The sequence below is a fragment of the Leptosomus discolor genome, chromosome 11 (assembly GCF_034619465.1).
Source record: "Leptosomus discolor isolate bLepDis1 chromosome 11, bLepDis1.hap2, whole genome shotgun sequence".
NCBI classification, from domain to species: Eukaryota; Metazoa; Chordata; class Aves; order Leptosomiformes; family Leptosomidae; genus Leptosomus; species Leptosomus discolor.
In genome coordinates this window covers 23,610,957-23,817,716 of record NC_141401.1, presented here as the reverse complement: position 1 = coordinate 23,817,716, position 206,760 = coordinate 23,610,957, and the positions used below count along the sequence as shown (strand labels likewise).

The following is a 206,760-nucleotide window of genomic DNA, read 5'->3' as shown; positions in this document are numbered from 1 at the left end:
ATCTTTGGCTCACAACATAAAATGTTACAATGAGTAGCACACATTTTACATTACTGAGTTCCTGGCCTGACAGCTTCCACTCCCTCACCTGCTGCAACTCTTTTTCCAAGGCTTAGGGCATTACAAGTATTGAGGACTACCAGTAATTAGCGCAGCACTGTAGGCATCAGAGATTTCTGTGCAAGAGTAAATTCTGTAATTGAACTGCTTTGAAGGAACAAAGATAATTTTGCTTTATCAAAACAGAGTATAGAAGAGAGTAAAGTGAATATTCAGAGTATGTATTATTAGTTAACAAATAGTATGTGACTATATTTTTTTTAAAAAATACTATTTATTTTTACTATGAGGGTAGTCAAACACTAGAACGGGTTCCCTGAAGTTGTGGGTGGCCATTTCATAAAAGGAGATGGATTAATCATTATCTTATTTATTTAGGGAAACTCTATTAGGTACCAGGAAGGAACAGAGGAGAAAGATCAGAGCTGTTGTGAGGAGTGGGAAGAATTCTGAAGCTAAGGTGAATCCAGAGCATATCTGCAGCCTTCATCAGGAGAGAACCTGTCCCTCTACCACGGCCTGAGATCATGTCACTGGGAGCTGACATCCAAGGGAGCTGGGAAGGATGGTGCTGGGGAGTTTGAATATAAGCCTGCAAATTTGAACCCTGCAATGGAAAAAGCTCACGTAACTAATGATATTCCTTATGGGGGAATGGAGTAGGAGTGAATATGGAAAAAAGGGGCAGTTAATACAGTGGACCAAGGCCATATATATCGGAATTGCATTGGAATGACTCTCAACCTTCCACTTCCTGGGTTTTGAGAAGACCCTGATATTAGAGAAGGATGGACGATTCCAATGAGCAAACTTAATGTTATATTGAAGTTTTTGGCTGCCATTAAGCAAAATGCTACAAAATAGAATTTTTAATATCCTAGGAACTGATCTTATTATGGTCCCTAACAAATTATCCCTCCTTAGTTTAAAATATTTCTAACTATATTTAGTCTGTGAAAAATTGTAGGTAGTAGCTTGTTTACAGAAAAAGTACATTGCCTCATGAAGAAGATGTATACAGAAGCTACAGTTTATCAAAACACAAACTATTTTAATAAATCCTCTTGGACAACATCAGTGAGTAAGCTCATTTCAGTACAGCACAGCCATTCTAGTCCTCCTCAACCCAAGTTCAGGACCTCTCATGAACTCTTCTTCAGAGATGTGAAAGTTTCTGACAAAGTAGTCTTTGATCAGCTCCAAAGGAAAGGGCGTATCCAAAGATATTCTAATGAGAGACTTAAAACCAAATGAATCACTACTGCAAACATACTGCCTTCATCTTCTACTGCCCCGAAGATTTGCTGGTCTTTATTATTGAGGTCTGTCTCCCTATATACCCTTCAGATATAGCAGAGTGCAGAGATGTGGCAGGTTTCCAGTGTTAATGGGCTTTACATAGACTACAGGTATTGAGAGTCTAATTAGATCAATCTATTTTCTGTTCTTCATTTTTACATTCGGTAATGAAGTAGATCATCCTTTTGAGAGTCAGTTGCTGACGTTCTTACACATATTCAATGGCACTTGAGAAAACATAAGTCTATCCTGCAAGTTGTTATCTTCAGATTTGCCATCTTCATAATTACATGGCTCTACAGACTGGTGTGACCACCAGTTTTGAGTTTTTCAATAATGGGATGGCCCACACAGCACCAGACTTGCTGATGTCAGACAGGATTCACCTTTCTCAAAGGGGGAAGAGGCCTTTGCTCAAGAGCTCGTGGGGCTCATTGACAGAGCTTTAAACTGGACTTGAAGGGGGACAGGGACAACATCAGGCTTGCCTGTGACAAGCCGTGGGGTGATACGCCATGGTTAGAGAAACAGGGTGCTAGCGAGGGCCCTCAGCCTGTTGCTCTGAGGTGTGCTAGTTACACTGCAGCACATTTGAATTCTTACAGAGGTGAGCCAGGGACTCCTGAGGTATAGGAGCCAACAGGGAAACACCAGTGAAATACCTCAAATAACCTTTAATTCAAGGCTGTTCCTCTAAGAAGGTGACATGGCCGACAGCCCAGCTGAAGTGCCTCTACACCAACACACGCAGCATGGGCAACGTACAGGAGGAGCTGGAAGCCACCATGCTGCTAGAAAGCTACAACCTGGTTGCCATTACTGAAACCCAGTGGGACGAATGCCATGACTGGAGTGCAACTATCAATGGCCACAGGCTGCTGAGAAGGGAGAGGTGAGGAAGGAGGGGCAGAGGCATTGCCCTCTACATCAAGAAATGGATAGACCGTGAAGAACTGTCTCTGAAGAATAGCCATGAGCAGTTTGAAAGCTTATGAGTAAGAACTGGAGACCAAGGCAATAAAAGAAACCTTGTGGCTGGGGTCTACTACAAGCCGCCCGATAAAGGGGAGCCTATGGACAAAGTGTTCTTACTCCAGCTACAGGAGGCTTTGCGCTCGCAGGCTCTCATTCTGCTGGGGGACTTCAACCACCCCAACATCTGCTAGAAATATAGCATGGAGAGCTGTAGCCAATTCAGGAGACTCCTGGAGTACATGGGGAATAACTCCTTAAGCCAGGCAATAAGCTACCTACCAGAGGGGATATGAAACTGGACCTGATGGTTACCAACACAAGTGAGCTAATCGGTGATGTCAAGACTGGAGGCAGCCTGGGCTGGAGTGATCATACACTGCTGGAGTTCACAGTCCTGAGGGATTTGAGTCAGGCATAAAGTCAAGTCAGGACCCTGAATTTTAGGAAAGCAAAATTCCAGCTCTTCAAGGAGTTAGTCAATAGGATTCCCTGGGAAACTGCCCCCAGGGACAGAAGACCCAGAACAGAGCAGGCAGGATGCTTCCCATAGAGCACAGGAGTCCCCCAGGTGTAAGAAATCAGGAAAGCAAGGCAACAGACCAGCTGGGCAAACTAAAGGGCAAGAAGGAAATGCACAGGCAGTGGAAGCAGGGACAGGTACCCTGGGAAGAGTATAGGGATGCTACCCAGTTGTGTAGGGATGGGGTCAGGAAGGCCAAGCACAGCTGGAGTTGAACTTGGCAATGAATGCAAAGAATAAGAAGGGCTTCTACAGGTATGTCAACCAGAAAAGGAAGATTAAAGAAAACATACCGCCCTTGATAAACAAGGCCAGCAAGCTGGTAACAATTGACAAGGAGAAGGCTGAGGTACTCAACAACTTTTTTGCCTCTGTCTTCACTGGCAACCTCTCTTCCCACATCTCTTGAGTGAACGGGCCACAAGACAGGGACCGGAAGAGTAAAGTCCCTCCACTGTAAGAGAAGACCAGGCTCATGACCACCTGAGGAACCTGAATGTACATAAGTCTATGGGACCTGATGAGATGCATCCCAGAGTCCTCAGGGAATTGGCTGATGTAGTTGATAAGCCACTCTCCATGATATTTGAGAAGGCCTGGCAGTCAGGCAAAGTCCCTTGTGACTGGAAAAAAGGAAACATTACACCCATTTTTAAAAAGGGTAGAAAGGAGGACCCTGGGAACTACCAACCTGTCAGCCTCACCTCTGTGCCTGGGAAGATCATGGAACAGATCCTCCTAGAAGCTCTGCTAAGGCACAGGGAGGACAGGGAGGTGATTTGAGACAGCCAATGTGGCTTCACCAAGGGCAAGTCCTGCCTGACCAACCTAGTGGCCTTCTGTGATGCAGTGACTACATCAATGGACAAGGGAAGAGCCACAGATGTCATCTATCTGGACTTCTGTAAGGCCTTTGACACAGTCTGCCACAACATCCTTCCCTCTAAATTGGAGAGATATGGATTTGATGGGTGGATGAAGAATTGGTTGGGTGGTTGCAGCCAGAGGGTAGTGGTCAATGGCTCGATGTCCAGATGGAGGCTGGTGACAAGTGGCATCCCTCAGGGGTCCATACTGGGACCAGTCTTGTTTAATACCTTCATCGATGACATAGAAAGCAGGATCGAGTGCACCCTCAGCAAGTCTGCAGATGACACCAAGCTGAGTGCCATGCTTGATACGCCCGAGGGATGGGATGCCATTCAGAGGGACCTGGACAAGCTCAAGAAGTGGGCCTGTGTGACCCTCATGAGGTTCAACAAGACCAAGTGCAAGGTCCTGCACCTGGGTCAGGGCAATCCCCAGTATCAATACAGGCTGGGGGATGACGGGATTGAGAGCAGCCCTGCGGAGAAGGACTTTGGGATGCTGGAGGACGAAAAGCTGGACATGAGCCAGCAATAGGCACTTGCAGCCCAGAAAGACAATCGCAAAAGCAGCGTGACCAGCAGGTTGAGGGAGACTATTCCGCCCCCATACTCCACTCTGGTGAGACTCCACCTGCAGTGCTGTGTCCATCTCTGGAGCCCTCAGCACAAGACATGGACCTGTTAAAGCGAGTCCAGAGGAGGGCCACAAAAATTATCAGAGGACTGGAACACCTCTCTTAGGAGGACAGGCTGAGAGAGTTGAGGTTGTTCAGCCTGGAGAAGGCAAGGCTCCAGGGAGAACTTCTAGAGGCCTTTCAGTACTTACAGGGGACTTATAAGAAAGATGGAGGCAGTATTTTTAGCAGGGCCTGTTGTGATAGGACAAGGAGTAATAGTTTTAAACTGGAAGAGGGTAGATTTAGGCTAGATAAGCAAGAAATTTTTTATGATGAGGGTGGTGAGACACTGGTACAAGCTGCCCAGAGGCATGGTAGAAGCCCCATCCCTGAAAACATTCAAGGTCAGGCTGGACGGGGCTCTGAGCAACCTGATCTAGCTAAAGGTGTCCCTGCTCATTGCAGGGGGGTTGGACTATATACAATCTTTATAGGTCACTTCCAACTCAAGCTATTTTATGATACTTCCCTGTGGAAGGGCAGACACAGTAGCATGGTAAGATTCAGCAAAAAAAATACTGTTTGAAACCCTTTTGAAGCAATGCTTTAAAAAAAACCCAAACAAACAGAAGTGCTTAGCTATTGATTTACGTAAAAAAGATATTTTGAAGTGTCCATAGTCATTTACAGTTAGTTTTTTTCCTACCATGGTGAACAGCAAACTATAAAATTTAAACATTATTTACCCTTTCCCATAGTACTCAGCAGTAACCAGTTTCCACCACAATGCAAAGTTCAGGACCTGGGAGATCAGCTTAGCTGAGTGCTCGAGAACTGCTGTGAGGTGGAGCTGCCCGAGTCCGACACCATTGCGCGCAACAGAAGTAGTTAAACAATTGCACGCGCTACTGGGCATTGACTTACTCGCAATCATCTATCATGCCTCTGGTAAGCAATCTCTATCCAGGCATAACTACCTGATTACACAGCTCTCACCACATGCATCCATAACGAGAGATTTTAGAATTTCTTAGTTTATACAAGCAGCATAAAAAGGAGAAAAACTGGTCTGGCAGGGTCCCCCACTTATTTATACCCAGAGGCAGCTGTTAAGCAATACATCTTTTCATTCAAGTCAGTCTGGCATTTTAAGGTCTGTTGCCTTCACTGTCCTTAACTGTTTTGGTGACAGGGGCAGCATTAAGTTCTGTTTTTCTCATGTGCAGTAAGGTCAGAAAATCCCTCTTTAGTAGCTAGAAAGATGGAGCAAGTGATCCCAAAGTCAGTGGAGGACATCAAAAGAATGGATGTTGCCATGCTGCTTGAACTGCTCTTTGAAAAGAGTCCCTAAAAGACTAAGGAGAACTCAGATGTAAGAGATTCAATTTCATTTTAAATAGCACACAGTCTGATGTTGTAGAAAAGCAAATGTGGCTCATTCATGGCATTTCCAAAAAAGTCTTTATAAAAAGCGCTGAAAATTTCACCAACCACAACGGTGAATTAAGAGTACATTTTAAAAAGCCTAACTAGAAGCCAGACAAGTGAAGTTGCTCAATTTGGGTGATACAGCTATTGTTTCACTTGTTCCTAATGTATATTCCAGGTCACAGTAGGATTTGTTCTTAAGTTCTGATCTCCAAGTGAGGTAAAGGTGGTGTCAGCTGCAGGTTTTGGGTGCCTTTTAGAAACCCAAGGCTGGAAAGCATACAAAAGTAGTATGATTTTTTTTTTTCTTTTTTTTGCATGTCCAGCTGGTAAAGCACTATTTTGACTTAATTGTTATGTTATGTTGACATTACTATTACTTCTGGTCTTTATTGTAATCACTCCTGATATAATCCAGACACTGGGATCCCGTTTGTAACAAGACCCTCCCTGTGATCATTCTGTTGTCCTCAAAAAAATCCAAAGCCTGATCTCCTTTCTTTTACTGGATACCATGACTCCTTACACATCATGTTAAGAGTGGTGTAAAATCTACCTAAGCACACAAAGGCTGGATTAACGGTACACACGGATACATTTCAAATTGCTAGCTGCAGCCCTTCTCCGCTTCAACAGAGGATCACATTAAAAATTATTAAATAGTCAAACACAGTGGGCAGCCTATTACGCGTTAGGAAGGACCTGTCATTTAAAACGGACTAATGAGTCTATGACAGCTAGATACAAGTATCTATGACATTTATTAGCTCTAAGGTGGCAAACAGCTTCCCTCCTAAGTGCTGGAGTAACAGCTAAAATGAAAATGCAATTCATCTGCCAAATCAGAACGAAAACTATTTCTTAAATAACTGCAAATACAATCCAACTTCAGTCATCATTTGAAGCCAAAGAGTCCATAGTTATGATCCCCCTCAAAAACCAAAAAGGTGAGTTAAATCTTAACTGTATACAACTGGGCAAAGTTTCTCCTCTGAAGGCCTACGTAGAAAAAGGCTGCTTTAGCATCAAACAGCTGGCCTTGCAGCTTTTGCATTGCAAGCGAAGTGGGAATTAACATCCCTGCCAGGGACATTTCACAAATAAAGCGTGGACTGCAATATTCTAGAAGCTAAACCCACCTTTTTAGTCATGTGCTGAATCGTAGAAGTACTACAGTGAAAAACTCTTAAATCTCTTACCTTTTTCTGTTGAATTCTCTCTAAACCAATAAAACATGGGCTGTAAATATCGAACTGCGAGACAAAGGAGTTTTCAGATTCTAGTAAGAGCATTTGTTACCTCCTCCATTCCCCTCGTTTTGTTTTCAAAGGTATGCTGAAGTTCATGGGTGGTAAGAACTGATTTTAGTGTCAAACATGAAACCTTCATGGGAATGTTCGGTGAGAAACTATCCAGGTGTGAAATGGAACAACGGAACACAAACACCACAGAAAATACAGCCATAGCTTCAACCTTCAAGTGACATGGACCGGTACAGCTGAAGACCTGCATGATCTATAGTGTTCTATTTGCGCCTGTCCACCAAATGCATGAACACGTCACAGTGCCCTTGCTGCTCGCAGGCACCAAGCACAATGATTCCCAAGACAGGCAGAGGTAAGTGCAGCATTATCCAGCTGAAAAACAACTGACTAGACAGCAGAGTGCTACTACTGCTGCAAATACCAGATCACTTCTAGTATTAAGAGGTTGTAATACCTCTGGACATTGGACACCAAACACAAGTGAGTTAATTTACCTGATAAAGATAACAGGCAAATACTGTGTAAATAAAAAAAGCTTTATAGCTTTTACATGTGCAGAGTGAAAATTTCAAAGTATTACACAGTAATTTCAAAGTTATGACATGGTAAGAATACACTCTAGGATAAGAGCACCACCAGCAACCCCACACAGTACTGTGGAAACTTTGCAGCCATGTAATTCAGAAGTCTCACTGAACATAAACAATTTAGTTAAAGTAGAGCTATGGACAGCTACAAGTACATTTTGTTCAGTTACCATCAAAAATGTGTAACACACTAACAGGGATTGAGCCAAAACTATTTGCTTTCAGTCTTCTTCCATAAACAACAGTGTGACAGCAAGCCAGGGTAGGAGTAATGGCAACTCAGCTATTTCCTGAACTAATTTTTCAGCCACCATTGGGTCAAACAACAGGAAAGAGCCTCTATGAAGCACAGTATTTTTGTCAGCACCTTTTTGGACACAGTCAGATTCTCCCCAAGTTAGCAGGCCATTGTAGTCCATAGATTAACACTCACATAGACTCTCAAAAATGAGGGAACAGCTTCACCGGGGCTAGCATGAATGTCATGCTCTCTGGTCAGAAGAGTCACAGGATGGCTGAGGTTGGAAGGGACCTCCAGAGGTCACCTTGTCCAACCCCTCCTGCTCAAGCAGGGCCACTTAGAGCCAGTTAACCACAACTGCATCCAGGCAGCTTTTGAACACCTCCAAGGATGGAGAGTCCACAACGTCCCTGGGCAACCTCACAGTAAAGAAATGTTTCATGATGTTCAAAGGGAACCTCCTGTGCTTCATTTTGTGCCCACTGCCTCTCTTGTCATGCCACTGCGCACCACTGAACAGAGTCTAGCTTCATCTTCTTTGCATCCTCCCTTCTGGTAGTTTGTTTTTTATATACGCAATTTCATATATTTAAATATATACATCTTTTTATATATATATAAAAATTATATATTTCATATATATTTATATAAAAATATATATTTGTTTATATATATATACACACACACATACACATATAAAAATTAAAAATCCCCCTGAGCCTTCTCTTCCCCAGGCTAAACAGTCTCAGCTCTCTCAGCCTTTACTCACAGGACAGATACCCCAGTCCCTTCACCACCTTTGTGGCCATTCCCTGGACTCTCTCCAGCATGTCCATGTGTCTCTTGCACTGAGGAGCCCAGAACTGGACATAATCCTCCAGGTTTGGCCTCCTCAGCGCCGAGTGGAGGGGAAGGATCCCCTCATTGACCAGCTGGCAACAGTTTGCCTAACGCAGGCCAGGAGACCATTACAGCCACCTCTGCTGCAAGGGCACACCGCTTGCTCATGTTCAAGTCAGTGAATCAGGAGTGTTTCCTCCCGAGACCTTCAGAAGGTCATCTGATGGCACCACGCAGCATAGCAGGAGGGTTTTCTTATGCCATACTAAAGCACAAAGAGAAGCAAGTCATTTCACGAGGCCCAATGGACACAGTCGCATACCCACAGTGCAACTTTTTCTTACCGCGGTACTTTGACTTCTGTTAGCACTGAGAAAAACATCAATTATACATTAGAAACACAAACAATGTGCACTAGAAGAAAATTATTTTCAGATGTACATTAAAGGTATGTATTGTGACTCTTATTCCTGGAAATGAAAATTAACAGTTTCACGTCTGCACTTAACTCATTTAGCTATACATTTAGCTACACAACAGTTGAGCAGCACTACTGTTCCAGAAGAGTTATGACTGTGCAAGATACACTTTTGCTCTACCTCTTTTCAACATGCTTTTCCCTTCCCAAATACACTGAAAGATTTCTTGAAGTGTATGTGAACTGACACTGAAGAAGAAACCCCGAGCATCTACTACATGTGAGAACACAGTCTATTTGAGATTTCCCAATTTTATGCTCTTCTAAGATGGTCTTATAGGGTAGGCACTGCATTCATCCAATCTACCCAAAACGTTAAAGAATACTCATAATATCCTCTTATTGTCTGCTACAGAAAGTGCTTCTAAAACAGTTTAGTAAAATGTGAACCAGCAAACATTCCAGGAGGTGACATGAGCAAAACCACTGTAACTCAATATAAGTACAGCAACATCATTAAACACACACTAGAAACATAGATCAGGAAAAAAAAAGTCTTTAAAGTACACCAAAACTTTTCACTTTTTGCAATGGCCCAAAACATTACAAAGTCTAAACAAGCACAGATTTATACATATTACATCTCATGTGGGGAAAGCTGGGAAACCTCTGACAATTTCCAAGGTGCATTAACATTAAAAAAATTAAGCCTTATACGAGGTATAATGTTTCCTATAAAAACTGTAGGGAGGAGAAAGCAGTCATTTATTGCTTGGTAAAAGCTGATATTTTAACAGTGAGATTGTTCACAGTGGCCAAGAAGCTGGCACTTATTCTACAGACAGAAATTTCTTAAAAGATTAAGAATCTGTTTAGGTCCCCGATCACCCCTCAATGCCCAGGAACTCTTTATGTATTTAAAAAAAAAAACCACACAGCAGCTTTTATACAGTTTATAACCACGAGGTTTCAGCAAAATACACCTGGATGCAGCTGCTGAGTGGCAAGAGGCTGGTGCTCATTTGAATCTGAACAGCAGCATGATTAAGCAGACCACGCATTAGTGGGCAAACAGGCAAAAAAGCATAGAGAAAAAGAGTAAGAGGGAATGACTATAGGGAAAGACAGTTCCAAAGAGCTAAACAGCCAAGTGGCAACACTGCAGAGAATGTAAGTGAGGAAGTTCAAAGATGCAGAAAAATATTACTAGTTCTTTTAACTGATAAAGACAGTCATGACGTGACTCTCTTATTCCCAAACTAGTCATAATTGGCTATGAGTTTTGCATCCACAGATACTTGATGATGAGTGTAAGACTCACTCAGTCATTTGTTTTCCAAACATACATACAGTTAAAAAATGTCTCGTAGTATTTAGAAGGTTCTCAAAGTATCTCTGTTGTGGAATTATTGTTTTCTTTGATTTAAATTACCTTTACTTACATGTAAAGTAATTTGCATAAGAAAACTTGTCCACAAATTAGAAGTTTTACTAGGAAGACTGTACATGGTCGTTAGTTATCAAGACACACAGAATTAAAAAAAAAAAGTTATTTAAGAAATCTTCCTTAGGGTCCCTCTTTCTACTTATTCACTGGTCACAATATGGCTGTTCCTAATGCAAAGCAAACATACCAACAAAACTATTTAGCCAACACCATGCCCATAAACATAGGAGATTAAAATTCTGGAATTCTGCACGTACCATAAGCAAATACTATTCTCCATAGTTCTACTTATCCTTACTTAACTCTGCACCAGAATCTCAGCATCCCTTTCCAAATATTTTTAGAATTTAACATTCGCTAAGAATAAAATGATGCACAGATTGATCCCTGAATTTCACTGCCTCACTAAACACTTAAAATATCTGTTCATTCTAGTCAAGAGCAGAAACATTTTTGGAACGTCAGTTTTCTGCTTAACAGAAAATAATTTCTTACCCAGCTGTGACGGCTGCAAGATTAGTACATTTTGACAGAAAACTAGTTACTAGAGATGAGTAAATCTTTGATCTTCTTAGATTAATTTTTCTGAAGAAAAAGGATATTAAGATTTTTTTTAAAAACACATCTGGACTTTTTCAATGCTTATGAGGCTACATGAAGGTATTTACAGAACATTTGATATTTAACTTCCATTTTGTTAATAGGAAAATTATCTATACTCCAAATCACTATTTTCTTAAGACAATTAAAAACAGAAATATGGAGTTTAAAAGGGCTTAATAATGAATCACCCATTAAAACTCCAAAGTATCAAATGCCAAGACCACCTTTAACAGCAATTTTTTTTTTCTTAACTCCATACTCATAAGTATTTACCCAACAGTCGAAACGTGTTTCATAACTGACATTCCAGGTAGCTCAAAACGCATCCAAACTAATCCTCTAAAATGCTTATATTTGATCACAGCTCTACAGTGGGGACCTTATAAAGCACACCTTTATTTCTGTAGAACAAATTAATTTTCCAGAACATATTCCTATGGCACAAACGTCAAAGGTAGTCTTTCTCCTGAAGGGAAAACAATTTTGCAAAACAAAAATCCTTCTATTTTAGAATTTGATCCAGATTACACTATTTAGACAACAGAAAAATTGTGTTGTCATAAAGACATCATATTCTGAAAAAAAAATACTGATATACTAAAAACCCTAGCAAAACAGTTTACATAGTATTTTCTTTAGGAAATTACCCTCTTCTACACTAAATTCTTTCCTAAGGCTTGTTTCCAGTTTTGTTTGGAAAAGATAACAGTTCATGCAAAGAGAACATGAAAAATGAGTTCACTGCAGACTACAAAATTCTGTAACGGTTTATAATCTCTTGCTGGAAAATGACATTAGAGCATCCTTTGGGCATTCCCTCCATTGGTTTATTAGTCCCTAAAGAAAATCCACAGTCCTGGATAAATGACGAAGGCGGAAAAAACTGCGCCGAAGCTGAGTGAGACAGCACAAATGCAACTTGCCACAGTGAATTTCACATTGCTATTCTCTTCCTTTGCTTTCATAGCTGACTAAATAAGAACATCTGTTTTGTAACCACAAAAGCAGCCTTCAAGCAACCACTGTTTTCTGAAAGAGGCAGCAAGTCTCAAAAAATTAAGCCAACCTCCTTTGTGGAAGGAATATGAAGGACCCTTTCCGTCAGTGCAACCGGCCTTTACAGCTGAAATGGCCACAGACAACCTCGCGCTGTACAAGCAGCTCCCCAACGCCATGCAACTGGAGGCCAAGCCAGGCATTCTAGCGACTGAATTCACACTACAAGCACCTTCCTCTCAGCTACCTTTTAAAAAAACATGCTGCTTGTTTAGGAACTATGACACCAGCTTTCAATCACAGCCAAGTTCTGTATTCACGTCATTTCTCCCACAAAGCAGAAAAGCTGTGACCTGGAGCTCAGCGCTCCGAAGCACAAGCCTGGGCCCGCATCTGCGCGCAGCACCGGCCCTCTGCTGACAGGGGCTTTGGGAGCACGGACCCCCGCCGACGAGCGGGGTGGTGCGCTCGCACCGCGCACCCAGCAGGACTGGCCCGCAGCCACACGGTTGTCTTCACACGCAGGTCCCGGGCTCGGCCGGTCCGTGCTCGACGCCAGGCCCCTAGCGGGCTCCTGAGGCCGAGGGAACGCGAGCCTGGGCCGGCTGCGGCATTCAACGGCAGCCGTGTCAGCCTCAAGAGGCCGGTTACACAGCGCACTGCTCGTTAGCGAGCTGAATATTGATGGGACGCCGCTACAGGCCGACGGGAGAGCTCCGGGAGCCCGAGGACGGCCTGCCGGCCTGCCCCGCCACTCGCCGGGCGCCCCCCGGACCCCCCGCGCTCGCCGTCGCCGCGGCGGGAGGCGCCCCCTGCCGGCTGGCTGCCCTGGCACACACCGCCCGCCCGCGGAGCGCCCGCAGCCGCAGGAAAACCAGCACCGCCCGCCAGCAACGGGCCCGCCCAAGCGACCGGACCGGCAGGAGGCTGCCAGAAGCGAAGCCTGCCTGCCTGTTAACGGATTCGTGTGACGTAGGCACTGCATGGGAGTGCTGCTGGAGAGAGCTCGCTGCCCAGGAGAAGCCTTCGCCTGGCAAAGGGCATCCAACGCCATCTGCTGATCTCAATTACCCCTATTGTAAATTACCTATTCTTTCATGGCATTCTTTCAAGAGATGTTTTTGTTCCAAAGACAGATGATTATCTTTGTTGTTCTTGTTTACCAGGAGCAGCCTAATCGCACATACATTACCAGGACCACATGTGACAGGTGCACACGACCCCCTTCACCAAACTTGCAGTACTTTTCCTTACTCTCTATTTCTTCCATGAAACTATTGTCCAAGTCTGAGACTAAGACTGGACCTAGCTGCACCTAAGCTCCACCAGGAGTTTAGAAAGGAAGGGGGTCCACTCAACCTTGTGACTCAACAGGAAGATCTCCCTTACCCTTCTGTCTTTAGTTGGTGTAAATCATTCCAACTCAATTGTCCTTTGCACGTTTCTTCCATGTAGGAAGTAACAGAGTGAACCGTGGCATCAGACTTTCTTAAGTTGCACTTTTACACCATCATACTAAAATCACTTTTGTCAATACATTTGACAGTGATTCTTTAAGCTATCTATATCACTCATCGGCAACACCGTATGGTAGAACTATTCCCAGTACCTATGAAAATCTAGTACGAGATTCAAAGCTTACCAACTTCTGCTGCAGACAGGCACTCTGACCATTTCTGACTATCCAATGGATCCTATGGGAGGTGAGCACCGCTTACGTACGGAAACACACCTCCACTGCTATCGGCAAAGCGCAGATGGTGGCGGCAGGTGCGTATGCATGCATACACAAAACCACAAGATATGCTGGACAGGTAGCATAGTTTGCTATGTTTTACATCTGAAGGTTAATTCCAGTAAACTTCACTTCCTTACATTCAGATCCATTTTCTGTTTTCTTGAAGGGTTTTCAAAGTGGTCCTCCCTGACAGCTTCTGCCACTGTAAAGCTAGTTGCCCATGCTAGAACAACTCCTTTTTCTCTTAAAAAAAGAGGACTGAAACAGAGTACCAACACACACACAAGAACTTACACTTCTCTATTCCCATTTCTGTCACATTTTGACCTAAACAAAATACCATGCAGGTATTTTTGCATGGGAGTATGGTGTATTTGCTACATATGGCTTCATCACCAGGAAGTCAGAGCTAGTTGTATTTGTCATATTAAAAAAAAAAAAAATAATGCCTAGAACACAAAAGTGGCACCTAATTCCTTCTGAATTGTTAAGTGCTTTGAAATCCACGCACAAAGCAGTACACAAAGTATGTTGACCTCAACTCACCAACTGCCACCACTATACCTTAAAAAGGTACTGCCTACAGACCAGAGTAGCAAGGTCATCAGCAAACTTCTAACTATCCAATAAAAACAAAGGTGAAATAGAAAACATGTCAAAAGTTATGGGTACATCAGAGCAGTGCTTGTTATTAATTTAAATAAAACGTAATAAGGAAGCATGAAGTCATACCTCTGTGCTTGCTCATCACCTACTCTCATGCTGCAGAGAGGCAAAGTCCGAACCCCTTGCTCCTAGACTGATGCTGGTCTCCCTCACATTCCCTGGGGACTAGGTATTTTTAGATTCTGTAGAGAGAGCTGTCAAAAATCACACATAATCAGTGACTTTTGCTAGTGGTGGCACTTTTTTTTGGGGGGTGGGCCTGGAGGTGTTGATAAACTGAACACTGTAGCAGAACAAGCTATATTTATGGGCTCTCAGTAACTTTTTTTTGCTTTGTGATAGTTTTCAGCTTTTTTTATGAAAAATTGTTCTCCCCACTTACTGGCATGGCTTAAAAACAGGCAGCTGTTATCATCACAGCCCACAACTCCATGCCATCCATGCCCATTAAACGTTAAATTTATGTCACCAAACCAGAAAACAAGTTTCTAGTTTGTTAGAAACAAACCAACCCCACAGGCTTCTTTACCAGCAGAGTACCACACAAGGATGTGGCACTGGGAAGACCAGCTCATGTAAGTAAATAAGCGTTCTTATTTTAGGGAGACCGACATAGCTGTGTAGATATTACTGCACTAGTTAATTTACGTCTAAATCACCTTTTCAAGACTGCCTAGAACCATGAAATGTAAAATATTTCAAAAAAATGAAAGCCTGTGTATAAAATATAACTCAGTGGCACATAAGCCTGCTCATGACTCCTGCATTCAGCAGACATCTGAAGCGCTATGAATAACCTCAGTGTGTTGCTGGTAGAAATAAAAGAAGTGGTGCTCACACTGGCAGCACCAGTGTGACTGCCAGTGATGTTCAGGGAAAAGGGCTGCAACTCTTCCTTCTGGCACAGGCTCTCACTGTTCTACAGGGGCACCAGGTTACCATTTGTACAGCTAACTTCATAACATTATATACCATATAGTCAGGCTTGCATCTGCATACATCTTGTACCCTTCTACAGCTTTTAGCCAAAACAAACTGAAAACAGTTAACACAAACCTTAAAATTAAGCCAACTGTTTCCTGGTCACTAAGCTGACTTCCCTGATGTACTACTTTACCAATATGCTACTCTAGTAATCAAATATGTAAATTTCTTTATCACCAATGTAGTCAATTCTACCTTACCTTTTTATTCTGCAATGTGATGAACTTGAAATATTTGGTCATTAATTCAGTAAGGACAAAAGAAAGCATAATTAGGAGGTAAATCACTGCAGCCAGCTGTTACATCATCCATACTGGAAGCTCACTACCAAGCTCTGTATTACAAACACTCCTTCTAGCAAAGAAGTTTCTTCTCATTTTCTTTCTGAAAAGAATTTTCAATGCCAGGTTTCCACTATGGCAAGATTACCTCAAAATCATTTAAGTCTTTGTCAAGGCTTTTAAATGTACGTAGACTTTGTTTTAAGTGTACGGTACATATTTCACCACTGGTAATCCAATACCAAGGTACAAAAGCACCCAGCAAATCAAATGCTGGATCTAATTTTACTTAAGTTCTACAAGCTGTTTCTCACTTAGATCTTCCCCCAAATTGTAAGCCCTAAAGTTGAAAGGAAGAAGGGTGGAACTAGGTAGTCATTTTTCTGGGAAGACATTGCTTGTTTTTAATATAATTTAGAAACCAATACATTAACCAACGTGTTTTAAACCTGCACTCATCTTAACAGGCTGTAACTTACATATAGTGTTTCCACAGCCTATCATATCTACTGTGTTCAGCAACTTTTGTATAAAATGGACAAGTGCTGCAGAGTACTGTAAAGACAAGGTACATTAGCTGAATATTTAAATAACATGGTTTTCGGTTCTATTATTTTTAAAGAAAATTTAATACGCACTCAACACCCAAGAAAAGAGACATAGCAGTAGTCATTAACAGACTACAGTTGATTTCCTTAGGAATGTATTTCTGCACAGTTGTCTAGCTAATTGCTATTAAAGTCCACAAAAAGGACCCTTAGACCATGGCAATAGTTAGCATTAGAGTAACAAGTAAGGAATCACAGGTTTGTCTAGTGGGAATGATTCGCTGCAGCAGATACACCATGTGCGCAAAGTGGTATACGGTGTTTACTGAAGAGAACTTATTTTCAGGTTTTTATGCAAGTTCTTCAAGTCTATTCAAATAATGTGAGTAAAGCTAAAGTGATCCCACTGGTTTGTGTATCTGCCCAACTCCCCTCTCCCCAGCCTTTACTTACCATAAGAGCTCCTGCCTGCCACCACATCCTTATGCTATCTTCAGAGTAGCAACAATGCTCAGCAAATTTTGTCATGCTGAGAAAAGTAAGACTCCTAAATACAGAAAATTGTGGCAGCATTAATGTTTTACCAAAACTGTTAAACCTCCAAGACTCTCCCTACTACTCAGAGTTCTTTTATGTCAGGATGTCAGGTCAGAAGTGCAAGAGACTACCACAAAACAGAACAACCTGTTGCAGACAAAACCACATGATGCTCCTGGTTTGATAATGGTCTGTGGTGGTACCAAACACTGGTATTTATAATCTGAAACCAGATGAAGTTACTGGAGGTTCCAAAGTACTCCTGACTTAATGTTCTTCACAGACATCAAGCCACAACGCAAAAAAAAAAAAATCCCCACCCAAACCAAACCACAACCAAAAACCCAGGATGTACAGATCTGTATAGGCCCCTAACCACCAGCAGAGAACCCAATTTCCTCATACAGAAGCATAACATCTTTTACCACTTTTCCTGAGACACACAGAACGGATGATCTGGAGAGCTCCATTTACGTAACACACACCAGAGTTACGCCCTTGTCAGCAACAGATACCAAACCCGCCTTACTGGCGGTGTCTCCGGCCCAAGGGAACAACTGGACGTGTCGCGTTTGTCTCCACTCTTCCACTGCCACTTTGTCAATGCTAGAGATGAGAAGCAATAGGCAGTTAGTGCTGCGTAAAAAAATTCCAATGGGAAACTTCATATACCTTATCACAGAGCAGACTAGAGCCATTTCAGAATGGGCATTAGTGAATTAACAACTGACGAAGTCAGCCTAAAATCTGTTCTTGTCATTTTAAGTATAAATTGTGCTTTCTGCTCTCTTCCAAGTTCACTTTGTGAACAAGTTCACTTTGCAGCAACTCTAGTCACACAGCAGCATGTGAAACTTAAGTGTTTCTTCACTTTTGTTCTCCTTTATTAATCCTTGCAGTAACAAGATAGGACAATTGCACTTGTAGATACAGAGGTTCTGTTCTGGACCTGTTCTCTGCATCTTGCTCAGTAAGAACTGTTACTTCTTGAAGTCACTGATAGATAGCTGTATGTGCTAAGAGTCCATTTCCCAGCAATTTGAAATTATCTACGAGTGTTTCAAGTTTAATTAAGGTAACTAGGAGAGCACCACTGCTTCCCACCAAAACATCCTTTAATCTTTGTCAGAACTGGTTTTCAAGCCAAATTCAGTGATAGCATCATTATTTTAGCGTCACTGGAATGACAACTCTTTGGCATAGAGCTGAGTAGTCCACAGCATTCAAGGTAATAGAACAATCTAATAAATAACATTCATGTCTATACATGTGTGCACAAACAGCCAGCTTCATACACTTTCACTAATATTAAGCGTATTTGTTCTCAGATGTTTGCTCACAGGGTCATAATGCACAGTTCATTTGGATATAGTGAAAAATTTTTACCCATTAATTTGATGTTGCCAATGGATGGAGCTAGCTGCCAGAGAACCCCATACGTAACAGACCACCACTAGCACTCAGTAAGGCTTCTACAAATGCTTTCCTCACAAGTGACTTAGATACTAAGAAAACATTTTTCAGGCACGCTTAACATCTTTTATTCTCCAAACCTGTACAGCTTTGACTTTTGTCATCTGGTCCAGGTTACAGTACAGCAGAGAATCTTCAACCAGACCCTAACCAATGCTGATTTGCTCCACCTAACCGAGGCTGGCAGGAATAGAGAAGTACTTTTACAACCAGAACTTGTTTGTGGATGTGTAGTTGAATACCCACTACTATTTTTCTTGAAAAAATGATTAAAAAAAAGAGATTTTTACCAAAAACTTAAGTCAGAGATATGAACAGTAATTCTGTATCCATTGAGTATCTGTTTCCACCATTGAAGCCATTTGTTTAGAAACAAGCACAAGACTTGAGACTTACATTATTAAAACTTCTGTACAATTTGTAGGGCTAAAGCTAGCCAGTACATCACTGAGAAAAACAGGAAGAATTGGGAGATGCAGTTTTTGGAAGTTCACATTAAACAGCGAATAGAGAACTATAGTAAGTTAAAGCAGTACATGTGAACTTACCTCCTGCAGAGTGTAGCCCATATAAAATATGTAAGGAACATATGTAATCTCTTGCAAGGATAAAGAATTCAAAACCACTGGTATTTTAAAATAAGAAAAAGTGTTATTTTAACACAGTTATTCTCAATGGCCATGTTTTAACCCAAAAGCATCGTGATTTAACAAGGAAAACCTGCATTTGGTTTAAATTAGCCACTTTGATAAAACATTCCTACAGGTAGACAGCAAAAGACAATTCCATTGACAGGCTGCTTCGCAGTAGAGAATTGCCACATTATTGAACAGCATCAACTTTCTCAATTTATTTATGAAATGACAGCAGAACAAAAGCTGTCACTTTTCATTTCAATAGAAAGACATAACCCTATACTCTTCAAAAGAAGCACATAAAGGTATTATCTGGATTGCTACAGTAAAAGCAACTCAGGACAGTTACATCTCACAGCACACTAGATTCAGGATGTCCAAGACACAAGTGACACCACTGCAAACAGTCCATGCAGTGTGACCCCAGGGTTCCTCAGATCTGACCGGCTTTTTTCGTAGTGTTTCACATGCTTAGGATCCGAACTGGAAAAGAACGCTTAGAAATTTTAGCATTAGAATTTTCTCCCAGACGCTTTGCGTGCCATTTTGAAACCGTCCTTTTTGCAGATTCAAAAAAAGATACCACCAATGTATTACCACAAATGAAAAAGACAAATGAAAAACCTCATCCTGACACGAGCAGGTTTTTTGCTACTCAAATTTTCTGACTGCTCTTAGAATTGACGTAAGCCATGAGGAGGAGCAGTAATAGTAGTGATTGCATCTTCTAAGGCAAGTCACGCCTAAGAAACAAACTGGTCAGTAAGAGTACAGAAAGGAAACACCAGGGTTATGCACTGTTCCCCAGCATTATTAAAAAATAACTTTCAAAATTTATTTTCTCTTACAGAATAATAGTAGCTTACTAGTTAGCCATTGAGTCTTCAAACAAAGCCTGATAATGGGATTCTGTAGGAATATCTTTAACACTGTATAAACTAGACTATGTGTAAATCTACATGCTAGAACATTACCAAAGTATTTGGAAGAGCAGGTATAAGTAAACTAGCACCTTGTTATTTAAAGGACAAGTCTACCGCTCCTACTTCCATTGAGTATTTCCCACGGATCCACACTGGACTTCATTTCAGAAGCCCTGCTGTAGACAACTCCAACTGACTCCAGAAAAGAGCTCTGCTTCATGTTATGAGCATACGGCAGAATCCAGCTATCTACTTACACAGAAAAAAATCAAAATTGATTGTCATGTTCATATAAATGCATTGCAGAAACAATAAGGTACTACAATCTCCTTTATTATTTTAAAAACAGTTTTATTCTGTATATTTAGAAACGTGTAATTTTAATAACTGCAGAGAAAAAAACTTCAGCCACACCTGAATAGCTAATAGCTCATAAACAGAATGCAGTGGTATATTATCTAAACAGTAGTAGTGCCATTGTGCCATAATAAATTGTCTATTAGTAAAAAAATACATTTCAGGGCACATAGTACAGCATCCTTATGACAAATTACAGTAGGGATACTTTTCAAGAATTTAATCAAAGTAGAGAATTCCGAGTTATATTCTTTAAATGCAGCACTTAAAAAGGTAACAACTTTGTGCATTTTTAAAAAATGTCCTTGTTTCTATATTGTAGAAATGCTGCTTTATTGCTGCAGATGTCAAAGTTCAAGGCTCAAAAGGTATGAGAATACAAAGATATCCTTAAGAAACTTCGTTTGTTTTATATATATTTATATATATAAAAAGGTAAAGCTTATAAAAGTTAATTTACAAACCAAGAACAAAAGTGGTATGCACGCATTATATACAAGCAGTCTATAACATCTATAAATTTTCAAATGCATAGCCGAGAACATACCATCATTTTCTTCTGGTTCTCTTCTGGCTGATGAACACAAACAATACTCATTCTCCAAACCCAAACTCACAAGATTTTTTTGTTGTGGTTGTTTCCCCCCCCCCTCCTCTTTCCCCAGTCTCTCATGATATATTATCTAGGTAAGCACAAAAGCCATACAAACTTAATACAGAGAACTATGAGAGCTAAGACTATTAAAAACATGAGGGTAAGGCATCCCTGCTGGTTAATAGGTCTGTAATAATGTGGTTAATTTACAAATCCACAGAGGCAACTGAACCATAGTCATCCCACATGCTTTTCCCCCTCCCCCCTGTTCTCATGACAATGTTTCCATATACAGTAAGTAGATGTGTTTGCATTAGCCTCTCAAAAGAGGAAAACATCTAAACTGTGCTACCCCAAGTCGACTGCCATTTCATTGGACATGTACACCAGAAGTCATTTAAAAACTAGACACCAAAATGTAGTCTTGTGAGTTACACACAGTTGTAAAAATGCAGGCCAAATTCTGTGTTTTCACCAGTGGAGTATGAACCAAATCCAGTTCCTCTGAGTATAATTCCATTGGTACGTTCAGACTTTAAACCATGAAATACTAGTAGTGTTCTTTAAAAGAAAAAAAAAGGAAACAAAACAAAAAACCCACAAAAGAACAACAAACAAATCAAAGCATACAGAACCTGCAGAAACCCTACCTTGTTCCCACTGTACACTCCCTGCTTGTGGCATGTATTGTGACCATGGTTCAAAGAGTGTTCTTGCTAAACCATTGTTAGTTAAAGCAAGATGCTTAAACACTAAGATCCATTATCATTTATAGAACAGTTAATACTTGATAGAGTGGTTCAGTTTATATGTAAGGTCCATCTCAGTTTCACATTATTTACTCAGTCAGCTAACTTAATATTTAGAAGTGGTCAATTAGGACTGAGACACAGTTTGCTCCAACAAGATAGTTTGGATCCCCGGGAAGAGACTTGTTCTGCCAGGTTTTGGGGTCACCTGTGGGAGGAAAACACAATGCTGGTGTTTAGTATCCGCTGTCAAACAGTGTACATCTTGAAACAACCAAGCTTTTGGACTGGAGCTTTTAAGTTCTGAATCAACACTTGTTTGTGTCGTTTATGTGTGGTCTGGTGGTTTGGTTTTTGTGTTTTGTTTTGGTTTTTTGTTTTTTTTTTTTTTTTTTGTTTTTTTTTTTTTAACTGCAGTTTGTATGTTATTAATAAAAAATTAACCCTTTATTTTTGTATAATGTAGGATAGATCAGTTACTCAAAACAGATACTGTGACACTTGGGAACTCTTAAATACAAGTCATTCTACTCTACAGCACCAACATAGTGCTTTCCATTTGAGAAGCGTTAGCAGTGACTCAGGTATTCACTGGCTCTTTCCTACATTGCCAGAAAAAAAGAAGACATTTAAAAACTACTCTGGGTAGGATGCATTTGAAGTTTCTTGGAACAGTTGTGAACACAGATGAGTCTAATCAGAAGTTATGGTGTAACTAAACACTGACACACTGGTAGTTTTATTTTCTATCATGAAAATTATTGTAGACAGGATTGTAGTCACTTTGCAGCTACATCCAGTATACTCATTTAAAAGCCTGAAACACTGACATTCTAAAAGGGATTCTAGTTAACTGGTACATACTTAGTATCTACAACAGATCTTATCTACTCCTGGTCAAAGGTCCTGTGTAACATTCTGTTACAAAGGAAAGTCACCAGCTGCCATCTCACCAGACAAAGGTTATATTCCATCTGCACAGTCAAATGTCTCACTCAACTGGAGGATACAGCATTCTTCATCTACCCACCTAAACCACTACTAAATGCTGCCACTATACAAAAAGTATCACCATCCCACTATGGTAGAACAGTGAAAAAGACACTGAAATTCTCTTAAGCCTTCCACATCAGTGACATTAAGTAGCTTTGCCAAAACAGATCTGCCATGCGCAACAAGTTAGAGAACCCAGTCACACAGACTGCAAACACCTGAGACCTCTGTATTAAATGAGACTGACGTAAATTCCACAATTTTCTTGAAGAACTCATGAAAACAAAATGAAGTACACAATGCATTGAGTGATGGCAACTTCTGATGTCAGGACAAAGAACAGAAGTGGCCTGTGTGTAGTTAGAGGATGCAAACAAGTTTACTGCAAGCAGCCAAGACTACTGATTTTAGTCAAGAAGTTCAACAATGCTGAAGGATTTTTCATTTTATAGATGCAAGGAATTCCTTCAAAACTCATATGATCAAATATATTAGGAGAAGGGGAAAACAGGACTGTAGGACAACCAGGTCCTAATCTTGCACATGAGACAATGGCAGACTTCTTTTCCAACCTTTCCTCCTAAATACACAGTAAGGATTCGACTGTAGCCAGTGCAACCTCTAGCTGTTGAGGATCTTTTTCCCCCCATACTTACATAAAACTGCTTTAAAAAAAGATCCTTCAGTATTTTTTACTAATACATTCTAATAGATGTGGCCATAAAAGGGAACTTTCTTCCCCAGTCAGTTTTAATACCAGAATCTTTCAAGCTTTTGAATGGGTTTAACAGTAAAATATCAATATATGAGGCTTAAATGTGGCAGAAAGGATGTTAGTAAGTGCAAATGAATGTCACTTTTAGGACAGAACATGGATACATTGAGAGAAGATGAGGCAGAGCAGACGGCTGAAGAGAAAGAAAACCCAGAATTGTATATACTTATTATAAAGCCACCTCAAAAATCAGAGTCCCATAACCAACTAATTTAGAAAGAGAGAAAACAATTATTTATTTAAGACACAGTATGGTCTACTTACATATCATAAGACAGAATTGCCTAATTTTAAAGTTTGTCTCAAAAGAGCAATGTTATGATATACATCCCATTTCAGATTAACAGAATGTGGTGTTATATTTACAGTACAGAAAGTGTTAGGGTTTAAATATACACGCTCTTGCTTTCACCCACACATGCGCACACACACACACACACACACCCCACTTTGGAAAGGGAGAAAAATGTCTCAGTAACTTCAGTTATTCTTTAGATCATTTTGAGTCCTCTCCCTTCACTTCAAGTAAGTTCATGAACAGGTGCTATTCGTTACAAAGGAAGTGTTGTGTCATTTTTGTACGTAGTTGTCATATCTTTTGGGACCCTATCACTTGTTAGTCTGTGTTTTAACACTGCCATGTATACACACATTATTAAATAAGATGCATGCAACACATGCATATAATAGTGTATAAAAAACAACTAAAAATTATTGCCATTAATACCTCTAGATTATTGAATCCCCATCAAGGGGATGGATGCTTTAATCTTTCAAAGCATCAGTGCTTTGGTGTTGACAGTGATAGATACATTAGTGACAGAAGATAGATATGCATACATGGTGGCTTAAATGCTGTATACAGAAGTACATCATTCAGTCATTACTTAGATCATACGTACACATCAATGATTTGAACCTTCCACCATGGATTTTGAAGGTAGCTGAATAAAACCTTAAGACTTTTTCCCCAGATGTGCAAGCATTCCTTTTTAGATCTCTGTAACCTCACAGCCATTTCATGAAATTGCTTGAAACTTGCCCAAAATTCTCAGTTAGGCTTCTCACTGACAATTTCAGCCAATACATTCCCCGCTCATCCCAGAAAGCCACAGTGAGGTAAAAATGAACAGGTAAATAAAATTGCAACCTAGTTGCAACTTCTACTATCAATCAGAAACTTCTGGGTAAAAGGCGGTAGAGGAGAAATAGGCAGAAGCAAGCAAGAAAAGTCTTGTGGAAAACCCAGCTACATTAGAGTGAGTTGTAAATGCTTTTACTGAACACTATAGTTTACTTAAATGACCCAATTGTTAGCATCAACTTGCACACATGGAATCAGTTAACAAGCGTTAAATCATGATTTATGAGCATGCAGATTGTTAAGATTTGCCAGAGTCCTATATGGTTAATTAAGCAACAGACAAACACCAGTTATGTTACAAAGGCCAATCAGAGGTACATAATCATTTCCTCTCAATTTTAGTGCGACTATCATTTCAAGTGTATTCAGCTGTAGCAGTCCTCAAGAAAGAAGACAGAATAGAAAAATACGATAATATTTAATAGATTAGAGATATTACTCCTTTTCTGCTATCATGGTTTTAGCTATGAATTGGCACCATGAGTAAATGTAAGAGAGACATTTGTAATGAAAGTGAAATGGGAGAGTTTGACACAAATACAATGATTGAGTTCTTTATATTACACAGCATCACCTTTAGCCAAATTAACTTAAATTATACGATAGCACCCAAAAGCCCCAAAAGGACAGAGGGAGGACAGCATACCCGACGAGGAGTCGGAGGATTTTAGAGCAAAAGACCAACCATCAGGGGTCATAGACGCACAATGTGGCAGGCGCAGCTCCACTGGCTTCAGGAATTTTAGTCCATGAGGCCCACACATTACCAAGGGGCTAAGAAGCGTTTCACCTACAGTCAAGAGAAAAAAAAACCCGTTACTGATTCTTCTTGAAATAGGTTCAAAGTATTACACAATCGCATTGCAGAGCTACCCAGAAATTTAATTTTAGAGAAAAATATGAATGTTTTGACCTGTCAGTAAAGAATAGCCCTCAGCAAGATTGTTTCTCACAGCCTCTTTCAGAGCACTCAAGTGACTTCTCAGTGGAACATATCACAATCCCAAAATGAAAAAAGGATAAACAAGCCTGATGATTAAATCATGTTGGGATTTATTTATTTTTTTGCCACTGATTTCTAAGCAGGTGCATCAAAAGAAACAAATCCCCAAATCTGTAAGCAGCCTTGTTCATGCATGTCTTTGAGCTACAGCGGCAATGTACTGCCTGCATGGATTTAGGGCACACTGGGCTGCATAAAGCCCTCAGCAGGTCAAGAGCCCATGACCCTTACAGTCAAGGGATAAAGCATACAAACATAGAGGTCTATCTTTAGTTTAAAACTCCAAATGTTCATGTAAGGTTATTCAGTTGAGGAACACGCTGTATTTGCTTCATAAAGATTCAAAGTAACTGCCGATTGCAAGTAATACTCGAACTGCAAATTTATGAAATTAACCCCTTTAGTTTCTTGACTTGAGGAAATTAGGAATCTGACAGGTCAGAAAATGCCTGTACACTGAACTATTGGTATGAAAGACAGAATTGCTATGAAAGCATTGCTCAACCTAAGATACACTGCTCAACCATTATTAATAAGAGTCAGGAATACACTTTACTTTTTATAAAAATTTGAATATTTTTTCAAACCATGAAGCTGTTTTCTTTAGAGAAATTGAAAAAAATTAGAACGCTGAGTGTTTTCAAGTGTGGAAGTAAATTCCAAACATTTAACTCAAGTCAAATTAGTTTAAGTCATGTGCTTTATAATTCTTTTGGTCCTAACTGTGAGATGAAGAAATATTTCTAATAAGAATGCCTAAAGTAAATCCCTGCACTTTGTGAGGGAATCTACAATTTCAAAGACTTTTAAAGAATTTAGAACCTTCCTTTAGTGCACTAGTTAAGTTTTAAATCAGTACTTAAGTCTACGAATTAAATATTCTCAAGTTAAAATTCAGGGCCTCCATCTTGCTTGCAACTTTCTATATTAACCAGAACATTGCTTCCCTTATACTTCTGGTAAGATGCATACTCTGTATCTTCACACAGAAATACATGTTATATATTGAAGCATGTTAAGGTATTTTCACATTCTATTTTGCCGCTGTTAGAAAAAAAGCTGTATTAAGTTACAGAACAGTGTACAGTGCCATCTCTTACCTTTCTCTTTGTCCAAAGGTGGAAGTATACTGTTGTCTCTGCAGACTTTGAAATATATTTCTTGCTCGATTCCCTCCGGAATGGCTCCTTGCGGTATAATAATACTAACTCCAGTCTCTATGGAGCTCAATACACCACCATTGCTGTTAAATACACCTCTTGCTGTGGCTACAACAGTGTGTCCGTCTTCTTCCTCCTCATCCTCAAGTGCTGAAGGACTGAATATAAGACAGAAAGCCTAGTAGTTTTATCAATATTTTTTTCCTGGAAGTCAGTGGCATATTTTAACATTTTAGCAGAACACAGCCTAGAGTAGGCTAGCAGTGATTTTAGGAAAACATTAAATGTGTCCCACACTCAATTGTGAAGGACAACCAAGATGAAAGTAGCTCAAGTTCCACCACGAGAAGAGAACATTTTCACCAAAAAAACGCACCAAAGCCCACAAACTCTGAAAACGTTCAGAAAGTAGTCAAAGCAAGAATTTGGGCCACTTCAATCTTCTGTTTCCCAATGCCTGCTTCCGGGGTTATACAGAAAGAGCTTGTCCCAGCTACACACTTCAGCTTAGTAAATCTAAGTGTAATTAACATCTGAAAGTTTCTTTTTCCTCCCAAAACTCCATTATGTCTTTAATACATAAGGAGCAGTAATTCTTATTCAAGCCACACTGAACACTTATATTCAGATACACATTGAAAAGCCCGTAAAAAAAAAAAAAAATCCAAAAGCACACGATTTTTTCCAGGTTGCCAGGACATAACTAAAGAGAAATGTAAAACATTGTCAAATGGGTAGTTTAAGTAGACTTCAAATCAAACCAGTTTCTAAAGAATTTCACTCAAAGAAACAGTAACTTCCAAATTTCTAGCACTCTACAAAACTGTACAGCATTGTAACATCTCTCAGGTGCTTCAGAACAAATAGGATTCAGTCTTCTCTTTCATTTCTGAGTTATTGAAACATCAAGCAAGATTTCAAGTCTGGTTTATGCACTATTTTGAAATAAAAGAATAATAAAACATTGTTCTGCGAATGTTAGTAGAAAAGAATTTAACAAATCACCAAGGAGCTTAAATTTGTAATAGCATCTGTTGCTCTAGGCATAGTTCTTACAGTTAAAGCATATTAGGCAAGCACAAGATGCTTTTAGGCAGCTTGGTCTCACAGGAAAGCACCAATATGAAACTGCTAAAGCGACTTTCTCTTTTCACAAGTATTTTTAAAATACTCCTTACACACATGCACCATGAGTGCCTCTAAGCACACAGAATGAATACAATTTGGTGCAATAGCTATCCTTTGAAATTAATTCCATCTTCTAGAAATATATTGAGAGGACAAATCATTACTATCTACCAGAATTATAGTATGAAAAATGGTAAATAAATGCCATGCCACTTTCTAACAACAGGATGCAAGATGATACAGGGACATGGGACATACTTTAAGCATCTATCCAAATGCTGTTCAACGCCTTTTGGCAGAATTTTAGAATCATAGTATCAATCTTTCAACTATAACATCAACAGCAAGCGGAAGCACAGAAAAAAAAAAGCTGCATTTTTCCCAGGTTTCACAGATGAACTCCTATAGATGTTCTAATGGAAAGAAGAAAGCAGCAGCTTACCTTACAGGAATGGCTTTAGGCACAGCATTGACGTTATTTGGTTGATATTTAGGCTTGTCGACCTGTACAGCAAAGGTCTCCATTCCACTGTCAAACTCAGGAGGCTGCGATGAGCTGTGTGCTTTCAAAATTGGTTGAGGAGAATTCGGAGATTTTGACGGCAACTCTGGTTTATGCTGAGCTTCGTTTGGCAAGAGATTATGGTTGAATTTAGGACTTTCAAACTTGCGCTCAAAGGGCCTTGCAGCACTAGTGTAAGGTTTTGTTGTGAAGCGGTTGTAAGAAGGAGTGACAGTTTTCTGAATCTGCTCAGTTCCATTAATGGGGCCTTTGTCAGGGAAGCTTTTCTGAGGATAAAAGGTGGACTGCACGGTATCCTCTCTAGAGGATCTGAAAATTGCTGGCTTATTCTGAGGTGGAGGAGGGTCAGACACAGAGTTAACTGCAACACAAACAAAAATACCAGAATTCATCACTAACTAGTCACATACACTACAGCATAAGAATACATTTTAGTCAATTCTTAATCTACTATACAAAAAATATATAGGTTCGGCTTAGCTCTCGTAGATTATCTGTCCTCCTATTACATTTTGTATGTTTGGGCAAGTTATCTAATGTTTCATTAAACAGCTATTTTAGATACAATGATATGACCTTTCACTAAAAGAAGGTTAGAGTGGTTAGCTATGACAAAAAAAAGCAAGCCAGTATTGAAATACTATCATGTACAAACTGGAAAATTCAGTTGGACTGGGAAATTCTCTCAGTATGAAAGTGAAAACAACTTTTTCTTCTGTTTTTAGAAGCCGACAACTATTACTCATCCCTAAAGAATTCTGGTCCAAAGCACAGAGGTACATTTTTTAAGTACTGGAAAGTTTACTTTATCTTTGCTGAGAACACTAAATACAGGAGAGAGTTATAGTAACTATTAACAGCTGGAAGGTACAGTTTCAGACAGGACCACCAAATCATTTCACAAAACAATCTCACAACAGTAAAAAAGCTATTTTCACTAACAATTATTCCATATTTCAGTTAGAGAACAACATAGTTCCCAGTGTAGACATGCTGAAGCAACCACACAAGTATCTGACAAGTGCTATACGTTATCACCTGAGACAGGTTAGCTTTCCAGCTGCTCACCTTCTGAAAGTGCAGGCTTGTGATGTGCTGGCAGAGACAGGACAGGACTATTAATGGACTGAGGCTGTGTATACTGGACTGAAGGAGCAGGAGGAGGAGTTGTAACTTGAGGGATTGGCTCGTAGCGTTTTTCACCAACAGGCCTATCCATTGATTCAGTATCAGTTAGTTTCCCCCTGTTGAAATAAAAGAAAAAAAAAAAACAACACACATTTGACTGTTTGGTTTCCTCACGGCTCTGAGCTCCTGCATTCACCTCTATTTTTTTCCTTCTATGACCACCTGATTTCCATCTCTTCCTATAAACATTAAAACACAATTTTCTTTAATATCCTGTCTCAAATATAAAAACATTTACTGATAAGCACAAGAGATTAAGACAACACTGAATCTTTAGAAGAAGATTAGTAACAGAAACCATGGCAAACAAAAGGCAGATGACATTTCAGGTGTATTTGCATGATCGCCTACAAGATCTTAATTTTTCAATTTCATTATAGGGTAATTTCAATGAAAAAGTGTTCTCTGATTCAGCAGGTCTTCAAAATAAAAAATATAAACCCACTTCTTTTTTGGTGGGTGGGTTGTTTTTGAAAAGGATAATTAGCCAATAGGATAATAGAGTCTAGTACAACTTTTCTAAATACACCTAGTATTTGAACAACGCCATCTTAATTAGAAATGTAATCAGCTTAAGCTTCACTAGCTTTATGTGCATAGCATAGATAACTTTAAAGTCTTATTTTCAAAACATTTTTCTTATACTAGAAATACTTCTCCAAAAGTTTTTCAGGAAACGATCGATCTCACAAATACCTGCAATTTTGGACTATGTCATACTGCACTTACGCTCAGTATTTCTGCGTTGAAAATTTTAAGTGCACATAATGCCTGTGATGAAATGTAACAGTGAGAGGACACCTGAAAACATCCTCACATCAACAGCAGTCTTACCACTTGATGTTCCTTTTCAAGTAGTCATAGCTAGTGTAAGAGCCAAGAAATCTAGGTGATGGCAAAGCAAACAGCAATGGAAGAATGAAAGAAAACAGTCATTCTATCTTGAGCGTATTATTTCTTCACACTTTTTATGTTAGTCCTAGCAGTTCTTGTATGACAAGGTTGTTGAAACAGAGACCTAATAAGACCTTTACCATATGCATATGTACAGTGATCACCTAATATATGAGATTTTTTTGTCAGTGAATTAGGAGGACAGTATCTCAAATTGACAGATACTGAAAGTAAGAACGAGATTACACTAAGCCACATGTTACAATATGTACAAACAAAGTTATTCAATTACTGAAAAGAGTGAACAAAATACAAATCCCGTATTCTAACAATCTCTCACTTATGGTGCAATTTGCATTAATTTCTTCAGTCTTAACGTACACAGAATGATGATGGGTTTGTATTGCAGATCAGGTACTGAGGGTACATTCATAGCAAACGTTTCTACAGTGCTATCAGCTTATCCAATAGCAGAGCCCCCACCATAAAGTGGTTCGACAATCCCTAAAAGGACATCTTAGAACAACTGCTTATGAACACTAGGAGGGACAGAAAACCTAGGTGTACTGCTGACTTTTCCTTGATTTATTTTGCTTATATGTTGCAAGAAAATTAATCTCACTAAGACAAGCTTTCCCTCATCCCTTTACTTTCTGTATGTGCATAAAAATGTAACTGGCAACAACTTAACGCTTCAGGAGTATGTTACAAAACCAAGAAAAGGGCTGATCTTTTGAAAGCGAGGGCAGCACTGCAAAAGTCCACAGAAAAACCCCACCGCACTCCGCACCTAATTAGAACTGCTTCCCAGCTTCTGAGGAATTAAAAAATGGGGAATTGTAGTACATTTTGATGGAGGGAGCAGAAGAGAGAGCTGTGACAACATGAACACAACCAGCAGAAAGTTGTGCTTAATATGAAACATATTCTTCTGTCATAGGCCCCTGACCAAGCCACCACCTCAAGCACATTGTTCAGAACCTGTATGCAATGAAAGTGGTCCACAACAAAATGCTCGCTTACAACTTGTGAGCGTATAAGTGAAGTTCCTCTAATTATTGATGTCCTGCTTTCTAAGCTGTCTTCCACTTCATTTTTGTTACAAAGCTGCTACTTGAATTTGAAGTGAAGCAGAAATGAACCACGAGAATGAACCAGTGGGCAACAGGTTATAAACCTCGGTGTGCAATAGAGAACTTAAATGGCATTGCCAATCTCCAGCTCTATAACAGACACATCAGTGCTCAGCTGGAGCAGTTTAAGTTAACACAGGACACTGTCCCTTACTGCCTCCTCAGATGAGGCTGTAACTGATCGTATGAGTACTCTTAACCCTACCCAACACAAAATTTAGATAAGCTACCTCATTCTGCAGCATGTCAAGCTCATGCAGTTTACACCGAGCCCAGCCAGAATACACCCACTGCTCAGCCACAGCAGTAGTAGCCTCATGAACTGCTCCAACTAGCTCCACCAAAACATGCCCATTTACAAGTTCTGCTGTTTTCTCACATCAAGAGAAGCTATCCCTTATTCTGCAGTTACTGACAACTGTAACATGCAGATATGGCATTACCCATACAAAGCAGCTTCAGTAATGGCATGAGTTTTCTAAACGATGCAAACAAAACTCCACCAAATTAAAAGAGTAAACAAATTTGTACACACATAATAGGAAAAAACCATACTTTCACAACACTCACGCAGTGGCAAAGAACTTTATGTAGTTTAATGTTTAACATTAATATTTAAAACTGAAAAAGTTGTAGCTGTTGCTCACGAATAAAACCTGTCCTCTGTACCCAGAATACACTATATGAATCACACAGGACCAAGAGATGGCATAATCAACGGTTCCTGTATTATCCAAATTTAGTCCTGTTTATTTTTAGAACAGTTTGTTAACAGAAGAGCAATTACCATACTAATTCACTGGAAAAAATGATGAATAATGAGTAAGTAACAGGGTACAAACTGGAGGCTGGTGAAAGGAGGGACCTAAGTACGAATGCTTTCTCAAGACAGCAATTGTTTCATGCTTCCATGCAAGGACACTGCAGTATGCTTTCTAGAGGTAGTACTGTCCAACTGAGTAGTGTTCTTCTTTATCTCTTTCCACTTACTTCCATTAATATTTTACTCTTTGTCTATTTGCACTGGACTGCCCTGGGTAAATTTTATTTCCCACGTCTGTCCCTTCCTCTTAAGGGTTACATTCTTTCATAAAATAAAACCAACACATTTTTGTCCCTTGACATATTGAACTATCAGCCTTAAAACCGGTATTATCTTATTCCTCTGTGACAGTAAGATGTCACCTTCCTATAAGCACAAGCCCTAAACTTACAGGCTAACTCACAATCAAAAGAAAACCAGAACTGTGCAGCGAAAGAAGAGAAGTGTCATGGCAGATGGAAGTGTCAAGTAGAAGGATGAAACAATCTCTCTCAACCAGTAGCTGTTCTGACTCAAAAATTCAAGTTGTGTGTATTCCTCGTGTTTTTCAGCATGTGTGACAACACTGCAGAGGATAACAAATGTACCACAAAAGCTTACAATACTCTTCATCTTATCTGAAAAATTTTACAATCTTCACAATTTCTTTATGGATGCTCACAACATTTCTCCCAAAGCATTACTTGCATTTACAATGGCAACACAGTCCATACCTACAGATCAAACCAGATAATCTATGGGTAACATTATTTTTTTTATGTGGGAATATAATTCTGAAAGCTACTGCAATGCATTATGAGGTTAGCCAAGACACTCTTCTTTTTTTCAGGTCTCTTCCTATGATTCCCAGAGAGCAGGACAGACATGCTCCCGTCTTTCCATCAGAAGACACAGGGGAAGTGAAGAGGAAGGATAAAGAACACCCGTGACAGAGTCAGAACTGGTTACAGATTACTATATGCACTCCTTTCTTAGCATATAAAAAAAAAAAGAATAATCAAATAGTTACCACATGTAGACTTCTTGATTAGAAAGAAAAAAGTGAATCCTTTAAAACCCATCAAGCTTTTGGAAAGATTCCAATATTCTCAGTTGACAAAGGAAGACTCTGGAGATTATACGCAGTATTCTACAAATAAGAAATGGATTCCCAAATCCTAGCTCAAATCCTTCAAGACTTCCCTAAGCACTGGAACAAGTACATGAAAGACAGCTTGCACACGCACCTAACACCATAAAACTTCAGCGAGACAGTTTTTCTATTTCAATCTAAAGATCTCATTTATATTAAGGCTGCAAGATTTTCAGCTTGACCCAAACAGTCCAGATTTCAAGTAGGATTGAAAGCGACTGAAGCCTTCAAAAAAATGCCCAATTTTCAGCCTGCATGCAGCAAGCCAAGATAGCTTTTCACAGTAACAGCTACAAACACATTGTTATGGTTTGCATCGAAATACATTTTCGAAGTCTAGGTAACTGTGGAGAGATTTCACAATGTTTGCATAAGTATCCTCCAAGATAGACAGTTCTTTACCTGAGCTAGATCTGTGAGAGCTTTCACACAATTTCTGTATCAAAATGTTCCACATCAAGGAAGCTGAACAATACAGGAAACAGATGTTTCCATCAACAGATTAAGTTCTGGCCTCAGCAATATTCCCTGAAGGCTCAGTTTCCTAATGTCAAACATGGCTAACATGTACAAGCCTGTCTGCAAAATAAATGCATGCAGAACCGGAATAAACCAAAACCTTTGCTTTGGAAGTGTTTAAGCACTCAGACTAAGGAAATACGTCATTATGCTCTGTTAGTAAGTGGTAAGCAAAAGAAGTAATAGGTTGAAGGTCCTGAAACCTACAAAAATTATTCATTTAATTTACAAAAATAAGAAGTTATGCAGTTACGTGTTTCCAAACTAAAGCTACACCTAAACAGAAAAACTGAATACAAAATAATTTACATTAGATATGACGAACCCCTGGAATTCCATTGACAGAGGCAGAATTTCTGTTTTAGTCGTATGCGCCTCCCTCCTTTTTCAAATGAAAAAAAAAAGCAAAGAAATCCCACAAACTTACTTAGAATAATTGGTGAAATTCAGCTGATTCTGCGAATGTATTGGTTTAGCAGGCTCAGAATGATGGCTGGCAGGAACCTGTGCAGATGGCTTACTTTCAAAACTCCTGCGATCAAAGTACGAGAGCTGCTTTCGATAATACTCTTCGTCTTCCTCAGGATCATAATGATTGGAACGCACTATATCTTCAGGTGGCTTCACTTGAGGTCTCTGTGGTTCTGGGGCCCTAACCAAGAATAATAATATACAGTTGCCTTGCACAGTTGAAAAAGCCCAAGTATCTGAATTAAAATTCTATTTTATAACCAGCAAGTAATAAAGCAACTGAAGTGTAACTTATAATTGCACATCTTGCCTTTTCAAACTATATTGCATGGAAATTAGACAGCTTTGACAGAGCATAAAGTCCATCCTTATTTCTCTTACCTTTTCCCTCGTTTTACTTTTTAATTACCTCAATTAAACATAGAAAAAAAATAAGATGGAGATATCAGGTAAGTTTCTTCCTCAAAAATGCTGAAAAAACATTGTGTCCTTCCCCCACTTCCCAGCAATCATGTCCACGAGAAGCGACTTTAAGCCCTGCCTTACTATTGAAACACTGACTTTCCACTCTGTGGTTTCCAATTTGAACCACCAAGATGTATTTTCTGAATATTCTAATCTCACGTCGAAAACTAAATTTAATTAATCAGTTGCGCGTCTACCTGTAAGTTGTTTTGTCGTGTTCATACTGGCTTTGAGAAGTTGGTTTTGGACCACCCACCGTTGTGAGTGTAGGCTTAGGTGCTACTTCTGGAGGCTGTAAAGAAAAGCACAGCATATTCTTAGATTCTAACATTTAGAAAGACATAGCACTTTATGAGTAAGAAAATTACGACTGCCCCCGCCTTCCCCAAAGGGAAAAACAGAATGAAGTGCTAGTGAAAGACGAACTGGGAGTTTTCAGCAAGGCAAGATCCCCTTCAATGTTTTCACAAAAGTTTTCAGCTTCTGAAGTTAACACGTACTGCAATTCGCTTGCTAAGAGCCTGTTCCACAAGCAGTAAGGCCTCCTTTCCAAGACAGTATTTTACTTCTTGCCATGTAGTCTCCTTAGCAAAAAGCAGGAATGAAAAAACTTAAATGACTTACCTTGACAGCTGATGTATCGCTTGGGTCCTTCATTTTTTCCAAAGATGGTGATCTTCTTCTTTCAAATATCTTAACCCTACTTCGCACAGACTGTGGTTTCATGGCTGGATCTTCTTCTTCCTCTGCTAGAGACGGTGGTGTAGGCAGTGGTTTACTGTTAGAAGGCAAAACTTCTGGTTTGGTTTGTGATGAAGGGGGAGGAGGGAGAGAAACACCTGAAGTGCTATGAGAAGGCTCATATTGTCCAGCTTTAGCATTATAAGCTTGAGGAGGGCCTTGTTCATAGCCCCTTATATGTGGATCAAAGTACTGCTTCGGTTCAGGAGATCGAGATATGGCTGACTGGTACGGCTGAGCTTCTTGTTTGTATCTGCCATGCGTGTCGTAGCCAACAGTATGCTGATCTTCATATCGCACTTGTGGTAAGCTGAAGTTTTTGGGTGCATGCTCATAGCGAGGTCTGCCATCATAGCTCATTGGAGGGGGTTCCTCAAAACGAGGTTGTGCTGGATAATAGCTGCGTTCTGTGCTCTCTTCTATATTTTGTCTAGAATCAAGATCCCTAGGAGGCTGGTTTTCATAAGCTGTTCTCGTTTGGTTGTAGGGCTGTTTTTCATCATAATATGCCCAGTGCTCCTCATAAGGAGGCACACGGTCATCATAATGCAGGCGAGGGTCATAACCATGAGAAAATTGATCTACATAGTTTGTAGAATCATACCTATACGTTGACTGTTCATAGTCCCGGCTCGGTTGTTTTTCTGCATACTGAGCCTGGGATTCATAGATCAGATTTGGGTCTCTTTCCTGTCTCTGTACTGGGTGATTTATTGCTGGCTGTTTTAAGACATAGCTTTGCCGGGACACTTCTTCATTACTATATGGATCCTTTCGGTACACCTGTTAAAGAGAGGAGCATACTTTTCAGTTAAAATGAAGAGTAAGAGCAGCTGCATTTGAAATGTAGTTTTTTAAACAAACTTAAGTTTTTAATATTGGTTTTAATTTTCTTTAAAAGCAGAATGATTTGATGCACTTGTTTGCAATCACAGGAAGCTGAACTTGGAGATTCAAGAGAACCCTTCCAGTCGTATTTTTAAGCAAAAACATAGAAATAAATTGAAAGGGAAAGACAAAGGCAAGAGTCTCTCATCTTTGGGGTTGGGGGTGGGAGCAGCACACGCTTTTTTGCAGGGGGTGGGAAGAGTGGAAGTAAATAGATTTACATATTTAAGTTAGCTCTAATATTGCTGAGGCAGTATATAAAGTCACCTGACAAACTGGATTCATCTTCATGATCAAGGATTTGGCATGATTTAAAGCATACAAAGATCTAGTGTCATTTTAGGAAAAATAACAGATTTTTCTCAAGGCCTCATTAATAAACAGCCAAACACTGACAAGCTAAAAAAAGTTACGTGTAAAGTAAAATCAAAATACAGAATGCAGCTTTTTTTAAAAACATCGTATTTTTGAGAAGTGAAAAGTATGTAGTTTGAAGCCATGCACACAAAACATTAGATGACGCTTAGCAATTCAGATGCACTGGTTTCTGCTAACCTGCATGATCTCTTATAGGAAAAAAAAAAAATCAGAAGGAATTCTCCAAATAAGGGCAAAATAAAAAGATCATGTGCTAGCTTGATGTATAGCAGGAAATCAGCGCAACAACATGGCACAGGTACCTTTGCTGGATCTATATGCGGCGATAAGGATGATGGCTCTTGATCTCTTAGGGCTATATGAGCTCCCTCAGTACTTGATGTTCTTAAGGGGCCCGGTTGTGGTTGGTAAGAGTTGTAAGGAGCAGCGGTAGGCTCCTCCAGTCTGACATTAGTTAGGTTTACATTAGCATTTACTGCAGAGGTTGATGAGGTTGCAGGGTTTGATTCAGGCGACGGGGAAAGGTAAGGGACTGCAGGTGAGGCTTCTGCTTTCTGTGAAGTGTTTAAAATATTTTAAATATACCTCTATTGAATCACTGTATGACTTTGATTTATATTATAATAATTTAAATGATGCTTTGATCAACGCAGCTAGATAGATGTAGAATGAAATGTACTGAAAGTATCATGCACTAGCACTTCCAGAAATTCATTATTGCTGAAGACTAAAAAGCAAAATTTTTTATCTAAATTTATTTATTTAGTCTAAATAGAACGGTAATTCAATCCCCCTCCTGTCAGAATGAGTCACTAAAACAGGTAGGGCAAGCTGATTCTCCAATTCATCATAACATATTATTGTTGCTGTTGACAGACTCCTGTATGCACTCACAATACTGGTAAGTACACTACAAACACAGATTCGTTGTGCAAGAGAACTTGCAACCTGAAGTAAGTGTACAGTGGTCAGTGTATAAAATTATTTTCTTACCGGCTGAGTAGTAGTTGTTTTAAATCCTGAAGAATCCATTCTGAGATTTGGCTGTGGCTGAGCTTGAGATGCATAAGCAGGATAAGTCTGAGTTTCATGATGCATTCCAGAAGAATCCTCTCTAACAGGTTCAGAAGAACGGGTAATAGCAGATTCAGGTGGTGTCCCAACCTCATCATTCAGAGTTTCATCCAGTTCTTGATCAGTATAAGCACCCCCTTCTGTATCTGTGTCTTCGTAATCAGATGTGTGTCTACTGTCTGTGCTGTACATAGAATATTCACTACCAGGAGCTGAGAGGTAAGAAAGGCGGTCATCATGTAAATCAAGGTCATCACTTGTAGCACCATCTGCCTGTGTCAAACAAAATCAGAGTACACGTTTATTGAACTACCTTTTAAAGAATGCCCTTTTCCTTGCAATGTAAAGTGAGAAAATTTTGTGAATAATTAAGAACTGAACAAATGGAATGCATCTGTCTTGGTCTGAACCAAAACAGAAAGTCTGGTAGTTAAATAAAGTTAGTTATATTCCAAATCCAGGAGCACAACAGTATGAGAATGAAACAATTCTGAGCATCACAGGGGAAGAGAAACGTGTTTCAACCGTTGAAGATGTTAAGCTTACACCTAAAAGGCTTTTCTGCTGTCTAGCTCTTTGAATCATTTTACTAAGGGGCCACAGATAGCTGTCGGTGTAAGGGAGGGGATAGTGCATAGTGTCCACGGAAATCAAAGTGTTTGGAAAGATATAAAGCTGCACTTTCAAGTGATATTATGACATTGGAATCATTAACTTGAAGGTAGATATAAAGAGGTGCAAGGAGTTCAATCTGAACAGTAACATATGATCCAAGTATTAAGAAAGATGTAGCAATAACTGATTCATTTGCTTACTTGTAGTAGGCACTTTGCTTGATATTAGTTCTTCAAGAAGACGGATCTAACGTGCATAGGGTAACATGCAGCTTGGTAAGGCAAGTAGAGTTTTAGTGGGGAACGCAGAATACTAACTTGTGGTTTTTGTTATCTGTGTTCTCACAGCTGGGAGAACAGCGTTCTTGGAAAGGTCAGAAAGAACATGACTACATCACTTATTTTTCTACTAACGAAAAAATAATTCATCATCAGGCAATTCCAGCCTGTAGCCCCAATGCAGCAGAACACCCAGAAGTTCTTTCATGAAAAAGCATCCAATCACCACAAAGTCTTCAAAGCGATAATACATCCTCTTATTACCAGTGACAACGGGCAAATGCTCTCGCTTACTACCTTGCTACATGCACAAGGACAACTATATAGCCCTCATTAACAGAATAACTGCACTAATACAGCGACAAATCAGTTATGGGCAGTTCACACAGCCATGAGGCATTATTGGTTTGGATCTTCAAAGGATGGTTAAAACGAGGAGGAAAAAAGGAAAACAAACTTCATTCCACAAGTATCTGCCCGTATCTGTAATACCAGTAAGAATGTAAGAACAAAAAACTTCTCACAAAAACGGTTTTGTCATTTCTCCCCAAACATATTACTTCTTACCTTTCCCTCTGAAACCCACACTAGTTGGTTCTGTTGTTGCTGAATTGCTTCCTTCAGAGCTCCATACCATCCTTCATTCATTGAATTCAAGTTAATGGTAGCTAGAAGTACAGCAGGTTAGTTTGACTTATGATTTCTGCAGAACTATGAGAAGGATCTGTACCACCAGTAATAAAAGCAATATAAACTGGTAGGTTAAAACTAAAGAGATTTAAATAATAATGTAAATATTGGTATTCAAAGCAACTTAATTGAGGCCTGATGTGGTTTGGGACATGTTATACCATAGGAAATATTCTAAGCTACTAACTCAGTAAAGTGAGGCTTCAGTTTAGCCAGACTAAAAAATATTAAATCACACCATCTTCTTATTTATTCAAATGCTTTATTTTGGCTGATGATCCTGCAAAGCCACCAGATCTATTACAAATGCCATTTCGATGTTTCAGATCGCTTTATGTTTGTGCACTCATGTGCAAATGATGCACACATCAACCAACTTTTGGTTATTGAACCTAAACGAGTCAACAACTGCTTGACTTGGTCAGATTTGCAGAAAAGTCTAGAGGAAGGAGTTAGTCTCATTTCATCTCCCCACCCCCACCCCAGAAACACTAATCCAGTACATCTAATTACTTACTTGTAAAGAGATGGTGATTATTTTTGCGTAGTTTGTGAGCTCTTTCATACAGCTTTCTGGCACTTTTCCGTGATTCTGGGCACAACCTCATTCTCATAGTTTTTACACCCTGCTTAGAATCAGGATTTAGGAACACCACAATAGGATACCACTGGGCATAATTCAGACGGTCCACTGCATTAGGAGTGACATCTAATAAAGCATGTTTGTCCTGTTGTGATAAAGAGGACAGAATCAAAAAAGTGAACCACTTGTATATTAGATTTTTTTATAAACATCCTCCACAATTCTATTTTGCATTACCTTTATAGGGTTTTTTTTTTGTTTCACAGTATTGATTTAAATTAAATTTCCCATTTGAATTAATAGAAACCAAACCAATTCCAATACCAGGCTACATATGCATACACATTTTGAACTGTAGGACTGACTATAACTATGAGCTTTTTCATATTTAACTACCTGTTTTTAAAAAAAAACCTCCTCAAAGCAAGCAGGCACTAAAAATAAGCAGTTTCCTATCAGTATTCTAATAGGGGAAAAGGAAAGATGGAAACCTCAAGACCTAGTATCATCACACACCTTCACCTTCCTTTCAAAAAAACCACAGAACATAAAAATCACTCCGAATGCAAGAACTCAGCCAGCTTTCACCCAGCGCAAGATTTACCTCAAACACACAGCACGCAGTATCCCCACTTCGCTGCCTAGAATAGGTTCCCCCTCCCCACACTCTTGGGCATCTGAAAAGCTTGCAGTTTGTTTTTAAGGAAATAAAAAGATGAGTAGAGCCTCAAAGCACAAATTAATGTCAGAAATTTAAAGGACATTAAGGAAGTGAGACTGAGGGACCCTTTCCCCATGTCCTTGCACAAAAAAGTGATGTCAAGTTATTAATTTGTAAATTGGGGTGGGGTAAGACTAATGACTCCATAAATAAAGTCACCATTTCTAGCTGTAATGCCACACCATGGCTTTAACTGAAAGAGGAAGCGCAGCTTAAAATAGCCTGAATGGAGAGAGGACAACACTCCCTGGAACAAAGCCTAGAATTACTTCTAGGCTGCATTGATTAATATGGAGAAAGAAAGGCATGGGGGTTTTTTAATTAACCAATAGAAACATGATAAAGTTATTTTTTAAAGTAAACATGCTCATTACTTATTCTTCTTCTACATTTAAAAAAACCCAACACTTCACCCGATGACACCATTTTTACTCTTCTTGTGTTAAAAGTATAGTGACAATAAAAGACTTACTCTATCAATTATCTGTTTTATAGTGTGAAGACGAATAATGCCAGAGCTACGTTGGTCAGTACCAGCATCTCTTGGTTCACTTTCTGGTAAAGAGGACATAGTTTATTTTCTCTTCATGAGGGAATGCAGAATATGTTGTAAACTTACAACAGATTTTTACTATTTCATAGCTCAAATTGTCAATTCAGATTAAAGACACCCCTCCCGCTTCAAGAAAATACACAAAAATCTACCCACCAATTTGGCCATAAAAATCACTACATCTTTAAAAAAGCACTTAGAAATAGGATAATTGGGTACTGAAATAAAATGAAATCTGAGAAGGCTATAAATAGAACGAATATTACTTCTACCTTCAGAGAATTATCAGCAACCAAACAGTGAAAAAGCTTACGTGCAGTCTGTTCCTGTACGTTGTCAACATCTTGCTAAATATGTTGACAGCTAAAGTAATAATACAGAAACAAGCTAGCAAAAGGAAGTGGACGATTTCATAACTGCAGAAAAACCTGATCTCACGCTTACTTGCAATTTGAAAGATATCTGGTTCTTCTCTAGCAAGTTTCTCCCGTGCAACATCAGCTATTGGGCCAAAAATGGTTACAGGTCTGAGAAACCCAGCTAGAAATGAAAGAAAAAGAAAGTCAAAATATATTGACCGCTTAAAACAAACGCAAGATACGCTTATATACATATGCTAATATAAAGCAAACCACACAAACTTGTTAACCTGCAACAGTAGGAATAAAGCCATACCTTCCCGAAGAACAACTCTTTCATAGGCAGGAAACTTTGTCTGAACAGGTTGGGCAGAAAGATCTTCTCTGCTTTTTCGGAGATTTCTTTTTGAGCTACGCAAACCTCGGAATCTCCAAAAATCCGCTCGATCTCCTCCTGCTGTCTTTGGAAGCGTGTACTGTACGCTAGCTAGCTGCTCAGCTCTAAGATGACAATAAATCCCAACAGTTATCAAGGAAGTCAGCTCCTGAAGTAATCCTTGACTAGCAAGCTTATACATCCAATAAACACTACCACCTGCTGAATCAAGCTTTAGTTATTTCTGTATTAGAAAGTACAAAATTGGACTACTGAGGCTGATAGCACATTTCTAAAGCTTTATATAGCCTCGTCTCTTGCATTGAAAAAGTTTTAAGGTTTTTGTGGACTAACAAGAGTCAAAAGCCAATCCATAGTCAGATATTTCACTTAAATTTCTTTTAACACCTTGTCACTTTTTCTGACTGAACCAGTTCTATAGACTAGCACCCTGCAGACAAGTCCAATCATTCATGATACAGATGCAGAATTTAAAATTACCAGTTTTAAAACAGCAATATAAGTATTTTAACATCGTACCTGTTTTTGTTAGGTATGATACCTCTTTCAACCTCCTTATGATTCTTGCCAATTCGAATTGCCAGCCACGAACCCAGTTTGCCATTGTACAGAGTGTCTACCACCCGGAACACTTCACCTTTGTTGAAACTTAGTCCATAAGGTGATTCCTTTTCATATTCAAAATGAGTTCTGATATAGAAAGAATCCCCTACATCAGACTCAACAATACGACGATAAACTGAAAAAAAAACCCACCCAAAATATAAAGTGTTACGTAAGATCAAGTGATGTACTAATGCTCACAATAATTACACAAAGCAGTGCCTCTCCTTGCTTCAAATACACAATATTACTTCAAGAAGCCTTAATGTCTCAGTGCTGTTCTATTTTAAGCAGCATAACTATTAATAGCAAACTCTACAAACATAAATTCAACTGTCACGGTCAAAATGTTGGCGCTAGTGCAAGCTTCATTCAGTTCCCCCGGAAGGAATGTATCTTGCTGGGAAACAACTTTGTGTAGGCACGCACATCAGTGTAATCACTCTTTTTTAATCACATAACAGACTCTCCCACCCACCCCAAGGTTTAATGCCCTTACCTTTGTCAGGTGCTAAGGATTATTACCAGGGATTTTTTTGTTTCGGGGTTTTGTTTGTTCATTGGGGGGGTGGTGGGTGGGGTGCGTGTGTGTACTGTTACAATATCCATTTGCAGTAGTAACCTATCCCAAAGCCAGAAGAATTTAATAGTCTTCATAAGGTACCAATCTCCTGCAAGCCACAAATTAGCCATCTTCCACTATACTTTTTTACATTGTTCCAAGCAGCCTACTACATTGATCCCAGTATACAAATATTTACCGTCTTTTTTCTTCTGTGCCAAAATGGTTACTTCTTCACCTTTAGGAAGATCAAGCAAAAAAAGGACAGCTTCTTCTCTGATGATATTTGTGAAGTCTACGTTATTTACCTGGTATCAATGAAGTAATCCGTTTAATTTAACATACCGCATTGTAACAGAGATTTAACTATACATCTGAATCAACTTATTACTAAGATTTTCTTTTTAATTCAGTTTCATACATGCACACCAAGTGCACATATCTCAAGATGTCTCCTGCACCTCTAGGTAGTCCCACTTTGTTTCATGATAAAAGCATAGCTTCCAGAATAATAGGTAGCTGTTCATTTTATATTCTTTAGATCAGTATTATGGAGCACCTATAAACACAAGTAATGTACAGAGCGCTCTGACAATTTATTGACCCCACAGTTAAAAAAACCAAACTTCTTAATCAACTGAATTAGTCTAAGAAATTGGATGTAAAACTTACTAACTGTCCTATCAATAGTACAGTAACAGCAGATTTTGCTGCTATTAAATCATCCAGTAAGTACATACAAAAAAACCCTCAACACTATACAAACTACAAAGGCAACAAATTCAATACTACAGAAAGAAAATCTACTTTGGTACAATAAAACATTGGTACTGTTACTGTTTTTGACATACCCTGAGAATCTGGTCCCCTTCCTCTAAGCCTTCTTTTGCTGCAGGGCTGTCTTCCAGAACACCAGCTACAAATATGCCAACGTCATTGCCACCTGCTAGTCGCAAGCCCACACTATCTCCTTTTCTGAATTTTACGAGTTTCATGCTTGGCCTAGGGATTTAGAAAATATTCCACTTAGAGGTTTAATAACATAAAATATCCTGGTAAAATTGAAACTGAACACATGCAAAGAACTAATTTGTCTATCATTTCAATTAGAGGATATTATGCTATGCATACCATTAACTGCAGCATTACAACACCCTCATTAGCAGCACTTTGAAAAACCCACCTGTATTTACTTGTTTAGTGGGGTTTGTTTGTCTTACAGTGATTTCAGTGAGGCACCTTGACACTCTCTTCCAAAAACGTTTCTCCTTTTAAAGAATCATGCTGGCGTATAGATCTATTTTGGCTCCGAAGAGATTAAGACGAATTAGAGATGAAACCTAACTAGAATCTATTCTCATGTCCACTAACGTCCATAAAGGAGATTCCAGTTGAAGTAGACATGACTTTTCACATTTCTGCAGTGACCTTTATTCATTACTCTCCAATTATTATGAAAGGAAAAGAATACGCTACAATATCTCTCCTCTCTCTGGAGATGGGGATGAGGCAGGAGGGGTGGGGGTGCCCAGGGAGAGAGAAACAGCGATCCAACTGGTGAAAAGAACTTGCAGTAACTGCTCATTTCCATAGAAAACGAATAGACTTAAAAAAATGTTATATTATACAATATAAACGCCAACAAGACTGAGGAATAAACCTAAAGTCTTCGTCCTAATATCTCTGAACAGAAGTGTCAGGACAGCATATTGGACTTTACATCAGACCATTTATACAGGTTATTCATCACCTTGGATAAAAGCTGAGTTTGCTCAAGGACCAGGCAGATTCAAATAGTTTAGAGTTACATTACCGAAGCATTCCATCTTCATGGGTTGAATTTGGTAAAGGACCATCAGATGGACTGACCGGTAAATCCACATCTGGCTGACCTCCTTGTGCATATACTGGCTTTGGTTCTATTAAAATATCAAAACATTTCGTATGTCCATTTAATCATTTAAAGATGAAAAAATGAAGCTTAACTGAAGAGCTTAGTGACTTCTTCAGTAGCCTTCCTCTACACCCCATTTAAACACGAAATACCGCAAACTTTCAACAACACAAGACACTCTCAAAGCGGCCTAATTATTACTTCAGTAAAAATCCCAAAAATTTCCTTTGTACTTAAGTTCACCACACACCATAAATAAAACTACAGGAACTAGAAGGCTTCATGCTTGCAAGACCACTTTCAACCCTGCTGTTTCTCACCTTGATTTATCTGACACTAAGTACTGCTGCATGCCTTGAGACTGGCAGATTTGACCACTCACTTCAGTCCAGTTCGTTGTTAAGCACTTACTGTGGTGCTGCTGCCCAGATTCTCTGGAGTCACTGGGAGGAAACTGCCACTACAGTCTTCCCTCAGTAACGAACACTAATAGGCACTCTTTGCTACATGGTTGGTCATATTAGAAGAATTTGTGTTTAAGATATATCTCTGCACACTTGAAAAAAAGTTGATTTCAAACTAGGCTGGCTTTGAACTAGTCTAACAACCTTGATCTTCCCAACAACTGCGCTGTTTTCCTTTCAAACCACTGAACGCACTAGTTGGAAATCAGGAACTTCAGAATACCATTTGGTAATAATGCCTTTTCTAATGTGGCTTTTGTTTTTACCATACAGTAACACAGCATTTCGCTTTAAGTCTTTAACGACCCTTTCCCATCCTAAGCGTCTGATTGTTCCAAAGGAGGATGGAAGGGAGAGTATTTGTTCAGAGGGAGCATCAATCACGACAGTTGTCTTGCCCTTAGTCTAAGCAACAAACCACCACAGAATCTGTGAACTACTTTTCTAACCACATTTTCATAAAATTATAGAATCATTTTGTTGGAAAAGGCCTTTAAAATCATTCATTAGAGTCTTGAAAGATCCTCATTTCCCTAGTGCTTTCTGTGAGGCTGTTAAAGGATTATGCCATTTATTGCACCTTTCTATCTCAAGCTATATTACGGCAAGTTCATTTTATCCGCAGACACAAATTTAAATATTATCTTTATGTACTGGCCCTACACCTCCTCCCATCCAAACTAAGTATTTCCACATGCTTCTTCCCATTCACCCAATAACAGAACATTTCTTTTTCCCCCATTAACCAACAAAATCCCCACAGTACTCATTACTTGCTTGCCAGTCCCTCAAACCAATTATTAGAACATTACTTTGGATTAAGAACCATCTCCAGGGTCTCCTATCCAGGCTGTCTCTGTATTACACCAATTATTAATCTTCAATATCTTATAGAAATACAGAAGTCATCTTTCTAGTCTCACTGCCACATGCTTTTTCTATCTTGGCAAATACAAACTTACTTCATTTGCATCTTTTCATAACACCACTGCAAAAGGTCACCTCCTATGACAATCTTTTTAATAATGGCTGCTGCATCGGAAAACTTACTGTTCTCATTTTCAAGATCTTTCAGAGTCTATCAACATCATAACTCTTCCATAACTCCCCACTGAGCTACTGAATACTACACGCAGAATGTCACTGCTCATCCCTTAAGTCTTCAAATATTTTCAAGCTCAAATGTGCTTTTTCTCATTCTACCCAGCCTTTCAAGAAGAGCTCCCTCTAGAACAGCTGCACAGCTTGTCTTTCTCCACTAACAATTTCACTAAAGCGCCTCATTCTGTAAACAAAAATCTCGTGAGTCAGCCTGCCCAGAACAGCATCCTGTCACCGTATCATCTCATGCTTCTTTTTTTACACCAATGGGCTTTTATCTGCTGCTATTTAGCTTATTCTTCCCTTTTGGAAAAGGGAGATTTTGTTCTGTTTTTATTAGTTGTATTGCACTTGTTAAAATGCCTTCTTGGTCCATGACTGTGGTTAAGCACTACAGTAACAAAGCATTTCAGAGAGTTTTGAGGTCTCTCTGGGGAACAGTAGTTCTAAACAGGCTTAGCTACATCCTTGTTTAAATATAGCTACAGTAACCCATAAGAACCAGTCTACTACTAAAATCTCAGAAAAGAAATGACAGATTTTAAACCTTGCTAGAGAATCAGAACAAAGCTCTTCACAACCATCACCTAGAAATACAGCTCTGAACACTGAAGTTTGACCTCTATATAATGGGCAGACCCCACAGCTTAGGTTTTCAGGATCAAAACTCTAAGCTATGAATGGGGTTATGGTTACAAAGGCTGTATTCAGAAATAAAAATAATTAGGACTTGGTTTGCTTTAAGACTTTAGAAATCACAAATACGCAATAGCATAAGTCTTTACTGGTCATCCATTCTCAACAACATGCATAATTAATATATTTTAATGTTTTTACCTGGGAGTGGTGGAGTTTGTTTCTCAGTTCTTTCAACTGCCACCTCTTCCATAGTTTTAGAAATATCATCTGCATTCTTTACAGGTGTAGAGACAGCTCCTGGTTTAGTTATTCTCTCGTCTTCTCTGCTTCGAAGACTATATTAGAAAAAAAGATTCCACTCTGCATATAGAATTGTTTCCATGACCTTGGTGAACTACACTAAAGAAAAAATCCTTTTATTCACGAAGTTCAGGTTTGGTGGTAAGGAGTTACCAATTACTATTTAACAAGGTTTAGTTCTCATGACTATCACATTATTATTAATTCTTACCATTTCTAAATCTGAGTATTTTGTCCCTAACTTCATGTTAACAAAGCATTTTTCTAGACATGGCTATTTAGAAAAACGAACAACAAAGTGAAACAGACTGCACTCTGCTTCAAGCACAGAAGTCATACACATGTGCTCTATATCAAAAGCTAGGTAAGAAACTGAGAAGCACAGGGAAGAAGGGGAGAAAGGCCGTTACAATGGTATTTTTCTCACCCCTCCCTGTTGAAATTATTGGGGTGTTTTTTTAGGCTTAATTCTTGGGTTTTGCTGCAATCAGGCTAATTTATCTGCTCCTTCATGTGGCAGCTGTCCTGGAACACAAACGCTGCCGGTGCAGCTCTTGGTAGGGCTTTGCACAGTTAAAAGGTAGAACGCAAACATGTCCCTGATTTCTCAGTCTTCACAGGGAATGAGGCCTTCAGTCCACAGCTATTACAAAACAGGAATGCTTCTCACACAGGCAGTCATCCACATGCTTTAGTAAAAAGACAACTTGCTGCTGCTTATGCATTTCTTATACATGCTTAGTAGAACAAAGGCACATATGACAAGGTAAAAAAGAAAAAAAAAAATCACCTGCTCTTTAAATTATGAGAGCACCTAAAGCTCAAAGAACTTAATTTCTATTCCTTTAGCTCAAAGGATCAGGTATTTTGATATTGTTACACAGAGGTACAGCTATCAGCTGTACCACAGCAAACTGAACAGAACATAAGCTGTATGTCAAAGTGTTAACTGTTGCATTGTTATCTGTTGAATAATAATTTCATAGGGCTGAAGCAGATGAACATTAATAGGCAGCTGGAAAAACAAAAAATAGATCAATACACCAAACAATCTTAATTCCAGAGCATGCAAAAAAAAAAAAGTCACGAGCTGCTCAAACTATCCAATTCCTGAGAGCTGGAAAATAAGCAAGGATATAAAAAGTATTTGAGTGAAGAAAGGCACAAACAAATGACAGCTTTTTATGCAATATCAGACTTAATTGTCAAGAAGGGGAAAAAAGGTACTTCCTCAAAGATAAAAAGGCTTGGTCAGTAGGTGCAAATCCATCTGCTCTCATAAAGAAGATGTCTGTACTGAGGAGAAAAAAAGAGGAGGTTTTCACTACCAACAGCTAGATGGTGCTACTAGGCAACAATGAGTATCACTTTCCATAAAGTACAAATGTGTCAAAAATATCCATTATCCAGAGAAAAGACTATTTTAAATCAGAACCAATACTTCAGGAGTTGGAAACATGACTTAGGAAAACAAATCCTAGCAAATCTACTCATCTAAGACACATGAGAAAGAATAAAAGAAATAGTAAGATCTAAATACAAGCAGAATGTGCTTTCCTGAGGCAACGTGAAGTTTGAAACATCAGAAACAAAGCTTAGCTATTCAGCCAAGACATACCAAGACTTTTTAGTACATTATTCCGCCAATTTTAAAACTGTGTGCCTGAAGGCAGCTAAAAAAACCCAAAAACCAGAATACAAGAAAATACCGCAGTCATCACAACAATCTTGGAAGATACAAGCACCCCTGCATTGTAAAGTAACCATCCTGTTTTAAGTCATCAGTAAAAGCAAGCACAGAAGCCTAATTTTTAAAATCCTCATTTGTATCTTTTTTAGTCAGATAAACCCCTTTTTGGAGGCTTCCAGAGTTGACTGAAATGATGCTAAAACCATTATGTCTACCAAAATGAAAAGTAAGCATTTATCCTTCTACTTTGTACCCAAACTTCACCGATAAATATTTTCTTATTCCTCTTTCAGATTTCCAGCATATTTTCATTTGTACATAACATTAAGTGCATAAGCTAAAAGCTTATACATTTCACTTCCAGCACTAGACTGAATATAATTGGATTCCTCATTCCCTTGCAAATAGTTCTTGGCTCGTTAGAACAGACACATATTTAACTGTTTAAATACAGCTATTTAAGAAGTCCTTAAGTAGTGTAAGCTGCAACTAATTCCCCTCCCTGTCCAAAGATTTTTGGGTAATGAGCCCTAGTGAATGCAATACTACAGTAAGTTTCCCCAAGAGCTCACTTTACCTTTTTCCAAGCATCGCCTAACATTTAACAGAAGCATTATTCCAAAATACTAGTATCTTGTTTCGCTTTAAAGGTATAGCCAAAAACACTGCAGTTACTACAGGAGGACAAAGTTCACTTTGCATTTCTTCTCCACATAGTCCAAAACTAAAACCACTGTAATTTTACATATATCAAAAAAGATCATAAATATGAAAGAAAACAGCTCTCAAGAACAACAACTAAAACACAAGAGACCAAGAGCACAAGCACAGGGTATCTGAAGCTATATGCTTCTAGAGTGGGTTACCGCTGTGCACGTAGGCAAATACTCCCTGCCAACTAAAATGCTTGCAAAAGGTCAGCGCTACTCTATGCAAGACGCAAAGTTTGAATAGGAAAAAGCTGAAACAATTGTGATAGAAAAAAAGCTATTCTCCCGCTGTTCTGATTTTTCCTTTTTGTTCTCGATTTTGCTTAAATTGTCCAGTAAGCACTGAATATTTCAGGTTGCAAGATGGTACAGGAAACAACTTGATGCTGTCACTGGTTCTAGGTGATAGAAACTCGTTAAAAACTGACAGCTGCACTTCCCAAGGGACAAAACTGTTATTCACTGTGTGCACTGTGACACTATTGTTTAACATCTGTGCCACGTCAGGGCCTCCTTTACCTCACCTCCCCCCCTCCCCCCTTTTTTTTAAAGTACGCCTGACAGAAGCGTTTTCAAATAACCTGCAGTCAGCTATACCCCAGTGCCATCAACTGCGGCTGTTACCTCAGAACGAAAAGAAGATGGTCTGCAACACGCAGTTAGAATGTTTGTCTGCACAGAAAGAGTTCTGAGTAATAGCAACATGCAGGCTCTTCCCAAATGTGTTTTAGCATGTCTCAAAGGGATCAGCATGAGAAAACAGTGAAAGCCAAAAGGCATCTATCTTCCTAAGTACATTCAAAATAGGGTTGATTTTTGTCCTATATTCCAGTTTTCCAACTGGCTCTGAAAACGGACAAAAGAACAAATCTCTCATGCTATATATGAACTGACAACTGTATTACGGAAGTCAGACTCATCCTTCCAGAAAATGATGACCTCTACAATGATTTCTTCAAGCTACCACATCTTGCTGAGGCTGAAGTGTTAAACACATCAGAAAACATTTTTGCCATTCCAGTACCTGGGTAAGGAAGGCAGCATAGGAGAGAGAGTTCCCAGTGGGAGTTCTCTCAACTGGTGAAGGGCAGCCCAGAGATGCCATGCAGCAGGCTTACCAGCACCTGGCTGTAAACACCACTTTTCAGGATGGGTCACGCTAAAAGCTTCTCTAGCTCAACAACTTGTTACCATCAGCAGTACCACCAGATAGGTAAGGAAGAGGATATCTGATACTTCTCCCCAAGCACTCTCCAACTCAGGGTGCAGACACCTCTTTTGCTCATTCTAGCTGTTTAAGCACAGCTCGTAACATATTAAACAAGTTGGTGTATGTTACCTGACATTCTATATTTAAGATGTGTTTTTCCTCTGCCTACAAACAGCTGTTGCTCCGCATATCTTGAAAATTGTATGCATCTTTTAAAACTATACTTAACCTTTAAAATACGATCTGCTCAGGGAGCTCCTCCTCAAAGTCAGGACATATATGTATCTTATATTTCACTTAGTACCTAATTCAGTATCAGCTGCCTATAAATTTTCCAAGTGACCAGGGCTGTATCTGGAGATTTGTAAAATTCATTCTCCAGATTCTTTCAAGACTGTGGATAATTTGCAATCAAGTGAAAAAACCATACAAGCATAATTAGTCCTTTTTATTAGTAAATTATGAAGAATGTTCTAGAATCTGAGTTTTAGAAAGACTGTTCAAGAGACATCTGTGAACTTCCTCTGAACTAAAGAAAACTACAGAGCTTGGACAGAATGTTCAAGTAGCAATTGTTATGGAAATTGTATACCCAGGAAAACTGCAGGCATACCGGTGTACATACCAGCAAGGAATACTGAAAGACGGACAACACTGAAGACCCCAAAGCAATACTGAAGCAAGCCTGCTGGCAGATTGCCATACTCTAGCACACACCTAAAAGTGTCAGTCTGTAGTTAAACTTGTAGGAAAGGACTAAGAGGATTACCCTGGAATTTCTCTCCTCATTAACATACAAACACTTGGCAGAACAGGGTCTAAATAAAGACTCGCTATTTTCAATACCTTCTCAACGTTGTCCTTAGGCTCAGTTTGAGGACTTTTTGCACCTTTTCCTCCTCAGCTTATTCTCAAGCTTTCCCCCCCCACCCCTCCAGGTTTTCCACCAAATTTTTATAAATGAAGCAGTTGCAGCTATTTTGATCTTACATCAGATTTGAACTTGCACAAATAACTACTACAAAGAGAAGCTGCTTTTGACATGTTTTCCTTTACGTGGCTCAGGGCCCAGATTTTCTGATCTCGAAAGGGACATGTGCAACAGGAAGTCAGTCCATGCCAAGGTAGCTCCTGTTCATAAATTAGATGTAGCGGATGCATTCAGAGTGGAGATAACTTCAAAGTTCCTTCTCAGGAAGGATTTAATTCTTCTGACAGGGTAGTCCATAGGGAGGAAGTGACCCTCTACCTAAACCACTGTAATAGGACAGGAAAGCACTAACACTAGCATGTCAGTCACGGTTTCAGTTTTGATGGAGATTTTCTTTTTGTTCCTCCCTCCACAAGCCATTTCTACACTGCATTAGAAATGCATGTAAAGAAGGTTTTAAACCTGACAGAGACCTCACAACCTTCACAATCAAATTCCTGCATCTGTGGCCCTGCTTTTAATTTTTTTTCCCACTAATATGGGTTTCCTACTTGAAAACATACTTGTCTTGTGGTCCCTCCAAACAACATGCACAGAAAAGCAGCAAAAATGTCTGTAATCCATAACCCCAACCAGGTGTATATGCAGCCAAGATCTATCTTGCAGTTTTGTTAACCCTTAAGACTCTAAAAACCTTGAAGGTATAAATTTTATTTTCCCCATGAGCAAACAAAATGTTACTAATAACCAATCAGTCATATCTCAGTTTTATGGAACAGTCAGCTACAATTTGTTTTTCATAATTTTTGGCAGCATCTAAAACCCTTAAGATACAGGCCCCAAATTTGGAATTCGCAACAAATCCATTCTAACTTTTGCTCCATCACCTATGAGCACTCAGAAGCATGCTCTTACAAATATTTAGTAGAATATGAAGTCCAACACTGAAATTCTACTTCAAAAAATTAAAACGTCCATTTCCAACAAACAGCAATGGAAATGCAAAACAGGACAGATTTACATTATTCAAGAATAAAGTTTCACATGCCAGAAGAAAAAATTCCAGTACATACAATAATTACTTCTCTCTGCACTCATATAAAATCACTTACCTACTTCAAAATTATCATGAATGTCCCACTACCAAGTTCAAGTATTAAAAACTGCATTCCAAGAAGTTAAATCTGCTGTGCAATACACCTTATTTTGTAGGAATTAAACATATTCAGAAACATAGGATATTTTTTACAGGCTAGTGAGGAAAATAAAAAGTCTATCCCTAAAGAAAGAAAGATTTCAACAAGTTAACCCAGGCTGAACATTCAATAGGAACTGTGCTACCAGCTATCTCAAATGTCGTTGCAGCTAACTGCTTTCTAAAACCAAAATATGATTGCATACACTTCAATAACATATACCACCGTCAAACTTACATTGTCATTCACACAACCATGCTTGAAGATTATGTTTTCAAAAAGGGATAACACTGAAGTTAAAGGTTCAATTTCTCCGGTAGTCCAAGAAAATTTGGATCATTATCAGCTGCATCACTTGAGAGAAATGAGTGCCACATTACTACTACCATAGTTCTGCATCATATTTGTCACACTGTATAAATACAAGCACTCCTACAACTTATATGTCACATACATTAAATAGCTGTTTTAAAAATAATACAATGCTGCCATCACCTGCCGTTGCTGGGCTGCTGTGGAGAATGTCTGGAATGGTCTGAAGGCTCTGACCTCTGGTCAGGAGATCGTGAACGACTGCGGCGGGGCCTGTCATGTGATCGGTTGGAATGATCTGATGCCAGCGACTGAATTTCTGAAATGTCTGTTAAATAAAAGTTGTTTTTTCATGAAATGATCGTACTTAAAATGGTGGCGTGACCTGCTCAAATGGAAATAAGCTTTTGTAGAGAATTTTTATGAAGATGTTAAAAATCTATGTTTATTATTTCAAAACAACTAAACTTAATATTCCTGGAAGAACAACTGCAAGAATAGGAACTGTATTTTTTTCTCCAAGGTTTTAGGTGTGGATTTCCATCACACTCAAACAAGAATTTACCCATACAACAATCTTACTCCTAACTCTTCTCCTCCCCACCCTCTCAACCCACTTAGGTATCTCTCACATCTTCACAACACAGAACTCTCCTCTCCCTTTAGAGATCAAGTTTATTTATACTCACCATCTCTTTCTGAAGCATTAGCAGAATGAATACTGTCAGAAAGATCAGGCACATTCAACAGCGTAGCTCGTTCATCTCGCTGAACCACCATCTTCAACTTGCCTTTTGACCTTTCTATTAGTGTTTTTGCATCTGCTAAGGACATATTTTCAGTCACTGTGCCATTTATCTGGAACAGAGTAGATACAAACTTACTGAAAAACTCCAGTGAATCTCCAGTAAAGACAGTGATTTTCTGTCTGATGATATTTAGAAATAGCTAGAGACATTTATCAAATTACCACAACATTATGGAAGACTATTGGGCTCATCTAAGCGATAACATAATACAGAAAATTGTCATCTTCCAAAGACAAAGCCTCTACCACTAATACAAAACTTTTTAAAATATTAGTTACATTTTTTGAATCAGCACTCCTATATTCAGAGTAACGAATGGTATGTTTTTCTGCACCAACACATTTACAGGTACGAACTGAAAATCCCTGGGTACAATTCCACAACATTCTACTGCACAACTAAGCACGTAGGGCCAAAGCCTCATACCATCCCACATGTTTTCTATTATGCATTTACAGTGGGCACTATTTGTCTGAATAAGGCCTGGGGAGTAATACCAAAAACAACAAAAAAGGATTTATAATTTTCCTTTCCTTAGAGAAGTTGACCTATACTTAAATTCATTGATCTTTTTATTATTTCAAAGAGCTCTATCTTCTATTAACAACAATAATGCTATTGAGAGAGCTAATTCTAAGACCAGTTATATAATGAGTTTTCCCTTTGAACAAACACCACCACCATTTACTATACCTTCAGTACAACATCTCCTTCCTGAATATTGCCATCTCTTGCTGCCAGGCTATCCTGTGATATTTCTTTCACAAATATGTGGCTTGCCAACCGTAGACCATACTCTTTACATAACAGCAATAAAAGAAAAAAAAAGAAAACTGATGAAGCTACAGTATAAAAACAAGGGAGGTATCTGAAGATTTACACCACCACTTTACACAACATTTACACTGGAAACACAAAGAGGAGAGTGAACTTAGCACATGAAGGGCTGTAGTGGAATTAAGCTATGAATTTACCATTTTATCTATGTCTTTTCTAACCCTGCTTGTAATCATAGCTGTTGTTCCAATAGCTTAATTTAGATGCTACCTACAATTTTCCCTCTTTCAAACAAAACAGACACTGAAGACTCAACTGAAGTATACAGAAGGTGTGTAGCCACTGACTACCAGATGACAGGTTAACAGTTGGGATTTGTTTACACTATATAATACTTTACCACTAATTAAGCACACCTATTTTGGAATATGAAAAACACCACTAGAAATACAATAGCAGTTTTTAAGTTTTCAGCTAGCTACTGGTAAAATCCCCAAACAAACTGTTAACAGCACAGTTCATATACTCCAGGAAGCCCTTAACACAAGATTGACTGAAGCAGTTGGTCTTTAAAAGTGAGCAAAAGTCTTAGCAAAAGAATCCCATGCAAGTTACCTTCATTTTTCCTTGACTTCACCAGTGTTACTTTGGTAGGTTTTGCAGGCTGACTGGATGTAACGGACCTCCTGTCTGATCTTGGTGATAAGCTTCTCTCTCTGCTAGCACTTCGATCTCTTACCCAGCTCTTCTCATGCCTTCTGTTGGCACTTGGACCACCACGGCTGCTTCTTGGATCACGTATCTCTTCATCATAGCTATCGTCCTCATTTTCAGACACTGGTTCATGTTCTGGCCGAGCCACCGGAATCTGAATTTTCTTCATCCTTCGGATAGTCTACAACCAAACATTAGAGATCAGCCTCTGGCTGTGTAATGCTAATGTTACTAAATGTCAGAAGCCAAACTAATCCCAGAACTCAAAAGAAAAACATACAAATTTATTTGTGAACGCTCTGAATTCTAGCATCCTCATTACAAAATTCTATCAAATTAACACAGGAGACTCATCAATACAGATTACTAGAAACCTGCTTTTAAGGGGAGGAGTAATGTTTGGTTTTTACAGTTGTTTAAGTCCTTTTTTTGCTTCTGCAAAAGTGTCAAAAGGTAAGAATAACAGCCATTCTAGCATAATGTGATACTCTGCCTTCACAGAGGGCATATTTGAATGCCCTCTCTCTTTGCTTAAACCCACAAATCAGTTACTGGCACTGCTAAAAACTTCTTTTGCTAACATGTAATCTACTGAATACTCAGAGCGTTATTGATGGTAATTCTCCTCAACTTTGAAGCCTTCCAATCTTCCAAAGCAATGTTTATGCAAGCCACAGAGGAAGGGGAACATTCCCGCTGAAAGTTCAAAGTCGGTTTACACTAATAAAGACAGTTGTTTCCAGAGTAAGAACAAACCCTGTTTAGACGTTTGCTACGTTACAGAACTGAACCAAGTTATAAAGTTTTAATTAACTTTATATATTAACTATATATAAAAAATAGATTTATTATTTCTTTACATAAATCTACACGCTAAAGATACTGAAAGCCCTGCACAGCTCACCACACATTTTGCTTCATGTAAGCTCTAATGAATTGCTAAATCTACAAACACAAGACACGACAATTTTTTGCAACTCTATTAAAGCACACAAGAGTACCAGAAATCTGTCAACACAAAAGCTTTTCTACAAGCCCTAGAAGTCTGTTTTCCTGAGTTAAGAAATTGTTAAAAAATTGACCATCTGTACTCTATTTTTTGTAACATAGATCTCAAACTTCTACAGAAAGCTGGATTACTACCCTTTACTGATGACCTGTTCTGTTTTGCAAAGTTCAAAAGCCAACCACTTTGAATAAGCCTACAAAATTATAGGAATTAAGGTAATTATACTTTATTTTGGCAAACTGTTTACTGAGCAGAAAAAGAACTATGTTAGTGCCTGAACAGCCGATAAAGTCCTTTAGCACACACCAGCCTCTGAAAAATTTGATAAAAGCACACTCAAGAAAGCAAAGAAATATTAAACAAAGCTGAGAATTGAGCTTTTGGTAAACGGAGAAGAACTTTACCATAAAGAAAAGGATTCTGAAGTATCCAGTGTCACATTACCCAAACATCCTAATTCACATTTTAAAAAAACACAAACATTTTGAGTGACCCACATGATAAATACATCATGATCATCACTTAGACCTGAAGCATCACACAGGTATTATTCAAGTACCTCGCATCATGCATGTATTTCATAGCAGACATCACAACATTTCACTTTTGCTCTGTAACTACAGAATTTAAGTAAGCTTAAACCTTCAAGATATTCACTTACAATTTTGGCATTCTTCCCACTTTTCCTCAGCTGCTGAACAGCAAACGCATGCTCGACATTATCCATTGAAACTCCATTAACCATTGCAACACGGTCATTTTCTCTAAACGAAAAACATCACAATGCACAGTATAAATACTTTATGCCAAGGAGAAAATATTGGCAAATGGGTGTCCCTGAACAAACTATCTGTATAAGCCTACTACACAAACAGTTACAGATAATATCTTGAGAGCAAAACAATGAGGAGGTTAAGGTACCACTGACAAAGATAAACGCCCCCCAAGTCAGAATGCAGGTATGCTTTGGCACTTACTGTAGTAGTCCTTCCGCTGGGCCTCCTTTCAGCACATCGGAAATAACTATGGATGTCTCACCACTCTGAAAGTGAGGATTATCTCTTCCTCCAGATATCGCAATACCAAATCCAAATCCAGGGGCCTATAATGCAACAAGAGAAATGTTTTTACTTTGTAATATTTACATGGTCACAGTTCACATTCCTGTGCTAAACACAAAAAGTTCCTACAGGATGAATACCACTTTTTGGAAGAGGGCTCAATAAACCATGCAATGCTATGCAATCCAAGAATAGAAGAGAGTTTAAAAATAAACAAACCCCCACTTTTAGAAGGCAGAGAGTTTCAGACTAACTACCCAATCTCTCCTAGGAGAAAAATATTAGAGTTCCCATTTGCAATTTTATGGCCTGGGCCTCAGGTGGTCATCAGTAAGACCTCAATCTTCAGTGAGCACAACACACCACACCACTGTGTTGAGATACTGGTTCAAACTCCTATCACTTCCTACAACACTTTCTTTGAGGTTTCACATTCTGGTATTTACCCAGCTTGACCTCGCTTCGCTCAGGAACTGACAGGATCGCAGCACACAGTAGTATGACTGCAGGCTCAGTTCTTAGGAATAATACCAAGATCACTTGTACCATTAAATACATCAAAGCCTTGTCAGCATTTGCAAATCATCTGCATCTTAACAAAAGTAATTTGCTTCAATCTTTTCCCTCTAGGGTGACCTGCCACTACAGCAAGGTCAATGCCTCTGAAAAGTTACTCCTGTTAGATATTTCAAGATACAACAATGATGCTTACATTTCTGCCTGGAAGCAGTGAGGGTGGGAAACAAACTTTCTAAATATAACTGATTTGCAAACTATCTAGCTCTTCCACCATCGCCCAGAAAACACTGTCAGAAGGATAACACCGTTTAAATGCTCTACGTCGCTCAACAGCATTTGAGCGAAATTTTGAAATTTTGACTATGCAAAATATGGTCACTGGATGGAAAAGATCAGGTTTCAGTCAATTCCTCCTCTCCATTTCACACAGACTTATCCCTTTCTTTTTCAGACTTTTTGACAAACATGACCCAGCTTTAGCAATGAGTTTCATAACCTTACAGTGACAGCAGAAGCAACACGGCAGTCTGCATCTGGCTGTAAGGCACATGATGTTCAGCTTTTCAGACAGTAATTACTGCTCAAAAAACCTGTTTCCTACTTCCCCTCCAAACAGAGGTCATAAAAAGACAGTCTGAATTTAGCCTGTAAGGAGCAAATAGGACCATACAGTATTAAAACAAAGACTTGGAGATTCACTATTCAGAAATTGATTTCAACAGTTATCAAACACTGTTGCCAGGTATGAAGAAATTCAGTTGGTCTAACAAGTGTGGGGGAATGGGGAGGGGTACACCTTACTGTTGCTTTTACGTCCATTTTAATTCATTAAGGGAAGACTGGACATCTTTTCAAGAGACATTCCACCCAGATCAACCAGAAATAATGGCTGGGATTCAAGAATTACTAAGTGAAACCCTGTGCCATGCAGGAGATGTCTAAAGACAGTCTAAAGCATCATCATGACTACTTACGACCAGAGCTGAGGTTTTCTTTCAGTTTGACTTTTTAAACAGTTGACAAACAGGATATAACAGCCTATGAAAATATGCAACAAAACCCCTTTCAAAACAGTAATATTTCCCCTTTCATGTCACTGCTTCATCTTCCATTTTTCTATCGCTCTAAACCAGAATTCAGATTGCACTGTATTTGGGTGGGGAAGGAAAGGGAGAAGAGAGATAACAACACAGATATTTATGCCAAACTTCACTTAAATGTTCTCTATCTCTCCTTACACCATAAACAAGAAATTTTCCATAGTTCTCCACTCATGAAGAGAAATACAATCATCAGGCTAAGGCCAGCAGAGATACAGAAACTGAGCGTAAACCTTATCTTGCTGCTTGCCATTCTATTTTTTTAGAGTAGATTTGCAAATCTAATCAGCAATATTAAGATGACTAGTTCCATACTTCAATGCTCTTTTCAAGAAGCCCTGAAACAATGCAGTCTCATATACAGACAGCCATCCAAAAAAAAAAAAAGACCACAAATGAGATAAATGCTTTCCAATAACATAAGTCAAAGTCTTAAGAAATAGTCCAAATTAGAAAGTTCAAATCAAACCCTAAATCTTTTGAAAATTTAAGAGCTCAAACAAGAAATCTTCCAATAAACCTCAGCCTACTACTTGTCATTTTATCCTGCTGCCTACCATCACAGAATGCACTGGGCTGGAAGGGACCCCCAAAGGCCATCTAGTCCAACCCCCGGGCAGTGAGCAGGGACATCTTTAGCTAGATCAGGTTGCCCAGAGCCCCATCATCCCTGATCATGAATGTCTCCAGGGATGGGGCCTCCACCACCTCTCTGGGCAAACTGTTCCAGTGCTTTACCACCCTTATGGTAAAGAACTTCTTCCTAACATCCAGTCTAAATCTACCTGTTAACTGAACTACCCTCAGAAAACCGAACCTTGCTCCTAAACATGTCTGGAAATAGTAAGACGTTGATCACTACAGATTATACAAGACAAACATGGATCTTAACTAAAATTGCATTTTTAAAAAAAAAAATCTGTCGCATCAGAAATTCACCTGTCAGGTGCTGTAGCGACAACACAAAAAGAACTACTATTTTTGCTCTCCCGCAGTAAGGCAGCATGGGAGAAGCAGAAAGGCGTGTACATATCTAATCTGGGGGAAGGAGACACATCTAACAGACACACAGAACTTGAGTTCCACACGTGAATACAAAGTGCATCGTTCCTCCTTAAAGTCCTTTACAGTTAAGTACATAAAAACAGACGATCTCTCAATAAAAGATAAACTGCAGCTACCTGATAAGCTTTAACTGAACCTGAGACTGGCTCAATCGCTTAAGAGCTCCAGGAAGTCGGAAGGCTAGTAAAGAAAGGGAATAAAACCTTATGGTTAGAAGTTCAGGCCTTTCTTCCTCAGAAAAAGTTTCTTTTGACAACAGCACTGGAATTCACCAACCACTGTGTTAAATCACAGCACAGTCAGACTGCTTATATGGTCTCTTCCAGCTTCTCTACGATACCCAAAACAGATGGATTAAAAAAAAATCTGATGTTTGAACCATATCAAAGTGCCTGAACAGACACATGTATACTCCAACTACTGTGATTAAGTATGCTCTGTCCCTAATTTGCAACGACATCTCTGGAAAGTAAAGGTCACAGAAAGAAACCCTTCAAAAGAAGTGAGCAAAGCTGCATTCTTCAACAAGAATTCCCTATGTAAAGCACTCCATTCTCTTTTGTAAGGCTTATCTTCCAGAGTTTATACACCACACTATCCCCTCTTCAAAGGGCCATTACAGGATCAAAACATGTTCGAAAAAAACAACCAGGTAGGTAACAACACTTCTGAACTGCCATTAATTGGTTTATAAATCAGTAACTGCCCCTATAACAATGCAGAAACATTTTTAAAATGTTTAATATCTCAAACACTGGCATGTTAAAAAAGGTGCTCAGTAAACTACAGAGACAGAATACCTTACCTAGCACTTGCTACCATGGCTTTTTTGGTTTTTCTTCAGAAAAATTGTGTACAAACGGTATCTACGTTCCTAAAATATTATGACCGCTACCAAAATTGCATTTTTCTTTTACAAGTTTTGGCTACCTTTATGGAGCCAAAGAAGGGTTAGAGGAATCCTACTCTGTCATAAACGGTAACAATGGAGTTATGGTAGAGAACAGCACAGGCTTACAACAAAGTAAAATTGTCAGTGCTGGAATTACCAACAGGACAAAGATGAGCCTCAAAACAGGAATAAGCATAGTCAAGAATATCCTAGGTATCTTTGCTAACACACACACACTCCACCTAACAAGCTACTTGCATTTCCCTCCTATTTTTAAGGCTGCACATAATAGACGTTAGAGGTCCTTACTCATTAAGTAGTTTTGATCAAATACCATTAACAAGACCCAAGTAAAATGGAAAAACCCCATGGTTACATAGTTTCTTTGGGGCACCTGGAGGGACAACAGATCTTGCTTGCCATTAAGCAGGTACTTGCGAAGAGACAACAGTTGATCTATACTGACACCAACTCCATACTTCTCTGCCTCTCCCGGGGGACTTACTACGGTCTTAGACAAATTTATTCTGGATCAGTTTCTTCCAATGACTTGTCCAGCCTCACTTCTGAAGGCAAATACTGATAGAACATACAAAAACTTTGGTGAATCCCAACAGCTTCACAGGCGTATAGCAAGACAGCAATGTGAAGCTTGACTTGCATCTACCCTGTAGAAATTCTGCACGTGTTAGATGTCATTAATTCCAGCATTCACAACCAGCTTACTGCTCTCAGCTAAGCCAAAAATCAGAGGGACTTTTTAATGTGCCTCATTAAAGAAAGCAAGGTCAGTTCTTCAAAGTGTTTTTTGTGTGGCTAACAGTAGATGGTCACTAGCAGTTTTGTAGCTCAGCCAAGTGGAACAGATAAACTCACAGAGAAAATATTCCACAACCACTCAGAGTGGCATTTCAAGCCTATTCCAAATCTATAAACTTCTAGGTATCTTTGAGGATAACCAAGATCTGGATGCATTTCACTCCTTCTGACTCAAGTGAAGAAACCTCATTTACTTCATCATCTAACACTACAAGAATGTCACAAATAGAAAGCAAAATCCAAAACCCCCACAGGCAAATATGCAGCTGCTCTCCTAAATCTTCTTCCCAGCGCTAAGGATAAATTCTAAGCTCCAATTTGCTTAACATTAACAAAACCGAAACACACACACTATCTGGCAGATGGAAAACATTGTTTGTTTTTAATTGGCTAAATTCATGCTATCAAAGTTTTCAAGAGTATAGGCCATCAGCCTTCCACATCTAAATGAGAGATACTTACTCAGCTAACAGAACAGTTAAACCAGTATGGATGGCAAAAGTTTGGCACATAAAATATCATAATGAAAATCACAATTTATAATAACCCTTTCACTTGTATACTATACAAGGACTTCTGATTATGCGGCAAGTGCAACCGAAGACATGATTTCTAGTTTCTACCCATTATTTCAAAATTTGTTCAAGGTAACCCCACATTGCAGCCTTTCATTCTTCCTTTGTGCACTGACTGAACTTGTTAATTTTCAGGTTTCACTGAAGTTACTGCTCCAATTAACCAGAAAAATATCCCCTTGAAGAGAAACTAAGCTACAAAGTCTACTAGCCAACCTTGTATTGCTACAGCATTTTGTTGTTTGTTTTTGAATATAAGACAGTGATTCAATCATTAATGTAAGTAAGTAAAACAATTTTAAGTTTACACAGGTTCCAGGGATGACTGGACAGCTTCAAGAAGAAAACATAAAGTCAATTACATATAGAAATAATACATCTTGCTCAAGAACTTGTTGACCTAAAAATTGCTGGAAGCTTGAAAAGTAGCCTAGATAAGTATCACTATACATTTTTGGTTTTACTTATTCTTTCAACATGTGGCTGCAGTTAGAGACAGAGTACTTCGACAGCCTTTTGGCCAAACAGAGCATAATTGCTCTCTTCTTAAGAGGGCAGGTACTAAAATAGTTATTTTAAATCAACAACGTTAAACTCATTAGAATCAACAGATAAGTTTGCACAGAGAATTAACATTTGATTTGACCGGCTGATCTACTCGTACACACATTTAGTCACAAAGATCCGTTCATCTGATCAATGCTACAATTCTAAAATGCCTTGACTCTATGACAAAGAATCGAAAGTAAATGATATAGCTTGCTCCCTGGAGAAAACTCTTTTTCATCTCTGTTTTGTTGGCATGAAAATAGCTGTTTGGGCCACAATTCCATGGTTGCTTTAACACAAAGCTGCTGTCAGAAATGACATGCCACTTTGTTCTGACTTTCACTAAGCAACTCATTCCTTGTTGCCTCTTCTGTACAGCTTCACAATAGCTACATCAGAAATCAATTTAAGAGTAACTCAAATAAGAGAAGAGTCAGTCTAAACGTAAAAGCTGTGTTTCTATTCACTGATTCCTCGTACACAATCATTTTGTGTAAGGCGCACATTCTGACCACCCAAAATTACTATTTTCAGCCACTAATATAAGAAAGTGGCAAACAACTAAGGCAGTTTTGAACACATTTATTTATACTAAACTATGTTGGTTTATGCCCCTGCAAACAAAGTTTTAAACCACTGAAGAACAGATACAGCACAAACATTAGTGAACACTACGATTTCTTCCTACTTTCAGTTAGGTACAGAAGTAACCTAAGGCCTTGTTTCTGGCACAGTTATTTATATGCAGGCTTATCTCTGAAACCCAACAAACAAATACAGCAACTATCAAACGGAGCTTTTACAACACTTCTAAATTTAAACAAAGGAATATGACAGTTTCCTTTTCTTTCACTTCCTGACATCTGGCTTTTTCCTATTGTTTTCAAAAGCTACCAGTATCCTGCGTTAGGCACACACAACCAATTGTATGAACTTACCCTGTGAAGAGTGACTGTGTGTTGTTCCCATATAGCTGTTTCTTCCATTGTTGTGCTCTAAGGAGAAAAAAAACCCCAAAGATTAGACTCCACTGTCAACAGCTGTACTGAACAACTATATACATAATACCACAAACAGAGGTAAGCAATATTCACATTCAATAGTCCGAGAAGTAGGGCTGGCTCATTTGTTACACGTTTCCTGTCTTTACATGACACATCTGAACCTCCCGTGCTCCTATGGAAGGGGGTAGGGGGAAAATAGGCAAAACATTTATATTCATTATATATTTCAGAACTGTATAAATAAGTTTAAAGGGAAGGACCACAAGCAGCATGTGACACAGGCTCTCTTGGTTGCTCATTTAAGTGTACAGTAAACGAAGCTGGCCAAAGGCCCACTTTCAGTTTTTCACTGTGTTCATTTGTGTTTCACTTACATACTTCATACTTTTGTGAACATTATCCTTTCACTTGTTTTAACTGCACGCAGATCAGTACTAATTCAGAAACACCCAGCTATAGATTACAGTATAGTGTAATCTGTGCTACTGTATCATGCATACAGGTCACATTTAACGGACCCCACAGTTCAGTGTAGGCTACTTTCTGCGGTCAACAGTAGCACTGCAGAAATAAAGAAGGTCCTCTCTACCAGAACAAGATTAAACAGTAACGTCGTAACAATATTTACATACCTTAAAAGAGCAGTCACTGCCACTACTTCATGTGCCACAACAAACAAACATGTGGACAGGGGAAGGTGGCACGAGGGAGGAACAACCAGCAGAGCCAAAGCTTAAAAACAGGCAGGAAGGCAGCCGGAAACACACAGCGAACAGCACGCAGTCTCCTGCTACCCTGCTGCTACACCTTCTACCTCTCCAGGAGTGCCCCATGTTTTGTTCCACATCCTCCCCTCTCATGAGCACGTAATCCACTAACTAAAGAACAGAATCAGAACATGAACACCTCTGCAATACAGGAGTGTGGTTTTTTTGAAAATATACTTTACTCTTGCTTTATTTCACCTACAGTAACTCAGCCACTACAACAAAAAGCACTCCTAACTTTTAATCCAGTCCTGTAATATAACAGACAACAGCAGCAGGAGTGTTTACTCTCACAATCAATACCTCTGAAAACTTTATCCCATTTCATAACACCAGAATTTGCAACTAGGTTTAAAGAGTGAGTTCTTCTCATGACCCCAAAAAGCTGTGGGGGTTCTTTCCTCCACTTCTGTGCTCTAATTTCAATGGTTAGGATGTGCTACATTACCGCTAGTTTCTCTTTCAGGGTTCACTTCTCCTGAAAGTGGTGGTGCAACTTAATTGGGATATATTTCATTCAAACAGCTTCTTTTCCCCCTCTATTCAGTACCAAATGTTACTCCTTTGCATTACAAATTGATTCAACTCTACACCAGAATTAGATTATTTCTCTCCAATTTTTTAAAAGTAGACCAAATATATATTAAAACACTAATGATTCACATACGCAAAGTCATCTTTGAAACAAAACACAACATTTTACTTGCTAAACTGTTAATGAATACTGATTTTCTTCCCTATTTCTGATGCTCTCATTCTGTCTTAGTTTTGGCAAGAGCTTCTCAGGCTAAACTTCTTGTCAACAAGTGAAGAATTATCTCTGCAAGTAAACTTCTAAAAGAAAAAGCTTTAAGCAGCTCCCGTTCAGAACAAGGGAATCCAATAAAGGACGGCAAAAATCACAATTCACATTTTAATTGGAATAGGCCGCTTCATTTCTATGTGCGATTATTAAAGAAGTTAACCTGAGTGGCTCACCGAACGCACTTGTCCTGGCAATGCCACACAGGTACGACACTGCACCGACAGTCAGAGGCTCTTTCACACGGCACAGTTTGAGCTACTTGGCTAACAAAGTACCAGATTTCAATGGCTCCCAGTTCTCGTGCCTCACTGTTGGAGCTCAGTACACAGGGCAGCGTGCAAACACACCAACTGGTTCTTGATATGGCAAAGACTGATAAAACCCAGTTTAACCAGCTAAGCACTGCTCTCACTGGATCTGGGAGAACTGCAATCCCAGAGTCAGAGCAGGATAAGACAACAAAAGAAGTCTAAGCAACGACCAAGAAAAATGGAAATTACCTATGTAACACACTTCCAAGAACTGTGAGAAGCCTTACTAGCTCACAAAAAAACCAAACAACAACAAACAAACAAGACAAACCCTGATAAACTCACCAGTCTTTCTAAAACCAGACAGGGTGCTCACTGCTCAATCTACTGACTGGGGCTGACATTTTTAACACCTTTTTCCCTTCTGTGGAAGCTCAGTCTTTCTACTTTCTTTGCTTGTTCTCCATTTTCTTGCTCACATTACCTCCTCTACTGATCTATTGCTAACACCTCCCCCAGATTTTACTAATACATTCATTTCAAATTCACAAGACTTGGAAACATCAAATGTCCATTAGTTAGATAGCAAACCAAGTACTATGTTATTTTCATTCTTTCTGCATGCCCAAACAGTCCAATCAAGAACAGTGAAAACAGCTCAAAGGCAGCCTGAGGTGAGTTGTTGGCTTTGACACAAGCTGCCTATGTGAGTTAGTTTCTCATCTGTAAGGGACTGCATTCACTCACAAAAGAGCGAAAAGTTTGATGAAGACTTGTGAAGGTACTCACCCTACCAAGCACTGACAACTGAGGCAGAAGAACTAGCTTGATGGTAGCATCATCTAAGGTCCCTGTTGCGATGTTGCTCTTAGACCATACTCACAAAGTGCTCTATTTTTCATGTAACATTTGAATTTCACAAATCTTGTAAGGTCTTAATTCCCAAGTCTCTAGAAATGGCAAATACTGCTTATAATTAAGGGTGAGGAGCAGACAGCGTAGGTGTGCAGTGATGGTGCCAGCCCTGCTGACCGCTGGTGCCAAGCCTGGTACCCCAAATAATGTTACCCACCACTGACTTAAGCGAAATCAAGGTGACTCAGCAGGAACTGAGAAATACATACGGCCTAACACCCCAGAAACTAGAAACATGAGAGTACTAAGATGCTACAGTCTAGGGTTACAGTAACTTAACAGAGACTATTAAGCATCTTTGAAATGCAAGTGGACAACTAACAGCATTTGAACTTTGCAAACTCCAGATACTATGTCTATATTATCTAAGGTTCTTTACATTTATTAAGAATAAAACAAATTGAAAGAGAATGATGGTATCACAACTTTAGTGATGGAAAAAATTTATTTTACGCTTATGCTTTAGTAAAAAGAAGTTTCCTTAAGCTCATCTTAAACACCCTTACACAGACAGTTAGCAGCATCCCAGCTCTGTGTACGGCAAGTGGATGTGTTTGTAGGTTGTTTTTTACGATTATTATTTAAAGGACAGAAGACATGAAGTTGCAATTCATTAATACAGAAGTAATGCAACTTATTATTTGCTCAAGAATCCTGGAAGTATCAAATCTTGTTCAACTTTTTTGTATTTGAAATTGCCCTGAGATATAAACATATCAGAGTAAACATCTTTCCAGAAAGCTCCCTTTGAGGGATACAAGGGTCCTTCAAACAACATTCTTTGTTCCCCTTCTCACATTCCTTTCCTGCTTCTCAAAGGCTGGGGTTTTCATCTTTCTTTTTTAAAAAACATGCCTTTTCTCATACAACTCTTACCTCCACACGTGCATCTGGGCACACGCACACAATCCTAAAACCAAATTTCCCCATGAGACTAATTCTGTACTCACGCACCAAGATTTTTCCTTTAAGCATTGTGAAGGAAAATAAAAAGCCTTGCTAGCTATCAGTTTGAGCAATGCTGTCATTTTTGCAAATAGCATGACTCAGTTTACCTCTACTGCAGCTGGAAAAGCTGTTAGCAGCAGCAGCAACTGGAGCCACCCACAGGCTTGAGAAGACAGTTCAAGTTCATGTTTGGAAAGGTTCAAACAATAGCCACAGAAATGAGTATTTTATACCTAAAATAATGCAAGGTTCCTGAGGCAAAGTTTCTTGCAGGATAACGCTTACTTCTTTAGGCTTCTACAAAAAGGAAGAGCTCAGACTAAGGCCAAAGCTCCTACGTATTCTTGAAAACAAAGCCAGAATAGTTTCCCAGTGTTTCTTTGCAACTCTAGGGGTACTTCCTAGAGGAATTATCTTTCTTGTTTCAACTAAACTGCTTTTCATAAGAAGTTAAGTGTGTCAAAAATAACAAGTTAGATTTTAAGCAATTATTTGCTTAATTACGATCAAGTTTTGACACATGGTATCAAAGGAGTTTCCAATCACCTTATTTCTTAGTAATATTCAACAGTAATTTCCTATAAGTAAATCCTAAGTGTTAAATGTCTACTGTGGTTATACATTTCCACACATTTCTCACTAAGGACAACAAGGTTACTACATTTGCAGAGAAAATCATATTTAGGTAGCTACCTTCGAACAGGCAGATTTTCAGATTTTCCTCTGGACAACACAAGAGTAACCTACTGTGGGAAGTAATTAAGTACTTTTACTATCTTTACAAACCTGGTTTTGCAAATCAGCATTGACAGCTGTCCTGCAGACAAAATGAAGCAACTACTTCTGCTACCTCAGGGGGCACATTGTTTCCATTCTCTGCAAAATGCAACAGAATGGAAAGCTATCTGTGACAGATCCAAGTCCCTGCTCTAACCCTCTCAACCACAGCAAGCAAACTACAAAAAACTGAATGACCAGATCAACGATATAAAGAACACTATCTTTGCTCCAAGCTTGCAGCCTCATGTTGTAGCTTTTGTGTACATCTTTCTTCCAATAAAATGCTGATGTCTAAAAACATTCCTAACTGTCCTGATAAAATCATGACAACCTTCAGAAATAGCTTTCTTATTCAAGACATGAAAAAAATGAGAAGAGAAAGAAGAACTGGTAAAGAGCTGTATCAAAAGAAAGAAAGAAATAGGTTTATATTTAGACTCAGTCTCTTCAGAAGGACACGCCAGACATTCATACTTGTTATCTATCTTTCCATATTTTTATTTGGCTTCTAAAATTAACTCTCAATTATTCTTGGGAAAGTCCTGTTGAGCAGTAGAATGCTATTGAAGTTCAGTTTTAAAGGTTAAATGCAGAATCAAGACATTTTGCTTGCACTTGTGCAAACAAGAATCAAAAGCGCTTATCGTAACAATTAGCATTTGCAATTGTTACCCAACAAACCTGCAGAAATTCATCTATCTGAGGAGGGACATTTATCATTCACATAAAAATTAAAATCAAAGTCAATATCCAAAACAAACAGCTTCCTGAGCAAGTTCAGAAAACAAAACTGAATCTTCTTCAGCCAGCCCAGAGCAAGGAATGAAGAGGTCATTTCCCTACACACAGCATTTTTCAGCACTCAGATGGAACAGTGTATGTTTCCAACACTGACCAGGAAGACTTCCTACAGCCACTCACCCTTGTCCTTGCCTAGTTAAACTACAGCCACCTTAAATTCCAACAGATTCTCTCCAATTGTCTTACCACAAAAGCCTTCAGCTGACTGGAGCGGGGGAGAATTTAAACAGTTGTTTCCCCTGCAATTATTGCAATGAGGACAGAATCCTATTATCAGACTGATTTTATCAACTGAAATGAGAGCTTTGTCTTACATAGTCTTTATACAACATACGCAATGCCCCACGTCTACTCTACAAAGTACCTTAGAGATATTTGAGCTGTTTCAAACATTAGAAGCCAACTACCAGAGCAAGTGTAGCCAGTCAAAGAGGGCACTCCGAGGCAGGACAAATGCAGTAACTGCACACTACTGAAGCCAGCTGTTTGCACTCAGAGCTGTGCTATCTCTGTATTACACTCTGCAAGCAGCCTATATTCTTGTTTTTTCCTTAATCACTCTTTGCAAGCAGGAAAGATTGTTTCCCTGCTGCAGAGACAAAAACCACACACCTAAAGCTCTTCTGATTATCTCTTTTACACAGCAATGCTAAGTGGAGGAGAAAGCACCCACTAACACATTCTCTTGTGAGATCTGTATAAAAAAAAAATATTCTCATTCATCACTGAAGTTGAGAAGCCAGTCTTTAGTCTCACCTTCTGTCTGAATGTACATCCATGGAAGTGACACCAACCATTTTGGAAACAGAAATACTAACCTTCCTCCCAAGCAGATGTACTAAACACCTAGAAGTAAAGCAGTGTGCATTGTGATTTCCCCCCTCCATTTCATGCATTACAGGGGTCCCAAGCTCTAGTCAAGAGTGCCACACCTCCCAAACATTTGTCTATATTCAACAGGCCACCTCAGGAAAAGCCTGTATTAAGATAGATACCACTATTAAAGCTGGTCTTCAGACGACAATGTGCTATCCAAGGTGGAAAGGAAAAAAAAAAAGGAAAAAAAAGGACAGACTTCTCAATTCTGCATGTTAATAAAATAAACTTATTTTTACTTAGATCACTCTACAAGTACAAAGCCTCTACTACAATAGTACATACCTTCTGCCTGGACAACAGAAGTCATCTTTACACCATAAATAGCAACCTTAAGAAAAACTAGGACTAAGCTTGATTTTTTATTTTTTTTTTTTAATAATAACTAGGCTGTTTCACCATTCCGCTCAATTCTCCCTATGCTTCCACAACCACATGCTGTACCATGATATTACCTTACCAAACACAATTTCCACTGCTTCCTGCTCTAAAACTCCTACGATTACTTGCTACATTTTGAACACGTGCATCTAAAAACATCCCTTCTGCTAGTTTTCCTGACGAGTTTTTGCCAAGCCATTTTTGCTTAGACATTTTTGCTCAGACTTCTGGGCGCTCTCCTCTCCAAACTAAAGAAAAGAAAAAAAAAATCAGTATTTAACTCATCCCATGTAATACCCAACTTCTTTTTTAGCGTGACTCACTTTTCCAGAATGGCCTCTCAAGCCCGAGGCTCACAAATCAGAGCACTCTCTGATCTCCTGGGGTCATAAAATCTTTCTTTTTTTTGCTGTTGCTGCTGCTAAATACAAAAACCAGTAGGCCCTCCTTCCAAAAAAGCCCTAAGCAAGAACAGCATGCAGAAATTTGGGGGTATATTGCATTTCATTGAAGTAATGAAGTATTGGATTATAGATTCAGTGAAATCGGAGTATTTATAGAAGCGTTTATGATACAGGCCCAGTGAATACCACTATCCTGGAATGGTAGAAGGCTGACACTAAGGAGGAAGAAGGCAAACAAACCAGAATGTAAGACCCAAATGCAGATACATCTCAAATGATCTCAGGTCAAGTTACTTCAGATGAAGAGTACCACTTAAACACCCTGGTAACGGTATCAGCCAGCAGCTAAGCAAAGCTTACTATAGCTTCATGATCTCCAAGGCGTGGGAAAACTGCGCTTCAGAATCTGAGATCCTCGTCTGTTTTGCTTCTTTCCATTTTGCTTTCCAGCTGGCAGTGAAATCATGTAGGATCACAAACTCCAAAACGCTGGCAAGCAGGGTTTCACAGATCACTACTCCAGGCAAGTATGTTAGCAAAATGACACCAAAATCACAAAAGAAAAGACTACAAAGCAAAATGGTAAGCCATGTTTCTCCCCTCCCAAGTGATTTTGCTAAAGGGAAGCACAGATATCTTGCACTTTGCTTTTGGTTTTAAGTAACTTCTCTACCATACTGACCTAGGTCCCTATTATTATGACATAAAGATTCCAAAATTAGAGTATGGTTTTTAACATGTTGTTGAAAGTATTTATCTTCTCTTTATTCAAAGATCAACTTTAGCTCAGATCTGAACTTTTTCAAATAATTTCAAAACCAAGATCCTCAAGAAACTCATTGTGATATTTTAATGCTTTGAAATTTCAGGATGCAATTTGAAAAGCACTTCTTTGAGCACAAGTAAAACTGCTTAAGCAGCACACACTGCCCTCCTGCTAGTTTCTATCTTCAAAAATACCCCTCTCCCTCATACTACACTTGTGCAACTGTTATGCTTACATATGTGGTGATTTCTACCTATATCAATCCCCCATCAGTTCATCTCAACTCCGCTGCCAGCAGCTGCCAGTGGCACAGTCACTGTAAGCCAGCCCTGTTAACACAAAATCTCAAACTACAGCCTTGCAAGGTCAAAGAAGCTCTACTGAAGCATACAAGGGAAGCTCATGAACCCTAAGTGGCTGTGACCACAGTTTCACAGCAAGTGACATAAGGTAGAATGGGAAATTCCAATCAGATATTTCCTGCTTGGCTGTTTTTTTTACAACCACGGGTGTGGTCAAATGGTGTTTCGGGCTGCCCAGGGAGGCTGTGGAATCTCCGTCCTTGGAGGTGTTCAAGACCCAACAAGATCTTGGGCAACCTGCTGTAGCTGACCCTGCTTTGAGCATGGGGCTGGACTAGACAATCTACAGAGCTCCCTTGTGACTCCCTTCCACAATTATTCTATAAACCAGATCTAGTGAGACCTGCTTCAAGCAGAGGGTTGGACTAGCTGATCCATAGTCCCTTCCAACTGCAGTTACTGCACACACAGCCTCCATCCCTGCTCTTATATGCAGCGTGGCATTACTGGTTTTATCACTCAGTTAAGAACATTAGTCGGAGTCCTTCCCGTTTGCTTTTTCCCTTGGGGGAGAAGAGCAGCCTAGTATCAGTACCACAGAAAACAAAATCATACTGTGTTATTTTCATATAAGAAACCTAAGTCAGGCTTACGTACCTGGCCATTGCTCTTTACTTAAAAGATACAAAAGCCAAAACGCTCACAAGATACGGCCACCAAAAAATTTCCAACAGTAAGTCAGACATCAGAGTAGCAATCAAAGCACTCAAGCACCCCATGTTAAGCCAGAATGCCTCTTACCTTGTTTCTAATCAAGAAAACCATAACCTACTTACAAAGCACTGCACCACGTCAATTTTAGATTATACACTGAAGATCTGTCAAATGAGAGCCTCAGGACAGGCAACAGCATGCCACTAAGTCATAGCAGGATTGTTTTTCCCCAAGATACTACTCAAAGCTTTCAAATAATCAGACCAAATACACTTTTAAGAGCCTTGCACAGCAGTTCAAGTTACAGATGTAGAATTATGGCCTTGCCATCTTCCAACTTAACAATAAAACGCACACAGGATAATTTCTCCTTAAAATGCCTGGGGTTTTTTGTTTGGTTTGGTTTCATTTTTTAAAGCTCACATAGCCACAACAAAACAATACATTTTACAGTTAATTTACCAAATTCTTCTGATATTAAGATTTGAAATGCAGGTACTCCACACAAAAGGCAGTGTGTGTGTGTTTGGTAGCAGCAGCTGACAACTACTTTTGTAGTTGCAGAATTCTGTGGGTTTTTTTTTCCCTAACATTCCCCCCCCTGAATCTCAGTATGAAGAAATATGTCACTTTGTGTAGTAAGACTTCTTTTTTTTTTTTTTGCTTTTCTAGGTACAAAATTTCTTCCTCTGAATCTCAACCAACCACTCTTAGTAAGCAATTTTGGGTTAAGTGTCCTTCTGTACCCTGAACAACCACACACACACAGATGGCATTTCTCCCCACCCCCAATTCGGGTAACTGTCAGTTAAGAAGATTCAATTTTAGCAGTCACATGGCTGCTAGAGCATCTGCAGAACACATTACAACTCTAAGCTCACATTAACTTTACACATTCAAAGGAAGTAAGTTAGAAGCCAAGGATACAGAAATGCAGGATTTTAAAGAGGAGGAGACGGTGAATAATGTTAAATATTACAGCTCTTTGAAAAAGAGTAACTTCTTTGGTTAGAAAGTTGTTAGTGACTTTGGAGGAAGAAGTCAATACTACAACAGCTTGGTTAAAAAAGTGCATGGCAGGGAAAACAACAGGTTTTTTGTTTGCAGGTTTTGGGGGGGGTTGTTTGTTTGGGGGGGGTGGTTTCGTTTAGGTGGGGTTTTTTTGTTTGTTTGTTTGTTTCTACAGCGCAGTGCTTCTAAGTTGAGAGAAGCAGGAAAAACTGCACAAAGTCAATGGGAGAGAAGGAATGAGAGTGAGAACAGCACTGCAATACCTTGCTGGTTGAAGCAGACATGAGATTTAGATGGGAGGACAAGGTAACAAACACTACAGTAGTGATTAATGTTGATGTGTGCAAGAGGCTTATTCAGCTATCAGCAAGGAAAACATCCCTGAACTGTCTTATCAGTCAGGTATGGGAAGTGGAAAACACATTTTTCCTCAGCAAAGAGGACTATCCCCATACTATTAACAATGCCTCGTTTTCTATTACTTCACTGTGAAACAGAGTACTTCTTTAGCTAGTTTTCCAAAACACATACCCTAAAGAATGAGAAGAGGCATCTGTTTAAACAAGCACAATCTGGTACACTTTGACACTCTACTTCACAACAATTGTCTCCTAGTCTCCCTATTTACAGGCACAACAGGAGTCTGCTCCAGGCTTTTCTTCCTGAAAGATTTCCTTTCTAAAGCTAACACATTAACTATCAACTAAGTGATGAACAAAAAATCGGCATGCTGCAATTGTACTTACATCCAGTTACAAAACTGAATAATGCAACACTGACAGAACTCAAAACCAGGTAATGTTTTAAGTTGAAGATGCAGAATGAAAAAAACCAACATATTAAGTAATATTGGTTAATGCTACTAGTATTTAAATTCTGAACAATATATTGCAGGGGAAGAAAGGAGACAAGACCTACTGATGAACTCCCACATCCCAAGGAGCATATTCCTACAGCTCATTCAACCGCTTCATTTTCATCAGTCTTTTGCACCCTTCTGTTTAGTGTCTATGTAACATAATTACAGTCATCGACTAGCAATAAGAAACTGAAGGGATTGTGTTGGGGCCAGGCTCTTTTCAGTGGTGCCCAGCGACAGGATAAGGGGCAACAGGCACAAACTGGAGCACAGGAAGTCTCACACCTGAACATGACGAACAACTTCTTTAGTCTGAGGGTGGCAGAGCCCTGGAACAGGCTGCCCAGGGAGGCTGTGGAGTCTCCTTCTCTGGAGGTATTCAAAACCCACCTGGACGTGTTCCTGTGTGACCTACTCTAGGCTAACCTGCTTTGGCAGAGGGCTGGACTAGATGATCTCCAGAGGTCCCTTCCAACCCCTGCCGTTCTGTGAACGTTCAGTTTCAAAAGTGGTGGAAAGGGGTGAATGGGGTCCAAGAAAGAGGATGGGTTATTTCAGTACTTGTGTGAACCAACTGAGCAGGTATCCAACCGTGTCGCAGAGACAAGGCGTAGCAGACAGAGGACTAAGCAAACTCTCCTGTCAGAATGAGTATAATCGTTAAAACAGCATCTTCAGGCTGCTGCTTGACAACACAAAGGGTTAAGGAGCAGCAAAAGCTTAACTAAGCTCAAGGCTAGTCTCATCCTCAGGGCAGAATATCTCCTCTATTTGAAAAACTATTCTGAACTGAATCAAGGAATCCGTCTGGCTTTGGTGATGGCTTTCTTGACATGGAAGAGGAGCAGGCAAGAAGAGAAGCTAACAAAATGAAAATAGAAGTCTCTTCTACTGGGTTATTCATCAACTATGAATGTAGGAACATCACACATAACATACATGCAACCACTTGCACAACCCTATCTGTTTTAGTGGGTAACCATCGCTTATTCTCAGACAGTTAGAGTGGGTGTGTTTGTTTTGGTTTGGTTTTTTTTGTTGTTGTTTGTTTTTTGGTTGTTTTTTTTTAAAAAAAAAAAAAAAGCTTAATCCTGGCTATACTATTAGATATTTGAAAGATACAGATGTTTCTCTTCCAAAGGCAGAAGGAGATTCATTGTTACCGAAGCAAGACTTGCAAACATGGTTGGTTGGGTTTGTTTGGTTTTTTTTTAAGACAGACGCATATTTTTCCACCTTCCAATTTATTATCATTTCCCTTTTTCCAAGTGATCTTCTTTTTCTCTTCAGGAGCCACAGCCATTAACAAGCACAAGAGAAAGTAACAGCAGCTCCAGAAGAATCTGTAAGCTAGGAAGAACCAGCAAGACATTTCCACGCTTTTCTTTCCCTTCCCTTAAAAGGACACAAAGCAGCAACAAGGGTGCCCCTGCCACCCAGAAACATCTTTTTACTCCCATCATAACTCATCATCTTAAAAAGCAGCAAGGAAACCAACTCCATTGGGGAGCCAAGACTGGATGAGAGGCAATAAAAGCAGGCCTGAGGTACTGCCCAGCACCAACAATTGCCCTAATTACAATCTTCCTCTGTTTTCCTACTGGCAGCAATCCCACCATTGCTCTTCACTATACCAGTGGTTCACAACCTTTTCTTAAGAGGTCTACAAATTAAAAAGTTGGATGCAAATCACCATATATTAAACTTAAGCTAACAAAAGCAAGTCTTTTACAAAACAGCGTGTTCTGGTTTTTTTGGGTTTAGATTCTCTTTTCTAGACTGCATCCCTACCCCCACTTCAAATAACTATGAATTCCCATGAATCCTAGGCTGAAGATTTACCCCAGCCATTTCTCACTCACTGAGTCAGGAGACAACACCCAATGTCCTTCCCTTCCCTTCTGAAGCCAGGGTAGAAGAGACATTGGCTACAGTCACTAGAACAAAATGATAGAGTAATTAGTGGACAAGTGGCTTTACTCGTGCTTCAAATGAAACTCTGTAGGTATTCAGATTTACATAACCATAGGATTTTTCCTTTCCTGTTTGCACATCAAAGTAGGGGAAGGGACAAGGGAATTAACATGCTCAAGAGAATTAATTGTTGACCAGATCAGAACTTCCTAGCAGCATGCTGCCTTCATGCATACAAAGCAAAAAAGTGCACTTCAAAAACCAATAAAATGCCCTCCTCTCATGAAGAGCCATTTGGCAGACTTTCAATTATTCTGACCATTCTAGGTGAACTAACATCGAATTTTAGAAAGCTTTCTAAGTAGGGAATTACCAAAACCGACAATCTTTCAGATCAAATAGCCTCAAGGCCTTTCTTCTGCAGTTTAAACTTTGCCTTCTACTTCCCCAATTGAGCATTTAAGGTGATAAAAAGCAGCCAAAACTAAAAGCAGTTGCGTCAAAGGAAAAAAAAAGCCACACCCAGAAAGCCAAAGGTTGACCTTAAAAATGATCACAAAGCTACTTTTGTATTTACATCAGCAATTACAAATAAACTTAAGCGAAACAAACTGCCTCACCAGCAGCTTCAACCACATGACACTAACTTCTCTTCCCACAATTTCAAGTATATCAAGGATACAGGATTATATTCTTGACCAAAACTGCATCATGTCCATTCATCACCACTCTGGAATGCACATTCCCAAAGAGGCGAGAAAACTCTGCGGGCAGAAATGACCAAGACTATTTTAAAATATGCCTTGTGCTTCCACCAGAACTACATCTTTAACTACCTGGAACCATATTTAAAAACAGAGACTTTGCAAACACAAAGCCCTTAAACAACGGCAAACTTCCTCCTTTTTGAAAGTTGTTCCAATTGTACTTTAACTTAAAAACTGTAAAAGTCAAAACTATAACCTGACACTCCAGCCTGCAAACTGAAAATCCACTCCTCCAGCTCACACCACCTTTACCTCACCGCTTTATTACTCAGCACTCCTTGCAGTACAAAAGGCAGCTCCATTGAACTTCTACATTCTGAATGTAATATATTCTAAGAAAATAACAAAAGGCTACAGACCAGGGGAAATAACTATCGTTTAAGTCTTTCCCTATCTGCTACCTTGTCTCTTTAGGCTTCACATTCTAAAGCAAGTTAAGGCTCTAATTGACAAAAGAGAACAGATTCACCTGAACAGTGGCAAAGTTCAAAAAGAAGCAAGGAAGTAAGATCAAAAGAAATCCCACTTAGCTGCATTTCCCCCCCCCGCATATATTTGTTCACATTGATGCATATTAGCTCCAACCTGTTCCACAAAAAAAAAAAAAAAGTAACAGCAGAAGTGCTCCCACACTCCTTCCCTACTCGAGCCAGCCCCTTGACTCTTGAGGGGGAAGGTGCACATTGAAACACAATGTAATTTAATTCCACGGCTAAAGTTCAGTTCTTTCAAGAGCAGAACTTCACTCCATTTTCGGGTTTTTTACCACACTCGCACCCTCAGGTGTTCCTCACCACCAGCAGCCCAAACACCAGGTGTGTTCTTGGTATCTGCAAGTCGAGGACTCAGGAGGTTATTTTTGTGACAACATATGGTCTTTTCTGGGCCTTGGATAAATCAGTTTTAGGATTGCTGCAGGACTTTTTTTTTTTTAAAAAGAACTTTTCAAGTTGTTACATGGCAATAGAGAAAAAAGTATTTAAAGCTCTTTTCCCATTCTACCTCTGCTTTACATCTTGCATCTATTCTCTTTCTACCTCTGCTTTACATAGTAAACTAAGGACATATTTTAGCTGCCCAGTCCTGACAAACACATCATAAATTGAACACATTTAGGTTCCACAAGCATATACAAACTATCAGCTTGTACATATCATCATACTGGTGCGTTTTTCCTTGACAGTGCACTATCAACTTCAGAGTCAGTGCTCCTAAACCATATTTACTCTCAAAAGAGTAAAGAAAACAGATGCATTATCCCATCAATAGCGCAGGTTACTGATGCATACACTTAGCATACTTAAACATTGAGACCAATGGCACTGCAACACTTCATCGAAGTGCAAAATTTTTGCATGGTTCAGCTTCTTCCTCCAAACTGGAGGGAAGGCTGTTGCAAATCATTAGGTACAAGATAGCTTATTACCATTATTTCAGATGATCTACTGTCCCACATACCTACATAGAACACATCATTGCATCACTATAAATGCAAACATTAGTATTACTTTGAAATAATTTTCAAAAGCAGTATTTTAGATATTATGTTTTATTTTTAGGACACAATACAGCCACATTTTCAAGATTTTTTTTTTTTTGCCCCTACTGCTACTGGAGCTGGGTACCCACTTTTTCCAAGATGAAATCTGAGCTTCTCATGTAAGCAAGTGATAAGCATCAAAACACACACAATTGTAGTACCTCAAGTTTGCACTTGGAAGTCAGCCTAAACAAGCCTGATAGAACAGTACAGCTGACTGAATAACAAAAGCGTTTTTGCTTTGTAGTGGTCTCGCTTTGCAGTCTTCCATAACATACTTAAGGGGCTCTTCCCCACACCACCAAAAAAAAAAAATTAGTCTACTTCAGCACAAGTTAAAAGAATATTTAGAATAAACCATTTATATCAGCCCAAGAAAAATCATCCAACATGAACAAAAGTAATGCTCACAATTATATGAGCTTCAGCGACCTTCACAGACTTGTTTTCAAAATTGAGAAGAAAAGTTTGCACACCCTACAAACACTCAACAGGAAAGGAAAAAAAAAAAAAAGGCAAATCACTGAGGTATTAAAGAAAGCTACAAATAAAATCCAGTAAATACAGGCAGCAGTTTGATGCCCATCAAGAATGCCTGACAAGGAAAATCTAGACATATCAGCACTGCAAGTAACACTGAAAGCTTTCTCTTGGCAGGCTGAACATCAAGAGAATGTCATGGCATTTTTAGTAGATTTGTCATTAAACTACTGGCGGTCTACTTATCTGTACAGGCCTGAAAAGCTACCTTCATTCTCAGCCTACGAAGCTATCAACTTAAGTACCTAATACAGAAACATATCACTGAAATTATTTTCTATAGCAGTCAGTTTGATGCCTTTTATAAACATGCAAGCAAAAAAAAAAAAAAATTATATTCAAGTAAGTTGTTCTGATTTTCAAAGATAAGACACATGAAGTGAAGAAATCCAAATTAATGACTATACAAAGCCGTGTCCATAAAGCAACAGCGGATGTCATGGCTTCAACTCAACTTTGAAATAAGAATCAACTATGCAGTAAGTAACACAAGTAGAGATGCTACTTGCTCAGGAGACAGACTTACGAGAAGCTGCTCTTTCTCCCTGGGTAACCATCATTTCATAAAGAATAAACCTTGATTGCTAGCCAAGCTATGGTGAAGATGATGTATTTCAGAAGAGGAACTCTGGAAATAAAGACTAAAAATAAAAGTCTATACATAACTACTCAGACATGCTACCCGTCAAACCCACCTCTTATCAAGTATTTCCCATCTGTGCTTAATGGGCAGATGTGTTTTTTGTTTACTCAGCACATTTTTTTAAATGAAAAAGCATGAATGACATTCTAGCTGTTTATCCAACCAGCTGAAGAAGAAACTGGCTAAGCTCCTGGTTAACAGCTGAAATGCCTGTATAATTTTGGCCAATGACCTGTTTATCCTAGGTTACAGCTACAGTTCATTCAACTGCTGCCCCCAAAAACCTATTAAGTTACATGTCAACAAGAACCAGATGCTGGAGCTGGGGGAGGGGAAGGAGGAAGCAACTGAATCACCTATAAACCTGCAAAATCAGCTAGGTTTTTTTTTTTTAAAGGAACATCTTTCCTAAATGAGTAAGAAACCTCAAAAGCTTAGCTTCAGTACACCAGACAAGTCTGTTTAATGAGTCAGTTCAATGGAAAATGCTATCAAAAGGCCACAGCTTGCCGAGAAACCATTTAATCCAGAGTATTCTTTAGAAAAAAATCCTGAAGACTAAATACATGAGGATAAAAAACAGAGGGGAAAAAAGGTGGTCAGAAAGAAGAGATGAGAAATTAAACAGTACTTCCAGCAAAGACTGTTGAAGTGCAGTCTGTGTACTTACTTTTTTCAGTAAACCCAAAATTGAACAGCAGAAGAAAACTCACTGTAAAAATAAAAGTGCTTTCAAAGCTTGACTGATTTAATGTTTGTATTTTCAGTCACGCAAGTTCTAATAATTTATAAGTGAAAAATTTATAAGTGGAGTGACGATATCTAAATTTGTACATCTTGTATTAATGTATTGATTTAGTTGCATTTTTCCACTAATTTTTCTAGGCTCACCTTCAGAAATCATTCCTTTTGAAATTTAATCCGCTAAAAGATACTATAATGTTATCAACAGGTGTAGTAATGCATCTTTTTTGCCTCACTATGCCAGTTAAGTTGATCCAGATTAACAAATGTTGAACTGAGCCACACAAAATATATTTTTCCTCTATGGAAGTTAAAGTACAACTACAAAAAAATAATTTTAATACATATGAAGAACAAACTTTCTCGCCCTACTAATCACTATGAAGACTTTTTTACCCAGAAGAGTAGGAAAATACTCACTAAGGAATTACACTGTTAAATTAGTTTCCTGCTCTAAATTCCGTCTCATTCTGTTCTCTTCACCGCATTGGTGTAGCAGGAAAAAACTATTACACTCTTTTACAACTTGGAGTTTTTATTTTAGTGCACTGTCACTGTATACTATTTGGCCAAATAGCAAAAGCAATTTTCACTACACCAGCTGCTTATTCCTGAATACACACTACTGCTTCAAGAGATGTTTGGCACACTCTGTGTGTCTTTTCTGCAGTTATTGGAACTGCAGTAAAACCAGGTGAATACCTGTAGCCATACCGCCACCCCTCAGCCCCAAACAATGAGACAATGATGCCGTGCTGCACAACAGGAGCTCGGAATCGGGATTATACAATACTTCATACATCATACACATATACAATATCAATCAAAAGTTACTACTTTGTTTTCCACCTCTGAATTCACAGGCTTAGAATCCGAGGTACAACCAACTAACAGATTACATTAAATATAAATACATTCCCTGAAGCCAAAGGGGTTAAATTGTGACTTGGTCAACTTTACCATGCTTCTTACTGTACAGGCTTACTTGGATTAGACGTCCACTTCCCACAAACATCCAGCACCTTATTTTCAGTGAGAATATGGATTCTGTGGAAGTGTCTTTGGGAAGCAAAAATCACTTTATCCTTGTAAAACATTCTACTAAGGCTACTGGAATTAAAGACTTTACACTTTTGGATTTATTTTTCCTCTTCCTACGACCTTGCAAGTCAGGCACTACCTGATCTAACAACTGTTAACAAAATTAAACAAAAGAGATCACACAAAAAAATCAAGTCAGTTTAATTTTTACTCACGTTCAAGTCCTGCTTCTAATATCGAAGAAGGTACTGGCACTGTAGTTAACACGTATGATGCCCATTAAGCGACACATACTCAAAAGAAACATTTACTTACTGGCTTCTTCCTATTCTTTGTACCAATTCAAGAAAAGACAGTAGATCTCAAACTTCCATACGATATACACTACATTTCAGGAAACTACTTTCCAGTGTATTGGTCCTCATCAATAAAAGGACCATTGTTTTTTTAATCCCTTCCCTCCCCTGCTTTGCCCAGTCACACACACTCTTTCTTCCCCCTAATCCACCCACTCTTTAAAGCCACCACATCAACTCGTCAAGGCTGCTTGTTTGCAACAGCTCTGAACAAACCACACAAACCAACGCTCTCACACGCAGGACTATTTTTGCAGTGAAAATTAACACGAACACAATTTAAACTGAGACAAGTCAACAACTGGGCCCAGATAAGAACTGTGTGTAGTCAGCAGGGGAGAAGTGTTGTTATAGAAAATGGGGGCTAAAAGCACGGAATGAGAGCCAGCTTTGTTCACAGTCAGTAGCCTAAGTGCCTATCAGTCAGCAAAAGCATTTTTAAAACAGCTGCATCAAAGCTTTCTGAAAGTTAGTCAGCATGTGACAGGCCAGCACATTACAACAGTGCCACAGCAATCTCTGCATAATAGGAGTGCTCAGAGTGACCTGAAAGGTCAGTGTTTTCAAGCATTCCAGTAATCTGTAAATTGCCTTGGCTTATCGCTTGGAAGCAACATAATTACATTGCTTGAAGGGCTACGACAGTAAAGACAGATTTTAGGTATTATGTTTTGGTCAGCTACATACTAACCTCTACATGTCAAGTATATCCAAGAAATATGGACTAACATACAAATAAAAAATAACGGAATATAAAAACATGGAAAAATCTGCTTTTCTGACAAAGGAGAAAAACTAAGTTTTGTAACACTGTCTGTAGTATTTTATCAAGTATAAACATCTTCGAGGTTTTTTTAGTTTTGTTTTTGTTTTTTTAACTTCCCTAGTAAGTGTCCATACTGTTTAAAGTTATTTTCTGTAAAACTAATTTTTAAATACAGAAAGACTGAAACTACTGAGTAAATTAAAAGGTCCTGTTCTGGAAGTTAAAAAGTAGAGCAAGGAAAAACCTAGTTTCATACTAAGAGTCCAGTTCCATTCGAAAAATGTTACTTCATCTTTGAGAAGAGATGATTACTGCCAGCTACAAACATCCCAAGCAATTTACTCATACCAAAGCAAGGCCAGTCATTGACTTCAAAGATTTTTTTAGAAATAGAAAAAAAAAAAATTAAAAAAAAAAAAATCAAACTGTATCCCTCAGTCTATCTACATCACAAGATTAAAAACTTAACAGTTAGTTGCCAACAGCCTAATCAGGATCGTAGCAAGATTCAAACGATTTCAACTCACTATTTGATTCGCGTGCTTCTCTCCTGTCGTACACCACAGCACGGAGCACACCAACCCGATGACAAGGGCCATGGAACAGGTATCTGTATTTGCAGCTCACCACGTCATTTACTTCACCCTGTTCTGTGTAGTGCTTTTGCTGCACAGGAGACCACTGTCTCATTACCCTATCTATCACTATACCACTAACAAATCTTTCTACTATTTCACTCTAGGTGACTTCGGGCATTCTTCATTCAACAGAAGGGAGTTAAAAACAAGGACAAACACAAAGAACACTGTAAAAATTCTCAATTTTAATTCAATTATAGAGAAGAAGGGAAAAAGCCCATACAACATTTCTCTTGACTGCGTGCTTTTGTTCAAAGTGCTTTTATTATCAGTAACTACTTAGGCCATGTTTGATTTATTTTTTTTTTTTTAAAAGGGCAATAGTCAATAGTCCAGGCTAGCGAAATGCATGCTGCAGAAATACCACATTCAAGTTTAAAAGGCATCTCCTGTCTGTTTGCATTTTGAAGTAAGATGCTAGAACAATTTGAAGTACAGAACATAAATCTCACTTGTTGCCACCAAACTAAGTTTATAGCCAAAATGATAGTCCTGGCATTATCAATAATCCAACCGACTTAAAAAAGTATGTTCATCATGGTGGAAGAAGAAAAAAGCGCAATACCACTTGTCACTCTGAAGGAGCAATGATCTCAGCAGCTCTCAACCACTGGCTTCTTACTATTGTTCACACGCCTTCCCAAGACAGGGGCATTTACTGACTGCATTACTACCACAAGTAAGAAAATCTTTTAAGGTAGCATTGGTTTATTTCAAACGAGTCATCTCTGACCTTTTTATACCTTCAAAGGCAAAGAGAGTTCTTCAAAACTAAAAATCCAAACATACACTTCATGTATATCTCAACTTCCAACACTAAAATTCCTCTTAACAGGGAGGACAAACAGCTATGAAATCAGACAAAAATTACAAAATTTCATTTGTAACAAGGCATGTATTGATTACACAATCTCGTATTTCAGACAGAAAATTTAACTCGGAAAAAAACACTTGATAAACAGTATGAGTTCCTGGGAATAGAGCACCAGCAGAGAAACTGGGAATAGCGCACTACTGGAGAGATGTTTCTCGGAAGACTGACGCCCCTCTCCCAAGGGGAACTGCAGTTTGTAGCAGCTAGACAGCCATTTCCTAACTTTTACTCTCTTCTTGGGGTGGGGTGTTGCAGTTCTACTTGCAGTTCTTCTCAGCATGCAACAGCCCCCACTCCATCTCCTCCCCAATATCAGGAGGGCAGAAACCCCAGAACATTTGAGGAAGCTGACAAATATGGACAACAAAAAATAATATTCTTAACATTACAAATACTGCCAGTATTCACAGTGTGTTTGGGGAGTGGGAGGGGTTACACCTTTAGACCACTGGGGTGGTGGTCCCTCTCAGCTGGAAGAGAAAGGCATACTGTGGAAGCAAGTAATTCTGAACCACCCCCCTTTCTTCAACTGACTGTTTTAGCTGGAGAAAAGGAGAACTTTCCCTAAGCCAGAACATGTAATTTATAAGAATGGTCTTCCATTTCACGGGAATTGTTACTATCCTTTGAACTACTTCAAACTACCACTCTTTGCACAATTGGGAGCATTTAGGTCAGCATCTCCGCTCCCTGAAAGTAGCGCCATATTCTCAGAAAGGCAAGCTCTTTGTTTTACTCCACCTGCAATTCAGGTCCTATCTACATGAACAGCTAAGCCAGAAAGACCAAAGACTTTCAGATGGTGCTTGCTTTGTTGGCCATCCATACAAGACTCACAAAATTTATAGATATGCATTTAAGGGGATGTAGCTTGCCAAATTATCCCCATACTCAAGACTCTGCCCTTTCCCAGTTATCTGAGAATATGTTCAAATACCATAATCGAAGAGGAATGCCCAAATAACTGTGTGTGATGATTTCCATTATTTTAAAATGCAGAACAAGAAAGGATAAGCAGCAGGTGCATTTCAGCATGTTTTGTTTACAGCTTCTGATCATTTCTCATCTGAAATTTGCATTCTTAGAGGCTTTTAAATACTTGCAGCTTGCTATGGAAGGTCTTACCTACAATTTCTGTATAGAATCCTAGTGTTCTTCAAACTGTCCTTTTATTTGCTTTAGCATTTAAAAGAGCTTTTACAATCTTCTTTCACCCTCCCCACTGCTTTCAGCCCTCTTACAGAAAGCAGAACTAAGCAAATGAGCTCACGTGACAGCTACAAGAAACAATACTCGTGCAACTTGAGCAAAACATCTACATTTTTATGGTGGCTCTTTCAGAGGTTAGATCTGGTACTATAATAACTTTTTTAACAGTAATCTTTAAATACAACTGTGCAGTTTGTCTTAATGAGACAATTCTACAAGGAAGGTTTAATCATACAACACAAAGTTTCACCATAATTATCTGGTGTCCAGACACCTCAGCTTTTGCGCTAAGGTTTTTGTTTCTTTGCTGAGGAGAGTAGACGCAAGAAATAAGAATAGGTAGTTGACTCCGGATTAAAAATTGTCTGCTTGCCTTTGGCTCCCTCTTTCCTTTCATTCTCTTCCCCCTCAAATATCACCTTGTATTTTCCTAACTGCTTCCTTCCTGTAGTTCCTTTCCTCCCATCATAGCCAACAGAAGCTTGCACAAAAATCCAAGGAAAGTACACAAATACAACTAAAATATAACCAAAGACAGATCTTGGGCCTCTCCCTGGTAAAAGTTCATTTACGAAACCAGAGTTCAACCTTTCATCAGAAGATGATGGAATTCAAACAAAGTATTGCACAGACCCAGCTATTCCACCTTCCCCTCTTAATTCTTAAGAAACACTACTCTGTTGCAGCAGCCTGGTACATGTCTGCTATTTATTAACTTCTGAATCCTCCTTGCTTGTAAAGATCAACTTCATCTGATGCACTCCTGGCACCTCCATGAAGAACACACTGATGCAGATGTTTTCAGTTTGAGAGATGTCTAAGAAATACTGAGTGGTAAAAAGAAGATTCCGCCAAGACACACGGTATTAAAAAAACCTGGGGCAGGGTGTGGGGGGGACAGACGACAACCACAACTTTGCAGTGATACCATGCCTCTGCAATTCAAAAGGTAACAGTGCATAGGTTTACAGTATCTTTACTTAAAATTTGCAGATCTGCTCCTGACTGCAACATAAAATTCTGGTAAGTGGAATACACTCAAGAAGCTTCCTAACAGTCCCCAAGATGATGACATTTCATGGCCCACTTACCACCTTACAAATAAGTGATACTTAGTTTTCCCAGTCTAACTGGTACTGCTGCACCTAAGAAACGTAAAATACAGGGTTCAGCCTCTGCAAAATTAATATAAGAAATACTCAGAGTTGCATACTGACAGGGCATTCAAACAATTTTACCGATAGATCCCCTAATTTGAAACTCAGCAGTTTCCCAGGCAGCTCTAGGGGGCATTTACCATCTAACTACCAATAATAAACAAACTACAATAAGCTACATGAGCAAGACTGGAAAAATAAGCTCGCATACTACAGAGTGCTTCTACAGCACTGTACCTGATTCAGATGAAACATGGTTTTGGTTCAAGCCATTAATATGGGTTGTTTTTTTTTTTTTAATTAACCTGCAGACCTTTCTCATATTCCCTAGCTAAAGGCTCCCTGCTTTGAAGCATTAATCCAGTCTGTATTATCCATAGGGGACAACACACAAACAAAATGCAAGCCCATTTAGTTCTCTCATACGAGATTACCCTCCAGGAATTTCCATTCCTACATAGCTGGTTTATTAACAGAGGGTTTATCCTGTATGAAATGGCCAATCACTTTCCACAATTTAATTTCAATTTTGAAGGAAACAGAAGTTCTTTTGTCAGAAAGCCATGCCTTCAAGCTGGGCTTCAAGATGTTAATACCCACTGGAAATACTATTTCAGTGTGTCCAGATTTACAGGAAAAGCCTGCACCTCTTCCATCTAACACCATGCTGGAAACCTACTTCATGTGAAGGGATTCACAGGCAAAGGAGTATTTCTTCAAGTAACATGTAGGAACAATGGTGGGTCAAGTAAGATTGAGTTTTTAAACAAGTATCCTGTGCCGAGAGGGTTAACATGATCTGGCTTTCTCCCAGATTTAATTCTGGGGGAGCCACCCATCCAAAATGAACATGAATTACAGATTTACTATGAGTCTTGGAATCTGTTCAGATAAACAATGCTTGGCATACTTAGCCCCAGGTACTACTATGCTGATCCCGTATTAGTTACAACTGACTAGTTATTTGATACCACACTGTCGAGTAGCACCTTTTAAAGTTAATTCTCCTAGAGTTTTACGGTTACTGTAACTCCAATTGTTACTTTATTAGAAACAAGGAATCTTTAGGCAGCATAACGGAAGCCTATTATATTTTCAATGAAGTTGAAAGCAACCGTGTAAACATTCCCCCCTTCGCTTTTTTGTTTGATTTATTTTTTAAGACTTTTAAATTATTCCTTTTTTAAATTGTTTTATAGCAATGCGTGCCAGGTCTGTCCTTTCACAAACTCATGTCACCACCGCTGATGATCTACGCAATACAAAAACTGACATCATTGTTCAAATTTCACAATCTGTCCTGTTTCATTATGTTACTGTTTCTAGTTATAATTTAAAGTTATTACTTCCTTTTAATTGACTGTACTTAAAAAAATTGAGCAGTTCCTCTTCAGCTACAAGTTACTTCATAATTTTTGTATTATCCAACTTCACAATGACTATAACCAAGTCATTAATGCTGCAGCAACAGCGACACTGCTGTTGCAGCTGTGGCCTAAAGACAACCAGCCAGGTTTGCAGGTAAGGGCAACAGACCTTCTTTCAGCCACACCAACTCTTCTTAAAGAGCTGTGTCCAAAAGCTTGACTGTATGCTCTAAAATGCAGTAACAAGTCTAAAAGACAATCTCCTCCCCTATGCAGCTTGCCTACTCTATGTCCCATCTGGACACATCATAAGAAACAGTCACCAGCCTAGAGGGTAAATAGCTGAAACAGGGCCATTTAATATTAGCAAGAAAAATTTCAAGCTGGACACATAAATGGAGGCCACCTATTAAAATGATTGGTGATCCAGCTGGGCAGAGGGGAAGACACTGTTACTGCACCCCATTCAAACTGGGCAAGGAAACAGCCTACACAATCCCAAAGGATCATGAGTTGAAAACTAATTACTGCCTGGTCTAGGAGGGGTGGGGGAAATGCCTTGTAATTAAGTTGCTAAGAAATAACTCAAATGTAAAAGGCAATGGTGAGGAAGACAGAAGACTGCTCTTGAGTGCAATGCTTACTGGGAAAAGGCTTGGAACTACAAACCAAAGAAACTGCCTTAATTTTGATCAATTTGTGGTTTCAGCATATCAGTACTTTGAATGCATGGGGGTGGGGAGACAAAAGATTATCAGAGCAGTACCAAGTTCTGTAATTGCTTCCTCTGCTATGGAAAACTAACAAAACACTTTATGATGAGTTATGCAGGCCAAAAAGGGTCACAGTACGCTTGTCCCCTTCTCAGAAGAATATGAGCTTCTCCAACGCAACACTCCCTCTACTGCTATCATCTTAACTGAATTTAGGCTGCCCTCCCCCACCACAAAAGGGTAGAACATCTGTTTATAATGGATTAGGAAACAAGAATCCTATTAGAGATTACCAAATACACTTGAGAAAATAAAGAGTATTTTAACATAAAGCCAATATTTAAATTTTTAGCACCTACAATATATTCTTCCAAGTGTCTAAATAAATCCCTATGTGCAAAGGCAGGAAACAACTCTAAAGAGCTACTGAAGATCCTACAGAGTTGGTAATAGCAAATGTGAGCAAACTGCCCAGAGTCCTGCACACACTGGGGCAGTTCTCCAACCCTGCAGCAGCCCATCTACATAGCTCAAACAGCCCACAGGGCTTGTGGCTTAAGGAGTTATCTAAGGATATACCACAGCAGGAAAATTCCATGGATAACCAAGCAGACATCATTGTCCCCAGACAAGTCACCACACCTCTGGTCTCAGCAGGATCCGAGGGACCCCCGACTGGACCTGACAGAATTCAGATGAACGTGTCCCTCCATGTTCTTAGATCCTTCACCGAAGCACGTCACAGCCCCTTGAAACAAGGGCACCCCTACTATTTATGAGTGTAAAGCGTGAACAGTCTGTCCCTAAAATAGCATAATAAGACAAGACAATGTTTTCATTTCAGGACTTTTTGGACTCAGCATAAATACACGGCACTGAATCACGGAATTCATTTTAAGACTTCCCTACGGCTGTTTGCTTAATCAGTACATTCAGTGAAGAAGTCATTAGCAATGTATTTGCCTGAGAAAACACTGAGCATAGTTTGATATTAATTTTTGTTCCATTTATACTATGATAACCAGGAAAAAAAAAACAGGGGATAGAAATGACCAATGTCTTTCTTAACCAGAGGGTAGTTTGCTGTGGAGATTATATAACTTCAGACATCCTATAAACTTAACAATAAGCATTTACTTCAAATACTATCTCTTAACTCAAAGAGACACTTAAGAGTTTGACACAATGTTAATAAACCAAACATTGGGACTATTAATTTTGACATAAGACACACATATGGCTTTACTCCCCCCACACTGCAACTGTAATCTGACTTCCCTCCCACCTCCCCAACATACACAAGACCTCACCCTTCCTCTAGTTAGAGAGGACAGGATCCTACTTCACATTGCAAGCCTATCGGCATGGCCTGGAACAGAACGGGTTAACAGTTGCATCCTTGGTCAGAACTCCACCAACTTTGATGAGTGTTTTGACCCAAGATAGTCCAAGCTTCTGCACGGCATTTCAAGTAATAAAACCACAGTATTTAGCACAATTCACAGCTTGAATAGTTCACTAGTTACAGTTCCTTTTTCAGCTTGGTATCTTCCACTGAGGACTTGTTATGAAGTATTTTCACGAGTCCTCATACCAGAGGGTTTTGACCACGATAGTACGTTGCAGTGTCAATGGGGACATATACTCAAGCCCAATGACCGCTCCTGACTTCAGGCACTAATTCAAAATAACATGTTTTGAGCCCTTTTTCGCATAGACAGAAGCCAAATACCTATTCTCATAGTATGTAAAAGTAGCAATACAACGCGCACATTAAAATACTTATGACATACAATAACCCATTTCTAGATGAAAGATTACCTAGCTGGTCACTGATAAGATCTTCCTGATTTTTCACTCTGTAAAGGTGGGACCGGCATAGTCAGATCTCAAGCTCTGTTTACATTACAGTAATCTTTGTGCTGCATGTTGAACCAGAAGCCAACTCCAGAATGTGCTTTATAATGACCTACAGAGTGTGGAGCTCATGGCTCTTCTCACATTACAACACTCATACTGAAAAAAAAAAGGAACCTGAACTACCATTTGGTAGCTGAAGTTGCCCATAGTCATAACTTTGACAGTCAAAGAATTTAAGAAAATCTAACCTCAAAGTTATACAGAACATTTCTTCTTTGAAAACAAAATTAAAATGAGTATTTCCTAAGGTCCAGACACGACTTACAGGAACACTATCAAAATTAAATGCAGTGACTTTACAGGATCTTTTTCTCCAAGTAGAAGGTAGGTTCTGATGTTAAAGCGGATTATTTCCATACTTAGTGTTACTTCCCCATATGCATTTTCTACGTATTTATTTCTTCGTTGTTGTTATAGTTGAAGAATTTCACCAACAACCTGAGAACTGATCTAACGTTACAGTGTTCATACAGACTTAAATGGGAAAAACAAAACACTGTTCCAAACTTCGCTATCTCATAGATTACAGCACACTAAAGAACACTTTAAATCTTGCATATGTATCCCCTACAAGAAACAAATACACTGGTGTCTCCAAGTAGGATTTGGGGTAGAACACTAACCTACATTTATGAAAACTATAGGTCATTCCCTCTAGCAGAGGAAACCAAAGAGTCCTTGCAATCAGCGAGTCTTGAACTGCTAACATGATCAAGTATCAACTTCTGACTGAAGTGGTAGATAATAGATGCATGCCTGGAGCTATAAAGACAGAACCCCCAAAATCCAATTAATTACAGGACTGAGGTGAAAGACTGGGAAATACTCTTTATGCACATATTTAAAACTAGCAGGAAGTCTCAAGAACTCGGGTTCAGCATTCAAAAAGGCTCAAGGATTCAAGAAGTCCTGTCTCACATTTACTACTTAAAAGCACTTCTATTTTTTTAACCAATGTGGACTATATTTGAACCCTCAGCTTAAAGGTGGAAAGCTTTACATCTCATTAGTAATACCCTGACACAGTCATTCCCAGAGCACCCATTAGTATTGTTCAGAAAGGCATCAGAAGAGATTAGGCCCCTTACATTTTGCAATCACAGCCACCACTAGATTAGACTGCAAGCAAGACTTCATTTCTCCCACCGTTTTCTATTGTATACTGCCAACAGCTACAGCAAGCATTTAAAACCTCAATAAAAACACATTCTTTTACAGCAATAGCAGGGAAAAAGTTAAGTAACCAAAACTGAAGGGCAGTGGAAGGTAGCATGAAGACTGTTGATAACACGGCATAACACAATCCATCATACCAGATTCCCACATGTACAAATAAGAATCATTCCGCTAATAAAAAAAAATTTTTTTTTTGTTCTCTTCTGATCAAGTGTGCCAAGATAAATGTGGACATGGACACAAGGCTATAAAGTATATTAAACAACTATTAAGAGAAAACCATTCGGGAAGGTTTTTTTAATGCATTACAGCCCTGAAAACGAGAAAACAGATACCGTGGCCAAAGGGGTGACCGAAGGAAACAAGATCTGAAACTTAAACACAGAAGCCCTCCAATATTCTAATATTCCTAATATACTTATAATCCCCCCTTCTACAGCTATTAAAACTGTACGAACAGTAGCCCAGGAACCAAGAGCTGAAGTAGAAATAACATTACCCATCTATCAAAAGCATTTCTGTTTTGACAAGGAAATTCATATGAACTGTTATGTGTAGGATTCTAGTCTTTAAGGGCATTTCTGTGCTCAAGTCAAAAAGGTAGGAAATAACTTTGATAAAGGGCTACTGCAGACCCTAAGGATTTACACAGGAAAAGTTACAGGACTTAAGAGTTATTTTTCCCTGAGAGAGAGATGGGTTATTTCAAATACATGATTTTTATAAAATCTGAAAGTATACCAGTGAAGAGTTAAACCCAAAGGAGGCTATATTTTGCAATATTCTTAAATTAACATACTTTTCAGTATAATTAGTTTGGCTGATATTGTATACATATATACATGCTCAAACTGTCAACATGATAGGCTGTGATCTGGAAGAAGTTCCAAGTAACTTCTACAGTAAGACACAACTTTCAATTTTACACCAGTCTACAGTCAAAATAGGTAATACTTCTGTATTTAAAAAGAGACAAATTCTTCTTTTAAGACCGTGCATGCACATGTGGAAGGCAGTATTTTTCCACAGCCTCAGAAAATAGCTATATTTTAAGAGAATATTTTGAACTGGAAGTCGGAACTTTGCACCCCAATTTCATACAAGAGAAAATCTGCAAAATTTCAGTTGATGCAATTTCTCACAATTCCTCGCGTGGCAGAACTCTAACACGAAGTTATTCTTTTTAGAAGTAAAGACAGCATTTATCTTCCAAGTCCTGTTTGTTGTTAATATAAATGAATTTGAATATGAGGAAAAAAAAGTGTGCTTTGGCTGCCTATGTAGCTAGGTGATACCACCAGTCTGAAGTTTCCAAAATAAATTACTTCAAGTCATATGCATTTACTGTTGAACTGCATGCACATGTATGTTAAAACGTAACGAAAGATCTCTGAAAGCACACTTAGAAAGGGGCACACACTTAGCAGGTCAACACTAGCATTTAAATTCTTTAAAAACGCACTCTGGAAACTGAAGTTGCCTTGAATACACCTTGAAAGTAAAACTACGACTTCGGAGTCGACAAAATTGCCACAGCTAACTATCTTACAACCAGTAAGCCTACCAGTAACCTAGTATTCCAAGTGGTGTGAAGTTTTTCATTCGTAATGAAATAAGGTGTGTATTTTGCTTCAGCCTACAGAATATCACTTCTGATTAAGTGCATACCAGTAAGTGACATCAGACCGAAACCACATAGTTTCACTCGGGAGCAAACATCACTAAGCCAAGGCTCCAGCCAAACCAGCTAGCACACGATGGGAATTTGTCACGCCAAAGCCAGGGCAGCTACTCAGGAGTCGCAGCTAAAAATTAGTCCGAAATTTAAATTCAAACTAGTTTCAAAGCAAACCTTAAATTTTACACGAAGGAGAAATAACCTGTTGAGCGTTCCTAACTCCACCTCTTTCCCTGGGGGACGTTCAGCGTGACTCACCGCCGCGGCGGTGCCGGGGGAGGTCAGAGTACACACCCCGCAACGTGCACCTGCGCCGCCAACACCTCCGGATCAGGTGGAGGACGGGCACAAGTCCCTGAAGGATTACTGCCGCCCCAAATCTGTTTACCGTATGTCAGCAGCAATCATCCCCGACTGATTCAGCGGCTACAGAAAAATCCTGCAGTACTGGACTCTCCCGGTTAAACCTTTCCTAATTGCCACCCGACTCTTCGGCCTGGAACAAAAGGGCACGGCCTGCCCCAGCGCGCCAGCAGCGCGCCCCCGAACGCCTCTGCCCCGCAGCCGGCGAGAGCGCGCTCTGGCCGCCACCGGGGGCTTCTCCGGGGGGGCCGGGCCGCCCCCGCCCGGGCAGGGCCCGCCTCGTGGGAGCGCGCCCGGGGCCCGGCGCCCGCGGCGCTCCCCGCCCGCCAGCCAGGCGCCGCCGCACGTCCAACAGGTAGACGGACGGGCGGGCGGGGGGAGCCGCCGGAAGCGGCCGGCGGGGCAGCTGGGGGACTGCGGGCCACCTGCGCGCTGGGGCGGCGCGGCCGGCAGGCGGGAGACTCGCCGGGCACACAGGGCGGGCGGCTGGGAGGCCCCGGCCCGCCTCGCCCACCCGGCTCAGGCCGAGCGGCCCCTCCCGGCTGCCCGCGACCCCGGAGCGGCCGAGGGAAGCCGCGGCCGCCGGGGCACGGGCTCGGCGGGGCACTGGCCGCCCAGCGCGGCAAGCGGCTGAAAGGCGGCGCCACCAAAACCGAGCCGGGGGGACGGTGGGGATTAGAGCGAGGAGGGAGCGCTGCCGCCCCGGCGCTGAGCCTTACCTTAGTGGAAGCCGCCGCGGCCCTGGCAGACATTTTGTTTCCTTCTCTCCCCCGGAGTAAGGCGAGTGCGTGCGCGCCTGCAACTACTCAGACCGGGGGAGAGAAACTCGCCGCTGCCGCCCGCGCCTCACGCAGCTGCCCGAATAAACATCCCAGGGCGCGGAGGGAGGAGGAAGAGGAGGGCGGCGGGGAAGGGGCGGGGACGGGGGAGGAGAGAGGAAGAAAGAGGAAGGGGAGCGGAGGCTCAAGTTTGACAAAAGTCCGGTCTCTCTCCCGCGACCGGCGGCGCCTACCACCCCGCCGACCGGGCCGGGGCCCGCCGAGCCCGCGCGCGCTGCCGCCGCCGGGGCGCGGAGGGCGGGAGCGGGCCCGCTGCCCTCTGCCCGCCCGTCCCCTCAGCGGCCGCGCCGCCCGGCCGCCGCCGCGTGCCTTTCCCACCGCGCAGCCACTGACATGTCTGACTGCCGGCACGACCCATCCCGCCCGCGGGGGGGGAGCGCACCGCCCCGCCGCCGCCGCCCCCCCGCCCCGCCGCCGCTCCCGGTCCCCCCTGAACGGCGGCGGAGCGGCCGGTCCCGGCCCCGCCGCCCCAGCCGCCCGCCGCGTGGCGCGGGGGCGCCCGCAGGCCTCGCCCGCCGCCGTGCTCCCCCGCGCGATGGTCGGGGCGGCGCGGGCACCGGTGGCGGGGCCGAGCGGCTGCCGGCCCACCGCAGCCTATGGGAGCGCGGGGGCCGGTTTGAAACGCGGGGAGCGGTGCGGGCCGGGCCCACACCACCGCCGCACCGAGCGGCACCGCAGAGCCTGCGGGAGGCGGCTGGTGCCGGAAACGCGCGGGCGGCCGCGCCGTAGTTTCTTGGCGAGCGCCGGGGCGGCTGGGCCAGGAAGGGCTGAGCAGGGCCGGTATTTGCGCTCTCCGCGCTCGGTCCCGCAAACACTTGGGCGAAGCGCTTCTCGGCCCCGTGTGCGTGACTGCGGACCTGGGATGTCAATCAGCCAGGGCTCCAACCTGCTTTTGTGTTCGTCTATTGTTTGAAGGGGCGGGACATTAGTTTTCAAGTTCCTAATTGTACATTTTGTTCTTGAGATAAAAGCAATAAAGACACAAAGAGAAAACAACTTGGGAGATTTGATTCGGTTTAAGGCGGTGACCACATCGCCTTAGCATTTCCTACAGCAGCACGAACTGCTGCCCGTGGCTTTAAAAAAGAAACTTCTTCAAGTATTTTAGGCGAAGGGGTTTTAGTGTCTTTTACAAAGTATGTATTTAAGCACTAAGAGAAACACCTCAAACGTTTTTTTTTTTTTCCATGTAGAAGGAAAAGGCTTTTTAAAGATGTTATCTTACTCTTGGGAGGTGGGTGCCTAACCCCCTGCAGGATGAGGCCCTCTGCAAACCGAGCTGGAGTTGCGACTCGAGCACACTCCCGCTTCACTGCAACGGGACAGCCCATGCCACAGAAAGCTGAATGCATACTCCCAAGTTTTGTAGGACCAAGTCATAAGTTAGTCAAACCGCTCCCAAAAGAATCACCCACCTCAGTGAAAAGATGGCACACTGTGTATTAGCTGCATCACTATCGTCCATGATTTATTGTGCTGATTAATTTACTCTTTAAATATTAGACTAGAGCAAAAGTTCCATGACTAATCAGATAGTGAGAGTAGGTGAGAAAAAAAAATCACAGACCAAAACTGGAGTATTTTGCACTCGCTCTGCAAACATTTCACGAGGCACAGATGACAGTAAAAGGCACAGTATCAGCGCCACAACTTTCAGCACGGCAGCTGTGCTGTTTTCATGCTCCATGCAACCTTCAAAGTACCCAAATTCTTAAGAAAGGGCAATAATTCAATGATCCAAATCACTCCTCTACAAAGAAACGCCCTACCCAAAGCTACTGTATGAGTTTTACGTTTGTTCTCCTTTGAAAATAAACAAATTCATATTCCAGGAAATAGCTGAAGCAAATTCCCAAGGCAGCAGCCCGAAATCAGAGGGGAAGGGCCAACTCCTTCACTGTAGCGTGGACAACACAGCACTGCAGGGCAGAATAAGCCCACTGGGACCTTCTCCCTTGGAGCAAACGGTTCCAGCCCTCTCCCTAGTACATACTAGGACAGCCTCCAAACTCCAGTAACCTCTAGCTTTTGTCAGCACCATCCCCAACTTTCTGGCACCTCAGTGCTCCCGGAGGACCCGAACACCATAGCTTCACTCCCCTTTTCCCGCAGAGGCGCAGCGGCTGTGCTGAGGTCAGGAGGGGCTCGTCCCCACGGGAGTTCTCCTACGTTGCAGCACGGCCTTCTGCCAAAGCTCCCTTGCTGGCCCCTGCCATGAAAACACCGCTGCAGATTTTTTATTCGTTAATTGCCAGACATAACTAAGCCTCGGATATTTTTTTAAAATCTATCTACACATGCAGAAGGCAGAATGTGACATTTTTTATGCCTGCATGCTTCATTGCCAGAATCTACTGAGTACTCACCAGAGGAGGCAGGAAGGAAAAGGCTGAGATCACAACAGGAAGCAGGGGGAAGATTTCAAGGTGTAGAGACGCATGAAAAGAAACTCAGGGGAGGGTGACCTGATAAAGAGTAGGGTAAAATAATGCCTCCCTTTCATCTGCCCCCCTTGAATAAGAATAGTTCTGGGGAGGGTGGGCAATGCCTGCAGGTTGGGGAGGAGGATAGGCTGGGAACAAAGATTAAAGACCATAAAACAAGATGAGGCATACAGCAGGGCAATGAAAGAGGACCACAGGCATGCAAACACAGAGAGGTGGAGATGGATCCCTAAAATAAAGGAGAAGAACCATCGGAAAGAAAAGTAGTTATTCAGGTACCGGGAGAAAGGTGAGGAACAAATAAAAAGGTGAAAGAAAAATATTAAGCAAAGAAAGCTCCAGCAAAGACGGAGGTGCCACTTTTGTATCATCTTAGACTGGATAAGAAAATGCCATCAATCCATACGGTGAATGTGACACGGAAGGACTTCTCTCTAGGGGACTGAAACATCTAGCAGTGGATATGAAATGACCACAAATGATCTCTCGCCAGTCTGGGAGAGGACATACAAAACTCTTTGGGCCCACAGAGACTAACAGGACCTCTTTCTTTCTTTCTTTCCTTCCTTCCTTCTTTCTTTTCTCAATCTCTTTTTCTTTTTTTTCCCTGTTTTTTCCTTTGTTCCTTCTTTCCTTTCCCTCCCTCCCCATCTCCCTTCTCCTTCCTTCCATCAGTTACTTAAAACTCCATCTCCATTCCTGATATGAAATAAAGGAACTAGAAATGCCACATCTTATTCTACTAAAATGCATGTATTTGTGGATAGATATAAATTATTTTGATTAATGTTTTTTCTTGCTTTCCAACAAAGCAGTATCAGGACCATGTTCCTGTCCTTTCAAATTCTTCCTTCAGAAGAACTTCTGCATCTTTTCATTAATAAATTGCTCATAAGCAAAGCTGCCATCAACAGTACTGAAAACAGCAAATCAAACGTTGGTCAAATCAACCTAAAGTAATTATATTATGTGAAAAAAGCCTTGAATGATACTCCTATTTACCTTTTTTTTTTTTAATTCTTAATAAAGTATTACAAAATTCATCTCTGAAATGAGCAAGTTCTATTTTTTTAAGACTGTTGGGATTCCCATGTTTTCATGTATTCTCTCTATTTTAGGCTTTAAGGAAACAGCAAATGTCTATGTATACATATACATATCGATATATAGTGAGAGATATACACCTTATATACAATATATTTATATGTGTCAGTGTTTATGCATAGATATGCCCTATATATATAGTACATTCAGTCAGATACAGATATATACCAAGTCCCATCTGTTAGCTGAAGGATCAGAATTCTACTCATATTCCTGATACTGCCCTTTTTGGTCCTGGAAACAGGATGGCTTCCTCATCTTTAGAGAGAAAACTGTCAACAGCTAAAGACAAGCAAGTGCTTTACTCATCCTTTAAATAACTGCTACTGAGAGACGTCTAAAAAAAAGTACTATTATATTTTCTTGGTAGGAAACCTAAAAATAAAACTACTATTTAATCAGTATAGTTCAAACTATAACCCTGAATTGATTCAAAGGACACAGGACAATCCAATGTGTGAATCCTCCTTTCTAACTGAAGGCATGTGTATCTGTTACACTGCAAGAGCAGGAAGCCTATTCTCTACTTTGTGTTCACTTAATGTTTTAAGAAATGTTTTGACCACTTAAGACAGGGAAGAAGGAAACTGCAGAACCGCAGCCACTACAGAGACAACTTCCTGTGGGTTTTGTGGTGTGTGTGGCTCAGAAAGAGAACGATTCATAGAAGATATTTCAAAGATACCAGATGGCTTTACTGCCCTACGACGTAGTCTTGGGATACCTAGCTATAAATATGCCTATATATTATCAATGATGTCATGCCATTTAGTTGATACTTTACGTTCTGTATTTGTAATTGCCACCCGATTTCGGCATTTCAGGAACAAAGAAAAAGGGGAAGAGAAAATCAGAATTCACCATGTAAACAGCAAGAGAAGAAAGTATCTGTTTCCACCTCAAGAAATAAGAAAGTAGTTTAAAGAAAGCAGTGGGAAATTCATGTCCTTAAAATTACACAGAATTTCAGTGTCTTGCTGAATCAAGTCCCAAGGGAAAAAATTAATGTAGTAATGATGTCTAGTAATGATTGTTATCTTCCTCCCACTTCCACACAGTTAAAGCTTGCTTCCTGTATCTACTTCCTCTTTAACAGGCTGTGTTACCACTGCATGTGCCTCTTCTAAAAGCACTGCAGATCATTCCTCAATATACAGTGAATAGAGTCTTCCAATAACACATCGCCTCTCACATACTGGAACTGTTAGACAAAACCCAAACATCTGCACTTCACCTCCCATTAACAGGTTAAAGCCTACACCTCAAAAACAGACCAGAGGCTGGATATGCCCTGAATGGGAATAAACCCAACCTGTTTTGCCAGTCACCCTGTCTTAGATTCCTGCCATTCTAAATTAATTGTTATTTTTTGTTTAACACCTTAAAAAAAAAAGTATTAGGTTTAACACAGTGTGAGGTTTTTCTGTTCAGTCAGAATATCACGTCAATTTTTAAGCAAATGGCAAGTGTACAAATAGAATTAAAAGTAGGTTGCAGTAGCAAACCAGGATTATTTTCAGCCTTAAAATACTTAAAGAATTTCTCACTGCAGAGCTGAGGAGTAGTCTCTTTGGTTATTATTTTGGGATATCATTGTAAAAAAGAAACTCTTGTCTCCTTGGTTTGGACCAGGTCTTAGAGAATCTTTGTCATCTGTATAATTATGTGTAATGACAAAATCTGAGACCACTGTTGAAGCAAATGTGATCCGTGAGTTTTAATCTTGGCTCATGACAGCAGAGCTAATCTATTGCAGAAATGTTACATAAACCTATTCTCCTTCCCATCTCAGACAGACGTTTTGTGAATGGGACTGTATATTTAAATGCACTGCAGCTGATCAAGTCTGATTTTACAAAATGCTTCACTTAAGTAGCCACTGGATGTCAAAATGTCCAATATTCTGAATTGTTCTACTTTCTCCAGGTTTACTTGGTAGAGAGGGGACCATAAAAATAACCAGACAGCTGTGAAACTTAAGCAGGCGGGCATTCACTGCTGATGTGGTTCCAGTCTGATAAACAGCTACACCACAGACAAGTACCACACATGCTCCACTGATTCTAATTTTTCCTGTTTTGCTTTCAGAGAGTATGACTAGCAGTTCATTCTTAAAAATGCTTGCCCACACAACAAGCAACATGTACCAAAGATTAACTGCACAGGTAACTTTGATAAGTGGAAGTGAAGAACGAATGCCTATCAGGATAAAAATCGTTGTTACTTATAAACTGTTAGTATTCTGGAGAGGCAGCCCAGGGACAGCTTAATGAAACTGATTGATTTAATTACATTGCTGGCAAACAGCTCTATGTTCAAAACCAGAAATCTTCCAGGAGCCCTTACACAAGATACAAAGAGACAAAACTGTTCTCTGCAACCAAAACAGAAATCCCATGTGTAAGCTGGGGAGGAAAAAGGGTTGCGGAAGTGTGGTTTCCAACCCAGTCAGTTTTGAAACATGCCATCACTTCTCCAGTTTCTTGAGCACAAATATCATGGTTGCGATGAGTTCCAGAGGAAATTATTGTGACTCATTTTTGTTAATGGGAAGAGCATTCATATAGAACATGAAAATATGTACTGAAAATTGTTACATTCAACACAAAAACATATACTGAAAATTGTTGTACTGCTAACAAAGTTCACAGATAATGCCACAAGAGTGTGAGCTCATTTGCTTCTTAATTTTTCATATAAAAGACTTTATTGCATAATTGCAAAATGTAGAAGCTTAAATTTATAAACTATAATCCATTCTTATTGCCACTCAGCTTTTGATTTTTACAATCTCAAGATTTATTTTTATCCTCTAGCCTTTCTTATTACAACTGGTACAAGACTCCATCCATTCTTTTAAAATTCACATGCACAAGTCCATCAAGTCAAGGGACTAATGATGTACTTAAAAGTAGGGACATCAGATTACACCCAGTAATTCTAGTGTAATCTTTACCTTAGTTGGTAGCTCTGTCCTAGTAGCACCTGCTTTATAAAAGTGACTTCAGTAAGGTTTAGAGGAGGTAAGTAAGGGCATTAAGCTCCTGATGGTCACACCCATAGGGTTATGAACCCTTTCCACCTTAGTATTTCCTTTTGTTTCTACCTCCAGATATTAAAAACAGTTAAAAGAAAAGCACCTCTAAAAGATCACTGTACCAGTGGAAGAAACGCAGGTTATCCTATTTGTACCCCCTGCAGCTTGCTTAACTATGTATTATTGGATGATTATATTGCACACTGGTGTCACCACTGGTCTGCAACGGTTTTGTTGGGGCTCCCTTTCAAAACCATCATCATTGAGAACTACATTAAGCCCGAGACATGAATGTGTCAAATATTATTTTACTATAAAATACTACAGTAGAACATAGTTTTATGAGTTTCAACTCCATGTTTCAATAATTCAGCCTCCACCCTCAACAGATCTTATTTAAGACAAATTTATTGAGCATCACATACTTCCCATCTTAAAGAGTGCTTTTCAGTCACTTTTAGCCTGTAGCAACTAAGGAAACATCTGGTTATCCATGATAGAACATATTCTATTTTAGCTGTGTCTGCAATCAGTAGCAAAATTTAGCTCCCAGGGACAACACGTGGTTTTGCAGTATACCCTGGTGGAATATTTCATCTATAACTGTTATAGTGTGGTTAATATTAATCTTTTTAATTATACAAATAAAACTAATGACAAGTTTTTAAAATATGTTTAAAAGTCTTCACTTTATGTAACAGTTTCAAGATGGCAATATACAAGAGAGGATAATAGAATAGAAAGTGCTTAGTGTGGGAGGATATTATTTCCTGACCTGTTGTTGTCAGGAGAGAAAAAACACGTCACGGGTTGGCTTTTGGGCTTTGGTATGGCATAGCACATGAAATCAGTGAGCAATACGCACTGATGGGATGGAAGCCCCGCATTCTGCTAATGTTACTTGGCCATTCGTTTCTGCTCTCTCACCATGTCACCACCTCCACAGCTGCATCAAGCTAACTCTGTATGGGGATAACTAAAGTGACACTGGTTAAAAAATTATCCTTGTAGCACAGAGGCAGAAATAAGTGGCCAAACATAGGGACGTTTTAAGATGGGTTTACTGGCAAAGATAACATGAATATGTATCTACACTTACCTAGCATCTACCTACACTTCAAGCACATAGATCTCCTCAGTTGAAGACTTCCAAACTTGGGGACAAAAGGCATCCTCTGCCTTACGGAGGTAAGGCACCCATACCTCATCTGAGCTAAGACTGCTTGCTTCACTCCTTGGATAATTGCATCATATTTTTCAAGTGGTTCTGTAAGATATGCCACCATGCACATACAAGAAATCCTTAGATGCGCTTTTTTTTTTTTTTTTTTTAGTTTGGGCAATTATGTAGTATTGGCTGAATATAGACTCAGTGAAACCAGTTGTCACTGAATCACTCAAAAGCCCTCAGAAAACATGCATGCTTTTTACACTTGGCCCCATTAACTGCAACCTGTAATACATTTTCCATAAGACATTTTTTAGAAATAACTACGCACAATTCTAGTTCAAGATTTACAAAATCAAGTTTTGATCACAGAGTAACATTGGATATGTTTAACACAGTAAACAAGGGTTCAAAAAGATGCAAAGTACTAAATGAGATTTTTTTTTGAGTCATCACACTGCTTATACTGATACAGAGTCCAAACTTCACTTACTGTCTTTCAGTTGATTAGATTCAGCCCGGTTCTCTAGGCATTTGCACTGCAAACAGATCTGTAAACTGATTTACATTTGCTAAACCAGAAGTTCTTCAAACTCACAGGTGGCATCTGTCTGCAGGAAGGGGGGGGCTCGATTCCGATCTTAGCTGAGTGCTGCTGGTTAAAACTGGTTGTGGACTTGCTTACTCAGAAAACATTAGCATTTGAGAAGATAGACATATGTGACTAAGGATGTATCTTTACTTGAACTTCAACTTTAAATCTGAGAAATATGCAGTCAGAAATTTACCTGACTGCTGCATTACCAGAGAAACCTTCCTTGTGTATGGGACCACATGCCACAACCTATATTATAGGGATGCCAAGAGGCTCTAATCAGAACGATGCTTTAATCTAGCTAGCTAAACATATACAGTCAGTACAGAAAGATTAAGAGCAAAAATATTTACAGTGTAAAGCTAACAGGGCAGATGCTGTATTTACCACACTTGGATGAGTGTTTCTCACATCTTACATTTCTAAGTTTTTAGGTGGCACAGGCTTCCCAGAAAAGTGCACGTTGTATCAATTTCATCAGCTAAACCTTTCCTTTACACATCTGTCAGTTCAATCCCATGTGCAAGCCGAAAAATTGTAAGCACCATATCTTTTTTTAAATGTGTGAGACTTTAATACTCGAGAAAAGTGCTAAAGCGAGAGCCTAGGGACTGAAATGCTTCTTGTTTTCAGAGCAGGTAAGCAAGGACAAGCATTAAAGCAATCTTCCCTGCAAAGCCCAGTCAGTGTGGCTGTTTTCAGTCCCTTGATCCCTTTGCCTGAAAGCTTGTCTGTTGTTACCAATGCTATGCTTTGCTCTAATACAAGATACAGCTTCTCCCCATAAATCTTGCTCCCAAACTAGCAGTCTTTCTGAAAGGCTTTTCAAAACTGGAGAAGCCAATTTTGCCAAGTGTGAGAACTGTCATGAGTCATATAATACTCTTACTTCTTGTATTGTTTTAAGATGACTAACTATTATAATTGACAACACAATGCTTGATACTGAGGTGATTTATACAGCTTCTTTTTTTTTTATCTTTATACAGATAAATGCAACAAGTGTTTTGAAGGTCTTCCACAGATACTTTATTCAGACTTATTTTCCCATACTTTTCAAAAGCTTCGCACTAGAAGGGGCAGCCCTCAAAACAGACTTTTTTTTTTTGCCTCCCAAAGACCTGATTATAAATACGGAGGTTGAAATAAGCCCTATGACTATTTCCTGGCTCTGTGTCACACTGACTTTTCTCAGAACATCAAATACATGCACTGCTGCTTTTTAGACACGCGCTGCTGGACAAACAGATTTCATACTACTTTAAATGTTTCAATCAGAGTAGCCGTATTCTATTTTCACAACTGGGCACCTCTTTGTCTTCTGAACAATATATGCCAAGGCCATGCAAAAAACAGAGCAAGCCTAGCCAGTAAGTCACCACTGAAAGCACCCAAAAACGTTGACTAGAACAAACACCTTTTTTGTAGACTTGTCTTCCAGTACAGACTAGTTTTTCTTTCCAGCCTACTTCTTTCCATTTCTGTAAATATGTCATGGCCCTGGCTGCACAAATAGGCCTTAACGGCCCTGGCAAATTGATTATGAAGATAATTAATTGTTTCTCTTTAAAAGCCCTGTCATCTGGAGGCAGCCATGGGGGTTGACAGAGATTTACATGGAAGAGGGGGAGAAGGAGAGGTGGATGCCTTTTTCCCCCATGAAGACCAGAGTAGTTGCCATAACTCACATGAAGCCTCCTCCTCTCTCTGTTCACCCGCCAGAGCTGCATCATGAGCAGTTAACCCACTCATTATTCTTGGCACAGAAATAAATTAGAGGGGTAATCACTGAATGCTTAGATCATTTGGGAAAATCAGTGAAATAATCTCTACCTACATAAGCATATTCAACAAGGATTACAAATCATGTTATTTATTACATCTGCAAAAGCATGGGATAATATAGCAGCTGTTGCCCTCATTATATTAAAAACAACAAATAAATTCTGAGCTTTGCAAAATCTTTGCTCATATATATGCAGGGTCAGCTTTACCCGTGCATGGTCATGAAAGGCCCAAAGACAAGGGTGTGAACAGCGATGCCTCCCTCCAGCAGCACAAGCCCCATCTTGTACAATCCGCCAGTGAGAGCCAGAAGAGCAGTAACGTGCATGTGTCTTCAGAACATGTCATTGTGTCAGTACTTGATGATGCTACCACGCAAGTAATAAGATCTTTCCAAAATGTGATTTAATGTCATGGCTCGAGCTGGATGGTGAGCACGTGAACAGTGTTATTTGAATTACAACATTTTAAATTAAAATTTCGTTATGTATCACACTTCATTTAAAAATTAGTATTTTGTTTCTAAGTGAATAGATGAGACTGTGTAACTGAGGGATATGTACACGATAGCCCTTTCATGCCACTGCAAAAATAATTCCAGTGGTCTCAGGGATAAGTTGACTGAGGTCTCCCAAATTTATGTGTTACATATGCAGAAAAACTTCCTCTTGATTTTTAATTAAAACAATTATTTTCTGTCTTCCTGCCTGCCCTGAAAAGGCAAATACAGACCTTACATGACCTTCCTCCAACTCCCCTTCCAAAAACTGTGTTGTGTGTCAACAGTGAAGATAGCCAGTCCTCCACCAACACACTACTGCGTGGCAGTCGGGGACAGAGAAAGAAACTGTCTCAGTGAGAAGAACACCTGCGTACAATCTGAATTACCAGTATTTATACACACAGTATGAAAAATAGTATTCTACAGCACCAGCATAAAATTGCTGTTTTTAAAGAGATGGTTCTTGTATTTGAAACTGAAATTAATTCAGCCAACATATGCACTCCTTTATTAAAAGGCTCTTTGAATATAAGGAAACTGAGATGCTTCAAAAAGTCAGGCATCTGAAGTTGTTTAGGAGCAATTTCTTTGTTTATTGAGTGTGTGCAGTCAGCCACGGGCTGCACCCCCTTCAACAAACAGTCCTGCTACCCTGTTGGGGGGAGTCATCTGAAAGATGGAGGGTGACAGTCCTGGTGTTCACCCACAGTCTGCATTGACTGTGGAAAAGGCAGCTTCCACCTCTGCCAAAGGACTTCACCAAAACCCTCCCAAGAGGGCTGGTTAGAGGACGCAGTGAGTCAGTGCCCTTCCTCTGGAGGCACCTTCACCGCACACCCGCTCTGACCTGCTCCGCTCACTTAGCCATGCTCCATCTGCACGCCACAGCCCTCCTCCCCCAGGCAGAGCTTCTGCCATGGAAACCTTCTTCAGACTCCAGAGGAGCCTGGCTCCCTGCACTGCTCATATTTTTAGAAATGACCCTGTTGCTGCAATGTATTGCAAATGAAACAAATGCACCATTATATAACATTATTACAACTCTGCCGCAGCCTTTGCCTCAGAGAGGCAGAAGCACAGCACCTACTAAGACTCCGGCACGTTAAGGGGCAGAAGGCAGCGCACAGCTGGACTCTGAGTGCATTGTTATCTTGCATAAAAACAGAGGTATAAGAGTACTTGGGTTGAGGATATCCCCTTACTCCATCAAAAAGTTATGCGTATATAAATCTTGAATGACTTGCAGCATGAAAACAAATTGCTAGGCTGCCAGCTGAGATTTCAACTCATTTTGAGCCTCTAATTATGCTCAAACAGCTCTTGAAAACACAGAAATCTGTTTCTGACTGCATAGCAAAGCATGGAACGGGCAAGACAAATATTGTAGTAACCTTCACAAGCAATCTGATAGTCATCATGCAAACCGTCCTCTGCCCTTCCTCCTCTCTGGGGAAGTTGGTATTGATTATGATAACATTTTTTAAGATAAGATGCACCAGAAATTGACCTTTTTTTTTATTTTTAATATTTATTTCAATATTTTAAACAAACATTTAATTTGCGATGTTATCTTGCCATTTCCATCCTCTGCTAGATGGAAGAAGTATTTAATAGACATACTTTGATGTAAGCACAGATATACCGACAGATAATTTTCTTCTGAACAAACTTGTTTCTGTAAATATAAATGCAATGCAAACACAACTGGCACAGTCCTGTCTGTGGTAACAACTGTGATTAAATCATACCTGCTTCTACTGTCAGGGATGTTTATTAGCCTCTACTTTGTGACAAAAGGGCAAATAACTGTGACTACAGCCATATTTTAGCAGCAGCAGGATACAGATGTTAAAATTCTGGACTGCACTAGTCTCACATCCCTCCAGATCTGTAAAAAGCCTCAAAGCCAGTCTTTTTCATTTTTCTTTTCTAGTTTTTGGGTTTCTTTATATGGACATCATTTACTAGGCTCTTCATTTTTGCTTTGTTATACAGCTGAAGGAAAAAAAAGGGTAAAATATATAGCACGAAGCATACTGTTTTTCAACATTCCTTTTCAAGCATTTCCTGGGACCTTTTAAGAAGTAAGTATTCATCATTCACAGAGAATTCTCTTGTATGACCTTTGTACTGTCACCTCTTCCTGAGGTGAGGCGAGACACAAACAGCACAAAACACCTGGGTTTTACCACCCATTTGCCACAAGCATGCTCAGTGACCTTGGGTAAGTCACTTAACCTCTCTGTACATCAGTAAAACACCAGTGGGGGCTATATTGACCAATTAATAACTTGAAGAAGCTTTTTATGTGCTTTAGAAATAAAATGCTGGTACATAAATACACAGTACTGCTGTAAAATTGTAATTGAAAAAGACAAAGTTAAGCCAAATGCTGGTAGCCATTAAGAACTCATTCAACTTGCACACTCAATCGTTAGTATTTTCATTTCATTTTTTCTCTCTTGATTGAGTATCCTGAAGTGCTTGTTACTTCAGAAAGGTAGCTCATTATCTGCTGGCAAATACGGCAATTTGACAGGTTGTTCTCAACAGAAAAGGCCACCCCTTGTCACTTCCTTCCACCCTATAAAGTTTTTGCAGATACGGTGCAGACAGTCTGGGCTTTTCTGAAAGCTACATTACACTGCAAAGTACAAACTGATTTTTAATCTCTTCATATTATCACCTCAGTTTCTCCTTCAGCATTACCCTTGTGTAATCTCTACCTTTAAAGGTTTTCAAGATCAGACAGGCTACAGCCCTGAGCAACGTGGTCTGGCCTCACAGCTGACCCAGCTTTGAGAGGAGGTCGGAGCCCTTGTTAGGTCCCTTCTAACCTGCATTATTCCACCTCCTATGATTACTGCTTCTTCCTAGTGAAAATTAGAGTTTCTCAGCATCTTCAGCTCTGTATTAACTTGTTTTTAGAACAGAACATTAATTTTACGTTCTGCACGTTTTCAACCTCCTTAACTAGCTTCCTAAAGTATTTTCCACCTCCAGTGGAGGTCACTTTTTCAAGCTGCTTAAGTAATAGCAGTGAGCTTTTTATACCTTTTCCCCCCTTTTCTACTGACAGGAAACATTACTGCCACTTGGCAAACACTGTGCTTTTACTTTTTTCCTTATTCCTTTCTTGAAGGGATACTACACAAATTGTAAAAAACCAGGTCAGATCCGCATACACCTACATGAGAATTTCTCCTGTCTTTAAATATGAAAACAAAGTAATTTACATTCAAAACTCAGAAAAATGGTTGCTGGAGTCAGGAACTGAAAGACAGACTCTAGCAACTCAGATGCAATTGCTTTTACTTCCACCTTTTCTATACTTAAGATTTTTCAGCAAATTGTTGTTGATGTTTTATATCCTTTAAGCAACATTCTATATGCAAACATAAACACTTCCAGTGTTTTTGCTTTTATGGATTTAAGATTCGTAATGCTAGACCAAAATATCTTTTTTTTTTTTCCCTTGCAAATATAAGCTGGTATAAATGGCTCCAGTGAGTAATTTTCCTTAAGGGCCACTACATAAGTCTGGCATATTTTCTGACTATCCACATCACTGAAGGTTGCTTACAGCTTTGAGCAAAACAGTGAGAATACCCCATCCTCATGATCAGACATCCAAGGAGACAATTCTTTTGATAAGTTAACAGAAAAAAAGACTCTCTCTTTGCACAAACACTTGTACATTTTTCAGCTTCTTGCCAAAGCTTGTCCACACTTAAAGCTCCTGGTGGATTCTGGATATGCAAACGCGCAACCCACCCATTATCAGTGAGTCACCACGGCATGATTATCCTATGATTAAGCCACTTTTGCTTCCTTTAGCTGTGGCCACTCCAAACTGGAGCCTTTCCAAATAAGTCCACATCCTGCTGCTCAGAGATCTGTTGATCTCTTCTGTACACCTCGTTTGAGATTGTAGCACCAAGGATTGTGGGACTGAGCACTACCAGAAGCCATTAAACCACGATGCCAAACTTCATAATTTCTATGATTATCTGTTCATCCTCTTACCCAGTTCATCCAGGACAATCAGCACCATTTTCCACTTTTGACAAGCCACGTCAAGGAAGCCATTTCAGTGTCATGATAACGACTACAACGAAGCTGCTGCACATCTCAGAGATATAATGGCTAGGGAATACAGCAGAATCAGCAAAAAGGTGATGCTCAATTGAGGGGCTGGAAGGTGGGAAACAGTTGTTCTGGGACTGGAATATACCCATGTCTACTTTCATCTATGTAAAGTTAATCCACAGATCAAACTGAATCCAGTACAGTAAGAAAACGGCAGATAACTTCCCACAAAATACAGGCACAAGAGAAGTTTTCTGGAAAAACCCTCAAACAACTGAAATATCCTATAAACAGCCTCTAAAACTCAGCCCCCTGTAGTGCTATGAAATAGTGGGCAGCAGGGAGGACTGACGTGCTCAGTGGCATTCTAGCTCTGCCTCGGAACCCCAGTAACAGGGACGGCCACAACTGTCTTTTGTTCCTTGTAAGGTATCTGTGGCTCTTTGTTACATCCTCCAAGATTTTTGTGTCTTAAAGATAAAAAAAACTTATCAGCCAGACACAGTTTTCCTCCAGTGTTTTATGGAATGTTTCTGCTCTGTTTTGTATGGTAGAGAGGTATTTTCCCTGTGTGTTGTGAACTGTTATCTACTATAACCTAGGCAGTGCAACAAGATGCCTGTTTCCCAATTTTTTTAGATGTTTGCAAAATGGTGGGGTCCTTAAAAGAACAACCGCATCATGTAGAGGACTGAAGGAAAACTAATTTAACTAAAGAGCCCTAAAGCTGCCTCAGTTCAGACTTGTTCCCAAGAGAACATTGCTGGGAGCCAAGTACTGCCGCTTCCTTCTTTGCTTTCTGTTGCTGGCAAGACCGAACCTACTTTTTACTGACAGGCCACTTATATGTGCTGCGAAATGCAGACAAATGCAAAGAGAAATTGCAAGCTATCTTGATAAACATTTGACATCAGCTTCCAATGCTCAGAAATAGTTTTGTGATGCTCTGAACTCGGGTAACGTGGGGATGATAATACAGCAGTCTAGCATTTTTGTGGTTTAGTTACACAGAAGTGTCAGCTGTGAGATGAATATCTACCTTACAGGAAAGAGCATATTCTAGTACCTTTACATTTAGACTACTGTACAGAGTGGCTCTTGGTTAGTAGTTTGGCTGTGCTACTAACTTCCTGTGTCACTTAATTTGCTTAGTTCCACCACCTACAATGTAAAAAACCAAACCAAAACAAAAAAATTTATATATAAAAGTGCCTTTGTAAACCACTTCAAGATCTTGTGATGGATATGTTATATGAATGCTATTTACTACGGTAAACATTTCTTTGTTACATTCACAATTTTCTTATTTGAATTCGAAGCATCAAGAGAATACTTCATGGACATCTGTTACTTCTCAGCTTTGATTTTAAACACAGATGTCCACCTCTGCCCAATCTGCTTTCAGCCTTGTTCTCCCTGATGTTTCTCCTGATCCCCAGACAGGAGGTGCTCTCTCATTTGTGCCGCTTCAGCAATCTCGAACTGTTGACTGCCTTTAACCTACTGAATCCCTTCCTGACTTTATGTGATGCCTGTAAACTTCTCTTCACCTGAACCCGAGGATGAGCATTTCAATCACATTTCTCCACTGTAGCAAACTCACATACTGGAACGAATTTTGCAAGATAGTAATTTTTGCGGCATTTCCAATCCAGATTTTCTTTCACCATCTGTCATTTTCCTTTTGTCTTGCCAGGTAACTGCCTGTGCTTACTTTGATAGAGTTTATACCTCTTTCTTTCAGTTTCTTTTTTAAATAGTTTCGAGCAACAACAAAGGTAATGTTATCTAAGGATGCAGGTACATTTACATGTCACAAATGTCATAAAAACATATTTTTGGCAATAATCACAGAGCAAAACAAAGATATTTTGGGAAAGCCTCCATTTAAAAATAGATTCTATTCTAAACTAGGGGTCCCTCTGCTTTTTCAGAGGAATGGGTTCTGTCATTCTTTACACACAGCTCCCAGCACCTTACACACAGTAAGAACCTCATCAAAACGGGTTCAGAGTCATGGAGTTACAACACTGCCCCGTATCTACATATCTTTCCTCACATTGCTCTCTGAGTGAGGCCTCCCGTCTGTTGCCAACGTCCCTCTTCCCAGTTTGCAGCAGGACAGTAACCACAGCAACTATCTGAAAAGAGAAAACTATCAGGATGCTGTGTACCTCATTTTCAGTTGTCTTTTAAAGGAGTTAACAGCTGGAAATAAAGGTAAGGGACAGCAGCTAGTTATTTATGCAGTGTAATAACAAGGAGAGCATTACAGTAGCTCTGTGGAAGAATCAGTGGAGTTTGTTCACCAAGTGCAGGAGTAGAATCAAAGATTTCAAAGCTGTGCTTCCATTCCAGTCCCCTGTTCACCAGGTGACCTTGAATAACTAAAATTAATTTTTTATCTGTCTGTATTTCCTTGGGCAGATACTGCACTTCATTTCTTCCTGACGGTGCAGCCCTGGGGAAGGCAAAAATGACTTTAAGTCCTATCTGTATTGCCTGAACGCTGTCCATGCCTAGGGTTACAGCAGTTCCGTGTGTAAATTACCGGAATGCTACAAGCATATTTTGTCATGTCCTCAGTGGACCTCCTACGATGAGAGCTGGAATGGGAAAAACACAGGCCCCCTACCATCAAGCATATCATGGGAATTCTCTCCTGGACTCTCGCAAGTCCTCTGAAACTCTCCATGTCACTGCAGCACACAGGAGGATGGGAGGAAACTAGACTCCCAGTTAAGCTGAGTAAAAAACAGAATCAACCCTTACCCCTCAATAAGACAATGCATTTCTTTGACTGTCAGAAGGCAAAAAGGGCTACAAATACTACATTTGTAACTTGAAAAATAAACCTTTATGTAAGCTAAACCTGCACAGAGGCCAAGGCACTGGTAAAGGGCTGGAGGATCAGGCTGGTGACAGGGTGGCGAATGCCAGGCTCCCACACCCTTCTGCATGTCTGCTGCTTGTGACAACACTGTGGTCTTAGAAAAAGTTCAGCTGCTGCCCAGTCCATTGTAACTGCTGCTTTGTTTGTGACTACCCTGTTATTTTCCTTAGAGTAATACTAATATTTTTAATATTTCTACATCTGAAACAGCTCACATAAAATAGTGATCTGGTATTGTGCAGACACTTTCAGACATACACAGAAGACACTCATAAAATCTATTTGTATCATCAGCCTCAGTAATTTTACAGCCAAACAGTGCTGTTCTTCAGACTGACTGCAGTGCCATGTGGAATGAAGGGATGCTGTATATGGTATTACCGTGTTTCCAGATTTCCACTCTGCAGATGGTCATGGCACTTTCCACATGACTCCTACTGTAATACCAGAACCACATAAGTCATTTATAAGTAACCGATATGTCACAGCACCTTATAGTGTGCTGTGCAGTACTCAAAGCTGAACAGACAATACAAAAGAAACTTCTCCTTGTTTTAATTTTATGTAGACCATATATGCATCCAAGAAAGGTAGAAAAGCAAAACAAATACTGATGAGTTATCTAGCACATGAAAATGTCAGAACATCCATTAAATATGATAATCTAAAAACCAACAGAATTATGAAGGACAGCCTGACAGAAAACAAAAGGTTATTTTCTGGTGTAGTTCAAGGCTCTGAAAATACTGTTACCATTGATCTGAATTCACTTGTATAATTGACAATTACTTTGTTACTGGAGAAAGAGGTGTCCAATTGCTGAGAATGACCCTTCTGTCTTTGTTTTCCATTCTCTTTCTCATCCCATTGGGTTAAACAGATATAAACTTCATTTTTGTCCTTTTTTATGGCAAGATGTACTAAAATAACTTTTTAAAAAATTGGTAACAGGAGAGATGGGTTGAAAAATACCAAGGAATATAATTCAAATCCAAATTTGCAGTATGTTCCCTTTAACAAATCTGGCACATCTCCACTGTGCCTTTGTGCAAGAGCAACAGTCAGACATCAGAATATTTGACTTGTTGTGGAAATGTGCTCTCATGCAAGTGCCAAACAATTCCAGTTTGGCCAGAGCCTGGGCTCTGTGAATGAGGTGGGCAGTTTCAGCGTGGAACACAATCCCTGACAATGCTGCAGCGCTACAAGGGAACCACTTAATAGCTGGAGTATCTTTGTTTCAACACAGCTCTCCTTTTGTGAAGCCAATATCGAAGTATCAACATTTTTAAAAAAATATAGAAGAAGTGCTCATCAACCAAAGACAGATCACTAAAACCGGGTAGATGTACATGAGTGATAAACTAAACAGAGTTGCTCTTAGGTTAGTCCAGTGATGGAGATTTGGCTTATAAAGCTTTGGGCATATAAAAATAAATTCATAGCTACAGTATAGGTTTAGTGTCAACACATCAGTGACCGTGGGCAAAGTGGATTTAAATTACTGATTTTGTCCCTGAACTTTAGTCTCCAGCGTCATTCAGAAACAGATCGCGCAATTTAAATTAACTACACAGGTAAGGACCTTAACAGAATTTCACAGGATCTGACATAGTAGAGACTTAAGAGAACAGACCTGAGCTGAAGTCTTGCTTTCTCCTTTCCACCTCTGTGATCTGAACCTCAGCCAGAGCCTAGTGTTGAATGTAGCTGTGTTGCTTTTACCTCAACATGCCAGTTGGGGAATCCCTATGTAACTAGTTAAGCCAGTTCTGAGGTTGCGGATGCCACCAAAGCACCCTGAATTAGCCAGTCCAATCAACGACAGCAACTGGGTTATGGTGTTGAATATTACAAAAGGGTTTTTTTTTAATCTGCTTATCAATTAGGTCAATTAAGAACACAGCACTTCTGAACATTAATATAGGTAACGAAGCACAGGTCTAGAAGCTCAGGCAGGTAGACATCTGTCTTTAAATAAAATTTGACATTGGTTTAAATGATGGGGACAGGTTTGTAAAGAAACATGAAAAAGAAAGGAACATTCTGTTTTTATTATATGAACTCCCACATGCAATGTCATGAAGAATTTGTGTGGGAACTTATTTACAAAACTGGGACTTACTGTCATTATACTGCACTGATGCAGAAAAAAAAATTAGCATGCTACAAGTCAAATGTCACAGCAGAATTTAATATGCTGGAATTCTTGGAAAGTGTTCTACTGCTTTCAGCTCAAATAGCATACGCTGCTTTTTATAGCAAGGAATTTTAATTATTATTCGTTTCTGGTAATCCCCATTGTCTGCTGGCATTTTATAATCCACAGAGATTAAAACCTGAAGAGAAACAGAAGGTGGTAGGAAAGGGAAGAATGACTAATTGAAGTACTCTACATCTATTTATCCATGACTGACTGACTCAGATGTGTGAGCGGGAGTTCAAGATCAAGACATTATTCCCATTTTTTTCCCCAAATGTCCCATTATTAATCAACTGAATTCTTGTAACAGCAAAACCAGGTCAGAGACAGGTGGGGAAGCGACTGGATCACATACAGAAGGGCAGTGTAGTAGGTGGACTGAGGAAAGACCAGCAGAACAGTTTACCTAGAGAACAGAAAGAAATCCTGGAAAGGTTGCTGGTTCTACCAAACTGCAGTATCAGGGGCCCATGGCCCTTACATCTAAGTTAGTCTTAGTGGATTTATGGGTAAGCAAGTTCCTGCCCTGCAGTGCTTTCAGTATGAAGACATGTTGACACAGCTAGGTTTCCACAGTCTGCACCTCACTTCTTCCCCTTTTTACTCTTCTATCCACACACTAACTACCTCACAAGGCAAATACTGCCTCGATTCACCAGATCTTGGTCTGCATTCACTGTAGCCCCTCAACTCTCCACAGTGACACGTCATTGTGGCTCCACATAGCCTTGAACAAAGAACATCAGGCTCAGACAATCCAGAAGCAAACCAACAGCTTCCTATTCCTCCGTCCTGTGAGCCATGTCCTACCCCCTTCCACTGACATGCTGAATGGCGCTTCATATCCTCCTGCCTACTGTTCAACCCTTTTCTCACGCTGCTCCAGACTTCAGCATGTACTTTCTGGCTTCAGACTCTTGACTAACTCTTTCTCAGCCACACTGAGGGTGTGACTCAGATTTGCTGCTAGTGGCAAGAACACACATTCTGATGAATATCTGGAAGCAATACTTCAGACACTATAATTTTGACCGTGGCAGCAAGGGAATTACTATAATGCCAACTAAGGCCAGTTCATTTACTGCATGTATACAGCCCCGAGTTGCAGCAGAGGTGTGTATCAAAGAGATGAAGCAATGCTACCACAAGGCCCCATGCCTTCGCGTGATGACTTGTTTGCTCTGAGCACTGAAGCCTGTCTCCCCAGTGATGCTTTTCACCAGAAGCCTTTTTTATTGGGGGAACAGGAGAAAGAGACTCTTGGGAATGTTCCTGTGATGTGACAGTGGTATTTCTGTCCCAAGCAAACCCTGAGCAACAACTTGTCCCTCTGAACATTCATGGAAAATGTTCTTAAGACCTGTTCAGCACCAGATTGATGGGGTGCCCTATGCTCCCTCTCCACACTCCAAATCACACTTAAAAAATGAAAGAAAAAGGACATGATGCTAGAAACTAATTAGCGCTTCCTATTGTATTTGTTATTGCTGGTGTGAGTTTTAGTATAAAGAGACAGCAATTTCCTGCTAGTTGGCTAAATTCACAGCTAGGAAGAATCCTGGTTCCCCTGCACTTCGGCATTTAATGAATTGTGGCAATGCAGTACTGTCTATAAGAAAAGGATTTGTTCAGTAGACTTCTTCCCTTTACAGAGTACTCTGCACCTCCTCTATTTCTGCTTTTATGCTTTTCACAATTTCCCTAACAGGGAAAACATTTGCATGAGACAAACACCAAAAATTTCATGGTATAACAAATCCTTTAGGATTCATTACATGTTATACACTGTATGAATTACATGCCATTATGTTATGTGCTATATGAATAATAAAGCAATATACAATTTATAAAAGTACTATATTCATATATTTGCATCTTGTAAGTTTATATAAAGTAAAACTTTTGATTTTTCATGGAAGCTTCTTCAATGATTAACATTTATCAACATCCAACAGTCAAAAGCTATCGATGTCAGTGTTGTCCTTGTTAATCCTTTTCCCCTGGGAAATGTCTGAAGGCTCTGTAGGCTGCTATGGTAAGCTCCCCTTCAGCACACAAAATTCATCCAGATATCTGCAATGACAAAATTCCTACCAGATCATTTTTGTTCTTCTGGGAGGAACTGAACTCTTGCCAACAGTCAGACAAGCACTCATAATGACCTCTTATCAGTATTTCTCTGGGTCTTCCCCTACTTTCCCAAGTCTCCCTATAAACTTAAGACTTGAAATTTTAGCCGACTGATTAGGTTAGATGGTATGGGAAACACTGTTCTTTCATATTGTCGTTTCTGACGCTTACTTTACCGTACCGCCATCACAGTACTTAAAATCTCCTTCGGAAAGGCTAAAGAAACTGCCTTCTGGACACAGAACAGCATCTCATTTCCTCAGGAACACTGAAATTGTCTCTGATGTGCTCTTTACCCAAGAAACAATCATGAAACCCAAGATGGTAACATCTGGTCTGTTAGGAATCACCTTGCCCTTCTCCAGCCTCACTAGGCCAGGGCTATGTAAAACTCCACATCCATTTAAAGTTATTAAACTTTAATAATAAATTAAACTTGCCCAGGTGTTCTCAGCTGTAAACTTTCTATTTGTCACCTGCTATTCCCAGACAGGTAAACTCACAGATGGGAGAGACTGCAGATCAGAAATTGTAAACCTTTCAAGCACTGAGGTACAGAAATAGCAAAGCAGAAATTAATTGTCTCCATTTTCCCCAGGCCTCATTGACGGATAATTATTTTTTTTCTTTGCAGGAACTTCAACACCTGAAGGGGCACCCGTTGTGCTCAGGAGTGTGAGCATACCCACTTTGCTGCAGAAAAAAACAAGTGAACAATCAGTAACATTAATTGAAGAAACGCAAAAGCAGGGCACCAAATTCAAAGAGCTACTACAGGTGTGGGAAGACAGGAGCTGCAAGACTTGATGTTCTTGAAATAATGGAAAACTGAATACAGAATTTCTACAGATCACATGCATCTGGGGTGGGTCAGCATCACAGCTACAGGTCACTTCACAGTTGCAACTCGCTGTGCGATGTCCCTATGTGAGCATCTGCCAAGCGAGACCCTGGTGTGGTACCTTTTACCAGCACAAGGGCATGTGCGAAGACAACAGCCGCCACCTCCCCGAGGAATGCTGCCAGCCCTGCCTGCTCCTCCCAGCTCCTCACCAGCACCACCACAACCTCCAGCCATTCAGGACCAACACTGTTCCATGTTCTTCCGGAGATGGAGAATTTGAGCTAGTGCAAAAGGCACATAAATGCCTGGCACATGATCCATACAAGATACTGTGCCAAAATACTGCAAGAAGGGGCAGGAAGGGAAGAAAAATAAGAGGAGCAGATACTACTCCATCTCAGATGCCTGATTAAAAAAAAAAAAAAAAAAAAAAGGTCTGACAGGTTGTGGGGTTTATTGTATTTCAGTTTTAATTCCTTCTTGGCAGTAGCTAGTCTCATTTCATTGTCTTTAATTTCTCCTCAGGTCTATCTGCAAGTTTAATACAGGTTTTTGTGCATGCTCAGGACTTGTTCACTTAATTGAGTGAAACTAGAAGCCACAGTCATGCCACAAGTTTTTATTAGGATATTAAAGAATAATCAGCAATCTTTCCTCAACTTCTCCCCAATTACATTGCACAAAGATTTAGCTGATGTTTTATTTAAGTGCAGGCATAATATGTTGTCTACTGCAGTTCTTAAAATTAATCAGACACGAGAAACTCTACGATTATAGGGTCTTCTCACTCAAGAAAATAAAGGAAAGCAGTTTAAAAACCTGTAACATCTGTACCACCACCACAATGTACCCCAAGAAACTCCAGTCCACAAAGCCATGTTGTATTTACAACCTCTCCCGATGGGTCTATGTCACATATATGAAGAGTAGGAGAATTTAATGCTCCTTAAAAACTGTGATCCTATGCCAGTATTACACATTGGGGTGTTTTTCACTTGTGTAAACTAGCAAAAAATTATTGTGTTCCCAGTCCATCCTAACTGAAATCCCTGTTTTCTAGGTATGTTGATATTATGCTCTACGCCACATTTTTTAGTCACAGGTACACTGCTTGCAACAGTGCTTCCAAATTATTTTGAAGGTAGAGCTATCTTCTTCAGTCTTCTAAAAACGGACTTAACCCTCCATTTAGCAGCTGCACAGTTATTGGCTCCATGAGCAGGAAAAATTTGGCAGGATGCTCCACCATCAGTTTCGGCTTTCCTCTTTGCACTTTCTCCCTTAAATCAACATATTCCTAACAGTTTTCCCCTTTCTCTTCCATTCCTTATTATACTTGATAGTCACCCTCCTCTTATGTTATGCTCCCTATTCTGAACTTCTCTACCCAGTTACCTTCAACCAATTTTAGGACTCTGCTTGCCTTGTTGTGCTGCAGTCATCTCTAAGATCACTTAAGCAGAACAAAGGGCAAATTTAAGCAATGAACTGAACTCTTGAGAGTGAGAAGCAGGGTGGAGAAGGCCTTTGCTGTTTTAGGAAAGGCAGTTTGGAAATCAGGAACAGAAAGCTCAGTTCATATGCACCTAAACGACTTGAGCCTGGACTATGGTATTTGGTAATAGTGGGATCTTGCTCACCCTGCTCTGAACAGACTGACCATGCAGTCCCTGCAGACCAAATCCCTGCTTTCAACACAGTAAAGCAGCAAAGAGCTTCCAGCTTTAACAGTTGGCAGTACAATACACAAACCTCTCCACCACACTTTCCCTGACAGGCTCTCAACTTCACTGGAGGCTACAGTTTTTAATTCCTTACACTAGAGTTAATGCCATGATTAAAAAGGGAAAACCAGGTGACCTTGGCTACAGCTCAGCGTCCCACCCACACAGAAGTTCAGAAACAGTTGCAGAACAATGTTCAGACGCAGACCAATAGAAAAAATTCTAACAGATTTGCCAGACTGGAAATGTAGTTAAACCATGTGTGAACTCTATTCCGCTCTATCATAGACTTCAAGAACAGTTCACAGAGCCTAGAAACCATTTGCGTATGGTCTTAAAATTAAATACTGCCACCAGTCACCTTCACCATGCAGAATTCTCCTCCATTCACATACAGACACACACACACACACATTCCTCACAGAATGATCTGGAGAAGTTTTTGCTCTAATTTCTGATGTCATTTTCAATACAGTTTGCCTTTACAATGACCTTTTTTTTTTTTTTTTTTTTTTTTTTTTACAGTGTACTTCGAAGACGCCCGCCTAGTGGGGATATATCGATGGTTTGCGTACATGCCTGGCACAAACCTCTATCTGAAAGCAGTAAAACTTTATCACTCCGCTGAAGTGTTTCCAACCTGTCCTCTGCCTGCCAAAATATAACCCTTGAATGCAAACTCCATATGACTTGCCTCTCAACTATAGATTTTGTCAACTTGCATTATCCATGGTAACAGTAATATTTAAGAAATGCCCTCTAGCAAAAAGCTTACACTGTTTTTTTTAGCTTGAGCAGAATAAATACCAGATACCAACAGTAACACAAACATATCTTAATTCTGATAAACAGCTCTAAGTGGAATTTTGTTTTTATAATTCCTTAAATCTATTAATAGTTTACACCACGTCCTTTACATTCATCTAAAAATTGTATTTTTAATACTAAAATGATCTTGTGCTTAATAGCAGCAAGTTGTAGGAAGAAAATTAATGGAAATTTTAAAAGGTCATCGGTACTGAAGGGCTATTTATTCTGTCATCACAGTACAGGTAATTTTTTTTTATTTCATCTTAAAATACGCTTTTGACTGCCACTGCCAACTCTTAAGTTTACTAAGGAAAATCTGCACACAAATCTTTATAACTTAAATTAAAAAGTCATTCACATGCTTTAATGACAAAGAGAACAGAATTACAACCCGGAAGGACACTGGAAATACGCAAAGTTAATTGATTATCATGCCAAACTGATCTTTCCAGATGAACTAAAAGCAAGATCTGACAAATATATCTTCTAACTACTAACAGCCTCCAGTGAAATGATGACAACATGACTACATTGCTTCCTCTTACAAGCTCATTTACAATATGCTTTGATGATGATATTTAAACAATAGCTAGTGCCAAATGGGATTGGCAATGCTGATTATATTAATCAGTCTTCTTGTTCAAAATAAGAAAGTGTCTGTTCATCATTTTTCTAGGTTTCCTAGGAAAACAAACTTGTTTTGTTATCTTGTCTACCTGCTCTCCCTACCCAGCTGACTGTAGAAGAGCACTGAGGACAAGGGGCTGTGAACAGTGCCTATCTTTACGGGGAAAGATAGGTCAGTAAGAGGAGCAGGGCATTCAGGCACTAACAGAAAATCACAGATCACTATTTCTGCTACTCAAGCAGAAGTTTTTTTCAGCTGTCAAATTTTGGAGAATATTTCTAGGGTCAGTAACAACAAAAAAATCTTTTTGAGCTGTTTCCCAAAACTGAGACAAACAAGTAAAAACCTACACACAAATGCAAACAAAACTGAAGGACAGAAGAATTCTCCTATTCAGGAAGTCTACTACAGGTTTCACTTGTTTCTGCTGCAAAGGATATAATCCAGTGCTAAGAAATAATGGAAGATATGTAGAATGAGAGCCGGTATTTTAAGTGCTATCAAACAAAAACTACTTTATCTGTATACAGATAATGTGGAATCAATTTTGTATGGTACAGCATCAAATGACAGACAAAATAGAAGTTCCTCATCAAAAGTCTAACATTACTACCTTTAAATTTGAAAGTAAAATCCAGCTTCAAATGGGAGCACACATACTCTGGAAAGTCAACATTAAGTTTATTTGTATGCCAGCCAAAATAGGCCCCCGTATGCAATCTGTTCTAACCAAAGCCAGAAATAATTTCTGCCTAAGTATGTGCACAGGTCCTTTGCCAGGCCAGGAAGCAGGAGCCATATACTTGTGACCCACACCTTTAAATACCTCTCCACAGCAAGCAGCCACTATAAACACAGTATTTTGTATCATCTGGAAGCAGCACAGCTCACTTGCCTCCCATACTCATGCACGGGGCCATGAATTTCCTGGCATGTGCTAATCTATAGCATTCTCCACAGAGCAGTCCATGACATCTAAACAAGCAAATTTTACTGCAAATAAGAAACTATGGTATGAAATATATCCAAACTATACACTAGAAATCTAGGAGGTATCATTTACAGACATTTTTATGTTGTTATAGGCTCCAAAGATGCATAAAACGCCCTGCATTCATAGTCTTGACACTAAGAAGTCAAAACCTTGGTATTTTTGCCTGAAATTCTACTAATGGCAACACATAGTTGCTGTAGTTTAAAAATATCCCTTCTAAGTACTCATTTGAAAAACTATAAATAGTCTGTAAAAAACAAGTTAATTTAATATTTAATAAAATACAGAGTAATTCAACATTAGGTGTGGTCTTAAGATTACAAACTTCGAAGACTATTGGGAAAAGAGAAAATTGAAGACAAAACCTTGATGAAACATGCAGAATTTTTTGTGGTACAGCTGAAGGAGTGGATGTCCTCTTGCTAATAAATCGTTACCACTAGCAAACAGTGCATAAATCAGCACTGTTCAGCTGTGAAGATGTCTGGATTATGTTTTTAACAACTTGCCTACACAGCTCAGCCAGTACAGCATTAAGGAAAATCATCTTGTCAAATAATTCAGTTAGACTTGTTTCTGCTGCTGCTGAAGCCAACACGAGCGTTGCCCTAGAATTCAGTAAGAGCAGGACAGGATTCAGCGTTGTGGTGGGATCAGTTTTACTGTTTATATTAGTGCTACAACTATCACTCTCCAACTGGAGATGATGCCATTGATGGTAGTGAAACCTACCTACACCGATTCCATTTGCAGTTTGGCCTTAATCCGAGGTGTTTCCATCAGCAAAGTAAATTACATTCAGGCAAATTAAGGAATCAATTACTAATCAGATTTTAACTTTTATTCCCATTGCAAAGTTTCCACCAATACAACTTTTGCTCTAATATGGTTCTAGAAATTTACTCACTAATGTGATCTTTTTAAAATCATATACATAGGTACACACATTCATGGAAATTCCTCTTAAAAACGTTCACTTCCTTCTGGTTCCAGCCTGCCACATAGATTTAGAAGAAAGCTGTTTCTAAATTAGCTCAAAATCATTACCATGACTCCATAGTGACACAGTATATTGACAGGTTTAGACAGGAGGTAATATTCTATCACCAGTTTCCCCTGGTAAACTTCACCAGTTTTCCCATGCCAGTTCCTGGCAGACCATCCTCTCTTAACTAAAAGGACATACAGTTTCCAAAACAAAGCTACATTCTTATGCCACACAATAACCTAACTTTTGAACCGCATGCAAATGACATTTAGATAAGCTGTCATTAAGTTGTGGACTCAAACTCGCAGGGACCATATAAGTCACTGTTAAAAACAATTTGCGTTCTAATTAGCAACCGGCGTCGTGCACCTCCTCTCCAACAGAGACCACGGCTGCTCGGCGCGCAGCGCAGTGCCTCATGGATCGGGATGGACTGCTCCCTTGACTAGACCAGGGCACTTCTGCATATGACTGTGAGATGGATCTGACTCTTGAACCTCTGCTGAAACGCCACACCTGGACTGCCGTACAAAACACTTCTTTAGCTGGCATTAAGAAACGCCAGGACAGACATCTTTGCGTGTTTTGATGTGCACAAATTTTCACTTGCCACACAATCTGGGTTTGCAATAATGAAGCACGTACTCTGTTCTTGCCTTACACAGAAAGTGAAGAGTTCTATTTGATCACGTCCAAAAATCTTAAGTATAACAAAGTCACTTATTTTACAGGACTCCTAGTCGCCTCCTCAGCACCACATGTATCTTTCTCCTTACTTCATTTCTTGGCAGACCACCCTCTCCAGCTAAGAGGACATACTGTGTCTAAACCAAAACTGTCTTTGTAGGCCACAGAACAAACTAACTTCTGAATTTGTATGAAAATCATGGAGTTGACAACTTAGGGTTTAAATGATGGATTTTTATAACATTCTGTAATTACTGCCACAAAATGAAGCATTCATTCTGGATAAAATTCACAGGAACATTAAATCAGTTAACATGTATGTATACACTGAAAGCCTTGAGGACATACAATGTCAAACAACATCATATTCTGTTCAGCTTCAACTCCACCCCTTTAGCACTGGAAGGGAAGGTGAGATCTTTCTTAGTAAATAAACTGGGGATTCCCTCCTGATTGAGAAACACCAAGGTGGTGAAAACCTGACATATTTGGCTCCATGCCACCACACTGTGGCTCAGTAAATACAGAAAGCAGCAGCGACAGGATGTGATACACGTTCTCGTGCCACGCATGACTCTCCTTCACTACTGATTCACAAATAAGCGTAGTTTGTCATTTTTACTCTTTTTCTCTTGATTTCTACGTTTCTCTTAACCTTCTATTTAACTCGTGAATAAAAATTGTTCTGTGGTCATAATATAACTGCATCTTACTGATTACGCAGTCTCAAGACAGAGCACATAAAAAAGCTTACAAACATATAAAGCTCAATGCTTTCTAGGGCTGTGGTTTAGCTGCTTTTCCTGCTAAAAAACAGGAGACATCACTGAAATAAATGACTGTTTAAGAAACAGTTCATCCTTCTGCGCAGTCATTTTCTGCAACAAATTAGAAACCTTTCCGAGGATTTGTTTTCAAATAGTTCTTAAGACATGTCCTTAACCTGTCCCAGAGTCCATTTTTGTTTATCTGTTTATTTACACCATCCCGGGAACAGGACAGAGGTAAGCATTTTTCATAAGAATACCTGCGGAGGGGAATGGTGGTCTGCTGATATCAAACATACATCAAACATTTCCTCAGCACTTTTTTAACAGCTGACTTCATCGTCCCTTCCCCAAAAGCGTGCTCTTTCCAAGGTTTTCTATGCATAGTAAACATCTCATTCTAAGGACAGACAGTCAATTTTTTTGTGTAATTATGCTAAAACCAAATCTATGACTTTTGTTATTGAGTACTAAATGCGGTAAATGTTTGGAGGGTCTCAATGCAAGACTCTAGGAGCAAGTTCAAAACAGTCTGTTACAACACCTTCCTATACAGGTGGTTAAGTTACAGTTTTACCTTAAACCAAGTCTGCCTGACATCAATCATACCTGGTTTTTAGCATCTTCAATTTCCACTTGATATCTCTAGGCTAAATAAATTTTTAATATCAGTACTGAAGGAAGTCAGCATTACTTTTTACTATGAACCTCAGACCCTTCCGTGAGAGGTGCAGGCTGCTAATACGGTTACAAAGGCTGGCCTCAGAGAAGTTCTCCAGGGACTGCAGGTGAGTGAGTTCTGTGTATGATTATATAAGCTTCAAACCCTAACCACACCACTGCCTGCAAAACTCACCTTCTGATAAGGACCAGAGCTCTTCGGCTCTCTTCACTTCCACATTAATTTTCCCTCATGTTCAATTGCTAGCAAGAGAACATTTCTACAATAAATATTAATCATTGTATAATGTTGATTTCATTGCCCTCGGTAATAATTTTATACTGATAGAACAGTTTGCATTTTCCAAGCACTTGAAAAACATTAATTATGATGTTCAATTACAGCGTTGGTGAAAATATATCCATTAAAGTCGATAACGAAATCCTCTAAAGAAACTGAAAAGCACATTAAGTGGAAGCATCTGAAACACACTAAGACAACAGCTCCTTATATGCTGAAAATATTCTTTTCCTCTTGGACTGTTTAATTCCAAAAGATTTAACAAAAAAGAAATGTGAGAGACTTGCAGTCACACCGCATAAAACAAGTTTACCTATGTCGGAACTTTCTCTTTAGGAATCACGCATTTTATTAATTCCATGGGGTTGGACTGAATTCTCAGTGGTTATTAATATTTCCCATGAATATACTAAAATAGCTACATACATATCTATGTAATTGCACAGATGCCTGAAGAGTCACTGAAGGTGTTACCTGAGCAGGCTTCAGAGGAATGTTACACATGCCCATGTATAGTGTTCAACAATGTTCTTGATTCCCAGCAGTCCCACAGTTCAGTAGGAAAGAATACAAGAGTTTACAAAGAAGTGCATAAAGTTACAATTTCTTAAATTCTCTTGTGATGCTACAAAGACACCTGTTTACTGTATGTGACCAATTAACTCATCAGTAATGTAAGATAACTGTGATGGGCAACATGTGACTGTATAATAATGAATATGGAAAGATAATATAACTGAAGCCTGCTTAACTTAACCGGGATAGCTAGGCATTAATTCTATATCAAGACCATTTAATGTGAACTGCTGGAAGAACAAGCAGGAAGCCACATCAGGGCCCCCAGATAGGAATATTTTGTACATATCTAAAAGACTTAACTTGGAGGATCCTACAATCTGTCTTATTTTGCCTGCTGGGAAGCATAAATAGAAAGATAAACATAAAACCCTTCAGTCAGAGAGAAAAAGGGAGTACCAGTTTTCAGGGGCTGCCTGAGGAACAGCTAAGAGAGAAGCTCTGCAGAGGAATCTGAAGAAGCTGGACATACCAGGCTAACACGTAAGTGAAATAGCATTTTCCTTTCTACAGATTGGTATCCAGATCCTCCCCCCTCATGCTTTCCCTCACGTAAGTGAAAAAGCAAGTCCATTTTGTCCCCATGCACACGTGTAAATTACTGCATATAGCATGTAAAACACAACACATTGTACAATTACCATCTTATTCTGCCATCAAAGAGCAGGGCCACCACTGCAGCTACTCAAACACACCTATCCCTCATGTGACACTTGGACCAATAAAGCTATTTGCATTTGTACTACTGAAACTCTAATAACATAATAAGAATCAAGCTTGCCCAAAACAGGCTACCATCTAAATAGGAAGGAAAAAAAAATAAATTAGAGAGATCAAACCATTTGGACAAGTTGCACAGAAGGCAACAAAATCAGAAATAAAAAAATCGTGGTTTTTACTCTTAACACGTTCACCTTTGTTATGCTTCCTCACGTTTAGATGATCTTTCTTTAAACCTGATACAACACAGTAAAGACAGAGTTAGCTTTCAACAAAGCTATGTCGTCTCAAACAGGGCCATCGCTTGGCTTGAAGCTATGCTACTGAATGGTCGTTAAATATGGAATGAGCTACATGCCCTAACTAGAAATAGAAGCAGAAGAAATCTAATGAAAGTGTGAAATATTCATCAGGGAAACGTGGAAAAGCTATCATAGCAGTTTCTTTAAATGGCTTTGTGAATTTTATTCTTAAAGATCAATGAAATTAGTTACTTAGTAAACTTAACGAGTATAAAAATAGACAGTAATCGGAAACACTGTTTTTCAAAAAAATCACTTCACAGTATTTTTGCAGTATTAATGCCTTCCAAGGCTGTAGAATTTCTTCTGCTTTCCTTCTCATTGGTGATCATTAGCACTAACTGCAGCAGAGTTGCCCCTGAATTATATTGCTAGGAGCTGATAGGGATCTTAAAGTTTGTCCAAAGGTGCTAGCAAGGCCTACACACAATGCACTCAAAATTCTTCAATTCAACACATCACCGGTGGCAAGGTAAATGGTAGCAATGTGCTAAAAAGACAACTATACTGATACTCTGCTATTTGGGAATTAATTCATTACAGTCCTGAAATTCACATTTTTGCAGTTTCATGGATTTGGCCACCAGAGCGAAGTGTTACTTCCACATGGAGTAAGCAGGAAAAGAGTAACGGTGTAGCTGAAACTGAGGAGTCAGAGGAATATCACCCTACTAACAAAAAAGGTTGCTGCCTTTCTTCTACATAACACAGTTCAAAATCTTTGCTACAATAGTGTATCAACCTTTATAGAAAAAAAAAAAAAGAGGATGTATGATTTCTGAAGCATGGGATCATTGACTTTGCTAACAGGAAAATACACAAATTTACTTCATGGTTTGGCATTTTTCAGCTTAAAGAGCAAGAGGGAACATGCTTGAAAAGAATGGGAGCTAAAATGCTGAAAAGGATGAAGTCTCTGGTAAACTCAGCATAGTCACAGGGTCAGTTTAGGGGCATTCCCTGTAATTTAATCTTTCATTTCTCTCCGATAAACAAGCCTAATTACTTCTCTCCTTCAGGATAAATTCAGGGAATGATGGTACCTAATTTAAAGCTACTGTTTCATCTTAATAGTCCCTTGGCATGAAAAGACTTCAAAACACTTCATATCTAGACTGTTAGTAAGCCAAAGGCTTCCCCAGACTTTTAACAGCAGCAATCTTGAATTCTCTTGTCATATTTCAAACCCCAAACCAGAGGTGACTAGTTTAAATTTAACACTCCCAGTGGAATAACCTCTTTCATCTATGCTATGATCTGAGTAGCTCTGCTATTACAAGCTACTCAAAGTAGTCTTTGTAAGTGAGAGTGCTTTATAAATGCCAGGTTTAACTGCATCCTGAACTGACACCCTTTGTTTTTCTAGTTTTTGAGGTTTTTTCCTGTTCAATTAAAGGTACTTTTAGAGCATTTTCAAACAATACAAAATAGCATTTTTAGTTTTCCTATGTATTTATCTATGTACATCTATGTGTAGCAAGAAAACCTTTATAGATGACTGACAACTAGAGACTGTCATACTATTGTATGAAAAATATGCAATATGCTCTAAGTAAGGGAATAGTAAAAAGTTTGCCATTATTTCCAGTCTTCGCATTGTTCCCTTACATGTACACCTCCTCTTTAAACACTGAAATAGCAGCTCTCATCGCCAAGACGGCAAAAATGTCAGCCTCTATTAAGGATCATTATGTTTTCACATCAGCATTTTCGTACCTTCTTCATTCCTGAAAAACCTCCCTGCAATAAAACTCTTCTTAACTTCTCCTTTGTCTACAAAAACTTGGCAGGCATTAGAGAGAAAGTGTGTTGAGAGCATTCCTCTCATACTGACCAACACCACTCCTTCTGTATCATCACTTGTGTCTCATCTTTTACTTAAGTTGTAGGACCTCTGAGCAGAAACCATCTTATTGTTCTGTATCTGTGGAGTCCTGAGCAGTAATAACACCTGTCTAAATAACAGCATGATCAAAATTCCTACTGCCTCTTGCAGATACTTAGATTGAATTACAGTCTCTCTTTCAATTCTGCTATATTATTAGGGATTTTGTGGCAATATCTTACTGTATAAATACCACCACTCTTCAATGAAAATTAATTTAACTGCATGTGTTATGAATACAGGTAGGCTGCAGAAAGGATTGTCTTCTATTTGCTCAGAAGTCTGGATGAATGATCTTACACAGCTGTAAGAGCTTCCCACCTTACCCTTGACCTCGGCTGGCCAGCCAGCTCACTGCAACATCAATTAGGATACCTGCGTATAAAGGACATCCTTTCCCAGGTGAACAAGAATGAGCTCAGCAAAATAAAGAAAACAACTCTGCTGCGAACACTTGGAAGTTAGATTCCATGTGCTCACAGATCAGCCACGTCAAAGTCAATTTCTTACGCACTCTCACTTGGAAAGGATTATTTACAGGTGATATTTCAGTTTATGATTTAGTTTAAGTATTGTTCAAATAAAAGAATGCATAATCCCCTCAAACCAAGTAAGTAAATAAATCCCCAAAGTCTGTCTTGGCCTTTCCAAAACATAAATTTTAGGCAACAAAATGAATAGAATATCTCAGCCCAAATGGGTAAGTTTTAAAAGTAATATAAACTTGAGTTCTGACTAATGCAGCTTTAACCAGATCCACAGTAACCCGCACACATTAACACTTTTAACTGCACCTAAGCAATGCTAAATGAGGTATACATTATCAATTTTTAAAAGTCATAAATTAAAGAATATTGCCTGAATGTTTTAAAAACTATGTCCCTGCAGTATTTTTCATAGACTTGTGAGAACTTACATGATTTATAAGTAATCAGGTAAATACCTTAAAGCCTGATTTTTAACTAAAATTGTGTAATTTGTGCAACTTACAAAAACATTCACTCATTTTCTTTGCATATATAATGAGTAATTGGAAGTCCGCAGGCAAATGCCAGATAATTTAAATATGTATCGAAAACACACTTAGGTTACACCAGTGCTTACATGTCTTTTCTATTTATAGTTAAGTATAAAAGAGTCATACGCACAATCTGAAAAAACAGCAGTGTTGATAAATCCCTGGTTGTGTGCACCAGAATAGCTCTTGGTCTGGTTTGGCATTTAAAGTCTGACTCCTTTTCACACGCCCCAAACCCCACACACATTCTACTGCTAATGCTCAACACAATAGGACTAATACCGGCTGATTAGAACATGCTTCAATAGCATAATTCTCTAAAGAGAATGAATATCCTATAAGTTAAATGATGACACTAGGTTATATGAAATCCTAATTAGCTCAGCAGAAAAGAAAAAAGGCTTTAGAGATATGAAACTGTCAAAGCGCACCCTTCATAAAGCAGTATGATTTCCTCTGCGCCTTTTAATCTCACTTTCGAAATAGCTTCCTAAACTAGCATTTGCAAATACATCTGGTTCTGTACACAGAAAGCCTAATTCCATACTGAAGTGCTGGCTCACCTGATGATGTAATCAATGTGTATCGGTCTCACAACCACCACGAATCAGGTTCTAGTTTTTAGCCTTCTTGCCGTTTAGTCCTGGGAGGTTAAATCAGTGACAATGCTATGATACTACATTCAAATGGCTTTTCAACAAAGACCAAAGCTATTTTTCACCCGGTGAAGTTAAGTGAACCTTTAAAAGCCATTAGCTCGTGTTTGTTAATGAAAACTTTGTCTAGGGACTACAGCTTTATAGTAGTGTCTGCTGTTCACACCCTCTGCCATTTTACAAAGTGCGTTTCTTTCTTTTGAGCACACAGCTCTACTGATTCGTGCAATCTCCCATCCTTTGCAAGAAATTGCTTCCGAGTCTGAAAAATACTTTGGGTTGGATTGTGCCTGTAAATCCAGAGGCAGGACAAGACTGGCTGAATGGAACAGTCCTCTGTTGTCTCCTTTGTCTCTGTCCCGTTCTGCAGTCCGGGGAGCGAACTGAGACTGAAGCAGATGGATGGAAGGGCTATCTAACATGTATTTTGCAGCCCTGCCGAAGTTACCTGGAAATTGCAGTATCACTTATGACTGTACTACCTATTCAAACTAGCTTTACAACAGTAAAAGAAACAGAATAAATTTGGAAAAGTATAAAACTCTTCTTCCACACAGACCTGTTGGAGAAGTGAATTTATAGCTTTATTATGAAAGATGGTATGTATGTTGTAGATGACACTATAATGGACGTGAAAAGAAATGTGCAGAAATAGAGTCTAAACACTCACTTTGTCACCCATCTTCAGGAGGTGAAGCTTGTGAATACAATCTTGTGAACTGAACCAGCAATTCCCTGGCTGCACCCTCTTTCTGCCACTCAGCACAGTCAAGCTGTTCAAAACTCCAGCACTTGCAGAATAGAAGCTGGACTCACTTCACATATTTTGCTCTTGCAATGAAGCATTTTAGAAGCAGCACAAATTTTTCAAAGAAATGGTAACGTGAAGCCACTTCTGTTGCAATTGTTTACAGAGACTGCCAGCAACAAACTAGAGGAAGTCAAGGCAAAAGAAGCACACAAGAATCTCTGTCCGCAACTGATTCTGATGCTTCTTTCTCGAATCATAATTCCAAGTGGCGGAAGTGGGTGTAGCAGGAAAAGCAAATAACAAGAAGTTGAATGACAGATTAAAGTCCTTTCTAATTTGGTCTTAAAGTGTGACCATACTACCATGGAAAATGCTGTTGCACTTCCCAATAATTTTGATGCAAATTTTCACAGCATATGGTTAAGAAGATCATTATTTTTAGCATACAAATCAGGGATAGCTACGGCAGCCAGGCCACTTTTTGTTGTGACGGAATTCTGTTTTCCATCTGTCAGAGAGGATAACTTTCTGTACAGTCACGCCCTACACTGAGGAGAACTGAATAAAAAGGAACAGAAAGGAAAAGAAAGGAAAAAGGGAAAGGGAAGAAAAATCACCTACAATTGCTATTTTATTTCTTTAGGTCCAGTGCTACAGCACAACTGCAAAACAACTAACAGGAAATATGCAATGAAGCAGTACCTGTATGTTTAAAGACTCTTTCGGGTGTTTTTAAAATCAAAGTATGAAAGAGAAAAACCCTGCTCCTCTCCACATTCTTATCTACACAGTCACTTGAGATACCATGTATCAAAAAGCACTCCTACTCCAAGTTTAGGGAAGTCAGAATGATTTGAGTAATTCTACAAAATGGATAAAGAACCAGAATCTTTCTGATGATGTCATTGGCAATGTAAAATTCACAATTCTGTCCGCCCAGCCTCAGTCAAACTATGTTCATGTTGGCATAAATCAAAAATTACTCCACTGAAACCAGTAGAATTAAACCATATAAAATCATCACAAAATCTTCCACTGCTATATTCTTGCACCATGAGTACTGTTGAGATTGCATATTAATAATCATCACAAATTAATTCGTACATCCGCCATTTAACTCTCAGAGAGAGAACACTTCCATCATTCATGCAAATTCTACCACTGGCTAGAGAGTGCACAGCAGACCCAAGCCGAGGAGATGCTGTGCTCCTGTCCTCTGAGGGGCAGGAGCTTCACGGAGCACTGCTATGGAACAGGACTTCTCTGGCAGGCTCAGCAGAAGGAAAGCAGAGTCTAAATATTAATGACTTTCTCCTTCGCATGTGACTCCCATGAATGCACGGTGTCTCTGCAGAATCAGGGACTAAAATAAAACACATTCTTTCAACATGAAATAACATGTACAGATTCATCAGCCTGACTGAATTTTGAGGAGCTATATGACTGAAAGAGATCATTTTCCCTACACAAGGATGGTGATGCCAGCGTGGTTGAAATTTATCCCCAAAAGTAGTTACCAATGGAATACTACCTGTATCAGCATTAAAATGAGTGTAACCTGCTTTCAGTCAGAGCACAACTTCATTTTAAATAGATTGTCACCTACTAATTGTGGAAATAAATCTCAGTGGGAAGTACATGAAAACCAAGCTACGATCACCACATGCTTTTCCCCTCAGTATTCCTGTCCTTCACTTGCTCTCATTTATAAATCAACTTACGATTCAAATTAAATTTAATTTGATCAGTGATACTCTCTCTATAGGCTTTGCATTGGAAAGTACTGCATAGCAGTGAGATTCAGGGTGCGGACACTCTGGAAGAGAACAGTTTAAAAAGAGAGATTGTTGCTACCACAGAGAAAACTGTAGAAAAAGCCACAGAGAACAACAGTGAGTTCACACACTCCCAAAGCTGCTGATCAGTGAAACTGTCAAACCCAGCTTTTGTTCATGTAAACAGAGGAAGACTGTTCCTATAACAAACTTGCCCCAATGTGCCCTCCAGGGATTCATGTTACAATTCTTTATCAATTCCTGTCAGGCATTATTCTGCCAGCTTGTAATCCTATAGTAGGAGAAGTCTGCGTGAAGACACGTTCAGGAAAGAAAAAGCGCAACAGCTCATCTTTCTTCATGCCATACATGCCAAAGCACTGAGAAAGCGTTTTGCAGATACATAAATGATAAAATAGCAGAATCTGGTTTGGGGGTTTGTTTGTTTGCTTTAATTTGCTCACTGTAATATATACAGGAGGCTGGATTTGGATAGCTTCTGCGCGACTTCTCAGTTACTGTGTGGCACTGCAGCAATAACCAAAGAAGCTGGGAGCACTCTGGATGAAGCTCTGAGGGACAGTCAGTATGGTTTTGAACAAAGACAGGGGCTCAAGATGTGTACGATAGTTCTACTCATTTTCCCAAGAAGCATGTTTGTTACTTAGGTACTAAGCATCAACTTGCTATAGCAGATGCAACCATATACTAAATAATGCACATTTATTCTCTCATGCATTTCAATTTCTTGGAAAGTAAACATTCCAGCTTTCACATGCACATGTGCATCCACACAGCTCTGCATTTCTAAACACAGTCTGAGCCCACCCTGCTATGAGAAACACCATGTGGCCTGGGAGAAAGAGGATGAAAGAGAACTGTCAAAGTCAGCCCAACTCCAGTGAAAATTCTCTGCACCATTAACCTTACAGCAATGGCAGGTTATTTTTATATGAAGTTCATTGAAGGAATTAGAGTGAAAAGTATGCATTTCCTGTTCATACACTTAGAAAATTTCAAGACAGGATTTTTTTTTCTCCTCTAAGGTCATTCAAGTACAACATCTACCCAGAAAAGAATCTCAACTCTGGCTCTCCTAATCAAACCTTTACCAGAAATTCCAAAAGACAGTTTGCAATGACAGCACTTACAGTTATATATTGCATTATACAGACAACGTTTACTTTGACAGAAGCAATGACAAAGATTTCTAGCGCTATTAATCTTCTAACGCATATCAAAACTTCAACCTTGAAAACCAAATATTTTGCTGGTCTCTCAGTCTATTATAGTATGCACAATGCAGAGAGATAATTAGCAAAAACATCCGACAGTGGCAACAAAGTTTGCACTAGACAAGCTGCAAGCTGTAATTCTCCATATCCACCTGACGTGCATAGCAAGAGGCTGACACATGAATCAATTAGTGTCTGGCAACTCCATTTAGTCCGAAACATGTGCCATCATCTCATCCTGTAAACGTCATCTGCAAACTGTTTCTTCTCCCACCAGGCTCTGTGCAAAGAAATTACTACTAGGATTGCAGGAAACCTTGTACGGAATTTAACCTCAAGAGAATTTGCAGGAAGAGGCAAAGTAGTAATTCCATAGTACTTACATGAAAAATGGAAAGTGAGTGTAGCAACTAAGCCTATGGCAAAGCCACCACAGCCTTCAGATTTTTAGGGTCCTGGAAGCTACATCTGTCTGTGGAACTGTGTGGGATGTGGAGACCTAAATGTGGGATTATGCCAAGAAGAAAGACAAAAAGGAGAGGAGAAGAGGAGAGGGAGCCCATCTAAGTTTTCTGCTACTTCTGTACTGGGATACTTAAACTAACAATAAAAATGTTTGTGCATGACAGACAAAAATGATGGATGAACTAATAATTTCCAAACATGCGAACTGATACGTTATTTAGAACAAAAATAAGTAAAGGAGGTCTAATGCTTTTCACTTTGTTCAATGAACAGGGAGGATTAGGTCCATCTCTTTCATAACACTGAGCATTTGCTACTTTTTATGTAAGTGGAAAAGGCAGTTATACTAAAATATCATTCCCACCCAAGTTCAAGCCACAATACCTGAATGTTTGCCAATTTTTTTGGCATACCGCTAGAAAATAGTACTGTACTATTTTCCAGGATTGGCCTGCCACTCCTATGTACTTTTCTCTGTTCAAATATTTTCTCAGAACTTCTTTTGTTAAAGTGTTTTTACCTCTTCCAGAGTGGGGAAAGTTTATTCTGCAGACAACTAGCTCAGCCCATGTTTAACTGCACAATTTATTTCTCGAGTACAAACGCTGCTGCTATTGTTTGCAGTTGAAGACATAAATAATGCAAAAAAATTGCTACTAAGTATGCACAAAGTTTGATCCCCTATGCCCAAAAGATTTTAAATTTTCATAAATCAAATATATTTTTGCTATCAGAGCTGTTGGAAAAGTAGCTCATGGTTTCCTTCAAACTACCCAGGATTAGCTAGGCTATCTATTTGTATAGAAAGTCAGCAGGGAGAAGGTGCAGGTGTTAGTAGAAATGCTCATAGTAATGTTCTAGTAAGTCAGTTTTTCCCACAGGTCAACACAAGATAAGGCACTAAGGTACTGTTCTCAATCAGATAAAGGATAAAATGTCTTGAAAGCATGTGGCCATGAAAAAGCAACATATACATGTCTGTGTTTCCATTCACGTACCCTTAGAGTGTTAGCAGCCTGGTCATTTTCTAAAAATGAATAGCTGTTTTCCGCTTAACATTTTCCTGAAGTCCTAAGTGCTGGATGCAGTCATCCTGCACCATTAAACAGTGACAATGTTGCAGCCTAGAGGTAGCTTCTTTGCAGTGATGGGTGAAGTGATTTTTGTGTTTTTTCCTTGTATAATTCATAAGTTAGCATGACCAGAGTTTTGAATTGCAAAAGTAGGACATCTGTCACCATGGGGAAGTACGCAGTGTGCTTCTGACAGCTGTGGGCTTGTGGTCACTAGAAAGGTGCCTACTTGATTTTCTCTCCACTTTAGCGCTCCAGACATTTGGCTCTGTCATCTTCCAAATTTCTTCCACAGAATATAACCCTCTTCCTCATTTCTAGTCAGTCATATTCTTTCTCAGCTTGGCCACTAACTCCTTCCTTTGAGTTACTGGGACCCACCTAAGCACAACGAGCCCCCTCCCAGTCATTCCCGTCTAGTAGATAATGCAGTATCTCAAGTTACACAACCACTGCAGAGAACAGGAGCTGGCTTAATTGATTTTTGTAAAAGGACAGGTTCCAAATTTGCTGCTAACATAGGCAAAGACGGGCCAAGCTGCAGTCTCACAACAGAAAGCAAGTACAAAGACACGAAGGAAAGCATAGCATGGGACAGAGTAATCAGACACATCCGCTCAGGCGAAACGGAACAGAATTAGGCAGATTTGAGTCCTTACCACAGGGATAACCTGCTACTTAGATGATTTCTCACCAAGATTTCTCACTGCAATCAACAAAAGCAGCTATGCAGATTTTACTAATGACACACATGTACCTTTTTAGTGTTTTGAAGCTTGTGTCTTCATTACTGCAAATCACTTTCTGGCTCTGGAAATGCAGTAGGAAATCATGAATACACCTTCTTTTCTTCCTCCAGGCCATTCATGTTCATGTTTGTTTACAATTCAGATGTACTGCTACATTCACTGGTGGTGGCACAGTATTACACGAGTACGATGAGCAACAGACTTCAGCCTAGGGAACAGTTGCTTCCTCAGCTGATGTGGCAGCCCAACTTGTAACCAGAGACAGTAGCACAGACTACCAATCTGGTTTCTAGAGCGATCCAGAATGCGGTCATGGTTCACTAGAGTCAGCTGCATAGGATTTGATCAAGAATTTGCACAAAATTGCTCTGTTCTCTGGCACACAAACACACCACAGAGCCTGTATTTCAAAGGGCTGCTGGAAGTCACAGCGGGGCTCGTTCATGGAGCTGGTGGAACCACAGCAGGACAAAAGGACAGGAAATGGGGCCACCCGTGACAGACCCCTGACCTGCCGTGCGGCAGATCCACCCTGGTTCTTACTAACCCACAGCGGAGCAGGTGGTGGAACACCCTGCAGAGACAGCCAGGCCATGAAACAGGGGTCAGATATGAGGAGGGGCTTCTAGGCAACAGGCTGGACATCTGTCACGAGGGCATATGTCAAACCTCACACTGGCCTGAGTATGAGGATTAATTTCAGCTCTGAGATCTTGTGTAGTGCAGTTTCAAGACTCTGTATCCTTGGGCACCATTTCACTCTTGCTGTTTAAACAGAGAAATACGTTACACTCCAGAAACAACTACATATCAGGCAACTATCTTCTACACTAGCACTTCAAGTACATCACTTGAGAGAGGAAGTCCAGGAAACTTTTTTTTAAATTCCACATTTTTCCAGGAAGTGTTTTTGCTTATCACTGTCTTTGTCATCAATAGCAAAATAAACACCTTAATTCACTAACAGGTTTCTCCCATTGCTGGAAATCAACTTTGAGCCAAACCCTGAGATACCAGTGAAAGGGAAGGAGATTCCCAACATGCATAAATTAAGATATTTCTATTATTATATTCTACTAGCTACATAGCTTCTTTGCTGCTATTATCAATGCTTTTAATCTTAATCTTGTAAGATATTGTCTACCTGGTATTAAAAATACTCAACAAAAACTGGAAAATTCTCTCAACACTGAGAAAATTAGCTGAGCATGTTAAGAAACTTCTTGATGATGTTTCTTATTTTGAAAAGTAATTACATACCTCCCTCTAGGGGAATCCTAATCGCTCTGCCTACACTAAACTAAAAGCCCTTTTACTTTAAAATAGTACATGACTGAGGAAAGCACACTACCCCAGAGAGACGCAGTGTTTCCATGTACTCTAATGCAGCCATTCACTAAAAGCATCATCCAGCTTCTCAACTTGTGACCTCTAATGGTGTTATCCCCCTCCTCAAAATATTCTAGGCTGGAAGTCTGAATACAAACATCCTATCATCTTGTCTACTGTAAAAAGTAAAACAGAAGGTGATAAAAATGCTTTAATGTCACTTTTAGGAAAAGATCTCTACTCCCTGCTTGAAACGCCTGCTTGCTGCTACAGTAACAAGGAATATTTCTATAATATAACTAGACAGGGAAGTCATGATACTTGCATCATTCACATGAGGGAGTTCAACCCACCTATTTCAGTCCAGTATACTCAAAAAAACCAGCGACCAAAGATAAGCTCACCCTATACATTTTATCTATACATCTGCTTGGATTCTGAACCTACAGGAACGCAGCTAACCCATATAGATTGGTCCTGAGGAATTAAAGCATGTTTAGCTGTTACCAAAAGCTTACTGCAGAAACTCAAGGCACCTATCGTAGGTCACACTAAAGATGCTCAAACAGTCTAAGTCAGTGCATCTGCTTTGACATAGGGAGACCCTCACCAGGATACACCATCTGAGTAACCGGTCCTTCTAGTACTGAACTAGCATGAGAAAAACTGAACATTCAGGGTGATTATAGAGTCCAGCTCACAAGTGACACTTTTCTGTACATAACAGCCTGTTAACTGTTTTTAGCAAAACACTAATTTTAGACATTATTCCAAGTCAACCATTCAAAATTATTGGACAAGGTCACAGTTTGCCTTAAGATGCAGCATTTAGGGTTTTTTTAATAATATGGAAAACATGTAAAAGATTTAATTAGCTTACCATACAGATTCGTATTTCACATACTTTTATTTCATCAACTCTATCAATATTTAAACATAATTTTATTTATATTCTAAACTTCTCCAAGGTTAAAAATATATTTTCTGTTCTAGGAAAACATATGAACGCACAAATTAAAAGTTAGTTTAACCTGAATGCTGAAGAAATAGTTTTTTCCCTACCAAGTACCAACTAGCTACATGTTTATCACCCTCAGTAAACCAACAGACCGGAACAGTTCTTTTAGTCAATGAACCATAAAATGAAAAGTCTAAATAGAGCTTGCTGTTTTACCCTGTAAGTCTGACTACAGAAAATGACATTTAAATAATCAGAGAATCACAGAATTAGAGGCTGTAAGAGACATCAAGAGATCATCTAGCCCAATAAGGCTTGACTGACAGCCTGAAGGACAATTCATCCAGGCCAAGGTCCATTCCTTTCTCCCAAGGAGTCATTAGGAGCAAGCTGCGAGTCACAGGAATTGTTCTGGAGATGATGCCCTCCCCATTATCATCTTTGCTAGGGCCACAAATCCCTTACCAGATCACAGCAAACGATCTGGCAAGACTACAGTAAAAAACCAGTAAGGCTGTAGAGCAAAATCCAACCCTTATCTCATTTAAATGTTCTGTATGATTTAGCCCATTCTGTCCCAGTGAGTCAAGATAAATATAACTACATCTCCCGCATGTGCTTTTCAGACTTGTTTTCAAAAATCTCCAAAACACAATCTGTGCACATGTACCTCAGCACAAACCGCAGTTCATGACTTCGCTCACATGTGATAGGAAAGTGATTAAGACAAAATGATGGATTTTGCACTGACCTGCGTCAGTCACTTTTGCTGCAAACAAAGCACTTTATCCTACAGCCAGTGGTCCTGGGGAACAATGGTTGCTGTCTATATTTCAACAATGTTTTACATATTTGAGAACCGATGTTTATTATTTTCTTCCCTTTTCTAGGTTTAGCAAACCCCCTTTGGCAAATTTTTCTAAACATACTGTATTTGCTGCTCTCTTCTGTATACAAAGTTATCTGTTTTCTTGCTAAGGGCAGAGCCAAAAAGCGAATAAATTACTCCTGGCCTCAGAGGAGGTCTCGCTAATACATCTGATATTGACAATCCTATGAATATATTTCAGGGCAATGTTTGCGCCTTTTTTTTTTTTTTTTTTTTTTTTTGAAACAGCACCACAGTGTTGACACACTCAGTTTGCAGCCCTCCACAATTCCCCATTCATCCTTTGCATTATTGCTGCCAACCAGTTATTCCTCATTTTCTGTTTTGCATCTGATTTCTTCTTTGTCTGCTTTTGAATTTACTGAATTATGTTTTACTTATCTCACACCATTTATGCAATTAACCAAGATCATTGCAAACTCTAAAGCTGTCCCTCAAAGAATTTAGTTTCAGGTTGTTATCAGCCAGATGTTTTCCAAGCATACTCTCTGCTCCCTCATACCAGCTATGCAGGAAAACTGTCCTTACAGGGATGGCAGGATGAACATTTGCTGAACCCCATCTGAACCGGCTACCCTTTCAGACAGCAAACCACTGATAGCAGTGTACCGAGCATGTTGTTTTGAACAGTTTTACGGTGGATTTCTATTTTTACCTCATTAGATTGCTAATCAGAATCTTATATAGAGTTGTGTTCAAAGCCTTGCTAAAGTCAGATATCTAACACCACTTTGGCTTTCCCTCATCTACCAGCCTACTTGACTACTGAAAAAAGTAAGGAACTTGGTTGGCTTGATGCAAGTTGTACGTCACAAAGGTACATTCAATGTTTTCACCCCCTTACTGTCCTCAAGATGCTACATATGATTCCTCAGCTCTTCTTTGTCTCCTGCTTAAGGAGATATACTGTATTACGTGCACCTCCGGACCACTGGGATCTCTCCCCCTCATCCTCCATGGCTTTTCAAAGATAATTGCTAATGAATGATTGCTTCAGCTACTTCCGTAAGTAGTCTAGGATGAATTCCATCAGGAACTGCCAACTTGAATATATCCAAGTTACCTAAACACAGTTTAACTCATAACCCTCTTGTTCTGAATGGCCTTTTATCCTTTGCTAAAATCCTGCAACCCTCTCTGCATCTGTCCTCTGTGCTCATGGTGATGACTAAAGCCAAGGTAAAAGCCATACAATAATAACCGAAAGGTCTGCCTTTTACATTTTAAATTTAAGCCTTAAAATAGATATTCAAGAATTCCAAGCAGAATAATTAACTCTCCTGTTCTGCATCTACAACAGAACTTTCTAAGCAAATGTATTTCAAAAATATAAAGTATAGTTTAAAAGGTTTTTCCTGTTTTCTTCCCCAAGCATCTCTGTTTATAACTTCCAAGTATTGACAGATATGGAGACTTCCATGGTTAAATAACCTCATTTACACAGCGCTATATCATGTACTTAATATTAATACAGCACGTCCACCATTCAACACCAATTCTACAAACAAATCACAAAAGAAACAGTATACTGCCAATGGTTTTTAATTTTTTCAACTATGTACTACTTAATGAGTTCTAATTTTAATTTTGAGATATTATATGCTGTAGATTTATGTTGCTAAAGCATAATGTAATAAAAGACAGTAACTTTTTAATTCTTTTGTCAAATCAGTGGATATAGTGATTTCTTCCCCCACATTGAAGCACCTCTCTGTAGCAAACAACACACATTAACAGCCATCCTTCGGCAAACTTATTTTTTCAAAAGAGAAATGCACTTTACAGCTTTTCATTTTGAATTGTTAAAGCAGTACTGTGGCAGATAAGGCATCCAATTTAGATTAACATAAAAAAATACTAAGGATAATTAGTACACACGTTGCCTATTTTGGTCCAGATATATAACAGAGAAAAGTGTTTGTCTCAGAATGTGATTTCTCATTTTAACATCATTTTTGTTGGTATTTTGAGCAACCATTTTTGAAATTAATGTTTTTCAATCATATTTACTGTTGGTTTGCAAACAATTTACAAGCATGAGGTCCCAGGGTCTAACTCTATGCTTAGAATTCTGAACAAATAAAAACCCTCTGGAATTGCTTTTTTTTAATATTAAAAAATATTTATAAACATTTCTTCCTTTCTGCACTTATTTCAACTTTTACTTACCAAACTATAAAACCCATGGTAAAGCAAAATTATATAAAGACTTCAGGTGCTCAAGTGTTCCAAATTTTTCCTTCTACCAATCAAAAAACCACTAAAGTTATTTGCATACTGAGATGATAAATAACGGCTATAAGCCATGTGGAAGTTTCTGTGTTCCTTCCCCTGATCTGAACCTCTGGAACCAGCAAAAAGATAAAAGTGGATACAGAGAATGAGAGTTAACATGAAAAAAAAAAGTCCTGTGCATTTATATATGTTATGTGAATTTAAATAAAATTTATTGTGTATTTTTTCATATGTCTTGGTGTCAGGGCACAGGGACTGACAGAGTAAATACCTGAACCTGAACTTACTTCTGACTTTGAGGACTGGAATGAACGGGCCAAAACTTTCTTATTAGAGAAACTTACCAATTTGCCTCTTCTCCAGAGGTCAGCTGTGGTTTCCCTTTTGCTTTCTCACTCTCTGAGTTTGCATGAATGATTTCTCAGCCAACTTTCTGCTGATTTCTAATGTCACATGCAATGGAGTGATCACCTGGGAACAGCGGTCACGATGCAGCGTCAGCACTTTAGCGCAAGCCTCCAGTGTGCTGAGCCAGCAGGACCCAGCTGTCCCTTATCACTGCAATGTCTGTTTGCCTTCAGCTAACATGCTGTGCATCCAGATGTGTCAAAATGTTTCTCAAAGCAAATCCTGTACTTAAACAAGGGAGAACTCTGGACAAGCATCTTTCAAGAGTATTTCATATTTTATTTATCAAAATGCTGTTCTAGAAATCATTTACCATCATGCAGGACTCAGAAGCAATAGTGGAGGGATGCATACACCTATCTGCTGCCTCTCCACAAGTGAAGAAGCCAAAATGAAGATGCCAAAATGGCATCAATACTCTCATTCTGTGGCAGATGGACTATCACTTACCTGCAGCACATATAATAATGGTCTTTAAAGACTTGGAGAGTTACAAAATTCTCTTTTTTTCACCCTGCTGCTTCCAGCAGCAAAATTGCATTAGAAGAAATTTGAAATATATTTAATAATTTCATTATATGACTTTCTCTATTGGAATTTAAGTCTATATTACTGGATAACGAATGAGAAATCCTGAAAATACAAAGAGATTATGCATTCTCCAGAAATGTGTCTTGAAGGAGCTGAGATAGATGCTAGGCACAAGAAGAGTCAAAACATATGAAGATGGCATACATGACAAATTATGTATCAAATTTATGATTCCACGCAGCTTTTTTGAGAGACATTAAGCAAGGGAGATTTCTCAAGTGAGGGGAGAGTTAATTTTCTTTGGCACTTACAGTACGCTAAGTGTCAAAACAGAATTTCCTTCATGTTCTGTTTAATTTCAAAGCTTTCCTACCACTATTGCCGCATGGGCACTAATAAATGGAATGTGAAACATGACCTGGAAACATCCCACATACTCCTAGTATATCCACCTTCTTTGTACTGTTAGTGAAATCTTTTAAACTATTCCACATATAAATAAGTTTGACTCTGACTTTTAGTTATTTAAGAATAGAACAAAGGTAAAGTACTCAGTCAGCACCCTGAACGTAAGGAGCAAATATTACTTAAACTGTGTAATTTCCCACAGGCTCTGATCAAAACTTATTTCAAGAAAAGTAGTTACTCTATTGGATACCAATTCAAAACAGGAATGTTTTGTAGTGAGGGATAAAACTATATCCCTATCTACTGTATATACACTGAAGCAGTTATTCTGCCATCTGGAGGATTTTTCTAATGTTTCAGAAAAGCTCAATCCAAACACCGTCCACTCTGGACAGCACTTTTTTAATATATAGTAATATGTATTCCACAGGGCACAGATAAATCATTTGAGAATTAAATCTAGGGTGGGCATTTGGAAGGCCACAGACACTTTACTTCAAGCTGTCTAAAGAAATAGCTAGGTAAATGTATTTTTATGTATTGACCCTCTCAAAATACAAGGGCAGGTTTACTCCTTCAACTTTTTTTTTTTTTCTTTTTGTTTTCCTAAGGCACGCTCATTTAGTGTACAGATCAGTGGCCTGGAGGTCCAGTGGCACCCTGGATGGATGCCATTCCTAGTTCTCTCCTTTCTGCCCTGGTGGACAACTATTTGCATGTTTCCTTCCTTTGCTTTGTCCACCTTACGTATTTAACTGTGTAAACTCTTCAGGGCAGGAACAACCTCTTACTATAGATACATGCAATTACAGCTCTTAGCACAATTAGACGCTATCACCAGACTGTGGTCTCCCAACGCTACCACTGCAAACAACAGTAAACATCACTAAGTTGGAAATTGCTGAGTGGCACTGTACCACTCCATTTCAGCAGTAGTTTTCCTTAACAGTCTCCAAAGAAAGACTTTACTATTGACATAACAAGTTAGTTTCATACAAATGGCAAGAGAGATTGCTTTCTCAATTTCTGTATCTAATTAATGTAGATTTTGGTGTAGTTTTTCTTGAGCTCCTGATACTTGGGCTGAAGGAGAAGATTATATACTCACCATCCATAGATATCTTTATTCAAGATAAAGATGGCTGACTGGTACATAAAGCTACAGTCTAGATCATAAGTTTTTCCTCTGGTGGGAAACCAACTGGCAAGGCTCCAAATGCTGTGACTGTTCAGCAAATGAGCCACTATATGAACAGAGTGGTATTATTTCTTATTCTTCCTCAATTAAAACTATAGAATATTTCCACAAGAGGAGTGATCAATGGGAAGGTAAATCATAGGGAAAAAATGCTTTGGAACAATGCTGTAGATAGCTGAAAGAAAAATTAGCTACTAACTGCAGTGCAAGGTAGGGCTGTTCTGACACGGTACTTCGAAATGTCCTCTGAAATAACCACATAATGTAAAAAGTGGTTCCCAAATATCAAATAAGGAGCACAGAAGCCCTGTCTCATACATTTACATTTAAAAGTAAGCATGCTGAAAGGCAGGCATATAATTTTAGAAAATGCTAAAAATGTTTGCCTACCATATATAATCTGCCATGTTTTATATGACAGGAATGTACATCATGCTTTCTATAGAAGATTGGAAACCATCATACTTCATGCTAGACCATCATTGTGGGAGTAGCAAAAATATCTCTAAAACCTCTGTTCTTTTGTATGAATACAGAACAGTTGCGAGGTGTCTGCAAACTGAAATAAGGCTTCAACTCGAGATTAAAATAATGAAGAAAAAAAAAAAAAAAGCAGAGACACCGGTAAAACATTTTGCTTGACCTCTTCTAACTTACAGATGTTTTTTCATCAGACTGAAAGAAAATGACCATTATTAGCACAACATATTTTTCCTATTTGCCTGTGCAATTGTGACTATATTACCAAGTAATTCTTACAGATACTGAACAAACTCCAAGACTCCTGGAGTTCTACCGAAACTTACGCAAGTTTAATTTGGCCTTTTGCATTTTCATATCTTTGAAACCGATTTTTACACTAAAGATTCAAATATCTGGATCCACAATACCCACAGAATCTCACTGACAGTCAGAGGGAATTTGGCACAAGCCAGTACGCATGGTGGTATTAAACTATCTAGAGCCAATTACAATGGAAACCAAAATAGAAAATTGGCAGTGTTATATGAAACTGCTAATCCTGGAAGCTGGTCTTAGCTGTCAGCTGTATAAACAAGTGGACAGGTCCTTTATATTTCAAAGATGTTAGGTAGGCATTATTTATTTCTGAAAAAGTGTCTAAAGATCATAACTGTGATTAAATTAAGACTATAACATCAGTTTTATAATTTCCTTTAAAACTTCAAACAAAATTAAAAATCTCAATCAGAATCTCAAGATTATTTCATAATATTTGTAACTGAACTTCCTGGTATTTATTCTCTTATACAAAGACCATAAAGAGACATGCTATCACTTAAAACTCAATGAAGAGTTTTCACTTCTGAAATCACTCTGAAATGCAAACTGCAAGGCATTAATGGAATGCAGGATATTTACTCTGCTAGTGGAATCAACTTCTCTCTAAATGTTAAAGGAAGCATATACTTTATTCCCTGTGACTCCACCCTTTCTACTTTCACTGGATCTGTTTAGTTTTCCTTACCAGGATTCGTTTTGGCAGGCTGGTAACAACAATTTCACCATTCTAAGGGCCATTCCTGGTGGAAAAATTTTTTGACGTGCAGCTTTCTTGTTATGGAAAGTCTTGCAAGTGCATCACAGATCAGAACACAGCCCTGCCCAGGTCCTTTGCTCCTTAACAAAGCTTAGAGTGCCCAACTGCAGTACTAACAAAAAGAGAATGCCAGGAATCTGTGGTATTTCTTGTTTTGCATAATGGTTCTGCTTAAGGACAGCCTTCTATATAATTGCTTTTAAACGGGATTTCTATCATTTTTGTATATTTAAGATGGATAAAGGCTTGCTGCAAGGAAGTACTTTCCAGCATGTTTTCAAGAGATACTTCGCACTGCCCAACTAAAGTAAAATGTACAATAAAGATCACTTTTCTTCTTCTGTGTTTTCTTTTAAGGTAGTCCTTGTCTTTTCTCCATGCAGTTATGACCTGGGCTGCTTTTTGAAAACTGGGTCTTTCAGTTTTTTAGTCTGTTTAATTACTTCTCAAAGTTTCAGTGTTATTGCTGTGAGCATTATTTTATTACCTATCTAATTTTAGAGTCTGTTTCTCCATACTGTCTCATTTCAAAAGAGATTTTCTTGGCCCTTGATTTTTAAAAAAGCAAGAAGATAATCTTTTTCCTCAATATGGCATATACATATCTCATGCCTTGCACTTCCTGAATAGTTCACTCAACCTCAGTCAAATTAGAAGGAAATCTTTTAGTTGATAAAATGATACCAGCCGCACCATCAGCAAGATCTTTGCCTCATATGCTCAAATGACCTAGAAAAAAAAATCACACATTACTTCGTTATCAACTGACAGATCCAACAGAAGCTACTTTTAAGGGTGGCATCTTGCCTTTTGGCAAGAATTTTAATTTTTCAGTCCACGTAGGTTAGTGATTAAGAAGTGGGACAATTAAATGTAGATCAAAAAGTAGAAACACAAGTAGAAAAGCTCACTAAGCACTAGTCTAACTCTCCCAGGAATGTAAAAGAATGTTTTCCATGTGGCATATTTCACTGCTGCAAATAAACAATAACAGAGTATGTTTACTCCCTTGAGTAGCTTAACACACTTTATACCTCATCCCAAACTTATCTAAATGGGGTGTACTTCAAAACTAACTGCACCTTGTTCCCTAGCGATTTTACTTGGGAAAAAAATACTGTAGTGGAAAAACACATTTGGACTCAGCAGACACAAAATAAATAAGCACTCAAAATTTTTGAAAATTTTAAACTTCCATTCAGTGGTTCTATAGTTGTACTAGTATGTAACACATTCATAAGCTAAATTTTAGTTTCACTGTTTAGAGCCATGTACCTTTTCTAGGAGAACAAATTTGACTTATCTTTTAAATGTGACTGCAGTCAGAACTATTCGTTTAAAGTGAGCAGTATGTGCCCTTAAACATGTCCATCACAAAATCCCTTATTTTACACAAAGTGTAAATCAAATATTCTATCAGTCTGCTGCATCCACTTGTCCCCTCTTTTTAAAAAAAGAAAATCTAAACGAAGTTGGCATATATCATAAAATGTTTACAGCCTTTGTGGGTCCCAATGGCATGTTCTTCCACCAGGGCTCATTCTGTCATATCTATAAACTTTATTTTTAGCCAATGGCAAGTTATCTTGGCTTAAAGGACCAGTCTTACTACCAGTACTTCACTTGTATGTCGGCAAGTTTAGATACTGTTACTTAACAGAAATTTCCTTGGTATCCTGAGGACACCACCAGTTCATCAACCGTACTGTAAGCAAGCTCACCTCTTTGCTGGAGCAAAGAAATACACTACGCATGTACACATTAAGGGGGCTTGTTCCTCCATTCCCTGTGACAGAAACAAACCTCCTCCCTACCTTCTTGTGATAAAGTTCACCAGCTTTTATTTCTACTCCATTTCACAGTAGAACTACTCATTTACTGTGGTAGTACAGCAGGACAAAGGAATCAAGTGTTGAATTTGGAGTACAAATCCCCTAATTTCTCTCAAGATTTAAATTTCCATTCCCAAGAGACAGATGAAATTTCGAACTCAGCAGCTAATGCAGCAATAATTGAAGAATGTTCCGTGTGTTGATCACTTTATAGATAGCAAAAAGCTTATGCAGGTGGCTAAACTTACTGCATCAATAGTGAATAGTTATTCCAGATGAATGGATTGACTCTTTAGTGAACGATTGCTGCCACCAGTGCAGCACTCGCATCTTAGCCAGAATTTCTACACCAGAATACAGCGAATCAGGATAGGAATATCTCTGATGACTTTTTAAATCTATTTGATAATATTTTGGGTAGGATGTCTGTGGAATGAAAGAAACTGTCTACTTCTTTGGTCATGCACTAAGATTGAAAAAGTACTGTAAGTGGAATTGATACTACCCCACTTGAAAGACAGAATACACGGAAGTACAAGCTATAGCTGTACATGTGAATTACTTTTCTGTAGTGTTCTAAATTAATTAAACTACTTTCATATACAGTTTAGTGCAGACACATTTAAATCAATTTCAATAACACTTGGAGGAATTAGATTCATCCATTAATTCATTAAATTAAGTTAAAACTATGTAAGTGCAGCCGAAATGATTTCAAGTGCATCCACAATAACTAAATCAATTGCATTACATGAGCGTAAATTATTACTCTAATGAAACCTTTAGTGATTGCTATTGATTGGTTTACTAGTAAAATAAGTATTTTCCAATTGGCATTTTGAGCCAATCCATGTGACCTCTAGTTTCCACGCATGTACACACACACACACAAATAAATGCATGCACCCATACACAACAATCTTTAGCTAAGTGCCTTGCTTGTATCAGACCTAAAGAATGCGCAGCTTCTTTTTACCAGTGTTATTATTGGATACCAACAGTAACAGGAGTCACACCACAGGTTTGGAGTTGCTGCATACACTGGACACACTTCCTTTAAAATCTGGCATTTAAGAATTACAGTTATCAATGACAGGACATTAATTGAACTTCTGAAATGTATTTGGCTTAATCTGTCTCTATAGAAGCAAAAATGAGCAGTAAGCAAAGCATAGAATGCTAGCTGCATAGACCAATAGCAATTGAACAGAAACTATGTCTTTCTTTGTGATCGTTCACAGGGTCTTTCTAAATTTCCAATGCCATAGGAAGCTTCAGGCCCTTGCAGAAAGTTTTTCCAACATGTTGTCAAACCTCTAAGTCCGACAATAGCCCAGTGCAACCTTCTACATGTGATCTGCAGGCAGTGAATCAGTGTAGCATCTTTTCACCCTGGGCACTGAGCTCAGATCACTCATGTAAAGAAACACACAGAGGCAGCTTGCGCAGCTTTCCTCCCCTACAAAGAGAAAACACAAAAGTTCAGCAGCTCTATGGGAATTCTTTGTACATGAAAGACAAATTTGGAACTGAAATGTATAGGTACAGATTTTTGACGTGTCTTAAATATAGGGGGTTTTTTCCCCCCCAAAAAATGCCGTGTCCTAAATTTAACTGCGCAGGGAAACAGAGGTTAGGTAATAAAACAGTATCTTTCTTTGGGTAAAAAAGAAACCTGTGACTCTACAACAGAATAAAATTGTCATGATACCAGGTATCTGCTTTTGATCCTGTTTATATTGGCACATATAGAAAAGAGACCAGAATGAAGTTACCAAATGAAAACTACAATATCTAATTAAACCAACATTGAAAGTGTTGATTCTAAAGACAAAGGAAAATAGTACCAGCTTGTTATTTTAGGAATGAGAACAGGTTCTAAATATTTTGCAACATTTTTTGGCAAAATTCAGCTCCTACTCTATCATAATATTAATAGCAACATAACTACAGTAAAAAAGATTGGCTTCTAACAAGTGGTTATTTAAGAAGTGGATTTTAAACCTGGAGCTCCTTCTCCATCTTGCAAATTCTCAACTTGTTTCTGTAGAAACACTTCCTTTATTCAGCAGAGCAAAGATGGAGATCTGCCAAACTGTTATGCAAGATAATGAAGCAATTTCTCAGAGGGTGAGAGATCACATGAAATCACATGCACTACAGAGGGATTAAAATTTAAGGAATGTCAAAAGTCTTACCTTACATTAACTTCATAAATTACATGATTTTTTTTTATTTCAAATAACTACTTTGCTCTCCAGGTTTTAAGAGTACATAATAAACTAAGGACTTCAGTTTTCAAAACCCTATCCATTTTTACCACTTTTCACATGAACAGTAAACTCACATCCTAGCTGGGAGAAAAAAAAAAAAAAAAGTTTCAAAACCATGATGACTGCTCAAACTGAAGAATATTTTTTCATCTAATCCTGCTTTTTCTTCTGTTAATGAAAATGATAACAATAAAGCTAATATTCCAAGAAAATCCACATTTCTGCATCTACATAAAATTCCACACTTCTTATGATATAGCAGCTTAATTTGCAAGACCTCATTATACCTTTCCCCATATGGAATTTTGTATTTTAATTTCAAATATCAATTTTAATAAGGATTTTGTGAGTAGAACCTATCATATTGATATAATCATAGAATTAGTACTTCACATAGCACAATGCCTATTGCAAACCCAAAAATTCACAAGAGGACTGCATACATAGATTTCACCATGTATCTACAAAAAGATATTTTCAATACTTGTTTCTACTCCAGCATTTCCTTACAAAGAGTTTAAAATTTATCTTCAGTATGAATCACCTTTTTTACAATCTGTTTACAAGTCATGTTGATCAGTGTTCAGCAACTCAAAGAATTCATCCTGAAGGACATAATAAAAGGTAGTTTTAATCAAAAGATTAGTTTGATGATTCAAAGTGAGGTAAACATGGTCTTCTCAGAAGATGTTTAAGGAAAAAAAAAGTTTCAAAGCTGTCTGTTTTTCCCTTTGGCACAATTAAACTAACTTTTAAGTTCATTAACTTTTTAGTTTCTCTTTTAGAATATCTAGTACAAAAATATTAAAATTTTGCATTTTCTTTTGTCAGGAAAATGCACACTTTGAGACTAAACACAATTTTAAAAGGCACATTATATGTTCTATCATAAATTCTAAGCTTTTAAAGCACTAGTTTTCCTATATCATACTAAGTTATTAAACCAAACCACCACAGAAAAAAATTATACTGTAGATATCCCTCTAAAGCTTTTCCCTATACTGGAAAATACAGTTATTTTAAGGATTAATTATATGTATAGTAATTCAAGGCAGCCACTGTCCTTACAGCTTGCAGCATGACTGGCTAGTATACAGTTACAACGTACCATTGACAAACTAAACATACAACGTCTGGCTGTCCAGCGTAGAAATCTGTCTGAGGGGTCTGACAGACTGTTCCTTACAGCCCCAAAGAACATACTGAACTCCAAACCCTGTATCAGTTATGGGCTATTCCTTGAGAAACACTTTTTTAGTTCAAATAAGGCCACTACAAATATACACATAAAAGCCTTCAAAATTAAAAGCTCCAAAACCCAGCCTCTGCTCCACACCGTCTGTAGCAGATGAGAAGCCTTATGCCCCAGGACCACTTAAATGAACCAGGATTCCTCCTGAGAATCTCTCAACTTTTAAGAGGTATATATTACAATTATTTTAAATAAACAGACTGCAAGATGTATATAGAGAGTTCACTTGAGACTACTGTCAGCAAGACAGCTTTTCAGTAATATCAACCCATTACTGTTTACTTAAGATCCTTCAGTAACACAAATGACTTTCTACTGTAAGATGTAACAGCTTTACATACCACTCTACAGGTCAGGTAAGCTGAAAGAAATATACAGCTTTGCTAAGCTCCAAATTTTACCCAGTATAACATTGAGATACTTGAGAAGACAGCTGCCATACTATTGAACTAAAAAACACAGTCACTGATACTCAGCTTCTTGGCAAGAATTGCCTGCCAGTGCAGAAATAGGATGCTAGTCTGCTCAGTCATGTGTCCCTTTAGACATCGGTAATATTTTGCTATTTTGCCAGTACTCATTCATGCCTTTTGGATATGATACACCACAGCCACATGCACATGTAGATGCCCTGGATCAACAATCGGTCATTACCTGAATGGTCTCCAGGTCAAAGTTTAAGCAAATACAGAGGAGAAACATTGCAACAGAGCATCTATATGTACAATGGATCAGTCTCTGGGCTTCCAGTGGAAAAACTACAGGCTATTCTCGAGTAGGCAGAGCATTAAGAGAGTATCCCTGTGGAGAATCTTGTGCTGGCAAGAGACGGACTGGATGACCTAACAGGACTTTTCCATCACTAGACTATGATTCTCTGAACTTCATGCTTTTTGACAGTATTACAAGGTTCGACAGGCATTTCTCTTCAGAAGAGGGATTAAGGTCAGTAAGAATCAGCATCAACTAAAAAAGTGCACAGGAGGCAATTCTGATGGCAGTAGGCAAAAAGACATTCACAGTCAGAAAAGTATTCAGTGCTTGTGTCTTCTGTACATACTAAAATCTATGATGTAATCAAAGCACTAAATGGAGGAACAAGGAGTATGAGATTCATCCTTTCACACGGATTTTTCTGTTACAGTGAAAGAAGAAAGGTGTAATATGACATAAAAAAAACAGTAAAGGTCTAATGCCTTAAAAATAGCAGAGGCACAAAAAATTAAATTCCAGTTAAAAAAATTGGTTTGGAAACAAATTGCATAGAAAGTCAGTCACATTAATCAGTATTCATCACTAAAAGCTCAATACCCATTAAGAATTGAAGTTGAAATTCAGAAAACACATTTTGTTGTAGAATTGAAGTGACGCACAAAGAGATTTTCCAAGAAATATGAAGTATCTGTATTTCATACTTGTATGCATTCTTTCACAGGGACTATCACGGGGATATGACTCTTGCCTTGTAATACCCACATCATATAGTGGGATAACAAACCATACAGCATATCCAACAACCCTAACAAACTCGAACAACCTATAGCAGAGGGACCAGCGTGTGGCTCTTGAGCTACATACAGTTCTGAAGCAGCTCAAGTCAGCTCTAATACATCACAGGGTCAGCAGTGCTGTCCTGGGGAGCGGCTGCTCGGGAACGGGACAGCTGTGACAGTGAGTCACTAAAGGGCTTCTGAGATGCTTGGTCACCATCCAACTCAGCTGTGCTCCCATCCTGACATTTTTAAAGCTGCTCTTCCTTGAATTTTGCTGAATGTACCAGGAAGGTACTCCTGCAGTGTCCATGGAGTGTTGTATAAACATGAATAACAAACCCAAATATTTAAACTTTAATGTTAACAATTTTGGTAATACGTATCAGCGTAGAAAGATTCATTATGCAACTACTATAGTCTCATCATCATATGATGTTACACATTCTGTCTTCTCTACAAAACTTCACAGAGATCTTTACTCTCATCAAAATCAAACAGAATTCAATGTGAGGAAAGAGAACACTTTGTTTTCTGAAACAGAAGATTCCAAAGAAGATGGTATTTATCTGTAATGGCACCTCATACTTCAGTGAGCTACCTACACGCTTAACCCTGAGCACGCTTCTGTTCCAAACTGAATTATTATCACACCAAGAAAGAGTTAGCCAAATTTATTTCACCTGTCAGTTGCTTAACTCTCAATCCAGAGGCAGCAGATCCGGCTTAAAAGCCAAGATGAGTACATCTATTTGGTGAAGTCATTAGTGTTTTCAGGAATCTTAGATTCTATGGAGATAAATGACAGAGTTAATTTCCAGAGAATATTCAGAAGTTCCTCTGAACTATTTGTCACAGCAATTACGCTTATCTTCTAGTTCTAGGTCCCTGGTTTTCTTTCATTAATGGTTTTACACAATTCAACCTTGTTTAAATCATTCTCAGATCTACAGTTCAGAATAAGATACACAGTACAAATAATTTTTTTTCAAATATAATCTGCAGTTTTCTTCATGACTCATGCTATTCGTCATTCTGATGCATTCTACCATACAATGTGAACTTAAGCCTTGAAGTCATACTAAGTGTGTGGTACCTGGAACAGAATTTAACATTTAAAGATGATGTACTCATACAACTGATGAAATTCTTTGTGTCAGCAGATTTTGCAGTTTTCCTTAAAGAAGCACTAATGAAAGAATTAAAAGTTCAACACCGGAACCCAACAGAGGCCAAGACACAGAAATGACGACAGCTGGGGTGAGAAAAAAACTTGATTCCAAAGGGTTTGAGAATAGTTCCTATACATATTCAAATATTCTGGTATGTGTGTGGGCTGGGCTTAGACCTCAAGGGAAAATTAATAAGATAAACCCCCTCCTGCTGGTAAGCAGTGACTGCAAGTCAGCAGCTTTGTGTTTCTAAATTCGCTGGTCTTTCCCAGTCCTACTATCTGCTGCTTGTCACATCACAAAATGTTGGTGACAGCAAAGCCAACTGGCCCAATTAAAACAAGAGTCTTTAAAACTGCAGGGTGTTTCAAGGATTTCCTGTAACCCAACCGTCTGAAAACAATAACTGACCATCATCTTACTACTTTCATGATTGTATCAAAGATATATTCAGAATAAATGGAGGTTTCAAGCTAGATCTACTTGAAAGCACCAGCAAACCTGTGAACATACTCAGCGTAAGAGAACCTTTACCGTGGCTATACCACATTCCTCCCACCAAACGAAATGGTAGCGCTCTGCACTTTCAGTCCCGAGCTGTGTCTGCAGATGTGGTATACCCCAAGAAACCTGTGAAAATCTGGTTGCCCATATAGTTACCCTACTGCTTTCTCTTTTGCAAATGCCTCACAACACATGTCCACAAGAGCACGTTCCAAAGGACAAGGACGAAAAAGGGAGGATGCATAAAAGCTTAATTCTCTACTCCCTAACCTCCATGCCAGATCTCTTCAACAGACACCTCTGTTCACATCTGTGATGGAGGTATGATTACCAAGAACACAAATTTTGTATTAGTGGGAGCAATACTCTGGTTTTTAAATTGTAACAATCCGCTTCTGAGGATTCCCTTCTGATTCTTGGACATGAGAAAGACTAATCCCATTTAGAGTATTAATGGATTTAAAGAAAAGCTATTAAAAGTGAAGCAAGATAGCACTAATGAGGTCTGAAGAGTGTATGGCAATAAAAAGACAAAAATAGCAAAGTAAGATTAGAAGTAGGCAATGACAAAATTGAACTAAAGGATTTCTATTGAATTAATGGGATTTTTTTCATTTCGCTCTGCATTTATATTATTATTTTTAGTTTCTTTCTGTTGAAGCAAGAAGGTAAGTGGCAGAGCACTTGAAATAAAACCAACGAGATGGTGAAAGGTCCTTATTAAGCAAGATGCACCTACGCAAAGTGCATTCACAGGGTTACAGGTTTGCTGGGTGTTAACAAAATTTAAAATATTGCAACATATTGTTCCGTGGCATATTGGATAAATATACAGCGGAATCCTTTAAAACTCAAAGGTAGCCAAGATAATTATAACTTGCTGTAAAGCCTGTGCTTTTCACAGAAGTATCTTCTTGTGCTGAGGTAACATAGGAATGTTTTAGATCTCTTGCTAAATACTCATCCTTAATGTGGGACGCACATTTTGGCCCAATATAAAATTCTTATATTGGGTCAAAACCTGGCTATGAAGTGAAAAAGGAAAATAAATGGTTGATTTTCACTGCGGCAATGAATTCTGACTATATCTAGGAAAAACAATGAGCAGTAAATTAAAAAAATATATGCAGATGACATAAAACAAATGACAAGTCAGAACCAAAAATGCCATGAACTTCAGAAATTTTAAACAATCCAGATGAACAGGCTACATAAAGACAAATGAAATTTAATGCTCAAAAATACCAACTAATGCAAACTAAAAACCAAATTTTTTTTAAAAATTACAAGAGTTCTAAATTAATTGTATCAAACCAAATACATTTTGTGACCATTGATTTAACTGTAGAAAGCTCTGCAGAAATATCTGATCATTGTGCCAAAAAAAGTAACACAATGTTAAGATACACAGAGAATTCCATGGAGAATAGCACTGAAAACACTATAATTTCCTCAAGGAATACAATAATGGGTCTTCACCCAAATTCTACGTTTATTATTCCTTCTAAAACGAGAACCGCAGAACCACAGGAAAGACACAAGATCGCACAGAAAAATCTCTTCCACGAAAAGAGGACAGACTGCAACTGGACAAACTGGTATGTTCTCATGATGCATACAAAGATTAGATTTTTGTCTCATATTACCAGAAAGAAGATTTAATAAATTACTATCTGAACTTCCTAAAGTCCGTTTTTAAAGAAAACAATCATAAAAAGAACAACATTTTTTAAATTTGGTTAAACTATGGAATCATTGCCAGAAGAAGTTTTCAGGGTAGAAACTTTGTCTCTTCCCTGTTTATGTAACAGAGATGAGATATTTGCATCTCAAGAACACACAAACATTGTCAACAGTTTTGAAAAGGATATTAAAACTTTGGTTTAAGGCCTAAGCTAATTTCTTTTGAAATAAAAGCAAGAGGAAGTTATTTAGGGGAAAGATTTTTATACGTATGCTTACTTGAAATATCTCCAGTATCTGGTTCTAGCCATTCTCACAGGCAGGAAGTTGTACTAGTGTCATCAGCATGTTTGTTATCATTTGCTACTCTCGTTGATACTAAGGCTATGTAAATAGAGTATTTAATAGCTAGCCCTCTCCTGAGGGACAAAGTGGCCATTTGCTATTGATCCCTTACATAGACACTGTAACCCCAAATGCAATGTAGTATTCTGCCCAAATTCTCTTTACATTCTGTATTGCAATGTACTTTGTAGTAGAGCAGTTTTAACTTAAAGTATTATCACACTGCTCGCTGCCATTATAGCTTCCCTTCCCTGCACACTCCTCCGCTTTCAAAGAGAAAGTGACTGCATTGAAAACAGAGAGGGAAAGCAGAGATGCTACCAGAGATGGACTACTTCATCATGCATTTCTGGTTGACTGATAATTTCAGATTTTAGGGATGGTGGAAGAGTATCTGTTTGGAGACATGGCCTCTTAATATTCCCATTTATTACAGAACATACATGAAAGTACATGTATTCTATAAGAAACTACATGATCAATATGTGTGATTAGTTAAAACAACTTTATATATCAGTCCAATGTATGAGAAAATTAATTAACATATTCAGCATGCAGAGAGATGGGATTTCAGCCAGCACAAGACAGAAGGAAGGGGATTCAAGTACTGAACATGGTGTGAGACAGTGAGAATTGGCATCAGGAAAAAGTAGGTAGGAGGCTAATTAGCACAAGATTTGGAGAAAGGGAGAAAACGCAGCAGAATGAGAGAAGAAAAGCAAGTGGTCCTTACTAAGAAAACTCCAGCACGCTTCCCCAAGAAATATTCCTAATTTCTTTATAAAAATGCTTGACCATATATATGACATATATACAGCAAAAATGCTATACCATATACATGACAAATTCTATTAATTTCTCAGATGCTACTTCTTTTCTGTGAGTAGATTATTTGTGATACAATGAATCTCCTATCCTGCACACAGGCATTCATTTACGGTGAAAGCATTCTCTTCAAACACTTTTTTATAGGTTTCAGCATTAAGTTGTATTTGTGAGGTCAGTATACCTTATTTAATGTTAACCTGTCTTACACAGGCAGGTAAGTCTGCAAAGTTACAGATGGTATCACAGAAGACACGGTTTGTCTAACCAATTCTTCTAGCTGCATTTTGTGCTTAAAACTTGATTTCTTCCTTGCATTCAAAGTGACATAGCAATACCATTTACATCACATTTAAGTCTAGCCTACAGACAGTTGTGAAAAGATGGCTAGCCTAATTTAGACACTTAATTCCAGTTGTCAAAGCTGCACAGTGAAGGAATTGTCAAAAGTTCTGAAGTTTCTCTTGTCACTAAAAGTGTGACAACAGTAGTCCAGAAATGAGGAATGGTAAAAGAAAAAAAGGGAAGGAAAAAAGGAGGAAGGAAGTGTAGTCTAGTGTATAAACCACTATGCACCACTACTGTAGTATCAGAGGGTATGGCTCAACCGCCTTCAATGGGAGGTTGTGAATACACTCGGTAACCTACTTGACATGATCCCTCCTCACGGACTGCAATATGGGTGGCTCTTAGCAGGATGGTAACCTTGGGATGGCTCTCCAAAAGCAGTTACACGATTTTCTTATATGCCTTTTGAAGAAATAATACTCAAACATCCAAAAAGGTTGAAAAGCAAAGTCGAGAGGGCCTAATTACAACATAATAGTATTTACTTGCTTTGTAATTTCATTAGTTCGATTAATTTTATAAACTACAATCCTAGCTAAGCAAAGCATGAGTAAGCAAGTTGCAGAAACTGTATCTATGGGTCATGAAGAAATTGTTTACTGAAAATCTAGTATATTTACAGAGTAAATATAAAAAATTCCAAAAAGGACAAAATTGTGCACTGTGTTTATGTCTTGACCTTCTTATCAAGAGATCACCTGCACTTGAAATGACTGCAGCTTATTACTTCTGGTACTGTTCTACCAATATTCAAACAGCTTTACCACTAAGTAAATTTCAGCAGCTAGTTTTTGGAAAAAAGCTACACACCTCTGAGAAGTGGTCTACAGGAGTTTAATACTACCTTATTTTTGATATCCTTTCAACGCTACTCTCTAGATCTTGAGCTATCTGAACCATCCCAGCTTCAACATTCTAAAACAAAATTTAAAAAAGACTGGAGTTTTTAATTTGACATGAACTGATTTCATGCAGCATCTTTGACATAAGGCAGTATTACTGGATCATACTTCAATTATCTTCTTTAAAGATTAATTTACCTTATATTCAAATGCATTTTAATCAATTTAATCAAAGAGTAGAAAGTAAGCTTAGATGGTTGTCCATCCTTTGAGTGTCAGAATAATTTCTCTAAAATCTCTGTCAAACCTTTAACTTCTGTAATTTACTCTAATTTAATAAAAACACAGTTTACTGGGGTTCGGGTACCTGGACCTTGCCAAGCTTTGCAGCTGATTCATCCTCACACCAAACACTTAAAATCTTGCACATATTTAGTTATTTCTGCTGACTCGTCCTAGCAGCTAGATTAGGTGATTCTTCTTCACTCAAAACAAGGCTGAAATCCTCCATTTCTTGCAGCCCCCTCACATGACGGAAAGGGCCTAGAGTAGTGCAAAGGGTCTGTCAGAGGCTTGTGACAGGCTCTTCCCAGTGCCAGCGCTGAGGGTGACAGCTGTAGGGCTGCGCACCTGCCACCCTGTCCCAAGGAACCTGCTATTGAGGGGGCAGAAGCAAGGTGATAATGTGGGGACACAGCTTTGCAGAGTGCTGTCCCTAAAGCCAGGACAAGGGCAGGTGACTGCAACTTTGAGACCACATGCAGGTTGACTCCAGCTGTGAAAAGAGATGGTACAGTCCGGTTTGGTCAAGCGGCTGCTGTCAGCATGCCTTACTTCCCACTGCTTCTGCCCCTTCTCCTCAAAGCTGTACACCCTGGTTTTGGCTTATTCTCCTCCATCCCCTTGTCTGCTCAAGTTTAGGCTCGAAATTCCCTTTCCTCTTCTATAGGAGGCACAGTCCCTGCCAACTCCTTACTTCTGGCCCTGCTCCCAGGCTTTCTGCCCCTGATTAAAGGATAGAAAGTCTCCAAAGCAGATCACACTTTCTTTACATAATCTATTTAATAACACTTTTCAAGTAATTCAAAGCTAACTCTCACTCCTGAAGAAGATCTCAAAAGGACTCTAAGGATTTAAAAGACTAAAATCTGTGTTAAACTATCGAATACAAAGGATGACAAAACCCACTATTGTGGGCATCCAGAAATACATTCAAAATACCACAAATGCTGCCAAATTCAGTCAGTCAAAACTGTGAGTCATAAGTGACTTAAAAGGCACAGGGTTTGGGTGTTTGGGTTTCTTTCAGATTTTTTCAGGTCTGATGATTTTTTTGTCCCTTTTTATTTGAGCTTTTGGTATATGCTATAACCAAGTTGTAAAGTCGATCCCACAGTTCTGAGGGGATCAATGAAAATCTTCCGCAGGAAGAACTTAAAGAACCCACACCACATACATCAAAAAAGGTTGGACTAAAAATACAGTAAATGACAACACCGTACCACTGAACAGCCCAACTATGCACCCTACTGGTGTTTTTCCAAAATGACTATGAAAATGCATTGTGTTAACAAAGAGGAAGATTTTGTTAGTTTTTAGATTCCATTCCATTTGGTTAAAAGCCCCTTCAATTAGATATACATCCCTGCGTTCATTTTATCATTTTTATATATGCTATAAGGCAAAGATTGTTTTTGCTTCTCCATAGAATTAGAAATAATCTAATTTATCTGCAAGAAAGGTGGCACACAGAGAAATCATGAGTAGACTGGAGGTTCTACAATTTTTGTACTTCTTCAGGCTTCTAGCCGTAAGCAGCGAGGCAGTTACTGCCCATGTCTGACTTCAGCCTACCAGACAGTTCACATAGCGCATTTCTCTCAAGGCCAGGTAAACTTTGGTAGAATTCCAACATACATGTCGGTATTTTTCTCTGTATTCCTTAGCACCTCTTCAATCAGAAAGGCTCCAGAAACTTTTCTGGTACGAGAATGATTCCCCCCTGCTTCCACCTAAATATACCTAATAACAATAGCTCCCAAGACGACAACTCTTACGAATGTCAAGTATCTCCACAGGTAATGTCTAGACGCAATTATCACCTTTAGTTAAATAGCATCCTAAAGCACTACATAGACCAGGCTCATTCATTAGTAAGGGAGCAAAAAAACCTAGGTATTCATAAGTCTCCTTCTCTTGGTCATCTTGTTCCTCATCAGCAAGGAACTGTCCGAGACCAGTTTGCACTCCAGAAAACAGGAACAGTTGCATTAAAGAGGTGGCCATTTCTATTCTCAGATGGTCTGCTGAAATTTGTTTGCTTTCACTGCGCCATTACAAATGAACATAGTGTTTGGTTGAGACTTCAGATTCCTGCAATAATCTTAAAATAGAATGCTCTCTCCTCTAATATCACATTATGAACCATAAACAAAACGATGACAACTAATGTTCCCAGAATTTTCCTCCTTATTCAAAAGGCAGATATTTTTAAAAAGAGCTGTTACTCAGTCCTCTTCCTCTCAAATGTACTTTATTTCACTCAAGGTGTTTCCTCAATGATGTTTCTACTAGGAACATACAGCCTTTAAACATTCCAGGCTACATCCCTGGGTGAAAATGGACTGGTTGAGTTTCCTCCCATTTGTTCCCCTTCAGCACATGTTTTGTTCAATCCCACATCTATTCTGCTCAGTCCAGTCTGCCAACAATCCCTCATTTCAATGAGCTCCATTCTAATATCCTTATGCATGGTTTTCCCCTTTGATGGGATACTGAGCATCCACTTCCACTTTTAATTAGAGCAGCCCCAGAAGAGGCAGTACAGGTGTCCACGTTTTAACGCCAGACTAACTACAGGCCCTGACTTCTTGTGATTTCAGGACAAATACAGCTCAATTTTCTGAATATTTAATATTTTAGGATGTCTGCATGAAAGTGAAGAGGTAGAAGAGCAAACACTTAAAGAATTACATGCAGTGCTTGGCTTCAGATAAAATTAGGGGAACCCAAACTGCCACTATGGTGATAAGCCATCTGTACCTTACTAATTTTAATTGACATATCTGCACTAGTGTTTTTCTAACATATTTGATGCTTAGAGAACTGAACCCTATGTTTGTAGAACATCTGGTACAGTAGGACTCTGATGCTAACAGGGTGCTCTGTGCACTATTGTAATATAAATAGTAAGAACCACAAAAGCTGAAGATGAAAACAAGAAACAGAAGACAAGCTGTGAAACGTTAATGTAAAAGTCACTGCAAACCCTGAGTAAGGAAAACTATTAAGGGACAAAATGTAACTGCAGATCTTCAGCTAGTCTTTTTGGAAGTCATGAAGTATGATCTAGTCAAGGACACCTAGTACCTCATCCCAAACCTGCATAGTGTGTTAATCCCAACAATTTACTGAAGATCCTTTTTAAAGGTGTGGTCTGAAAAAAACATAATCTCCATATGGAAAATCCCAGATTATCAGCAAAATAAGAAAGATCTTAAGAAAGATTTCTGCTGGCAGTGAGCTACTTATAACGTTTTGCTGATAACTTACACTTGCAATTGCTGCCCATATCTGTATATCTTCACAAGACAGTAGGTATCAGCAGAAGATGTATAACACTGCAAACTGTGCATTACCACTTTTGTGAGCACACCAGAGTGCAGGCACCATTCTAAGTACTATCTTAAATGGAAAAGTTTGCAGTGCTAGAAAAAAAAAAAAAAAAATGAAGCTCCTGTCAGTGAATTTTAGGTGTTTGGGATCAAGTCCAACAAATCCTCCTGACTCATCCATTATCTTCCTGGTTTTGCACTCGTTCTAAAAATTGTCCGGTTTCCATCCCAAATGGTATTCTCTGTGCAGCCATCTTAAGGCCCCAAGACCCCCTCACAGAATGCACAGCAGCAGATCTGAAACCACAAAACAGATACTTCAGAGGAGATTAATAATGCAAATATGACATTACAAAGTACTGGCTGCAAAACTTTTGGGTTAATGCATCACACTTCTGGGCATGTGTTTGAACTCATTCTAATTTGCCTGTGAACATACAGAGGAATTGCTATGAAGTGGAGAAATAAAGACAGGTCAGCTCTGGGTGCCTGCATCCCTGGATTACTATTGCTTTGCAAGTAATTGATTCAGTAGTAATCATCCAGGTATCCAAAGCTATTTTGTTATACTGCCCAAAACTGTTGCCAGCGAATGTAGAGGAAATACTATGTGCAGTTACTGGAAAGATCTTTTAGCAAGGTGGTGCAATAGGAAAAAGCTTGATTTAGGCCATCCCTACATTACCTTCTAAATGGAGAAAGGAAAAGCCATGTATTTCTCTGGTTACGCAAATGCTGGCAGATAACCAAGTAAGTCAAACTCTGTTAATTTGGTCAACCAAGTTTCACGGGGATCACATTTAAGAATAAAAGAATATAGACTGCATATCCAGTTATAAATTGTGAAAAGCTTTCACGCAGCTGTTGAGAAATGTTGTTCATTTCAGAGCTCACCTCCCTATCTCGTTAAGAGGAAATGAATCATGATTTCACAGTGTTTTACTGTCCACATCTAAAAAAACCAGGCCCAAAAAAAGCGCAGCTGAAGAACTGCCTGGGTACTTCAGACAGCATCCAACTTTGATGTACGTGAATTCTCAATCATCTTGTTCTACATTTATCAGTGTCAGGTCAAAGAACAAGACACGCTGGCTTCCTAAGAGGTGGAGAAAGTTAACTGCATTTGTAGTTAGCTTACATTGTATCATCTCCATGTTACACTGCAGTATGTGACTTAATTATTTCCGCTTTATCTGAATAATTTCCCCTTTATCTGAATAACTGCAGGAAACGTCACTGAAAAGCATATCACTCAGACTTAAGTACGGTCTATTCCTAATGTACCTTCAGAGCAGGTTCGGAAAGCACTCTCCAGTTTCTGAACATTTGGGCAGCTCCAAGAGCATACCTTGCTGATTTTTCCCCTTCTGTCATTAACAACTTTTCAGCCCCCTTCCCTGGGGCTGTCCTCAAGGGCAACGAAAGGCAACACGGTATGCAGCTGGAGGGTCAGTAGATGTCAGGTTAAATGTCAAATCTTCACAAAAATACAAACACTTATTATTTGCTTCCTATCCGTGCAGTGGCATTCACCACAGTAAGAACAGGGTATGTATTTTTCAAATTCTCTAGCTCTGAGGGGTGCAGGATAAGTACAACGATAGTGCAGCCAAGATTGCTAAATTTATTACAGCAGCCTCTGATCCCAATAGTATATTGCTAATAACAGTGCCAAATATCCAAAGGCAGCTGCACTTTAGAGGTTATCCAGTCCTGTATGCTCCCTCACAGAATACTGCAGAGCAATAAGCAAAGGCATATTATACCAGTGGGAGAAGGAAGCTGCTCTTCTTAGATATAGACAGGCAACAAACTTCCAATATTTCTTTGAAAAAAATCAAGGAAAGCTGTGCCAGAGGACAAAAAGGACATCTGTGCCAAAAGAAACCAGAATCTGCAAATGAAAAGCGTCTTTGCTGCTGCAAGAACTATGAGCCAGCCCACACTAACTGCCCTATTCCATTAATGCATTCTAACTCTTTTTTTTCAGTCTAAGCACAGCTCATAAACAATTTGTTTTCCATTCACAGCCCTAGACTTCAAAAATAAAACACTTCTTTGGACTAAAAAAAACCCAATCTCCTAGAAGTTTGCTACAATATTTTTGCAAATTCATGCAGTCTGAATTCCAATGTGCTTACAATCAATCTTTTTTATTTTATTCTGCATTTAGGTTGAAGACTTCAGTGTTGGGTGGAACGTACTTCATTTTCAACTTTCAATGCACAGAAATCTATTTCCATTATTTTAACAATTTTATTTCTTTCCAGTGACTGCAGTAAAACCTTACACTACGGCCCATATTTCAAAATCTTTTTTGACTGCTGAGAGGATCCTGTCAATTCTTCTATGTTAGTACCAGCGCATCCTGTTAAAACAAACCATCTGCTAAAGGCAAATTCCTTTGTTCCCTGCCCAGGCACACTCCTCAGCCATTTGGATGACAAAAGATGGGGAAAGGGCTAGATGGAGAATTATTTGGAACGGTGAAGAATGCTTTAAAAAGCAGCATTTCACTTGAGTGATAAATGACACGTTCCGGAGCACCCACTGGGACTTCTAGAGAGCAAAGAAAAAAAGCTGGTAAAAGCAGACCTTGACAGGGTGAGGATGACACATTACAACTGTTGTTGAAGGACTGCCTGTTTAGGGTCAGGCCCTGCTCTTGAAGATGTTTGCTACTGGCAGAGACTGTATAATTCGACAGGCAGAGTTTAGTCAACAAAGCTTGAAAATTTATGTAGAGAAAATGCCGACAAAAAGTGACCTTACCCAGTAAAACTTTGTGTATTAAATGCAATGTGCATGCATGTGTGTATATATAATACAGGTATATTTATATTTTCATATAATTTATATAGACAGATATGCACAACAGCATCTGGATAGTGGCAGATAACCTTGAGCATGGCTGAGTTTAAGAAGATGTATTCTGCAGCTGTTTAGGAACTCACACTTTCTCATCTCTCTGCGTAACTAAAAAGACCTTCTTCAAAGTGGAGAGAAAGAAATATAACCCAGTGCTGAAAAATACCCACTTTGACAGCAGCAGTTCTGACTGGTGTATCTAAGTCACAGTTACGCAATACTTTGACTAATATTTCTTCTAACGTAAATTAAGAGAAAAATCATTTCAAAGACTCAGATGAGGCCAAATGTAGTCCAAGACCTCGCCCAGCTTGCCTCTCAGCTTCTCTGTCAGTGTAAATGCATCTTCAGGCTTATTAAACCAAAACTGAGTATGACTGCAACATTTGCAGACATTCTGTCTGCATTGTTTACAAATAAATCTGTACCTGTTCCTCTGGAAAACTCGCAAAGAGCCTCCATATCAAGCTGGCCTGTCTGACTGAAATGCTGTTTGGTGAGAATACCAACAGATTGGCACTCCAACAGAATCCCACCTAGTGAAAGGCTCGTTGCTTGAGAACTCTTGAAAACCTGAAGACATGAATTATAACTGTGGCTATTGTCTTTGTGCGTAAGTTATGAAGATACTTTGATTTTCCAGGTAGAACAAATCCCATATGTCAGGAAGAAAATACTCTTCTGTTCATTTCGGTCCACAAATGAGTTTTAAGTGTGTGGGAAGTACTAACACTCCCACCCTTAACCAGAAGGGCTCCTGCAGTATTCCCAGGCACGGACCAAGGGATCCTGTTTCCAAGACAGTAACAGAAACTGAGTGCCTGAAGGTCTTGGGAAACACTTCAATTTTTTTCAATGGAAAACGTATCAAGAAAAATTTCTGCCCCCACCAAACACTGCATTCTGAGGCTACTATACTTGAATTATCGGATCAATATTATTTCCATGAAATTATTATATCCTTGCTGCCTGGCCAACAGTGCCCACATTTAGACATGTATTTCATGACAGAAAATTTCAAGCCACTTTTGCTAACAAAACCAACACATACTTGTTTTTAATAATGAAAAACAAATTTTGAAGACTGTTAGAATTAATCACTCAAAAATTCTAATTTCCAAGGGGTAACAGTTCGGGTAAGGCCCAGAAATTAGCAAAGGCAAAAAAACCCAAACAAACCAAACCAAAACTAACAACAACCTATTAAAATTATTAAAACAGACATGCTACTAGAAATCTCAGCATATACATTCTAGTCATATATCTTAAAAGCCATTCATACTGACACGTGTGTTATTTGCTATTTTTAAGCACAAGGCTGACAGCCTGCAACAGAAATTGTTGCAGTCTTTGTTTCCTCATATATAACCAGTCTGCCTGTCTGAGCACAACAGTCGAGAAGGTCAAACAAAGTCTATCAATAACGGGAAAATAGATTGAGCAATATAATCTCAACTTCTACTCTAGAAATAAATCAGTCAAGAATTTCTGGCATGAAAGATAAATGCGTTTAGACTCAAAAAAAGATTAGATGTACCCACATAAAACTCTTCTGGTCACAAACAATTATTTACTACATAAATACAAAATGTCTAACAAAACGTTAAGGCATCTAATATATATCAAGAAAACTTGATTTTCAGGGAAAAAAAAAAAATTAGATTAGCATTTTCCTTAAAGAAGCTTATACTTATATGAATGTTATTCTTTTCCCCAAGTCATCCCATCAAATCACTTTAATAGGACGTTGATCACTATGTGGATGCATACAGAATCCAGTGCAGAAACGAAGACATTCAAGGGAGCTCAGAGAGGTACCTCAGAAACAGAGACAATGGTCATTCTCAATCACTCTCTATTTCCCTGCATCCCTGGACTAGTTGAAGGACAAACTATTGGACCTTCATCCTGCTTGGGGCTTCAGTTCACTGGAAGGTAGTTGTATTTGCACTGTAATATTGACACTGAATACATTACACTAGCATCCTATACAACCACACAAAAGGGATCTGATACTACAGAATTTACAGACAAACTACATGATGGCCTACATATCTGCCAACATTTTCTTAAGAAACCAAACTCCTGACAAGTCACAATCATATGCAAAGTATCATGGTGTTGAAGTAATCAACCAGGTATCACTCTAACAAATACCAAAGAGTATTTCAGTACAACTCCATCTGCCCCAATTCATAATGCCATTCTGAGAAGAAATAAAAATAATCTAAACAACGCACTCACTCAAAAATATATTTCTAATTAAAATTAAAATGTAAATCCAGTCACTGGTATAATGACTATTAGGGAGTTAATGTCCTTGGTAGGTATAAACTAGAGTGCTGAATTCATTCAGAAACATAAATCAATCAGCCTGAATCAATTCTGAAACATGAATCAAGGTTAATCACAATTTAAAATTTAGCAAATGAAATTACTTGTTCATTTATGGTTAACATCCTTAGGTTCATCTTAAGGCTGCATAAGCTTCACCTAGTATTACGCTCGAGACTTAATAATTCGCCTCGACATTTAGAATAGTCCTTACATAAAACTTTGGATTTCTTTTAAGTAAAAAGCAAGATGTCAGAATAAAAAATGCTGAAAATATACTCCTCTTTCCCAGAGGAGGTGTAATCTTGGATCAAAAGCCAGCAGCTTTTTCTCTTTCCATCAGTATTATGGAAAGTTCTAAAGTTGTTCCAATTAAAGCCTTTTTTTTAAAAAAAAAAAAATTCTCTGTATTCAAAGCTATTAACTATATATGTTAAGACCAGTAATATGTATTTTTCAGCATTGTTATCTATGTACTTGACGAATTAAATACAAAAGAAAGATGTAAAGTACTTTTGTTTCATTAACTGTAAAATGTGTTAACTGGTTAAATAAAACAATTCTTTCTTTTTTTATTCATTTAAACTATCTTAGGTGAAACCAACTAGCCAAAACTGGCTCTACCATATATGGTCAGTGCTGTGTTCTTGTATCCATCAATAGATGAAATCATAATTATAATACTGTGAAGCAAGTCTAAGCTACTAGAGAGGATTTAATTCTCGGAAACAGCTGCATAACAACCACACTTCTCTGAACAGTAACAAATTAAGGGCATCCACAAGACTCCAGCTGTGCCAATGAATTCTTCCTTCCACATCTACAGAGATGATCAAAATACCTGCAGGACTTTTTAAAGAATGTCAGTGTTCTTATGTCTCTACCCTAAGAAATAGCTCCGATACATATAACTTGTGTTATTATTCATTTATCACTTACCTACTTTTACAGACACATATTCAAATTAAAATACTCAGCAGGAAAAATCAAGACAAATGAAAATAAAAAACCAGAACAATTTTATTAAAAAACAAAATTTAAAAAAAAAAAAATATCAAACTACAGAATAATATCTACCACCTCAGAAGCCAGTTACAAGATGATTCAAAGGGAAGATGTGTTTGGGTTAGATTGTATAAAGTAGAAACTGCAATAAATCCATGCTCTTCAATACAGACTAGATTCCCTTGCTCAGCAGTATGATCTACAAACTAGTTAAGCAGTACAGCACAGTATCCTGCCCTGCTCACTAGATTTATTTTTTTTTTTCACTGGGGGAAGTGGGGCTAATCACAGCAATAATTACCCAATGCACTGGTAAGGCCACTTCAAACAACAAATTGATTCTTCAGCCTGCCATATACTTTTAAAATCTACCAAAGAGACTGGGAAAGGAAAATAAGGATGTCATCACAAATGTACATAAAGTTAATCACAAAGCTTCTAAACAGCCTTGAAACATTATTGCAAATTATAAAGCAGGCAAAACTCCTAATAACAACAGCCACAGCACAATAATGTACAGACACTCACTCCCAGCTGCTCTCAGAGCACTCCGGTGCCCATGCACCTCCTTGCACACAGAGCATGCTGGGCACATGCATGTCCCCACAGAGAGCACACAAGGTCAATCACTCCATCCTGCTAATGAGAGCAGGCAAGCACAGAGAGAAATAGAGTTTCTACATCCCCTCTGTAAGGAAGCATACAAGATACCATACCCATTCAGTGGCATAATACTTACTACAGTGAACCAAAAATTAATGTTATAGGGGAACATGTGCATCCCCTATCTAAAAAAAGGCAGTCATGCATCAGCTAATTCTCACTTTCTGATTATTTCTTCCTTTGTTGCCTCTTCCATTTTGCCGTGCATTCCACAGGGCTTTATTCAGACTGCCCTTTGTACTTATCTCTCTTTTCTCCTTTTTTGGGTAAACTCCCACTCTATCCTTTGTAAGTTTCACGCTGACAGCCACTAACCTCTAAAGCAGTAGTACCCAGCGATTCTAGCCAAATTCACTTCATTGTCAGTACATGGCAAGGACAGACAAAAAAGCATCTGAAAAAGGTAAGACTAGAAAACAAAGGGAGGGGGGAGGGGAGAGATCCAGCATTTCTCTAACATTTTGCAGAATTATTCCTTGGAATTCCACCCCGATGCAAGTGGAACAGAAGATTATCTGCCTCACTATGACTGTAGGTTAACTGAAAACTTGCTGTGTGCATGTTTGAGAGCAGGATAGCACCAGCTGCCTCCAGAAAATGTGTAGAACTGGACTTGTTCACACTGTAAATAACTGCAGTGTTCCGATTTCCAAGGAGAGTCCTTCTTCCACAAGGGCTGATTTTAGCCATAGTCCTTTTAACATACAGCTTTCAAGATGCTGATTTTTGTAAAGTCTCAAGTCCAATCAGAGTTAGAATACTAAAAATTAAAAAGAAGGTATCTTAGGCATTCCATCACTGTTAAAGTTCATAAGATGAGCTCCTTATAAATGCTTTCAAAGTCTCCCTTGCTGTCATTCCCACAAAACATCACCACTGTCTTGCAGGGAAAGAAGAGAACAATTTCTCTGCCTCTATGCATTGTAGGGGTGGTCAATGTTTGCAATGCTATAAGCCTCGTACAAAATCTGTCATATGGTCAGCAACCACAAGATCCATTCATACACCTCGGAGCTGTCATATAGACTCCCAAGGTAGTTTACGCACGAATGAGGATGACGACTCCCCAGCGGCCCCAGTGCTCTATCACGTAGGGCAGTCCCAAAATGTGCCTGCATCCTAACATGACCTTCAGAAGCCCTAGCACCAGTGCAGCACTTGAACAGCTTGAGAGCCATACGCAGCCCAAGAATCAAAGGTTAGTCAAATCTTACCTATTGTTATAAATAGATTGTAAGATCCTTGAGAGTAAACACTTTGTATTTGCACAATGCCCAGCACAACAAGAGTTCTCAGAAGTGCCACTGCTATACAGGGCAGCTTGTGCAAAGCCAGAGTTTGTTTCAGTGAAATAAACACTAAAATATGGATGTAATGAACATCAGTAAGACAAATTCATTCTAAAGTTAGTATGTATCCCACATCTTTCTCTGAGAGATACGTACTCCATGTCATCCTGCTCTGGCAGGGGGGTTGGACTAGATGGTCTTTCGAGGTCCCTTCCAACCCCTAACATTCTGTGATACTGTGAAATAATAACCTTATTCTTTCTCTTTTCTCCCAAGTACTCTGCAACATGGAATAGGAGTTCTGCAACATTTCTGTGTTGCGGATTATCATTTACCAATATTCAACAAAACATGCAGATTTTATGGTTTACATGCAGATTTTATGGTTTGTGGTTTTTTTTTTTTATACATACTACTAAAGCTGAGTATTTCAAGGGCTAGTGTCTGGGAAAGCATAGCATGATGATACTCCTTAAAGAAGAACTGAAAGGCAATAAAACATATTTTACTTACTTTGTGGGAACAGGTCCTAATCTGCCTAAGTGGTAGCACTAACACATGGAGAGGACAAAAAAAAAAAACAAAAAGGAAAAAAGGAGTTGAAGACAGATACACATTTTAAGGGAGCCACTGTACTATCACCCTGTGGCTTAACATCATTTCACCCCTTTATGTTCTCACTAGCTGTCTTAACAAAATGGTAACGAGAGGCATCACTATTACAAACCTCAGTATCATCTGTAAGCAGGGAGAATTTATACCTCCTAAATGGATGTTAAGGATACTGCAGTGTGAGCCAGCTACGGGATGGTAACACAGGTACACAACAGAATCGTGCACTTTGACACTCTCGCAAATACCTGAAGCTTGCAGTAAGTCATTGCAGCACGCCATCCAAGAACGAGGTTTTATAGGCAAAGACCTCTCTAGCATTCTTATGGATATCATCCATATTAAGAGCTACATGTATATCTAAAAGCCACTAATATCACAAACTTCAGATTTTATTAACGGTACTAAAAAAGAAATTTGGCGGAGACTGAGGGGTGACCTCATCGATGTTTATAAATATGTAAAGGACGAGTGTCAGGAGGATGAAGCCGGGCTCTTCTTGGTGATGGCCAATGACAGGACAAGGGGCAAGGGGTGCAAGCTGGAGCACAGAAGGTTCCACAGTAACATAAGGAAAAACGTTTTCCCTGTGAGGGTGGCAGAGCCCTGGAACAGGCTGCCCAGAGAGGTGGTGGAGTCTCCTTCTCTGAAGATATTCAAAACCCACCTGGACGTGATCCTGTGCAACCTGCTGTAGGTGGTCCTGCTCTGGCAGGGGGGTTGGACTAGATGATCTTCCGTGGTCCCTTCCAATCCCTAACATTCTGTGATTGTGTTTATGATCTCAGACAACCCTCTGGAGGTACAAGAAGTATTCCCTCCAAGTCACTCTGGCCTCCGCTGAAATTTTACACTTGCAATAGGCTCTTGGCCAGTTATCCCCTTCCTCACAAAGAATAACCTTGTTTTTTAATGAGCCTCCCAGCTTAACACGATGCCCGCAACTTATCCCCTGCCATGGCTGAAGTCACAGTAAAGCAGTACATACAGTATTTTCCTGTATTGACTTTTTGTATGTACACATTGCATAGAAATACAGAACTTTCTCCTCATTGTGTAAAAAAAGTTCTCATTCTAAATCTTCCATTTTCAATTTTGTTCTCTATGCCAGTGCCTGAGCTTTCTTACTAGAAAAAGATGCTTTACATGAAAAACATTCCATTCTGGGAGCACTCTGAAAGACTTAGGCATACTAATTTCCTCAATTATTTCTTTAGATCTATTTTTAATTACAATTTTAAAACAATAAAAGTACCATTATGCAGTATCAAGAAATACTTCAGTATGATTTTAAATTATTTATCAGCAAGAAAATCCAATATTTATAACTCTGATTTAGCTATGTAAACTTGTATCATCCTGTAACATGAGATCTCAGATTAAAAAGTGAGCTTTCTTTCCTGATCCTGATCATCAATACTTAGCTATGAATGTGTGAATTTATACATACACATGTACATTACACATTTGTATACTAAAGATACAGACATGCCCCATTATTATCAGTCTCAAATCTCTTTGCAATGGTTCTAAGGCATGCAAGATACTCTTTTTTACCGTTGGCTATAATCTCTTTTTCTTTGAAGGCCCCAAGAGTAGAGATAGATTTAGATAAAACTCCTTAATAGGACCACACAGATGAAGACCCATATAGCACAAGTTATAATTATTGTTTCAGTAATCCCGTTCCCTAAGGGAATTTTTAACCTTCAGTAAGGTAATGATTACACCGATATCACTGCTGTGACAACAGTTTGCATAGACGCACCAAAACTAGCTTTTAAATAGGCAGCGCGAGTTACTGACAACAGGAGCTGAGCACAGGCTCACCAAACGCGTCTCCCCAGCCATGGGATCCAGCATTGCAGTACCCGCACTGCTATAAGTTTCTGGACACCATACAACACAACACACTAAATCACAAATCCTTGCTGCTAATTTCATTACTTCCTTAAACAGCAAACAACAAGCTCTTTGTCCCAAAGATAGCACTACAAGACTTTGTAATTAGAAACAAAACAGTCCTGAGAAAAAAACACCAATTATGCTATCGGCATCATCTGTAAAAAAACACCACATCGAATGATGCAACATGCTCAAACCATTGTTTTAGTTTAAAGATGTTTCCCCAAATATCATCCGAACATTTTACTTATATTGTTTATATTATCATGTAATGCCAGGCAGTATCTCCACATTACTACTGGTTTGTACATTTTAAAGACAGCATGTATTTCATATCTACCTCCTTCATCCTCATATTTAATAACCTGTTTATAATTTAACATATTCTTTGACATTAGTATTCTAAAGCTACATGACACTAATTTATCAGAATAAAATTTGTTTTGGCCAGATTCCCCTCAGTTAGCTTTTAATGGTTTACCAGTAAAGAATTTTTAAAAACGTATTGCCTTTAGGACTAATTCTAATATTCTATGAACAGCAGTAAATCTACCCCCATGTTCCATACCCTTTCATATTAACCATTTCTTTTCTTCCACTATTTGAATGTAAACAACTGCTGAATTAAAAGTTGTGTAAAAAACTACTCCAGTTTTCTCTCTCCCTTCAGCGAAATCTCTAAAGCATCACCTATACAAATTCTTTGAAACCATGATTACATTGAATTTTCTGAAACTGTAAGACAAACATATCTACACCCTGACCAACGAGTGTATACCAGTACTCCATCATTGTTGAACCACAGTAAGGTATCTGTGATACTAGCTTTTAAGAGCTATAAGCACACACATCTTTTAGGAACATTTATTTCTTTTTCTACCACTAATAGCCATATACAACTAAAATAATTTTGTGGGGTTTGTAAAAAATAATCTATTTTACTTTAAATACAATTTCCAAAATCTAAATATAAAAACAGAATTTGAAAACATACTCCATTTTTTATATTTACTCCATTTCCAATTAATTTCTTCATCTTATGCAGGCAGCAATATTAAAATCTGACATCAAAATTTATATCTACTGGTTGCTGAATAACAAAAACATAGTTATGCATCACTAATTATACAAGTAACATCACTGTTCTGAACATTTGGCAGTGTAGAACCACAATTACATCATATCTCTTCTAATTCTGACAGAGATAAACCCAATGCAAAAGGGATAACTGCTTTATTAGCAAGATTCTCATAACTTCATACAGGATAAACGTAAAAGATATGGTACTTACAGTGAATTCACAGAAATCAATGCTATCAAGACTTTTGCTTCTGTGTATTCTCCCTTTTATTCTTCTTAAAGAGGGCTTTCCCTGACTTACACTACAGGTAGCACCATTGGGATTTTCAGAAGATGGAGTTACCCTGCCAAGCAAAGAAAGCCATGTATCAGACAAAGAATATATGTTTTTATTTAATACCTTATCTTAAAGTAAAAAAAATTACAAGGGAAAAAACATTGCCATGCTATACAGAGGAATGCTATACCAGGCTTTAGTTTTCAATCAGTAAGCACCCAAATAAGACCACAAAAGTATGTAGAAACCTAGCTCCCACCAAGTCCACCACTGCTTGCAGATTTAGTCAAAAACATACTGTAGTCATCATTTTTGTACAAAAGTAAGAAGTATCAGAAAAAAAGACAGATTACAGAAAAATATATTTAACTTCTGAAAAATTAAAAGGAATATTTTTCTCTATTAATTCAGTGAAAAACTGAGTCCTGTGATACATGTTGCTGGCTGTCAGTTAAATCAGTACAGCTGGCAGTATTTGGTTTTTGACCTTTTCCAGTTTCAGTGCTAATGGTACTTGAGCTATTCTAGCAATGAGTAACAATGAACAACAATGAAATGAACAGGATATGTTACAGGTATAGGGGTAACATATTAAGGAACTACACTTTATAACGTCTTTCATCACATGGTAGTCTACACACAGTCCTAAGGGGAATCCATAACTAAAATATTTTGAGTAAGCAATCCATATTTCAAGGAACTTCTTGCAAGTTGCTAATGAGTAGAAGCGGGGTTAACCATTAACCAAATGTATTAAGGTTTGTAAAGTCAGTATTTTAAATGCAAAATAGTCCCTAGTCAGTCTGACACCACATTAGAAAAAGGAAAACTGCATTCCAGCAAATATGGTCACCAAGAATCACCTAAAACCGTAAAACTCTTAATGTGCAGATTTACACTTGTTTCATGAAATTTCTCAACTGCAGCCATAAGAAACTTCAAAAACTCGCTTAAATGAAAAATAGTATGTGTCTCTTTTGCATTTCCCAAGACCTTGGACAGCAATTCAGTGTTTTTCTCTGTAACCATTAAGATTCCTCTCACAAAAAACATTTAAGTACGTGATTTAGGTTCTTTTACTTAGAATTAACAGCTTTGGTATGCACATAAATGTTTTTACAAAAAAGAAGGAAAGGTGGTGATGTCTTATACATACATATCACCAAAACAGGACATTGCATAGAGTGGGCCACGTTAACACTTGAAATACAAAATTCAAAGTACAAGATACAACAACCACAGGCTGTATACATCCGTTTGTTTACTGAGACTCCTAGGTCTACACAGCTTCATGGTCAGGATAAATGGTCCAAATGCATGCTTGTAGGAGACCAGGGAGAAGAAAAAGTTGCCATAACCAAACTTGAACAAGAAAACAGATCTTTTCAAATCTCTTTCTCAATTTATAAAGATAAAGCCCTTCATTTTATGTTGAATTACTGCGATCACCAAATCAATACTTTGTTTTCAGATGCCTGAGTTTTTCTGGTTTTTACACACGCACATATACACACACATGAATAGCCTGATGTAAATTCTCTTGATAATATAGTAACTTGTTTTAGATGGTTTTTTCCCCTTGAGTTAATTTACTGCCAACTTTTAACTGCAAACATAAATAAAAATTTCTAACTAAAAACATAACCATAATATTCAGACATTTTAATTACATTATGAACTTCCTGCTGAAACTGCACCAGATTTTTTGGTATCATTATATATTGCTTAAATTCTGAGAAACATGCCTGTCTACTACAGTAACATATTTGTTCACAGAACAGAAACTGCAAAATGCCACAGATTCCTTGCTAAAACGCCTTAAAGAACTACCAGGACAAATTTCCAAAAAAAGAAGACAATCGCACAGTCTCAACTCTTGTTCCACAGACAGAGAGTGACGTTTAGCAATAGTACACTTCTATTGCATGAATGCATCTTCTGCTACCGAGCTCTCCAAACATCTCTGATAAAGTTAATGAAATGCATGTAACCATACATATTCCGAGTCCATGTCAAATGCCCACAGAGAGAGCGACTGTTTCAGTACAGTTAGAGTTCTGGATTTATTCTCACTAGAAAATATTTGAGGGCTGCCTATTTCATTACTTATCACTTGGGTCAATAAATCTTCATGTGCACCTCCAGTGAATTAAATGCTTGGTACGTTAAGACTTCTTGAAATATAGTTCAAAATTAAGTTCAAAAAAATTTCCTTTATTTCAAACGACTTATTCCAGGGTCTTACCTATAAACGTGCATCTCTTAAGTTGCAAGTCTTTTAACGTTTTATGATACTGATAAGCCTTTATAAAAAATCAAATAAGAAAAACCTTATGTGAAAGAAAAACAAGTAAAAATAACAAGCTAATCAAAGTTATGTAGTTTTAACAAAAAAAATAAATGAATGGTATGTTTTGAAGGCCCTTCCACTTGGGAGTGCCACTCTTGAAAGCCACTTGAAAAAATTAATTTGCTGCCTCTGGAATCCATCCATCATTTCACTCTGATGGAGAATAAACTATGGCTATTACTTGTTAGCTTCCGAGATTCACAAAAATGCTTTTAAAGTTACATTTAACTTTCAAAATATAATTCTATGGGAAGAAATATCACAATTGAAAGATTCCCTTCAATCCCTTATACAATCATTAATTTCTAAGCGTCTTTATAAGAAACTAAAGTATTATTTAACCAACCAAAGGCAAATCCAAACAGTATCATTACTGGAAATCTGGAAGCTTTGCACTGTATTGTGCACCAAAGAAAGGATATGAAGCAAGATATCTGTATTTACAGAATCATGGGGGTTTGACTCTATGGTTGATGAAGAAACTTTGGGCCAAGTGCAAAGAAATTAAACATCAGCTTCTCCAGTGCCTCTGCTACTCCTACAATTCTAGCAAGGAGAAGCAATAACTGACCTGAGACAGACTTGGATCTATTTCACACACACCACACACCCCCCATCTTCTCAGAATGCTGCATGCAGCAACAAAATTCGCAAGAATTCATTTCCAGTAACACTCATGCAGTACTGCAACTGGAACTCTTTCAAGTACTAGAAATTTCCACAAGGAATAAAATTCAAAAGTTAAGACTATAAAGTTGCAGGATAAACAAAAGTGTCAGCTTCAGGGAGTCTGAATTCATGAGACAAGGCCCAAAGCATCCAAGTTTGACTTGAAACTAAATTATTCAAAAATCTGAAAAACAGTTTTTTAAAATCCTTCTCACTTTTGAATCTCACTTTGTGTTCTCAAAGTGTTCATTGTAATCACAGAAGGTTTTATCTTTTAAAATGAATACTGAAACTATAATGCAATATTCTGTGGTTCTGGCATCTGAACCTTAAGTTGAAAAAAATTAATTATTAATGAAATTTACTACATCCAATTATCTCCTTTCATCTTTTACTTCTATTGCTTCATTCATAGAAAATTTGTAAGTGAATTGCTAAGTCACTGGCTGTAGTACATGCATCAGGGGTACAGAGAAATTATCACAGGTTAAAGCAGAAAGATTTGTAAAAGCCCTTTTAAAATGTCTGCAGCCCATCAACTATGTCAAGGCCAGTACTCTTAAATCAAAGCCTAAGAATGGTATGTTTAAGGCAGTCTAGAGCTTTAAAAGGTAGAATATAGCATCAGGATTTTTGAAGGCAGTGAACAATTCCAGATGCCTTGTCTGAAATGTGTTGTTTCTGTACAAAGAATGTGTTTAATATTCTGGAAACAACACCTTTCTAATGAAGCTCATCACGGGAATCCTAAATTAAGCCACCCCAATTCATTAACTTTTGAAAATTTTAGTCAAGTAAAATTGAGCCATTTCATAAATCCCACCTGGAGCCCAAGGCCCTTACTTATTATACACAATTCTTACAATAGTTTCACTGACCTTGACTGGTTCCTGATCATATATCACATTACATAACCGTGACTCTAAACTATTTCTCCAGTTTGTAAAATAAGCAAAAACTTCAAACTTCCTGTATCTGTACTTCAATGACAAACATGCTAGCCTAACAAAATACTACACAACAGTGACTTCAAGGTGCAGCATCACATCACAGGCTAATGACTTAATACACATCATAACATAATTAGATGGAATTTATATAACAGGATTCTATTAATAAAAACTGTCTTTATATCTTACTTGCACATAAGTACTATCTATAACAACCTTCAATATTATGTAACAAGTTTTTTGTAGTTAAATTTTGTCTGCAATGACAAATGTCATGTTATTTTCTAGACAGACCGGTTAGACTGAACATCTCTCAAGAACATAAAAAATTCTCTTCTTGTTTATGATTACAGTTCTGAACAGTTTTATAAAAGACAACATCAGAATATTTAAAAAACAAGTCTTAATATGGCACATTTTCTGTATTTGTTTTCCAAGTGTATTATCAATGCTAGAGTTAATGCAGAGCGGACAAGTCTCGGACAATTATATAGCCTCAACAAGACTTACAACAGTGACATAATTTTACATTTTTCACATACTGCAAGTTGTCTGCCTATCTTATAAAAAAAGCATTTAGGTATTTCTAGCAAGTTATTATTATGAACGGTTTCACAACATTTAAGTCAAACTTCTTAGAAATTTCTCCCTGTAGTAGTTACACAGACCTCAGTTGAGAGATGTACAAAATTTCCATAATTATATGACCTCCTATTAGAAGCCCGGCTTCCTCAATACTACAGAACGCGAAGACATCAGCTGGAGGTGATCAGTGTGCCTTCTGCCTCAACCACAAGGGTGGAAAAGCTGAAACTTCCTCCCGCTGAGCGGACTGGAAGACCTAATGGTTATAGTTGTTCGCTATTAATATTTGTTTGGGAAAAAAAAAAAAAAAAAAAAAAGGCAAATTTGAAACAATGACCAGTAAGACTGAGCTATCAGCTGCCATACTAAATTCTTGGGCACCTCTGCAAATATCTTCAGTTCTAAGCACAGTATACGGCCTTTACCAGGAAAAAAAAAAAAGTATTAATTCATTTGCAACATGAATAAATCTTTACAATGGGCTAAACTGAAATTGTTATCCCCATTTAAAAAAAAAATATTAACAGGAATTAGTCATCAACAACTGAAAACATCCATTCTGGTGATCTGTATTTTTCCACATAGTTCTGTAGAGACACCCAAGAGGTTCCATCTTTGACGTTTTCTTTCTCCTACACTGAAGTGACATTTTCCATTATTTGATTATTCTAAATATGACTCTACTCAGAACAAACAATGGCACTTTCTCCCTAGGGAAGGTCCTAATGATAAAACAGGCATCCTTCATTATAAGCCTGGACTTTTACATCCAAGCCCCAGCCTGAATACAAATACTCTTGAGTCAACAAAGCTTTTAGATCAGTGCTTAATTCCAGACACGCTGGTTACTCCTCACTGATTTCAAATGCTTGAAAATAAAGGTGCCTGTGCCATATCTTACAAGCAGCAGCTACCATTTAACATCCAGACTTCTATATCACACATTCTTTCAACAATGGCACCGAACAGGGGAATTGGATCCTGTCAAAATCCAAATTCTGTAGTGCATTGTATCTGCATTCTTTTCCATAACCTAGATCACCTCGGACAACTACCAATCATTCTTAAAAGATGCAAGAGATATAAATATGGAACTACCTCAGCCATTTCCATAATATTCTTCACAATGAAAACTTATCACTAACCAAGCTTTTTGTCTTATTTCACAACTCTGCACTCCCTTGCACTAAGGGGAGCACAGGGGCAGTAAGCCAAAGCAGAGGAACTCTTTCAAAGGAGAGTCAAACGCTGCAAGAAACAGAAGGGAATATCAGTGAGAGGAATTATTAGAGCTGCTAGCATATCCTGTTCCTTTTTGTTTGTTTGCTTGCCTGCTCCTTCTCCTTGCAGCAGAGAAACATAATATTCAGTGTGACAAGAAATTATGGTCTACTTGCGTAGTTCCCCTTAATAATGTGATTTAGCATTTCCCTATTGTAAAAGGACTCGGGTTGCACATCTTGGGATTTCGGTAAATATTTATGTCAATTTACTGTTTTAAGGTGGTCCCACGTCAGTAGTTAGTTTTTCTTGAACACCTTAGCAAACATTACTCCCTGCTGCACTCTACTTGTACTAGCAGCATTATGACCCTAGGTTTTATATCCAAATAATGTACCCCAGAAAGACTACTAAAAACATCCTACTCATCTCATTTAGGTTCCTACATATCAGATTACAACACCGCACAAACACAGGAAAGGGTCTCAATCAGCAGTTCATGACTCCAGCAACTTCCTTCATCACCAAGTCCAAAACTCTACTGCCCCAATAAACCTCATCAAAAAATGATCAAGCTCCACATTAAACACAAGCATGTTTCTGACTCCACCCCTGCACACTGCAAGCCTATGGCATAGCATCCTCCTCTTTGTTCAACTTCTCAGCTACTTTAAAACAATTTATTCTTAACCCGTCATGAGACATTGGTGTCCACCTTCTTTGTTTTCTTTTGTTGCTCTGCTTTCACGCATCACAGAACAGGACTTATATTTTGGGGGGAAGGGGGAGAAAATTGGAGTGACAGATGCTCTATAAAGAAATAAAACATTGCTGTTACCTTTTTCATTTTCTTTCAGCAGGATTCAGGTGGATTATCTCCACCAACAAAAGATGAGCATTTTAACCCTTTCTTATTAAATTATGTCTTCGCTTCCACTTACAGTATGCATTAACACATAAAAGTGTTTATGAATCTGATCAGTTAAACAGAATGTTGCAAGTTTTTAAAAATAAGTAAATAAAAAGACGAAAAAGCATCCTCTGATGACAGACTGACTTGACTTACACATTTTCTTTGGGTATTTTTGAGATTTGAGTGATATAGTACGGGAATACACTTTCTACGTGTTGGAAATATACACTAGATTTTAGTAACAGCAACATACTCTTCTAATATTCAGATTTTCTTAATGCATTATTTCATACAGACTATGCATAAATAAGAAAAAATTAACATGACAAAGTATCCTTGAGATTTCTCTAAATGCATCAGGAAGTAGCATTTCATCCACAAGCATAAATTCTATCCATACAGATAATGTCTAATGCTATTAAAGTTCTCAAAAGAAATGTGACTACATAATATTGTGTCACCTATTAATAAGAATATCCCAGAGACATGCTTTCAAATGCTCAATTACTTGATTTATTAATTATTAAATTACCTCAATTTTCCTTAATGATCTTAGTCAACTGAATCTCCACACAGCATTGCACTGCAGCAACATGATGTCAAGTTACAAATGTTATGAAATGCAATGCTTATAGCATGTATTAGTGGGGACCCACTATAGGGTCTTGCTACATTTCAAAAAGCACAAAATCTCACCATGACACCACACAACATAAAGCTGATCTAACTCCAACTGAAGACAAAGTAGAAGCTCAATCAGGTCCTTTCAGACTTACTTTTAAAGTACACAAATACAGAAAGCTTCACTTGAACATGCCAGCAAAAAAAACATTTCCAAGGAGACATAGGAAATATGAAATAGAACAATTGTTCCATTGTATCACCCATAATTAAACTTCTTTTAAGAAGTAACACATCAATACGTACACTGCTGCATAGAGAAAGGAATGGCATTTGGGTGGAATAAAACAGGTATGGTACACTTTATGTAACTTACATAATCAAAATCAAACCACTGAATACACTATAAAAACCTTTGATTAAATATAATAGAAGTTATCCATATAACAACACATTCTTGTCTAAGACCACGTTTGCTTTTGTACATTACAGTTAGGATTAACAGATTTGCCAAATTATGTTCTTATCTGCAAGGAATAGCAAGATTTTGAATTAATGACAGAAAGCTCACTAGTTCCACATTATGTTCCTTCAAGTGATCTATTTCCTTGATACTGTCTACACTACCTGACAATGTGAAATAAAGGGTAAAAAAACACATTCTACAACTCAGGCAAAGCTCATTTTTGTTAAAGCTGTTGACATGAAAATATTTCTACTTGTGAACTACCTATTTTTAACCTATCATACCTTCTGTGACACTTCCCTTCATGAGGAACATGCAAGTACAGTGAAAGAAAAATGTATGACTATTACCACCTAAATATCACTCCTGGTCTTTTACAGCTAAAAAATTCTCAGTGTACAAATTTGTTCTTGATATTTTCTTCGCAGAAGAACCTGACTTCACAAGTCCACAGATTTTTCTCCTTATAATTTGTCCCGACAATGACAGGTAGCCCACTGCTTCAATCAAGGTAAGAGTGGGCTCTTACAAGTCCATGAGTGACCAGGTATTGCAGTGCTATATGCTTGTCAGTGCCCTACTCACCCACATTACACCATTATACTTTAATACATTTTTCATAACATATTGTTGATTCATCCAGAAAAATCAGTTCATCACACAATCAGCAAGCACAAGAACAGCGGACATAAGTGAGGGGAAATGCAGGCTTTAAATAAAAAGGATCAGTACTACCTCGTCGCTCGCTAACCTACTAGACTTGTATCTCCCTTTCCCCACTTTCTGGATACACCTGTCAGCAGAAGCAGGGGCTGGGAAATTCAGACCCCTGCTTTCTGCACAGCCCGGGGCGGGGAGGAGAACGCGCTACAGTCGGCGGCAACACTTGGGCTGTCACGCAAGCGGCAGACCGTGCCCGAGCTACTCCCGCGCCCCGCAGCTGAAGCTGCCATTGCCGCGCTCTGACAAGCGTCCGACAGCGGGTCTCCCTGAAAGCCTACGATAGCCCCCGCCAGGCATGACGAGCGCGAAACGTGCCCCCAGCCGCGGAAAGGGCCGAGCCGGCTGTCCGCCGGCGGGCCCGAGGGCGAGCGGGCGAGGCGCGGCGCGGACAGCTCCTCCGGCAGCACCGCACCGCCGCCGCCGCCTCCCGCCGTTTTCCACACGACCGGCGGTGAATTCGCCGGGAACTTTCTGCCCCGGAGATGCCCTCCGGGAGCCGCAGGCCCGCTCTCGCTCGGCGCCCCGACTGGGTCTCGGCACGGCGCCCCTCACGCGGCCGTCATGTCTGAGGAGAACCCCCCGCCGCCCCGTCCGCCCGTCCCGCCGCGGCCCGCGCTCGGCCAGCCGCGGCGCCCCCCGCCCGGCCCGGCCCGGCCCGCAGTGTGGCCAGCCCCGTTTGTGCCTACTCACCACAGCTTCCTCTTTAAGGGCATCAGACTGCCCCTGTTGGAGGCGGTCACCCCTATGGCCATCTGCAAGACAGTCAGGTATTTCTGATACTTCATTTTGCCGTCGCCCCCCCTGTCCCTGCCTCGTCCCCGCCGCCGCCACCGACAGAGTCTCTCCAGCCGCTGCATGCAATCATCAAATTTTTATTTCCAGGCATCTGCCGTCCCTGCGTCGCGCTTCTTCCCCTCCTCCTCCTCCTCCTGCCGCGCTCCCTCTCTCTGCCCCCCCGGCTCACGCTCTCCTCCTCCTCCTCCTGCCGCACTCCCTCTATCTCTGCCCCCAGCTGACGCTCTCCTCCTCCACCTCCCGCCGCGCTCCCGCTATCCCTGCTCCAGCTGACGCTCTCCTCCGCCTCCCGCCGCGCTCTGCCCTCCCCCGGGCCCACGCTCCTCTCCTCCTCCTCCCGCTGTCGCACTCCCTTTCTCTCAGCCCCCCACACCTCGCGCTCTTCCCCCCGACTTGCTGCCGTGCCTTCCTTCTCCCCGCCGCGCCTCCAACTTGCTGCGGGGCTCCTCCTCCCCCGCGCCCTGCCGCGCTCCCCGCACCAGGCCGCTCGCCCCCCGTTTTGCCTCCTCCTCACCTGGGCTGTCTCCTGGCAGCCGCCTCCTCCTTTCGGTAGGCCCCCGGTGGAGCCTCAACCACCCCCTCTGCCCCCTCGCCCCACAGGCCGGGCCGCCGGTGGAGCTGCTCCTCCCCTTCCCCCCCAGGCAAGCGGGCCTTCCCCATCATCTCTGCCCCCTCCCGGCTACGGGGGCGCTCCCGCCCCGCTCCCCTCCCCTCCCTTCCCCTCCCCAATTACCTGGGGTATCCCGCCCCCGCCCATGTGGCGCAGCTGCTGCTCTGCCCTCCCGCCATCAGAGGGGCGCCATGCCGCAGCCGGCTGCCGCGCAGCGGTGCCCTCTCCCTGCCGCCTCGCTGGCCTCACTTCTAATCCCATTAGCGCCTAGAATAGCCCCATGTTATTTTAATCATCTCTTCCCCACTCCCCCCCGCCCCAGGCTGACAATGTCGGTTGTGGGTTAACGGTAACCGAGCTGCGGAGGCGAACGCCTCACCACCTGCCGGGGCGGGCCTGTGGAGGTGGTGAGGGCGAAGGCGAGCAGGAGGGTCGGAAGAAGGGTGAGGTGAGGATGAAAGTAACAGTAATGGTGAGGCGACGGTGAAGGTGAGGGTCAGTGGAGGATGAAGGTGAGGTGAAGGTGAGGCGCGGAGGCCAGCGGGAAGCGCTGCCGCAGAAGCAGCGCTTCCCGCCAAGCCTCCCTCAGAAGAGGCGGCGTGTGGGGCGGCGGGAGACAGCTCCCGCTGCGGCGCTGCCCCTGCGCCACTCCGAGCGCGGGCGGGGGGAGTCGCCCCTAAAAAGCCGAGTGAGTCCACGGGTAAGAGGAGACAACGCCCCTTGGATGTTATTTCCATGTGAGGAAAGCGACTGAAGTGGGTTTGGAAATCAGGCGGTAATTAAGTCAAACTACAATATTAAATGCTTTTAGACGGGTGCCCATCTTCTGGATGCTTCAGCAAAAATAGCTGAACACGTAACTGCGAAGTGGCCTGAGGTGTGGCACAATCATCGTTACAACTTTAATCTTTTTGTGCCTTTCTGCCCAAGCTTCGCACTAAGAGTGGCAGAAGACCGTGACGTCTGATAAGTGCTGTTGGAATTAATTCTAAAACATGGTGCAATATGGTCAGAGACCCTCCTCAGCACAAACATCCCCAAAGTGAAGGGTAGTGCTTAGCTGGCACCTTGATCAATAGTGGTGGGAAGTTTAAGCATGTAGTTATTTTGCAGGATGCAGATATGAACAAATCCATGCTGAAGTGACAACTTTTCATTAAGATACTGTACTGTGAATAGTATGAATTGTAACACTTACCCACAGTTGAGGTCCTAAGGTGGCACTGTCAGCTAGGAAAAATATTGTGAACAGCATTGTTGCTTTATGGCTCAGAGATGAGCATTTCAGTGCTTATTTTTGTTCTTTTTGTGTATGCAATATATACCTCAAGACTGTAGTAGGCTACATTCTACCTAGGCCTGTTCATTATACAGGAAGCAGAGATGATAAAAATATTACTTATAAGCACAGCAAATTTTAATTAGAAACACGATAGTTGTATTACTGTAGTTAATGAGATGGATGGCTTTGCATTTTCAGCCAAGAAATCTGAGATGTATACAAATGTCCTGAAATTCTGTGTCACAAATTATTTAAAAAATTAAAATGGCAATGCGATGCCCAGTATGACCCTGTACGTCTACAGCCCTCAAGATACTGTTAATGGTTCTTTGTTTTTGGAGAGACCAAGCATTAAAAGCAATGAGGGATAGCTAACTTGAAATTATTAGGAAGGTTAAGGAGGAGGAATTAATTTTTGTACTTAAACAATGCTAGTAGTATACCAACTGGAAAGGCTGTATCTTCTATAGACAGAACATCAAATCACTCTGAAAACCTGTAGATATCTTACTTTGCCTTAACACCAAAAAACATAAAACCAACACATTGTTTTCTCCTTCTGTGTATCTGGCCATCGTTAGCTGACTGAAAAAACACTTGTTACCCACACAAGTTATAAAAGAGTAAGTGTGGGCTGGATTTTATTCTCACCATCATTACTAGAATGCTGGCTACCTTGTAACTGAGGTATTCATTTACCCTTGTACAATCCTATTAAGAAAATACACCTTGAAATGGTGGGAAATGCTGACTAAAAGAATGATGAGACGGTATTAATTTGAATATCACATTTCAATTTAAATGTTACACCTACCTGTTGGTTAGAAAAATGCATGTTATTATCATATAGAAATACTTGAAAGAAAAATCTAGTCTTAAACTGGTTGTAGTGGTACCAATGTTGTAAATAAGGCAATCTAAGGATACCAGGGAAGCAAAGTTTGTTTGAAATAACTAAACTGATATACGTGGAAGAAGCAGGTGAGCTTTCAGAGTTCTTTACTTTGTAAAAGGCCTCTGTATTAGAGACTCTCAAAACATTGCTTTTCATTTTTACAGTAGCAGGTTTGGGACATTTAAGTATCTATATACAAAAGAGTTAAGAAATGTGCTAACAACACCTTGCATAAAGGCTTACAATGGAACCTGGCTGTATATTTAAATCTTTATTCAACTTCTTTAAAAGTCTCTAATGTGATTTGTATTCTTAATTCAACAGGAATTCCTAAATCTATTTAAATTTGCAAAATAATTACAGTTATTCCAGATTTAGGTCTGTAGTTTTCAATTATTATACTCCATCAATCTGGTACTAACAAATTAACTTGTTTTGTACATTTTGTGTATCATCTTCCATAATTCCTGATGTGCATGACAGAGACAAAAAATGGATATTAATGAAAAATATTTCTCCTCTAATTTTAATTGGTGTTAGTTCTGTTTCTCTCATACCTGTTTCTTCTTAGTGTTGCTCCATTATCGTAGAATGGGTTGGGTTGGAAGGGACCTGAAAGACCACCCAGTTCCACCCCCCCTGCCATGGGCAGGGACACCTCCCACCAGACCAGGTTGCTCCCAGCCCCATCCAGCCTGGCCTTGAGGACTGCCAGGGAGGGGCAGCCACAGCTTCTCTGGGCAGCCTCCTCCAGTGCCTCAGCACCTTCACAGTGAAGAATTTCTTCCTAATATTTAATCTAATCTCCTCTCTTTCAGCTTGAAACCGTTACCCCTCAACCTATCACTGCACTCCCTGATCCAGAGTCCCTCCCCACCTTTCCTGTAGCCCCCTTTCAGCACTGGAAGCCGCTATAAGGTCTCCCTGGAGCCTTCTCTTCTCCAGGCTGAACACCCCCAACTCTCTCAGCCTGTCCTTATACGGAGCTGCTCCAGCCCCTGATCATCTTCATGGCCTCCTCAGGAACCCCTCAAGCAAGTCCATGTCTGCCTTGTGTTGGTGCCCCCAGAGCTGGACGCAGCACTGCAGGGGGGGGTCTCACCAGAGCAGAGAATCCCCTCCCTCGACCTGCTGGCCACACGTCTCTTGATGCACCCAGGATGCGATTTGCCTTCTGGGCTGCGAGTGCACACTGCTGGCTCATACTCAGTTTTTCATCCACCAGCACCCGAAAGTCCTTTTCCAAGGTCTGCTCTCTCTCTTCTTCAGAACATCTTTCTTTAAGCACCTATGTTTTATGTAGCTGGAAGAGTAAAAAGGTCTTGTCTTTCTTGCCTTTCAGCTGAAGAACCTATTTTTAACAGGAGTCAATCAGCAGCTTCCAGACTAAGTAAGTGTCCAGATGTCCCACTGTTAGCTCTGAGGCCTCTGTAGACCCATTAGCTAAGCTAAGTCCAAATTTTATCCCTGCAAGAGAGGCAGCCTGGTCGTATCTGCTGTTCTCAATGCAAACTCATTCTGTCTGACAAGATACGCTCTTCATCACTACAGAAAGCTGAAAGCTGCTTCCATTTTTTTGAACTTAGTGTGCATTTTAGAAACAATTTAATTTGTCTTAGATTACGTCAGGTTAATGTAGTTGTTTCATAGGGGTTTTTTCAGTACAAAACCAAGCAGAACCATACTAATTTCTTGATTTTATTTATTTGGGTAACTTAACTGCAGACTTTACCTCAGAACAAGCTCCATAATCTAACTATTGCTTACAGTCCATGATGCCCCTGCCTCTTCTGAAGCCTGTCCCCAGAATGACCTTCCAGTGCCCTTCTTGGCTCAGAAGAACAGACTGCTCTTTCAGACAGTTACCAGTTACAGTATTACGTATGACTGCTGCACTCGAATGGATGTGTGGTTGACACAAACTCCACTCAGCATAGTATGTTTATAGTAGGACAGTGATGCTTCTAGAAGATAGGTGGATGGACCTTGAGAAGGTGGAGTTTAATGCCATGAGTGAGATCTAATCTTGGCCCATGCCTTGGTGGTTTGAGGTGGAGAGTGGGCTGTTATCAGCAGTGGGAGACAGACTGGCTGCAACTTAGTGGGTGCCTCTGAGGCAGCTGTACATTGGGAGCTCTCAGCAGCAGCTAAGAATAAGGGAGTGTAATTGTGACGTGAAGCTATCTCCATCCTAAGTTGTGCCTCTCATTTCCTTCAGTCTTAATATTATTACAATGTATATGAGATTCCAGGTAGCGCAAAGGAGGATTTTACAGCATTATCTACTTCCGTTGATTTTGGTTTTGATTTCAGAAAGCCCGTCACTAGAACCAGGATTGTGGAAACTTATCTTGCTTTCCTTCATCATTAGCCCGCCACACATCCCTGTAGTGCCAGTTGCCAGTGCCATCCCTGTAGGTGCCATCCTTTTCAAACTCTCACCTGCGTCACTCAGTCTTGACTGAGCTTACAGGAGGAGGAAAAATTTAGGTTTGACTCAAAAGACTCTTTGGAGACACTACAGAAATGCCCTTTTTAAAGTCTTTGCTATGCTTGTTAGTTCAGATAATGTAGTTTTTCTGCAATAACATGAGGAGAAAGAAACCACACCTCTAACTGGCATAGCTGTGCCGGTGAACAAGCAAAAGTACTCTTTTTGCTGATGTAGCTTATTTTGTTCAGCAAACCTGTATAAGCTACACTGTCTGGCAAAAAGAAAAAACCCAATCTTATCAGAATAAGTGGCATCTTTATTAGTACTGTAATGGTTGCATCAGCAACTTTTGAGGGTAGATTAGGCCTTAATGACACATTTTAAGCCTTCAATTGCATTCATTTTTAGGTTGTCAAAATTGTATTAGAACTAAAGCAAACATCAAATAAACTTGTTGCTGGTTTTATGGCATGTTAAATAGCATCTTTTATTTGCATTTTAGAATAGTCTTAATTTTAGCTTTACTCTGCATATAACAGAGACTTTCATAACATTACATTGTCCATTCCGTGTAGTTCTCAATACTGTGCTACTGTGTGTGCTGAAGAATTAACATTTTGTTTATTCCTGGGATATACCTGTTCCCCTTTCTGACTTTTACTACAATAATTGTTAAAAAAAAAACCTGATACACATGTCACATTCTATGCTTCTGTGGTATTTAATATGATTTGAGAACTTTTTATTACACAGTTCAGTTGGTAAAGTGGCAACATTCCAGAGGCTGATACAACGCTGACATTCAAAACATGACATGAGATGACTGATCTCCATCTCTACTCTGATTTAATCTAAATCTTAGCGTTTGCTAAAGAGGATTCTTTCTCTGCAATAGTTGTTAGTAATATTTTATTCTGTTAATTTGTACAGTTAGTCAATTATAATCATAATATTAATAAGGATTTATGTTAACTAAGAGCATTCATGCAGATCCTTTAGGCAAGAAAGCTACTGAAACAGACTTTCTTGCCATTTCAATCTGTCATGTGTAAGCTTCATACATCTATTTTCTTACCAGAAAGAAAAAGAAAGGGATCATACCTGTCAAAGGCAAAAGAGTTGCTTAGAATCTACAGGTATGTCAGATGCAGTGACCCCAGGCGGTTTTTCTCCCTCCTCAAAAGTAAGAAAAAAGTGTGTGTGTGTGTGTGTGTGTGTGTTCATGTTTCCTGTCTATGCATTTACAATACATAATTCTGTGACTTTTTCTGATCTGCTAGGGCTTTTCTGTACCCATGTTAATGTACATAATGCAAAACCTTTTTCTGGCCTATTATTGTTTCTTCCATATACCCCATGTTACATGAAGATCTATGAAGATACATACAATACGATCATAAAAACCAAACAAAAAGACTTGGAGGAATTTTCCTATCACAGTTTACTGCACAATTGACCGTCTACATAATGAGAAGTTTTCACATTTCTTCTAAGTGTCTCCATGACAGGCTGGCTTGGCTGGTGGGATAAAGCTATGGGTGTAAGTGGGTATGGTAATAAACTGACACAGTCATTTCAAACTAACTTGCATTTTCTGAAACAGTTTATCCTGGTCATTCATTTGAGCTGCCAAAATAAAAAGAGGTAGATAATTTTGCTTTGGAAGGAAAGAATGTTCACTGTGTTTTCTCAGACAAAGAAGAATATCTTTACAGAGTAAATAACTTTTATTTGATAATGGATTATCAAGAAGAAAGGGTTTGCTAGATTAAGCAATTGAAATATTACAAGAAACTTGCAAGCAAGTATCCCTGTTTCGCTGCAGCCAAGGATATTTAATAATGGCTTCCTGTACAAATAGTGTTAGTGCTGTTCCAGCAGGCCTGATGTGGAGCTGCTTTAAACTGTTACTGTCACATTTTAGGTTACTGGAAAAATAAGAATACTATTAATGTGAAGAATTCAGACTAGAACAGAGTGGACTTAAACTGTCACTGTCTAGTACCTTTACATTTACCCATCTCTTGCAAACATGTAATTCTAAGATTTTACTCTTTAAAAAAAAGGTGCAAACAGAAACACCTTAAGTCAAAATTATCCAAATGTCACATTATGCCTGACAAGCATGACCCTCTCACAGGATAAAATAAGCTTAATGTAGAAAAAAAAATAAGCATATGCATGAATTCCATTAGTGCTCTCTGATACAGCTTATTCATGTAGAAAACTACTGGAGGGAAGAAATCACCAAGCATACAATTTCAATGTGAGATGCGAAAGAAAAACAAGCATAAGTAACATTCACTTCCCAGAAAAGATTCGAAGATATAGATTGCCATCTGCAGAACATCACAATCTCGGTACACAAAGATCTAATTAATTAGTCTTGCCAACTGCGTATTGTTAGAACTGTGAAAGTCTAACTCTGAGGTGAGGTGTGACCAGACCTTGCTGCCGTTCTGGGATGTAGAGTCGCTAATAGCTTTAATTTTTAGATATTATGCCTGACGGAGAAGCCTCCAAGCACACAATATTTAAAAGAGAAGGGAAGATTGTGAAAAGCAGGGGATAATGATGGTTCCCTGAAGCAAGGGTGTGGAATTCGGAAAAATCAAAAATGTAGAATATTGGAGGCTGAGAAAAAAATATGGGTATATGTGAACTGTTGTGGTAGGTGCGCTATAGAACCAGTGGGAAAAATTTGGAATGAGGACCAGTTCCTAAGACTGTACTCACTTGTCTAGAAAGACTATGACTTTACATTTCCTTGACTTTTTTTTAGTCGAATAGTGGTAGATACACACATCAGGGCAAATAGGTCAGTGGGAGAGAGTATTGCTAAAAATTAAGGATCTTCTGCCAAAAATTATGTGTATGCCTCATTTTATAAATTAGTAGTAATTCAGACCCTTATTTAGTTCACTAATAAATTTGATTCAATGCTGATAAGAATGTTTCCACATCCATGAGATATAAAGCCTGAAGGCTAGCAGGATGTTTCCTGAATGTATTGAAATTTTTCAGAATCCTAGCTGAAGACTGTTTCATATGTCTAGTTGTATATTTGCACACTTACTACAAATCAAAAAACATTTTTCACTTTCAGGAAGAAACCTGTTCTCATGACAGTGTATATGATTGTTAACTCTATACTGTTTTAATCAGATTACCAGTACAATGAAAATTAAGGTAATAGGATTTACTATAATTAGAGGCAAGTATACAGTAATCCACTATGAAAAGAACACAAAAGTGTTAGTGGAGCTCATTACAGGGATATTGTTTATGTTAATTATACAATTTTTTTAAAATCACACTAAGCCTGATTTTAATGAGATTGGCTCTGGTTATTTTGACAAAATTTTAATCAAACAATTTAGCCTAGAAGGGTTAGTAATAGTCAAGTATTACTCTCATCGGGGACAGAGAGAAGAGGAACTAAATACAAACAGATAAAAACTAAAGGACCACAAGCTGCTCATTTCATTGTCCTGTCTGAATAAAAGATAAAATTAAAACAGAGAGTATAAATGATAAAATAGTGATAAACAAGACTTTTACGTGGATGAAGGAATCAAATTTGAATGTATGGTTTTAAGCCTGTAAGTGCTCAATATTTATTGAATATTAATATATACCAAATGTTCCTGTAATTCCAGTGTAGGGAAACCTATGTGAAATTTTGGTGCAGGTTGCAGATATGTTTCCCAAGTGATTATACTGTTAATATATACCTGTGTGTTGTAACATCCTGATAGATCGTAAAACTTAAGATATATACAGTAAGCCTTGCAGGTAGGAGTTAAAATATGAAAAGCTAACCAAAAATGATAGCTAAACCTAATAACAAAACCTTTGATGCTACAGGGAACTATTTTTGTGAACATCTGGGACTACACCTGATGAAAGAATCAGCTTGAACACAGCAGGTTGAAGGATTAGTTCCTACAATGTCGCTTTTGCTTTCATCAGTAATTAGCTTATGCCATGCCCTAGTGACATGGAATCCTATCCTATTGGGGACATTTTGTTAGATTCAAAATATGGTAGTGAGTTACAGTTTGCATCTACAAATTTTTCAAAAAGCCAATATGACTATTTTCAAGAGTAAAAGCTGTTCATGCTGTTAAGAGTCTGCAAGATCCAGTCTTTTAGTCACCGAATATTTAATTTTAAGAAAACAGCAGAGGCACCATTTGTAATGTTCCAGTGAGATAAAGCCCTCCCATTAAGGGAGAGGTTGGGAGGTGGGTATACATAAATATATAAATATATAAATATATATGAGAGAGATAAAAATCAGCTTAAAGGAACTCTTGACCCAAAGTTTAAAAAATGTTTCACTTTCTGTGAGCCTAACTTCAGACAATATATTTTATGTCTGACTGGATATTCCAAATTCTTGTTCAACTTTGAAAATACTGGTCCAAATTAGTATAAAACACTTTTAATAAAACAATGTGATAAAAATTTTAAATATGTCATTAAAATAGTCAAAAACTGGACCACATTCTTTCAGGAATATAGAAATTAAGCATATAAAACATTTTTTCTCTTCAGTTTCCTTCAAGGCCACCTCATACAAAGTAAAGGACAGATCTGTTCATTCCAGATACAGTTCTTTTTGAATATCAAATGTATTTTTTTTACTTCACCGACTTTACAATCCTCTATCTTCTTTTACTAACTGGTGTCAAGACTTTTCCAGACTCCAGTAAGTTATTTATGAATAATAAAACATCATGTGCAGATCAACAATTTTGCTACAAACCAGATTTTTATAATAAATAAGCAATTTTCTGTCCTCTGCCTCAAAGAAGACATAATCAATTCTAGCTTCTCTGATACACTGCAGTTATTGCTACTTTTGGCATAGATCATCTGGCTTCAAATCTGCTGTGAGTAGACCAATTTTTTTTTTAATTGCCCCGGTATAAAAATAAAACCGCCTTTATGGCATTCCTGATGTTACACTATCAAATTGCATAAGGCCTTACATCCTGGCGAAAACACATGAATAGCAAAAGGGAAAAAGGGGAGAATTAAACAACTTACTATTCTTCCCTTAACACAGAGCACAAAGTTTTGGGTTTGGGTTGTGGAGTGTGGTGTGTTTTGGTTGGTTGGTTCTAAGCAAAAGAATAAAGTAAAGTAAATAATGCACTACCAAGGTTTTTTCTGTTAAGGTAAACAGACTTAAATCATCTTTTGCTGTTATGGCGGTTTATATAGCATTTTGCTGATCAGTTCAGCTTCTCTTGGTTGTTTTTAGACATTAAAATAACAGAAGTATGTACAACACTTGTACGAGATTTTAATCATCTAACTTAAAAATGGTCATTGTGTTAGTACTCTCGAATACTGGAATATTTCTTTTCCTAACATGTTTCAAAAATTATTCAGCAAAAGGTAGGAAATGAAGTTATATTTTAATATACCCTCTGGCCTTGCCCTTTTTTTGCCTCTTATTTAACATTTTTTCTTGGAGCATCCAAAGAAAAAGCAATACCCTGCTAAGGTCAGGTGTACTCCGGTGGTGTAGAATAACAAGGCCACACTGACATCATTGTTTTATACCATGTGAGGGTCTGGTAGCATAGTTTAGCCCATACATTTTGATGAGTGTTGGGAGCGATATTTCTAATGAGCGTTTTCCTGGAGCTGACCTGGATAGTATCTGTCCTGAGATCTGTCTTGCTGTGATCTGCACTGCTACAATGCCAGCATACACCACGTTAACAGCCACAGTGTAATTACTGTTCTCAGTATAACCTACAACAGTGTTTTTTTTCTCATTACACACTAGCAGGTTTGAGAGTTCACTTGTTGTCTTGCCAACGAAGCAATTTACCTACCATCTGCATGTGAAGAGCACCCAAGCAGTTATGAAACTTTCTGGTTCTTACTCAGCACTATGTATTTTTGGGAGCTATTCATTGGCTCTCCAATCTTTGGAGCAGCAAGTGAGGATGCAACAAAAATGAAAATAAAGCTTTGGGTTTTATTATTCTAGTTTTAGTTAAAGAACCCTACTTTTCGATTCTGTGAAAATTCCTCAATAATGTACAAAGGACAAATTTTGAAGATTAACTAGAAGAGCCATGAATAGACATCTCTCCTGGCACCCTAAACATCTCTGCAAATCTGTTCCTTTTATTGCAGTAGTGCAAACTCTTTCTCAGAACCATCTGCACCACTACTGAGATTTGAAAACCAGACCACACAAAAGAGACCATTGCTTAATGGATAGTGAGGAACGGCACTCTCAAACACACTGCACTTATCTTCAAGCCAGCTGTTCAAGCAGCTAGAGCACGTATTCAGTGGTCTAAGGGAAAGTTACAAATATGACGGAAGCTCAGTGCATTTCTCTGAAGAAAACCAGCTGGTTTCTCACACAAATCTAGTGTGATATTCCTCCTCCAAAACTTTGCCTGGACCTTAGTTACAAACAAACAGAATTAATAAAGCAGTGACCGAACAGCCTAACAAATAAATTAGCAGTGAATATTCAAATGGAAATAATGAACTCAAGCTTCATATCTGCTCATGTAGCCAAAAGTGATGATGTTCCAGTTGTTGGGAGTGACCTCACAGTGGCTGGAGATACACATTTGGGGCACTGACAGTTTGAATGTGTACCGGAAAACACTGACAGATCTCTGTAGAAGACAGAAGACATAGCGTTTGTAGGAACAAAGAAAAATACCAACACTTGCAAGTAGTCACTGCAAAACACATTCAGTCTGGTGATCTGTGCACATCATTTTGACAGCAGCAATAAATCACAAGCTCTGCAACTGTTTAGAGGGAAGGTTTCCTGTTAACCTGAAGCCAAAGATTAAGGTGGGTCACATTGTATTGGATTCACTCCCTTCAATAGATAAGTTTCCGGTTATCTTATTATGCAAAGAACATACATACCATCTGCCTTGGGCATTTATGAAATGTTATTATTGTGGTATCTACACTGTGAATGGAACAGAAATAGTTTCTGCTCTTGCCTTCCTGTATTTTCATGTGAACACATCTCTAAGTAATCTGTGTTATTTTTAAATGATATCTTCTGCTGCAATCTCTGAAAGCATCCCTGTCTTAGCATTGTGCTGCACCTTTTACCCGATCACATGATGTACTAAATACCTCCAGTTCCCACTGACTTCTGTACATTTTGACAACATAAAGCTATTCTACCAGAAGAGAACGTTCAACTGGCTCACACAGCTTTGATCCCAGCAATTCCTGATGGCTGGAAAGTACACTAAGAAAAATCATCCGGCATAGCAGCGGGATAGAGTTGTCCAGTAGCAAGGAAGAAAAGTTATATATATATAAGCATCCCGATGCTATTCTGGCTGCAAGGAATTTTATTCTTTTGATGGCTTTGAAATCAGGATAGTACCAATGTCCTTTCTCAGTTACTGTTCATCCTACTTGATGCAGACATCTGACATCTGACAAATCTGATGCTCCAGAAGCTCAGCTTCTCTCTGGTGAATTATATTACAAGTACAACCAAATTCAAGGTCATAGCTAAGATTCTCAGTGAATATGATTAAATTAAATATAATGCACAGAATCTCATTCCCGTTTCTGACATCTTCAAATTTATACGAGGTTCTCTGAAGGAGTATAACGGTGAATAACGCCAGCCTTGAGACTGATGAATTTCTAGGGAGTTGGCCACAAGAGATTTCTGAACCTTCATAAAATCTTAAGATTTAATTTGTGTTTCCTTTGCCATAGGTCTTTTGCAGTACAAAGAACGTCAGTTTGAGAGACACTGCTTTTCTTTTTACAAATGCGTTGTCACTACTGTACAAATAACATTTAGCTGTTAACGCACATAACATGCACCAGTGACAAACATTTCTGCTCTGGCATATAACATCATTTAAAAATTCGTCCTCTTCTTCTAACCTACAGTACATACTCTTATCACGTTTTGTCTCAGTCTGTGTTTCTCTGATCTCATTAGCATGCTTTATTCTAGCAACCAGCTATTTGCCCTTTGAATTCAATTCAGCTTCACTAGATGAAACAAGAGGAGAGTATTTTCTGCTACTTTTTTGTCAAGGCACCTTGAACACGCATTCCTTTTCTTCACCTATTCTCTGGCTAACATTGAATAGAAAGAGGCTGGTAAGGAAACGACCTATATAAAAGCCTTGATTTCATCTTAACTGCTTCTGCAGGCCCAACACTGAAACATCTTGAGACATTTTCAGAGTTTGTTGCCAAGTTTTGATGTACTTCCTTTTTTGATGCTTCCCCCTCCAATATCATAAGCTAAATTTTTCTTTGCAGCCTGTTGCAAGTGTTCTAAAACCAGCAAAATTCATCTTCTGTCACCTACACAGAGTGACAATGCTGTCTTCCATTTGTTGAGCAAGTTACTCATAAATGGCACTGTGCATTTAACATCTAGCCATCCACTGGAAGAGGCAAACTCACTCCTCCCCAGATATTATTCCTTCATTCTATAACTTCATTGTATTTACCAGACACTGCTAGTTGCTGTGGTACACATAATTATTTTTATGTACCTTTGTCAACCCAGAGAAAAGAGGAGTTCAATCACCTACACATGCCCATTGTCTATAATCTTATGAATAATTAATGTAAACACACATAATTGAGCTCTGTTTGTATGAATAAGGTTTACAGGTAGTTTATAAGGATACTGTTCCTTTTTTCGTATTTGTTTGTAGAAAGAATACACATCTTCTTACCTACATTTCGGAAATTACTATTGGTAAAGTTATAAGGAAAGTCACATGAGGAATAGGAGAGCAATATTTAAAGGGATGAACAAACCCAGGAAATCAGGCAACTTTAAAATTGAATTTCAATTATCCTGTTGTGCCTGCCTGCTGTATATTGCCTTTATTTTTCTATGTTTCTACTAATAATGATGGCATATTTACTTCTGTGAAGTAGAGGAAGCCAATGGGCAAAAGTCATATGTAGAATACGTTTCAAAATGCCGCAGAGTGGGATAGATGTGTGTGTAATCTAATTTTCCTTTATCAGTTAACCATCATGAGCCTGTATGCTGTGGAGCAACAGATAGCATAATATATGACATTCTCAGTTGTGTAACTGGGGAACACATCAAGCAAAATTCAATTGTGCCTAGTTCTAAAAGAGCTGCCTATATTTCTACTTAGCTGCATGGACAAGGGTTATTTGCAGGCAGTATTTACTATTACTTTGGGGGAAGGTTGAAGGAAGGCAAGGGAAAGATCTAGCCACGTTTAAATATCCTATAGGATTTCTTATATCTTCCATGGGTTGATTAAAAACATGTGTTCCTGCTTGTTCCTTATCCTTTATCCCTTATGAAAGGAGCATGCGGCAATAATTTGCAGCAAGATTTTATGTAAGTGTCCCCCTTACATGGGTTTTATGCAGAAAGGAAACATATGGTTCTGAAAGAGCATTAATACCCAGGTACAGCTGGTCTTTGAAGACTTTAAGTGATCCAGATAAAAAGAATGAGCAAATGCCTCCCAAGGGAGACTGTGGCTGTTCTGACACTGTTCTTCATCACAAGTGTAACACTTAAAGGGAGATGTCTATGGAGACCTAAGAATAGAATGGGGATTGTACTGGCAAAAGAAAAATAAACATATAAGCAAATAAGACAAAAATAAAACCCTCAACCTGACCAGCAATAAAGAACTTAACCAGGCTGTCAGCAAAGAAAAGCAAAAAAACTAATTAATTAATCTCTTGTTATTAGTTAATGCAACAACCTAACATTTCTCCATGACAGCAATGTCTGTGCCAGGTTTTTATTATCCTGCAGCACTGGCACTCTTAAAATTCCTATTACTTGGAGAGTTCACATTGATGGAGAACGGAGTTTTGTTTGCTGGATATAGAGCTGTCACAAAAAATGTAGTGTCAGACCTTAGGTGAGAATCAGCCCTATTTTCTATTTAAAAGACTTGTTGAATTTAAAGAGAAGTCACTTTTAAAGAAGGAAAGATCTAAGGCACCAGATTTATTTGAGGAGCTGATCCAAAATAAGGATGCTCAGTCTTTATCATACAGAAATATCACGTAGCTCCAACCATACTTAATCAGGCTTCATTGCTGCAAACTCTAGAGTCCCAAACAGAAGTGCCAGAAGCTGAGGCTAGACACTTGTCATTAACTGCTCTTGTGCAGGGTAAAATTCCCCAAGGTGTCTGTTCCCAGGAGAGACTAGATTGCCAAAGGGATAGGGAATAAACTTGATATACAGAATGTGAAATTCAGGACAGAAAGTTTAGAAAATCTGGAAAATTTATGAAACTCCTATAGTTTCATGACTGCAAGAGCAAATTAAAGGAGCAGGAGAAAGTCAGGAGGAAAGATGGAAGAGAATTGCCTAATCCAGCCAGAGCTCTGGGAAGAGGAGACTTTCAAAGTCCCACTGAGATTGGTAGCAAACCCAAAGCTTACTGCCAGTACAAACAAGAAAGCTAAACCACAGAATCAGAAGACGTGGGCCAAGTCTGGATAAACAAAGCTTTATTTGGCAAGACCACTCAAAAAATCCCATTTCAGAAATAATGCACTATCCCATCTATAGTTACAACAGCAATGAAAATTAAATTGCTAATGCAAAATAAACATATAAACCCATAATTTTCTCTGAATTCTGCAGAAAGAATGTATGTGGCCAAGGTGAAAATCTTGTCCTGGGGCTGCCACTGGATAACATGTCCCTAACTAGAAGGATTAGAACTGCCATGACATAAGAAATCCTAAGCTAATTTGCAAGCAGAACAGCTGAAGAAAGGCTGTTCAACAGAAGTTGGAATTAGAATGAGAGGTTAAATTGCTTGAGATTCTTTCTATCTGTGCTGATCTTGGTGCCAGATGTGAAAGCCTGGGTGAGATAACCATCTTTCCAAACCACCAAATCTTTCATAAGCCAGGAAGTTTAGGAGGCAGGATCACAGATATTGTATCTAGGAGTATAATAAGAAAAAGTTCCTTTTATTCTTCACATGTAAGGCTATTGCAAGAAAAAAGAAAAAAAATAATATGGAGGGAGGTAGAGCTTTTTTTTTTTTTTAATGAAGAAACAAAAGATACTTTGCACAAGTCAAAAGTTTACATTATGGTAGTTATTTTAAAGTAACTTGCTTCACAGATTTTTTAACAAAATATGTCCAAGGACTAAATACAGAAATATGCTTCACTAAGTAATTTCTCAAACCAAAAGCAATAAGCTATGGTGAGCCTTAAGTAGGTCCAAGTTGCAGTCTTGTTCTGTAATATCTGCATGAGCATTTTATAATGTTGTAGGTTATTAAGCATGTTGATGTAGAAAAATATGCAGAAAAGTTGGCTGCTCGCGGATCATGCAGCACAAAGAGATACTAGCTACATAACAAATTAGTAACAGCTGGATGATTTGGAACCAGAAGGCCTAACATGCCAGTACGGGACAAATTTCACTCAGTTTATGAAACAAGACTACTTTACCTAGGGCAATAAAGCAATGCCTCTAGATTGGATTTTGCAGAACCTGGGGCTCCCTTTTGAAACTGCGTGATAACTTAGGCATGACAAAGATGCCACAGGATCAGGAAGCCCAGCAGAGAAATTCTGCTGCCTGGAAAGATTCTAACTTGAGAAATCCTGATTGCTTGAAGAGTTGAAATGAATAAAGGAATTAAGCTTAAGGTTACAAAATTAAAAATGGAAGTTATGCTTTTATGCTTTAGTATGTCTTCATGAATATTTTGATTTCCTTAAGAAATGAACCTGTGTTCTATCGTCATTTATCTTTAGAAAGATTTCATTGTATGAAAACCTTAAGAATTTCTGCTTTTAGATTCTCTTTTGGCAGAGGGGTGTGGTTTTTTCCAGTGGAAAGACTCTTCAGCTTTAATGTCATACTTCAAAAGACATTTTCTTGCTGTCTTTTGCTTTTTCCCTTTGACAGCCATCATTGCTGAGTAATGCCCAGGGTCATACTTTTGAAAAGCAAATTCTTCCTTTGCAGCATTGCTGCAAGACCTATGGCAGAGAGTATATCCAGAGGACTAGGCACTTATCCTTTTATAAGATATAGGTTGAATTCTGTAAGGGATGTGTCTGGCACGAGCGTTAGATGAAGATCAGTAAAGAAATATGAAAGGGAAAAATCAGCAGCTGTAGAAATGGTTTTAGGAGTATATACACATACATTCACATGTATATACAAATTTGGAATATTAAGCAAGAAATGCATTAAATGTAAGATAGTTTGTTCCACCAGAAAACATACAGCGAGCTGTTAGTCCAGGTCATTACTTGCTTAGACAAAACTCCAGACTGAGCCAAAATCTTTGCCACAGAGTGCAGAAAGAGAAAGCATCAACTGAAGTCAAAACAGTTGACCCAAGGTATCAAAGATAAATTTTGTCTGGATAAGAAGTCCTGAAATAATGCCTAGATAGCAGTTATTTTCCTAAGAGAATTTATTACAAGAACAAAACTTACTTGAAAAAAAAATCTTCTGGCATCTCTTGGCAGAACATCAGATATTTTAGTAAAATACAATCATTTTCTCCTGCAACAAATTTCCACCCTTAAGAAATCTTAGTACAAACAGTCACTAACATTCAACTCATATTTAGTGACAAAATTGTACTAATGTCTCTAATGGGACACTTAGCATAAATATGGCATTGCAGAATGATTGTCCAGTTCATTCGTTGCTAAATCCTGCTTCCACAAAATTAATGAATTCTATTAATTGCAAGGAAAGCAGAAGTGGGCCTTTAATCATATGATGATTCAAGAGATAATCCTTGTTAAAGAGTAGGCTTGTTACCACTGAAGGAGTTTTGTTACCACTGACAGATTAACAAGTACTGACTTCGATGGTTACTGGTTTTTTCAGTCATATGGCAGGTCTTTACAAAGACCTTAAAATTGTCCCTATTTATAATTTGATTTCTACTCCCTAGTTTTGTTCAAGCATTTTAGTCCAACTGGTTTTGTGGTTGTCCAACATCAAATATGACTAGTTGGTGTATGACATGTTACCTCTGCCGTGTATGAACATACTTTGATTTCTACAGCACTGAGTCAGCATTCTGATGAGCTAGCATTTATATTCCCGACAGCTGTTTATTCCTCTCAATGTAATTTCAGAGATAAATGTCCAGAAGGGATTTGCTGCCCTAGATCTATCAGAAAACATATTTAAGATATTCTGTGGTATTTAAATAATAAAAAAAATATTATTCAGTAATGCTAGGACAAAAAGTGTTTAATTTATAACATTAAATAGCTGATTTAAACCTTACTGTAATATTTTTTAATGCAATGTGGTAAAAAGTCAAAGTATTTTTATTTTCTGTGCAAAATCACATCAATGGTTTCTACGGACATATAAATTTAAGAAACATTCTGAAACTTCCAATTAGTATTTTTATTTTACTTCCTTTATTTAGAGTTGAGAAGGTAGCCTTGAGAAGAAAAGATAGGAACCAGTGCACATAAAAGATCAAACTGTTCCTGGAATAGCTGATTGATTGTGTCTTACTAAAGCCATGGGACTAGTTGGCACAGTGAAACATAAATCTTGGTAGAAAGCAGAACCAGTAGATGAGGATTCACTACATTCTGAAATTCCTCAGGTAGTGCTGCAGGGTTATTTTGGCAAATGCGATGTAGGTTATGGTCATTCATATGCCACCATTTTTTATCTACCTTTTTTTTGTTTTAGTCTTCTTGTAAGATGGCACAGAGTAGCATAGATTTTATTTTCCTGCACCAGCCCTGTAGACTCTATAGAGTGTGCTACCTGTGTTACCACAGCTGCCTTCTCTTTGGATTTTAGTAAGAGTAAACGCTTTCTAGGCAGTCTTTCTTCTAAACACTCTTCTCTTAGACATGGGTTTGCAGTATGGCAGGGAAATTAAAGTCACTGTTAGGGAGATTATAGGAGGGGATGTTATCTGTGCAAAACCAAAATCCAGTTCTGAATCTCCTTAAATTAATGATTTTGATCATATCTGGTGGCAATGAATTCTGCAGATTACTTATGATTTTGATAAAAGAATTAAAAAAAATACTTAATTGCTCTGTTCTTCTCTGTCCTTTTGTCTTAGGACGAAAAGTAAAAAGGGATTCTTGATGTGATTCTTGATATAACTTCACTAAAAGTGCCATTCATAGCCTCCATTACTTACCTTTTGCATTTCATACTCTCTAGTCTAAATCAAATGGTCCCTTTCTTCAAACTCAAATAGAAAGATACCTTTGCTTATTAGAGTAATAATATATATTGCCTAATAATTTAAATTTTCTTATTGTTTTTATTTCTTCTTGTATGGGATAGAGTAGAAAGAACAGTGAACGGTATTACAGAGGAGAGTTTTCCAATAGATTCTTTCTGCACCCTAATATTTTGTTTGCTCTTTTGGCTGCTATAGACACCAGTCAACAGTTCTTACTGAGCTTTGTATATTACTGACAAGTGCTTTTTTTTTTCTACCCATGGTAAATAAAAATTTAGAAATAAAAATAATAGAACAAATTACCTTGCAGGCAATTCTATTCATCTCAGTTATAACTGTGTCCATAAATGAAGAGGCAAACCAATTAATAAAACCATCATGGTTACTAGTCCAGTAACGTAAGACTTCTAAAATACGAGCAGTACTTTCGATGCTGAACTCTTTAATAAAACACCAGAAGTTGACTGTTATTCCCTAGGACTTTGATTCCAAATCCTTACTTATGTCAATAAACAAGATTAAACAGGAGGTGAAAACCTTCGTCCATATTTACCATTAGAACTTAAGCTATGGGGCAAACTTTATTGTGAAAAGAAACTGTCTTGAATCTAAGCATTCAAGATCATTTATATAGCTGTGACATATGCACCATAAAGAAAAATGTGTAAGTAGAAGATAATAATCTCTTTGATCTGTTCATGAAAATTTATTTGGGCCATTTCTGTACAAGTGTTGCATCATCAATGTAGACTAATGTACAGCTTTCTCAAAAATCATTAAATGAATCTTGAGATTGGACAGCGATTACAAGTTATTTGATCCCTTCTAAAATAAAGACATAATCCCGTGTGTGCATTTTTCAGTTTTCTTCTGGCTTTCTAGAACATCCTGAAGATTGCATTGCCTGTATTTTGTGTGTGCATGTGTGTGTGTGTGTTTAACTTTCCACACAGATTTAAAAGTGTATTGAAGAACGGGCATCAGGGTCAATGTATTTGTATAAAAGGTATTCTAAATTTAATGCTTTGCTTTATGCCCAGACTTGTGAATAGTACCATTTCTTATTTATAACTCAGTCTTAAAAGATGTGTGAAAAAAAGTAATTTGATTGATTAAAATGCTGCTTTAAGTGATTGTGTGTATAGCGCTCTCCCTCTTGAGAAATCGCTAGCTTGCACAGTAAATACCTACCTATGCCTTTCACTGCAAGAACTCTAAAAACTTTGTGCTGAGATTCATGTGACTATTCATACAATATCCTGCACAAAAGTTTCCAAAACACTGTACAATATATATTGTGAACAATACCAAAAGCAACAACAGTGATTTTTTTTTTTTTTTCATAAAACGAGTATCTGTTTCTTGGTAATATTGTTACCAGTGTTATTTGTATGACTTCAGTGCCTAGAGTTCCCAGGTGAGACTGGTAAACGTGTATTCTGACCTAGAAGTGTTTACAATCTAAGCATGTCTTTATGGAAGTATTACTATGACAGAAAGGTCTAAATAATGTTATCGCATATAGTTTAACACATTTTTTTCCTCAGTATGCAAGCAGAGCATATGCCAACAGCACTCTTAGAGGAAATATTTTTATGTCATTTTATGATTCATTGCTGTTGGAGTGGAGCTGTGGCAAAGAATAAATAAATTTACAGAAAGGTAGTCTTTCTAGTACAGCCAAGTCTTAAGACAGAATGCTTCTGTGAGAAGTTTTTACTAAGGTTATGATCTCTTACTCAAGGACTGGTTTAAACGTAAATTAAGTTATGGCAAGAATATTTGCATATTCCAAGTGACTAATCAGCACAACAGCAGTGTGTATGCAAATTGCTAAGTCCACATCCTCTCACACGCACCCCTTCCAAAACTGACACTTCCATTTTATTAAGCTTTATCAACCCCCCCTCACTTTTGTAAAAGGAAACCATTATAGAAGGGAAGAGTCATCTTAAGACAGGAATATTGGGTGGGTGGGTCGCTGGCTGGCTGGACAGGCAGCTGTAAGGCCCAATCCCATTGTCTGTATCTGGGCTATGGTAACAATCCAAAGTGTACCTGGGAAGCATACGAAATGCAAAAAGGCTCTCTGGATAATGAAGAGCTGGCTTAATATGCGTGTAGTAGCCCCATCACAGCTCCCAGAGTATGGTATTTAGCTGGATTACTGCTGTACTCTGCCTCTTTCTGACACAAAGAACAACCTTTCAGACATTCCTAGCCAAGAATAGCGAAAAATAAGTTAGAGTATTCCGAGGCTGCGCTGATTAATTGTAGAACCCCAAAATTAGGGAAATTCAGAGATCAGATAAAATGTTTTCAAGGCCAAAAGCTACCCTCACCCTTTGTCTGGTTTTGTTGCAGGCAGAATCTAGAGAGAATAGATAATTGGGTTCTGGATATTTTGAGACATGTGATATTGTGTCAGGAAGCATGCATAATGCATTGCTATGGTGATGGTTCCCACGGTTGGTATCTTTTACGGAAAAAAAAAAAATTAAGTTCTTTACGAGTGTAGCTAGCTTACATAAGCAACTGCTACTTTAGTCAGAAGTGCCTTTTGCTTATCTATAATATCTTAGAACTTGTCATATTTTACATTTGGTGTAGCAGAGGTAACCGTTTACAGAAGTGACAATTTATATAGATTAAAATGCAAGTTGTTACCCTGAGCTGAGCAGGCTCCTGAAGAAACAGTCTTGTCTTTATTATGACATACTATACTTACAATACAATTAATTACAGTATCTGGTAACTGCTAACGTGCCAACAGTTGCAAGAAATTCCAGTAACAGACTGGAATGTACTTCTTATGGTATTTCTGAAATGGAAATCTCCAAAGAGACTTGGGAAACACACTTGTTCTGACATTTTTATTTGTCTTTCTCTTCTCAACCTTCATTTCTCTTTTACACTTCTTTCTACTGCTGACTACAGCTATGGCTTATCTGTTCCAGGTTCCAAACTGAGATGAGCAGCTTCCTGTGAAATAAGCCAACGCTACTGGATGAATTGACCTTGACACGACTGCTGTGATGCCAAAAGCCACAAGCTTTTCTAACAATTGTAACAATCGTTAGGTATGTCAATGCAAATGTTTATTGTTGTTGCGTATCAT

General features: G+C 39.1%; 1 protein-coding gene across 6 annotated transcripts; it reads right to left on the bottom strand.

Moving 5' to 3' along the window:
• Positions 1–21,764: 21,764 nt before the first annotated feature.
• TJP1 (tight junction protein 1) lies at positions 21,765–184,944 on the bottom strand. 6 transcript variants are annotated; one of them, XM_086471731.1, is made up of 30 exons: positions 184,921–184,944; positions 184,083–184,243; positions 174,829–174,961; positions 64,719–64,775; positions 58,178–58,302; positions 57,862–57,964; positions 56,093–56,372; positions 55,394–55,497; positions 54,581–54,749; positions 54,075–54,219; positions 47,741–47,877; positions 45,258–45,363; positions 44,296–44,446; positions 43,644–43,752; positions 42,799–43,018; positions 42,199–42,383; positions 41,968–42,063; positions 41,443–41,525; positions 40,184–40,394; positions 39,544–39,644; positions 38,003–38,356; positions 37,312–37,563; positions 35,627–36,526; positions 35,200–35,294; positions 34,494–34,718; positions 29,446–29,621; positions 28,297–28,738; positions 26,667–26,884; positions 25,210–25,353; positions 21,765–21,859 (listed from the first exon to the last, which is right to left on the bottom strand). In XM_086471731.1, the coding sequence occupies exons 1-30, from the start codon at positions 184,942–184,944 to the stop codon at positions 21,765–21,767; spliced, it is 5,601 nt and encodes a 1,866-aa protein (XP_086327857.1). The 6 variants fall into 6 exon arrangements, with proteins under 6 accessions (XP_086327857.1, XP_086327856.1, XP_086327858.1 ...); XM_086471730.1 differs by lacking the exon at positions 184,921–184,944 and adding an exon at positions 30,400–30,450 and having other exon boundaries at positions 184,083–184,249; XM_086471732.1 differs by lacking the exon at positions 184,921–184,944 and having other exon boundaries at positions 25,270–25,353; positions 184,083–184,249.
• Positions 184,945–206,760: the final 21,816 nt, after the last annotated feature.

Bases quoted from the DNA above. Each gene is read 5' to 3' on its own strand.
- TJP1 (XM_086471730.1), bottom strand. From the start codon at position 184,249: ATGCAGCGGCTGGAGAGACTCTGTCGGTGGCGGCGGCGGGGACGAGGC. The intron at 39,645-40,183 runs GTAAGTAATTAG...CTGTACTTCTAG, and splicing joins TAATCACCATCTCTTTACAA to CTACCATTAACTTGAATTCA. The intron at 29,622-30,399 runs GTAAGACTGCTG...TTATTTCAACAG, and splicing joins TTGAAAAGGAACATCAAGTG to GGGGAAACTAACTGATACTG.